This window comes from Poecilia reticulata, chromosome 17 (assembly GCF_904066995.2).
Source record: "Poecilia reticulata chromosome 17, P_reticulata-male-v2, whole genome shotgun sequence".
Classification (NCBI taxonomy): domain Eukaryota; kingdom Metazoa; phylum Chordata; class Actinopteri; order Cyprinodontiformes; family Poeciliidae; genus Poecilia; species Poecilia reticulata.
This window is the reverse complement of record NC_088846.1, coordinates 30,993,574-31,270,913: the sequence shown is the minus strand read 5'-3', so window position 1 is coordinate 31,270,913 and position 277,340 is coordinate 30,993,574. Positions and strand designations below refer to the sequence as shown.

At 43.1% G+C, this 277,340-nt stretch overlaps 29 protein-coding genes, 9 long non-coding RNA genes, 1 pseudogene and 1 gene segment (V, D, J or C); 21 read left to right on the top strand and 19 right to left on the bottom strand.

The window, feature by feature from the left end:
* The window catches only part of LOC103460597 (uncharacterized), a 9,451-nt gene extending 2,625 nt beyond the window's left edge, over positions 1–6,826 (top strand). The window contains exon 4 of the mRNA XM_081598633.1: positions 2,670–6,826. Within this exon, the coding sequence (XP_081454759.1) occupies positions 2,698–5,868 (3,171 nt within the window). The 5' untranslated portion in view covers positions 2,670–2,697 and the 3' untranslated portion in view covers positions 5,869–6,826. The remainder of the gene's footprint in view (positions 1–2,669) is intronic.
* Positions 6,827–8,105: 1,279 nt separating this feature from the next.
* crfb16 (cytokine receptor family member B16) lies at positions 8,106–16,763 on the bottom strand. The gene is made up of 7 exons (XM_008402833.3): positions 16,351–16,763; positions 14,780–14,906; positions 12,076–12,260; positions 11,476–11,600; positions 11,160–11,307; positions 10,232–10,386; positions 8,106–9,306 (listed from the first exon to the last, which is right to left on the bottom strand). The coding sequence occupies exons 1-7, from the start codon at positions 16,409–16,411 to the stop codon at positions 9,208–9,210; spliced, it is 900 nt and encodes a 299-aa protein (XP_008401055.2). The 5' UTR covers positions 16,412–16,763; the 3' UTR covers positions 8,106–9,207.
* A 3,181-nt stretch (positions 16,764–19,944) lies between these two features.
* cldn15la (claudin 15-like a) lies at positions 19,945–23,217 on the top strand. Its single transcript, XM_008402831.3, has 5 exons — positions 19,945–20,452; positions 21,587–21,751; positions 22,392–22,473; positions 22,580–22,693; positions 22,829–23,217. The coding sequence occupies exons 1-5, from the start codon at positions 20,236–20,238 to the stop codon at positions 22,899–22,901; spliced, it is 651 nt and encodes a 216-aa protein (XP_008401053.1). The 5' UTR covers positions 19,945–20,235; the 3' UTR covers positions 22,902–23,217.
* Positions 23,218–25,565: 2,348 nt separating this feature from the next.
* saga (S-antigen; retina and pineal gland (arrestin) a) lies at positions 25,566–35,644 on the top strand. Of its 2 annotated transcripts, XM_008402830.2 has the most exons (16): positions 25,566–25,692; positions 27,117–27,198; positions 27,854–27,914; positions 28,015–28,059; positions 28,938–29,137; positions 29,215–29,274; positions 30,131–30,198; positions 30,267–30,402; positions 30,514–30,598; positions 30,673–30,745; positions 34,150–34,287; positions 34,359–34,436; positions 34,721–34,735; positions 34,812–34,864; positions 34,956–34,965; positions 35,354–35,644. In XM_008402830.2, exons 2-16 carry the CDS (start codon positions 27,151–27,153, stop codon positions 35,478–35,480), a joined length of 1,197 nt encoding a protein of 398 aa, XP_008401052.1. In that variant the 5' UTR covers positions 25,566–25,692; positions 27,117–27,150; the 3' UTR covers positions 35,481–35,644. The 2 variants fall into 2 exon arrangements, with proteins under 2 accessions (XP_008401052.1, XP_081454965.1); XM_081598839.1 differs by lacking the exon at positions 34,956–34,965.
* Positions 35,645–37,391: 1,747 nt separating this feature from the next.
* LOC103460588 (uncharacterized) lies at positions 37,392–43,255 on the bottom strand. The gene is made up of 7 exons (XM_008402829.3): positions 43,141–43,255; positions 42,861–43,046; positions 41,184–41,308; positions 40,623–41,076; positions 39,595–39,675; positions 39,430–39,510; positions 37,392–39,340 (listed from the first exon to the last, which is right to left on the bottom strand). Exons 1-7 carry the CDS (start codon positions 43,253–43,255, stop codon positions 38,424–38,426), a joined length of 1,959 nt encoding a protein of 652 aa, XP_008401051.2. The 3' UTR covers positions 37,392–38,423.
* Positions 43,256–43,556: 301 nt separating this feature from the next.
* On the top strand, positions 43,557–50,747 carry proca (protein C (inactivator of coagulation factors Va and VIIIa), a). The gene is made up of 9 exons (XM_008402828.3): positions 43,557–43,663; positions 43,946–44,029; positions 45,152–45,309; positions 45,943–45,967; positions 46,343–46,453; positions 46,600–46,740; positions 47,300–47,418; positions 48,749–48,866; positions 49,733–50,747. The coding sequence occupies exons 2-9, from the start codon at positions 43,951–43,953 to the stop codon at positions 50,299–50,301; spliced, it is 1,320 nt and encodes a 439-aa protein (XP_008401050.1). The 5' UTR covers positions 43,557–43,663; positions 43,946–43,950; the 3' UTR covers positions 50,302–50,747.
* Positions 50,748–51,221: 474 nt separating this feature from the next.
* On the bottom strand, positions 51,222–56,395 carry dusp28 (dual specificity phosphatase 28). Of its 2 annotated transcripts, none has more exons than XM_008402827.3 (3): positions 55,904–56,367; positions 54,406–54,814; positions 51,222–52,934 (listed from the first exon to the last, which is right to left on the bottom strand). In XM_008402827.3, the coding sequence occupies exons 2-3, from the start codon at positions 54,751–54,753 to the stop codon at positions 52,833–52,835; spliced, it is 450 nt and encodes a 149-aa protein (XP_008401049.1). In that variant the 5' UTR covers positions 54,754–54,814; positions 55,904–56,367; the 3' UTR covers positions 51,222–52,832. The 2 variants fall into 2 exon arrangements, with proteins under 2 accessions (XP_008401049.1, XP_081454982.1); XM_081598856.1 differs by lacking the exon at positions 51,222–52,934 and adding an exon at positions 52,941–53,071 and having other exon boundaries at positions 55,904–56,395.
* Positions 56,396–56,483: 88 nt separating this feature from the next.
* On the bottom strand, positions 56,484–59,545 carry LOC103460585 (uncharacterized). The gene is made up of 2 exons (XM_017303411.2): positions 59,039–59,545; positions 56,484–58,230 (listed from the first exon to the last, which is right to left on the bottom strand). The coding sequence occupies exons 1-2, from the start codon at positions 59,208–59,210 to the stop codon at positions 57,236–57,238; spliced, it is 1,167 nt and encodes a 388-aa protein (XP_017158900.1). The 5' UTR covers positions 59,211–59,545; the 3' UTR covers positions 56,484–57,235.
* An 821-nt stretch (positions 59,546–60,366) lies between these two features.
* Positions 60,367–71,222, bottom strand: vcpip1 (valosin containing protein (p97)/p47 complex interacting protein 1). Its single transcript, XM_008402825.3, has 3 exons — positions 68,388–71,222; positions 65,857–65,943; positions 60,367–64,225 (listed from the first exon to the last, which is right to left on the bottom strand). The coding sequence occupies exons 1-3, from the start codon at positions 71,038–71,040 to the stop codon at positions 63,492–63,494; spliced, it is 3,474 nt and encodes a 1,157-aa protein (XP_008401047.1). The 5' UTR covers positions 71,041–71,222; the 3' UTR covers positions 60,367–63,491.
* Positions 71,223–72,932: 1,710 nt separating this feature from the next.
* On the top strand, positions 72,933–75,898 carry LOC145548149 (uncharacterized). 2 transcript variants are annotated; one of them, XR_014084441.1, is made up of 4 exons: positions 72,933–73,445; positions 73,537–74,070; positions 74,818–75,266; positions 75,358–75,898. It is a non-coding gene; the product is annotated as an uncharacterized LOC145548149 (long non-coding RNA). The 2 variants fall into 2 exon arrangements; XR_014084440.1 differs by having other exon boundaries at positions 73,537–75,266.
* A 2,123-nt stretch (positions 75,899–78,021) lies between these two features.
* LOC145548147 (uncharacterized) lies at positions 78,022–80,969 on the top strand. The gene is made up of 3 exons (XR_014084438.1): positions 78,022–78,699; positions 78,791–80,323; positions 80,415–80,969. It is a non-coding gene; the product is annotated as an uncharacterized LOC145548147 (long non-coding RNA).
* A 4,042-nt stretch (positions 80,970–85,011) lies between these two features.
* On the top strand, positions 85,012–95,710 carry LOC103460596 (uncharacterized). The gene is made up of 4 exons (XM_081598262.1): positions 85,012–85,020; positions 85,200–85,380; positions 87,746–88,084; positions 95,146–95,710. The coding sequence occupies exons 1-4, from the start codon at positions 85,012–85,014 to the stop codon at positions 95,301–95,303; spliced, it is 687 nt and encodes a 228-aa protein (XP_081454388.1). The 3' UTR covers positions 95,304–95,710.
* A 7,540-nt stretch (positions 95,711–103,250) lies between these two features.
* LOC103460595 (immunoglobulin lambda-1 light chain-like) lies at positions 103,251–108,167 on the top strand. 2 transcript variants are annotated; one of them, XM_081598852.1, is made up of 4 exons: positions 103,251–103,623; positions 106,113–106,412; positions 107,300–107,368; positions 107,462–108,167. In XM_081598852.1, the coding sequence occupies exons 1-4, from the start codon at positions 103,494–103,496 to the stop codon at positions 107,593–107,595; spliced, it is 633 nt and encodes a 210-aa protein (XP_081454978.1). In that variant the 5' UTR covers positions 103,251–103,493; the 3' UTR covers positions 107,596–108,167. The 2 variants fall into 2 exon arrangements, with proteins under 2 accessions (XP_081454978.1, XP_081454979.1); XM_081598853.1 differs by lacking the exon at positions 103,251–103,623 and adding an exon at positions 104,052–104,173.
* Positions 108,168–111,439: 3,272 nt separating this feature from the next.
* LOC145548142 (immunoglobulin lambda-like polypeptide 5) lies at positions 111,440–115,334 on the bottom strand. The gene is made up of 4 exons (XM_081598854.1): positions 115,050–115,334; positions 112,839–113,138; positions 111,883–111,951; positions 111,440–111,789 (listed from the first exon to the last, which is right to left on the bottom strand). Exons 1-4 carry the CDS (start codon positions 115,126–115,128, stop codon positions 111,656–111,658), a joined length of 582 nt encoding a protein of 193 aa, XP_081454980.1. The 5' UTR covers positions 115,129–115,334; the 3' UTR covers positions 111,440–111,655.
* Positions 115,335–119,931: 4,597 nt separating this feature from the next.
* LOC145548144 (uncharacterized) lies at positions 119,932–122,256 on the bottom strand. Its single transcript, XR_014084433.1, has 2 exons — positions 120,141–122,256; positions 119,932–120,087 (listed from the first exon to the last, which is right to left on the bottom strand). It is a non-coding gene; the product is annotated as an uncharacterized LOC145548144 (long non-coding RNA).
* A 2,142-nt stretch (positions 122,257–124,398) lies between these two features.
* Positions 124,399–129,761, bottom strand: LOC103460594 (uncharacterized). Its single transcript, XM_017303409.2, has 2 exons — positions 129,534–129,761; positions 124,399–127,072 (listed from the first exon to the last, which is right to left on the bottom strand). The coding sequence occupies exons 1-2, from the start codon at positions 129,661–129,663 to the stop codon at positions 125,316–125,318; spliced, it is 1,887 nt and encodes a 628-aa protein (XP_017158898.2). The 5' UTR covers positions 129,664–129,761; the 3' UTR covers positions 124,399–125,315.
* An 826-nt stretch (positions 129,762–130,587) lies between these two features.
* Positions 130,588–135,513, bottom strand: LOC103460578 (uncharacterized). 3 transcript variants are annotated; one of them, XR_014084430.1, is made up of 3 exons: positions 135,138–135,513; positions 132,077–134,131; positions 130,588–131,997 (listed from the first exon to the last, which is right to left on the bottom strand). XR_014084430.1 is itself a non-coding variant. In XM_081598829.1 (3 exons), exons 1-3 carry the CDS (start codon positions 135,511–135,513, stop codon positions 132,915–132,917), a joined length of 1,521 nt encoding a protein of 506 aa, XP_081454955.1. In that variant the 3' UTR covers positions 130,588–132,914. The 3 variants fall into 3 exon arrangements, 2 of the variants coding, with proteins under 2 accessions (XP_081454955.1, XP_081454954.1); XM_081598829.1 differs by having other exon boundaries at positions 130,588–133,957; positions 134,030–134,131; XM_081598828.1 differs by having other exon boundaries at positions 130,588–134,131.
* On the top strand, positions 135,472–135,740 carry LOC145548156 (uncharacterized). Its single transcript, XR_014084448.1, has 2 exons — positions 135,472–135,552; positions 135,628–135,740. It is a non-coding gene; the product is annotated as an uncharacterized LOC145548156 (long non-coding RNA).
* Positions 135,741–136,043: 303 nt separating this feature from the next.
* On the bottom strand, positions 136,044–138,502 carry LOC145548139 (uncharacterized). Its single transcript, XM_081598840.1, has 2 exons — positions 138,196–138,502; positions 136,044–137,246 (listed from the first exon to the last, which is right to left on the bottom strand). The coding sequence occupies exons 1-2, from the start codon at positions 138,353–138,355 to the stop codon at positions 136,432–136,434; spliced, it is 975 nt and encodes a 324-aa protein (XP_081454966.1). The 5' UTR covers positions 138,356–138,502; the 3' UTR covers positions 136,044–136,431.
* Positions 138,503–138,526: 24 nt separating this feature from the next.
* Positions 138,527–138,795, top strand: LOC145548157 (uncharacterized). The gene is made up of 2 exons (XR_014084449.1): positions 138,527–138,607; positions 138,683–138,795. It is a non-coding gene; the product is annotated as an uncharacterized LOC145548157 (long non-coding RNA).
* A 636-nt stretch (positions 138,796–139,431) lies between these two features.
* LOC145548141 (uncharacterized) lies at positions 139,432–142,392 on the bottom strand. The gene is made up of 2 exons (XM_081598845.1): positions 142,071–142,392; positions 139,432–140,911 (listed from the first exon to the last, which is right to left on the bottom strand). Exons 1-2 carry the CDS (start codon positions 142,228–142,230, stop codon positions 140,022–140,024), a joined length of 1,050 nt encoding a protein of 349 aa, XP_081454971.1. The 5' UTR covers positions 142,231–142,392; the 3' UTR covers positions 139,432–140,021.
* Positions 142,393–142,852: 460 nt separating this feature from the next.
* On the top strand, positions 142,853–146,843 carry LOC145548143 (immunoglobulin lambda constant 1-like). The segment is given in 3 exon segments: positions 142,853–143,262; positions 146,183–146,513; positions 146,614–146,843. Coding segments are annotated over 3 exon segments (441 nt in total).
* Positions 146,844–147,736: 893 nt separating this feature from the next.
* On the top strand, positions 147,737–148,041 carry LOC145548148 (uncharacterized). The gene is made up of 2 exons (XR_014084439.1): positions 147,737–147,818; positions 147,857–148,041. It is a non-coding gene; the product is annotated as an uncharacterized LOC145548148 (long non-coding RNA).
* Positions 148,042–148,438: 397 nt separating this feature from the next.
* On the bottom strand, positions 148,439–153,807 carry LOC145547542 (uncharacterized). Its single transcript, XM_081598836.1, has 2 exons — positions 153,365–153,807; positions 148,439–149,895 (listed from the first exon to the last, which is right to left on the bottom strand). The coding sequence occupies exons 1-2, from the start codon at positions 153,561–153,563 to the stop codon at positions 148,775–148,777; spliced, it is 1,320 nt and encodes a 439-aa protein (XP_081454962.1). The 5' UTR covers positions 153,564–153,807; the 3' UTR covers positions 148,439–148,774.
* On the top strand, positions 152,138–152,734 carry LOC145548155 (uncharacterized). The gene is made up of 2 exons (XR_014084447.1): positions 152,138–152,222; positions 152,578–152,734. It is a non-coding gene; the product is annotated as an uncharacterized LOC145548155 (long non-coding RNA).
* Positions 153,808–158,791: 4,984 nt separating the features above from the next.
* On the top strand, positions 158,792–160,779 carry LOC145548145 (uncharacterized). 2 transcript variants are annotated; one of them, XR_014084435.1, is made up of 3 exons: positions 158,792–159,031; positions 159,285–159,409; positions 160,199–160,779. It is a non-coding gene; the product is annotated as an uncharacterized LOC145548145 (long non-coding RNA). The 2 variants fall into 2 exon arrangements; XR_014084434.1 differs by having other exon boundaries at positions 159,285–160,779.
* A 1,861-nt stretch (positions 160,780–162,640) lies between these two features.
* On the top strand, positions 162,641–167,863 carry LOC103460579 (uncharacterized). Of its 7 annotated transcripts, none has more exons than XM_081598825.1 (4): positions 162,641–162,672; positions 163,156–163,297; positions 163,933–164,281; positions 165,386–167,863. In XM_081598825.1, exons 3-4 carry the CDS (start codon positions 164,179–164,181, stop codon positions 167,467–167,469), a joined length of 2,187 nt encoding a protein of 728 aa, XP_081454951.1. In that variant the 5' UTR covers positions 162,641–162,672; positions 163,156–163,297; positions 163,933–164,178; the 3' UTR covers positions 167,470–167,863. The 7 variants fall into 7 exon arrangements, with proteins under 7 accessions (XP_081454951.1, XP_081454949.1, XP_081454953.1 ...); XM_081598823.1 differs by having other exon boundaries at positions 163,153–163,297; XM_081598827.1 differs by lacking the exon at positions 162,641–162,672 and adding an exon at positions 162,706–162,912.
* Positions 167,864–170,755: 2,892 nt separating this feature from the next.
* On the bottom strand, positions 170,756–173,168 carry LOC108165976 (uncharacterized). The gene has a single exon (XM_081598846.1). The coding sequence runs from the start codon at positions 171,870–171,872 to the stop codon at positions 170,886–170,888; it is 987 nt and encodes a 328-aa protein (XP_081454972.1). The 5' UTR covers positions 171,873–173,168; the 3' UTR covers positions 170,756–170,885.
* Positions 173,169–174,360: 1,192 nt separating this feature from the next.
* Positions 174,361–178,139, top strand: LOC103460580 (uncharacterized). 2 transcript variants are annotated; one of them, XM_017303410.2, is made up of 2 exons: positions 174,361–174,841; positions 176,325–178,139. In XM_017303410.2, exon 2 carries the CDS (start codon positions 176,444–176,446, stop codon positions 177,890–177,892), a length of 1,449 nt encoding a protein of 482 aa, XP_017158899.2. In that variant the 5' UTR covers positions 174,361–174,841; positions 176,325–176,443; the 3' UTR covers positions 177,893–178,139. The 2 variants fall into 2 exon arrangements, with proteins under 2 accessions (XP_017158899.2, XP_008401041.2); XM_008402819.3 differs by lacking the exon at positions 174,361–174,841 and adding an exon at positions 175,818–176,244.
* A 1,712-nt stretch (positions 178,140–179,851) lies between these two features.
* Positions 179,852–183,542, bottom strand: LOC145548140 (uncharacterized). Its single transcript, XM_081598844.1, has 2 exons — positions 182,850–183,542; positions 179,852–181,812 (listed from the first exon to the last, which is right to left on the bottom strand). The coding sequence occupies exons 1-2, from the start codon at positions 183,046–183,048 to the stop codon at positions 180,953–180,955; spliced, it is 1,059 nt and encodes a 352-aa protein (XP_081454970.1). The 5' UTR covers positions 183,049–183,542; the 3' UTR covers positions 179,852–180,952.
* A 99-nt stretch (positions 183,543–183,641) lies between these two features.
* Positions 183,642–188,015, top strand: LOC103460582 (uncharacterized). Of its 2 annotated transcripts, none has more exons than XM_008402822.3 (2): positions 183,642–184,440; positions 185,894–188,015. In XM_008402822.3, the coding sequence occupies exons 1-2, from the start codon at positions 184,242–184,244 to the stop codon at positions 186,658–186,660; spliced, it is 966 nt and encodes a 321-aa protein (XP_008401044.2). In that variant the 5' UTR covers positions 183,642–184,241; the 3' UTR covers positions 186,661–188,015. The 2 variants fall into 2 exon arrangements, with proteins under 2 accessions (XP_008401044.2, XP_008401043.2); XM_008402821.3 differs by having other exon boundaries at positions 185,891–188,015.
* A 260-nt stretch (positions 188,016–188,275) lies between these two features.
* LOC103460583 (uncharacterized) lies at positions 188,276–192,937 on the bottom strand. Its single transcript, XM_008402823.3, has 2 exons — positions 192,693–192,937; positions 188,276–190,816 (listed from the first exon to the last, which is right to left on the bottom strand). The coding sequence occupies exons 1-2, from the start codon at positions 192,853–192,855 to the stop codon at positions 189,825–189,827; spliced, it is 1,155 nt and encodes a 384-aa protein (XP_008401045.1). The 5' UTR covers positions 192,856–192,937; the 3' UTR covers positions 188,276–189,824.
* Positions 192,938–197,038: 4,101 nt separating this feature from the next.
* LOC145547977 (M1-specific T cell receptor beta chain-like) lies at positions 197,039–205,512 on the top strand. The gene is made up of 5 exons (XM_081598261.1): positions 197,039–197,414; positions 197,506–197,682; positions 202,422–202,556; positions 204,515–204,814; positions 204,915–205,512. Exons 1-5 carry the CDS (start codon positions 197,054–197,056, stop codon positions 205,058–205,060), a joined length of 1,119 nt encoding a protein of 372 aa, XP_081454387.1. The 5' UTR covers positions 197,039–197,053; the 3' UTR covers positions 205,061–205,512.
* Positions 197,829–199,444, top strand: LOC145548146 (uncharacterized). 2 transcript variants are annotated; one of them, XR_014084437.1, is made up of 2 exons: positions 197,829–197,914; positions 199,230–199,444. It is a non-coding gene; the product is annotated as an uncharacterized LOC145548146 (long non-coding RNA). The 2 variants fall into 2 exon arrangements; XR_014084436.1 differs by having other exon boundaries at positions 197,834–198,108.
* Positions 205,513–209,178: 3,666 nt separating the features above from the next.
* Positions 209,179–216,364, bottom strand: LOC103460625 (uncharacterized). Its single transcript, XM_081598260.1, has 5 exons — positions 216,129–216,364; positions 215,936–216,037; positions 213,772–213,888; positions 209,777–210,085; positions 209,179–209,698 (listed from the first exon to the last, which is right to left on the bottom strand). The coding sequence occupies exons 1-5, from the start codon at positions 216,325–216,327 to the stop codon at positions 209,439–209,441; spliced, it is 987 nt and encodes a 328-aa protein (XP_081454386.1). The 5' UTR covers positions 216,328–216,364; the 3' UTR covers positions 209,179–209,438.
* An 11,518-nt stretch (positions 216,365–227,882) lies between these two features.
* LOC145547976 (uncharacterized) lies at positions 227,883–229,660 on the bottom strand (annotated as a pseudogene). The gene is made up of 3 exons (XR_014084247.1): positions 229,532–229,660; positions 228,302–229,067; positions 227,883–228,210 (listed from the first exon to the last, which is right to left on the bottom strand). The product of XR_014084247.1 is annotated as an uncharacterized LOC145547976 (transcript).
* An 8,663-nt stretch (positions 229,661–238,323) lies between these two features.
* Positions 238,324–240,085, bottom strand: LOC145548138 (uncharacterized). The gene is made up of 2 exons (XM_081598837.1): positions 239,125–240,085; positions 238,324–239,033 (listed from the first exon to the last, which is right to left on the bottom strand). Exons 1-2 carry the CDS (start codon positions 240,059–240,061, stop codon positions 238,699–238,701), a joined length of 1,272 nt encoding a protein of 423 aa, XP_081454963.1. The 5' UTR covers positions 240,062–240,085; the 3' UTR covers positions 238,324–238,698.
* A 5,770-nt stretch (positions 240,086–245,855) lies between these two features.
* Positions 245,856–246,996, bottom strand: LOC145547975 (uncharacterized). The gene is made up of 2 exons (XM_081598259.1): positions 246,447–246,996; positions 245,856–246,355 (listed from the first exon to the last, which is right to left on the bottom strand). Exons 1-2 carry the CDS (start codon positions 246,994–246,996, stop codon positions 246,024–246,026), a joined length of 882 nt encoding a protein of 293 aa, XP_081454385.1. The 3' UTR covers positions 245,856–246,023.
* Positions 246,997–250,667: 3,671 nt separating this feature from the next.
* Positions 250,668–254,844, top strand: LOC103460618 (uncharacterized). The gene is made up of 3 exons (XM_081598835.1): positions 250,668–250,953; positions 251,704–252,042; positions 253,080–254,844. The coding sequence occupies exons 1-3, from the start codon at positions 250,794–250,796 to the stop codon at positions 253,898–253,900; spliced, it is 1,320 nt and encodes a 439-aa protein (XP_081454961.1). The 5' UTR covers positions 250,668–250,793; the 3' UTR covers positions 253,901–254,844.
* Positions 254,845–267,916: 13,072 nt separating this feature from the next.
* On the top strand, positions 267,917–270,798 carry LOC103460619 (transcriptional regulator Myc-1-like). Its single transcript, XM_008402861.3, has 3 exons — positions 267,917–268,274; positions 268,952–269,603; positions 270,077–270,798. The coding sequence occupies exons 1-3, from the start codon at positions 268,083–268,085 to the stop codon at positions 270,604–270,606; spliced, it is 1,374 nt and encodes a 457-aa protein (XP_008401083.3). The 5' UTR covers positions 267,917–268,082; the 3' UTR covers positions 270,607–270,798.
* Positions 270,799–277,340: the final 6,542 nt, after the last annotated feature.

Here is a 277,340-nt window from a genome sequence, read left to right as displayed (position 1 = left end):
AATCTGCAGTTGGTAACCTTTATAATAGAAATGTCATATTATCATTACAATATAACATCTGTGAAAAAATTGAGCTCATGAGGATGATTGACAGCGCTAAGACCCTCCTCCTGGCTCTGATTTTCTGTTTCTGATGGGGGGACGGTCTATTTCTATTTCTTTTTTTTTCTTTTTTTACAGATTATCACTATTAGTGTGTCACTATTAGTGTCAATAATAGTGACACTATTAGTGTCTAGTGATCTAGTGTCACTATGACACTAGATTATTAGTGTCATAGTGAAGGTTTTAACAAATATGTAAAATAAACAATTTTATAAAAGTTATCCACTGCAGCTTTAAACCTAACCATAACAGTGAGTGGGGGAAAGTCAACATTAGTGGGTTATCATGCTAGTGATAACCCACATACTACTGACTACATTTTTAGCTAACCTTTAGCTAACCTTAGCATTGTAGCTAATTTTAGCATGTACACTATTGTTTTCATGCTGAATGGAGTGTTAGCTGATGTGCTTCTGATAGCCCACATGCTGATGGTGGTATTAAAGCTAAAATGAGGATTTAGGTAATGGTAGCTTATGTAGTACTGCTTGAATACTAGATGGAGGATGTTACTGGAGGTCAATGTCCTAGCAGTTTACAGGATTTAAAAGGAAATACAAACAAAATATCAAAACAAAAGAAAGAGCAAAAGAAGAAAAAGCTAATAATGTTGATCCAAAGTAAATACACTAGATACTCATATTCAGGACTGGTAGATCAGTATAAGTAAGTATCTTCTGGTCTAATTCCTTTTCTGGGTTAGAAGAACAGGAGTCTAAAAAGTAGTTGCTATGGTAGTTTTTCTGGATCCCAAGTTCTAATCCCTGTTCTCGGTTGCTAAATAAGTGTAAGTAAGTAAGTAAATATTCTCTGAACATTCGTAGTGTGCTCTAAATTTGTAAAAGTAATGAGTACTCCATGGTTTCTAAGTAATAAAAACTAAATGTTCCTGTTCTGGAAGAATTTTTTTTCTAGATACTAAGTTCATTCTAATTCCCTTTCTGGGTTCCTACATTAGGAGTCTCTCTGCATCTAAATAGTGAGTACAGTTTCTAAAAAGTAAGCTAAAGAGTGACTAATAAATTAGAGTCTCTGGATGCCAAGTTTGTTCTAATTCCTTTTCTGGGTTAAAAGTGAGTACTCCACAGTTTCTAAGTAATAAAATAGAAAAAGAAAAGGACACATTAGGGCAAATGGCAACATTCAGACAAAACAAAAGGAAAAACAAAGACATGAGTGAAGGCAGTGACGTCAAAGGGCCATGAAACCTTGTTGCTCAGCCTCCCGTCAAAGTCTGATAAAGGTGTTGTTTATCCAGGAATGTCCTTGGGGGCGCTCCTGTTATCCAGCTGCATGGATAACAGGAGGGGGTGAGGAGGGAAGAGTGTTATGTTTACATATCTTCAAGGAGATTGGAAATATGCAGCCCTTCCAAGGCCACACGGGGAAAGCCAATTCAGATACAGAATGTCTTAGGTCAGGAAGATTATAAATTTCAATCTTCCCTAAAGTCTCTCCGATACATCTCAGTTCCCAATTATCCAAATTAGTTTGGTCGTTCCACTGAGCCAAAACTAGCAACTTCTCCAAGATCGATTCCATCCCATTAGTCAGGTTTAGAGTCCTCAGCTGGGCTGCGAGTCTCAGCAAGACTCACATCCAACTTGGGTCTCTGTCCACACCAACAGTCTGAGTGTTCGTTAGTTCAGCCAAGTCTGTCACAAATTTGTAGATAATCCAGGAATCTACAAGCTCCAAACAGCAGAAATCCTGTTATCATGAATAAATCCAGGATGAATCCCGCTGCAGGACAAGAGGGCTCCCCTGTGCCCAGACTTCTCGTTGAGAAACTTTGATCAATTGAATTGAGAGATCGGCTGACCAGATCCATAATTTGTAGATTTGGAGGATGTGCAAAGAAAGGCTCCAAAAATATAGAAACAGAGAAAAAGACTGGATAAAAACTGAGCAAGCAGGGCAGACATGGGTAGGGAGGGAGCAGAGGGAAAAAGCGACCGCCTTCATCGAGAGCAAGAGCGGAAAATCGCCTTCATGCTAATCATCATGTTAGCAAATTTTGATATAAAGACTCCATGCAATGTTCTGGATGGAGAAAGTCAACATTAGTCAACATAATAGTGATAGCCCACATAACATCAGTAGCCTTTTAGCTTGAATTAGCATTTTAGTAAATTTTGATATAACAGCTTACCTTTACATACTGAATGGTTTAGGTCAGTGTTAGTCAACATGTTAGTACTTCAGGCTTTGATGTGCAAAGCCTAAAGTATGCAACAGATGTTGTTCCTTAATATTGATTAGATCAGGGGTGTCAAACTCCAGTCCTGAAGGGCCGCTGTCCTGCAGTTTTTAGATGTGCCACAGGTACAAAACACCTGAATCAAATGGCTTAATTACCTCCTCAGTTCTCCAGAGCCTTGCTAATGACCTAATTATTCTATTCAGGTGTGGTGCAGCAGAGGCACTTCTAAAAGTTGCAGGACACCGGCCCTCGAGGACTGGAGTTTGACACCCCTGGATTAGATGGTGCAATAAAATAACATGTTACTGCTTCATAGGATGAAATTTTATTTTTGATGCCATTTCTGTTTGTTTGACTACAGGCAGATTGTCAACAAAGAAGAATCTACAATGGATAACAAGATGTGGCTGTTACTGACCATAACTCTGTTCATCGTTGTGGTTGTATTTCTGATGCTCCACTGGCTGAACATCATAACTCTGACTGATGTATTCACATCTGACAGGAGCCTGTCCAAGTTGGTCATCGTGGCATTAGACGATCCTAAGATATCAGGGATGTTAACAGTGACGATCACTGTGTTCTTCATCTTCTCAAACTCCCTCACAACAACTCTCTTGGTTGTTGTGTCTGCAGTATTTAGTCTGCATTGGTTGAACATCGTTACCCTGCCAGGTTTCTTCCCATCAGCATTAGATGATCCTAAGATATCAGGAGCCGTAACTCTGTCAATAATAGTATCTCTTACTTTATCAACCTCATTGACCACAATTATCTTAGCTGCTGTGAATGTTGTTCTTTGGTTTAATTGGCTGAAAATTATCACTCTGACTGATGTATTCACATCTGAGAGGAACTTCTCAGAGTTAATCTTCACAGCATTAGATGATCCTAAGCTTTCTGGAGTGCTAGCACTGACAGTCACTGTGTTTTTCATCATGTCAAACTCCCTCACAACAACTCTCTTGGTTGTTGTGTCTGCAGTATTTAGTCTGCACTGGTTGAACATCATTACACTGCCAGGTTTCTTCCCATCAGCACTAGATGATCCTAAGATATCAGAAGCAGTAACAGTGTCAATCACAGTGTTTTACACTCTGTCAAACCCACTGACCACAACTGTCTTAGCTGCTGTGAATGTCGTTCTTTGGTTTAATTGGCTGGAAATTATCTCACTGAAGGATGTATTCACATCTGAGATCAACCTTTCTGAGTTCGTCTTCACAGTATTAGATGATCCCACGATGTCAGGAGTGTTAACACCAGCAATCACTGTGTTTTTCATGTCCAACTCCTGGGTAATAACGCTCTCACTTACCGTGTCTGTAATATTTAGTTTGCATCGTTTTAACATTATTACACTGACACATTTTTTCCCATCATGGCTAAAGAATCCTAAAATATCAGGAGTGTTCATGGTGACAATCGCAGTGCTTCTCACCATGTCAACCTCACTGATAACAACTCTCTCAGTTGTTGTAAACATCACACTTTGGTCCAATTGGCTGGAAATCATCACTCTGAGAGATGTTTTCACATCTGGGAGGAACCTTTTAAAGTTGGTCATCCTGGCATTTGACGATCCAAAGATATCAGGAGTGCTCACACTGACGGTCTCTGTCTTCTTCTTCATGTCAAACGTGCTGGTAATAACTATCTCAGTTATTGTGTCTTTAGTATTCAGTTTGCATCGGTTTAACATCATTACACTGACACGTATCTTCCCTTCAGGGTTAAAGAATCCTAAAATATTAGGAGTGTTAATAGTGACAGTCACTGTGTTTCTGACTTTCTCAACCTCACTGATAACAACTCTCTCAGTTGCTGTGAATGTCACACTTTGGTTCAACTCGCTGGACATCATCACAGTGACAGACTTAGTCACACTGGGTTCAGATGTATTCGTGTCGTTCACCAGTGGGTCGAGCTACTCAAAGACCTGCACTGAGTCAAGCCCAGGAGCTAAACGATTGGCTGATGTTGTCAAAGGGAAAAGCACTCTAATAACGTCACAAAACGGCTGTACCCCAGTTTACAGACTTCCTCTAGAAGAGAAACAGATCAACATTAATGGCTGCAAGAGTTTCACTTTTGGAGAGAAATCCATGAACTGTAACAGAAACATCATGGTTCTTGGAGCTGCAGGTGCTGAGAAGTCCACTGTCATCAATGTGATGATAAACTACGTTCTGGGCGTTAGATGGGAAGACTCGTTTCGGTTTAAGTTAGTGGAATGTCAGTCAGACTCACAGGTTCACAGTCAGACATCAGGAATCACAGTGTACAAACTCTACCACCAGGAGGGATTCAGGGTGAACTACTCCCTCACCATCATAGACACTCCAGGCTTTGGGGGAATCGGCGGCGTAGACAGAGACAAGGAGATCACAGAGCAGCTGCGTAACCTCTTTGCTAACCAGGAAGGCGTTGGTGAAATTGATGCTGTGTGTTTCGTGGTTCAGGCAGGTCTAACTGAACTGACATCAACACAAAGGTATGTGTTTGATTCAGCTCTCTCAATCTTTGGCAAAGATGTGGCAGAAAACATCAGGATCCTGGTGACGTTTGCAGACGAGCAGCAGCAACCAGTTGTAGAGGCCATCAAAGTGTCCGGTGTCCCATGTCCTAAAGGTGCAGACGGGCTGCCAGTTCACTTCAAATTCAATAACTCAGCGCTGTTTGCCAACAACAAATATTCCTTTGTAAGACGCATGATTTGGCCCTATAAAGAGAAAACCTTTGAGTATTGGAACATGGGGACAAACAACATGGCCGGTTTCTTTGCTAGTCTAGCTAACATCAAAACCATAAGACTGACAATGACCATTGAGGTCCAGAAAGAAAGAAAGCACCTGGAGAGTACAGTGGAGGAGCTGCAGAAGCAGGTTAAACTTAACTTGGCCAAGCTAGAGGATATCAGGGAGACGAATGACAAACTCAAAGAGCATGAAGCAGAGATCAGAAAGAATGAGAACTTTGTGTTTTACATCACTGGGAGAAAGAACAGGCAAATTGATATTTCTCACACTGGGCAGTATATCACCAACTGCATGCAGTGCTGTGTTACCTGTCACTACCCTTGTGGCATACCTAATGATGACGGTAAGAGAGGATGTTCTGCAATGGGGCAGGATGGATACTGCCGGGTGTGTCCAGGGAAATGTTTCTGGAACGTTCATTCTAACCAGAGCTTCAGATGGGAATATAGTCAAGTTGACGAAGCACAAACTGTGAAAATACTAAAAGAAAAATACGAGAAGGCCTGTGGACTAAAACTAACCTTAGAGGAACTGATGAAAACTCTGATGTCTGAGTATCGATCTATGCAGGATGATGTGGTGAAACTGATTGCAGAGGCTGCAAAGTGTCTGAACAGAATGAAAGAGATAGTCCTGAACCCAAATCCCCTCACCACTCCAGAATACATCGACTTGCTCATTAAAGGAGAGCAACAGGAGGCCAAGCCAGGCTGGAAGGAGAGAGTTCAGTCTCTGATGAAAATGAAGGAAAAGGCAGAGATCATAGATAGAAGAGAGAAGGAAGTTCTGGGTCATCAGTAATCTGACGCCTTCACAATAATAATCAGTCAGCTACCAACACTTTCTGGGCTGTTTTCCGTTTTACTTATTTTTGCTTCTTTGAATAGCTTTGATAATAATTGTATTGTATTTTGTGGATTTTCCTGGAAATCAAAACAAGTTGTTTTACTTTGTCATTTTAAAGATGTTCCCACCAGTATGGGGTTCAGGACCAAGGCTGCTAACAAATAGCTAAAATCTGTGAATATCTAAGACCCCACCCCAAAAACTCTTACCCTATTATAACCCTATTTTAGCAGTTCAAACACCAAATACGCCTTAATCTGCATTATTAGTCCCATTGAACAGTCTTGGCACTATCCACAGTCTTCCTGTTTGCCGTTCTTCTGGGTTCAGCCAATCAGTGCCAAGATAAATGAACGGTGCTCCTGGATTGGCTGCTTTGAAAATATCCGCCAATCGTGTATCAAGTGTTTCAAGGAGAATTGCAGCAAAAATATTTCAGCTTCCTAAAGTGCATGTCTTAACAGATATTTTGGAGTTATGTTCCACATAAAAACTGTAAATTGGTGAATCTGTGAACTTTGAGCAGACGGGCTCCTGCTGTGTGTCTTGGGCTGTTAGTGATTCTGTTTTTCTGCTTTTCACTTTGGGTCAGCTTCTGTCAAATACTTTATAGATTTTTTTTCCTATTTTGTTTAGTTGTAAGAAAAATTTGTCCTTTTTCACACAGAGACCTTCTTGTTGCTTTATTTTCTTTCTTTCTTTTTTCTTTTTTTTTGCGAGGTTCCACAATATGGATTTTTAGGGTTTGTGTGAAAGTCATGTCATGGCAGCAAACGGATGGAAAGTGGATAATTATCCATTGGATCCAATTATCCAGCAGATAACTGGATTGATTTTACTGTTTTGTAAAATCCTTGAAACTATGTGGTTGTGAACTGGCATTTTGTGAATAAACTGAATTTAATTGAGATAATCGAATCGACTTTTCCTTTAGCTGCTTACAGATGGTCTTATTTAAACACATAACCATGTTAGGATATGTTACTTCAAAAATGACATTGAATTTCTGTATAGACAGAGTTGTGTATTTTGAACTATTTGATTAAATGGAAGCTACTTTTCAGAAAATTATGTCATATTACTGCTGACAAAAGGTTGTTTTCAAACACGAGTTTCTCAATTTGTGTCAAATTACTGAGATAAATTAACTTTGTTCATATTTTAATTTTCTGAGATACAAGTAATTAAAATTGCAGAGGAAATTCTCATGTTTACTCATAATAAACTCCAATAACAAACCGTGCATTTCAGCTCAGCTTTTATTTACAACACTGTATTATGCTCTAGTTAGTTGCTCCTGTGTCCACTAGGGGGCAGCACACCTTCAGTCATTGATCTGCATTTACATGACGTAAATCCAGTAAAACACTAAATAAGTTTAGAAACTAAAATCTTATCGTTTCATGTATCCTTAGCGTTGAGAAGTGCTCAAAGTATTTCTAATGCAATGTTTTCAACTTCAATATTTATAAAGTTAAACTAACAGCTGCATGGTACGTTGAATTTACATCTTTGATTATCAGAACAATGTTTAGATGTTTCTAATAAAGTTTTGATTCCCATTAATTCTCAATTTTTAAATTATCCAACAACGTTTAAAAACATTTATTTTGTAAACTATTCCATGCATGTTTAACAGAAAAACTTGATGATCATCAATTATTTGATAAAATGAACATTTAATATTTTACTTTGACGTAAATAAATTTTAATGCCTCTTATTATCCACCAGGGGGCGGTGTTTCCTGCCCGGCACTTTTACTTCCTCCGGAAGTCTGTCTCTGTACAGTCAAGCCCGAAAGTATTCACACCCCCGGCAGATTTAGGTTTTAGTAAAGTAACTTTTCACACGTTTCCTCTACCTCGAATCAGAGATTAGGGTGATGGTAAAGAGTCCTTCTGTCCTCATGGAGTTAATCACAAAACAAATCAGGAAAATACAAAAAACAAACATCTTTCATTCATGCAGTTTATTTAAATTCTTCATTTATTAACTGACATATACAGTGTTCTTCAGTTAATATGGACACAGTTATACTTACAACATAAAAAAGCAGAAGGAAAAATTCTGCTATAGGAAAATCAAATCAAAACATTTAAATTCAGTCCAGAAAAACGCCAGAAATCAGCTTCAAGATAAACGTTATTTAACAAATTATTATTTTAGTTTTCACAGAGCAGCATTTCCAACATTAAACATGATTTTTATTTCTAGGAAGTTCTACGTTTCTTTAATCAGATCGGGATGAAAAACATACATTTGTGATATTTTCAGAATCATTACTGGTGAAAAATCTTTCACACCCTCAGAATAACAATGCAGAAAAAACAGATTTACTTTCCGACACGAATGTTTCAGACTGAACTGTTGATCAAAGGAACCAGCAAATATTTTTTAGTCTGGACAGGAAGTTGGGACAACAAAATATTTTATAAAAAATGACATCAACTGAAATAAAGATTAAAAAAACTCCATGAACCGTCATGGCAACGGCGTGTTAAATCACTTCCTGTGTCGAGGAAACCGTAGCTGTTGCCATGGTAACTGGCAGCAGCAGGGAACAAAACCCTGAAGATGATTTATGTATATTCTTTAAACCTTTTCATGACAAAACAAGAGCCAGTTTAATAATATAAAAGAATAATCTTTGAAATAAAGAGACGCAGTACTGCTGAATGTTGAATGAAACAAAAAGCAATGAGACAATAAAACAGTTTATATTCTCCTTCATAAAAACGTTTGTCTTTTTCAGACGATCTTTGAGTTTGAACCCAAACCTGGTAAAGTGTTCATATGATGGAAACCATGAGACCCTCAGAGATAATATATAATATAATATAATAAAACCACCTTTAAGTTGACACAAATCCTCAATAAACTGTCAAAATAAATCTGCTATGGAAAATAAAGAAATAAAAACCTGTAACTCACCAAATCCTCGTTTTTTTATCAGGTGGGTAAAGTTTAGGTTTTACTTTTACTTATAAATATAACAGGAACCTTTATATTTTTCTTTTTCTGGTATTTTTAGAGCCTTCATGGCTGTGATTAAATCTTCTGAGAAAGAACAGTTTATAGAAATATTCCTTTACTGTCTGTACAGCACAAACACGCTGTGACCTTTGACCTCCTCCCCCAGCCTCGTTTTAAACCTGAAGGCAGCAGAACCTCGAGGTCGGCCTCCTTCGGTCAGCCGGACCCGGTCGCCCCGGGTGACGGCCGTCTCCATGGCGATCACAGCACGGCCCTGACGGCTTGTTTAGACGTGCAGGTGGAGCGGCGCTGAGCCGGGGTCACGTTGCTCCGCCTCTCAGCAGGGGGGCGCTGACAGTGACGGCACAAAGCTCCTCCCTCTGCTGGGGAATCGCAATCCAGACGGTGACGTTTCCAATCTGCTCACAGATAAAACAACCTGGTTGATAAATACAGACGCTGAGCTCCTGCTTTCTGCAGTTTGCTTTATTTCCACACTAGTTTCACCAAGCAGTTAACACCGAACACTAGCAGCAGTAGCTCCGCCCATCAAGCCAAACCGATGGCAGCAAATCCACCGTTTCTGGATCAAGTCATCATTTTTCTCTAACATCATTACAGAGAAAACTAAAAAATGTCTGAGCAGAGGAAGAACATCAGTGGAAAATCTGAATTTAAATGGGAAATGGATTCATTCAGAGATAAACAGGATAAAATATATAAACTCGTTATATGGACGTCCATTTTCTGACCAAATGTTCTGTCTCAACATTAAAATAAATACATTTAAAAAGTTTGGAGATTGTCATGGATTTTCTTGCTGAAAGGGAGCAAAGAAGAAATTTAATGTTCAAAACTGAAAAACATCTGTTGTGTTTTTCTGTCAGGTATTTTTCACCAAAAAAGAAAAACTTTCTTTTCGGTCTTTTTTTTGGTCGAGTCTTTTAGTGATTTTGTTTTTGCTTAAATCCTGAAAGGCACAAAAAAGTTTTTTTTTCTTCAGATAAATGCCCCAGCACAAATTCTTTTTACATTTTTTTTATTTTGCAGTTTACAATTGTTTATTTTTTCTCCTCTTTAGAATAAAAAGTTCCTCAAGGAGAAAATTCCCCAAAACTTAACAATATGTCAATAGGTTTTTAAACTTAGAAATAAGAAAAAGAAAATTTTGTCAGACTTAGAAAATGAGTCTTAAAAAAATGTTAACCTTTTTTTCTCCTCCAGGTTTCCTCACATTTTGCTCCCAGAAATATTTCTGTGAAAACCTTCCACTGAGCCTGACTTTGTCTAGTGAACAAAAACCGTAAAAACCGAAATCTACAGTACGAAGTGTTGAAGACCCACCAGAAACGACGGCAGCGGCTCTTTCTGGAAATACTTCTGACAGGAGTCGGGGCGACAGTGGACGAGCGACCAGAACAAACCGATCAGGAGGCCCAACATGACGACGACCGTCACCGTCACCGCGGCGGCCTGCTTCCACGCCGGAGCGCCGGGACCTGCAGGAGAGCCAGGCTCTGATTAAAGCACCAACCAAGTGGGAACTCATCCGTTTTCTAATGAGATTCGAGTCTGAGGATGAATTCACATCAGCCCAGTTCAGCCCAGTTCAGCCCAGTTCAGCCCAGTTCAGATGCTAATCCAACTCTGGTCCAAACCTCAGTCTGGGTTCGGTTGAAGTGAATTTTAGTTTGGATTGAATGTGAACGCCAAGCGGACCTGAGACCGCTCAAAAAGTAGACTACAGCGCACGGCATTCTGGGTAAATACAACCAAAACAAAGGTGCTAGCCTAGCGCTAGCAGGAGAAATGTCCTGTGTTGTTTTACCAAAGACTAAAGAGAAATCCTCCAAACACTAAAATCTGACTCCTCCGTTTTAGTTTTTGTGAAGAAGGAAGTTGGTCTCGGCATCATTTCAGAGTTTTCCATGTTGTTTCATTCAGTGGTTCTTGGTGCAGCGCCCCCACAGGTGAGGAGGGGAACAGGTTGCTTACATGTTTGGCTGGTTTGACTCAAAGCAGAGAGAAAAAGAACCACAGCAGCTGGAAGGAAAGTTTTAGCTTTGGTCCAATAAAACCGACTCCACGGAACGACCAGGTGTGAAAACATCCTTACTGTAGAAACCATCAATAAATCTGTCACTACTGGAGATATTCTTTGGATATAAAGACTTTTAAAACCAAAACATCTCCATTCTTACAGCTGCTGATTAAACTGGTTTTATTTTTCTGGAGTCAAACTGAAGAAGTGAGTCTGAAAAGTTTTCCTCACCTGTGACGGAAACACAGTGGCTGTCGGTGAACCCGCTCTGCACGCCCAGATTCAGGACAACCTTCGCCTTGACGCAGTACACCGCTCCCTCCTGCAGGGCGGCGACCTGCAGCACCTCCTGGTCTGCTGGTATGGAGTAATCCTCAGTCTGGAGACCCAGAAACAGAAACGCATCAGGTCAGTTCATGCTGACTGAAAACAGCTACAGGCTGAACTTCCAAAGTCTAAGAAGATCAAACTGCAGCTTCCAGAGACCAGAAACGAACTGAGGAGGAGGAGAAATGAAAATATAAACGAGACGAAGAGGAAAACAAACCTGCTGCTCTTTGTCTTTCCTCCATATCGTCACCATGGTAACGGCGGTGAGAGGAAACTTCCTGACGGACACCAGCAGAACGTCGCCTGCTGCCGTCACCCTGAGCTCAGGAACTGGAGGCGTGACTGCAGAGAGACGCACACGATCACTTCCTGGACATACGACCTTTGACCTACAGAGAAAAGCTCAACCAGGACTTTGACTAGGCCACTGCCACTCCTTGTTTGTGTTGTGTTTCAGACACTCTGCTGCTGTCGATGGTCCAGTTTGGACCAAAACTTCATCTAAAGGTTCTGTGGCTGCAAAGCAAGCCCACATCATCACCCCTCCTCCGCTGTGCTTTCAGCTTCTAAAATAAGTCACAGGTTTTCAGTCTTTTTCCTGTTGTCCTGACATGACCTTTAACCTTTAACCTACTAACTGAAATCTGAGGTTTGATGAGTTTTTGGTCATTTCATTCTAATGTTTTCCACTCATGAAAAATAATTTTCTCAGTTTGTGAACTTTAGTTTCTCTGAGATCAACGGACCAGAGGAGCTTCAGCCTCATGGAGAGTCTGGATTGTTTGTTTGGGTTTAATGAATCGGTTGAGACTCTTACTGTTGTTCCTGTTGAACAGAAATTTGGCCCAGGCGGACATCTTGGAGCCACACTGCGCCCTGACCCGCAGGCTGTAGTCGGAGTCAGATCCCAGGTCAAAGGTCAGGTCGCAGCTGGTGAGGGGGATCCTCTGGCACTCGGGAGCGTTTATCCAGCTGCCGTTCTTGATCAGGAGCTCAAACTCCCTGGAAACAGAAACAGGTGGAAACTCTGTGACGTCCTGGTTGCAGTCTGAAGTTTTCCACCATCTGGGTTTGATTCTGAGAGAAGACGCTCAGTAGTCCTCTCTGATCTTTCTGCTTTGATTGTCAGGAATGTTTTTGTTGGTTTTGACCTCAGGTTCAGGAGCAGCGATGCTCTGCAGCCGTAGCTCTGCAGCCGTTGCTCTGCATTCCCCTGCAGGACGCCGCAGCTGTCAGTCAGACATGCTAATGGCTGCCAGGTGCTGATCACTCTGACTTTCTGTTTGCTGTGACTCACCTGCTCGTCTATCAGGTCGGGTCGGTTTGCTGGAATATGAAGTAACACTAAAACATAAACAGACTCAGGCTGCTGGGGCTCAGAAACATCATGTTGTCTCTGCAGCTTGTGTGAATTTATGTTTTACAGTGCTTTACACTATAAAAACATAAGATGTAATAATTATCAAACAAGAAACAAAGATCGCATTTTGTAAAATTCCATCATGAAAATCATTAATGCACATCAAATATATTGATAAATGATCCAGTTCTGATCAATCCAAAGCAAATCTAACAGGAAGGTTTTAGTCTTGATTCAAAGGAACTCTGTGTTTCGGCTATTTTGCAGTTTTCTAGAAGTTTGTTCCAGAATTGTGGTGCTTAGAAGCTGAATGCAGCTTCTCCATGTTTGGTTCTGGGGATGAACGGATGAATTTCTCTGTTTTGCTGCGATCAGTCCTCTAATCGTGGAAATGTTCTTCAGGTGACAGAAGGCCGACTTTGTAACTGACTTTATGTGTCTGAAGGTTTTGTAGGCCTTATTTGTAAAACCAGGCGGCTCACAGAATCACTGTTAGGGACATGAATTATTATTATTATTATTATTATTATTATTATTATTATTATTATTATTATTATTATTATTATGCTCATTGCACTAAATCACTGACTGGGCATCAGTCCCGAGTATCAGGTCATGATTCAAACCTGATAAAAATAAAAACAGAAAAGAGCAAAGATTCAATGTTAGTGATGAAGGTTGGAAGTTGGTGGAAGAAAAAAGCCAAACCATGAGATTCATGTTGGCCTCTGATGTTATTAAGAAGTTTATTTGTCAGGTTTGTTCCAGAAGCGTCTCGGTTCGACTTTGGTAAACTTTGTTTAGGCTCAGGTTGATGAGAACATGATTACTCTGGGATGGAGGTGAACGTCTGAATGGTTTCCTGGGAATGCTGCATGACTGGCTCTGAGTAAAACGAGCGACTATGAAAACAAATCAGGAGAAAATGAGTTTCTGGAGAAGACGTCAGAAACCAGTCCGACTTTATGCTCTTTGCCCTCCGGATGTTTCTCCTGACTGGTTTGGTGTCAAATAATGTTACTGTTAAACGTGTCACTGATTTTTTTATTTTAAAGTTTTATTATTCTCAGGATGCGTTCAGGTACAGATGAGATTAATAAATACTGAGTTTCAGCTAATAAAAGCCTGAAACAGTTTTATGCGTTTAAATATGAACCTATAAAACTGGTTCATAGGTTCTTTCGTTCTGATGAGAATGAAAGCTGCCGCCTGAGCCTTTGTGAACGGAGGAATGCTGCTGGGCTTCAGAAGAACCGTCAGAACAATTTAATGAAGCTTCTGATGTGCAGCAGCGTGACACACGGCTCCAGAATGTTTCAGATTAACTGGCCTGAAATCTGATCTGCTGTCAGACGATGGAGACGCTCAGAACAAAAATCAGTTTGAGAAAGAAACCGATCATGTGGAAGCAGGAACGACCCAGCATGATGAATGAGAAAACTGAAATCAGACACCTGCTGTGTTTCCATTCACTACAGTTAATGTGTTTCACAAACTGCATTATTTTTAAAATTATTATTATTTTTTTTTTGCATCACATGATGATCAACTGCCAGATGTTACTACTGGAGGAAATGATGAAGAAGACGACAGGAAGTGAGATGCATATTGTTAAATAACTTATCACATTGACAAACTTATTTGATTTAAAGTTTCTTATTAGCAACATTTTGTTTAGTTTTGTAAAGGAAACAGTTATGATGTGGAAACGTTTCACCTTCAGAACGTTTTCAGAGTTTATTCCCTCTGGTCTTAAATCCAGGAGGACGAGGCTCCAGCAGAGGGACGGGGCTGGAACTGGTTACATCTAGTAGTTTTACCAAAACATACTTTTTACTTTTACTTGAGTTATATTATAATGAAGCGTTGCTACTCTTACAAAAGTAACATGAAATGAGCCAATAATTTATTGCAAATTGATTCAGTTTCCAAAAACTAAACCTTTAGATCCTGTTGAATTTTCACCAAAACACTTTTCATCTGCATGTGAATCATTACTGGATGATGATTCACAATCAGCTGAATTAATATAAACATGATTCATCATTAATATAAACGAGTCATTAATATCAACATGATTCATCATTAATATCAACATGATTCATCAACAGCGTTTTGTGCAGACCTCTCAGCCTCCTGCGTTTCTCTCTGTTTTACTCACCCCTGGTACTGAACCGAGTAAAGCACGGTGGAGTTGCATGATGCTCTGGGCTGCGTCCAGCGCAGGACGTGTCTCATGTTGACCGAGTCCATGGAGACGGTCCCAGGAGCCGGCAGCGTCCAGACGCCTGCAGGGACATGAGGGACATCATCAGTCAAAGTCAGATTCAAAATTCAAAAATACTTTATTGATCCTAAAGGGAAATTTAATAAATCAAACATCTGGAAATGTGGAAACTTTAGTGGTTCTGAACCTTCAGATTTAAAATCCTAACGAAACTAAACATTTAATTTATTCTCATCTTTCTGCGATTTCAGTTTTTTATTTGAAAATCTTCATATTAAATGTTATAAAATCTGTTTTCTACATTTTCCTTTTTCCTCATCAGAGTAAATATTTAAATAAAAACACAGATCTGGGCCAAACCTGCAGGCTGAGCATTAATCAGTTAAAATATGTATTAATAATTATATGTGGGTGAGCTGTTGTTCTTTTTATTTAAAAATTTAAATATTTATCACTTATAATAAAACATTTATTTCTGCTGAACAGTTGAATGAAAAACTGTAAAATGTTTCTCAGTAAATCGAACCGATCAGCTGATATTTCTGGATAATTGTCTGGATTTAATGTTCACAGAATCCAGTTTGGTCTGAATTCAGTTTAAATGATTCTGATTTATTCCAGTAGAACCTGAACAACCCGACCAGAACCGGAGCGACCAGTAACTAGTTACTTTGTGAGAAAAAAAACTTTTACCAGCAGTTTTCTATGCTAGAGTTTGTTCAAGTGAGACCTCTTGTTTTATAGACCAGCTTTGTTATTCTAATGATCCCGAGGTAAAGTGAAATTAAATTTAACTCAATATTACATTAAGTTATAATTATTATTTTTTTATTTAGTCTTAAAATATCATAATTTGTCTGAAGACATTTTAAAGTTGAACTGATCTGTTAGTAGATTTATTTTTTAATTTTACTTCAGTAAAAACACGTCGACGTCGTTCTGCTCTCCCTCAGCTCCAGTTATGGTTTCATGTTTACAGCACAGCAAATATCTAAGTTACATAAAATCACAGTAACATCTAAATAATAGCTGAAAAAGACAGGTGACCCGTCCAGGTGACCAGGTGACCTGGTGACCAGGTGACCCGTCCAGGTGACCAGGTGACCAGGTGACCCGTCCAGGTTACCAGGTGACCAGGTGACCAGGTGACCCGTCCAGGTGACCAGGTGACCCGTCCAGGTGACCAGGTGACCCGTCCAGGTGACCAGGTGACCTGGTGACCCGTCTCTCGCCCTGAATGTTGCCTGGAGAGGCAGCAGCTCCTCCTGAGGGTGTTAGAAAATGGATGGATGGACCTAAACAATAGAAAGTCCTGATAATATCTAAGCTTCTGTGCAGATTATTGTTTGTTATCAAGGCTATGAAAAACTGCAGCAGCAATAATTCATGAGGTTCTTGACTTTGAACTTTAGTTTGTTCTGGACGAATCGTCTCTGCTGGCTGTTCTGCCTGCAGCGTTGCTGCTGGAGGAAAAGTTCAGACGTTTCTGCCTGGTTTCTGCTCACCGTTGGTGAACTCCAGCAGGACGACCATCACGAGCAGCTTCCTGCTCCTCCTCATCGCCATGGCAGCAAACTGCGGGACGGAGTCCCACAGAGCGGAGAAACCAGACAGTTTCTGATCCTGCGGGAGGAAACGTGTCTGGATGTCCTGCGGAGCGTCGCTCTAACCCATCGTCTGCTCGGGTCCAGCCTGGGAGAGGCAGAGGAGTCAGCACGGATCCACTGTGATCTGCTGGTGATCCGCTGTGATCTGCTGGTGATCCGCTGAGGAAATGCGACGCGCCCAGAAGCTGTGGAAAGATTTAAAGACGGAGACCTGGTCCGACCGGCTGGGAAAGCCTTCAGGGCTTCACCTGTCAGCTCCGGTTCACATGGAGACACATGGACTCATCAGAGGGAGGCGGAGAAGAAATGCAGCAGCTCTCACCTCACTGAAAGAAAATAAAAACATATTTCAGGTCTGGTTCTGTTCTGCTGCTCTGACTGCTGATCTTTCCTGCAGCTTTAACAGATAAAGTTGTTTTTTTTCCCCCTGTATTTTTGTTGTTCTCCTGCAGCAGTGACCTCTGACCCCTCCTGCAGCAGTGACCTCTGACCCCTCCTGCAGCAGTGACCTCTGACCCCTCCTGCAGCAGTGAGCTCCGGGCTCAGCATGTCTACGTGACGCTTTCCTCCCTGTTTTTGTTTCCCGACACGTCGAGCCGCTCGGTGACTCACCGGTTTCTGCTCTGATGAGATGAACCAGTAAAGTCAACATGATGGTTTTACTGGGAGGGAATTATTCCATCAACACGTCTGATCACAGAGAAGCTGCTGAGACCTGAATGGATTTATTATCAAGAGAACAAATGAGATGATGAGATATTCACTCATTAACGATCTCGGCAGGATGAACCAGGAAACTCGACGTAACTCAGGGAGATAAAAAGGAAACTGAACGTAAATTTGAAACAAACTGATAAAATAAAACATTCATGTTTTCAGTTCTGATTTAAAGGAACCAAACATTTCTCATGTCTTTATTTCTCTAATTTTCTCTTCAATTTTACAGAATTTGTCACATTTTTGACCCAAATTTCTGACTTTATAATGTCAGAGAATATTTTTCACGTTTTTATTTAAAATTTTCTTCTTCTCTGCATACGTCTCTAAAAGTCACATGCAAGTAAAACAAAACAAAGCGGTTTTGTTTTTTAAGATGAACATTAAACATGTTTAAAATCTGAACCGACTTGTTTTATGTATTAAGTTTTTCTGTCTTGTCTGAAATAAATCTTTCATTTTTACACCAAACTATGGAAGCTTTTAATCAGAGAAATTTGTTTTATTTAATTTGACATCAGAGAATATTCACGTTTTTTATCATAAATATGTTAAATTAATGTATAAATGTCTCCATCTGGTCGTTTATCTCCTGTGGTTCTGATCATCTGCAGTAACTTCTGGTTCTGAGAACAGAATAATCTGAATAAATCTGAATAATCTGAATAAATCTGGAGGCCAGACGGATCCAGATGGTTTACAGAAACAAACATGTTTTATTTAAATCTAGAGATGATCAGGCTGTTGCTTGTTTTGGTTTCATTTTTGTGTTTATTTTCTTGTTCATGCTCCAGTTCTTCCTCATTGTTTCATTCTTTATATTCTAGTTGATCCTTTTCTTAGGACGTTTCTATGGTTACTGTTTATATTCTCTTTCTCACATCATTTATTTTATTGTCTCTAAACATGATCAGTGTCATTCTGGACAGTCTGGTTTGGACTCATCAGGTAAAAGGTCACATAGTGATCCTCTGTCAGAATAGAACATCTCTGTCTTTCATCCAGTGCTGCAGGTTTTCTTTAACCTTTTGGTTTTTCTCAGGTTTGTTTCGCTGAACTTCTGTTTCTCTGAAACCGACTCGTTTCTGAAAGACGGGAACTTGACTTGGACTGAGCGGAAATCAGTTAAAGTTTTAACTGAACTTTATAATTAAAGTTCAGTTAAAGTTAAAAATCTTTGTTCATCTGTTAAATTGGAGGCTTTTTCAGTTTTTACTCTTTCCTGTATCAGCATCTCTTCATTCTTCAGTCCTGAAAAGATGAAGAAAACATGAAAAGCTTCAGATTATCCAGATGAATTCAGACTAAGGATTAATTTAAATTAATCCAGGTTTCCCTCCTGCAGCGCTCTGAGCCAATCAGTTCGCTTCACCAGCTAAAACACGATGACATCATTATTTCTGTTATTAAATATAAAATGGAAACAGGAAATAAAGCTCCTCTGCTTTCCAATGGAGCTGCGTGACACAAAGGTCAAGGGTCAGTTCGTCAGCCTGCTGAACATGTTGACCTGCTGACCTGCTCTGGTTTCCAGCAGCTCTGGTGCCAGGCCCGGTTAGGAGAGGCGAAACCGACCAGAACCACCTGAACCAGAGGTCAAGAAGAACCAGAACTGGAGGCAGATTCAATAAAACCTGTGAGGCTGTTGATGCAAATGGGTCAGAATCAGTTCGATTCTGGCCCGGTTTCAGTCGGACCGCTCAGCTTCTTCAGCAGTCGGATCAGAACGTGTCAGACTTTGGACTCTGACGGTGAGCAAACATTAACCGGCCATAAAACCAGTAAACCCATAAAGACTGCTGAGTTTCACCGAGACCAGAACCGCTGGAGAACAAAGAACCAGACCCAGAACCAAACCCAGTCCCAGAACCAAACCCAGACCCAGTACCAAACCCAGAACCAGAACCAAACCCGGCCCGCTCTGCTGCATTTATCCAACTGCAGACGATTTATTTAGTTAGTTTTGAGGTTTTATGATGACATCATCAGCGTCATGTTTACAGTTCTGTTCTGGATCAGGAGAAGCGGATCAACATCACCGTTTCCATGACAACACATCACTTCTTCTTTCCTCAGCTGAACCTCTAAAGGTCAATCATGATAAAAACAAAGTTCCACATTTTTACTTCTTCACTAAACACAGTTAGAGAGAAAACATCCTGAAGATAAATATCAATATTATTATATTATTATAATAATAATATAAGAAAGTTTCTCATTTTGAAAAATAAATGGATGGATGGATGATTTTTAGGTTTTAGTTTTTGTTTCTGGTTTGTCTTTAGAGGAAATGTGATTTACAGAAAAAGTCAGACTGTGACATCAATAATGACATCACTAATGACATCATTAATGGCGGTCACCAGGTGAAGAAGACGCCTTGCCGCCATCTTGCTCTGCTTGGTTGTTTCTGGTTTCACTTTTTATGATGATGATGATTAACTCATAGAAACATCGAACATGTTTCAGAAATATTTCTGATGCTTTCTGACGTTTTACTGGGAACCAGAGACCCTGAAATGTTTGTCCAGTCTGTCTGTGACAGGAAGTGTGTGTCTCCATAGCGCTGGCTGCCATGGCAACACAGCTGATTCCTCCTATTTGGCTGTTTTTAAATGTTTTAGGGTGAAAACCTGTTTGTTTGGTTCACCATGACCTCCAGCCTCTCTACCGAAGTATCAGAGGAGTGGCCGAAGACTCATCATCATCATCATTATCATCATCATTATCATCATCATCATCATTGTCATCATCATCATCATCATCATCATCATTACTGTGGCCATATAAGAGATGAAGGGGAACTGCCGGGAGTGGCCCGGTGGTTTATTGCCCCTGCAGAGACCAAAGTCCTGCTGATAAAGCCTCAGACTTCAGATTAGCAGAAGGAGAGGCACCAGTCACGCTCTGACTTCACCACCAAAGGTTTCACCTCTCAGGACCCGCTGCTCTGACTTTCTGCCTTCAGGCTTCCAACAGAGGCTCCTTCAGTCCGAGATCATCTTTAGAATTTGGATTTCTTCTTCTTTTCTTCATTTTGAGAGGTTTTCCAGAAACGGTGCGACCATGTCGACGGCATTGGAGGCAGTGGGGTACGTCATGTGCATAGTTGGCTTCCTGGTCAACGGCGCGGCGCTGGCTAACGACTACTGGAAGATCTCATCGGTGTCCGGCAGCGTCATCGTCTCGCAGAGGGAGTTTGAGAACCTGTGGCACGCCTGCACCGAGAACAGCGCCGGCATCGCCAACTGCCGCGACTTTGAGTCCATGCTGGCCCTCCCAGGTAAGATTAGCACCTGGAAGTAGCTAACCGTTTACTGTAGACACAAGTTTTAAAGTCTCTCAGTGAAAAACATTAAAAAAACACATAAAATTAGACATTTGTATCAGATTTCTACCATATTAGGTGGTTTTATGGCCAGTTATTTGTTTGCTGTAGGTTAATGAGCTGAAATGAGGTAATTAGCTTCATTGCTAAAGTAAATTTGTCCTCAAATTTAAAATCTGTTGAGTTTGTTGGTGAATTTTGATTGGTGGATTTTGATTCCTGAATAAATGGTGAGTTGACTGGGTTTCTTTAAAAGCTTAACAGGAATTAGGTCAGTTTGAACAAAGAGGCAACAGGTTGATGGTCCAAAGGTTGGGGATTCAGAGACTGAAGCTTCCCGCCCAAAACCGAAAGATTAGAGACTGGTTTGTCATTTTGTTTCAACTAAAATTCCAAATTATCTCAACAAAAGTTATACTTTTAAATAAAATATTAAAATATGCTTTTATTTGTTCTTTCCATCCTGGTCTTGGAGAATGACGGGATCGGTTTTATTTTGGACGCCATTTTGAACGTCTTTTCCTGCTGGTTGTAAAATGGAAGAAAAATAGAAGTGAAGAAAAAACAACCTGAATATTTAAGAAAATTTTTAAAGGACTTAGATTGTAAAACATATTAAATGTGCTAAACATTTAAACCGTCATTAATTCATAAAGTTATTCAGAGTTTTTATCAGAAGACATTAAATGACGATCTTGGCTCCTGTTTCCACATTTAGCTTAAAGCTCTTACAGTTTTGGGGAACTTACATAAATTCACCTGATTATGTAGTCTTTCAGAAACGCTTTGAAACGACATGAAGGCTGTTGGAAACCAAACGTCAACATTTCTCTCCTGAAACTCTTAGCCAGTCATAAAAAGGCGCGGTGGTTTTTATGATCAGCAGATAATTTATTACAGCTGCTGCAGTAATTTACTGCTGCAACTGTAAAGTTCCTCCTGCTTTACTTCAAAGAAAAACAGAGTTAAAGTCAAATTCACACAGAATTAAAGATATTTCTTTTATTTAGACAAAATGAATCTAAAGACTCACTCACTTTCACTTTTTATAGATTAAATTTGAGTGCGTGTGTGTGTGTGTTTCTGCAGTTTACGTCCAGGCGTGTCGTGCTCTGATGATCATCTCTCTGCTGCTCGGCCTCGGCTGCATGATCGTCTCTCTGCTCGGACTCAAATGTATCAAGATCGGATCGACCACCATGGAGTCCAAGGCGAAGATGGCCGCCGCCGGAGGAATCATGTGCATCCTGGGAGGTAAGCACAAACACACACACACACCACACACACACACACACACGCATGCACACACACACTGCAAAATGGGGTTGTGCCGGTGAGGACCTCAAATTCCCTGTGGTCCCCACAGGTAAACGGGTCCCCATGTGTATGTATGGAGTCAGGTCGAAGACCCCACGCAGGGGGAAAAACAAGAACACACATGCACACACACACGCACACCCTCACACACACGCGCACCCACACACACACACATGCACACACACGCACACACACATCCACACGCATGCACACACACACACGCTCATTCATCCCATTTTTGAAGTTCAGCTGCAGTAAAACGGATGAAGTTCTCCTTTCTTTAGCTGCATGAAGAATTTTTCCAAATTCAATTAAATTTGATTATATTTGACCATAATTTCAATGTTTGTACCAACTTTAGTTTGGCAAACATTAAGTGATTATTTAAATTGAAATCATGAGGGAGATTAAAGCTGCAATTGGACCTAAAGATGAACGAGAAAAACGTCTTTAGTTCATCAACGCAGCAAAAAGGCAAAACATGAAACATCCAAACTGAGAATATCAGCTTTAAAACGATGCGATGAATAAAAAATGATCCAGATATTTACTGTAAACCGACGTGTTTGTGCTGCAGGACTGTGCTGCATCATCGCCTGTTCCTGGTACGGATACCAGGTGGTTCAGGAGTTCTACAACCCGCTGTATGGAGGAGGAAAGTGAGTTTCCTCCAGGTCACACAGCAACTGGACCGGGTCTGAACTGGTTCTGAACTGGTTCTGAACTGGACCTGAGCTGGACTGACCTCTGCCTCTGCTCCTGCAGGTTCGAGCTCGGTACCGGCCTCTTCCTGGGTTGGGCCGGAGGCTCCCTCTGCGTCCTGGGTGGAAGTCTCCTCTGCAGCGCCTTCAAGAGAGTGTCACCTGCTGGAAAGAAAGGGTAAATGAAGGCCCTTCTGAGCCGTTTCATTTTCTCGGATCATATTTACGTCATGATGATGCAGCTAATTTAAATAATTTACAAACCGCTCTGAATGCTGCGCTCTGCTCTGACTCTGCCCGTTTTGTTTTGCAGAAGTTACCCGGCGAAGAAGGTTTACACGGCTACGGCCCGGACCGACACAGAATCCCCCAAAGCTTACGTCTAATCACACGTTTCTATCTGGACTGTTTCCTTTCGTTTCTAGAAGGTTCTGCTCAGTTTCAAGCTGTGACATAAAAACCAAAATAACTGGAAGTTTTTCTCCATCAACGTTTGTTTTTGGGTTCAGGATGAATCTTTGACGTCTGACAGTCTCCTTCTACGCTGATGATGTTGCCGTTTTCTGTCTTTTGTTTGAATTATTTTAAATCTTCAATGTTGGTTTTATTAAAAGTGAAGAAAATATCTGATTGTTGATGATTTTAACAAAACTGTTTCACATTTGTTTTTATCTGAATAAAGTTTGTTACCAAAACATTTAAGCTGCTTGATTTCTTCAGAGACTCTGGAGTTAAATTCATGATGATTTTTCTCCAAACATTCATTTTGTCACCAAAGAACTCAGTTTTTTTCTCATCTGACCATCAAACGTTCCCTAAAAGGAGCTGGTTTTAGACCAGTGGCCCGTTTCATCTCAGAAATGAAGCTTTTCTGAGACGATCAAGACTTAAAACCAAAAAGCTGCTCCTTCAAACCAGGAAATAAATCAGATATTTGAAAAAAAAATTACAAATAGATGTTAAAAAGCTAAAAACCATAAAATGTTAGCAGCTGTTTGCACCTGTGTGTGTGTGTGTGTGTGTGTGTGTGTGTGTGTGTGTGTGTGTGTGTGTGTGTGTGTGTGTGTGTGTGCGTGCGTGCTGTAATCTGCGATGTAATTTGGATGATTAATGCGCTGCAGGCTGTAATCCTGCTCCTCTACCTGCTGACATGCCGCTCGGTGGATTAGCGCCCCGCAGCATCACCCTCCAAAGCCGTGCAGCAGCTCTGCAGACCGGATCAGAACCGGCGCTCAGCCTCCAGAACACTTTCTGCACAAACTCCACATGTCAAAGGTCTGAGCAGCTCAGACTCTTACTGTCAGAAACAGAGCCGAGGTTTGTTGAGAAATTGTTAGATTTATTCAAATTTATTTAACTACAGCAGAAAACAGAATGATGATCGTTTATTGATTTATTGATTGATCTTTTCTCTGGTTTTTAAAATGGTTCCTTTAACAGTTTTTAATCTTTTATCGTTTGATAGCTTGGATTCTTTTTCAGGTTGTTTTTTCAGGTTATTCTGTGCTTTTTATTTCAGTCAAGTTTATATGTAGAACATTTCAGCAACAAGGCACTTCAAAGTGTTTACATCATAAAAACACAAAAACTAAAAAGTCATGAAAAGATCAGACAGTCGGATCTGAGAAACCAGAACAAACATTTTAATGAGCTCCATCATCAAAACGCATCAGCATGTTGTTCAGTGTTTTGTTCGTTATTAATCAAGCTCTAAGCAGCTGGTCTCAGTCTGGATTTAAAGGATCTCAGTGTTTCGGCTGTTTTGCAGTTTTCTGGACCTTTTTTTCCAGATTTGTGCAGCATAGAAGCTGAAAGCTGCTTCTCCAGGTTTTCTTCCTCCAGAATATTTAATTCTCATAATAAATACATAAATGTTGTTTTCTGGAGCCAAGAGTTTGTTAAAGTGCTGGAAGTTATTTTACTGTTTCATGTTTTCATTCATTTATTTTTATTTGTAGTTGATTTAACCAGGAAACACAAAACGAAACATTTAAAGCCGAAGTTGTGTGAATCCTGTCAGGAAGGTGATTATGGCAGATGGATAAAGGAGTTTGTTTATAAATAAAGGAGTTTGTTTATAAATAAAGGAGTTTATAAATAAAGGAGTTTATAAATAAAGGAGTTTATAAATAAAGGAGTTTATAAATAAAAGAGTTCATAAATAAAGGAGTTTGTTTATAAATAAAGATGTTTGTTTATAAATAAAGCAGTTTATAAATAAAAGAGTTTGTTTATAAATTAAGGAGTTTGTTTATAAATAAAGGAGTTTATAAATAAGAGTTTATAAATAAAGGAGTTTGTTTATAAATAAAGATGTTTATAAATAAAGGAGTTTATAAATAAAGGTGTTTGTTGATAAATAAAGGAGTTTGTTTATAAATAAAGGTGTTTGTTGATAAATAAAGGAGTTTGTTTATAAATAAAGGTGTTTGTTGATAAATAAAGGAGTTTATAAATAAAGGAGTTTATAAATAAAGGAGTTTATAAATAAAGGAGTTTATAAATAAAAGAGTTCATAAATAAAGGAGTTTGTTTATAAATAAAGATGTTTGTTTATAAATAAAGCAGTTTATAAATAAAAGAGTTTGTTTATAAATTAAGGAGTTTGTTTATAAATAAAGGAGTTTATAAATAAGAGTTTATAAATAAAGGAGTTTGTTTATAAATAAAGATGTTTATAAATAAAGGAGTTTATAAATAAAGGTGTTTGTTGATAAATAAAGGAGTTTGTTTATAAATAAAGGTGTTTGTTGATAAATAAAGGAGTTTGTTTATAAATAAAGGTGTTTGTTGATAAATAAAGGAGTTTATAAATAAAGGAGTTTATAAATAAAGGTGTTTGTTGATAAATAAAGGAGTTTATAAATAAAGGAGTTTATAAATAAAGGTGTTTGTTCTCCATCAGCTGCCGGATTGTTCCTCTCAGGATCAGTAAAGTGAAACGCGGCGCTGCAGGCAGAGCTTCGTTCTAATCCGGCCCGATGTGCTGACGGAGGTGGAACCACTCCAATCCTCTCAGGAAGTCTGGTCGTCTGCGGAGCAGCGAGGAGGAGGGCAAAGGTCACCGCAGGCGGCCTCTGATTGGCCCAGGCAGCCCTGACAGACAGCAGGTGTTTACATATAGAGCCAGCGGACCGGGTCGGTCTCCTCCTCTCATTCAGAACCTCAGCAGCACAGGTGAGTCACTCGGATCCGACCTGCAGGTTATCGTGTTTTATCTGTTTACTGTAGGAGGAGTGCGGACAGGAAACGGCCCGATTCAGGAGGAACCAGAACTCTCTCTGGAGCAGGAGACACTAAACTGACGTTTATTAGATTCTACATGAGTCAGAGCATCAGTGATGAAGAAAATACTTTAATTGTTACCATCATAAACCCAGAGATGGTAGAGGCTCCAGTTGGAACAGATTTGTTCTGGTTCTGTGAGCAGAAAGTTCTGGTCCAGATCAGTGGGAGGATTTTAACAGGATTAAGAGGCTCAGCAGCTGAAGTCTGTTGACATGTTTTCCTCTTCGTCTTAATTTCATTAACTCTGCTTAAACAAACAGTTTATTATTTTAGAGAGAAATTCAACTGAAAACAGAAGCAATGATGGAAATCTGTTCATCTGTTGATATTCAGTTACAAAACTGATTATCTGACTAATTCTATAACATATTGTTTTAAATTAAGTTTTATTTTTTTGAAAATGTGTTTTCAGGTTTTGTTTTACCAGCTGATGGAGCTGCAGTGCATCATTTAGGCCGCTAGAGGGAGATAAAACTAAAACTTTTAGTTATTTTATCTTTTATTCTCATATTTCTACTAGAAATCATACTTTAATCATATTTCTGTAAGGAATGTTACAGAAATATTACATCTGTGTTTGAGCTGAATTATGTTTTTAAAAAGTAAAACAGTTTTTAAAACCTTTAAATCAGAAGCTCCAGCACTTTTAAACAAGCTGATTTCTACTGATGTTTTAAATAAAAGTTTTCTTTATTCAACACCAGCAGCTGAATTTATGTGAGAAAAACTGAAACATTTGAATCAGCTGACAGATCTGTTTCTGCAGCAACGGAAGAAAATTAAACTATTAACAGTTAAAGAAAAGGAAGCAGATTTTCTCTTTCTGAGGTTTTCCAGATCGATACTAATACAAATTAAAGGTTGTAACTCAGAAACAGTCGTTATGCAGAGAGACGCTGAGGGCTGGAAGGATCTTCAGTAGCAGTCAGTCTCACAACGTCTCTGAAGAGGCCTCTGACTGAAGACTGTTGCTGTCTGTCAGTCTCATGCTAACATGCTAACAGCTCAGCATCCAGGCAGCAGAGAAAACGTCCTGGATGAAGCCGTCAGCTGTTAGCTCGCTCTGCTGATCCGCCTCCTTTGCTTTTGCTGCTCCCATTTAAATCTGTTATGTTAGAATGATGATCTCTGCAACGTCACAGAATGTCTCATTAATTTAAAATGTATTTAGGCTCAACCTTTACTTGTATGTTAATACTGATGCTAATGATGTAAATGAGACATTGAGCCTTTTGAAGGTCAAACCCGTTTCCAGTCTGAAGGTCAAACGCAGCAGCCCTGACATTTATTTCACCCGTTTCTCCTTGTTCCAGTTCCTCAGATCAGCTGTTCTCCATCTCCACCATCATGAGTCCAAAAAACGTCATTTTTAAGAAAACCTGCAAAGACAAGTCGGTGAGTGAAACCAACTCAAAACGGGATCCAGTCGATCCACTTCCTGTCAGAGCGACTCGTTTAGTTACAGACGGTTTTATCTCACCGAAGACAGAAATGAGCTGCTGAACGCTCCAGAAGTTAAAACGACTAACCCTGAACACATGTCCTGCTCCTTACAGACATGAAGGTTTGTATCTGTTCGCAGCTCCATCCTGCTGCATTCTGGGAAAACAGGAGTTTCTGTCAGGAAATGAGGCTCAGCAGGTTGTTTCTGCAGAAAGACGTCAGAAAGTCTCACTTCTGAACCAACATGCAGGAAAACCAGCAGCTGTTTGTGGGTTTCAGCTCATGAAGAGAATATTTAAAGAATTATTTTAATATTTGGAAGCACAGTAAAACCAGTTAAACTATGTTTTCTGTATTAACATTTATATTTATGACTTCAGATAAAAAATAACATACAGAACGTCCCTTTAAGCATTTTATCTGCTTAAAATATGAGTAACTTAAATTATTATCAGTTGCCGTGTTTGAATTGAATCGTCTGATAATAAAGTGAAATTTCTGAATAAATCTTTTTCTGCTGGTTTCTCTTTAGACATCAGATTTAAATATTTATTTTCCTTAATGTCTCAAACCGTCCCAGAGATAAACGGCTGCCGAATGTTTTCAGGTCGGCGTGTTCATGGGGAAGAGAGACTTCGTGGACCGGGTGGACTCCGTGGATCCAGTGGGTCAGTCTGACAGCCGGATCCGTCCAGAACCAGAAGAATCAGAAAACAGAACCAGAACCTCCCTCAGTCACTGACCTGCTTTCTCCTGTTCCACCAACAGATGGCGTCGTCCTGATCGACCCGGAGGCTCTGGCCGGGAGGAAAGGTCCGGGAATGTTTTTCTCTCCTGATTATCATTAAATTAGGCTGCACAGTGGCGCAGTGGGTAGAGCTGTTGCCTTGCAGCAAGAAGGTTCTGGGTTCGATTCCCGGTCTTTCTGCATGGAGTCTCCATGTTCTCCCTGTGCATGGTGGGTTTTCTCCAGGTACTCCGGTTTCCTCCCACAGTCCAGAAACATGACTGTCAGGTTAATTGGTCTCTCCAAATTGCCCCTAGGTGTGAGTGTGCCTGGTTTTTTGTCTCTCTGTTGCCCTGCGACAGACTGGCGACCTGTCCAGGTTACCTGTCCAGGTGACCCCGCCTCTCACCCAGAACGCCAGCTGGAGAGGCACCAGCAACCCTCCTGACCCCACTGAGGGACAAGGGTGTAAGGAAAATGGATGGATGATCATTAAATTAAAACATGATGAAAATATTTTAGCTTAGAGCCGAAATATTTCCTGGTTCAACAGGAAACTAGTTCAGGCCAAAACTATTCATACACCTGGGAAATTTAGGTTTAATAATGTTTTCATTTCAACATGTTTATGGGTATGAATACTTGTGGCTCTACTCGTATTATGTGATTTGATGTGAGAAGCAGGGCTGGCCCTCGGTTTTATGGGGCCCTGGGAGGAATTTGGCCCCTCCTGTTGTTTAAAGCATCGTAACCAGTAGCCTGGTGGATTCTGGGAAAAGGGGTGGAGCTTAAAATCAACCACAGATAATTGGTTGTGTATTTATGAATAAACTGAGCTCAAACAAAAGAAAAGATGTGTAACCATGGTAACACATCAGACACTGGAGATGTTTTTTGCACTTTTACAAAACAAACTCTTCATTTCTTCAGTTGAAAATCTGCTTGTGCCTCTTCTGCCCTCTAGTGTTCGTCACCCTGTCCTGCATCTTCCGCTACGGCCGCGACGACATGGACGTGATCGGCATCGCGTTCCGCCGGGAGCTGTACCTGTCCACCCGCCAGGTGTACCCGCCGCTGCAGGACCGGGAGAAGGGCGTCCACACCAAGACCCAGGCCAAGCTGCTGCGCAAGCTGGGCAACAACGCATACCCCTTCTTCTTCGAGGTGACCGGAGCAGCCAATCAGAGCCAGCCTTACTGCAGAGCCAGCTGAAAACCCTCTGTATTTGTTCTTCTTCCCAGTTTCCTGACAACCTGCCTTGCTCAGTGTCTCTCCAACCGGGACCCCAAGATGTTGGGAAGGTGAGCTGCGGTTAAATCCTCCCAGTTCTGGATGACTTCAGTTTTAGTTTCAGGCTCATTTCAGCTTCACATCAAACCTGCACCAGTTTGGTTCCAATCAGCTTTTTTATCCAGTTTTGGCAGATTTTTCCTCCCCGGTTAATTATCTGTTTATTGATTCATAGATATTAGTTTAAGACGAATCAGAAAACAAGAACTCCTCTGAACATGACTTCCTAACTCGGCTTTTATTAGAAAGTTTTCTGACTGAAACTAGATTTATTCCTGATGATGAAGAATTTACCGACATCTTGGTAGAACTCTGATGCTAACTCTGTCTGGGTTTGGTTGAAGGGAACTCTGGTTTGGTTTGAATGCATTTGTGAACGGACCACAGTGCAAAGAATTCTGGGTAAATGCAACCAAAACAAATGTGCTAGCCTAGCCTAGCGCTAGCAGGAGAAATGGCTCGTGGTTTTTAACCAAAGAGAAATCCTTTAGCCACTAAAATCTGACGCCTCCATCTTGTTTCTTGGTGAAGAAGGAAGTTGCTCTCAGTGTCTTCAGAGGTTTTTGTGTCGTTTCCTTCAGTGGTTCTTGGTGCAGCGCCCCCACAGGCCAGGAGGGGAACAGGTTGGTTTGACTCAGAGCAGAGAGGAAGGGAACCACAGCAGCTGGAAATGAACAGATGATAAAGTTTTGGTTCCAATAGAACCGGGTCAATCGGACCATCAGGTGTGAAGCAGAGTGTGGAGCCCAGTCTGTCTTCTCTCTGTAACTCCATCGGCCATTTTGGCCCAAATTTGCCCAGCTGTCCCTCTGGCCATCCTCCCAGGTGTCCCATCAGTAAAAACCCAAATCGTCTCCTTTTCTGCAGCAATGTGCCGTGGAGTTTGAGATTAAAGCGTTCAGCGCTGAGAGTCAGGATGCAAAAGTTCGCAAACGGTGAGTCTCATCTGTCCTGCGGCTGAAGCGGTGGGTGGGGAAATGCTGACCATCCGTTTGTCCGACAGGAGCACAGTGAAGCTGATGATCAGGAAGGTCCAGTACGCTCCAGACATGCAGGGGGCGCCACCTTCCGTTGAAACCACCAAGGACTTCCTCATGTCCGACAAACCGCTGCATGTTAAGGTCACTCTGGATAAGGAGGTGGAGCGTCTCATGTTGATCCACTGATTCCTTCATTTTACGGTCAAACCTGTAATCCCTCAGATTGACTCACCTCAGATGTTTGTTGTTTCATCTTAAATCCATGTTTAGCTTTATTACCACGGAGAGACGATCCACGCTCACGTCAACATCACAAACAACTCCAACAAAAACATCAAGAACGTCGTCCTGTCAGGTAAGCACACCTGACCGATGACATCATCATCATCACGTTTTAACACAAACTCACCTGAATGTTCCTCCTCTCAGTTGACCAGGTTGCCACGGTGGTGCTGTACTCCAACGACAGCTACGTCAAATGTGTGGACATCGAGGATTCTGGGTAATGATCGGCACACCGCAGAATCACAGCAGGTCAAACGACAAACAGGAAATGATGACGGTTCTGATCCTGATGTTTATGTGAAGTCTAACAAAATGGAGTCTGTCTCCTGATGAGGGTCAATCCACCAAAAGTTATAATCAACAAAACCATAGAAGAAGATTCTAGATCTATATCTGATCGTATTGATGCTCATTTCTGTTTGACTTTAAAGAGAAATTGTTTTAAATTTAGGTTAAATTTATTACTTTGGCTTCTGACATTGGAGAATTTTGTGATTATTGGCATCATTTTGTTTTAGATGAGGATCAATAAAAGGATAATATAATTTTTTGGAGATGATCTACAGAACTAGCTGAAAGTCTCCTAAAGCCAGACTTCTGTCCGTTTACTGCTGCAACATTCCTGCTGTGGAATCTCTGCTAACGGCAGGAAGAGTTTAGATGCTATAGACAGAAATGAAGCTCAACCAGTTCAGCTGAAAACTCTCCGCCTCTGAACCCGGGAAGTTTCCTTCAGTCCTTCAGCTGCTATCAACGATTCACCGCCGGAGGATTTCAGGTCCGGAGGAGAAACCAGCTTCAGCTTTTCTGTTTTTCTGTCTGAGCTTCAGTTTTCTCAGCTTCACGCAGACAGGATGGCGAACCGAGTTCAGGAAGATCTCCACTGCCCTGTGTGTTTGGAGATCTTCAGAGATCCGGTCATCCAGCCCTGCAGCCACAGCGTCTGCAGGACTGGTGGACGGAGAAGAAGGTCCAGCTGTGTCCTCTGTGTAAAAACGTCTCTGGAGAGAAGGACAACGTCCCGAAGAGGCGGCAGGATGTGTGCAGTCTGCAGGGCGAGAAGCTGAAGCTGTTCTGTTTGGACCACCGGGAGCCGGTGAGCGTCGTCTGCAGACTCAGAGGCACAGCGGCCACAGGTTCTGACCCGATGAAGCCGCTCAGCAGCGCAGGAAGGAGGTCCAGCCGTGTCCTCTGTGTAAAAACGTCTCTGGAGAGAAGGACAACGTCCCGAAGCGGCGGCAGGTTCTGACCCGATGATGAAGCCACTCAGCAGCACAGGAAGGAGGTCCAGAAAGACGTCCAGGCTCTGCAGGACAAGGTGAAGCTTTTCAGTCAAGTCAAAGTCCAGTTCAGTCAAACCGCTGAGCACATTAAGCTCCAGGCGCAGATCAGGCAGCAGTTCCTGAAGCTTCACCAGTTTCTGGAGGAGGAAGAGGAGCAGAGGATGACGGCGCTGAGGAAGGAGGAGAACCTGAAGAGTCGGGTGATGGAGGAGAAGATGGAGGCGCTGAGAAGAGAGATGTTGGATCTTCTGGACGCCATCAGAGCCGCAGAGGAGGAGCTGAGAGCCGCGGACGTCCCCCTGCTGCTGGGCTCCACAGCGCAGCGCTGCCCCCTGCTGGGCGACCCCCAGCTGACCCCAGAACCCCCAGCTCCACGTCTGGAGGAACATGAAGAACGCCATCTCCTTCACTCCAGTCGTTCTGGACCCGAACACGGCGAACCCGGAGCTGGTTCTGTCCGATGACCTGACCAGCGTGCGGTGCGGCTGGAACCGGCTGCTGCCTGAAAACCCGGAGCGGATCAGAGGGGTTCTGCTCCGGGATGCACAGCTGGGAGGTGGAGGTGGGGCGGCACGCCGCTGGGCGTTCTGGAGGACTCGGTCCGGAGGGACGGGGGTGAGGGAAAACACACCGCCATCTCCCAGACCGCCTCGGCTCTGCTCACCATCCAGAAGGTCCAGGTGGATCTGGACCTGGACCAGAACCAGCTGTCCTTCTTTAACACACATTGACACACACAGAGTTTTTCCTCACATCTGGACCGGAGCTTCTGCTCAGGATTTTACCGAGGAAGATCAGCGTGAGCAGCTCTTCCTCCGGATGAGGATCAGAACAGAATTATCATTTTATTCTGACTTTATATCAGCTGCTTCTGATTTTTACCTGATGTTTCAGTAAACAGCTTTGGTTTCACGCTCAGACAAACTCAGCCAGGCTTTTCTCTGGTCAGATCAATTATTCTGATCCTGAATGAATCAACTAAACTCAAAATGATCAGTTTTCACTAAAGTAGCTAAAGGCCTTCAGCCTGGTGTGATTTGGCCCTTTAACCCATTCAAACACAAAATCTGCTGCAAAATGACAAGAAATCAAAGGAAATATTCACAAAAACAGAAAATAAAATATATAAAAGCAGAATAAAAACTAAAATTCTGAAAGAGCAAAACTTCAACATAAACACTGGTTATATAAAATACTCTGAGCCAAAGGAATCATTTAACTTCGTTTAAAATGTAGAAATTGTTTACTTGGTATTAAAAATATTATTTACAATTAGTGACAATAAAAAGTGCAACAGCAAAGATGAGCAGCAGAAATATAATGTCTCCAGATTTTATCATTCATAAAATGTCCTCGACTTGATAAGAACTAAAGAAAAGACAAGTTATGAATAAATTAAAGATTAATGAAAGATAAACTTCTGATCGTGTCCTGTAGAAAAACACACAGAGAGAGAGAGAGAGAGAGAGTGTGTGTGTGTGTGTGTGTGTGTGTGTGTGTGTGTGTGTGTGTGTGTGTGTGTGTGTGTGTGTGTGTGTGGAGTAAATCATTAATTGTTAATTAACTGTTAAATAATGATGAACTCTTGATCTAGTTGGACTGATAGTGATTAGTTAATGGTTAATTAGTGAGTCTTTGACTTGACAGGTAATTAACTGTTATTAAACAGCTAATTACCTGTTAACTAATGAATTGTTTCTCTTTAATGTATAATTAAGCTGATTTAATGATTTGTTTACCATCATGCAGGACTTAAAAAGCTGATTTGATTTAATTAAAATCTTGAATGTTTGTAGAATAAGAGGGACATAAATGTCGACTCTGATGGTTTTAGATGTTTTTACTTCAGCTGATGAAATATTTGGGATTTTTAGCTGCTTCCTGTTTGTTGAAGCACAAAACTATTTTAGCTGCTTTTTGTCATCAGTGAATTTCAGGAATAAGTCATGGAAACTGTTGTGTTTGTTTGGAGTTTGACTCAGGAACAAAAACTTCAGATCTTTTCTTTATCGTTGGTTGAATTAACGAGATTTAATGTTTTGCAGCTCAAAAGAGCAAATTCTCCCATCTGGTGGTGGAGTCAGGAACTGCAACTGGTTTTTATTTTCTGTCCATCTTTGGTCCAACTGATCTGAATCATGGCTGAATGACCTTCTCAGGGTTAAAGGTCAAGTTGTCTAGAGCTGGTGACCTAATTATTGAATGTAACTGCTGAAGCGGGAAACCTGTTCTCCGTTTCACAGTTACTCATTCAGATATTTGTCCTAATAAAGTGTTTTTGTTGTTTTCTCTGTATTTGACCTGCTTGTTTTCACTCTGCGTCTCGTCTCCATGTCAGGGACTCGGTGTCTGCCGGAGCGACGCTGCAGAAGGTCTACAAGCTGCTGCCGCTGCTGGCCAACAACCGTGAGAGGAGAGGCATCGCTCTGGACGGGAAGCTGAAGCACGAGGACACCAACCTGGCCTCGTCCAGCACGTGAGCCGCGCTCCACGCCAAAGCTCTGCCCCGCAGAGCCGGCAGGATCTGAAACGTCTGTTTTGTTTCAGCGTGAAGGAAGGAGTCCTGAAGGAGGTTCTGGGAATCATGGTTTCATACAAAGTCATGGTGAAGCTCATCATCGGAGGGTTGGTCGGTTTTCCTCTGCTTTTCCTACAACAACGATCAAAATAACAACAACAACCTGTCGGATCATCAGAGATCTTTGTTCAGTTCAGTTTATTTCTCAACAATGTCAAAACAAAAGTAAGAAGCTGACAGCAGGAGAGGGAGAACCGTTAGGAAGTGGCAGCATCATGTCGGTGCTCCTCCAGGAAGTAACCTCAGCCAATCAGAAGCCAGACCTCAGAGGCTCTCAGTGTTTCGTTTCTGCTGTAATCTGATCTCATGTTTGTCTCCCACCTGCTGGCAGGATGATGGGATCCAGGTGAGTTCAGGCTGTGAAACATGCTGCATGTCGGACTCGGCCCGTTTATCCTGAATCTGGTGTGTGTGTGTTGCAGTGAGGTCGGCCTGGAGGTTCCCTTCACACTCATGCATCCCAAACCAGAAGCAGGTAGAACTTTCTCTGCACCTGATCTCACCTGTCCATCAGGTTCACGCTTTCACCTGTTTTCTCTCCACTTTGATTTTCTTGCTGCCGGCAGTGAAGGAGAGGTAACTATGAGAGCAAAGACATTCAGAGATCAGATTATTCACCAGGTTTTCCCTCTACTGGCCCATGTTTCAGTTTCCCTCAGTGTTTTGTTCTTTGTCTGATCAGGTTAAACAGGAAGAACCTGCCGCCATGTTGGGGGGCGGCACCTCGGCGCCCAACATGTTTACTGTTCGTTTTCTTTAATGTCAGAACAGATGCAGGTTGAGTTTATGGAATAGTTTCCAGCTTTAGATGAAGGAAAAAACAAACATAGGAGAACATTCCCAGATCAGTCATGTTGAGAGTTTGTGTTTTCCTCAGTGTTGTGGCCTGAATCGGTCTCAGCGACGCTCTGAGGGGGTTTAGTGCTCAGTGGTCTGATCTTGATCCCGCTGCTGCTGTTCCCAGTGAGATGGAGGATGAGCTGGTGTTCCAGGAGTTCAAGCGCTCCTACCTGAAGGGAATCATCGGCGATGATGACGACGAGGAAGGCAACGTGTCGGGCGGAGACGACATGGCGCCCAAGGAGAAGTAGAGACGGCGACGTGTTGGGATGTGACATCGATGTTTTAATCCCATGTTTTAGTGAAGTTCGTCTTCCTGCAGCTCAGAGATTTTAGTTACCGTAGAAACGAGCTGCAGCTTTTGTAGACTCTTACTGTTGTTCTGTGTTTGAACAATAAAAACTGTTGGACTCCATCTGATTTCATTACATGAATTCATAAACTCCTGGACTGAAAGGACCTGAATGGAAGATTATTGTGATTAAAACGTTTCCTAACATTATCCACTCTTTAGGTTTTGAAGACTTCCAGAAGCTACACTATGAAATAACATTCATTAACTTACAAGGTTTGATCAACACTGAAGTTTTACTGGACCTTTAATTAGCCGAAATGATTTTCTGGGAAAGTTTCAGGCAGCCTAGAGACGATCAGAGCTGCTGTGAGTTTTTACTCTGAAGTTCAGGGAAATGATGCCATGTTGAGTATTCCTGGAAAAGCTGCCTTTTTATTTGTGGACAAAATGTTGCCTGGGAAAATAAGCTACGTTTGACCAACGCTGCTTGATCCGCTCTTTGCACGAACGGCGCTGACGTCACGTCCGCATGAGTTAAAGCTAAAGTTAAAACTAAAGTTTGCAGCCTTCACTTCACTCCGATCAGCTTCTTCAGCCTAAAACTGCCGGGGGAGACGGGTGGTGAATAAAGGAGCCTCCCTGAGTTATTTCCATGGAGTCACTTCTGTATTCAGCCTGAAAGAGGAGTTTATGGGAACCAGAGAGGAAACCAGAGCCAGACAGCCTAGCAACTGATCCGCCTGAACACACTGCAGTAAACACCATCCTATCTGAGCTCTGAACAAGAAACATGTAAAACTAACAAAATAAAATAACACCTAGACCTTAAGAAACACGTCTAAAAGCAACAACACTGAACCTGAACAGTCAGCTGAACCAGATCTCTGACTCCAGAGCTGCTGCTGTTAACCTGTGAGGCTCGTTGTGTTTCCTCCCCGTTACTTGGTCTGTTTAACACTAACGACAAAAAACACATAATGTGCTTCAGAATAAGAATAAATTAAGGTAAAAACATTGTCCGCTAGAATGGATTAGAATGTTTAGATACTTAAATAGCACATTTTTATAAGGAAAATGTCAGACAATATTGGCTACTAGCATAAGCTAAAGTTAATGTTAGCCACAAAGTTTAAAGTAAATAAAACTCACCGTCGTATCTGTGAATGTATAACGAAGCGTACATCTTAAAACCTTTCTCCAGCCCGAACCCGGAAGCTGACGTGAAAAGAGGCCATTGGCTGATGAGTGAACACCAGCCAATCCAGGAGCTCCGTTTATTTTACTCGCTGCTGATTGGCTGAACCTCCAAAACCAGATGTAAAAGTAGCAAAAATTATAATTCATAAGAGTCCAGATGTCTGTCAGACGGCATGAATAGTTTTCCACTATGGCAGGTTTAGGTAAGCACAACCGGACCGGGTTGGACCGGGTTGAACAGGACCGGACCGGGTTGGACCGGGTTGGACCGGACCAGGTCAGACTAACTGACGACTCCTTAATCAGAGAACATGTCGAGTTTTTGAAACTTTAACAGGACATAAGGATGTTAGCTTCTCTGCTAGCACTAAAATGGTTTCCACTGTATGTATTAATGAATAATAAGGTACATCTGGTGTTTAAGGTCTGATGTATTTGTGGATATTAGCTGAACCCGTTTGCCTCGTCCGTTTCTGGACTCTTGGATGATAAAACACCTCTGGAACAAATCTCCAGCTGCTTTTTATGGAAGGATGTTTCATTTTTGAGACGGTTGATCTTAGAAAACGAATCGGACTCACAACCTGAACAACATTCCTAGGATCTCTGGAGCAAACAGTTTGGGACGAAGCTGTGAGCTTCGCTTGAATAAAGACACAGGACTGCAGCATTTTGTATTCGTCTCTTTTACTTCAGTTATCCAAACATTCCTCTGACTGTCATCACTCAGATGCATTCACCTGGAAACTGTCATGAATCACCGCAACAAGAGCCTCAAACTGCTGATCAGTGAGTTTGAGTCAAATGAAAAAATCTCCAGTTTTGCATCCAGTTTGGCTTTTGTCTCCGAACACGGAGCGCAAAACGAGACGGTCGCCTTTCCAAAACTGGAGGTTTATTCAAAGTGACATAAATCTATCCATAAAACAGTCATAACACAAATTTACAAGACACACCTTAGTTATTGTCTGAAAAACAATGTTGAAGCTTCTGCTCTGCTTTTATTCATGCATCATTTTAAAAGGCAAACTGAGAATATTCCTAAGAAAATAAGCACATTTTAATAATTAAAAGCAAATCAACTCTACAGTTGCAAAGTGCTTTGGAAATATTTCATGTTGGAGCAAAGCTGGACTTCTACAGCTGACTGAGAGGTCAGAGGTCAGACGCAGTGTTGAATCAGAAGTGAGTTTTTCTGGACGTTTCAAAGGAGGAGAATTTGTTTTAATCGTTTCTTCGTCTCCATGGAGATTCAGAAACTTCTTGGATTGTTTTTATCACTTATGAAAAGGACACAAACTGGTTTGCAGTCAGATTATTCAGACTTTCATTCAAACATGTTTACTCTTCATCCATCTGTGACTCAGTACAGCTCATATTTAATCATACCAAACTATAAACACGCCTGGTCAGCTGCTAAAACCAAAATATCAGCCGTACATGTTAAAATATTGGTTCTTTATTCAAAACATCAATATGACATCTTGCAATTTTTTGCTTAATTTGTTGATGAATCAGTGTGGATAGTATTAGAACTGTATCCAGGAGAGATGAAATGACCATAAAGTCGTGTTTTAAATGTGATTTATTGCAGACGATCCGGGTCGGTACCAGCCTCATTCTGCAAACGCTCCTCCTTTAAAATGTGCAGCACTGAATTTGATTGGCTGTCTGCATCTAACCACCTGTCGCTGGGCGGAGCCTACGGCGGCGAGGTGGTGGTATGGCCATCAGGGCCGTCCCAGGAGAAGCCACCAGTGGGCGGCAGAGGCTGGAAGAACCTGCCCAGCGGCGCGTCGCAGGAGTCGGGGTACAGCAGGTAACCGGAGAACGTGCTCTTGCTTTCGCTGTCGGTGAACATGCCGTTGGTTAGCGAGTCCTTCACCTGCAGCCACACCTGGTCTCTGCTGCTCAGGTGCAGGACGACCGTGTGGCTGGCGGTGGTCTGGCTGGACGCCTCCGTTACCCTGGCTACCGGGTAGAAGTTTCGGAACAGGCCGACCTTCAGCGGCTTCTGATTGGTCGCCAGGTGGAAGGAGAAAACGTAGGTGCCGTTGATGGGCGCCGTGTACATGCCCATGTTCGGGTCGAAGTGCATCTGCTCGTTGGTCAAAACGTCACGGAACGGAACCGGCCAGTTGGCAGCGGGGAACGACTGGTTGATGCTTGCAGAGAAAGCTGATTGGATGGCCGGGGAGCAGGGCCCAGGCGGACCCATGAAACCCATGTTACCCTGATCTCCCTTCACACCTAAGGGGCCCTGAATGCCTTGTGCACCAGAGTCACCTTTGTCTCCTTTGCCCCCCTTTTCCCCTGGCGCCCCCTTGGCGCCGTCCTCCCCATCGGTGCACATACAGATCCCCTGATCACCCTGATCTCCCTTCTGACCATTCACACCGGGCTGCCCAGCCACTCCTATGTCTCCCTTATCGCCCTTCCCACCCGTAGCTCCCACAATGCCCTGCACCCCGGGCAGGCCCCGGGCCCCGGCTGGCCCTGGGGACCCCGGCAGCCCCGGTGCACCTGGGGCACTCTCGCAGGAGGCGGGGCAGGTACCCATCTCTCCCTGGGGACCCTGAGCACCTGGAGGTCCGCTCAAGCCCTGGTCTCCTTTCTCCCCTGCAGAAACACAAATCAAGCATTGATCATGGGAAAAAACATTTAAAACATTTTTCTGAGTCGATCTTCAGTCTGTTCTGATCTCAGACCTTTGAATCCTCGATCGCCCTTCGTTCCGGTGAATCCAGCTGGACCGGTCTGACCTTTCTCTCCTGAATCTCCTTTCTGACCTGAAGTGGAAATGAAGGAAACTGCTGATGAAGAAGCTCCTGACTGCAGACTCTGCTGTTATATCAGGTTGGTGTGTGACTCACCCTTTATGCCCTGGGGGCCGGTGAATCCTCGGGTGCCTTTGAATCCCATCACCCCTCTCATTCCAGGACTTCCAGGTTCACCTGATCAAAGAAAAAACCAACTGAACTGATCAATATTCATAAAATACAACTTCTGTTGAAGGCTTTTAAGAAGGACTCAAAGTGCTGAAATGACTTCAATGTTAAAACTGTGAGACTTGAGCAACAATCCGGCTCTGAAGCTGAACTTTATCCCTCAAACTGTTTCCTTTCTGTTTCAGAGATAAAATGCAAAAACAGTTAAACACCAGAGATAAAAGAATGAAGAATTTAGTACCAGTTAGAGTTACAGTTTCCTGAGGAACCTTTGGAAGACATTTACTTTCAGGAAGATTTCATGTTTTACTTCAAACATTACGAAGTTTTGTTTCTCTTACTGTGGAAATCTGAGTGACCTGCAGTTACTTCACCGAATCACGAACTAAAACCCAAAATGCACCAGACAGGTGAGTCTGAGACTTTTTCTACTCAGTTTTGTTTCTGCTGAGCCTCTTGGATTTCAGCTGAATCTGCAGTAAATGATGGAAGATCTTTGTTTTACTGACTGTAAAAGGTTTAATGCTTTGTAAACATGAAGTGTGCATTTCTTCTGTCTGAATTTATTTGTAATGATAATTAATTTTTATTCATGTTTTATATCATCATGCTTTTATGTTTTGTCTGTATAATTAAACCATTTTCACAAACTAAATCAGATTAAACTGTCCCACTTCTGCATTTTTACCAAATAACTTTTTACTCTTTTTGTCAACTAGACTCTCCTCTGGTAGGAGAGCAAACTGGACGAATTTGGCATAACAGCAAAGCACTTCCAGTCCAATCACTAATATGTGTAAAATGTGCATCAACAGGCATTAGTGGACCAGAAGGTCAAGCGCTTTGTGGTTCATTCAAAACTGATCTCAGCTTCAAATTAAAGCCTTTACGAACTGATGGATATTATGATCTTTTGATATAAATCAAACATTTGAACGTTTGTGTCATCCCACCTGGAGGCCCCCGGTCCCCTCGGTCTCCTTTGGGCCCCACGGTTCCTTTGCAGTAGGAGCAGATGCAGAAGAAGGGGATCTGGTCGATGGACGGCGGCACCGGCTGGCTGAACAGAATGTCACAGATGGAAGTGTCTGGTTCTGGAATCAGAGGCGAGCTGGTGGCAAACATCCGCAGCCCGTTAGCATAGTTGGTCATGTTCCCGCTGGGGGGCAACATGTTCCCGCTGGGGGGCCACATACGCCCGCTGCCGGCGCCCGATGGCCACTGAGTGTCCGGAACCAAAGACTGGTTCTGGTCGTTTGCAGGCCAGCGTAAGGTGTTGGGGTCGTACGAGGAGCCTTCTTCTTCTTCTGGTTGTCCTTTTGGCATCAGGTTCCTGGTCATGTTAGGAACCAACATGGCAGAACAGGCGGAGATCAGGACGAAGAGTCCCAGAACGCCGGACAACATCTGGAGGAAGACGAGGTTAGTCACAGCTGAAACCTTCAGTGGAACCGCTGCTCTCATTCGCTCTCAGGCTAAATCCTGAATTTGGTTTCAGGGAGAGAAAAACTCACCTTCCTGTCTGAGTTGGACATCGTCTTCTCCTGCAGGCCGTTTAGGAAGATGAGCTGCACGAACGCGGCTTTGATGCATTTATAAGCGTCGCCCAGAACAAAACAGCTTTCAGGTTCCGTCTCACCTGTTGGGTCCAGAGACAAAAGGCTGAGGACGGGGCGGGCGTGTCCTCATTGTCCAGCTGAGGAGGAAGAACTTGGCTCTCTGCCTCCTTCCTCATGAAACGCCAAACATTCACAGGCGAAAGAAGAGCCTGGTTATCTCTCCATCACTCCTCCACCCTCTTTTTACAAAACCAGCCTCTGACCTCGCTCCATTACGCTGGGACCCGTCTCTGCAGGTCCAGAGTCCAGAACCAGAACATTTCCCGGTTCCTCATTTCAGCTTTTCCCATTGCTGCACCAAATAAATCGTTTAAATTTCCATGAGCATCACATCCTCAGAGGGAGGACGACTGGAACCGACCCAAACATTCGACCCAAACATTAGAATAAAAGTGACAAAGTCTTTGATTGAGGAATTGTTTGGACAGAACCTGAGAAACTAAATGAGTCCAGTTTGGGTTAAAATGAGTGAATTTTAGGATCTCAGTCTGCCAGTCAAACTCAGGACGAACAGAACCAGAACATCTGCAGGATTTCAGCCGAGGGGACGTCGGAGCGTCCAGAGAGTTCAGAGTTCACACAGACAGCAGCAGTTCTTACCCGCCGTGTTTCAAATGGAGAAAACGTTTACAGGACGTTTATCCATTCAGCTGCTTTCACAGCTTGAACCAAAAAATCACCAGGTCCATTTTAGATTGTATGTTTAATCATTTATCACACAGAAAACAATATTTATTTAAATTTCTTTGGTCAAATCTATGAAAAGCTTCCCAGGATTTTACCACAGAAACCAGGTAAACTTTCTGATCGGCTGTTTATTTAAATTAATCTGATTCTGACTCATGATGACTGTAGATATCAGAGCAACACTTTGTGAAAACATCAGAACGTAACGGATATGAAGAGGCTCAACAATACGGTAATCCAAACCCGGGAAGCGTCACAATGAGCAGCCCTACTTTCCTACTTCCATTTATCGGCCGTTTTCCCGAACAGGACAAAACGTCTCCTGGGCTCAACATGATACTGATTAAAGCGAAATAACTGAGATAAACACCAACATCGATTCAGAGGCTCAGTTTGGGTCACATTTATGGAGCTAAATCTGAGCCATAAAGTTATGAACAAAACATTTTATTTGAAACTGACAGAAAAAGATTTAAAACTAAAATCTGAATTTGAAACCAAAATATGTAACTGAAAAATAAATTTTAAACTGAAAAGAGTTTTGAACGTTTCAACAAAGGTTCAGTTTCAAACATGTATTTGAACAATTTTTACTCCAGAGTCGCAACTGAAGAAAAAACTGAAATCAGTTTTAAAACACGAAACATGGAACTGAAAAGTATTTCTGAGCTTCTCTCTGTTTTAAATCGTTTCTTTTCAGTTGTCTGCAGCTTCATGTTGTCATTAAATTCAACAAACATAAGTGTGAAAACTACTTTGAAGCTTTTTGTAATTCCTGTTAATCGTCTCATAATCCATGGAACCAGAGAAGCTTCCCCTGCTTTTATTCTGAAAGACCCAACGTAAGCCGAGCCGAGAGGAGACAAAAGAAGAAGAATGTCTGACCCTGATAAGCGTCCTGGTTTCCAGAGCCGCCCAGCGACGCCCTGGAGGCCGACCCGGTTCCTTCGGCCTGGTTCCTCCGGCCTGGTTCCTCTGGCCTGGTTCCTCTGGCCTGGTTCCCCCAGCCGAGTTCCTCTGGTCCGGTTCCTTTAGCCTGGTTCCTCCGGCCTGGTTCCTCCGACCCGGTTCCTAGAAAATAGACGTTTAGTTTTTGCTTCAGGCTCTTTAAGTTTCGTCCATCTACTCAACCATGAAGGTCCGAGGGCATAAAATGGCCCCGGACCTTCATGGGGCCCCGGACCTTCATGGGGCCCCAGACCTTCATGGTGGCCCCGGACCTTCAAGGGGCCTTGGACCTTCATGGGGCCCTGGACTTTCATGGGGCCCCGAATCTTCATGGTGGCACCGGACCTTCAAGGGGCCCCAGACCACACCTTGGACACCCTCCTGTGTGTCTCAGGCTGATCAAGCACGGGGCGACGGTGGGAGAAAGGAGTCAGACAGGAAGGACTTTCACTCTGTTCCTGATTCAGTAACTGAGTTCAAACAGAGGATCAGAGGTCAGAACCAGAATCCTCCTGGTTCTGATCCACTTGCTGCTGTTTAATCAGACGCAGCAGATTTCTCTGTCGGACACCGAGATGCCGATCGGCCTCAGAGGTGAGTGGGTGGAGGTCAAAGGTGAGGCTGTGTGTTGACAGGCTGAGCTGCAGACTGTGGACTCTCTGTCAACACGGCTGGTCACTCATTAACGCAGCGGCGGCCGACTGGACCAGCGTCTCAGCCTCAGCGCCGCTTCTTCATATGTAAGTATAAAAACTGGTTCTGCCTCTGGAAGCAGCCACTTCCTGCTTCCTGCTTCCTGCTTCCTGCTTCCTGCGTCTTGGCCTGACGATGAGCTGATGGAGCTCAGATTCTGCAGACGGACTGCAGGCCGAGTTGGTTCTGTCCAGAGATCTCTGAGCCTCCAGGCGACAGATCAATGTTCCAGTGGAGCTGCAACGTTTCGCCGTTTTAGAAAGCAGAACGATGGTCGGTCCGATCGGCTCAGGCGTCTTCACCTCACCGACTTCTGTTGGTGTCTGCAGGTCTGATGGAGACCATGACCCGGTCCGTGTTCTGCCTGCTGGTCTGCGTCGCTCTGTGGTCGGCTTCAGCCCTCAGCCTGTCAGGTGGGATTTCCTAAGATCCTTTAAATACGAGGAAAATCATCCAGAGGAAAACTCCTCCTGTCCATCTTCATGTTTCTGATGAAAATGTTCAGGGAACTAATAAACATGTGTGAGCTGATTGGTGCGGTGCGTTGAACAGGTTCTGGTTCTGATCCGTTCTGGTGGCTATAAGACCTCAAAGTGCAAGAAACACTTTACAGACAAACTGCAAAATAAATGTCCTTCATTTTGTCACAATGGGGGAAGAAAGAGAAAACAAGTATAATTTGATTTTAAAGTTTTTCTGCTTTTTATTATTACATTCAAAAGAAAACATTTTATCTCGATATAATTCATATTTTTGTGTAATTTTTGTCCAGTGTGACATATAAAGTTGTAACTTATTATCGTTATTGTTACAGGTTCATTTCCTGATACAAAACACTAATTATTTATATTATTTATTTCCAGAGATTTAAAGTCATGTTGCTCTTGTTGACGTCTGAAGTTTATAACTTCATAGAGAAGAAACACTTTAAATGAATAAAATCCAGATTATTTATGCAAACAGAATGAAGAGATGCAGAACTGAGTCAGATTGTGTTTTAAAAATCTAAATTTGTTCATCCTGACATGAACATAAAGACGTTCAGTCATAATAAACAGCAGCAGATCAGAAAACGTCATCCAGCTGTGAAGCACGGTGGAGGAGGAGTGATGGTCTGGGATTGTTTTCATTTAGTTTTCACACATCTGCATGTTTTATAGCTGTAATACATTATAACATTATATAACGTTATAACATTATAACAAGTTTCCCTTTGAAAGATGAAGATTCATCTTCCAACTGCGACCAAATGAAGCTCAACACCAGATTTAAGATCCGATCCGATCCGGTCCGGTCCGATCCGATCCGGTTTGATCCGATCCGATCCGATCCGGTTGATCCGATCCGATCTGTTTCTGTTCAACAGAAATCCAGTTAAAAGACCCGATCCTGTTAAAGTCTGACAAAACCCAAACAGTGAAATATGTAAATGGTGTGTTGTGTGTGTGTTTCTGTGTGTTGCATGTGTTTGTGTGTGTGTATTGCGTGTTGTGTGTGTGTTGTGTGTGTGTTTCTGTGTGTTTCTGTGTGTCCAGTGTTCTCCGACCCGCCCTCGGCCCACATGCTGCTCCGGTCCCGCCGGGCCAACAGCTTCCTGGAGGAGCTGAAGCCGCCCAACAAGGAGCGCGAATGTGTGGAGGAGAAATGTGACTTTGAGGAGGCCAGAGAGATTTTCCAAACCCGGGAGGCGACAGTAAGTCATGATGAACCAGAACGGAGGAAAACTGGCAGGATTCAGGTTTTATGGGAAGATTTACGGTTATTAAAACTTTAGATTCTCCTTCCTTCATAATTTCCACCCAGGAAACCAGAAGTTTATATCTGTTAAACACTTTAGTCTGATTCCTGAAAGTGTTTCGATGCTTTTCATCCCTTCATCCTTCATCCCAAACCGTTTCAGAGGATTTATTTTTCCTTAAAATGAACAAATGAACCAAAAAATAAGCAACACGAATCAAATGTGATTCTTTCTGCAGACATTTTAGATTCATTATGGAGAATGGTAACGGCAGAAACAAACACTTAAAGATGAGTTTTATATTTTGAGTTTTCATTTTATATTTTGAGAAAAAATCTAAATTCTGAATGGAAGAAAGAAAAATTAAGAGAGCAGGTGAAAAAAATAGTTTTTAGCTAAAATGTGAACTCGGGTCAGACGTTCAGCAGTGATTATTGATCATGTTTCAAATTCTGATCTCAAACAGCAATAATCACGTTGACATTAAACTACGCAGTTTAATGTAGTTTAATACTGTAGTTCATCTCAGCTGAAGGGCCAAACTCTGCAGTTTCAGATCTTATCTCTGATGTTCTGTTTGTTTTGCAGCTGGAGTTCTGGACCGTGTACACCGGTGAGTCACTGAAACACCGACAGCTTTAAGACAAAGATCCTAGCAGTTATAGTCAGCCATTATATAAAAACACTGAGGATAAAATAATAAATGCAACAGAATCCTGATGGATCATTTTTGTAGTTTTGTTTTTCTTCTAATGTCTCAGAAAACTTCCAGCATCCCTGATGGTTTTGGCCCGGAGACCAGCTGGTTTGACTGTTACTGTACATGAATTATTGAAAAACTATAACTGAGAAACATGAACTTGTATGAAGCAGGAAGCTGCAGCAAAACCTGGTTAATAAAAGTTAAAACTCAGAGTTTCTGCAGCGGCGGACCCTGACGCTGTCCGGCCCGGTCCGGCCCGGTCCGGTCTGGTCCGGTCTGTTTCAGATGGGAACCAGTGTCAGTCCCACCTGTGTGTCCATGGAGACTGCCTGGATCAGCACCAGGACTACAAGTGCGTCTGTTACCATGGATACGAGGGCAGATACTGCCAACACAGTGAGTCCGACCTTCTGTCTGCGGGTTCAGGACAGGAGGCCAGTATCAGTTCAGACCCGGTTCTAATGCGGATACAGCAAAAAGAGAAAAACACGACAAACCAAACATGTAATTAATGATGCCTGACTTTTTTAAACTCCCTCCAGATGTAACAGCCACAAACTGCTCTGTGGACAACGGCGACTGCGACCATGAATGTTCAGGGAGCGAGGGCGGCGCGGGGCGGAGCTGCAGCTGCCTGAACGGATACAAACTGGGCGACAACTCCAGGAAATGCAGCCCGAGAAGTGAGAGCGACTCCCGGCCTCACATCAGCTGACGGCTCTGATGACGCAGAATGTTTTTAAACTGATGTTTTCCATTTAAAAATGCTGCAGTACATGGTACCCACCAGTAGGTGGAGAAACAACTAAAGCTGTGCTAGGCTAAAGATGGATTCAACCTTCAACTTTACTGTTACAAATCTGACATCACGATGATGTCACACCCATGTTAACCTTTTTCCAGTTGCAAACTGGGAACCAGTGAAATCTGCCAGTGTGATGGTAAAACGTACCATGAAGGTGAGCAATTTAGGAGTTACAGACGACAGAAGTGCAAATTACAAGTTTATCTCTCCTGCAAGTTTGAGCTAAAAGGTCAAAAATACTTTTTTTTTTGGGTCAAGATTTTTGTTTCAGCGGCTCTGAAGTTCACAAACTTGAAAATCATAAAATTCCAACTTTGAAGTAGAACATGAATGCAGCATGCTCCCCTGGATGTAACTGAATAAAGCTATAAAGACAAAGCATCAACTGGCCTGGATTCCTGCTAACATGCTAACAGGTATTCTGTTTCGTGCTGCAGGTTCCTCGTCTTGTGGTCAGATTCTGATCAACAGGTCGGAGTACAGCGAGCCGGTGGACGGCCTGCTGCCCTGGACGGTCGGAGGGGAGGTGGGCAAGAAGGGGGAGAGTCCCTGGCAGGTAACCGAGCAACAGGGAAACACTCAGAGTTCAGCAGACATGTCATGTTTGACCAGAATATTAAAAAAAAGAGATTTTTATCTGCACATTTTGACTGGTTTTCACCATTCTACCTCAAACATAAACCATCAAATACTTGAACTTCAGAATAATAATTCATTCCCAACCCTGAAGTCAGTAATCGGCTGTTTTAGAGCCTCATATCTGGAAGGAACAAACTTCCAGCAGAGTCTACAGGAACTGCTCTGCTGGCGATCAAGATCAACACAACTTCGTCTGCAGAAATGATAGAAACCCCAACATGTCCAAACTGACAGCTTTGGCTTTCCAGCTGCAGATAAGAACTTGGAAAAATTCAAGTAGGATGGCTTTACTCCCACCCAACCACCCACCAACCAACCATCCACATCCAGCCAGCCAGCCAGCCAGCCACCAACCAACCAACCAACCAACCAACCAACCAACCAACCAACCAACCAACCAACCAACCAACCCACCCGCCAGCCAGCCAGCCAGCCAGCCAGCCAGCCAGCCAACCAACCAACCAACCAACCAACCAACCAACCAACCCACCAACCAACCAACCAACCAACCAACCAACCAACCAACCAACCAACCAACCAACCAACCCACCCACCCACCAACCCACCAACCAACCAACCAACCAACCAACCAACCCACCCACCCACCCACCAACCAACCAACCAACCAACCAACCAACCAACCAACCAACCAATCAACCAGCCAGCCAGCCAGCCAGCCAGGCTGCCTGCATGTCTGAGTTGGGTTGAGCAACGAATCCCTTCTGGACACCATTAGAAGGAAATGTTTGCTGGACATTTCACACTCAATGGAGACATTATGTCTCAGCTTAAAACCTTAAAACTGGAGTTTTAAGGTTCAGTGGATCAGATTCCTCTGCAGTTAAAGACGATGAAGATGGAGCTGAATGTGATGAAGAGTAAGAAAACATTCTGCTGTACAGATTGGCAAAACAAATGGAAAATATTTTCAAATAGGTAAAAAGAAAAAGTGACCAACTGGATAAGTTCTGGATATTTTGTTAAGGATGTTCAGTCAGATTGATTAAAGTTCATGCTGCCAACACTGAGATCTTATTATGGATTCACAATTCCTTTAAAAAAAATACCAAGATTCTGTGTTTGGTGTAACTTTGTTTAAAACCAGTTACCAAGAAATTAACTTCCAAATTGAAGTCAAACTTGGTTTAAAAAGAACTAATTAGAGTTATGTGAATACTCGAGTTAAATGTTTTAGCGGTGTGTTTTCAGGTTTTCTGTTAATATTTCATGTGTGTTTGTACGTCTAGGTGCTGGTGATGAATGCCAGAGGGCATTTTCACTGCGGAGGCGTCCTGATTGATGAAAACTGGGTCCTGACTGCAGCCCACTGCCTTGAAAACAACTTCAGGTTCACCGTACGGCTGGGTGAGCAGCTGCGTCTGCATCCATCCATCAACCACCGAACTGATCATAACACCAAAACAAACTTTTATTTCATCTTCTTTTTATCACAGAGCAGCATGTCTCACATTTCATTTCTTCTTTCATCCTCTCATCATCTTGGGAAAAACTTCAGTCGTGTAGCAGAAACTTAAAATGTTGAGCTGCTGTATTTGCTATGTTGGTATTTACACTGAGGTGTTGAAGATCTGGTTCTATAGATCTACAGAGAGAAAGTTAAAGAAATATTTTGGACATTAAGTCTTTGAAGTAATGGTGTCATCTTCAATGAGCTGTTAAACTGATTAGTGCATGAACTCTGAGGTCGGTGCTGTGGACTTCAGTGCTCTGCTGAGTCATGACTTTCCACCCTGTGGTTTATTATCATTATCTTTTATATTTAACTGACCATCTGGGCATGAAATATGAATGCTCTATGAATGATCCAAAGTGATCAGATGAGGATGAAGAGAACAAAACTAGCAGTAAGCAAAGACGTAACGGCAGAAGTTTCACCTTCAGTTTCAAGCATCTGACATCCTGATGTGAGTAAAGCCTCAGTATAGCAGCGTGTGACATTGAGTGATGTCTTTACTGTGTCATTGCTGGAGGATTTTAGTTTAAGTTGCGGCTGTTCTGTTCCAGGAGTGAACTTTGGCGTGTAAGTAAATTTTTCCAACCTCCGTCTGATTTATCTGATGATAAATTTCTTATTCGCCAGGTTTTGATGTGCAGCTCGGCATTCTGGGAGAGTTGTTTTCCTGAGGCAGTTTCTCTTTCACAAGACGTAATAGTGTGACAGCAGTGTGAAAAACGTAACACCTCATCGTGATCATGACCTTTTTACTCAGGTGACTACGAGCGAACGAGAAATGAAGGCTCAGAGGTTTCGATTAGAGTTGCCAAGACCTTCAAACATCCCAAGTACAACTCCAGGACGGTGGACAACGACATCGCCCTGATGCGTCTGCAGTCGCCCGCCCCGTTCTCCAGATACATCATCCCCGTCTGCTTACCTGGCCGCGCCTTGGCCGAGAAGGTGCTGCACCTGAACGGCACCACCACTGTGGTGACCGGCTGGGGTAAAGATGACAGCGGGAGGTACAGCTCAGCGCTCAACGTCATCAAAGTCCCGCTGGTTAATCACACCGCTTGCAGCCAACAGATGTTTCCCCATGAAATAACCGACAACGTTCTCTGTGCCGGAATCCTGGGTCAGAAAATCGATGCCTGTGAGGGGGACAGCGGGGGGCCGATGGTCACTCTGTACCGCGACACCTGGTTCCTGGTCGGCCTCGTGTCGTGGGGTGAGCGCTGTGGCATGGTGGATAAGTTTGGCATCTACACCAAGGTGTCCAACTACAACGAGTGGATCACTCAGGTACAGGAGGAATGGGACCGAGGACATCAGCCTCAGTAACGCCCAACCAACCAACCAACCAACCAACCAACCAACCAACCAACCAACCAACCAACCAACCAACCAACCAACCAACCAACCAACCCACCAACATACAAACCAACCAACCAACCAACCAACCACCAACATACAAACCAACCAACCAACCAACCCACCAACATACAAACCAACCAACCAACCAACCAACCAACCAACCAACCACCAACATACAAACCAACCAACCAACCAACCAACCCACCAACATACAAACCAACCAACCAACCAACCAACATACAAACCAACCAACCAACCAACCAACCAACCAACCAACCAACATACAAACCAACCAACCAACCAACCAACCAACCAACCAACCAACCAACCGTCTGCTCCGTCAAACCCACAGGAACGCCTCAGTGCCTCAGTGCTGATGGAAAACGTTTTGCTAAATAAACCTGCTAACTCTAGAGAGGCTTCAGTGTCTGTTTAATCACCACTGACCTTCGTACTTCAGGTCAATAACCAGATATTACATGTTCAAACTTCTTCCTAAACCCGGCTCTGAAGCATCTGAATGTGTTTTATGTTCATCTACAATAAAACATTTAACTCAGATTATTTAAATGATCCAGGGCTTCTGGCCGACAGGCTCATTACTCAGACAGTCTTCAGTCTCTGCCCACAGAATCACCAACCAGACCCACTGAAGACATTAACTTCTGTTTGGGAGAAATAATTCAACTTTGAAATGAATCGAATTGGATGAATAATAAACTTTAACAGCAGAGTTTTCTCACAATCTCCACTTATTTTGTGCCTTCCTGGCTGCCGTACATCAGTTTAGTGTCGAAACAAGATTAAATGTGATGATCATGAGATGATCTGATGACGATCTGAGGTGAAACTATGACAACCAACAAACTGCAACAGGACAACAGAGATCAGAAAGCAGAACTGTTTATTATATTTACTGCCATTTTCCTCCAGTTAAAACTGAGAGCACACTTTCTTAAAGGGACAGTGACACATTCAGGTGGTAAATTCACTTAAGGCATTTACTGTTCGCTAAAAAGCTCCAAGAACTGAACACAGTTTGAAGTAGATATGATGATGAACTTATTCAAGCTGAGTAAAGATTCACCTGAGATACGAACATCTACAGACGCTTCACCAAATATCACGAATCTAAAAAACCCACCGAGTTTATTCATCTACATCCACATTTAAACAACTTCTGACAAGTTTCAACAGTTAACATCTTTATGGTTTCACCTAGAGAAGCCAGTAAAACCTTAATATTTTACAAACATGGAGTCCTGACCTGAGTTTTATTCGTTTAATTAGAGACTGAACAGGAAAACGTTCATCTCTAAAACTTCCCTCTAGTTGCCTGGTTTTAAATTTGTGCTTTTGATTAAATGTTTGAAAAACAAAAACAAATAAAATATCTGAACCAGTTCATGATGTCAGTTTCCACAAAGATGCTTTTTTTGATTTAGACTTGAGGAATTGGATTTATTATTATTGCATTTTCCTTTGATAAAACAAAATCTGTTGTTTTCCATAAAAGGTTGAGAAATGATTGATGTGCTTTAACTGACCTTCTGTCTAAAACCAAACCTGCTTTTCACACAAAGTGATCCAGATCAAAAGGTTCCGACTCAGATGAGATGTTTATCTACTCATCACAGATCTATCAGGCCAAAATGATCGATGTCAGAAAATACATTTCAGGTGATTCTGATGACCAAAGTTATTAAAGTTGAGCTGGAGGAAAAGTGGAGCGTTTCTGTCCTGCAGAGTCCAAATATGGTAATAATAAAGTTTTATTTGTTTATTTCCTTTTCTAAACGATCATTAACGAAATGTTTTCATCACTTTCAGTTTCTTTTTGTATTTCTGTGATTTTCTTTCCTTTGGTCAGAAAAAACTAGAGATCAAATCTGAGAAAAACATAAAAATGGAGCCAGAAAACTCAACAGAACTCAGATTTGAAAAATATGTTTGTTCTAAAAATGCTCTAATAAATTAAAACACCCCCAAAAAAAACTAATATGTTTCAGGAACCTGGTTCTTATTTAAGAGGAGAAATGAAAGAAGTTTGTTATTTAAATCTCATAATTAAAATAATAAATCATTAACTTTCTGGACATTCACTTCCACATTCAGTCACTTTTCACAGGAATAATTATGCTTTTTCATAAAGTAAATAAATAAAATTCTTAACGGATTTCATGTTTTCTGCAAAGTTTTACTTGTTTTTCATGGGTTTATTTTTCAGATTTGATTAAAAACTAAAATCTAAAGTTGAAACCCTGCATCTTATGACGTAACATGTCAACATTTCACTTTATACAATATAAACTCTATTTATGTATTTCTGAGTCTTTAGGATTTTACTTCTCAAATCTAATCTCTTAGTTTTGTGGTTGCTTATCGTTTGATTTCAGTTTCTGTCCTGTTTTTATCAGTCTGATCTCCAAACAGTTTCAGTTTTCAGATTCAAACTCAAACTGCGACTCTGAGCAGAGAGGAAAACGTCCGCAGCTTCATCAGGAGGCTCCGCTCCTCTTCCTCAGCTCCTCCTCGTATCGCTGCAGCTGAGACATGAAGCCGGGGTTCGGATCCACGACGTGCCGAGCCGTCTTCACCCTCTGGGAGGAAACAACAACCATCAGAACCATCAGGCTGGTTCTGTCCGGGTCCAGACACCTGAGCTCTGAGAGACGGACGGTGCTGCCCTCTGCTGGTGGTTCAGGTGAATCACTGCTCTGAAATAAACACCTTTAAACTGCAGGAGCAGAAAGACGGCGGGTTTATGGAAACATTTATAAAACTTTTTACTATTTTAGGTGAAGAAAAACAACTAAAGCGGCACAGAAATGAAGAGATGTGACCAAAAACAGGCTTCAGGTTTCAGCTTCAATCAGATCAACCCGACAGTTCACAAAGAATAAAATAAAATAAAATAAAATAGAAACAGAAATAATCTCTATTGTCCCACAGAGGAAAAATTCATCTTTAACATCAGCATCAGATATAAAGTTTTACACTAAATTAAAATAACAAAGTGTGAAAAATATTTTAAAGACAAGATTTAAAAAATATTTTATAAGATTTTATACATGATGGATTATAATAATAATAATAATAATAATAATAATAATAATAATAATAATAATAATAATACTGTACGACATCATAAACAAAGAAACTGCATCATATTTAATTTCTTCATTATGACATAATTTAAGGTATTCAGGATTTTATTTTTTATTTCCTGTTATTGTTTCATAATTTAAACTTATATCTTTAAGCTGCATCACTTCAGTTATTTATTCTTTATAAATGTAATTATTGTCAAATGATTTTTTTATGCTCTGCCCCTTTAAAAAGTGACAGTGATCCATGACTGTTGGTGTTTTGATCTGATAATAAACTGATTTTTAATGTTCCTGCTCCGTTTCTGATGTCTGAGCTGGATGAGCTCCTTCCATCACCCTGATCGTTAGCTGCTTCAGAGATCTGATCAGATTCTGATCAGATTCTGATCCGATTCTGATCAGATTCTCATCAGATTCTGATCCGATTCATTCGGAGCCGGGATGTTTTCCCTCTCAGCCCGGTGACCTCAGCTCAGGTCACTCAGACGTCAGCAGGAATTTATTCCGCCTGTCGGGTCCAAAGTCACCTGGGACATTAAAACCTTCGGTTCTGCTGAGCAGACGGAACCGGCCGGCACCGTCTGATCCGGTTACAGCTGCTGGTTCTGACCCGGAGTTACAAATATGAACTCAGTGGGAATTTAATGTGTCTGTTAAACACACAGAAGGTCAAAGGTCACTGTTGAACATCTGCTTCGCTTCTGTTGGGACCAAACGTCACATCATTCAGTCGGTCGCTGTTAGAAAGAGAACCGGACTTTCAGAACTCTCCCGCTGAACGGGTTGAAGTAAAAACTGGCTTTGTTTGGACTGGAGCCGAACCGGACCAGGTTCTGCTGCTTCTCTGTGAAAACCTGAACTCATGCAGATGACTCTGTAATTTCTCTCTGATGATTCTGGTTCTGATGATTCGGCTTCTTTCTACATCTGCAAAGCCCCAAACCCAGAACCCCCGGATCACCTGTAAGGCCTCCGTCAACGTCAGGCCGCGGTGCTTCATCAGGTAGGCGGTGCAGATGGTGGCCGAGCGGCTGCGTCCGTTCTTGCAGTAGACCACGCTGCGTCCGCCGCGGTTGGCCTCCTTCTGGATGGCGTCGGCGCAGCGGTCAAAGTGGCGGTACAGATCCTCGTTGGGGTCGTCGTAGACGGGGATCTGCATCCTGGAGACGCCGCTGCTGGTGGGGAACGGCTGCTGCTTGGACACGTTGATGCAGAGCGTCACCGCCTCCTGCTGGATCAGGTCGTCGCTGCAGGCGGAGCGGGCGTTGCTGATGAACAGAGCCTTGGTGACTTTACACAGCTGCAGCATCCTGTCTGACCCTCCTGGGCCTCCGTACTTAACCTCGGCGTTTACCAAAGCCAACAGCTTCCTGGTCAGAAGGAGAAGCAGGAGAGTTAAAGACGGGCAGTTTAACAAAACTAAAATTATAAGGAGTTTATCCAAATCCTGCACAAAGATCTTCTCTCAACTCCTCAGATTCCTGCTGATGGAAAACGTTTGTCGCCTGACAGAGAAAAGACAGAAAAGAATCATAAACTCTTTAGTTCTGAACTCAACATTTTCACTGAAGTCCGATTTTTTTCTGCGTTCCTGCTACAGATTGTGTGTGAAGAGTTTCTGACCCCAAAGCGACCTGCAGAATAAGAACGTGGACATGACACAGCGGCGCTCCGTTTACAGGAAAATGGCCGCCAGCGCGGTCAGCCGATCATAAAACAAAACGCATCTGACCGGAGCTGCAGCTTCCGGAGAGAAACCTGACTGGACACAAACTTCTTTCACTTCAGAATGAATCATTTCAGTCGTTGTTTACATCCAGATTCACCGTCTGGATGTAAACAACGTCGGATAAAACGCGACATGACGTTCAGACTGTGAAACTATCAGACGTGATTTGGTTCCACATACAGAAGTGACACAAATCTGGTATTTTGTGGAGATAAACGATCAGAATTTGTCCGTTCAGTTTGATATGAAAGAATCTGATGAGTCGCATTTACCTGCTGAGTCAACAGTTCGGCTAAAAGCGCGATGGTGCCGCCACCTGGTGGCAGAAAATGGAAGCTACCAGCAGATGCTGCCCAGTTTCTGTAGAATCAGGTGGGAAAAAACTTTCAGTTTCCAGAGATTCGATGATGCTGATCACTGGATATGTAATATATGAAATATATCTGTAATAAACAGCTAATTTAGCTTCTGTAATAACCCAACAAGCCAAACATCCAGAGTTTATTACAGCAGTGAAGTTTCTCCAGCCCGGTCAGTTAAAGTGGAGATGCGTCATTTCTCTCATTTTTATGATATTAAATGTTTTTGCATTAAAATAAATTTTAAATCTGGACACGATTAATTATTTCAGATAATTTAGATATTTCACACACACACACACACACACACACACACACACACACACACACACACACACACACACACACACACACACACACGTCGGTCTGACCTGCAGCTGGATCCTCCTGAATGAATCTGCTTTTCCTCAGAGGAACCCGTTCTCCGTCCGTTCCTGCAGACCAACCGATCCGCTGTTCAGGCCTCCTCATGACCCCCAACTGTTCTGATCAACAACACACACACACACACACACACACACACACACACTGCTCCTGCTGCTATATTTATGCTGCCGACAGCTGCAGGGTCCTAATGCTGCTCAGATTAACGCCTGACAGGAAACAGAGTTTCTGTAGCTAATATTTAGAATCAGCATCATGAAAATCACTTCACCAAATGTTTGGCTCCGTTTCACCTCAACGATGTTCCACTCACATGTTTTTCCAGCAGATTTTCTGTTTTATGGCTTAAAAATGTGACTCAGATTCAAACTGAGGGAACAGAAGCACAGCCTGCATGAATCTGAACGTTATTAAATCTTACAGATTAAAATGAGAAACATGCATGAATCACTTTAATATTAACTAATATTACTAATATTCCATATCTGATATATGTAAATATAGTTTCTGTTCAGAAAAGAAAAACTGACTAGAGGGAAATAAAAGGAAAGTGAAGAAAAACTGAAATCTGTTTTTGAATGTTTTAATAAAAATCTGATTAATGAAATTATTCAGGTTTTTCTGTTTTCCACAGATTTATTTCTCTCAGGAACGTTACAGGCTGTTAAAAGGAAAAAAGGTTTTTAGTAAAACTGGAAAAATTTATGAAACTTAGTTTAGAAAAAAAGATTCTTTACTGTAAAAAACTAAATGGCAGATATTTAAATGTTATAGCTCCTCTTATCCAAGGTTCTTCAGAGTTGCAGAGGCTGATGTCTGTAGCAGGAAGGATCTCCTGTAGCAGTCTGTGTTACAGTGAATCACCAGGAGCCTCTGACTGAAGACACTGTTGTTGTTTAGTGGGTTCATGAATGAGACGCTCCAGGTTGTCTGTGATGTTCTGCACTTTAGACTCAACCTTCCTGACATTAAACCATCATTCGCCTCAAACTCGTAGCTAAAATGTTCTTCTGAGCTTTTCCCCCATTTGGCCAATAGAGGGAGCTAGTTTCCACCTGGCTGTGAGGCCTCGGTGTTCTGGTTCTGTTGCAGACTGCTGGAAGATCTCCGGTAGAACATGTTGTAAACTCACATAGCTTTGATTGACTTCTCGTTTCCCCAACGCCATCTCTCTCATCTCATCTCTCTCATCTCATCTCTCTCATCTCTCTCATCTCATCTCTCTCATCTCTCTCATCTCTCTCATCTCATCTCTCTCATCTCTTTCCGGGACACTCGTCCCCTCTGTGTTGGACAGAGTCGTCCTCACATGCAGGAGCTCAGCCAGATGTGTAATTGTTGCCGGTGTGCGTTCTGGCGTGTTTTTTCAGCGTTGCAGTGTATTGAAACTTCTCTCCACACGTGGTGCAGGAGTACGGCTTCTCTCCTGTGTGCGTCCTCATGTGGACGACCAGGCTGTTGCTCCGACTGAATCGTTTCCCGCAGGTTTTGCAGGAGTGCTTCTTCTCTCCTGTGTGCGTCCTCATGTGAGCCTTCAGGTTTCCGCTCTGGGTGAAACTTTTCCCACAGATCTGGCAGGAATACCTGCGGTCGCCTATGTGGATGGCGGTGTGCCACTTGAAGGCTGATGAGCTGGTGAATCTCTTCCCGCAGGTGTTGCACAGGTATGGCTTCTCCCCAGTGTGGGTTCTCATGTGGACCAACATGCTGTAGCTGGACCTGAAGCTTTTTCCACACGTCTCGCAGGAGTACGGCTTCTCGCCCGTGTGCATCCTCGCATGATATCTCAGTGCGGACGCGGCTTTGAAAGCTCTCCCGCATTCATTGCAGACGTACGGCTTCACTCCCGTGTGGCTCATGTGATGCATCTTCAGGTGATATTTTTTTCTAAAGACTTTTCCACAAATGTCACATTTTAAGGCGATGCGTCCTGCCTGAGAAACACGCTGATTGTCTGAAACCGGATAAACGTCCTGGTTGATGATCTCACTGCCATCGTCGTCAGGTCCTTCCTGACCCACCGGTTCTGTCTTTATGGATCCTAGATCTACATCCTCGCCTCCGTCCTGATGCAGACGCTGGAGACCATCAAAGGTTTCCTCTGCTACTCCGGTCTCCCCTTCCCCATACAAAAGGGCCACCAGCAGCGTGTTGGACTCTTCCTTCGGCTGCAGTTGATCCGTCTGCAGACTGCTGCAGGGTTCGTCCTGCTCCTCTTTGATCTGTGGAGGTTCTGGCTCCTCCTGCTGGTGGCAGAGCAGCGGCTCGGCAGGAAGCTCCTCCTGTTCCAGACGAACGTGTTTCTGTGGAAGATCTAACAGGGAAACGGCGTTGATGAAGTTCAGAAAAACATCAACACAAACCTGTTTCATCACTCACATTTTTATAAAAGGTGAATTTATTCGTGACAAACTCTTGGTAGAAAAACAAACTACTGACCTCTGCTGGTTAATAGAAAAACAAGCTTTAGGAAGTAGATTAAACTACTTCCTGTTTGGGGTTTAACCGACCTAGCTTTAGCATTACAGTGGATAACTGTTGGAGCTTTAACAAAAACATTTAGCTTTGAGACAGATAAAATATATAATTTTCTGTTGAGAGTTAACTGCTGCATCATAGGTGCACAAAGGAGCGCTACAGCAGATCCTTCCTCCCACATCCCTCCATAACTCTGCTTTTATTTGCACATTTTTATGTTTTTATGAAAACAGGAACATTTTGCATATTTCCCTCTCTATTTTTTTAACCTGTACAGTATTATTTGTGTTATGCTGATTATTTGTCCTTGCAGTAAAGTCTTTCATTCTTGTTTTTTCAAGACATTTTTTTAATTTTATGCGTTTCTCTACCTGACATTTCAGCATAGATGGGTAAATTTTTTAGACTAGAAAACAAAAACATGACCGTTTCAGTCATTTCATTTTGCAGGCCTGTTTAAAGTCTGAGGGTAAAGAAACAGCTCGTTAGTCCCAGAACGCCACCTGATCAGGCGGCATCCTGAGCGTGTGTGGCCCTTTAAATCTGGCAGTCATCTCTTCAGATCTGATAAATGAATGCAGCTGCTCTCACATTTAAGCTCACGTCCCTGTAGTTGCTTATTGCGCTCATATAAAACTCCATACCTGCTGGTTTCTGGGGTGTTTGTGTTTTCCAGCTCGTTTCCATCATTCTGCGCTGACGGTCGAGCTCTTCTTCATACTGAATGACGGTTTTCTCAAAAACTGCGAAGATTTCTTCAGCAGCAGCAGCTAGCCGCTGTCTGATGAACTCTCTCACATTCAGAGCTGAACACATTGTTGCTCCTGACCGGAGAAAACCAACAAACAACCCGCACAATGGAGCTAGCAGGCTACAAGCTACAAGCTAGCTTCTTAGTGTTTACTTCCGCCGGGAGGTCAGAAGGTCCGCACCATCTCAACGCCGGCGCACATGGTGGCGCACTGGCTGGGTGGAGTCTGTGTTGAAAGCTGCTTGTCTGCTGATTTCTCCAGATATTAGTCTTTCAGTTTAAGACACGAATGTCCAAAGTGCGGCGTGGGGGCCACTTATGACCGCTGGACTTATTTTTGTGCGACAATAATTCAGGAATCATACAAATATCACCCTGAGCAGGTGGTTATTGCAGATGGAAACTTTACGTTTAACCATTTTATTCATCCAATTGTATAGTTTAGTTATTATTACAGATATAAAATCTTGAAAGTAAAAACAAATAGTTGATTTAGCATTTTCTTTAGTTTCATCATAAACAGTCGAGTATCTTTACTCAAAAGCTGACTTGGTTCACTTAAATCTGTTTTTAAAGGGGCAGTTTCATGTAAAATCGATTTTTTTTTTTAGCTTTATATCATGTTACTTTCATCTTGAACATTTATATAATGTTGCATTGATTCTTTCTCCCATGTTTGAGAAATCAAATCTTCTGTTTATGTTTATATCTCAATTCTAATGTTAGGAAAACTTTCCACTTTTAATGCATATCCAGGCACAAAAAATAAAAATACAGTAAGTGGAGGCCAACCTATAGGGACATTATAGCTTCAATATAAAATCTCAGACTTTTTCATACCAAATCTGATTAAATAATCTCAATTTATATTAAAATAAATTACAAATAAAAGGAAAATATTTGTGAATTTCCTCGTTTCAATCATTCCTTTGGGAGCCGAGTTGAATTCAAAGTCCAACTAAAGACAAAAACACAGTGAAGTCTAAACGATGCATGAATATTATTATTCTCCTAATATCACTTTATTCTTATAACATATGCCTGTTGTATTGATTTTATTCTTGCATTATTTCAGCTTTATTTCTGTTAAATGACTTTGTTCTCCATCTTGTTTCTGAGGACCAGACGACCAGTTCCAGCCTGAATCCTGCAGCTGATCAACAGGCGACAGAGATGGAGGGAAAACATGAAGGCAGCAGAACGACTCGGCTCACAAACGGCTGGAGGAAGTGATTTTATTGGTGGAGCTGAGAAGTTTTCATGCAAACAGCGACGTGGAGCAGAGTGTCGTCAGCGTTTTATTAGCAACCAGACAGAAGATCCAAAAGAACCAACCGAGGGGGAAACGGAGCGCTTTCTGTACAGGTCCAAATATTCTACAATATGTACTATAATACAGCAGGAACACGGAGGAGCCGCGGGTCGGTGACAGCAGGAGGTTCTGATCCGAAGGGCCCTTCTGCTCCGGGTTCAGCAACTTCAAAGTGCCGAGTTTTACATTTCTTCACTTCAACCAGGAGCAGAAAACTAAAGATTTAAACAACAACACTTTAAAACTGATGATTTCTGAGGAAGGAACCAGAACAGAACCAGAACCAGAACCAGTTTCTAGTCAGCAGATGGACAGAAACCTGATCACTGGCAGCAAATCTCAACTTCCAAAAATGTTCATCTGCAAAAGACCAACTTTCTAAGTGTCAAATGATTGAGCTTTCGTCAAATTAAATAAAACTAAAACGAGTCCAGCCGCTTCTGGCTGTCGTCATGGCAACAACCTCCTCCAAAAGCACGAGCATCAGAGAGTAAAACACAAACTCAGCGTTACTGTGCGAGACGAGTTCAACAAAATAAGAAGCTTTAAAGTTTATATGAGCAAAAAAAAAAAAAAAAAAACATTAAAAACATTAAAATTAAAACTGATTGTTTCAAACTTCAGCTGCAGAAACTGAAACTTGAAGCTTTTCATGAGTTTTTATGAGAAACGTGAGGAGAGACCTGGAGCCCAACCAGAACCTGAGATGTGACATAATCCAGGAGTTCTTCCGGAACCGGTCATTCGGACCTTTGGTGTTCTGGTGCTGGAGCAGCGCTCAGGTCCAGCAGGGGGAGCCGTCCTGAAAACCTGAGCCAGGAAACGGTTTGTTCTGATCGGTTCCGTTTGACGCTACACAATCTGTCAACCGTCAGAAAAACTCACCAAAAAATAAATACAAGATTTTTTCATGTTTCTTGTAACCCAGCAAAACTTCTGAGCTTCCAAATGTTTTATTTATTTTGTGATTTGGTGAAATATTCAAATGTAAGGAGCGACTTTAACCCGGTTTTTCTTTGGCTGCTGTTTAAACAGACGTTCAGGTGAAAGTGGGTCCGGATGGAGGGAAGTTCTGCTCAGGTATTGGGTGACTGCAGCTTTAAGAGCCCAGGAAAATAATCAGGTTTGACAAGAAGCTTCAAAATAAAAGAAACAATTCAAAAAATAAAAAATAAAAATGCCCTCCACAAGAGAAATAAATCACATCTTTTTAGGAAATTTGTTCTTTGTTGTCGTCTTTGAATCGCCACTTTTTAAAAATCTAAACTTGATTTATGTGACATATTTACTTAAATATCTTGAGAAAAGAAGAATTGCACCGAGCCTCTCTCTCCACCAGGGGGAGCCATTCCGCTCACTGCTCATGTTTCCTTCAGGTTGGTTTTTTTCTGACTTCTGATTTTGGCAACAGGAGCTTCGGCTTCAAGCTGCTGCTAGAATCAACTTTACGGAGACAAAAATGTTCAAATTCGCTTTTATGGAGATTTTTTAAACGGATGAAAAACAAACAAACGTATTAATCTGTAAAAGTTGCTGCATAAACTGACCTCCAGTTGGTCAACCTGCTTCAATCCGAATCCTCAACTTGAACTTCTCTAAAAAAGCCGATCAGAAAACGTTTCCCTCTTTGGCATTTCACTGCTGGGACGTTTTTACATTCAACAGACGAGTGATGAATTAAAGGAATTACAAACAGCTGAAACCTCCAGACTGACGTTGAGGTTGATCTGAGTTTAACCTGCATGGAGGACGTCATGAACACACCGCCGACGCTCAACATAGGTCTGAACGTCTCCACAGGTGGGGGGGTTCTGGTGTCCCTGACAGGAAAGAGCCGGACACATGGAGCTGACCCGTTTCAAAGATCGAAGCCCAAACCTGTCAGCCTACAATAAATGTTCATGAGTTTCTGGAAACGATCAGAACTCTGTCAGGGTTTAGAAAAACTTACTTCAAAACTGAGATCAAAACTCAACAGAACGAACACTAAAGAGTTTAACTTTGCAAGTTTCCAGTGAGGAAAACCAGGAAGAGCGTCAGAATCTCACCCGGAAAAATCAGAGCTTCAGAATCCAATATGGCTTCTGTGCATAAAAAACAGCTAAAGTTGTACATAGAAACTATTATTATTAACACTTGATGTTTTATTAAGTGAGTGGCACACACTGCTGTAAATACCTACCTGTGAACTCATCCGTTAGTGTTTAGTTAAAGCAAACCCAACCGGTTCTCAGCTCTGATTGGCTGTGAACAGATTCCTACAGGAGAAGAAGAACGAATCTAAAATCACAGCTGGAATAAATTCATTCAGGAGAATCGCTTCCTTCAGTCGCTGTTTTCCTTTAATTCGTCACTCGGCTGCGTCTCCAAGTCGGGTCCAGCAGAGACCTGAAGCTCACGTTGGGCTGTGAACCTCTGCAGGAGCTCCTTCCGGCCTGCAGGTGGCGCCGTTTGGCGGCTTCAGGAGTCCAGCATTCCTCAGCCAGGCGGTGGGAGCAAAGCAGGTGATGGTGATGAAGGCAGCAGAGTTGAGCAATGGAAGCGATTACGTCTCCTCTGTGGGCCAATTATCACTTCCTGTGCAGACAGGAAGTGGCCCTGCTCTTTAATCTGACCGGGTTCTTTGGGGTCAGTTTGAAGCAGGAGGGATTCAGAAGGCTGGAGATACAATCCGGTCAGCTTCCAGGCGACTGGGAACGCTGGGAGCCGACGAAGAGTCACCAGCTGGAGGGAAAGTTCTCCTGAAGAAGGAAATAAATCCGTTTGCTCCGGATTTATTTCCTGCCTCTGAGGTGAGACAGTTAGCGGAGGAAAGACACGAACAGTGGCGGAGTGACGATGCGCCGCAGACGGACCGCCTCCGTGTCTCAGCTCAGCGACGGTTGCCGCGGCAGCAGCAGGGCGGTCAGCTCGCTCCTCAGTCATGCAGTAAAGACGACGCGACGTAATGAAGACCTAAGCTTTGGGGTCCGGCCTGCGGCGGGGCAGCAGGCGGCGGTCAGGGGGCGGAGGCAGCACGGTGGCGGCGGCGCCATCAGGAGTGGTCCATGGGTTCGCTGGCGCTGCCCTGCCCAGCGTCCTGGCTCTCCATCTCCTCTGGCTCCTCCGGTTTGCCCCCCGTGGCGGCCGCGGTGCCGGGTTTGGACCCAGCAGTTCGCTCCTGGCTGGCCCCGCCCACGGCGCCTGCAGCGCCCTGCTGCTCCTTCAGGTGGCGCTCCATGGAGGCCTGGATGGAGGACACCATCTCCTGCAGCTTGCGGCGCTGCTGCTCCATCAGGCCCGGGTCGGGCGCCCGGCCGTCCCTGCTGGCCACGAAGCCCGGCGCCATGCGGACCAGTTCTCTGGTGGCGTCCTCGGGAATGTCCGACAGGTCCGGCGCTCCTCTGGACACGCTGGCGCTCAGGTCCACGCCGCTGCTGTGCTGCCGCGTGATTGGCCGGTGCTCTGGAGGGGAGGAGCCTCCGGCGCTCCCCAGGGAGTGACCTTTGCCCTGGAAGGCGGTGACGCTCTGCAGCTGCTCCTTCTTGCGGACGACGCCGCCGCTGCCCAGCCGCAGGACGCCGTGGGACGGGCTGCCCTCTCTGCTGCCCCTAGAGGCCTCGGAGCGCAGCTGCAGCACCGCCTCCCTCACCAGCTCCTCCACGTCCGGCCCGACCGGGAAGTGACCCGCGGCGTCCACGCAGAGCTCCAGCCGCTCCTCCGCCGCGTTGTAGACGAAGGTTTTCCCCGTCAGGTGAGGCAGCGTGCAATGCTTCCCGTCCATGAGGCCTGGAGGACACAGACCAGAACCAGAACCAGTCAGACCAGAACCAGAACCAGAACCAGAACCAGTCAGTCCAGAACCAGTCAGACCAGAACCAGTCAGACCAGACCAGAACCAGTCAGACCAGAACCAGTCAGACCAGACCAGAACCAGTCAGAACCAGAACCAGTCAGACCAGAACCAGTCAGACCAGACCAGAACCAGTCAGACCAGACCAGAACCAGTCAGACCAGAACCAGTCAGACCAGAACCAAAACCAGAACCAGTCAGACCAGAACCAGAACCAGAACCAGTCAGACCAGAACCAGTCAGACCAGACCAGAACCAGTCAGACCAGACCAGAACCAGTCAGACCAGAACCAGAACCAGTCAGACCAGAACCAGTCAGACCAGACCAGAACCAGAACCAGTCAGACCAGACCAGAACCAGAACCAGAACCAGTCAGCACACAGACCACACTTTAACTTATTTAACTAATCATGCAGGTGATTCATTAGGACAATCAGATCACTGACATTTATAAAGTAGGTCAACTTATCTAGTTATCAATTAATCATTAACCTGAGTATAAAGACTCAAAAAAGACCATTTGCTGAAAGATCAATACAGTCAGAGCAGTAATTAAAGATAATATATATTTATGTTTGTCGTGTCCTCATTAATATTCACCCTATTAACAGATTAGTACATCTAAACTCTGTCTGCACAATATAAAGCTGATTTATTGTCATCTAGTCAACATCACCACTATAAAGACTTGATTATATTCACATATCAACATTAATGTAATAAAACCTTAAAATGGAGGTTTGGGGTTTTAATTCTCCTATTTTAAGCGTCTTGATTTACTGAAGATCAACTTTCTGATCTTCTCTCCAGACTCTGATGTTTCCCATGAACTCAGCTGTCAGGAACCTCAGAGAAAACGAGACGATCTGCTGTGAAACGTCTTCAGTCTCAGGTTAAATTTATCTCTGAGTCTGATTATTTCCACCGCAGCAGCTGCAGCATCAGCATCAGCTGCAGCAGCTCCAGCATCAGCAGCAGCTCCAGCAGCAGCAGCAGCTGCAGCAGCTCCAGCATCAGCTGCAGCAGCAGCAGCTGCAGCAGCAGCAGCTGCAGCAGCTCCAGCAGCAGCAGCAGCTGCAGCAGCTCCAGCAGCAGCTGCAGCTCCAGCAGCAGCAGCAGCAGCATCAGCTGCAGCTGCAGCAGCATCAGCTGCAGCAGCAGCAGCAGCCGCTCCAGGAGCAGCAGCAGCATCAGCTGCAGCTGCAGCAGCATCAGCTGCAGCAGCAGCAGCAGCCGCTCCAGGAGCAGCAGCAGCATCAGCTGCAGCAGCAGCAGCAGCCGCTCCAGGAGCAGCAGCAACAGCAGCTGCAGCAGCTCTCCTCCCTCTCAGCTCTTTGTTGAGTAAATGTGATGAAGCTTCAAGCTGGAAATTCTCTGGTTTTTAAACATCCTGTACTGAATGGAAACTTAGGAAAAATAACACAGAATCTCATATCTTCCCATTAACACAGCTGCACTAGACGCTGCATTCATTTAAAAAATAAAACCCAAATCCATCAGATGCGCTGAGGTTCTGAGCATGCTCAGTTCGTGCTCTGGCTGCGCTGCCAGAGACAACAAACTCACCCATGTCTTTCTTGACGATGTTGTAGAAGACGCCGCCCTGCTGGAACAAGTGTGGCAGCTTCTTGGCGTACGACCAAACGTCCTCGCCTGAACAGAACACGGTTAACAGGTTAGAGGCGCCCAGAAACACGCAGAGACCTTGAACACAACACGAGGTTCAAATACGTCCACACATCAGGAGATCGGACAGCAGAAAACGTCCGAGTCCTGGAAACTGGAAAACTGGATTCACTGCACGGATCCCATAATTCAAAAGAAGCTAAATGCTTAAAATGAAATCTAATTAATAACCAAGTTCTCCGTTGGGTCAGGATGATGTTACTATGGCGACGTGTTTATGAGACGTTTCAGGTCCAAAAAGCTCAGACTGAAGAACGAGTCCAATGTTACACAAAAAACAAAATCCCAGGTTTCTGGCCCCCTGATGACATCACAGAGGTTTATTCCACGCAGCCAATCAGAAACCCAGAAATGTTTCTGATCAATCAGGAGCTGATGGATCAGACCAGCGGTCCTCAACCCGCGGCTCCGGGCCACAAGAGACTCGCTGGTCCTTCCACAAAGACCGACCGAACACAGAAAAGGAACCAACTTACAGATGGAGGTTTCAGCAGGTTTTCACTTTATTTCATGGAATAACTGCAGAATGACACTAAAGTACCAGGAATAATAATAATAATAATCTATTTGTCTTATGATCCAATTAAAAATTAGGTTTTTTAAATAATTTTTGCAAATAACATCTCACAGAATAAATGTGTCCTCCTCTTTCTGCAGATGTTTTATGTTTTTATTTATTTCAAAGCTTCAACACAGAAGCATTGAAGAAAATGGTGTTTTAAAAAAATAAGACAGTAAATATCTGTCATTATTTATGTTGTTTTTAAAGTCATGTGACATGAATGTCTGAGGTTTAATGAGGAGAACTGAGGGCAGAAATGGCTTTTAAACAGCTGAAGATAAGATAGACCATCAAATTAGCATAAATATTGATTTTTACAACCATTTTACTGAGACAAAACATCTACATTTTACTTTACATTTAAATACAGAAGCTAATTTTGAAATAATTGCTTACTGAGCCATACAAACTTTCTGCCACCAACTGTTGATATATTTATTGTCAGCTGAAAATGGAGGAACTGAAACATGTTTTAAATGTTCAGCTTGTTGCTGATTATATTTAACTGACTTCAGCTGCTAATATTGATATTTCAGGACAAGAGAATCAGTGAAATGATGTTATTTCATGTACTGGCTGATTTATCTGAACGTTTCAACCAATCAGAGGAGCAGCTCTGCTTCCAGGATGTTTTTATCTCCCGACATGGATCTGAACTTCAGCAGGATGATGTCAGAGGTGAAGCAGATAAAGTATTGAACATTTTTGCAGATCGGTTGTTCCAGCAGTCGGCTGTCCGGCTGGACAGGAAGTGCAGCGTCAGGTCCAATAAAAAACCTTCCTGAAAATCAGCAGCAACTCTTCGTCATGTTCTGCGTTTATCTGAGAGCAGCGGTGACCTTTGACCCTTTTGGCAGCTGACACAGGGAGGGGACGGGATGCTGGAGTCAGCAGATTGACTGAACACACATGAGTGAATGCAGAGTTTCTGGTAGCCTGAGAGTTCATTCAGCCGCAGTCTGCTGGGAGCCAACCAATCAGCAGCCAGCATGCGTCTGTGCTGCACAGCTCGACCAATCAGCAAAGCTCTCAGTTTCTCTCGAAATGAAAACAAAACTAAGAAGAACGCTGCTGCTGCTACTCCTCTTAGTTATTACACAAACATAACTAAATATTAGGAGGGAGAAAACCGGCCTGAAGACCCAGAGTGGAAGACGACTGGGTTTTAACTAGGCCAGAAACTTTAAAATGTTCATTTAGATTCATTACAATGAATTTTTTAACACATTAAAGAAAAACAGAGTTAATCAATTTGTTTTGTTTACATACAGAAGCTGTGAGCTGGAGCCTTTGTGTTGTGTTTCTGCTACGTCCGCTAACATCAGCGCTGGACGGCGTCTCTGACCCCGACCAATAGAAATATGTTTGTTGTTGAGCTCATGTCTATTTATTCAATAATCTAGCAGTAAAAACTGTTTTGGATTGAAAATGTCGCTTATTTTGTTGATATACAGTTTGATTAATTAATTACAGACCTTAAAATTAACTTGATTAAAAGTTTTAGTAAAGTCCCACCATCAGGTTTAACTAGATGGTTTGTAAACATCTGATGTAGAAAAGTCCTGACATAACAATACATTTGAAAATCCAGTTACTGAGTTGATTTCAGAGATAAATGAATTTTCTTCATGTGACTGCTGACCTAAAGAAACTCGTTACAAATGTTTTCCATTTTTATCTTTTGTGTTTGTGGAGTTTTATTGCAGCAACAGGCATCAAGTTCCCTAAAAGAGAAATAATAAATAAAAACTCCTTCGATCTTATTCTGGAACATGAGCTCTGCCAGGCTGCTTACAGGATGTGATGTCATAAAGGATGAAGGTTTGACCTGCTGCCGCCATGTTCTTACCCATCAGGGTTGCTAGGAGACAGAGGGAGGACATCTCCAGGTCGATGCTCTCCTGGATCTCCCGGCTGCTCGTCCGGCCGCCCGTCACCGCGTCGTCGCTCTTTGTCGAGTGCAGGGCGGAGTGCGAGCTGGTCGCCCTGGTGATGGGGGCCCCGGGGCCCCTGTCCTCGGGACCCCTGAGGATCTCCACCGTCACCCTGTCGCCGTGCTGCAGGGCCACCGGCTCGTTCTCCTCGCCGTCCCGGGGCGGCAGCAGCTCTCTGGGGGGGAAGCCGTAGCGGATGCACTGCTGCGGCGGCGGCACGTCGAACTGCTTGGCGATGCTCCGCCGCAGCTCAGCGAAGGTGGTGAGGGCCGGAAGGGTGAGCATGGCCTGCCGCCCGTCGCTGGTCGTCACCCGGATCTTCTTCTCCTTGTTGGAGGAGGATGAGGGGGAGGAGGTCTTGGTGGGCGTGGCGGGAGCTGAGGAGGAGGAGGTTTCTGGGGAGCCGCCGGGGGACGAGGTCCGGCCCTGACCTTTGGGGTCGTGCTTCAGCTTGTCGGAGCGTCTCTTCTGGGAGACGAAGGCCTGCTCGCTGATGCTCTGCTGGAGGCTGCGCTCCGCCCGGCTCATCGTCAGCTCCTCCTTGTGGAGGGTCTTGGCTTTCTGACCCGTCAGGATGATCTTGGTGGGCAGCTGGGGGTCCGGCGGCGGCGGCACCTCCGTCCCGTCGCCGAGGCGATGGGCGTGGGCCCCGTCGATGGACACCGGGTTGTACTCATCCGGGTTCTTCTTGGCCGTGTGGTGCAGGATGGTGTTCACCACCTTCTGCACCAGGATCTCGCTGCCAAACTCTCCAGGGAAATGCTTAGTGACCAGCTTCATGGCCACGTCATACACGTTGCTGTTCAGCGTCGGGTCCGTCTCGTACTGGAACCAGTACACCGTCTCCCGGACCACCCTGCCCCCCCACTCCAGGGTGATGGGGAAGGCTTCGGGCAGGTTGTCGTACTCCTTCCCATCCCAGTAGTGCTTGAAGCCGCAGCCACACTTCCCCCCCTGCGACCGGCTGTTGGTTCTGTCCCCGTCCAGGTACACCACCGACCCGTTCCCACGGATGTGCCGCACCGACGTCCCGTGGCACCAGGTGCAGGTGTTCAGGGAGCTCAGTTTGTAGTCCGGGACCAGGAAGTCTCTGTGGGGGTCGTAGGAGCACACCACGTTGTTGAGGGGGAAGCTGTAGTTCTTGTCGGGCCGCAGCTGTCCATGCGTGGACTTGGCCAGGTTGTAGAGCTTCCCGCCCGGTACCAGCCACTCGGACGGGATGTGCAGCTCAGAGAGGGCGCCGCAGATCAGGCAGCGGTGCAGACGGCTCTCCATCACAGACTTCTTGGCCGCCTCTGTCACCTCCTCCGGTTGGACGCCGATCACGCCGGTCCGCCGGTAGACGTACTGGTGAACGTCGGCCACCAGTGACGGGTGGATGCTGTGCTTCTCCATGAACACCTCCTCCATGGCGTTCACCAGCCGCATCAGGTACTTATCCTGCAGGCTGCGGTCGCCTCCGATCACACAGCTCCCGTCCGACTCCAGCTTGATGTACTTCCTGATGAGCTCCTGCGGGACGCCCCAGGCCTTTGGCAGCAGGCGGGGCGGCAGCTTAGGGAGAACCGTGTTCTTGATGCCCACCAGAGGAACGTAGTGGTTCCTGCCAGAGCTGCTCCAGGCGATGCAGATGGGTTTGTTCGGCTTCCCGTCCTTCCCCTTGCACTGTTCCTCTGAGACAAGTCCAGGCAGGAAGGTGGCAGAGTAGTCGCCGGAGCTCCTCATCCCACTCATGGAGTCCAGCAGGACGATGGGCCGGTGGAGGACGTTGGCCAGCCCGAATATGTGGATGTTACGCAGTCCCAATGGGACGCCTTCGGGGGGGATGAACAGGGGGTCGCACTCATTGATGATGTCCTCCCACTCTGCAGCGTCAATGAAGTCCTGGAACAGGTTTTTGTAGCAGTCCAGGTTCTGCTTGAAGTTCTGCTTCAGGTTTTCTCTCAGCGCGTGCCAGAACAGTTCCCTGCCCACCAGGGCTCTGGACACCGCGTGGACCAGGCAGTGTCCATCTCCGTCCACGTGGACCGGGATGAGACACTCTCTGTTGGCGTTGGCCTTCTTGATCTCCTCCAGGGTGTCGTGGAGGTAGATCAGGCTCCCGGAGCGGTCTTTGCCGTACCCCATGGTGGTGACATGGTCCGGCTCTATGAGGAAGGCACGGTCCCCCAGCAGGGAGCAGTCAAAGATCTCCCCCTGGTTCATGTCTTTCAGCAGTTTGGCTTTACCGGTCTGTTTGTCCATGCCGTAGCGGGTCAGCACCGGGGACAGCAGCTTGCAGTGGTAGTTGGACAGCCCCATCACCTTCACCAGCTCGGTCCCCTTCTTCGGGGCCCCGGTGACGCCGAGCAGGGCGTTTCTGAGCAGGTTGTGGAGCACCACGTCCGGGTCGGTGACCTCCTCCACGTTCAGCAGGCCGCTCTGCTCGTGCCGCTGGCCGCACTCCGTGCACTCGATGCTGATGGAGCCGTGAGCGGGGAAGAAGAGCCGCGCCTGGCATTTCGGGTCCGGGCAGGTACCGCACAGAATGCGCTTGTCTTTCTTCTTGGAGCTCTGCAGCAGCGACATTTCGGGAAAAATGAGGTGAAAATGTCTCCAAGCTTCACAGAATCATGATAATAACCCCGCAGAGAGGCTGTCAGGTCTGCTCCGACCGCGCTAACGATTGTTTTCAACCAGAATAACACCAGAACAACACGGAAGCGGCTGGCTTTCCTTTAGCAACTGACCGTTGCTAAACGTCCCTACGTAATGACGCAGGGCTTCTGGGACTTGTAGTACATCTGAATAATAATGAGTTTAAACCATTCATTTGTTCCAAAATACCCACATATATATTTTATGATTAGAAAAAATACACAAAATAATGTAATTGACCATTAATTAACATGAACTTAGGTAACACTTTAATATGTCCATAAACAGTATCTGTAGCTCTACTACATTTCCCAGAATGCATAGCCGTATGTCGTCGTTTTGTTGTGTAAGGAAGTGAATTCAGGCAGTTCTCAGTTTATCAACAATAACACGATTAATAAAAACATATTTTACTAATGCGACGTATTTTCAATATTTACAGCAGCTTTTACATGCATCTTGGGACAGTGTTAAAAAGTTAATTTTGAAAACCAGAGACTCCTGATGATCCTAGTCGCTAGTCTGCTGAATTTCATTTAGAAATATGTTAATTTAAATTTTTATGCCTGGTTATTCACTTTAGACGGATAAAACACCAGAAAAAAATACATCGTAATTTATTGTACTGATATATAAACAATTCGGCTTAAACCGGATACATAAAATATAGCTTATGTGGAGCAAATATTTTTAAAAGCCTGAATGACAGGGCTTTTTACCCAATGTTTTTGTAACACCTTGTTTTGTTGTAAGGTTTTATTAGACCTGTGAATACATTCCAGTGCTGAGCCTCAACAATTCAGTTAAGGAGAAAGGAAGAGGATAAAAACTGAAAACATTAAGTTATACAATACTGAGGGTCTGGTAGGATCCAAAGCGTCTATAAAGTTCTCAGTAATCATCTCCTGAATATCAGAGAAATCAATAAAGTGCAAAGGAAACCAGATACAGCCTGCTGTCGCTGCTGTAATCCTGGAGGTGATTCAGCAGATATATGAATATCTTCTGCCCTCGGGATCTGAAAGTATTAAACTTGGTACAGTCATTAAGTTTTCTGATATCCTTTATTCATTTTCAGAAAACATAAGATTTTCTTATGTTATAATGTCAAGCATCAAGTAGACTTACTTGTATTCCACTCAACCAACATAAGTATGAGTTTTAGTTTCTACTCCTTTGAACTGACCACCAGATGGCAGTTTTACTCTTTGTACTAGTTTAACTGTTTCAGCTCCAGAGGGTTTGTCTGTAATGTTCCAATCTATCTTTTTTATTTCTGCAGTGCTATATTTCATCCTGTGCATTTATTACTGGGGAAAAAACAGGTTTGGAAAATCTGAACTGAAAAAACTTCTTTTTGAAAATTGTTTGTATTATTTCCAGCACAAAGAATTAAATTCAATTTGGTCCTGATGCAGATCAGACATGTGGAGGATTTTACTCAGCTGATATCACCACCAGAAGACTTCACCACTTCTGTTTATTTATATAACATTAATACACCATCAATTTAATCTCAATGCATTTTATAAGTATGTAAAAATGTAGAATCAATTCAACCCAGTAAAGGTTTTCTGTATTGACAGATTCAGATTTAATCTTCATTCTTATTTAATCTGAATGATAAAATAATTCAATTAAATTTAGCAGATAAAAGTATAAAAGGTTTTCTAAGATCCCCCAGATGATTGCAAAGAGTTAGGAAGCATTACGGAGCTAGCATGTGGTGACAGTAGAAAGAAACATCTCCATTTTCAGCTTCCACCTGGTGGAGAAACATTTACCAGAGCTTCTGAAGGTCAGAATGTGTTAATAGTAATAAAACAAAAGTCTGAATTTTGTGAGAAATTCTCTGCTTCAGAGTATTCAACACCTAAATCACGACACAACATGTTGGCAGAACAAAGAGCTTTTATTGTGGGAGACGCTTCGATGTTTCAGGAGAGCAGAACAGAGACGCTGCTTTCCTTTCAGGGTTGTGATGTTTCACATGTCGTCTCTGTTGCTGTTTCATGGTTTAATTGAAAGGATAAATAAAGCTATTAGATATGAAATTATGTATCTTAATGCAAACAAAAGGAGAAAATAATGAGTTGAAATGACTGCTGGAGTTGAAGCAGGAACTTATCAAGCGCCATGTGTTTCTGTCCGGAGCAGGGGCTGATGGGAGCTCTGGTTCCTCTGCTAGAAACCACGTGGCCCTGCTCTGATCTCTCAGCTCGTCCTTGTTTGGCCTCAGCTGCATCAGAGCCACTTCTCCCCAGGTTCACCAGAGGAAACTCCACTGCACACAATGCTTTTCCTCCCAGCTGCTGCTCTGTGCTGGCTGGGTTCAGGTGAGTGTTTCCACCAATCAGGAGCCAACAAAGCCCACCTGGAACAAACACTGTCACACTAACCTTCACCTGTCTGTCTGTGTCTCTACAGCGCTGGCTGCCATGGCAACACCGCTGGTTCAGCACCAGTTATCATTTCTTGCTGTGGCTGGAAGCACCGTCTCTTTAAAGTGCTCAGGAACAGACACCTGTGATAAAAAGCAGGTTTACTGGTACGGAACCACAGAGAGAGATCCGCTCACAGCGATTCTACGCTTCGATCTGACCGATCAAAAAGTTAATAACCTTCTTAATTTTAATGATCCTCTAAGAAAGGATTTCTTAGCTACACCTGAACCAAACGGCTGTAATCTGGTGATCCAGAAAGTAAAAACGGATCATAGTGGCTCATATTTCTGCGCCTGCTGGATGTCTGGTTCCCACAGTGAGAAACGATCCGACCTGCCTGAGCAAAAACCTGCAGAGGGGCAGACAGGAAGTAAACCAGGAAGTAAACCAGGAAGTTAACCAGGAAGTTAACCACAGCCAGGTTCAACCGGTGCATACCTGGAAAATTATTACCTCAGAAGATTCACTGATTATCAGCCTGAATGGAAACATTAAATAAATCTCATCCTGTTCCCAGGTGAGCTTAACGTGTTTTGAGGAACTCAGATGTTAGAAGATAAGGAGAACCAGCCTCTGTTCTCATATCCGCAGCCTAAACATCCATTTTACTTCTTCATATCATATATCAGCAACTTACACTGAAAATTCATTTAATACAGAGTAAATATGTGCAGCTGTCAGTCACAATCAGCTCACATTCAGGTCACATAATAAAAAGAGTTATAGAAGACAGTAACTAATTATCCATCAACTTATCAGATATCTGATTATAAAACACTAAGTTTGACCAACCAACTAAAGAATATAATAATTTCTAGTATTAATTTCATCAGTGCTTGTTATTTATGTGATCTTTATGTTTTTTATATCTCATGTTTATGTTAATTAGGCAGGAATGACAAATATGATAAAAAGTGAAGTTCACTTATGAAGCAGTGTGGTGATGCTGAGTGGTTTCACAAGACAATATCCTACCTGCCGTTAATAACTCGGTCATTTTGATGAGCTTTGTGATGAACTGAAGGTCATGTCAGGTTGTTTTCTGACCGCTACATGTGAAAAACCATCTGAAGCAAAGCAACAAACACATGCATGTCTGGTTAATACGCTATGCTAAGCTAAGTCTGAGTGTGACTGCATGTTGTCTATTCTGTTCAGTGAGTCATTCGATGAATCCATGAAACTACGGGGTCTAGGCTGGTCAATGTGAACTCCCACTTTTATTTTTTAACATTTCTCAGTTCTAGTGGCCTTTATCTGACAGTGATCGGTCAGGAGAGACGGCTCTGAGACGTGGAAGAGACGAGGCAAAGGTCAACAGGCGGGACTCAGACGGCCGCATGGAGGACTGAGGTCTCCATCCACAGGTCACTGGCTTCACCTGCACCATCGCAGCGACTCACTTCCTGAACCAAACCACTGTTTAAATGTTTCTGGACAAACCTGTCATGATGTCACTGTTTGATGGCAACACTGACAGAACGACGAGCTTTAAACCTGAACCACATGAAGCGCTGTGATGCGTCCGGAGCAGGGGCTGATGGGAGCTCTGGTTCCTCTGCTAGAAACCACGTGGCCCTGCTCTGATCTCTCAGCTCGTCCTTGTTTGGCCTCAGCTGCATCAGAGCCACTTCTCCCCAGGTTCACCAGAGGAAACTCCACTGCACACAATGCTTTTCCTCCCAGCTGCTGCTCTGTGCTGGCTGGGTTCAGGTGAGTGTTTCCACCAATCAGGAGCCAACAAAGCCCACCTGGAACAAACACTGTCACACTAACCTTCACCTGTCTGTCTGTGTCTCTACAGCGCTGGCTGCCATGGCAACACAGCTGGTTCAGGACCAGCTATCCCTTGTTGCTAACGCTGGTCCCAAAGTCTCTGTGCCTTTAAGGTGCTCAGGAACAAACGGCTGTGATGAAAACCAGGTTTACTGGTACCAAACCACAGACAGAGATCCACTCAGAGTGATTCTACGCATCGATCTGACCAGTGGACTTCCTAATGATCGGTACGGTCATCCTCAGAAAAATGATTTCACAGCTTCACGTCAAGGAAACGACTGTATTTTGAATATCAATGGAGTTAAAACGGATCATAGTGGCTCATATTTCTGCGCCTGCTGGATGTCTGGTTCCCACAGTGAGAAACGATCCGACCCGCCTGAGCAAAAACCTGCAGAGAGGCAGACAGGAAGTAAACCAGGAAGTTAACCAGGAAGTTAACCACAGCCAGGTTCAACCATTATATAACTGGCAGTTTATTAGCTGGTTTCCAGGTGTCATAACTGAAGCTGTGCGTTGACTCTAGATCTATAACTCTAGATCTATAACTCTAGATCTATAACTCTAGATCTACATCTATATAACTCTAGCTCTATAACTCTAGATCTATAACTCTAGATCTACATCTATATAACTCTAGCTCTATAACTCTAGATCTATAACTCTAGATCTATAACTCTAGATCTACATCTATATAACTCTAGATCTATAACTCTATATCTACAGCTCTTGATCTACAGCTCTAGATCTATAACTCTAGATCTACAGCTCTAGATCTATAACTCTAGATCTACAGCTCTAGATCTACATCTATATAACTCTAGCTCTATAACTCTAGATCTACAGCTCTGGATCTATAACTCTAGCTCTATAACTCTAGATCTACATCTATATAACTCTAGCTCTATAACTCTAGATCTACAGCTCTGGATCTATAACTCTAGCTCTATAACTCTAGATCTACAGCTCTAGATCTATAACTCTAGATCTATAACTCTAGATCTACAGCTCTAGATCTATAACTCTAGATCTACATCTATATAACTCTAGATCTATAACTCTAGATCTACAGCTCTAGATCTATAACTCTAGATCTACAGCTCTAGATATATAACTCTAGATCTACAGCTCTAGATCTATAACTCTAGATCTACAGCTCTAGATCTATAACTCTAGATCTACAGCTCTAGATCTATAACTCTAGATCTACAGCTCTAGATCGCTCCTCTCCAAAGATGACTTCAGTTTGTTTCTGTTCAGCTGAAGAACGTTTCGTCTCATCCACATTTGTCTGTTCTAAGTTTCTGTTCAGTGCTTGTTGGGTTCAAAGGTCACCTGGTGACATCATAATGTAGAGCTGTGTATCATCTGCGTCGTCACGGTAACTAATCTTTTTTCTTGTGGGAGCATATAGATATTAAATAAAATGGCCCTAGGATTGACCTCTGACCTCTTTGTTGAGAAGTCTCCCATTGAAACAAACAATCCCAGTTCTCCATGTCCGACTGGGACCAGTTGAGTCCGACTGATTCATATCATTTCAGTAAAATGTCCTGATCCACACTGAGGTCCAACAGAACCAGAACCAGCAGTCTGACCTCTGGATGTCACTGAACACTTTGACTAGGCCAGTCTCAGTACTGTGGTCACCATGGAAACCAGACTGAAAGACATCAACGGGGTTGGTTATCGTTAGGAAGTTATTTAACTGTTGACGTTTTTTCAGTAATGTTGCTGATGAATCTGAGGTCAGAGGTCAGAGGTCGGCCTGTAGTCCTGATTTGTCCAGATTGTATTTTATCAGAGGTTTGATGGTTTTAAAGCCTGAGGGAAAAACACCTGATGAGTTTATTATCCGGATCAGATCATTAATGGCAGGCAGGACTTAAAGAAAGACGTGGGTCGGATGTAAAGACAGCAGGAACTGGAGATTAATTGATTTATAATTTCTTCTAGTCTCTTTCTAGTTCAGAAGTTCAAACTGGGTCATTTTTCCTGCAGGTGTTGTGTTTGTCTGCAGCTCCGTGTCGGTTTAGTCTGAATGTCTCAGCACAGTAGCTGGTTAATTCATTGCAGGTCGTGTTTTATGTTTTCTATTCTCTCTTAAAAAGAGCTTAGAAAACATGATTCATCATCATCCAACCATGTTTCTGTCAGGAACGTGACATTAATGTTCTGTTGGGTGATGAAGTCATGGTGGTTTTGCTGGTGATCTCATGTTTAGCAGAGAAAGTTTAAGTGACTTGGTGGCAGATGGTTCATGTTTCGTCTTATTTGGACTTGAATTGAGCTGATCTGTATTTTAGGTAGATATCATGTGTCTGTTGAGCCTGATGTGTTAAACTACATGTCAAAATTCATAAATGAAAATAAAAAAGAGACAAAGGAACCCAGAATATTAATCAAACCTCAAAACAACACAATTATCCATCAACGATTCAGATGCATAAATATCTGATTATGAATGCACTGAGTTATACCTGCTAACTAGAGAAGGTGATTATTTCTAGTTTAATGTCTCCAATGTCCTGCACTGTGAAAATACACTGTAGAAAATCTTTAAAATTTAGGGGAAGAAATTGTACACGGTAAAAATGTCGGTGTTGATTTAACACCCAGAAGTGTCTATTTGTGTCCAAGTCAGCTGGTGTTAAAGTAACACTTTTGAAAGTGTTAAAAGATTGAAGATTTTTTTGTTAAATTAACATTGGTCTCTAATTCTGAAATGGGTTTAATAAAAGTTAAACTTTTCATTTCTGTGTATTGTTTTGAATATTTTCCACTGGACTTGATTGATATTGACACCTTGTGGGTCAATTATTTACTTTTTGACACCATATTATGTTTTGCGATCAACACTACACTGGTGTTACTTTTAATATATTTTAACACCAGCACCGTTGTAAATGTTAACGTGACTCTCTGTATCGTTAAATTTAACACCAGCTGACTTGGACACATACAGACACTTTTGGGTGTTAATTTAACACCAGCATTTTTACTGTGTAAAACAGAGACAGACTGCAGCATCCAAAGCGTCATGGCTGAATAGATGGAAGTATCGGGTCTTTGTGGACCAAAGATACTTTTCTGAAAGTGTTAAATGTTTATGTTTACTTCTCGTGATGTCAGTGTTTGATGGCGACACTGACAGAACGACGAGCTTTAAACCTGAACCACATGAAGCGCTGTGATGCGTCCAGAGCAGGGGCTGATGGGAGCTCTGGTTCCTCTGCTCTGATCTCTCAGCTCGTCCTTGTTTGGCCTCAGCTGCATCAGAGCCACTTCTCCCCAGGTTCACCAGAGGAAACTCCACTGCACACAATGCTTTTCCTCCCAGCTGCTGCTCTGTGCTGGCTGGGTTCAGGTGAGTGTTTCCACCAATCAGGAGCCAACAAAGCCCACCTGGAACAAACACTGTCACACTAACCTTCACCTGTCTGTCTGTGTCTCTGCAGCGCTGGCTGCCATGGCAACACACCTGTTTCAGAAGGATCTGACTCTGACCTGGAAGGCTGGTGAAAACGTTGCCATTGGTTGTTCTGGTTTTGAAATGTGTGACTTCAATTTTATTTACTGGTACCAGAAAAAAACTGAAGCAGAACGCCTGGTGCCGATTCTTCGATTTGATCGAAGTGGTGAAAAACGCACTTCCACCTTTGATCATCCTCTAAAAGACTCGTTTTCAGCGATGAGGAAAGACGGCGGCGTCGAGCTGTTGATCACCGGCACTGCAGCAGCACATTCAGCCACTTATTACTGCGTCTGCTATAAAACCGGATCCCACAGTGCAGAATGAGGCCTGACAGCCGAGCAAAAACCCTCTGAGCAGAGCAGATGTGTAACTGAGGCAGAGAGAGAAGAAAACCACAGGGAATCTAAAACACCTCAAATTAAACGATTCACTTATCAGATCTAAATATTAGACTCACAGTTTCTCTGAGTTTTACAAATAAATCTGATCTGTTTATTGAAATAGAAACCAGTTTGGCTAATTTCAGCAGCTCAGGATAACATGATCAGTGTTCAGGAACCAGATGTTTGGGATCAGAAAAGTGATGTGAAGAAGATTCATGGAGGAAGAGGATAAAGTGATGAAGTTCAGGTGCTGTGATGTGATGAACTGAATTGTCTCAGATCCAGAGTTCAGCTTCTCTCTGGGACTTTTCTACACACAGTTTGGTGAAACTCTGTCCAGCTCCTTTGCCGTCATCTTGCAGTTTAAACACATGCATGTCGGGTTAATACGTTGTTATGAGCTTTAAGTCTGACTGTATGTTGTTCAGCGTGTCTTTGTTTTGCCTTTAGCCTCTCAAATCACAAATAAATGCTTGATATATTGTAGAAAAGCCTAATTTATAATATTATGTTTAATGCTAATGAATATTAACGATTAACTCATTAATCATTAATATTCATGTCTTTATAAAGTGACTGTTCCTCCACCTTCTCTCCCCAGTAGATGGACTAAATCGATGAAACTACGGAGTCCACGCTGGTCAATGTGAACTCCCACTTTTATTTTTTAACATTTCTCAGTTCTAGTGGCCTTTTTCTGACAGTGATCGGTCAGGAGAGACGGCTCTGAGACGTGGAAGAGACGAGGCAAAGGTCAACAGGCTGGACTCAGACGGCCGCATGGAGGACTGAGGTCTCCATCCACAGGTCACTGGCTTCACCTGCACCATCGCAGCGACTCACTTCCTGAACCAAACCACTGTTTAAATGTTTCTGGACAAACCTGTCATGATGTCACTGTTTGATGGCGACACTGACAGAACGACGAGCTTTAAACCTGAACCACATGAAGCGCTGTGATGCGTCCGGAGCAGGGGCTGATGGGAGCTCTGGTTCCTCTGCTCTGATCTCTCAGCTCGTCCTTGTTTGGCCTCAGCTGCATCAGAGCCACTTCTCCCCAGGTTCACCAGAGGAAACTCCACTGCACACAATGCTTTTCCTCCCAGCTGCTGCTCTGTGCTGGCTGGGTTCAGGTGAGTGTTTCCACCAATCAGGAGCCAACAAAGCCCACCTGGAACAAACACTGTCACACTAACCTTCACCTGTCTGTCTGTGTCTCTACAGCGCTGGCTGCCATGGCAACACACCTGGTTCAGGACCAGCTATCCCTTGTTGCTAAAGCTGGAGGCTCCGTCTCTTTAATATGTTCAGCCTCGAACGGCTGTGATGAAAACCAGGTTTACTGGTACCGAACCACAGACAGAGATCCACTCAGAGTGATTCTACGCATCGATCTCACCGGTGGATTTTCTAGTGATCGGTACGGTCATCCTCAGAAAAATGATTTCACGGCTTTCAGTGTAGGAAACATCTGTAGTCTGAAGATCAAAACAGCTAAAACGGATCATAGTGGCTCATATTTCTGCGCCTGCTGGATGTCTGGTTCCCACAGTGAGAAACGATCCGACCCGCCTGAACAAAAACCTGCAGAGAGGCAGACAGGAAGTAAACCAGGAAGTTAACCACAGCCAGGTTCAACCGGTGCACCGACTCAGAAACAACATGAAAAGTCATAAACATCCATCCATCCATTTTCTTTACACCCTTGTCCCTCAAGGGGTCAGGAGGAGTGCTGGTGCCCAGGGGTGAAAGTAGTTTAAAATTTTAGGGGGTACTATGACAAACAAACAAAAAATTAACTGGTAGCTCTTGAATTGCTACAAAATTTCTCTCACCCCACTGGCTGCAATGTTGACGCCTTGAGATGCCATGAGACCTAAATCCTGAACATCATGGCATGGAGAGCATCCCAGTTTTCCATGTCCGGCATATAACCATTCATTTTAGCTTTTAAACTGGTTCTACTGGTCCTGTGTCCAGACAGAGGGATAATCAGTAGCCCAGCATCATGACCTGTTTGTTCTGAAGGTCCTGCAGCTTCTCTTCCTAACCCGGCGCCTCCTCACCCTGACTCTCATACTGACAGGAGGAACCACAGAGCTCTGTTAGGTCAAAGCTCATCTTCTGAAGTTGGGATATTTTTCCTCCAACAGGACAAGAGTGTAAGAAAATGGATGGATGGATGGATGGATGGATGGATGGATGGATGGATGGATGGATGGATGGATGGATGGATGGATGGATAGATAGATAGATAGATAGATAGATAGATAGATAGATAGATAGATAGATGGATAGATGGATAGATGGATGGATGGATGGATGGATGGATGGATGGATGGATGGATGGATGGATGGATGGATCACCTCAAACCAGATGTTGGACTGGATTTGATTTCACAGTCATTTGTGAATGTTTCTCATTTTCAACAGTGGAGCTATAAAGGTTGAAAAAGGTTATTATTTTGGAGAAAATCTCATCAACATCAATATTTCCACTAAATAAGAGGCAAAAAACAAATTAATAGAGGAAAAGCCTCTCAGACTCTGAGCCCCGACAGCACCAAACTATTTTTTATATCAGACAATTAATTTAATTTCACATAATTATCGCGGTAGAAGCCATTTGTTTGTTAAATACTTAAACATATTTTCCGTGTTTGATGTTTGTTGTGAATGACGTATACTCACAAAGAACGAGGTAATTAGTCCAAGTTTGTCGTTTGTAGGACGTTCAGAAACTACAGCGGCTGCGAAGGTCAAAGGTAAAACAACCTGAACAGGTGATCAACTATAAACCACTCGCACCTTTTTACTCTCTCTCTCTCTCTCTCTCTCTCTCTCTCTCTGTCGTTTAAGTATACCCGTTGCCGTGGCAACCGCTCGAGCTGAGCACAGGTTATGTTAAAAACATTCAGTCCGTTACAATATCAGGTTTTCATGCTCTATATTTTTATTGTGCATCATTAATAATCCTCATGATCTCAGCGGTGGCTGATTGGTTCATCTTAAACTCCTGATCTGCTCGTTATTTTAATAATGGAACCGAAACGCACAGAATTGCTCAACACCTTGTTGAAACAATAATCACTGAGATTATTATTGTTGTTGGGTCATTGATTTGAACACGTTTTGTTGATTTTTTTGTTGTTGTTTAATAAAGTTATGAACGTTTTAAGCCAATCAGAGGACGACGTGCTGCTCTCAGCCTCCTGCTGCGTTCAGTTTGTTACCTAAAGCCGAGATCCACTCAAAACCTTCCGCGATCCACGTATTATCGCACCGCTGCTCTGGCAAAGCACGAACAGTTCAGAAACAACATGAAATGAGAAAAAAGCTATTTATTAACTGATTAAGTCGTGTTTTAGATTGTTCTTGAACCCACTGATGATTTACAGCAGACAGCCTCTCCTCTCTTGCAGGTTCTGCTACCCCCGCTAAATCTTTTAGGGGTAGCAGCACCCTGCCGTACCCCTTTACTTTCACCCCTGCTGCTGCCTCTCCAGCTGACGTTCCGGGTGAGAGGCGGGGTCACCTGGACAGGTCGCCAGGGCAACACAGAGACACACAACCATCACAATTTGGAGAGGCCAATTAACCTGACAGTCATGTTCTTGGACTGTGGGAGGAAACCGGAGTAACCGGAGAAAACCCACCATGCACAGGGAGAACATGGAGACTCCATGCAGAAAGTCCGGGAATCGAACCCAGAACCTTCTTGCTGCAAGGCAGCAGCTCTATCAACTGCGCCACTGTGCAGCCCAAGTCATAATCATTCAAAGGTAAATAATTAACTAATTATACAACAAATTTAAAATATTTCTGCTCAAACAAATCAACACATGAAATGGTGCCAAATAAGAGGCTCTTGTTATTTGTGTCATTGTTTTGGATTTAATATCTTAAGTTTTGTTTATTAGGCAGGAATCAGACAAAAAAGCATCTAAATAGAAATAAATTTGACTTCACATCATGAAACTGGCGTCTGTCTCTTTAAGAAGCTGCGACTCCATCAGCAGTACTTCTCCATGACGCCATTAGCAACATCGTACTTTGATGAGCTCAGCAGACTCACAGCTCCAGCAGGTGTTTGCTACTTGCTGCTGCCGCTAGTCTGATGGAACTGACTTTAACATGCTAAGTAGTTTGACAAATCAATATCTTCGATCATTATTCATCAATCACTCCCTCACCTGGACCTCTAAAGATCCATCTGGAAACCAGTGAGAGATTTTTCTAAGACTTTGTGATGTTTTGACCCTGAAGCTGGTTTTGGTGAATCACCTTCTGAAACAAAACGTTAAATATTTACACACATTTTTCTAACAGTCTCATAACTTAAAACATTTTTTCACATGAAGTGAAATAATCTGTCAGTGGAACTGGGACTTTTTCAGAAATATTAAGGAAGTATTTACTTCAAACAGGTTCCTGTTTCTTGCTGAAAAGCTCAGTAAACGTCTTTTTAAATTTAGTCTCGGTTAAAGTGTATTAAGATGTTGGTGATAGAAACTAGAACAAAACTACTTGGAAAGATTTTGTGTTTTTCCACAGTAAGAAGTTAAAAGTAGAGGTGTGCCGATTGATCGGTCACCGATCATAATTGACTGATTTTCGTGAAAAAGTGCATGATCGGTGATCGGCGATCATTGGCTCTTGTTGCCGATACCGATCACCTGCATCTCATTTCTCAGCCTGCCTGTGCAGCTGGTCTCCTCTTTCCTTCACTCTGCGCAAACGCGCAGCAACAAATCCTAAGCGATGTGGAACTATAACTATAACGCACTGAGTGAATGGGGAAGTTTGCGTGTTGCGGCGGAAAATTGAAGCAGGTCAAAATGCATCAACACACCGAAGCTAATAGAACATAAAAACAATGTCATACTTGACGGAGTTTGGCTACATCAAGGTTCACTGCAGTAAAATAGACATATGGAGGATCAGATAGCAGGTAAAGCAGCACAGCTACAAACACTCACCCGGATTAGCATGACGGTCAGAAAGCTAAACAAATAACCCGCAAAATGATTTAAGTCTTGGAGCTGCGATGTAAGACGCTGGTTCTGCTCTCGCTGTTGAACCGCTGCTACGCTACAGGTAGTAATATTTCACAGACGGAGCGCCGCTTCTGCTCCACCTGGTAGTGACTCTCACACCGAACCTCTGCTTAAAGCTGCAGCATCTAACCTAAAAACATACATTTTACATACGTATTAAAACTTTCGCTGTCCTAACATGAGACAGATAATCTCCAAAAAATAATCGATCTCCTCCCTGCTCTGCATAATTACTCCGCTCAGTCAGAAACAGCCACTCAGAACTAGCAGTAACCAGCTAGCCGCCATGCTAACAGGAAGCTTTCATTCAGTAACTCTGGATTGTTTATTGTAATGGATCCTGTATTTGGCTTTGAATGTTAAGTTTTATACTTGAATCTTTTGGTAATGTTGAGAGGTTTTATTTTGGCTCTTTGCATAATTTAGCCTCTTCAGAGCCTCCATACGTTATCAGTCTGTTAAAGATATCAATAGCAAGTTTAGTTTTCTTCTTGGAAAAAGTTATTAAAACAAGTTTTTGTCTAAATTAAGGTGAATTCATGGTTCCTTTTTCCACATAATGTAACCGGTAGTGTTTATGATAAAAAAAAACAATAATTATGTGATCGGTATCCGTGATCGGTATCCGTGATCAGCCCTCATGGGTAATCGGTATCGGTATCGGTATCGGCAGGAAAAAACCTGATCGGCACATCTCTAGTTAAAACCAAAGTAATGATGCAAAACCAGAAAATTCATTTGATCTAAAACCATCGTAGAAGCGGATGCCACGGGTCAGGAGGCCAGAGAAACCACAACCATGTGGAGAGAAAGAGAAACTAGAAATGATGGGAATGTTTTAAAAAGTGACTTTTGATTGTAACTTTTAAACTTTGTTCTCTAAAGCAGCAACGTTTCTATCTGCTCCAGTTCATGGAAAAGCTTCATTTCTGCTTTTTTACCTGAGATGTAGAAGTTTGCAGGAAATCACCTTTGGCCACACCCAGCCCCCCCAAACACGCAACCCCTAAAGAAACCGGCTTCTTCCTCTCTGCAGGTTTTTGTATCAGAGGGTTTCGCTGTGGGAGGATCAGGAGCCTCCAATGAGTCCAAGTTCCTGGTCTTTGGGACTGGAACCAAACTTTATGTATCAGGTAAGAAAAACATTTTATTATTAATCTGATGTTTGTCTCAGATGCAGAAATCCTGCATTTGTGTTTTGAGCTCCGAATGTTTTCAGGTCTGAATAAAATGTTTTATGATCGTTGATATGAAAGTCAGCAAATCCAAAATCTGATCCTCCTTCCAAAGCAACAGAAACCTGATTAAAAAGACAAAGTTTGATCAAGTTTATTGTTTTCTGGTTTCTGTTCAGCCGCCGGTTTCCTGGAAAAAACGCAGAAACCAGGAAACCAGAATTCTGAGAACAACGGAAAGTTTTTCTGCTCCGTTCTTCAGTTAACAAGAGTAAAAAATGACATTTAATCAGAGGTGATGTGAAGAAGTTACCAAGGTGTTTATGTTTAAATGCTGGATTAAATCTCATTCATAGTTTAGATTCATGTCATATTTAATTCTCAGTAAATCTGAGGTGTTTCTGTTAAACGTCTAATAATCATAACTTCATCTGATTTAAACATTTTACATTGGGGGCCAAACAAAGTTTTAAGTTTTAATAAAATGTTTAAATCAAAATTCTCTATTATTATTATTATTATTATTATTATTATTATTATTATTATTATTATTATTATTATTATTATTATTTTCACCTACACACATTTTAATTAAACAAGTAAAATCGTGATTACTGGAGAAAATTAATCTGTAAATGATTGTAGATTTGAAACATAATTTTTTTTAGATTGTTCGTCTTGTTCTATATTTTTATCAACATAATAACAGATTATTCTCCCTGTTACATTATTTACAGAAGGTCAGACCCAAACCTGATCTTTAGTACAAATCTGTTTAAATTTTAAAAAATTAAAATCATGGCTGGTAGAATATTAATACTTTGTGTTTTTAAATGTTTCATTTTAAGTTTTAAATCGTATTTTTTTAAAGGCCTCAGTCAGTCAGTCCTGCTCCAAAACATTTAAATTTCTTAAAATGTGAATCTGCATCAAACCAAATGAATGATTCTGTGATCGAGACCCGACAGGAATCCTCCACAGACGGCCCCCGCGCCGCGTGTTGGGCACCCGATCCGCACGCTGACAACAAGGCTAAAACATTTTATTAGACTCAGAACCATGCATGATGTAAATATAGCTGGAATTTTACTTTTCAAAATATTTGGGACAGAAACAAAATGTTAAATTTGAGGTTAAAATTAAATGTAAATAAAAGCAGAGCAGAAACTGCAGCTGGTTTAAATCTGTTTAATTTACCGCAAGAAATTAAACCTTTCAAACTTTATTCTTATAAAAAATATAAAAATATATCTGTAAATTCTGCATCAACTTTAAAACTTACTGAGATAAAATTAAATTATGTTTTTCCAAATAGTTTGATATTTTATTATTGTGAATTTACTGCAGTTTCTGAATTGTAAATAAAAAAAAAACCTTTTAAAATCAAATTTAAGTTTCTATTATTTCCTTGCATAATAAAACAAAGTCCATGTGAGGGAACTTATAGATGCTTATTAAATATCTGTTCCTATTTATATCTTTATTGCAACACTTTATATTACAGCCCAGATTTATACACATTAATCATATTTTATTAATTATTCATGTTAGTAATTTGGTGATTTTACATCTTTATTTTCACTTAAATATTTTTACTAAAACAACATTATGGGCATGCTTAAATTAAAATTAACATTAAAATACAACAAAACTATAAAACAAACTTTTCATTCTGAAATTCAAAACATATATTTAAAAACTATTTATATTGATTTAAAATATATTTTATATTTCATTAATATTAAAGACATTAATTATTTTATTTGTAGTTTTCTCATCCAGTTCAGGTTAAGCAAAAATAATTTGTCACTTTAATTATTAAAATCTCACAATAAAACTTTTTTTATCACACTAATAACAATAATAATAATCATAATCATAATCATAATCATAATAATAATAATAATAATAATAATAATAACAATTATTATTATTATTATTATTATGATTATGATTATGATTATGATTATTATTATTATTATTATTATTATGTCATGTATTCACAAATGTAAAGGATCTTATATTGTTGCTGTTGGGTGTCATATGAAGCCTGTATTTATATAAATATACATTTTTAAGGACTTCAGTGACAGATAATTAAAAATCATAAGTTTGTTGCAGACAGTTTATTTATTTAGTTTGTTTTTTTAATCACATCTGATAAACTCTGGGCTGGAAAATCCTTCAAGAATTCAGTTATTTGACATTTATTTTAAATAATTTCTTGTTTTGTTTCTTTCCATCAATGCTTCAGTTAAATTCCTGCCTTAGTTATGATGATGTTTTTGTTTTGGTGTTTATTGAAATGTTTTTTTCTCAACAGACGCTTCAGACGTCAGAAAGCAGCAGGACCCTGAGGTGAGTCTGTACTCCGCGGTTTCCGGTCTGCAGCCGGACCGGAAGGAGCTGCAGCCGGACCGGAAGGAGCCGCTGCTATGCGTCGCTTCAGGAATGTTCCCGCCGGTGGTCCGGTTCACCTGGAAAAGGAAGAAGGAGGACGGGAAGGAGGAGGTTCTTCCTGCTGGAGCGGAGCAGCTGGAGGTCAGAGAGTCGGGTCGTTTCTCCTCCATCAGGATGGTGGATCCGGATCCTCAGCTCGCCTACCAGTACCGCTGCTCCGTCCAACATGAAGGGGGCGCTAAAGAGACTCCCTCAAAAACAGGTAAAGAGACTCAGAGATCCGGCTGTAAGTTACTGACAGAAGAGGCCAGAACATTTACTCAGGTTAAAGTAGAAATGACTCAAGTCCCGAGGAACTGATCAAATTATCAATCAATCCATACATTTTACTCCAGCAAGAGCAGAGATGCTTCATTAAGTTACTCAAGTAGAAGCGAAAAGTATATGTTACGTCCACCAGGCTCGTTTGATGGGGCAACATTAATGGAGACCACACAAGGATTTAATGTGTAAATGAAAGTAGAATTTATTAAGTTATATGAAAGAAATAACCCTGAAGAAAAAAGAAATGCCTGAAATAAGAAACCAAAATAGATTAGAGCAAAACCTATAAATAACCAGAAATGAGCGAATGCAAAACCTAACAAAACTCAACCAAAAGATACAAACCAAACCAAGTGGGGATCTGAGGAGAGGGAAGGGAAAAGCCTTCCCTCTGCTGTACGCCTAGCAGCTTTAAAGCTGCAGGACGCCAATCAGAGGAACACCCAACACCTGCAGGGCCTGACTGCAGAACCCTGCAAGGAAAAAGAGGGCAGGGCCCACTGATGCCGTAACACCTTCCCCCTTAAAACAGAGGTTCCCACTAGGACCTCTGTAGACATTTTTTCCTGCTAGTCTGGTCCATCAATGGCACGAGACAATGCATCAGCCAGCACATTTTCAGTGCCTCGAATGTGCCGAATTTCAAGGTTGTAAGGCTGTAGAAATAAGGCCCATCGCATCAACCGCTGATTGGGGCTCTGTAAAGAGTGCAAAAAGGTCAAAGGGTTATGATCTGAATATACCACAACAGGAAATGCACCCCCACCCACATACACATCAAAGTGCTGCAGGGCCCAAATAAGGGCCAAGGCCTCTTTCTCAATGGTCGAATAATTAAGTTGATGTTGATTGAACTTCCTAGAAAAGAAACACACTGGATGGTCAATTCCTCCTTCGTCAGTCTGCAACAAAATGGCTCCTGCACCCACTTGACTTGCGTCAACCTGTACCTGGAATGGCCGGTCTAATCTTGGAGCAGACAAGACTGGTGCAGTGCTCAAGAGAAACTTGACATTTTCAAATGCCTTCTGACAAACTGATGACCACCTAAACTGGACTTTAGCCTTCAATAGGTCTGTTAATGGAGCCACTACAGTAGAAAAGTTCTCACAAAAGTTTCTATAGTAACCCACCATCCCCAGAAATCTCATCAACTCCTTTTTTGAGGAAGGAGGTGGGAAACCATCAATGGCTTGGACTTTTGCCCTTACTGGTTTCACTTGTCCTTGCCCAACAACTTTTCCCAGATAAGTCACTGTAGCTCTTGCAAACTCACATTTAGCTAAGTTCACAGTTAGGCGAGCATCCTGAAGACACTGAAACAACTTCTGGATACGCAGCACGTGTTCAATCCAGGTGTCACTGAAGACCACTACATCATCCAAGTAGACAGCACAACCTTCCAAACCAGCCACTACTTTATTCATCAGCCGTTGGAAAGTGGCAGGTGCATTCCTAAGGCCAAAACTCATTACAGTGTAAGAGTATAATCCTGATGGTACAATAAAGGAAGACACCTCTTGGGCTCGAGCAGACAAGGGTACTTGATAATAACCTTTGAGCAAATCAAATTTACTCACATACTTTGCAGTTCCAACCTGATCGACACAATCTTCCATCCGAGGAAGCGGGTAAGAGTCAGGCTTTGTAATGCTGTTCAGTTTCCTATAATCAGTACAGAATCTATAAGTACCGTCAGGTTTTTTAACCAACAAACATGGCGAAGACCAACTAGAACAAGATGGTTTAGCCAGGCCATTGTCCAGCAAATACTGAATTTCTGACTCCAAAAACTTACTTTTCTCAGGAGGCACACGATAAAAATGTTGACGGATGGGTTGCGCATCTCCCACATCTATGTCATGCTCAATTAAATTGGTACATGTTGGAATGTCACTGAACAAGGCTTGAAAATCCATAATGGACTGCTTCAACTGCTCACTTCTTTCTGCAGACAAATGACTCAATAATGTCTGTATGTTAGACAACATCTCAGAGTTTTTAAGTCTGGGCTGGAACACTGTGTCATCTGGAGTCTGCACATCCTCATCCAAACCTGTGTTGCAGCTCGAGTCTGCCTTCACAGAAGCAGCAACTGCCTTCCCATCTTTTTCTTCCAAAGTAGAACCAAAGTAAGGCTTCAATAAGTTCACATGGCAAAGCTGAGTTGGTCGTTTACGGTCTGGGGTAGAAACCACATAGTCCTGTGGTGACACCCATCTCAACACAGAATACGGACCATAAAACTTTGCTTGGAAAGGTGAACTCTGAATGGGAAGTAAGGCAAGCACCTTATCTCCTGGATGAAACACTCTATTTTCAGCTTTCTGGTCAAACCATCGCTTCATTTTCCTCTGAGCCTTTTTAAGATTCTCAGAAGCTAGTTTGCCAGCCAAGAAAAGTCTGCGACGAAAACCATTGATGTAGTCAAACAGGTTTGATGGTGGCTCAGACCTCTCCAAGTTGGTTTTTAAAATAGCAAGAGGACCACGCACATGATGTCCAAACACTAGTTCATTTGGACTGAACCCTGTGCTCTCTTGTACAACTTCACGAGCTGCCAGAAGTAGCCAAGGCAGACCTTCTTCCCAGTCTCTACTCAACTCTGTGCAGTATGCCCTCAACAAAGCCTTCAGGGTTTGGTGAAAACGCTCTAGTGCCCCCTGGCTTTGAGCATGATAAGCACTGCTCTGTTGATGGACTACACCTAGTTGTTTCAAAATCTCACCAAACATGCGTGAGGTGAAATTGGTACCTCTGTCAGTCTGAATGGTCTTTGGGATTCCAAACACTGAAATAAAGTTAGACAAAGCTTTGACCACAGACTTTGTTGTAATGGTTTTCAGAGCATATGCTGCAGGATAACGAGTGCTTTTACACATAACTGTCAGTAAATACACTGATCCGGACTTTGAAGGACTCAGTGGGCCAACACAGTCAATGATCAAGTGTTCAAAAGGCTTATCAGCAGCAGGTATTGGAAAAAGTGGAGCTGGTTTCAACGTCTGATTAGGTTTTCCAGTTAGTTGACAAGTGTGACAGGTTTTCACAAACGCAGCAACATCTTTTTTCAGTCGCGGCCAATAAAAATGATGTAAAACTCTATTATAAGTTTTATTGACTCCGAAATGACCAGACAATTCTCCATGAGCAGTTTTCAAAACAAGGTTTCTGAACTTGACTGGAACAACAACTTGATAAATTGGACCAACAATATCCCTGTCACTGTAGGGTAACCATTTACGTACCAACAGATCTGCTTGTAGAAAATACCCACATGACGTTTTTGTGTCCTGTTCAGCTGTCTGGACTTGGTCAAACAGGACAGCTAAGGTTGTGTCCTCCTGTTGGGCTGCAATCAACTCACTGAGTGACAAAGGAACAGGAAGAGTTGGCAAACAAGCAGTCTTCTCAACAGAACTAGGCTTACCAGACTCAACCTCCTTATCAGCCAAAGCACGAGTGATGGCACGAGTTACTGCACAAGCTGGAAACGCCTCAGGGAAGTCTTGAGCACATTTGTCTGACACGGAAACAGATGGAGACGCTCGGACCACTAGAGGAGGTGCAACATCTCGCCACACACGTCCACCTGCCAGATTGTTTCCTAAAATGAGAGACACCCCTTCCACAGGCAAAGAAGGACGAACACCTATCGTCACTTCTCCTTGTACCAGTTCTGACTGCAAATAGATCCTATGGAGAGGCACAGAGAAAGTTTCCATCCCAATACCTCTAATTAAGACACTACGACCAGTATCAGAACATGAAGAAAATGGCAAAATAGAATCCAAGATGAAAGATTCAGATGCTCCGGTGTCACGCAGAATCTTTACAGCCACTTTATTAGAACTTCCATTCAGAGTAACAAACCCATGTGTGATGAAAGGAGAGTAATCTTGTCCGACATCCTTCACAAAGTTCTGGGGATCCGAATCGGTCAGCTCTGAAAAAGATTGAAAGTCAAGAGGTGCAGCTAAGACAGTTGGTCTTACACTTTCAACTTTAGGTAGCGGTGTAGACTCCACTGAATGCAACTGTGTAACACTGGCTAAAGCCACAGGTTTTCGATGATCCTGTTTGCCCCTATTTGATTTAGTTTTGATATTCAGAGGACACTCATTTTTCCAGTGTCCCTTCTGGCGACAATAGTTACAAACCAAGTCTGCTTTAGATCTCAGTGTATGATCCAATCCATTTTTACCAGGAAACCGGTCATAATGAAATTCCTTAAGGCTGTGGTCACCTTTCAAATGAGAATCCCTCAAAGCTTTATGGGTCAGAACATACTCGTCTGCTAAGACGGCAGCTTTAGCAGCAGTTTTTACTTCATGTTCATTGATATATATAGCCACCCGTTCTGGAATAATGTTCTTGAACTGTTCCAACACCATCAAGTCACAAAGTGATTCAAAATCATCCACACCTTCAGCTGATAACCAACGAGAAAACTGGGTGTTTAGTTCTCTGACCAGATCCGTGTTGACTGTTTTTCAGCTTTCCTGCAGCTCCTAAATTGTTGCCTGTAATGCTCAGGAACCAATTCATAAGCTTTCAACACAGCTTTTTAACAGATGTGTATACCTTTCTTTCAGCTGAAGTTAATGAAACATATGCTTCTTGGGCCTTACCCACAAGCACACTTTGCAGCAGCATGGAGCAATCTAGATCACTCCAGTCATTGTCCTCTGCCATGTCCTCAAACAAGAGAAAAACACATCAGGATCTCTTTCATTAAACTTAGGCAACAGCTTCAACATGTTAACCAAGTTATGTCCAGAAAACCCATCACCACCTTGAGACAGATTAACAGATCCACCACTTAACCTGCCCTCAGACCTCAACTTCAGGCGCTCAGCTTCCAAAGATAATTTCTTCACCTCCAACTCATGTGCCAACCTCTTCTCTTCTTGTTCCTGTGCTAGCTGCTTTTCCTGTAAAGCTAGTTTTTTCTCAAGCTCATATGCTAGCCGCTTTTCCTGTAACTCTAATTTTCTCTCCTCAAGCTCATGTGCTAGTCGTAATTTTCTAACTCCAACTGCATTTCCATCTCAGTTTTATTCGACTGAAACTTTAATTGAGAAGCTTGAGACACTGTTGAGCTCGACAATTCATTTGGAGCACCAGTTAAAGAAACTGAACCGAGGGAAGTTTCATCTGTCACATCAGCATCTGAAAGAGAGACAGGAAAGACATTCAGTTTTACAAGTTCGTCTTTTAAAAAACTTCTTAGCGGAGGTAACCTTAATCCTTTTACATCTTCAAGATCAACTTTAAAGTGTTCAGCTACTTGACGAATCTGCTCCTTTGTAAGCTTTTCCAAGAGTTCTAATGTTGGAGAAGACAAGAAAGAACTCACAACGTCCATCCTCAAACCAAACTAACCCAACAACCCCACTTTCAAAAAAAAAACAATACAGGTCAAAATATACCCCAATTGTTTAAACAACCACAAGGAAGTGCATGACTGGTACAAACAAATGGCAAACCTCCATTTTCCTACCACTAACTAAGTGCCAAAAACCCTGACTAACCTTAGCCTAGTCTTCAGGCCTTCCTCCAAGAGCCAAGTCACTTAAGCACCAAGATACCGCTGGCAGCAAATCCCTCCAGGCCAAGACCTCTCAGGCAGCAAACCACGGCGGTGCCCTCAGCCCAGAGTCCAACCCAAAAATAACAAACCAAAACAACAAACAGGGTAATCTAAAATGAAGTTGCCACAAACAAATACCAGACAGCACTTACCTTTTTTTCAAACACAACCCTCTCTCCCCTACCAACAAAATCCTCATGGACCTCCAGCAACAAACATGAAACATCAAAAATGTCCAAAATCTAGTAAGGTAAAATTCCTTAAACTAGCCAAATAACCTGCAGTACAGGAAAACCAAAGTCAGGGGCATGTAACTGCAACCTGAACTCACCAATGAGGCCAATCAGCATAATTAGCTCCCACAATGGCAACCATGAAGGGACGAGCCCCCACAATGTTACGTCCACCAGGCTCGTTTGATGGGGCAACATTAATGGAGACCACACAAGGATTTAATGTGTAAATGAAAGTAGAATTTATTAAGTTATATGAAAGAAATAACCCTGAAGAAAAAAGAAATGCCTGAAATAAGAAACCAAAATAGATTAGAGCAAAACCTATAAATAACCAGAAATGAGCGAATGCAAAACCTAACAAAACTCAACCAAAAGATACAAACCAAACCAAGTGGGGATCTGAGGAGAGGGAAGGGAAAAGCCCCCTCTGCTGTACGCCTAGCAGCTTTAAAGCTGCAGGACGCCAATCAGAGGAACACCCAACACCTGCAGGGCCTGACTGCAGAACCCTGCAAGGAAAAAGAGGGCAGGGCCCACTGATGCCGTAACATATACAACGTAGCGAAAATACTTTTTTAAAAGTTACTCAGGTAAATTTAACCGAGTGATTAAGCAGCTCTGGTTCCCTTCAGCAGCTGAAGTTCTGATGTTCCGATGTTCTGATATTCTGATGTTCTGATATTCTAATGTTCTAATATTCTAATATTCTGATATTCTGATGTTCCGATATTTTGATATTCTGATGTTCCGATGTTCTCATATTCTGATATTCTGATATTCCGATGTTCTGATGTTCCAATGTTCTAATATTCTGATATTCTGATATTCCGATGTTCTGATGTTTTGATATTCTGATATTCTAATGTTCCGATGTTCTAATATTCTGATATTCTGATGTTCCGATATTCTGATGTTTTGATATTCTGATATTCTGATGTTTTGATATTCTGATATTCTGATATTCTGATGTTCCAATGTTCTAATATTCTGATATTCTGATATTCTGATATTCTGATATTCTGATGTTTTGATATTCTGATATTCTGATATTCTGATGTTCTGATATTCTGATGTTTTGATATTCTGATATTCTGATGTTTTGATATTCTGATATTCTGATATTCTGATATTCTGATGTTCCGATATTCTGGTGTTCTGTGTTTCTCTCAGTGGCCCCTCGCCCCGCCGGCCCTCCGCCCCCCACTGAGTCTCTGGGCTTCAGCCAGCAGCTCCTCTTCCTCATCTACTCGCTGCTCATGGCCAAGAGTCTGCTCTACTTCTGCTGTCTGTCCCTGATCAGCGTCTGTGGAACCAGCAGAACCGACTGACTGGATCCCAGTTTGTCCTGGAAGCTTCAGACATGAATGTAAAACTCCAGGATTTTCTGTTCATAAACGTGAAAACGCTTCTACATGCTGCATTTCTATGCTGTTCATCCAACAGGAGATTAAAACGTCATTAATATTTTAGGAATGTGAAGATTCTCTTAATCTTTTGAGGCTTTTTATTACAATTTGCATATTTCTGCTTTGTTTACATTTAATGTTTTTATTGCAAAGAATTGATTTTATTCTTTACCGAGTTTATGAATGTTTTGTTTCTGCCAGCTGAACCTCATTTAACTCAAATTAAATCCGAATATATTTTATCTTTATCAGTTTGAATGTAAGGTGATTTTCTGTATTCCATATGTGAGGAAATAAGATTTAAATAATAAAGAATTTGATTCAACTCATTTTGTTTCTTTGTAATTTGTGATGTAGTTTAATCTGAAAATATTGGGCATGATCGAAATTAATAAATAACAAAACTAGAATAAAAAGTATTAAATATGATCATAAAATGTTTTAACATGCAAAGATCAACAAAACAGATGGATGGAAATTAATAATAATAATAATAATAATAATAATAATAATAATAATAATAATAATAATAATAATAATAATAATAATAATGACTTTGTCTGCTGCTATGATTTAATATTTGAGGTCAGTTTTTTTATTCTATATTTAAAATAAAAACAATCAAATTTGCTCTTGAATCTCAGCGTCTCTGAATAAAACATCATAAATTAATGAGCAGCTGAAGATTCATAAATCATCCTTTGATAAAGAAAATGTAGAAAATGCTTTGAATTTGGAGACAAGAATAAAGAACAATAAAGTAAAAAACATTACAGATTTTTACAGATGAATGCAGCTGAACAGGATGAGGTTAATCTGCAGGCAGTTTGGATCAGATTAGCGATAATCTCATGCTGGGTTTGATCGCCATCAGACCAGCAGCAGCTGTGTGGGTTTGTGCTCTGCAGCCTCCACACCGTTAGCTGTGGCTTCTCACTTTAATAACACCATGACAGTTACAAGCATCGACTGAAACAGTCGTTCAGGAAGCACCTGAGTTCTTCATCTGAGAGAGAAACAGCTCAGAGCTGAACTCACAGCTCAGCAATCGGCTCCGTCAGTCGAATCAGCCCCACAGGATTCAGAGCTAAAACTGTTCATTCAGCAGGTTTTTACTCAAGAAGAATAAAAATCATCCGTCCAGGAAATAAATAAAGTATCTGGTAAAAAAATATATTCAAATTATCAATCATTTAATAAAAAAAATTATCAGACAGACCAACATATAAATATGAAGTCAATAAAATTTTTTAAAAGGTTTTATTGGCTCTAGTTTCCTTTATGTGATAGTTAATTGGGTATTGAGAGAAAGGAAGACATGCAGCAAAGGTCACCAGGCCGGGAATCGAACCAGCGACGGCCGCATAAAGGACTAAGGATTCAACATGTGGGTTGTGCTGAACCGCTGCGCCACCACAGCACACCAGGTCAATTAAACATTTTAAGGATGAAAATTATTATAATGTATATAAGTAAAATCAGAAACTTTTCTGAATTAGTTTTTCTTTTTTCAATAAAAATCTAATAAAAGATGTTTTATAAATTCGGCTCTTTATCTGATTAATTTTTGGTTAAAACTTGTTTCTTTTTCATTCTGTGAGAATTTGGAAATTTGACTCCAGTTTGATCAGAAATACTTCATAATAAAATTAATGAAGTAAAATAAAAATAGACCTAACAGTAATTTCTGATCCTTCAGATCATCTCAATGTTTTCTAGCTTCTGTATTAAAATATGACAGAAATGAGAGTTTATTCATCTCAAACTTATTTAACTTCATATTTATCAGTTAGCAAATCATAAACTACAGTTTGATTTAATCCTGGTTTTACTGTAATAATTTATCTGAAACCTAAACTCAGCTCAGCTTCTGAACGTTAAAGAGGCTGAGCTGAGTTTATGTCAGAACTCAGTTATTCTGAGGACCAAAACTTTTATGGCTTCATTAAATTATTTTCATAAATCAGGGATTAATTTCACCTCATCTCAGTAAAATTCTCTCATATTACGACGTTTTGGTGTAAAACATGGTCAAAGTTTTTCTCTGCAGTTCTTCCAAACATCAGCAGGTCACTGAGTCCAATCAGACCAGAACATGGACTCAGCTTGGTTCTGTTGGCCCGACTGAAGGAAAGTCAGTAAAATAATCAGCCTTCATAATTTAATGTCTTAAATACTGAAAATGACAAAACAAGCAGAAACAGATATATCAGTATAGATGATCCAGATTAATTCATGTCTTTTCCTTCATAATGTCAGAATCTGGAAGCAGCAATAATGAAACTTTGACTAGACCACAGAGGTAATACTAGCAACCTGAACCTCCTGACTCTGAGTTAAAGTAAAGTAGCAGCGCCACCTGCAGGTTGTTCCCAGGATGTTTGATGGTCGGACTGGAAACTGTAAATAAAAATCAGAATCAGAAAAATTTCAGTGTCGCTAAAAACTAATTTAAACAAACATCGCCACCTGCTGGTTGTGAGGCAAAGTTTTCTCCATCAGATGCTGATCGATCCAACCAGCAGCTTCCTCCTCCTGTCCAATCAGCAGCTTCCTCCTCTCATGGTCCAATCAGCAGCTTCCTCCTCTCATGGTCCAATCAGCAGCTTCCTCCTCTCGTCCAACCAGCAGCTTCCTCCTCTCATGGTCCAATCAGCAGCTTCCTCCTCTCGTCCAATCAGCAGCTTCCTCCTCTCATGGTCCAACCAGCAGCTTCCTCCTCTCATGGTCCAACCAGCAGCTTCCTCCTCTCATGGTCCAATCAGCAGCTTCCTCCTCTCGTCCAATCAGCAGCTTCCTCCTCTCATGGTCCAACCAGCAGCTTCCTCCTCTCATGGTCCAACCAGCAGCTTCCTCCTCTCATGGTCCAATCAGCAGCTTCCTCCTCTCTGGGGGCTGCAGGGGCTGATGGGAGCTCTGGTTCCTCTGCTCTGATCTCTCAGCTCGTCCTTGTTTGGCCTCAGCTGCATCAGAGCCACTTCTCCCCAGGTTCACCAGAGGAAACTCCACTGCACACAATGCTTTTCCTCCCAGCTGCTGCTCTGTGCTGGCTGGGTTCAGGTGAGTGTTTCCACCAATCAGGAGCCAACAAAGCCCACCTGGAACAAACACTGTCACACTAACCTTCACCTGTCTGTCTGTGTCTCTACAGCGCTGGCTGCCATGGCAACACACCTGGTTCAGGACCATCTGACTCTGACCAGGAGATCCGGGCAGAGCGTCTCCATCAGCTGTGGAGGAACTAATCAGTGTGGTGGTTATGTTGTAACCTGGTACCAGAAGAAAGAAACTGAAACATTCAGAGTGATATTTGATATTAATAGGAGTAACGGTATCATTGACAAAAGTTATTCAAGTCATCCTCAACTAAATGATTTTTCAGCTGAAAAAACTCATAAAGGCTGGGAGCTGAAGATCAATAAAGTGAAACTGGATCATTCAGCCTCCTACTACTGCGGCTGTTATTCTGGTTCCCACAGTGAGAAATGATTCGTTCAGCCTGAACAAAAACCTCCAGATGATCAGATGTCAGTTTGTGACATAGAGAGCAGTAAACCACAGCCCAGGTTCACTGATTTCACCTCCATCTCACACAGAGACTCTCTGAGTTTTAGACTCTAATGTTTCATCATTTTACTGGATTTATTTAAAAATCTATTATTTTAATTCATATAGTCAGAGATCAGAATCTTCATCATTCTGACAAACACTATAATGGATCGGAGATTAATATTGAAAATCAGTCTATAGGTATTTTATTTTCCTAATCAAATCACTTCCAGATCTGATATTAACAGAGTTCAGCAGAAAATTTCACTTCATTTCATCTTAAAACTCAAATCTTGATCTGATCTCAGTTCAGCTTTGTGTCCATCAGATGTTCTGCTGAGATCCTGTTTTCTCTAGCGCCACCAGCAGGACAAACGTTGATTAACATGAGAATCAAATTCTGATAAATGTGAGTAATAATTGATTTAATTACTAGTAAACAGTTTTAAGATCTTTATTAATTTATTAATGGATGATTTTGGACACAAGACTTTTTATAATCAAACCTTAATTTGTTTGGTTTTTGATTCTGTAAAATCCATCCATCCATTTTCTTCCGCTTATCCGGGGTCGGGTCGCGGGGGCAGCAGCTTCAGAAGGGAGGCCCAGACTTCCCTCCCCAGCCACTTCTTCCAGCTCCTCCAGGAACCCCAAGGCGTTCCCAGGCCAGCCGAGAGACGTAATCCCTCCAGCGTGTCCTGGGTCTCCCCTCCTCCCGGTGGGACATGAACTCCTCACCAGGGAGGCGTCCAGGAGGCATCCTGACCAGATGCCCGAGCCTCAACTGGCTCCTCTCGACGTGGAGGAGCAGCGGCTCTACTCTGAGTCCCTCCCGGATGACCGAGCTTCTCTCTCTAAGGGAGAGCCCAGCCACCCTGCGGAGGAGGAAACCCATTTCGGCCGCTTGTATCCGTGATCTCGTTCTTTCGGTCATGACCCAAAGCTCATGACCACAGATGAGGGTGGGAACGTAGATCGACCGGTAAATCGAGAGCTTCGCTTTTTGGCTCAGCTCTCTCTTCACCACGACGGACCGGTACAGCGCCCGCTTCACAGTAGACGCTGCCCCAATCCGCCTGTCGATCGCCCGCTCCCTTCTTCCCTCATTCATGAACAAGATCCCCAGATACTTAAACTCCTCCACTTGAGGCAGGACGACCCCCCTGACCCGGAGAAGGCACTCTACCCTTTTCCGGCTCAAGACCATGGCCTCGGATTTGGAGGCACTGAGCCTCATCCCGGCCGCTTCACACTCTGCTGCGAACCGCTCCAGTGAGAGCTGCAGATCACGATCCGATGAAGCCAACAGGACCACATCATCCGCAAAAAGCAGAGATGTGATCCCAAGGCCACCAAAATGGATCCCCTCAACACCTCGGCTGGTCAGAGATTCTGTCCATGAAGGTAATGAACAGAATCGGTGACAAAGGGCAGCCTTGGCGGAGTCCAACTCTCACCGGAAACGAGCCCGACTTACTGCCGGCAATGCGGACCAGACTCTGACACCGGTCATACAGGGACCTGACAGCCCGTATCAAAGGGCCCGGTACCCCATACTCCCGGAGTACCCCCCACAGGGCCCCCCGAGGGACACGGTCGAACGCCTTCTCCAAGTCCACAAAACACATGAAGACTGGTTGGGCGAACTCCCAGAACCCTCCAGGACCTACTGAGGGTGTAGAGCTGTTACAATGTTCCACGACCAGGACGAAAACCACACTGCTCTTCCTGAATCCGAGGTTCGACTATCCGACAGACCCTCCTCTCCAGAACCCCTGAATAGACCTTACCAGGGAGGCTTAAGAGTGTGATCCCCCTGTAATTGGAGCACAACCTCCGGTCCCCCTTTTTAAACAGGGGGACCACCACCCCAGTCTGCCAATTCAGGGGAACTGCCCTCGATGTCCATGCGATATTGCAGAGTCACGTGAGCACAGAAGTCCAACAACAGAACACCGCTTGGGTTCAGATCGGGGGGGCCGTTCCTCCTAACCACGCCTCTCCAGGTCTCACTGTCATTGCCCACGTGAGCGTTGAAGTCCCCCAGTAGAACAAGGGAGTCCCCAGGAGGGGCACTCTCCAGTACTCCCTCTAAGGACTCCAAGAAGGGTGGGTAATCTGAACTGCTGTTTGGCCCGTAAGCACAGACAACAGTCAGAACCCGTCCCCCCACCCATAGGCGGAGGGAGGCTACCCTCTCGTTCACCGGGGTGAACCCCAACATACAGCCGCCAAGATGGGGGGCAACAAGTATGCCCACTCCAGCCCGGCGCCTCTCACCGTGGGCAACTCCAGAGTGGAAGTACGTCCAGCCCCTCTCAAGGAGACTGGTTCCAGAACCAGAGCCATGCGTCGAGGTGAGGCCGACTATTTCTAGCCGGAACCTCTCAGCCTCGCACACTAGCTCCGGCTCCTTCCCCACCAGAGAGGTGACGTTCCACGTCCCAAGAGCTTCTGCAGCCGAGGATCAGACCACCAGGGTCCCCTCCCTCGGCTGCCGCCCATAGCACAATGCACCCGACCCCTTTGGCCCCTCGGACAGGTGGTGAGCCCATCGGAAGGGGGACCCACGTCTCCTCTTTGGGCTGAGCCCGGCCGGGCTCCGTGGGTAAAAGCCCGGCCACCAGGCGCTCGCCATCGTGCCCCACCTCCAGGCCTGGCTCCAGAGTGGGGCCTCGGTGACCTGTGTCAGGGCGAGGGAAAACCAAGTCCAAAGTTTGCGTCCATTGATAGAGATTTTTTGGTATTATCATTTTGTTGTTACTTTAGTTCATATTCAGTCTAATGTTAGTCAGTTTAAAGTGTTCTCTTCTTTAGTGTGTATAAACTAACCTGGAGGTCACAGCTGCCTGTTCATCTTCATGTGAAACAGTTTGACCGAGATTTGAACCGGGCTCAGACCGTAGATCAGATATCACATCTGGAACTGGGTTGCTAGTTGTTTAGGTAAATTGTTTTACGACCTTTGCTGTTTTTCCTCTGCTGTCTATCTTGCCTATCCTCCCTCTTTGTTGCTTGATAATAAAAGACAAGCTGTACCCAAAGATCTTCAGACGCTCTGTGAACAGCTCGGAGGAGCAGTTGACAGAGTCTTCTCCTTTTGCAAAAGCTTGGCTATAAAATTCATATACGTTGTCTGTGGTTCCTTTATGTAGGTTCTAGAAAAATACCTATCATCCATCATAAGGGGTCTTCGGGCTGCGCTTTGTCTGGTTCCTCACCTAGGACCTGTCTGCCTTGGGTGACCCCACCAGGGGCATAAAGCCCCAGACAGCAGAGCTCCTAGGATCATTGGGACACTCAAACCCCTCCACCACGATAAGGTGGCAGCCCGAGGAGAGGCTGTAAAATCGGTAAAATACAGATCAATCATTTACTGTATGTATTATTGTTAGTAATAATAACTAGTTAGTGTTTCCAGTGCAGCTCCAGGAGCTGAACCTCTCCTCTCCTCTCCTCTCCTCTCCTCTCCTCTCCTCTCCTCTCCTCTCCTCTCCTCTCCTCTCCTCCCTCCTCCCTCTCCTCTCCTCTCCCTCTCCTCTCCTCTCCTCTCCTCTCCTCTCCTCTCCTCTCCTCTCCTCTCCTCTCCTCTCCTCTCCTCTCCTCTCCTCTCCTCTCCTCTCCTCTCCTCTCCTCTCCTCTCCTCTCCTCTCCTCTAGAACCACATTCATTAAATCTCCATGTTTGTCCCTCAAACCCAGCAGATGCTCATCATGCAGGGCCGGAACAAGGCTGGAAGGGGCCTCAGGTGGAAAATGATTTAGGGCCCCTCTTCCTATTAACAACATCACTTCAAACTGTAGCCATGGCAACAACAATCTGACTATGAAGATGTTCTTTGTACTTTACAAACTTTAAACCCTAAACTAAAATGTTACAAATTTTAACATCATTTTATTCTCAGTAACTAAATGTTAAATTTCTAGATCTGTGATCCTGTTAAAATCTGTTTATGGGGCCCTGAAGGTTTGGGGCCCCAAGCAGCTGCTTGGTTTGCTTCTGCATTGGGCCGGCTCAGTGAGTCTGGAGGTTTAATCAGCATTCAGAGAGTCAGACTCACAGCAGGTCAAAGGTCATGACCTCTGCTGCCCTGATCAGTGTGAAAGGTCATGACCTCTGCCAGCCTCCACCCTTATCAGTGTGAAAGGTCATGACCTCTGCTGCCCTGATCAGTGTGAAAGGTCATGACCTCTGCCAGACTCCAGCCCTGATCAGTGTGAGCTTCATGGCTCCATCAGCCTCCAGGAAACCACAGCCCCCCTCCCCCCCTACTTTCCCTCTCTCTCCCTCCCTCCCCCTCCTCCCCCCTCAACCCCCCCCCCCCCCTCCGTGCTGCATTCATGATCTCAGCAGCTGCAGCTCAGACTGAAGACTTTCAGCAAGACGACGTCCCAACAAACCAGGAGACCCAGTGGGAGAGATGAGAGCTTTAGACATGATGTCTGCAGAGCTTCCTGCAGACCCACTTTGGACCTTCACAGCACATTTCTGATGGTTCTGATCCATCAGAACCTCACAGCAACTTCAGCAGCCATGTTGATGTGAACATCAGAGAAACTCATCATGGAGCTGAAACCTGGTCCTGCTGCATCATCTGGACCGGTTCCCCTCAGCCGACCCGTTCAGCAGCAGGCCGGGTTCTGTGGAGGATACTGGTACCGCTTTGGTTCTGGAGCCAGACTGGATGGAACCGGTAAGAACCAACCAGCACTGACTGGGTTTACTGGAGAAGTTAGAATGAGTTTAGAGTCACTTTGTGCTGCTGCAGGTTTACATGTTGGATTTTATCATTAGTGGAGAATCAATGATAAAATATCAATGATTCATAGAAACAAGTTCAGGGAAACTTTACAACATAAATGTAGTATTTTAACCAATATTACAACATAAATGTAGTATTTTAACCATTATTACAACATACATGTAGTATTTTAACCATTATTACAACATACATGTAGTATTTTAACCATTATTACAACATAAATGCAGTATTTTAACCAATATTACAGAACAATATTTGTAAACTCACACTAACTCTAATATCTGTTAATATCTGCTGATAAAAGTATAATTCTTGTAAAATATTCTTTATATATTTATTAAATGATAAAACTCATGAAGCTGAAGGAGAAAAACTGAAGATAATAAAACCAGAAATCAGCCGATGGGTTTTTGTATCAGTCTGTCTCACTGTGGATGGGTTGACTGGATCTTTGGTTCTGGAACCAAACTGTATGTAACAGGTAAGAACCAACATTTACTGGTTTTATAAAACTAGATTAAAGTCACTTTCAGCTGCTTCAAGATTTACATGTTTTTATGATTATTAGAGAATTAATTAAAAATATCAGTAACTGATGGAAAAACTTGTTCAAAAATACCAGAACATTAGAAAATATATATTTTCTTTTTATTCATATTAGAGAATAATGTCTAAAACAGTGACAGTAATTTATACTATAGTTGATCAAAATCTAATTACTGTTAAATATTTTTATGCATTTCCTAACTGATAAAACTCAGAGTTACAAGAAGCTGACAGAGAAAAATTAACTTTAATAAAAGTAAAAACTAAACCAACTGAATAAAATAAAACCAGAAACCAGCCGACAGGTTTAGAATCAGCGTTTCTCTGATCTTTGGATCTGGAACCAAACTGAATGTAACGGAAAGAAGTTTTATTTCCTTCAGTCGTTTTATTCTACAAGTTAAAATGTTTTTAATCAGTTTCTGCTGCTGCAGATTTTATATTATTGGTAAATAAATGATCCTGCAGCTGCTGATAAAGAAGAAAAACTCAATAGTTCCTTTAAAATTAAATTAAAATAGTTAGAAAATATTTAGAATATTCCATATATTTTGTTTTTATCGTCTTTATAAAGTTTCTGGAGTCGATAGAAAAATGTTCATCTGATAAAGAATCAAAATCTTGGAAATATTAACAGAAACGTTTAGAAAACCTTTAAGAAATTATTTATGTAAAAACCCAAAAGTTTTATAAAGATATGAGAAAAATTTTATGTCAACAATGTTTAAATTTATAATTTTAAATATTGAAAACCAACTAAAATATGATCAACATTCAGTCGTTTACGTTTTATTTGCGTAGAAATTATTGTAGATGAGAAATAATATAGTTTTAAATTATTATTTTTTTCATCTCATCTCAATTTTCAAGTATTAATTATTTTTAAATATTTAGAGATCAACTGTAATTATGTTTAAATTGTAGAAGATATTTATTACATTTATTACAGTTGGATATAAATTTGACATATTGTCGCATCAATCTATGAAATTAGTTTTTAACAAAAACGTTTAATTTTAAAATATAATGATTTCAATTTAATCAAATAAATGAAAACAGTTTTATAATGTTAAACGTGTGTCAAAAACATCAACTAATTTAATATGAATTATTCAAAATAGAAATGATCCAATAATATGTATGAAATTGATCCAAATAGTTTAATTTCTGTGTATTTATGTGTAAATATAATTTAATGTTCAGCCTGAAAAAGTGAAATATTTCAGATGTTTTTGTGTTTTTGCTGGTTTGAACATAAAAAGTCTGAATCCTCCAGCAGTTTGATTCAGATGAAGAATAAATGATGAAGAACCTGAGAGTCTCTGAACGACGTGAAGGAAACCAAAGTTTCTGTAAATAGAACAAAGAGGAGAGCAGGAGCCTGACACGGGGCCCTGAGGGGCCCCACAGTGGAGACAGGAAGGAGAGGAAACAAAACCAGTTGGACTGAACAATCTAGAAAACAATCTGCTGGTTTCCATAGAAACGCCTCAACCAATGAGCTCAGTGAACTGATTGGTAACCAGGATCAGCTGGAATATAAGTGACTGAATTAAAATTATACTTTTGTAAAGTGAATTTGCTAAATATAAATAAATTAAATCACTAAAATAGTTAAAATCTCTTAAACCAGCTGATTAATTTCTGTGTAAAGTTTAAAATCTGGTTTAAAAACATGTAAATTTCCAGCTGCTTTGAATCAGAATAAATGAGACAAAGAATCAGAGGCTCTTTGAGTCGTTTCTGCTCATGAACTGATTCCAGTTGAGTCTCTGGATCGTCTGCAGCAGCTTGGAGTCTAAACTCTGAATCCTGAGGAAAAGTTTCTGTATCAAACCGATGAGAGCTGCTGCCTGTCTGCTGCCGACCTCCAGGTGATCCGGTGGTGCAGCCCGTGGTGAGCGTGTACCCAGCAGCATCCAGCGCCCAGCGGGACAGGAAGGGCTTCCTGCTGTGTCTGGCCTCAGGCATGTTTCCTCCTGAGGTCCAGGTCTCCTGGAAACGACTGGAGGACGGTGGAGAGACGGATCTGACCTCTGCAGAGCAGCTGGAGCTCAGAGAGCCCAACCGCACCGCCTCCATCTTACCGGTGGACCGGGATCAACACAGCACATCTAGATACCGCTGCTCTGTGCAGCATGAGGGGGGCCCAGTGGAGGCCCCAGCAACACAAGGTGATGAAGCTGGGCACTTATTTCTCCTGTCAGGGTCCAGAAAACAATTCACTTTGTAAAACCAGAATCGATAATCAATAACTGAACATCCACATGTGCAGCACAACGTTAAGCCACGTTTGATCCGTAACATCAGAAACGTCTCAGACCTGCGTGAAGCTACAGACAGAATCCGTCAGTAAGCGGCTGTTTCTCCTCTCAGCTCCACAGTTTAACCATCAGCTCTGCTCTCAATGCATCAATATAATAACTTGATTATTGATGCAGACGATCAATATTAGCCGATTCAGCAGGAAACTCCCTGAAGCTGCTGGGAGCGACGCCAGTCATCCAGAGAGATTTAGAGAATGTTTACATTATCTCCATACAAATGTTTTATGGGAAACATTAATATAAACACAGAATATAAGAAACTTCAGTTGTTTCATTATAAAATGTTTTTTATTCGCTGAAGCTGTTGCCGTGGAAACCAGTAAAGACAGGAAGTGGTTCCAGAGTTCTGGTGACCTCTGACCTCAGTCTGTGGTCACATGCTGACCATGCTGAGTTTCAGCAGAGACTCTTTAATCTGCCAATGTTCCAGGTTAAAACATCAACACTTGGCCTGGTGGGGGCGCTAGAGAGCCTGGAGACATTAGGAATGTGTCTGATCACAGAATCAGTGTTTAATAAAGATTAGCTGCATAATAACTCTTTATCATTTCACCACCATGATGAGAGAATCTGTTAAAGTGATGAAAACAATGAAATGTGGATAAAAAGTAAATGTCTCTGCTGCTCAGTGAGCCACTTCCTCAGCTTCCTGTCAGTCTGTCAGGCAGAGCAGAGCAGCAGAGGACGGACATTTCTCTGTTTCTCTCCAAACGTTTCCTCCTTTTCTGCTGCAGAGCTTCCAGCTGCAGCAGCCTCCTGTCCTCCACAGAGTCCAGACCAGGCAGATCAGCTGCAGCACGACTGTAAGACCAGCTGCTGACCATCCAGAGGAGCTTCAGCTCAGCAGCAGCTGGATGTGTGGATTGATGAGGTCTCTGTGTCTGTGTGTCTGTCAGGGTCCTTCCAGCCTGGCTGCAGGGTGAAGCTGCTCTGCCTGCTCTACTCAGTGCTGATAGTGAAGAGTCTGGTGTTCTGCTGTGGACTCTCTCTGCTGATGGTCCTCAGGACCAAGGGACCGGCCCCCAGCTGAGCCTCTGCTGCAGCTGCTGCTTCTCTCTGAGGCTGCAGGATTTTATTATCCATCACTGAAAATCATTTATGCAGCTTTAGCTTCGTTTTAATTGGTTCTGGAGCTTCTTTGGTTTTATAAAGCCAGATATTCTCAGCCAATCAGAACGATCTGCTCTGAAGGAAACTAAATCAGTTCAAGGAGATTTAACATCATCGACTTTAATAAAAGTTTAGATTTTAACAGATTTTCCTAGAAAAATGTCAGATTTGATCCAAAATGACATGAATTCATTCAATGTTGACTCTTTAATGCAGTTTTAATGTAAGTTTGCTTTAAAAATATAATTTTGTACCAAATGACTCTTTATCATAAATATTCATAAAGACTCATGTTTATAATTTCATGTCTTATTCTGACCCTTAAATAAAGTTTTACCAAACATTTTGATCAATTTGTAAAACTTTAAAAATGTTTTTGTCAAGTTTATTTTGCAAAGATGTAAAAACTCTGATTTTGTCCAAATGTTTTTCTACAGTTTTTGCTTAAATCTGCATTTTGTCTTTGCTGTGAATAAATCCTGAAAGAATAAATCAGTTTAGTATTTTCTACTAAATGTTGCTGTGAATCTCCAGCTGCTCCGACATCCAGAGGTTTGATGAGGGACTGAAGTGTGAATGAGGCTCCATGAGGCTCTGAGTTCATCAGGAGACATGAAGTGGTTCCATCAGCAGCAGGTCAGAGAGAATTAATGATGCTGGTCGTCTGACTGGACTGAGACGATTCACTTTACAATCTATCAGCTGTGATGTTGGTTTCAGTGGAAACAATGAAAATGTTTCCAGGAAGCAGAACCAAACCACAGCGATGGAGCAGATGGTGAGTTTGTAGAGCAGCAGATGTGAATCTGATCTCAGTGGTTATTAGAAGCCACCAAACTGCTGGCAGCCAATCAGATTCCTTTCCTGCAGCTGTGTGGGTTTGTGCTCTGCAGCCTCCACACCGTTAGCTGTGGCTTCTCACTTTAATAACACCATGACAGTTACAAGCATCGACTGAAACAGTCGTTCAGGAAGCACCTGAGTTCTTCATCTGAGAGAGAAACAGCTCAGAGCTGAACTCACAGCTCAGCAATCGGCTCCATCAGTCAAATCACATCAGGCTGTTCAACGGCTCAAATGCAGGATAACAATTAGAGTGAAGGTTGAAGCAGCAGCAGCTGAATCTGAACTCTGATCAGTTTCTCTGTTTGTCTCTCGATGCAGCAGGAAGATTTCAGCTCACAGGAACAAACAAAGCAGCAGCAAAACCACCGAGACAGAAACTCAAACCACCGAGACAAACATTCATGTTGTTCACTTCCTGTCAACCAGGCGGCCATCTTGGTTCTGATCCGGTATCGTCAGAGGAGTCTGGACGTCTCCATCACAGCTGGACCTCTAACTGGTTTGGTCTCTGAGGACCAGCTCTGCACTGGTTTCCGTCAGACCTCAGGGCCCTGTTACCATGGCAACCCCCAGACCCTCTGGTGACTCTTTCTGGGTCTCATCAGAACCATCTGGGTTCTCTGCATCCTGTCATTCAGAACCAGATTGACTCTGATCTCCTGGACCAGGCTGAGGTTCTGTTGGACCTGATTGTTGCTCCAACACATTAAACCTTCAACCAACTAACAGCTGGAAACTTGATGGTTCTGATCCACCAGAACATTCTGGTTCTGGTTCTGGTTCTGGTTCTGCTGCTTGTCATTAACTTTCTGTTGATCAATTAAATTATGACATTTATGTGACCTTCTATGTTTATAAGCATTTTTACGTATTTGAGGATAAAATACTTTAACTTGACATTTTCTGATGACGTCAGAGGATTTAAATAATATGTCAGTCTGCGTGGTGAGCAGCGCCCCCTGGTGTCACGATGTGGTCAAATCATTTCATTTCACATCTCAATCCTCTCTTCAGATGTTTCATCATCACTTTTATGTCTCAATTTTTCTTTACTTTCTCTCATGTCAAATAAAACTCTGTGCCACAAACTTTGTAAACAACATATCTAACCTTTTTGTTATAATTTTATTTGTTTATTGTATGTTTTTAATCTGTATTTTTTATCTGTATTGAGTGAAATTGATGTGATTTAAACTAACAAACTTCTCTCAGGTTCACCAGGATTTTTCTGGAAGGACAGTAAACATCTGAATAAAATAAAAACAATAAAAAGCCATTAACTGTCAGGGTGTGCCTAATAAAGTGGCCGGTGTGCTGAACTGAAAAAGCAGCTGATTGGTCCGTTTACCGCCCCCTGCTGGGCTGAACCGGAACCAGAACATCATCCGAACCAGAACCAGAACTTTCTAAACTCATTAATGGAGAAAATTTAACAAGAATATTTTATACCGTAAAAATGATTTTCATCTTTCATCAGTGTTACACTATAATGGCACCTGTGGAAACTTGAGTCAGCTTTTAGTTCCGCCTTTAATTCTCCCTGTTTATGTTATTTATAATTAATGTTTCTATATTTACCTGAAGGCTTTGAAGTTGTTACTAAAGTTAAACGTGATTCACGTTCATCTGCTCTGAACTTTGTCTCCACTGAATGTGAATCAGAAGCAGAACAACAGCGCCACCTTCAGGTTGTTGCTACAATAGAATCAGTGGTGAGTTTGTCTCAGTATTTATGGCTCTTTTTAAATTAAAATATAAAACTGCAGAGATGAGAAGATAAATATTTTATTGCAAATATAATAATAATAATAATAATAATAATAATAATAATAATAATAATAATAACAGTTTGTTATCATTAATGTTATTATACAGTAACTGATATTTATTCTGTGTTATATTTACAGTGTTTGGTGAAAAACATTTCTGTGTAAATATAAATTTTACTTCCTGTTTGTTTTCATATCTGATCATTTCAGACGTTTTCTCACATTAAAGTAACAATGTTCATTGACTGATGGAGCCGATTGCTGAGCTGTGAGTTCAGCTCTGAGCTGTTTCTCTCTCAGATGAAGAACTCAGGTGCTTCCTGAACGACTGTTTCAGTCGATGCTTGTAACTGTCATGGTGTTATTAAAGTGAGAAGCCACAGCTAACGGTGTGGAGGCTGCAGAGCACAAACCCACACAGCTGCAGGAAAGGAATCTGATTGGCTGCCAGCAGTTTGGTGGCTTCTAATAACCACTGAGATCAGATTCACATCTGCTGCTCTACAAACTCACCATCTGCTCCACGCTGTGGTTTGGTTCTGCTTCCTGGAAACATTTCATTGTTTCCACTGAAACCAACATCACAGCTGATAGATTGTAAAGTGAATCGTCTCAGTCCAGTCAGACGACCAGCATCATTAAATTCTCTCTGACCTGCTGCTGATGGAAACCACTTCATGTCTCCTGATGAACTCAGAGCCTCATGGAGCCTCATTCACACTTCAGTCCCTCATCAAACCTCGGATGTCGGAGCAGCTGGAGATTCACAGCAACGTTTAGTAGAAAAATACTAAACTGATTTATTCTTTCAGGATTTATTCACAGCAAAGACAAAATGCAGATTTAAGCAAAAACTGTAGAAAAACATTTGGACAAAATCAGAGTTTTTACATCTTTGCAAAATAAACTTGACAAAAAACATTTTAAAGTTTTACAAATTGATCTAAATGTTATTAAAACTTTATTTAAGGGTCAGAATAAGACATGAAATTATAACATGAGTCTTTATGAATATTATGATAAAGAGTCATTTGGTACAAAATTATATTTTTAAAGCAACTTACATTAAAACTGCATTAAAGAGTCAACATTGAATGAATTCATGTCATTTTGGATCAAATCTGACATTTTCTAGGAAAATCTGTTAAAATCTAAACTTTATTAAAGTCGATGATGTTAAATCTCCTTGAACTGATTTAGTTTCCTTCAGAGCAGATCGTTCTGATTGGCTGAGAATATCTGGCTTTATAAAACCAAAGAAGCTCCAGAACCAATTAAAACGAAGCTAAAGCTGCATAAATGATTTTCAGTGATGGATAATCAAATCCTGCAGCCTCAGAGAGAAGCAGCAGCTGCAGCAGAGGCTCAGCTGGGGGCCGGTCCCTTGGTCCTGAGGACCATCAGCAGAGAGAGTCCACAGCAGAACACCAGACTCTTCACTATCAGCACTGAGTAGAGCAGGCAGAGCAGCTTCACCCTGCAGCCAGGCTGGAAGGACCCTGACAGACACACAGACACAGAGACCTCATCAATCCACACATCCAGCTGCTGCTGAGCTGAAGCTCCTCTGGATGGTCAGCAGCTGGTCTTACAGTCGTGCTGCAGCTGATCTGCCTGGTCTGGACTCTGTGGAGGACAGGAGGCTGCTGCAGCTGGAAGCTCTGCAGCAGAAAAGGAGGAAACGTTTGGAGAGAAACAGAGAAATGTCCGTCCTCTGCTGCTCTGCTCTGCCTGACAGACTGACAGGAAGCTGAGGAAGTGGCTCACTGAGCAGCAGAGACATTTACTTTTTATCCACATTTCATTGTTTTCATCACTTTAACAGATTCTCTCATCATGGTGGTGAAATGATAAAGAGTTATTATGCAGCTAATCTTTATTAAACACTGATTCTGTGATCAGACACATTCCTAATGTCTCCAGGCTCTCTAGCGCCCCCACCAGGCCAAGTGTTGATGTTTTAACCTGGAACATTGGCAGATTAAAGAGTCTCTGCTGAAACTCAGCATGGTCAGCATGTGACCACAGACTGAGGTCAGAGGTCACCAGAACTCTGGAACCACTTCCTGTCTTTACTGGTTTCCACGGCAACAGCTTCAGCGAATAAAAAACATTTTATAATGAAACAACTGAAGTTTCTTATATTCTGTGTTTATATTAATGTTTCCCATAAAACATTTGTATGGAGATAATGTAAACATTCTCTAAATCTCTCTGGATGACTGGCGTCGCTCCCAGCAGCTTCAGGGAGTTTCCTGCTGAATCGGCTAATATTGATCGTCTGCATCAATAATCAAGTTATTATATTGATGCATTGAGAGCAGAGCTGATGGTTAAACTGTGGAGCTGAGAGGAGAAACAGCCGCTTACTGACGGATTCTGTCTGTAGCTTCATGCAGGTCTGAGACGTTTCTGATGTTACGGATCAAACGTGGCTTAACGTTGTGCTGCACATGTGGATGTTCAGTTATTGATTATCGATTCTGGTTTTACAAAGTGAATTGTTTTCTGGACCCTGACAGGAGAAATAAGTGCCCAGCTTCATCACCTTGTGTTGCTGGGGCCTCCACTGGGCCCCCCTCATGCTGCACAGAGCAGCGGTATCTAGATGTGCTGTGTTGATCCCGGTCCACCGGTAAGATGGAGGCGGTGCGGTTGGGCTCTCTGAGCTCCAGCTGCTCTGCAGAGGTCAGATCCGTCTCTCCACCGTCCTCCAGTCGTTTCCAGGAGACCTGGACCTCAGGAGGAAACATGCCTGAGGCCAGACACAGCAGGAAGCCCTTCCTGTCCCGCTGGGCGCTGGATGCTGCTGGGTACACGCTCACCACGGGCTGCACCACCGGGTCACCTGGAGGTCGGCAGCAGACAGGCAGCAGCTCTCATCGGTTTGATACAGAAACTTTTCCTCAGGATTCAGAGTTTAGACTCCAAGCTGCTGCAGACGATCCAGAGACTCGACTGGAATCAGTTCATGAGCAGAAACGACTCAAAGAGCCTCTGATTCTTTGTCTCATTTATTCTGATTCAAAGCAGCTGGAAATTTACATGTTTTTAAACCAGATTTTAAACTTTACACAGAAATTAATCTGCTGGTTTAAGAGATTTTAACTATTTTAGTGATTTAATGTATTTATATTTAGCAAATTCACTTTATAAAAGTATAATTTTAATTCAGTCACTTATATTCCAGCTGATCCTGGTTACCAATCAGTTCACTGAGCTCATTGGTTGAGGCGTTTCTATGGAAACCAGCAGATTGTTTTCTAGATTGTTCAGTCCAACTGGTTTTGTTTCCTCTCCTTCCTGTCTCCACTGTGGGGCCCCTCAGGGCCCCGTGTCAGGCTCCTGCTCTCCTCTTTGTTCTATTTACAGAAACTTTGGTTTCCTTCACGTCGTTCAGAGACTCTCAGGTTCTTCATCATTTATTCTTCATCTGAATCAAACTGCTGGAGGATTCAGACTTTTTATGTTCAAACCAGCAAAAACACAAAAACATCTGAAATATTTCACTTTTTCAGGCTGAACATTAAATTATATTTACACATAAATACACAGAAATTAAACTATTTGGATCAATTTCATACATATTATTGGATCATTTCTATTTTAAATAATTAATATTAAATTAAAAGATTATCTTGCCACATATTAACATTTAGTTATAAAACTGTTATTTGATTAAATTTAAATCATTACATTTTTAAAACTAAAAGTTTTTAGTTGAAAACTAATTTCACAGATTGATGCGACAATATGTCAAATTTATATCCAACTGTAATAAATATATTACACAATTTAACTAAATCATAATTTGATCTCTAAATATTTATAATGAATTAATACTTGAAAATTGAGATGAGATGAAAAAATAATAATTTAAAACTATATTATTTCTCATCTACAATAATTTCTACGCAATTAAAATGTAAACGACTGAATGTTGATCATATTTTAGTTGGTTTTCAATATTTAAAATTGAAACATTGGTGACATAAAATGTTTCTCATATCTTTATAAAACTTTTGGGTTTTTTACATAAATAATTTCTTAAAGGTTTTCTAAACGTTTCTGTTAATATTTCCAAGATTTTGATTCTTTACCAGATGAACATTTTTCTATCAACTCCAGAAACTTAATAAAGACGATAAAAACAAAATATATGGAATATTCTAAATATTTTCTAACTATTTTAATTTAATTTTAAAGGAACTATAGAGTTTTTCTTCTTTATCAGCAGCTGCAGGATCATTTATTTACCAATAATATAAAATCTGCAGCAGCAGAAACTGATTAAAAACATTTTAACTTGTAGAAGGAAATAAAACTTCTTTCCGTTACATTCAGTTTGGTTCCAGATCCAAAGATCAGAGAAACGCTGATTCTAAACCTGTCGGCTGGTTTCTGGTTTTATTTTATTCAGTTGGTTTAGTTTTTACTTTTATTAAAGTAAATTTTTCTCTGTCAGCTTCTTGTAACTCTGAGTTTTATCAGTTAGGAAATGCATAAACATATTTAACAGTAATTAGATTTTGATCAACTATAGTATAAATTACTGTCACTGTTTTAGACATTATTCTCTAATATGAATAAAAAGAAAATATATATTTTCTAATGTTCTGGTATTTTTGAACAAGTTTTTCCATCAGTTACTGATATTTTTATAATTAATTCTCTAATAATCATAAAAACATGTAAATCTTGAAGCAGCTGAAAGTGACTTTAATCTAGTTTTATAAAACCAGTAAATGTTGATTCTTACCTGTTACATACAGTTTGGTTCCAGAACCAAAGATCCATTCAACCCACACACAGTGAGACAGACTGATACAAAAACCCATCGGCTGATTTCTGGTTTTATTATCTTCAGTTTTTCTCTGTCAGCTTCATGTAACTCTGAGCTTTAGCATTTTGTAAATGTATTAAGAATATTTTACAGTAATTAGACTTTTATAAGCAATAATAGCAGATATTAGTTATAGACAATATCTGTAAAATAGCTTACATAGGCTGTTTATTATCAGTTAAAATACTACATGTATGTTGTAAAGTTTCCCTGAACATGTTTCTATGGATCATTAATATTTTCATCATTAATTCTCTACTAATGATAAAATCCAGCATGTAAACCTGAAGCAGCAAAAAGTGACATTAAACAGTAAAACCAGTAAATGTTGATTCTTACCTGTTACATACAGTTTGGTACCAGAACCAAAGATCCAGTAATACCACAGTGAGACAGACTGATACAAAAACCCATCGGCTGATTTCTGGTTTTATTACCTTCAGTTTTTCTCCTTCAGCTTCATGAAACTCTGAGTTTTATCATTTAATAAATATATAAAGAATATTTTACAAGAATTATACTTTTATCAGCAGATATTAACAGATATTAGAGTTACTGTGAGTTTACAGATATTATTCTGTAATAATGGTTAAAATACTACATTTATGTTGTAATAATGGTTAAAATACTACATTTATGTTGTAATAATGGTTAAAATACTACATTTATGTTGTAATATTGGTTAAAATACTACATTTATGTTGTAATAATGGTTAAAATACTACATTTATGTTGTAATAATGGTTAAAATACTACATTTATGTTGTAATAATGGTTAAAATACTACATTTATGTTGTAATAATGGTTAAAATACTACATTTATGTTGTAATAATGGTTAAAATACTACATTTATGTTGTAATATTGGTTAAAATACTACATTTATGTTGTAATAATGGTTAAAATACTACATTTATGTTGTAATAATGGTTAAAATACTACATTTATGTTGTAATAATGGTTAAAATACCACATTTATGTTGTAATAATGGTTAAAATACTACATTTATGTTGTGATAATGGTTAAAATACTACATTTATGTTGTAATAATGGTTAAAATACTACATTTATGTTGTAATAATGGTTAAAATACTACATTTATGTTGTAATAATGGTTAAATACTACATTTTTGTATATTGGTTAAATACTACATTTATGTTGTAAAGTTTCCCTGAACTTGTTTCTATGAATCATTGATATTTTATCATTGATTCTCCACTAATGATAAAATCCAACATGTAAACCTGCAGCAGCACAAAGTGACTCTAAACTCATTCTAACTTCTCCAGTAAACCCAGTCAGTGCTGGTTGGTTCTTACCGGTTCCATCCAGTCTGGCTCCAGAACCAAAGCGGTACCAGTATCCTCCTCAGAACCCGGCCTGCTGCTGAACGGGTCGGCTGAGGGGAACCGGTCCAGATGATGCAGCAGGACCAGGTTTCAGCTCCATGATGAGTTTCTCTGATGTTCACATCAACATGGCTGCTGAAGTTGCTGTGAGGTTCTGATGGATCAGAACCATCAGAAATGTGCTGTGAAGGTCCAAAGTGGGTCTGCAGGAAGCTCTGCAGACATCATGTCTAAAGCTCTCATCTCTCCCACTGGGTCTCCTGGTTTGTTGGGACGTCGTCTTGCTGAAAGTCTTCAGTCTGAGCTGCAGCTGCTGAGATCATGAATGCAGCACGGAGGGGGGGGGGGGGGGGGGGAGGGGGGGCTGTGGTTTCCTGGAGGCTGATGGAGCCATGAAGCTGATCAGGGTGGAGGCTGGCAGAGGTCATGACCTTAACCCTCTTGGACAAACAGCTACTATCACAAAACGTACTTTCACAGAAAACACAGCAGAAACATTTAATCAAATCTGCTCTTCTTCCTCACTCTTAAGTTATAGTGACGTAGATAAGTTGGTGGATGATTTTCAGTGCAAACTTTCAGATATCATTGATTACATTGCCCCCACTAAAGTGAAGGTTGTGACTGGTAGGAAGAAATCTCCATGGAGAAATGCACAAACAGTTCAATCTGCAAGACAACTCTGCTGTAGGGCCGAACGGAAATGGCGTAAAGGTCAACTGCACGTTTATTATGACATCTACAAGGAAAGACTACGTAACTATCACACAACACTAAAACATGCCAGAGAGGCTTTCTTTGCAGATGTCATAAACAAAAACATTAACAATGCTCGAGCTTTATTTGCTACTGTTGACAGGCTCACAAACCCTCCTATGACGTTACCACCTGAACTTCAATCTAATGCAACAAGTTTTCAAGTTTCTTTTTAGAGAAAATTCAAAAGATCAGAGGATTAATCTGCATATCCACTCTAAAGTCAGTACCAATGCTGGGCCCAAACAAAACAAATGCAGGAAAAATGACCCAATTTCAGCTACTTAGTTATAAAACCCTAGAAGAAATTATAAGTCAATTAAGCTCCAGTTCCTGCTGTCTGGATGTCCTACCCACACATTTCTTTAAGAAAGTCCTGCCTGTCATTAATGATCTGATCCAAATAGTAACTTATCGCTCTCTTCAGGTGTTTTTTCCCCCAGGCTCTGAAAACAGCAGTTATCAAACCACTGATAAAATAGAACAATCTGGACAAATCACTACTGCAGAATTACAGGCCGACCTCTGACCTCTGACCTCCCATTCATCAGCAAAATTATTGAAAAAGCTGTTTTTAAACAATTAAATAACTTCCTAACAATAACAAACTGCTTTGACTCCTTCCAGTCTGGTTTCCAGTCTCACCGCAGCACGGAGACGGCCTAGTCAAAGTGTTCAATGACATCCATATAAATACAGACTGTGGGAGAACCACAGTGCTGGTTCTGGTTCTGGTTCTGTTGGACCTCAGTGTTGATCAGGACATTTTACTGAATCGACTGGAGAGTTGGGTCGGACTCTCCGGTCCAGAACTCCACTGGTTTGAATCTTACATAAAGAACAGAGATTTCTTTGTTTCAATTGGAAACTTCTCATCAGAGAGGTCAAAGGTCACATGTGGGGTACCCCAAGGTTCAATCCTAGGACCCCTTCTTTTCAATATTTATATGCTCCCACTGGCTCAGGTTATAACAGGACATAGGATTAGCTACCATAACTATGATACACAGCTCTACATCACGATGTCACCAGGTGACCTTTGACCCCATCCAGTCACTGAATAGATGCTTAGAACAGATCAATGTGTGGATGAGCCAAAACTTTCTCCAGCTGAACAGAAACAAAACTGAAGTTATTATCTTTGGACCTAAAGAGGAGCGAACCAGAATCAATGCACAGCTTCAGTTATTACAACTAAAAACCAGCGATCAGCCCGAAACCTGGGAGTAGTGATGGACTCTGACCTGAACCTTCAGAGCCACATTAAGACAGTCACAAAGTCGGCCTTCTATCACCTGAAGAACATCTCCAGGATTAGAGGACTGATGTCTCAGATCTAGAGAAACTCATCCTGCGTTTATCTTTAGCCGCATTGATTCCTGCAGCAGCGTCTTTACAGGTCTGACTGATAAATCAATCAAACAGCTGCAGCCGATCCAGGAGCTGCTGCAGCCGATCCAGAAGCTGCTGCAGCCGATCCAGGAGCTGCTGCAGCCGATCCAGAAGCTGCTGCAGCCGATCCAGGAGCTGCTGCAGCCGATCCAGAAGCTGCTGCAGCCGATCCAGGAGCTGCTGCAGCCGATCCAGAAGCTGCTGCAGCCGATCCAGAAGCTGCTGCAGCCGATCCAGAAGCTGCTGCAGCCGATCCAGGAGCTGCTGCAGCTGATCCAGGAGCTGCTGCAGCCGATCCAGAAGCTGCTGCTGCTGATCCAGAAGCTGCTGCAGCCGATCCAGAAGCTGCTGCAGCCGATCCAGGAGCTGCTGCAGCCGATCCAGAAGCTGCAGCCGATCCAGAAGCTGCTGCTGCAGCTGATCCAGAAGCTGCAGCCGATCCAGAAGCTGCTGCTGCAGCTGATCCAGAAGCTGCTGCTGCAGCCGATCCAGAAGCTGCAGCCGATCCAGAAGCTGCTGCAGCTGATCCAGAAGCTGCTGCAGCCGATCCAGAAGCTGCTGCTGCAGCCGATCCAGAAGCTGCTGCAGCCGATCCAGAAGCGGCTGCAGCCGATCCAGAAGCTGCTGCAGCCGATCCACGAGCTGCTGCAGCCGATCCAGGAGCTGCTGCAGCCGATCCAGAAGCGGCTGCAGCCGATCCAGAAGCTGCTGCAGCCGATCCACGAGCTGCTGCAGCCGATCCAGGAGCTGCTGCAGCCGATCCAGGAGCTGCTGCAGCCGATCCAGGAGCTGCTGCAGCCGATCCAGGAGCTGCTGCAGCCGATCCAGAAGCTGCTGCTGCTGTTCTGACTAAAACCAGGAAGATGGAGACATAACACCAGGTTTAAAGTCCCTCCTCTGGCTCCCTGTAGCTCAGAGAATAGACTTTAAAATACTGATGTTAGTTTATAAATCACTGAACGGTTTAGCACCACAATACATTAAAGATCTGTTATTACTGTACCAACCGTCTGGACCCCTCAGATCTTCTGGTTCTGGTTCTGCTCTGCATCCAGAACCAGAACCAAACGAGGAGAAGCAGCATTCAGCTTCTATGCACCACAGATCTGGAACAAACTTCCAGAAAACTGTAAAACAGCTGAAACACTGAGAGCCTTTAAATCTCAACTTAAAACCAGCTGGTTAGAGTTGATTATGGCTAAATTAGGGTTAGAGTGGGTTTTGATGTCTTCCATGTTTTTATGTCTTTAATGTTTTTAATTTATTTTTATTTATTTTCGACGTTTTAATGATGTAAAGTTTTTTTTAATCTCTTTCTCAATGTTTATTTCTGTTTTTATTTTAATTATGTAAAGCACTTTGAAATGCCTTGCTGCTGAAATGTGCTATACAAATAAAATTTGATTGATTGATTGATGACCTTTCACACTGATCAGGGCTGGCAGAGGTCATGACCTTTCACTCTGATCAGACCTTTCACACTGATCAGGGCTGGCAGAGGTCATGACCTTTGACCTGCTGTGAGTCTGACTCTCTGAATGCTGATTATCCTCCAGACTCTCTGAGCCGGCCCAATGCAGAAGCAAACCAAGCAGCTGCTTGGGGCCCCAAACCTTCAGGGCCCCATAAACAGATTCTAACAGGATTATAGATCTAGAAATGTAACATTTAGTTACTGAGAATAAAATGATGTTTAGGGTTTAAAGTAGTTGGTTAGTTAACTTTGTAAAAGTGGGAAGAATAATTTCATAGTCAGCAGAAAAATCACTTCACCATAACAAACTGGTCCTGTAGTATCTCTTCAGAGGGGCCCCATCAGGGCAGCGGCCCCTCGGGGCCCCGTCAGGGCAGCGGCCCTCCGGGGCCCCGTCAGGGCAGCGGCCCCTCGGGGCCCCGTCAGGGCAGCGGCCCCTCGGGGCCCCATCAGGGCAGCGTCCCCTCGGGGCCCCATCAGGGCAGCGGCCCCTCGGGGCCCCATCAGGGCAGCGGCCCCTCGGGGCCCCGTCTAGAAAAGCCCCTGTTGGTCCAGGACTGATCAGGTGGCTCAGCTGGTCCAATCAGAACCTGCAGCTGAACCAGATCATCATCATCATCATCATCATCATCATCATCATCATCATCATCATCATCATCATCATCTCAGCAACACTGACCTTCCCTCCATCCAGCACTGGTTCAGGTCAAAGGTCAGGAAAAGGGCAGCTAGCATCTCTGCTGACCCCACACATCCTGGACACAAACTGGTTGGACTTTAACCTTCAGACTTGGTACCGGTCCATCCTGCCAAAGGTACCAAAACCTGGTCTTCCTGACCTTTAACCCCACAGAGAACCTGGGGGGTGAAGAGGAAGAAGAGAGACATCAGAACCATCAGAACCACCAGAACCAACAGAACCATCAGAACCATCAGAACCATCAGAACCAACAGAACCAACAGAACCATCAGAACCAACAGAACCATCAGAACCAACAGAACCATCAGAACCATCAGAACCAACAGAACCATCAGAACCAACAGAACCAACAGAACCATCAGAACCATCAGAACCAACAGAACCATCAGAACCATCAGAACCATCAGAACCAACAGAACCAGCAGAACCATCAGAACCATCAGAACCAACAGAACCAGCAGAACCATCAGAACCATCAGAACCATCAGAACCATCAGAACCAACAGAACCAACAGAACCAACAGAACCATCAGAACCAACAGAACCATCAGAACCAACAGAACCAACAGAACCATCAGAACCATCAGAACCATCAGAACCATCAGAACCAACAGAACCATCAGAACCATCAGAACCAACAGAACCAACAGAACCATCAGAACCAACAGAACCATCAGAACCATCAGAACCAACAGAACCAACAGAACCAACAGAACCATCAGAACCATCAGAAGGCTTCCAGAACCTCAGCAGAACCTCAGCAGAACCTCAGCAGAACCTCAGGCTGGTCTCCTCCAGGCTTCGCTGCATTGATTCATGAGTTCATGGAGATGAAAACAGTTTTCATTCACAATATCAATGATATTTATGTTTTATTGATTATGTTTATTACAGATCAATTAATGATGTAGGATCATTAATTTAACTCACCAGAACCATCAGAACCATCAGAACCATCAGAACCATCAGAACCATCAGAACCAACAGAACCATCAGAACCATCAGAACCAACAGAACCAACAGAACCATCAGAACCATCAGAACCACCAGAACCATCAGGTTCCTCTGAGAAACAGAAACGTCCAGAAGAAACTGATGGACCAAAAGCTGATCTGAGATCAGATCAAGATTTAACTTTTAAAGAGAAATAAACTAAAATTATCTGCTGACATCAGTTAAACTGATCTGCTGGAAATGATTCATCATTAACGTCAAACCCAGTAGAGTTGATGAGGATGATGATCATCACTGATACTGTTTCTGTTACAATATGAATGAAACCATTAAATGTGACATAAATATGACAAAACAATGAAACATTAGAGTCTAAAACTCAGAGAGTCTCTGTGTGAGATGGAGGTGAAATCAGTGAACCTGGGCTGTGGTTTACTGCTCTCTATGTCACAAACTGACATCTGATCATCTGGAGGTTTTTGTTCAGGCTGAACGAATCATTTCTCACTGTGGGAACCAGACTTCCAGCAGCTGCAGTAGTAGGAGGCTGAATGAATGTCTGTAACATTTTCAATCTTCAGCTCCCAGCCTTTATGAGTTTTTTCAGCTGAAAAATCGCTGAGTTGAGGATGACTTGAATAACTTTTGTCAATGATACCGTTACTCCTATTAATATCAAATATCACTCTGAATGTTTCAGTTTCTTTCTTCTGGTACCAGTAGATGTAATTACTGCCACACTGATTAGTTCCTCTACAGCTGATGGAGACGCTCTGCCCTTCTCTCCTGGTCAGAGTTAAATCCTGAACCAGGTGTGTTGCCATGGCAGCCAGCGCTGTAGAGACACAGACAGACAGGTGAAGGTTAGTGTGACAGTGTTTGTTCCAGGTGGGCTTTGTTGGCTCCTGATTGGTGGAAACACTCACCTGAACCCAGCCAGCACAGAGCAGCAGCTGGGAGGAAAAGCATTGTGTGCAGTGGAGTTTCCTCTGGTGAACCTGGGGAGAAGTGGCTCTGATGCAGCTGAGGCCAAACAAGGACGAGCTGAGAGATCAGAGCAGAGGAACCAGAGCTCCCATCAGCCCCTGCAGCCCCCAGAGAGGAGGAAGCTGCTGATTGGACCATGAGAGGAGGAAGCTGCTGGTTGGACCAGGAGAGGAGGAAGCTGCTGGTTGGACCATGAGAGGAGGAAGCTGCTGATTGGACGAGAGGAGGAAGCTGCTGATTGGACCATGAGAGGAGGAAGCTGCTGATTGGACCATGAGAGGAGGAAGCTGCTGATTGGACCATGAGAGGAGGAAGCTGCTGATTGGACGAGAGGAGGAAGCTGCTGATTGGACGAGAGGAGGAAGCTGCTGATTGGACGAGAGGAGGAAGCTGCTGCTGCTTTCAGTGGCTGAACTGGAATCAGGTGTAAATAATCACCCAGCAGGTGGCGCTGTTTGTTTAGATTAGACATTAGAGACACTGAAATGTTTGATTCAGATTTTCATCGAGTTTCCAGTCTGACCATCAAACATACTGGGAACAACCTGCAGGTGGCGCTGCTGCTTTGCTTTAACTCCTTCAGAGATCAGAGTGAAATGAGTTCAGGAGGTTCAGGTTACTATTATTACATCTGTGGTCCAGTCAAAGTCTCATTGATGCTGCTTCCTGATTCCAACCTGATGCTGAAATTATAGGATGCATGAAGGAAAAGACATGAACTATTTTGGATCATCCATACTGATATATCTGATCCGTTTTCTGCTTGTTTTGTGATTTTCAGCTCTTTAAGAACCTAAAGTTTAATCATAGATGTTGAAACTATGATAAACAGACTTTAACGTCTCACTGGACACACTAAACAGCTGATCAAGTTCTCCTCTTGCTCAAATGTAAACCAAACAACATGAGGATGGAGGGGATTTGTTAGATTTTGAATGTCATGGCTGTTGGTTAAAGCCTTACTAGTCTGAGAGTGAAGCTGCTCATCTGCTGGGATTTGAACCGAGAACTTTCAGGTTTACCAAGAATGTCCTGAAGAGTAAACGTCCAGAGTCCTGTTGTAGTGATGTGTGCCTAATAAAGTGGCCGGTTAGCAGTGATTAAGTGGCTGTTGCTGTCCATTATTAATTAAATAAACCAAGCAACCAACCAAAACTGTGCTTAAATGTTGTTATATATGTTATTACGCCGTCATATTATTATTCCTCATTTCGCAGCAGTTCGTCCATCTTTAATAAACTGTCAGATAATAAACTGCAGATATTGTTACTGAAATATTCAGCTGAGAAACAAAAACACAACCAGCTGCTGCTGGAGCCGTTTTATTCGACTCTGCTGGACGTCACACTGATAAAATACAAATGATGTCAATAACAGATCAAGGACTCGTTATGCTGAGGCCTCAAGGCGACGTTTTCTGCAAATCAATTTTTAATCTGGTAGAAAATAAAAACAAATAAAAAAAACTCAACACAAAGCTACAAATCTGCATCATTTACATAAAGCAGATTATGACAAAATCCCCAGGGACAAACAGGGTCATTGATCCGAGTGAGCAGAACCAGAACCAGAACCAGAGAAGATTTTACTGAACTCAAACGTTTTAGCCTTTACCTTTAACCCGAGGAAACGATGAGACAGAACAAGCGTAAAAAGAAAACTCAGTTTGTTTTTATTTACAGATAGAAGCAGCATTACAATGGTCTAGTCAAAGTAAAGACTCTTTCATTAAAAAAAAGTTCAAGTTATAGAAGAAGGATACAAATAAACAAGTTTTCTTGAGTTAATACAACATCTTAATTATTCCTTAACTGAAATTCTTCATCTTTTAATAGTCAGTGAGTAAAATATTTAATAGAAAATGAACCCAAATGTTTGGGGATTATTATATTTCATATTAAATAAAAGCCCTTTATGTGAGTTTTTAATACATATTTTAAAATATGGACTTAATTTAAACGGCTCTGTGTCGGTATTAATACATGATTGATGTTAGTTTAGAAGCACCGCGCTCCGGTTAGCATGGAGACAAAAATTAGATTTGTGTTTAATAAAGGAGTTACATAGTCAGCATTTTATGGTATAAAATATTACATTTAGTGTAATAAGTAATTTATTTAAGCTTCCCTTGATAAACCAAGCAGCTTGGAGTCATAAAGATGAAACTACATTTGACTGAAAAATGGAACAGAAATAAAAAACTGTTCTGTTCAGACAGATTTCAGAGAATCGTTAATGGAGTCAGAAATCCTGATGCTGCAGATGTTTCCTCCTTCGTACATAAACACATTTTTGGTTCGTTTGAATTAAACTTGTTTATCTTCCCGTCATGTTTTACACTTTGTTGTTATATTTGAAGACTATATTAATGTAGCAGAAAACAGAAATAATATCTAAAGCTAAACCAAACTTTAACTGTGATTCACATAACCTGTAATTTAACCAGGTTAAATTAATTTTAAGGAAGCAATTTGATGGAAACCCAGCAGAGAAGTTGGTTACACACATCTACCCTCCAGGTCTATGTGAACTAAAAGTCTTTAACCTGTAGATCTATGTTTTGAAGGCTCAGGGAGGAGCAGCTTTCCTCTGGGTGTGAACCTGCATGTGTTTGATCAGGCTGCCGCTCTGATTGAATCTTTTTCCACAAGCCGAACAGGGAAAGGGTTTTTCCCCGGTGTGGGTCCTGACGTGGATCTTCAGAACGCCGTACTGGGTGAAGTTCTTCCCACATGTCCTGCACTGGAAGGGCCTCTCCCCGGTGTGAGTCCTCATGTGAACCACCAGGCTGCTGTTCCTGGAGAAGCTCTGGCCGCAGGCGTCGCAGGAAAACGGTTTCTCACCCGTGTGAGTCCTGCTGTGCAGACGGAGCTGGCTGCTGTTGACGAAACCTTTTCCACACGTCACACACAGATACGGCCGCTCTCCTGTGTGTGTCCTGCTGTGGACGTTCAAACTGCCCAGCTGGGTGAAGCTCTTCCCACACGTGGTGCAGAAGTGCTTCTTCCCTGTGTGGATTCTCTTATGAACGTTTAAATACGAAGGGTCACGGAAACTTTTCCCACAGGTTTCACACTTATAGGGCCTCTCAGCTGTGTGCGTCTTCCTGTGAACCTTCAGACTGAAGCGCCTGCAGAATCCTTTCCCACAGATGTCACAGAAGAAGGGCCACTCGCCGGCGTGCGTCCTCCTGTGGACGTCCAGCTGGAAGTCGTTACTGAAGCCCCGCCCACACGTGTCACAGGAAAACGGCCAATCGCCCGTGTGAAACCTCATGTGTACGTTCAGGCTGCAGATCCGGGTGAAGACCTTCCCACAGGTGTTGCAGGTGAAGGAGTTTTCCCCGGTGTGAGTTCTGCGGTGGACGTGGAAGTGGCTGCTGTAGCGGAAGCTCTTCCCACAGGTCTCGCAGGTGAAGGGTCTCTCCCCGGTGTGGATCCTCATGTGGACCTTCAGCCCACTGGGCTGCGTGAAGCTCTTCCCACACGTGTTGCAGGCGTACGGCTTCACACCTGAGTGGACTCCCTGGTGTTCCACCAGGCTGTGTTCGTATCTGAACACTTTCCCACAAACGTCACATTTCACTGGTGGTTCCGGGTCGGAGTGGACCCGGCTGTCTGACACAGGACCGCTGCTTCCTGCCTCACTCCGGCCCTGAGCTTCAGAACTGGACTGCCTGTACAGATGATCCAGGCCTGGTTCTGATTCGGGTCTCTGATCCGACCAGGAGTCCAATAAGCCATCAGCTGAGTGGGTCACCAGCAGCTGCTGGATCTGCTGACTGCTGTGGATCAGGAAGGACAGCAGCTGAGGCTCCTCATGGTCGACTGCAAACTGGGACCGTTCTGAATGTCCAGCAGGTTCTGCTGCAGGTTCTGCTGCAGGTTCTGCTGCAGGTTCTGCTGCAGGTTCTGGTTCCTCCTGCTCCTTCTTGACACATGAAAGCTCTAGTTCACTCTGTTCCTCCTTAATGTGTGAAGGTTCTGGTTGTCCCGTTTCCTCTTTAATCCCTAAATGTTCTGGTTCCCCTCGATCCGATCCGAATCCTGCAGGTTCTGGTTCCTCCTTAACGTGTGAAAGCTGCAGTTCCTCCTGTTCCTCTTTGATCAGTAAATGTTCTGGTTCCCTCTGATCTGCCAGTTCTTGCTCATCTTGTTCCTCTGCAGCATCAGGAAGTTCTGGTTTCACCGGTTCCTCTTTAATATCTGGACGTATGAAAGACCAGCTCTGTTCCTGGTCCAGAACAGAGCTGGTCTGTTGGGTCCAAAGCGGCTCAGAGAGATTTTCCTCCTCTTCCGCCTTCCAAACATGCCGATTTAGAAAATCTGAAGGAAAAAGGAAAACATCAGACATTAACTAGTTCAGTGTTTCTCACCCTGTTTCAGCCCAGCGCCCCCCCAGCCTTTATCCAGGCCCCTCTCCGCCCCCCACCAAAGAATTTGTAGGCTACTTTGCACTGACAATTATTTTATTATTAATGTTATTATCATTATTGTAGATGTTTTGAATCGGCACACCGATTATGTTTTCCTGTACACATCAGCGCCTTACGCTCCTTCACCTCGCGCACATAACGGGGTAAATGTAGCGAGTTTTGCTTCGTGGGGGGGGGGGGGGGGGGGGGGGGGCATTTATGTTTTCGCATCCACCTGAATAATGTGTAGTTGCGCCCCTACCCATGGCACTTCAACAATATTATTTTACCTTTCATCTGGAAATAGTGTCTGTTTATTCTTGCCATACAGTCCTCTTTATTAATTATTGCTCAAAAGGTCTTGCCATACCAGTTTATTCCTCTGTATTTACTTTAGTTTCTTAGTTATTCTTGCATTTTGTTCTTCATTCATTTCCATTTAGTTTCCTTTGATTAGTTTATCCTCTCTTGTTTTATAGCTATGTCCACTTTAGTTTCTTTCCTGTTGCTACATTTATTTGATCGTTTATTGACCATCAGTAATCTTCACTCATCACCTGCTGCGCCGCCTAATTGTCATATTTCACATCATGTGTTGATTTTTCACTGTTCAGCGTCAGATTCTCTGTTTTTATGCCATAATTCACATTTAGTTCGTCGCTCCGTTTTGCCCGCTTCTTTCAGAGTTTTGCGCAATGTGCGCATCGTTTTTTTTTTAGCCCCTAAGGTTCAGGGCGGTCGGGAACATATCAATGGGGAAAAGGCAGACTGACATAAACCTTTTAAAACAACGGAAACAATTTCTGCATTCTGGTTATTGAAATTTAAAAGTGCTGTGTTATTCTATCAACCCGTTTCATACCGGACCACTTACAGCTCCGTGTTAACGCTATAAAATGAACACTCTCTATCGAGGTATCACCATGGAGGGATTTCTTTATTTAAATGGGTTCATTTTTCAGAGGGATACATAGTGAGGGTATCGTGATTTTAGTAATTACATGTTTGATTTTCTGTTGTCCTTCCATGGAAGCGGGCAGCTTTCAAACGGAAATAAAACATTTTTTAATATAAATTGCTGCTTTGACATGATCACAGAACAGCCAAAACATATGTAGCTACATAAATACCAGACAAAGTGATCACAGCAGCGTCATCAGCCGGTGTAACGCTGAACTGATGCGGAGCCATGAGCTACAAGCACTGAATAGAAGAAGATTTGCCACCGATACAATTTAGAGAGGCCAATTAACCTGACAGTCATGTTTTTGACTGTGGGAGGAAACCGGAGTACCCGGAGAAAACGCACGCATGCACAGGGAGAACATGGAGACTCCATGCAGAGAGACCGGGGCCGGGAATCGAACCCAGAACCTTCTTGCTGCAAGGCAACAGCTCTACCAACTGCGCCACTGTGCAGCCCAGATTCTAGATCCACCAGAACCAAAAGCAAAGCAGCTTTTGTTTCATCATGACTGCAATATTGTAATATTCTTAGTACAGCTGCTTTAGAACCAGGTTCTCCAAAATGATCAGTCCTCAGTGGCAGCTGCACACTGCTGATCAGGAGGAACATGTTTTAGATCCTTCATCACGTTGGTGTGAATATAAATCCTATAGAAAGGAACATAAAGGGTTTTTCTTTTCAGTGTGACTGAATATTATGGTGACTTGGATGAAACGACGTCTGCTCAAAATTTAATTATAACATAATTATTTATTATTCTATAATGAGAAGGAAAAAAAGTTCACAAAAATTAAGTTTTTCTCCAACTGACCCACATTTTTCAGTTGTCTCCAAGGAAAGACAAACAATCAATAATTAGTTAATGTTTCACATCACAATAAACATTTAAATAAACAGGATGAGGGAGTTAAAGCTTTTATTTGATTTAACTTGGCTCTTAACATTTCTGTCAGCTTTATCATCTGTTCTGGTAAAATGAAGATTCATTTTGATCTTTAACTGATGATTCTCAAACATCAAATACGCAAAATGTTCAGGTTCTATGTTGGTGATTTTACAGATATTATTTAATCCGTTGCCAATTCAATATCCGTTCAGTTCATTAAATCTTCATAAATGTGTTAATCACCTCGTGTGTTGCAGTGATTTGTAGTTCTTTCTGCTGGACACATTGTTTTGGTGAAATGGGTCCTGAACAGAAACACCTTGAATTAATCTGGTGACCAGTTAATCTGCAACACCGCCACTAAATCCACGTTAAACACGTAACGAGAGGAGAGCCTAAGCTCTAAAGTCCGTTCATAACGCATCAAATACACACATATACCTTTATAAAGAAAAGGAAATTACATTTTCTACAGTTTATCTACATTCTCAGCTATAACGGGCCTGTCTGGAAACATACCGACTCCCTGCGGCTCTGTTTCGGGTTTCCAGCAGAGATCCTCCGCTCCGCGATCATCCTCCATCTTTTCCTCCACCGAGAAGCTTTTCTTTAAACCCCTGAACTCTCCCAGCTGAGGGAACTCAGACATTATTACTGAAATATTCAGTAGAGGTACGAAAACACAACCGTCCTCCAGCTGCTGCTGCAGCCTGTTTGTTTTACTTCCGCTGGGTGAAACTGAGAGAAGGCAGCTGATTGGTCTGTTTACCGCCCCCTGCAGGACTGGAGGGGAACAGCAGAATGGCAGTAAAAATTAACTGGTTTAAATGAAAAAAGGTACTGCTAATGTCTTTCAAAATAGACATAATATCAAGTGCAGGGTTAAGGAGTTTCACATCTTTTCATGGAATAACCGAAGTGAATTTATAAGACAGAATGATGCTAAAACTCGCAGCAATATTTTCTCATTAGAAAAAAAAAAGTGCTTTAACATGATCTTCCATGAACGCCCCATAAAAAAATACTAAAGTTTATGTTTTCTATTTTCCATTTTTCCAAAGATATTTATTGTTTTAAATTAATTGTTTGGCTGGAATCGGGCCAAAAATTGGCTTTGGATGTAAAAGTATCAGATCTCTCATCTAAAATTTGGTAAAGTAAATTTATTTCAAATGTTTCAGTACTTAGGATTGTATAATCAGTCTTAATAAAAATGTCTTTAAGAACAAAGAACCTGTCAGTACCAGGATCTGACATGTATGACAATAAAGCTCTGGTGAAAATCCCAACAGAGCCTCAATGTCTTATTAATGAAGATAAACAAACAGTTGGTTACGAATGAAAATTTAATGGGAGAAAATGTGAATCTGCAGCTTTAGACCAGCCAATCAGATTCCTTTCCTGCAGCTGTGTGGGTTTGTGCTCTGCAGCCTCCACACCGTTAGCTGTGGCTTCTCACTTTAATAACACCATGACAGTTACAAGCATCGACTGAAACAGTCGTTCAGGAAGCACCTGAGTTCTTCATCTGAGAGAGAAACAGCTCAGAGTGATGCAAACCACGACAAATCCCTCCAGATCCTTAATATAACGTTTAATGTGACAGGTATATTTTATTTAATACAAATGAGAAACATGCAAATCAGGTCGAATACAAACAAAAATAAAACAAAGTGCAGCAGCTGCTGGTGTTCACACTTAAAGCTCCTTCAGGTTAAAATATGAGCCGTTTGGTTGGTTGATGTGTCTCAGCGTCTCCACGTCCAGCAGCTTTAACAAAGAAACGTCAAAACAGCCATTCAGTCTCCATGGCAACGTCTGGGAGGAGATCTGTGGACACTTCGTGATTCGATTACAACTCAGAAAATCTCAATGGGATTATTAAAAAATATATTTTAACATCAATCAGCTCATTTATGCTCCCAGTCAAGACCTTCAGGTTAACAGAAAACCAGGTTAATTACAGATAAATGTGCTTTTATGCAGACGGCTTTAGAAGAAGAAGAAGAAGAAGAAATGTCTGGACTCTGCAGCTCTGCTTGTTTCCACTAAAGTCCAGGATTTCATCTGGAACCGACAGCAAACGTCTCAAACAGATCCGGCTTAGGAACAGAAATATTTCTTCAATAAAATCAAACTGATTTATGGTCAATAACATCATTGAACCCAAACAATAAAACCTTTAAACCGAAGCTAAAATCCATTAGTTCAGAGCCTTTGAGGAATAAACTGGCTCATCAAACTGTCGTCTTTCTACCTTTAATCATTTTACCTGTGTGATATTGTGCTTCCTGCTGTTTTCGTCTAAATATGAAACTTAAATCACCAAGTTGTGAAAATTCAGTAACTGTGCTGGTTTTGGGATCTTAGTGTCGTGTTGGGTCGGTGCATCCAAAGGCTCCTCTCCTCTGGGTCAAAGTTGAAACTAGCTTCACTTCTCTTCCCTCTGCTGAATCAAGAACAAACATGTTTTAACCAAAAGGCACCAGGCAGTTGATCAAGTGAGACGTCTTGTTATTCTAATGTAAAGCATGTGAGTCGCTTTGGGGTCGTAAACCGTTCACACTGAAGTCTGATTGCAACACAGGGCTGAAACGATTCCTCCAGTGATTCCAGTCCCTCGATTATTAAAATTCCTCGAGGAAAATTGACCTGCCTCAAAGCTTCGTTATGTTTTATTATTTAATGCACCGTGTTTATTTGCGCTCTCTCTTTCGCCTGAGTTGTTGACGAAAGCTAAGTGTTGGCAGCATAACATCCCATTTTCAAGTTCGGCCTGGGAGGATTTTACTGATTCGTCGTAATGTCCTGGTTTTTGTCGTTTTTCCGGGAACCAATAAAAATCCTTAAAGTGACGGGAGCGATGCTTGGAGTTCGGCAGCTTTTCTCCTCCAGAGCTGCTGGTTCAGAGCGACGGCAGGATTATTTATACAGGTGAGCGGAGAGACTGAACACGGCGGACGGCTGTAGATGCAGAGCTTTACTGAAAATACCACAAAATAAACTTCATATCATTCTGGTCTCAACAAATGGGAGGCGAGGAGCATCGTGACCTTACTGACCTGGTGGATGTTTCTGTGTGACGAACAAAGGAGTCAAAACCCGTCGCTGACATGAACACAAACATAAATGTCTGGGAAGGTCAAAGTTCATCTGTTAAACTGACAGAAGATGAAAACATAAACCAAAAGTTGGAGAATAGACATGTTTTATAGTAGCCTGATCACAAACAGGCAGACTATCTGTGAGCCTCTTTATTATTACATCGAATAAAATTTCAGATTTTTGTATAAATTTTCTTCAGGTTTTACACTTAGAAAGTGAGCTATTAATATTACAGGTTAATTTTCTAAACTACAGAAAAGTAACTGTAGGGAAGCTCAAAAGTGAAAAATTGGACTGATGTTGATAAGTGATGGTAACACAGGTGTGTTAGATTTACCAATGTTTTATTTGATCTGATTAATCGTGAGAATAATCAACAGATTACTCAATTACTAAAATATTTGTTTACAGCAGCCCTAAACCACACAGAAAACGGAATTAAAAATGGAGTTGAGCGTTAAGACCAGCTGTGAGAACGTAGCCCCATGTCTCCACCAGAACCGGTCCGGGTTCCTCATGTCTCCACCAGAACCGCTCCGGGTTCCTCATGTCTCCACCAGAACCGGTCCGGGTTCCTCATGTCTCCACCAGAACCGCTCCGGGTTCCTCTCATGAAACATTTCCAGGTTCCAAAAATCAACATTCTGATAACTGAGTTTTGATGTTTCAGAATCCTTCATGTCTCCAGCTACACTCTCCTCATCCCCACTTGGTCCAGCTGTCTGAAACATCTGGACATGTGTCAGATGAATAAGTTGCTCAGTAAAGAGACCAGAGTAAATGTGACCATCCTGTTCAGTCGGTGTTGGTGTTAGTTCCTGCGGTGTGGCTCCTCATGTGGACGTTCAGAGTTCCTCTCTGGATGAAACTTTTCCCACAGGTCCCGCAGGTGAAGGGTCTCTCGCCGGTGTGCGTTCTAACGTGAGCTTTCAGGTCCCCCTTACTGATGAAACATTTCCCACAGCGTTCACACAGGTATGGCCTCTCGCCCGTGTGCGTCCTCATGTGGACCTTCAGCGCTGCGTTTTTGGTGAAGCTTTTCCCGCAGCTTTCGCAGAAATGCAGCCGGCCCTGCGTGTGGATCCTGCGGTGGGCTTTGAGCGACGTGTAGTTCCCAAAGCCCTTCCCACACGTCTCGCAGGGGAACGGTCTCTCGTCTGCGTGGGTTCCCCTGTGGAAGTTCAGGTTGGTCACCACTGTAAAACTTTTACCGCAGATTTCGCAGGCGTACGGCCTCTCGCCGGTGTGGATCCGCATGTGGACGTTCAGGCTGACCACCTGAGAGAAACTTTTCCCGCAGGTGTCGCAGGAGAAGGGCCGCTCGCCGGTGTGGGTCCTGATGTGGTTCTTCAGGTGGCCGCTCTGCGTGAAGCCTTTCCCGCAGATCGTACAAGCGTACGGCCGCACGCCGGAGTGGATCCTCTGATGGCGGTTGAAGTGATGCTTCTTCTTAAAGACTTTCCCACAAACGTCGCATTTGACCGATTTATCGGCGGCGGACAGCGTCGGGTCGGACGCGGGGAAGCTGCGTTCTTCATGGCTCTGGTTCCCAGCTGAAGGGAAGCTGACGGCGTACAGACGCTGGATGTTGGGTTCTCCCTCGCTGAGGTCGGCTTCCTGACTCAGAGGCTCGGTGAAGTCAAAGTGCTCCTGCTTCAGGATGAACTGCTCCACCTGCTGGCTGCTGCACGCCTCCTCTTCCTCTTCCTCCTCTTTAATCTGCAGCAGCTCTGGTTGTTCCTCTTTCACCTCCTCCTGGTTCGGCCCAGTCGGAGGTTCTGGTTCGTCCAGCTCCTCTTTAACCTCTGCACACTGCGGCTCGTCCTGTGGAGGTTCTGCTTCCTGCTGGTTCTGATTCAACCAGGAATATTCTGGTTCCTTCTGGCTGTCTGGATGATGGAGACGCCCACGTTCCTGCTGGTTCCTCTGGAAACATGGAGGTTCTGGTTCTTCACTGGCGCTCAGGTCAGTTTGAACCCCCTCCTCACCATGGAAACGATGATTTGGGCGCTCTGCAGGGAAGAGGAATGATGGAGATCATTAAAGTGACGACCATGATGGAGCTGCAGGTTCATCAGGAAGAAGCAGCCGTTTCTCCTCAGGACTTGATCATCTGTGTTGGTTTCTGAGATCTTAGCCGACTTCATGCTGTCAGACGGATCTATTTGGTTCTATTGAAGAGATTTCATGACTATCAGTCAGGCAGTGATCAGGTCTGGTTTTAAAAACAGTTTAATCAGTTTATCTATGATATCAAAGTCTGTTTGAAGATCTGAAACATTTACTAAATATGTGATGAACTTCAGTGGTTCTTTTCCTTCATTTAGCAGAACCTGTCTGAACCAATCAGTGTGCAGCTCTTCTGATTGGATCTGATCTATAATTAGCAGCTTTGGAGCTGAAACTTTTTATTTTTCCACCGTTTAGTACATTTTAGTAAAGTTTAGTTTATAATAAATCAACCAAAAACATGCAGTTCTCTGCACTTTCCATGACATTATATGACACATCATGCATCAACAGGGATGCTTCATTTCTTCATGAATCAGTTCAGATAAATAGATCATATTCCGCAGTCTGTAAATAAAACAACAAATCAGATCCAAAGAGGAAACACTCAGTTTCACACTGAGTGTTTAATTCTTCTCTTTTTCTGACTTGTTGTTTAAAACCATTTATTCGTTAAAAGCCCTTCCTGTAGCAGCATGTTGGGTTTTTAAATGGTTGCCATGGTGAATCGGTGACTCGGCGCTCTGTTGGTGATGCTTTCTCTGATAACCAGCTTCACTCCAGTTATGAGGTTCGGTTGATCTTAATATCAGATGTTCTGGACTGAAACTCGGAGTTTGTTCTCAGATTATTTATTTTAACGGATCAGAACCGACTGATGTTGTGGAGCTGAAAGAAACTCCTGACTGTTCTGCTCCTTGTTTACAACTATTTATTCTTCAAAATGGCCACAGTTTCATGGACGCGGATGAATTTGCTTTGTTAGTTTGTATTTTTGAGATTTCTTACCGGTCGTGTTGGCGTTTATCTGCGGTTTCCAGCGGATCTCCAGCAGTTTAATGTCCTCCTCGTAGCGGACGATGGTTTTTTCCACCTCGGTGAAGATTTCCTCCGCAGCAGCAGTTAGTCTCTCTCTGATAAAATCCCTCAGATGCTGAACTGAAGACATTGTTACTGTAATATCAGGCAGAGAAACGATAGCAGGCTGCTGCTGCTGCTGCTGGAGCCGTTTTGTTTTACTTCCGCTGGGGGTCAAACTGAGACGAAGCAGCTGGTTGGTCCATTTCCGCCCCCTGCTGGCCTGGAGGCGAACAGCAGCAAAACGATCACATTCTCTGAACCGGACCAGAAAATAATGAAGCAAACAGGCAAAAGTTATTTTCATTTCCTTCAGGGCTTATTTTTTAATAATACCTGTGGAAACGTGAGTCTGATAATACATTAAGATTTAGACCTGGCCTGTATTTACAGGTTGTAATGTTTCTGTCATTCCAACCAGAGCGGACTGGCCATCAGGACCATCCAGACATTTCCCAGTGTCCAGGCCCACTGCAGCGGGTCGGAACCAAGGTTGGGTTCAGGTCACGCTAAATAAAAACAATCTGTGCTGTTCATGCGACTCGCTCTGGAATCTGTCTCGTTAAAATTCCCACACAATGTGACAGGGAAAAGCCGGATCCATTTTCTGAGTCTGTGTCTCAGCACAGACTCACAGGACCAGGGAGGAGAATCACTGCTATAACACATGAAAAGGAGAATCCATTTTGAGAGAATCAATTCTCATCTACATTTCATTTCATTTGAAAAACTGCTCTTACGTGATGAGTCTCAAAAGTAAATGAAAAAATGATCCAACATCACAGCAACATGAACAACTGAGTGTTGACTGATGTTCAAATAAAGTGAAGCAGCATGTGATGACCCAAAGCAAAGCTTTATTTATACAGAACAATTCTTACACAGGTTAATCCAAAATGTTCATGAAATAAAAGGATCATTAAAACCACAGAAAACTTTACAACTTTGCTTAGCAACCAAGTTCAGGATGTCAAACATTTAGTAACCAATTAAATAGAAATAAACGTTGGAACAGATTTAACCTTCAGTCTGAAACGTCCATCTGTGTTCAGGAGAAACGGTTCATTCATCAGAGTCTCTGAAAGCAACACAAATGTTTTCATCCTGCAGGTAAAAGTTTCATCAGAACATCAACCACAGGAAACACGGCCATCTTGGTCCAGTTAAAGTCTGCTCTCATCCAGTCACCTGGGTTTTACTGAAGCTTTTCCCACGTGTTGCTCATTCACTGGACATCCCTCCGAGCTCTGTGGACCCTCTGGTGACCGGTCAGTTTACTCACACTGCTAAAGCTTGCTTCACATTTTACACATGAATATGGCCGCTCACATGTGTGGGGCTGCATGTGGAACCTAACGTAGCATCTTTCCCCAAAGCTTTTCCCACAGGTTTCACATGGAATAAACCCGCTGCGTGTGTGAGTTTTTCTGTGAACCTGTAAATTAGAATGTCTGGAAAAACATCTCCCACAGGTTTCACAGGAAAAGGGCTTGATGCCCGTGTGCCTTTTCATGTGCTCTTTCAAGTGAGACTTTTGTCTGAAGAATTTTCCACATATTTTACAGGAGAATGGCTTCTCGCCTGAGTGGACCCTGATATGCCGCAGCGTGTTGTACCTAGATTGAAAGAATTTCCCACAAACATGACATCTACAGGATTCATTTGGAGCCATTCTGGACCGACTCGCCAACACAGGACTGCAGCTTCCTGCTTCATCCTGGTTCTCCAGAGCACAAACACTGTTGGAGTCCAGAAGCTCAAAGTTTGGTTCTTCTTCACTGAAATCAGTTTGTTGCAGAGTCACAGTCTGAGTAAAACAAAGACTCTGTCCCTGCTGACTGCAGCAGACTTCCTGCCGTTCCTCTTTAACCCCAGGAGCTCCTGGTTCCTCCTTCAGCAGCTGAAGTCCCAGCTCCTCGTTGCTGTCGCTGTCGTGTGGAGGCTCTGATTGCTCCTGGTTCTCATTCCAGCTCACCATCTGATTACAGAGCTGCTCAGGGAAAACCTCCTCTTCCTCATCTTCATGTTGCTTTGGGACGTCTAGAGAAACAGAAAACATAAGAGATCAGATATTTAATAACTGAGTGGTTTAGTTGGGCATCTTGAGTGAAAAGAGAATATAATATGAATATATAATATGAATAACCTGAACAATGAACAAATACTCCCTATACTTGATACTCAGTACAACAAACTGTCCCAACCATCAAACGTGTCTGTTTTATTGGTTACTGTAGTTAAACACATGACTTAAAATGTAAGAAGTAAAAAAATCCATTTGGATTTAACTAAATAAACAAGTCTGAGTTTCCTGCTGGGTCATTACTGCACATATTATCATCTTCCTGCAGCTACAGCATATTTATCCCCATCAGATGCAAAGAGAAGCTCCAGTCATGTGAAAGGACATGAAAAAAAACAACGTCACACAACTAAAGGAGAAGCAGAAACTTTTCAAAGCAAGAAAAGCTGGAAAGAAACTGGAGAACCTTCATCTTTTAGTCAGAAATGTGGCTGGACAAAAAGTCATGAATGTGAAATCAACCCGAAGAATGGTTAGTAGAGAAAGTAAGAGCGTTTCCAACTGAATATGATCTTTTTGAGAAATAATTGACTATTTTTCTGGACAGGTAATGTATTAAAAAGGCTCAACATCCTCCCACATCAACACCAGAGTCCCCATAATAACCTATACAGCAACTTTATATCACATTATAATCCCATTCTGACTGGTCAACGTTTAGTAGTAAATGCACTAATTTCACCTCTAAAAATGAGTTCAGTCATATTTGACAGAATTTATTTGCTCCTGTTCTTCAGTCAGGAGAAAATTAATTGGTCTTAAATGAGCAATTAATTAGGAACCGACCAGCTGGTGTCCTCACCGAGCTTTTATAACGAAACCTTTCAAAAAACGAGCCGTTATTTCAACTGAAAGTTTCAATGATGAACAAATTTCCGTTTCTCCATCGCGGTTGTATTAACGTACCGATTCTGGTGAGTTTTATCTGCGGCTTCCAGCGGATCTCCAGCAGTTTAATGTCCTCCTCGTAGCGGACGATGGTTTTTTCCACCTCGGTGAAGATTTCCTCCGCAGCAGCAGTTAGTCTCTCTCTGATAAAATCCCTCAGATGCTGAACTGAAGACATTGTTACTGAAATATCAGGCAGAGAAACGATAGCAGGCTGCTGCTGCTGCTGGAGCCGTTTTGTTTTACTTCCGCTGGGGGTCAAACTGAGACGAAGCAGCTGGTTGGTCCATTTCCGCCCCCTGCTGGCCTGGAGGCGAACAGCAGCAAAACGATCACATTCTCTGAACCGGACCAGAAAATAATGAAGCAAACAGGCAAAAGTTATTTTCATTTCCTTCAGGGCTTATTTTTTAATAATACCTGTGGAAACGTGAGTCTGATAATACATTAAGATTTAGACCTGGCCTGTATTTACAGGTTGTAATGTTTCTGTCATTCCAACCAGAGCGGACTGGCCATCAGGACCATCCAGACATTTCCCAGTGTCCAGGCCCACTGCAGCGGGTCGGAACCAAGGTTGGGTTCAGGTCACGCTAAATAAAAACAATCTGTGCTGTTCATGCGCTGGAATCTGGAATCTGTCTCGTTAAAATTCCCACACAATGTGACAGGGAAAAGCCGGATCCATTTTCTGAGTCTGTGTGTCTCAGCTGTGCACAGAGACATACCAGGTTGCAAACAGGTGTTATGTCAAAGTACCGGTGGATATTTATATGCTCTGTTGTAGGAACATCAAACCTCCCACATTAATGACAAAACGCACCAAAATATGACTGACCGGCAGATTTTTAGCATCTGTGGACAGATTAACACCATGTCGTCTGTTTGACCACATTGTTATGCAAAAAGTATTGACACGGCTGGCAGGTTTGAATACGAAATCATTTTCAGTAAAGAAGGTTGTCAATTAGAAAAGAGACGCATCTTTTCAGGCTAAGAATCAATTTTGAGAGGCAAGTTCAATTCTCATGTCAAAAGTTGTACAACTGATTGATTATTACTGAAAAACTAATAATTATTAACACCATTCTGCTAATCAATGAGCAGTTTTTTCCATGTTTCTGCTGATAGTTTGACTCCAGAACCTGATTGGTGCTGATTTAGGTCCAACATCAGCAGGATGAACCGATTCTCTGGATCAGGACTCAACATGTGGAACCACTGAACTCTGGCAGGAATCATGTTAGAATAAACTGGAGCTATAAAAATGGTCTTTATTCATTTACCATACAGGGAAAAACAAAATGTTTTACAGGGAATTAAAAACTTTACAACTTTGCTTAGCAGCCAAGTTCAGGATGTCAAACATTTAGTAACCAATTAAATAGAAATAAACGTTGGAACAGATTTAACCTTCAGTCTGAAACGTCCATCTGTGTTCAGGAGAAACGGTTCATTCATCAGAGTCTCTGAAAGCAACACAAATGTTTTCATCCTGCAGGTAAAAGTTTCATCAGAACATCAACCACAGGAAACACGGCCATCTTGGTCCAGTTAAAGTCTGCTCTCATCCAACCCCTTCTATGTATGAAAAGGAGTCGCCATGGTAACATCCTTTCCTTGTATCCCATTTTGACGACTCCTGACTCACATGCATTTCTTAACATGTTCAGATTGTACTGCATGGACCTCTTGGTTATGTTGATGTAAGAATTATGTTAAAAAATTAAAAACTAAACTGCTGCAGCAGCTTTAAAACCTGCTGTTCCATCAGAACACCTGGATGACGGAAACATCTGGAGTGAAACGACGTCCAAGAAACCCTCAGATCTCACCAGAAACCCTCAGATCTCACCAGAAACCCTCAGAGTTTTGTGGACTTTCTGGTGACCCATCAGTTCATTCACACTGTTAAAACTTTCATCACATGTTTCGCAAGAATATGGCTGCTCACCTGTGTGGGTCTTCCTGTGGTATTTCAGATACCATTTTTCACGGAAGCTTTTCCCACAGATTTCACATAAAAAAGGCTTAACGCCTGTGTGGGTTTTTCTGTGAACTTTCAAACAAAAACTTCTGCTAAAACGTTTCCCACAGGTTTCACATGAATAAGGCTTGTCCCCTGTGTGAGTTTTCCTGTGAACCTTCAGGCTAGACTTCCTGGTAAAACATTTCCCACAGGTTTCACAGGAAAAGGGCTTGGCACCAGTGTGCATTTGGATGTGCTCTTTCAGATGACATGTTTGTACAAACACTTTTCCACATATTTTACAGCGCAGTGGCTTCTCCCCTGAGCGGACTCTGCGATGTCGCAGCGTGTTATACTGAGATTTGAAGACTCTCCCACAGGATTCATCTGGGACAGTTTCAGCCCAACTCGCCAACACAGGACTGCAGCTTCCTGCTTCATCCTGGTTCTCCAGAGCACAAACACTGTTGGAGTCCAGAAGCTCAAAGTTTGGTTCTTCTTCACTGAAATCAGTTTGTTGCAGAGTCACAGTCTGAGTAAAACAAAGACTCTGTCCCTGCTGACTGCAGCAGACTTCCTGCCGTTCCTCTTTAACCCCAGGAGCTCCTGGTTCCTCCTTCAGCAGCTGAAGTCCCAGCTCCTCGTTGCTGTCGCTGTCGTGTGGAGGCTCTGATTGCTCCTGGTTCTCATTCCAGCTCACCATCTGATTACAGAGCTGCTCAGGGAAAACCTCCTCTTCCTCATCTTCATGTTGCTTTGGGACGTCTAGAGAAACAGAAAACATAAGAGATCAGATATCTGGTTTGAATAGGACAACTTTTAAAATCCCCAGAGGCAAATTATCTGCATCAAAGATCCATTAAATCAAGTTTTAATACTTTAAAACTTCCACCAGTGAGCTGCTGATGAAGCTAATTGTTATTAGCAGCTATGAAGGAAGAAACAGTGGCAGGAAAAGTCGCCACCAACTCAGTGTGTTTAGTGAAACAGGACAGGTTTCAAAGCAGCTCGTCTTTGATGCTGCAGGAACCATTAAAGTTTAGATGGAGGAATAAAATCCAACCCAACAAACTCAGAAACTTTGTGTCTGACCTGATGAACTCCAGAGACCCGAGTTTGAAGTAAACCTGACATATTAAACCTCAGAACTCTGACTTTATCTCTGCTGGTTTATTAGAGCAACTGGACACATTTTAGGTTTTCTTTAAAATCTTCCAGCTCCATTTTCTTTATCAATAGGAGAAATAACATGGAAAAATAGATTAGAAATATCTATTCTATAAAAAACTTTCACATACTTCAAACGTGAGATTAAACATTACGTTTGTATTTTAATCAATAAAATGTTTTCTCATTTAAAAGAAAAAGAACAGATTTTTTTACTAACATTCTTTCTTTGCTGTAGTTGATAACAGATATCAGGTTTGAGCTTCAGGATGTTTTCTATCGCTTGGTGAAAAGAGAAAACCACGTTTCAACTCCAAAGCTTCAAAATAATATGGACGACATCAGTGGACACAGATCCTGTCCCAGTGGTCAGACCTGTCTGTCCTGTCTGTCCTGTAGTTAAACACAGGGACCAACAGGACTGACACAAAAACCACCTCCTGGATTTAACTCAGCAGACAGATCCGAACCTCCTACTGATCATCTGGAGGACTAACGGCGTCAACATTACTTTAACATACACAGTATCACCTTATGATCAGTATTTAGAAACTTCAGCCATTTATTATGTCACCTGTATAAAAAAAAAATCAGTTTTGTTTAATGTTTGACCGGTTGGCCGATTCCTAACTTCGACCAGCAGGTGTCGCCATCGAGCTCTGACTGCGAAACTTTTCTAAAAACGAACATTTATCTCCAAACATCTGAGCTGGAAGTTTCTCTGATTGACGGAGCTTCATCTGTTCTTTTAACGAACCGGTTCTGGTGAGTTTTATCTGCGGCTTCCAGTGGATCTCCAGCAGTTTAATGTCCTCCTCGTAGCGGACGATGGTTTTTTCCACCTCGGTGAAGATTTCCTCCGCAGCAGCAGTTAGTCTCTCTCTGATAAAATCCCTCAGATGCTGAACTGAAGACATTGTTACTGAAATATTCCGTCGAGGAACAAAAACACAACACAAAGCTGCTGCTGCTGGAGCCGTTTTTGTTTTACTTCCGCTGGGGGTCAAACTGAGACGAAGCAGCTGGTTGGTCCATTTCCGCCCCCTGCTGGCCTGGAGGCGAGCAGCAGATTGGTGGCCAAACCGATGCCGAACCAGAACAGAACTTCTCTAAACTGTTATTAATAGAGCAGATAATAACTAAGAATAAAGGTAAATACTGTTATTATTTGTCTTCCTTATTCGTGTTATATTCTAATAATCCCTGTGGAGATGTGAGTCAGATGATACTTTATTTACATGTCGTAATGTTTCTGTCAGTCCAACACAGATTTATATAAACGGTTTAAATTAAAAACAACCAAAGATAATTTTTCTCCTTCAATATCTGTGTTACTCTTTCTGCCAGGTGTTTGGTGTTCTGATCGGTGTTCCTTTACAGGGTGATTACTTTCTGGTACCAGAGGGAAGATATTTCGTTTTTCAAGTACAGGTGAGATTTAAAAAGTTCATTCATTCTCAGAAAGGTGATTTATCATGTGAGAAGAATCTGAACGGCTTCTCATTGTCAGTGTGAGCTTCATGGCTCCATCAGGCTCCAGGAAACCACAGCCCCCCCCCTCCCTCCGTGCTGCATTCATGATCTCAGCAGCTGCAGCTCAGACTGAAGACTTTCAGCAAGACGACGTCCCAACAAACCAGGAGACCCAGTGGGAGAGATGAGAGCTTTAGACATGATGTCTGCAGAGCTTCCTGCAGACCCACTTTGGACCTTCACAGCACATTTCTGATGGTTCTGATCCATCAGAACCTCACAGCAACTTCAGCAGGACGGTTCTGATCATGACTGTCTGCTTCTCATTCAGACACGTTTTAAATCTGCATCCAGTCATGAGGAAAACATGGAGATCTGGACCGGTTCTGCTCAGCTGACCCGGTCAGCAGCAGACAGCTTTCTGCTCATTCTACACTTTCCTGATCTGTGGTTCTGATCCAAACTCGATGGAACCGGTAAGGATGGAAACGTGTTTAAATCACTTTCTGCTGCTTCAGCATTTATGATGCTTTTGGTCGTTAGTCCAGAACCAGATCTTCTGGTTCTGGTTCTGGTTCTGCATCCCCAGAACCAGAACAAAACGAGGAGAAGCAGCATTCAGCTTCTATACACCACAGATCTGGAACAAACTTCCAGAAAACTGTAAAACAGCTGAAACACTGAGAGCCTTTAAATCTCAACTTAAACCCGTCTGGTTAGAGCTGCTGATGGCTAAATGAGGGTTAGAGTGCCGGGGTTTGATGTTTATAATGTTTTTATCTTTACTGTTAATGATGGATAAACCTGGATAATACCTGGATAAACCTGGAGAATACCTGGATAATACCTGGATAATACCTGGATAATACCGTGTTAAACGGACGGCGGAGTCCGGCGACGACAGGCGCTTAGATTCTGTAACAGAAGTGAGCTTGTGAAAGAGACTGAAGGTGTAAAAACGTTTAACTTCAGTCCTAAAAGGGGTTTTAATGTTTTTATCTTTTTATTCCAAAATCTCTTTCCCACTATTTATTTAATGTCACCTGTTGTTTTTATTTAAATTATGTAAAGCAATTTGAAATGCCTTGCTGCTGAAATGTGCTATACAAATAAAATTTGATTGATTGATTGATTGATTGTAGAAATGTCATCATGTAAACGTTACAGAGGAAACCAGAGATAAATAGAAACATTTAATCTTCACTGCAAAACAAAAACAATTATATTTAATTTTAAAAATGTATTTTGGTTCCTTATTATTCCATTCAGTGTAAAATATATTCTTCTTAAACTGCAACCAAAAATCTCAGACAAATTAATTCAAATCTTTCTATTTTTTATTTTTATGAACTCTATAAATGTGTGAAATCTGTTTGAAATGTTTTTGATTTAAAAGATAAAAAGTGTCGAAAAAGTTTTTATATTTACAAGATTTTAAAACACAGTTAATTAGAAAAATGTGAAAATAAAAAAAAACTATAAAAATGGAGATTAATTTAGATTTTATTTGAACATGTAAAAAGTTATTAGTTTGGGAAATAAAAAGAGAAACATAACTTTTCACTGACGGGGTGTTAATATAATATAATATAATATAATATAATATAATATAATATAATATAATATAATATAATATAATATAATATAATATAATATAATATAATATAATATAAAATATAATATAATATAATATAATATAATATAATATAATATAATATAATATAATATAATATAATATATATATAATATAATATAATATAATATAATATAATATAATATAATATAATATAATATAATATAATATAATATAATATAATATAATATAATATAATATAATATAATATAATATAAATGTGACTCATAAACTGAGACCTTATAGTTTTAATTAGAACAAAAATATTTACCAATAAATTAGAAATTTATTAAATGTTTGTTAGAACATGTGAAATTTTTTTCTGCTTCATTTCAAAGTAAAAAATAAAAATTCACATGTATCTGGTGACTTTTATTTAAAAGCATCCAGAACTTTATTTAATTAGTGTTTTAACTTGACTTGTTTTAAATAAAGAGACAAAATATTCAAGTAAAATGTTACATTTTACTTTGTTATTATTATTTTAACTGAAACCAAAAGCTGTTCGTTATCTGGATGCATTTAATTAAGAAAATGTGCAAAATGTTTTTTCCAATTTTATGTTTACTATAATTTACACTCCATTTTATTATTTTTACAAAATTTATGTACATAATCTTACATAAATTAGATTTTATTTTTACTTTAGTTTATTGTTAGAAACCATTAAAGTTTATTGTGTAACTTTAGTTTTTATTTCTCCTTTAATCCGACGCTTTGATCAGATAAGTTGATCGATCAAAGATCAATCTGATCAATCTGATCAATCAGCTTCACTCAGAAACTTAAACACAACTTCAGACGACGTGCAGGTTTATATTCCAGATTACTAATAAATGTTGGAGTTATTAAATATTTTGCATATTTTTCTGTTATTAATTAGTGAAATTAAAGCATTAAAGTCAAAATCTTAAGATAAAAAATGATGTTTAACAATTAATGTTAGTAAACAGTGAATAATAGAAATAATGATAATAAACTTTTGACAATAGAATAGAAATCACATTTTAAAAAGGTTTTTTTGGTGATCAAAGGAAATAAATATACTAACTTGTGTTAAATTATTTTAAACTTAGATTATTTATTATAAAATACCGCAAAGCACAAAAATATTTACCAGGAATAAATTAATGTATAAAAAATAATAGTTAAACAGAATAATAACAAAAACAGTTTGTCACAAAATGAATAAATGTTAAAAATGAATAAATGTTGTTAAAAATGAATAAATGTTAAAAATGAATAAATGTTGTTAAAAATGAATAAATGTTGTTAAAAATGAATAAATGTTGTTAAAAATGAATAAATGTTGTTAAAAATGAATAAATGTTGTTAAAAATGAATAAATGTTGTTAAAAATGAATAAATGTTGTTAAAAATGAATAAATGTTGTTAAAAATTAATGTTAAAAATGAATAAATGTTGTTAAAATGAATAAATGTTAAAAATGAATAAATGTTGTTAAAAATGAATAAATGTTAAAAATTAATAAATGTTGTTAAAAATGAATAAATGTTAAAAATGAATAAATGTTAAAAATGAATAAATGTTGTTAAAAATGAATAAATGTTAAAAATGAATAAATGTTAAAAATGAATAAATGTTGTTAAAAATGAATAAATGTTAACAATGAATAAATGTTACAAATGAATAAATGTTGTTAAAAATTTATAAATGTTGTTAAAAATGAATAAATGTTGTTAAAAATGAATAAATGTTGTTAAAAATGAATAAATGTTGTTATTTGCCGTGAGCTGCTGCAGCTGCTGCTGCCTGTCTGCTGCCGACCTGCAGGTGATCCGGTGGTGCAGCCCGTGGTGAGCGTGTACCCAGCAGCATCCAGCGCCCAGCGGGACAGGAAGGGCTTCCTGCTGTGTCTGGCCTCAGGCATGTTTCCTCCTGAGGTCCAGGTCTCCTGGAAACGACTGGAGGACGGTGGAGAGACGGATCTGACCTCTGCAGAGCAGCTGGAGCTCAGAGAGCCCAACCGCACCGCCTCCATCTTACCGGTGGACCGGGATCAACACAGCACATCTAGATACCGCTGCTCTGTGCAGCATGAGGGGGGCCCAGTGGAGGCCCCAGCAACACAAGGTGATGAAGCTGGGAGAGCAGGCAGGGGCTCAGCTGCAGCTGCAGCAGAGGACGGACATTTCTGTTCAACTCCAATCATTTCCCTCCTGCTCTGTTCCAGAGGTTTGTCCCTGGATCCTGATGATCCTGAACCGGGTGAAGCTGCTCTGCCTGCTCTACTCAGTGCTGATAGTTGGTTTTAAAGCTTCTTATGACGTTTAGAGAATATTTTTATTCCAGCTTCTGATGATATAATTTCACAGATTGATTTAAATCCTCTGGTTATTTTCTTTCTGCCTCTTTTGTCTTTATTTGATTGTAGCTGAACTTTGTGTAAAATCCTGAAGTTTCATTAAAGATGTTTGTGACTGAATGACTGATTTGTTCTTAAATTCTCCATCAAACCAGGAGTTTCATCTGCTGAGGCTGAAGAGCAACAAGCTGAGAGCCATCACCTGATGAATGAATGAATGAATGAATGAATGAATGAATGAATGAATGAATGAACGACCAAACGTTTTAAATTATAAATACATTTTCTATGGCAGTAATCCAGCTTAGACACATGTAGTTGTTATTTCCCAGAACAATCAACTTTAATTCGTCAAACTCAATAAAACAGATTTTTTTCAGAAAACATTAAATTTAGGCTTTTTAAGGTTTGATCTCAGCTGATCTGATGCTGATACGTTTTTTCCTTTCTTGGAGCTAAAACAGTAAAAACAGGATTAGTTTGGTTCTCAGTCTGAACTATGGATCTTTAACCAACCACTGAGAGAAACACCGATACCGGATCAGAACCAAGATGGCCGCCTGGTTGACAGGAAGTGAACAACATGAATGTTTGTCTCGGTGGTTTGAGTTTCTGTCTCGGTGGTTTTGCTGCTGCTTTGTTTGTTCCTGTGAGCTGAAATCTTCCTGCTGCATCGAGAGACAAACAGAGAAACTGATCAGAGTTCAGATTCAGCTGCTGCTGCTTCAACCTTCACTCTAATTGTTATCCTGCATTTGAGCCGTTGAACAGCCTGATGTGATTCGACTGATGGAGCCGATTGCTGAGCTGTGAGTTCAGCTCTGAGCTGTTTCTCTCTCAGATGAAGAACTCAGGTGCTTCCTGAACGACTGTTTCAGTCGATGCTTGTAACTGTCATGGTGTTATTAAAGTGAGAAGCCACAGCTAACGGTGTGGAGGCTGCAGAGCACAAACCCACACAGCTGCAGGAAAGGAATCTGATTGGCTGCCAGCAGTTTGGTGGCTTCTAATAACCACTGAGATCAGATTCACATCTGCTGCTCTACAAACTCACCATCTGCTCTCTGACCACAGTCTGTTTTATTTACAGATAAACCTTATAATACTTAAGGTTCATAATTTACACGTTTCATTAAAACTGGGCTGTATGTTGACATGCAGAATAATTAGATTCCAGTTTAAATTTACTAGTAAAAACAACATTTACTACTGAATTAAGTTGCTGCATCACAAACCTTTGCTGTAAATACTGAGAACCTGAAGCTGCTTCTGTTTTTACTGTTTCCTCTCAGTGGAGATGAAAATAATTCATCAGAAATGATGTCACTTTATGAAACAGTGGGATGATGCAGCCGGCTGGAATATTAACAATGAAGAACATGAATAAATAAATCAGTGTTACAGCAACGCTGGGCCAAATGTTTCCCTTTGTTAAACACAGATTAACTTTGTGTTCAGACATCAGATCTGCAAACAAAGAAACTGAACCCAGATCAGATTCACTCTCATCTCTTCTGCATCAAATACTTTAAACTCTCTTTAAAACTTGACACCAGTAAATATTTTCTGTTTCTCCATTTGTCTCTGAACCAGGTTAGTTTTAGTGACTCAGTTTTAATGTAGCTTAGGACAAAGAAACCTATTAAAACCTTTAATTTTCTGCAACCATGTACGTCCATGTCCACATCAGCCATTAGATTTTTCTTTATGTTTGATATTTATTAGTAAAGGTCAGTACAGCTTAATCTAGTCACAGAAAAAAATCAAGTAAGAAAAGTCACTCATTTTAATCTAACCTGTATGATTAATTTTAAAAGTAACTTCATGTCTTATTACTGCTAAACTAAAATCTCCAGCCTGGTTGCCATGGTTACCTCAGGTCATTCTGACAGCAGCCTCTGTGTCGCCGTCCATTAAATTAGGAACGATCCTATTTTAGCCAGTCAGTGTTGAAGGATGACAGGAAAATGGACAAGCACAACATCCGTATTTTCAAAATAATTTACTGTCTGTTGGAAACACTAACCTATCAATGCCCTGTGTGGGTTCTCCTGTGAACATTTAAATTTGAACTATGTATAAAACTTTTCCCACAAGTGTCACAAGCAAAAGGCCTTTCACCTGAATGAGTTTTCTTGTGACCCTTTAAACTACAAATTCGAGAGAAAACTTTCCCGCATGTTTCACAAGAAAAAGGTCTTTCACTTGTATTCATTTTGTTGTAAACAGAGAAATCTTCTCCATATGTTTGAAAAGGCCTCTTACCTGTATGAATTTTCTTATGGATGTTTAAATTATCAATACGAGAGAAAGATTTCCTGCAAAAGTCACAAGAAAAAGGCCTTTCACCTGTATGGATCTTCTTGTGAATATTTAAATGATCGATTCTTAAGAAACTTCTCCCACATGTCTCACAACAGAAAGGTCTCTCGCCGCTATGGATCTTCTTGTGAACTTTTAAATTACTCATTTGAGAGAAACTTTTCCCACATGTTTCACAACAGAAAGGCCTCTCACCAGTGTGGGTTCTGTAATGCTGTTTCAAGTTAAACCTCTTCTTGAAGGATTTCCCACAAACACCACACTCATCAGAAGACATGTTGTCAGTGTAGCACTGAGTCTGTGAGCCGGTGGAACTGCTTCCTCCCTGATCGTTGCTCTCAACTACAGGAGGAACATGGAGAGGAAGCTGCTCAGGTCTTGGTTCTCCTTCACAGCCAACAGGAGAATCTGTTTCCTCCATCAGACGTTCTGCTTCCTCTTTAATCCATGGAGTTTCTGGATCCTCCTGTCCTTCAATCAGTGCTTTTCTTGGGTTCTCCTCTTCCTCTTTAAGCCACTGAGTTTCTTTATCCAGTGAAGGTTCTGCTTCTTCCTCTTTCATCCAACCAGTTTCTGATTCCTCCCGTTCTTCAGTCGGTGGAGGTTCTGATTCTTCCTGTGGCCTTTCGTCCCATGAAGCCTCTGCTTTCTCGTTTCCTCCCATCAGGGTGTGTTCAGGTGGTTGTGGAGGATCTGGTTCCATCTGATCCTCTCCGGTCCATTGAGGTTCTGGTTCCTCCTCCTCGTGGCTGGACCGCCTCCCCTGGTTACAGACAAGTTGGATGGAAGAATCTTCCTGCTCAGTGAAGACGTTTAGATTTTGAAGGTCTGTGGGAACAAAGGAAGATCATTGATGACCATCTTGTGCACCAGTCGTCTGAATTCACGTGATCAGCTCAGCACTATAACAATGCAGCAAAATTATTACTAAAAAATGGGCTGATGTCACATAACTGAAAACCCCAATAACTGAGCGTCTCCACGGCAACAATCAGACACCATCTTGTTTCATATCTTGATGTTTGGGAGGAATGTCAGTCACATTACGGATTTAACTGGGACATTGTCCCATCAACACATCTGAGTGACCTGGAAATATTTCATCATCACGTTTCAGAAACATAAATCTGCAGAAAACCATTTGCAAGTTTCTGCACTGACAGTTTGCAAACATTCACTGAGATATGATTTATGTATGCAGGCCAATATCTGCTGTGGCTGTAGTAAATATGAATTAAAGCAGCTGAAAATCTTTCTACATGATGACCAGTCACTTTGACATTTCACTGCACCTTGGTAATGAAGTGGTGAATTCATGGTAATGAAGTGGTGAATTCATGGTAATGAAGTGGTGAATTCATGGTAATGAAGTGGTGAAATTCATGGTAATGAAGTGGTGAATTCATGGTAATGAAGTGGTGAATTCATGGTAATGAAGTGGTGAATTCATGGTAATGAAGTGGTGAAATTCATAAAAAAGTGAGCTGTTGTTTTAGCTCAGACTGCAAATGAACAGCTGATCAGAAAACAGCCCCGTTCTGCATGTCTGGTGCTTCATGTGACAGAAACTGATCAGACCTGAACTCATCACTAACTCTGATGGAAGCCATGTTGGAGAAGGAAAAGGCCTGAGATGTTTTAAAGGTCCAACTGAAAATCAATCAACTCTCTTCAGATCAGACACACGTCACTGGTTTAGATTTCACTCCAAGCCTCAACATTTATTTCAAACCTAATTAAATTATGTCTCAGCTTTACCACCTTCCACTAACAGTCTAGACAAAAATCACCCAAACAAAGACCCATGTCTCCCTCTTTAGTTCAGAATCCAGAAAACCATTTGGTTCCAACAGAACAGCTCATTTTAGATGAGTTTCTACTTCTGCTGTTTTTGCTAAAATATCCACAGTTTGTTTTGAAGTTTGGTAGTTTATCCAGTATTTCCTTTTTAAAATATTGTCCAGCCCCACAGAAAAAGCAGCAGCTGTTTCTCCTCGTGTTACTTTGTTTCAGGTTCCTTAGAAAGTATCAGGAGACAACAGGAAGTAAAAAGGTTCAGGCACCAGAGCAGAAATCATCTTATGTTGAGTAAAGAAACTGCTACTTTGTAAAAACCTCGGATCCAAAGTACGTTTTCAGTCTAACCATCTACAAACAGTAGATCCAGTTACCAATCAACAGCCACTGCTGCTGCTGACCTGAGAGAAAATACAACAAACTTCATGTTTATACGTCACAACCAACCAGTCAGAGCTCCACCATCACTGCTAACCTTGTTTTAGTCACCAGAGAAGGAAGATAGAAATAGATGAACCTAATTTAGTCCAGATCAGATTTAGATTTACAAACTAAATGTGAAGAGGAAAAAGAAACTGATGCAGATGTAAACTAGATTATATAATCTAGATTAGATCAGTTCAATGGATTTGACAGTGAAAAAAACTCCTCATATTTCTGTCATTTGGAGAAAAGTAGAGAAATGTAATTACAAGTCTACTGATAAAGATCCAGAAACTATGAAAGACATTTTTCTTAATTGGACTTTCAGAATATTCTACTAAGAATGTCGATGATTTCTTAGACGAGACCTGAAACCTTATCCCCAACATTCACAAGGTTCTTCAGAAAAAGGTCACTTATCAATTAATTGTTCGTCAATAAATACAATCAGGCAACTTTAGATTAACTCCTTAATCAATAGCCTGCATCCCCAATCAAACTTTCATCTTCTGTCTATCCTGGGATTTATACTAGAATGTCCTTCATTATTTTTAGATTGTTTCATTTTTATACACAGACATGTAAATTCAGAGGCACTAAACCTAAATGGTTCAGTTTTATTTATTTTTTGTTTGATACATTATTTATTTATTGTGTTTATTGTTAAATCGTTAATATTTTTAGTCAGGCGACTTAAATGATCTCCATCTGGTTTTCAGAGACTCAAACAGACATCAGTTATTTTGTCGTAGACATAATATAAGTGTAGACCCCGCATTGGCTGCTCCGGCGCAGGAAATACGGCGGCCATCTTGGAGAGGTCGTCCCTCCTACTTTGCTTAATCAAAACAGCAGAAGATGCCTCAGCACTGAGGGATATTGTTGTTCGGATCGACGGACTATTGATGTGAGGCTCCACAGACAACATTTCACAAGTAAGATTGACATATTATTGTGTATATATTGTGATTAGAATATTACTTTACTGTATTTATGTCCACCGGCTAATAGATACCAGCTAATATTAGCTACAGTGCTTGGTGTAATACAGGTTCAGCCGCTATGAAGACTAACTGAGATTCTGTAAATCTAAAAAAATTAATTATTCTCCAACATTGACTTAGATTATCTGACACAAGAGCCTATATTAGAAATGAAACAATGTAACACATATTATAAAACTTATATTATGTGTTATAACATTCACCAGCAAAGTGGTAAAGACTATTATTTATATGTAATTCTTTCACTAGTAAGATACATCCCAAATCTTCCGTTTTTGTTTTGAAGGTTTCCTAAAGACACGATGTGAGGAAGAAGAGGGAGAATCTATAAAGAGAGACGGATTCACTGCAGCACGGATGAATCTCACATCGGAGTTTGGACTCAATCTGCTGCTGAATCTCTGAAGCTAGAACTCATCGGCTGAAAAACAAAAAAATAAAAATTTATATTTGTGTCCGTCGGAATATACATGCATACATACATACATACATACACACACACACACACACATACATATTATTCAGTATTAATCATTATTTATTTGTGTCATTATTAATCATTATTTATTTATTTGTGTTTGTATAGTTATATAAATATGTATTGATATTACTAAATAATTAAATAAATTATGAACGGCTGTGTGCTTTTTAATATGCTCATTATACATCTTTATCAGAATATTCCATTCCTATTCTATTGTTATAGCCACTAAGCATATTTAAATATGCTGAACTATGTATTAAAAACATACTTAAATAATACAATTGTTTATAAATGTAGCTTTGATAGATGTTTGAATATGGTTTCCAGTAACAAAAAAGCGTGTTATGATCGATTAAATGCGCTGATACGTCATTTTGCTGCTTAACACATAATGCTGAGTGGAGTGGTGGACCGCTCCAAGATGGCCGCGCTAAATCTCGTCAGCGACAATAGGCGAGAGCGGCCATGAGGGTCTCTCCTTATATTGTCTATGTATTTTGTTATGTAGCATCAGAGCTAGCAACTGAAGCATTTCGTGTTTTAACTATCGCTGCTGACGGATCTCATCAGCTCCTTCATCCGGACCTACCAGAACTTTGTCTCTGCAGCTCCGAACCGATTCTGATGAGTTTGATCTCTGGTTTCCAGTTGATCCCCATCATCCTGCGCTGAGCATCGAGCTCCTCCTCGTAGCAGATGATGGTTTTTTCCACCTCTGAGAAGATTTCTGCTGCAGCAGCAGTTAGTCTCTCTCTGATAAAATCTCTCAGATGCTGAACGGAAGTCATGGTTGCTGAGATATTAGCTGAGAAACGATAAAACAACCGTATTCTGGCTTCTAACTTGTCTATAATGGCAGATCGCAAACCCGTCTTCTGACTGAATCCATACGAGCTGCTTCTTCTTCTTCTTCTTCTTCTTCTTCTTCTTTTAGGTTTTAACGGCAGCTTGCATCCATTTATGTTGCACTACTGCCCTCTATTGACTCCTACCAACTACCCCTCAAATTCTCTTAAAGATCCCAGAGTTTTTAAAAAAACGAAAGATCTTCTTTTTCCCCTCAATACTATTCAATTTGTCGATCACCTTCTCAAATACCAATTCCCTACTAACACCTAGTTCCGTTTTTAATAATCTTCTTTGGCTTTCATACTTTCTACATTTGATCAAAACATGTTCCATTGATTCTACATCACCACACCATCTACATAAACCAGTAAGGTGTTTCCCCATCTTGAAAAGAGTTCCATTTAGGAAACTATTCTTATTCTATTTATAATTACCTCCTCCCTCCTGTTTATTCCTCTTATCCTTTCTACATCAATTGTATTTTGTATCCTAAATAAATGTCTACCATTTATTTCATTTACCCACCTTGCTTCCCATATCTTTTTGCTTTCTTTCCAAATTATACTTTTACCTTCAGATTTAGATAACTTTATTTGCATATCAATATCATCTTTTTTAATCGCCTCCTTAGCCAGCCTGTCTGCTCTTTCATTCCCTATAACACCTACATGAGCAGGAGTCCAGAATAATATAACATTTTTATTTTGTTCACATAACCTATGATGAACCGCCATAATCTCATATAGAATATTTTGATGATTTTTTGTACGTCCCTTTCCGATACTCATCAACGCAGATAGAGAATCACTACAAACTATTATTTTATTCCTATTAGTTTCCTCCACCCATTCTAAAGCTACTAAAATAGCACACAGTTCCACTGCGAATACACTCAAATAATCAGATGTTCTTTTTGAAATATTAATCTTTAATTCAGGAATCACTACAGCTATACTGGTTGCTTCACTTTTAGGGTCTTTCGACCCATCAGTATATATTTGCAAGTAATCATTATATTTATTCTGCATTTGATTATAAAATTCTTGGCAAATATCTAGTGTATTCCTTTTCTTAATATGTGTTAGTGAACTGTCTACATTGATATATTTCCAAGTCCATGTAGGTCTCACAGGCCATAATACAGGTGGACTAAATTCCTTATAATATACATTACAAATTTTCGCTCTGTCATCCCCAACCCACCCAAAGCTATCAATTTGTTTCTTTCCTCTTTCCCAACACTTTTCTAATACTTTCTTAACCGGGTGATCTGCATTATGTCCTTTTAAACTTATCCAATAATTGACCATTAGCTGCTGTCTTCTAATGCATAATGGCATTTCTCCTGACTCTACTTGTAAAGCACATACTGGCATTGATTTAACTGCCCCTAAACAAATTCTCATTGCTCTGGCTTGAATCACATCTAGCTTTTTTAATCTAGTTTTGGCTGCTGAACCATACACCACACTCCCATAATCTATTCTTGATCTAATTAATGACACATATATACTTTTTAGGGAATCAAAACTTGCACCCCATGTCAATCCTGCTAAACACCTCACAATGTTTAGAGCCTTTCTACTTTTCTCCATAATATGTTCTATGTGATTTCCCCAAGTTAGTTTCTTATCAAAAACTACACCCAAAAACCGAAACCAATCAACCCTTTCTAACTCTTTCCCATACAAATACAACTTTTTATCAACCCCTATTTTCTTATTTGTGAAAAACATAACTTTTGTCTTTTCAATTGAAAATTGAAAGCCCCATTTTACCCCCCACTTACCCACTTTATCTATACCCTCCTGAAGTTTTTTAATAATATGTTCCACATTTCTTCCCCTTTTCCATAAAGCCCCATCATCAGCAAAAAGTGACTTACCAAAACTGATAGATAAATCTTTAAAAATGTCATTTATCATAACTGAAAATAATGTTGGACTTACCACACTTCCTTGAGGGGTTCCATTTTCTATTTTATATAATTTGGAAACATGATGTCCTATTTTAACTTGAATATTTCTATCCCGTAAAAAATCCCATATCCAATTAAACATATTACCTCCTATACCCATCTGATGTAATTTAATCATTAACCCTTCCCTCCATAGCATATTGTTTGCTTTTTCCACATCAAAAAACACAGCAACAACAATTTCCTTATTAATTTGAGCTTTTCTAATATCATCCTCTAAACATAAAATAGGATCTATTGATCCTCTCCCTCTATGAAAGCCACTCTGATGAGGAGCAATTAAATGTTTTGACTCCAAATATTGTGTCAATCTCTCATTCATCATCCTTTCCATCAGTTTACACAAATTAGATGTTAAAGCTATTGGTCTATAATTTCCAGGGTTACTATGATCTTTCCCAGGTTTCTTCAACGGAATAACAATAGCTTCTTTCCACTTACAAGGCAGTCTCCCTTCCTTCCAAATCTTATTGTATAAAATTAGTAATTTATTTAAAACTTCCTCACTTACATGTCTTAACATAATATAACACACTTCATCTTTACCTGGAGCACTATTCCTAGTTCTATCCAAAGCTCTTTTCAGCTCTCCAATAGAGAGAGGATAATTCATCAGATCATTATTACTCTTTCTTCTTAAGATTCCATCATTTTCCTTTCTAGTTCTCTCCCTTCCCTCTATTTCATTAACTGATAAATTTTTCCCACTATGAATCTCTACAAATGCTCTCACTAACATATCAGCCTTTTCCTTGTCAGTTACAGCAACTATATCATTTTTATTTAGTTTAGGATAACTCCATTCCCTTCCATCTCCTCCCATTTTTTTAATCATCCCCCAAACATTCCCTAGTTTTGTACTACTGCCAATTGTGTCACAGAAACCTCTCCAGAATTCTCTTTTTGTCCTTGTTATTGTTCTCCTGACTTTTGCTTGTGACTTTTTATATTCAATTAAATGTTGAAAATTATGAGACCTTTTAACCAATTTAAATGCTTTATTTCTTTCTCTAACTGCTTTTCTACACTCTTCATTCCACCATGGAACTAACTTTCTCCTATTTTTCCCTGATGTTTTTGGAATAGACTCCTCAGCAGCAGTTAAAATACTCTGACTAATCTCTTGGTTCATACTTTCAATACTCTGATCATTTTTAATATTTAAAATGTTCCTATCACATAAGTTATAAAATTCCTCCCAATTTGCTTTCTCAAATATCCACTTTCCTCCTATCATTTCAGGTCTATGCACCTGGCCCATCCTTATTTTGCTGATTATAATGTAGTGATCACTACCAAATGTCTTATTTTTAACTTGCCAATCACATAATGGAGCTAAACAGCTAGAAACAAATGTCAAATCTAATACAGATTCCTTACCTGAATTTATATCAATTCTTGTCTTCTTACAATTATTCAAGCAAACCAGATTATTACTATCTAAAAATTCTTCTAAAATGTTCCCATTATAATCTACTTTTCCACTACCCCATAATGAATGATGTGCATTAAAGTCTCCACACCAAATAACATTTCCTTTCATATCCATCTCTTCAAGTTTGCTTAACTCAAGCTTTTTACAAGGATTGTAAAAATTTAAAATCAACATTACCTTCTCTTCCACCCATATTTCAATTGCAACATACTCCAAGTCTCTTTTCCTTCCAATAATTTTATATGGAATACCTTCCTTAATCAGAGAAAGACATCCTCCCCCATTTCCTTCTTCTCTATCATATCTAACTGCAATATATCCATCTATTTTAAAATCCAAACAAGGCCTCAACCAAGTTTCCTGTATACAAATTATATCAGGTTTCTCTTTTAATTCATAAATAAACTGTTTAAAATCTTGCCCATTTGACAAAAGACTCCTCGCATTCCATTGTAATATTGAGACTATGCTTCTTGACTTGCTTGACTACACAGCTCTCCCCTTATGTCTTCCCACCGAATATTCTTTAAGTCTAAGCTATGGCATGCTGCCTTCACAATAATCTGAATCCTTTCCGTTTTTGATTTCACGTCCGATGTTGCATTTATAACTCCTGCAATAAAAGTCACCATTTTCTTTTTTTCCTCTTCTATTTTCTTTTCAATCATTTCCATAATTTTTGAGCTTATTTGCTTCTCACCTGTTAGAGATTTCCCATTTTGTTTCTCTTTCTCAACTACTTTACACGCTTCTGCATATGTTACTTTCTGCGTAACTTTTGTTTTCTGTATAGTTGTTTGTCGTTTCATTACTTCGCATCCCCAAAAAGCAACACTATGCTCTCCTCCACAACTACAGCACTTTGGTTTAACTCCAACTCCACATTTACCATACTCATGGTCTCCAGAACATCGGGCACATCTCCTTTTTCCTTTACACATTTTTGCAACATGGCCAAATTCCTGACAGTTGAAGCACCTCACTGGTTTGGGCACGTATTCTCTGACACTAAATCTTATCAAACCAAAGAAAACCTCCTTTGGCATTTCTTTTGTTTCAAACTCCAACAACACAGTTTCGGTTTCAACCTTCTCTGTACCCCTTGTCATTCTTCGTGCTCCCTTTATTTCCTTGTTTCTTTCTTTCAAATTCTCAACTAAGTCCTTCATGTTAACACTCAACGGCACTCCTGTGATAATTCCTTTGCTTTCATCATTTCTTTTTTCACCCACTTTAACAACTGCTCTGACTTTAACTTTACACACCCATCCAAGCTTTTTTGCCTTTTCAACTTGCCCTTCCGAATTACATCCAATAAAAAGGTTTCCGTCTCTCAGTATTTTAGCATATTTAATTTCCCCAACATGTGTTTTTAGTGCTTTTGTTAGTTTAATTGGATCCATCTTCTTAACTCCTTCTCCTTCATCAAATCTTATTATAATGTTCAGGTTTTGTCTTTTTGGTGGTTCTTTTCCTTCTTCAATTCCGTCATTATCAGTGTCTTCAGTGCTTTCCTCATTTCCTTTTTTCCTCTTTCTTTCGGCAGCTCGCTGCTTCTTTCCACCCTTTCCCACCAAGTCCCACTCTTTATCTTCATTCTGCCCACTCCTTCCTTCCTCTTCACTACACTCCATACTATTACAGTCACTTCTTTCTATATCCAACGTTGTCATGTCCCAATTTAAATCGTATTTATCACCAGACGACTCTTGTCTCTCCGTCTCTCCAACCAGGAAGTCGCGTCCTAGGTCGTCTCAGACGAGAAGGTCCTCGCTGCAGCATGCAGAAAGGGGCGGGGACGGACCACTGTCAGCCTCATACCTTATATGGAAATGGGACCATTGCACTCCGGAAGTGAAGGGGGCGCTATTTTCCTAATTTCTAGTATAAATACCTTAAAGAAGCGGGTTTGAGATGCCGATTGAAAGAAGTTTGAGAGGGTTCATGTGTTCGGCACACGATCCAAAATGGAAAAGGCGCAAAGTCAGCAAAAGGTATTTTTACCTTCTTTAAAATTTTTATCACATAGTAAATCAATACGCTTTTCTAGATGACGTTGAGCATATAATAAACAGCTGTAGACTATTGAAATGCGTAATTCATAGAAGGTAAGGTTAAATTTAGCATGTAGCATAGCTAATTATTTCCCTGCAGGGCACCATTAGATAAAAATAGAAAAGTAAATAAAATGTATAATTGATAAGTGTATTTTATGCTCAAACTTTGTTTTTTTATTTTATTTAACAGATCCACGTTTCTATTTGTAACATTCGTAACGGAGAGAAGATTATTCCGGATATTTCTGTCCTCTTTGCTCATACAAAGCCGATGAGTCGTTCACATAACAAGAACTGCTACGGTTCAACATAACGGTATGTAAAGCTACACTTACACTATCATTTATTTATTTACCTTCTTAACAGTTTTGTAGTTGGTTTTTTTTTTCATAAAAAAGACTAGAAAAAGGTTAATCCTTTTTGAAATATGTTTTTGCACGCCAACATTTCTGGAAAGTCTAACACTTTATAAACTAAAAGCTGCCATCATAGGTGGGTGTAGTTCCCTCTACTTCATATATTTATAGTAGTAAATAACTGCAAAAAACACTAGTAAGAGTAACAGTATTAGGTGATATATCTACTATTAAGTACGGTTTTACTGATCATAATGTGCAGTGTAATATTACCCATTTATTTCTGCAGACATGAATTAAAATGAAGGTATGTGCACTGATAGTTATTTTAAAAATGGAAATTAAAAATATTAATATAAGTCAACAAATAAAGGTTAGAAGAAACCTGTGTGTCGTGTTTTTTATGGGTTAAAATATGCTCTTCATTCTGTGAAGTAACTCGCATTAGGTTGCATATCAACAAAATCTACTCAAATAAGAGTATAACATATGACAAAATAGTTCGTGTATGTATATATCCATCCATTTTCTTACACCCTTGTGTAGTGGGGTCGGGAGTTGCTGGTGTCAATATCCAGCTGGCGTTCCGGGCGAGAGGCGGGGTCAGGGGTCACCCTGGACAGGTCGCCAGTCTGTTGCAGGGCAACACAGAGACACACAGGACAAATAACCATGCACACACACACTCACACCTAGGGACAATTTAGAGAGACCAATTAACCTGACAGTCATGTTTTTCCTTTTGCAGTTGTTACGTGTTCTTCCTGTAACCGGCAATATAAAGACTGTGTGGGCTTCACTGGAAATGGAAGACGAGGAGATTACCCTCGTTACTACTGTGATGGCAGACCTGGACACTGCCCTGGATGTCAGTACTGAATGCAAGGAGAATAATAGTTGTTTTCCACAGTCTTTCACACATTTCAGTTGTCACACATTGTTCTTTTTTGGTGACATCTTTGTAAATCTGTTCTGCTGACATTTGGATTTGTTCTGTCATCCTTTAGTTTTTCACAATGTGTTCTTTAAACATTATGTAAATTTTTTAGTGTTCCTTTTGTTGTAGTTCAGTTGATTTATATTATTTAGTTTTTTGGTAGAACTGTTGTTTCCAGGAAAAGTAACATTGTGGCTCTAATATATTAAAGAGAAAGTAGAACCAATAAAGTAGTTGTAAATATATTGTAACAGCATTGTTTAACAATTGGATAACCTTGTTTTAAAATTTTGAAATACAAGCAAAGATAATACCTTTCAGTATTTCATGTGTAACGTTTCATATACTTTAACAATGACTGGAAGAAATAAAAATTGTCTTTGCAAACCTCAGTCGTTTATGTTTTAGCAATCAGAATCAACAGTTTTTATTTAAATAAAGCAACCAAATACAGAAACATGTTCAGTTAGAAACATACCATAATACAAAGATTAAAGGTATGCTGAGCGACGGTGGAGACCGGGTGAAGGTGATGGAAACTCGGGTGAGGAGCAGTTGTTCACATCAAGCCGGACTTTATGAAGGGTAATTCAAGAAGATGAGGAGACCGGCGCCGATAGGCTGAGACGGAGGCGCATGATGAGCTGATTGGCTGAATTGAAGAGCGTTAGAATGTACACATAAGCCTGATTTATTTATCTGGTGACTTCAAAGAAGCTTTTCATACAGAAACAATGATTAATCCACAGTGGATCATTCTCTTGTCAAATAAACTTTCTAAAACCTACTTTCTCTGAGTGTTTCCAGTTTGAAGCTACATTTAAAGTTTTACAAAAGTCTCTCTGGGTTTTGCAACAATTGAATATTTGAGCGCAGTTTGTGAATCAAATACAACTGGTAGAGTTGATATAGAATTTCTAAATTGAATAGTGGGACACCAGTCCAGTGTCTTTTATCAGATTACTGGTTAAGCTGGAGTCCTTACAGGAAAGGTTTCCAATGAGACTTTATGGTAAACAATGACAATAGTTGAGCTCACCTGCAACCAAGCATAATAGTTTTTGGCACTAGTTATATTTTAGATTTAAATTTATTTATTATAAGAGTACGTTTCACTACATCACAATCTATTAATTGAACTACAGCGTTCTTGAAGTATTTGGTATCTGTTTTCTTAATCTAGGATGGACTGGTGATCTGCCCAGGGTCATGCGTGCGTGTATGATAATTAATGGATGGATAAATGTGTTCCTAAATATTTTTTAAGCCTTTTGTTTCAGCTAGATTGGGTGACAATAGATAAATACATATACATAATAATTCATTATTGTTGCTTGTTTTAAGTTGTTTATTACTAATGTGATTTTAACATTAAAAAAACAATAGTTTTAATTATTTTTTTAAAGGGACATACCACGTTACATTTTTATTTCTATTATTATTATTATTATTATTATTATTATCAATATTATTGTTATTATTATTATTATTATTATTATTATTATTATTATTATTAACGCGGCTGGTACAGGAAATAGCGCCACTAGCGGCGGCTGGTACAGGAAATAGCGCCACTAGCGCCCCCTTCACTTCCGGATTGCAATGGTCCCATTTCCATATAAGGTAAGAGGCTGACAGTGGTCCGTCCCCGCCCCTTTCTGCATGCTGCAGCGAGGTGTACTTGTCTCAGACCGGGCTGCCCCGTTGCCGCACGCTTCTGCTAACAACCGCCCCCATACGAGCTGCTACTTGATGCCTTTTTTCTTCTACTTCCGCCAGGGGGAGCGGGGATCACCTGAGGTCCATTTCCGCCCCCTGCTGGGCCGGAAGGGAACAGCAGATTGGCAGCAGAACAGATTACATGATCTGATCTGATCACAACTTTCCAATAATGGATTGGGTGAACTATTTTTTTTCTTTTTGCCTAGACAAGCTTTTAATAAATGTAATTATTTTTCACCTTTCCTACAGATTACACCAAAAGACAGATCCCACTTGTGAACTCTATGTTTTTATTAAATTAGGTATTTCAGTGAAGCTTCAGCAACATTTTTGACTGAATTTGAATTTAGAGCTTTAGAGTCGAAAACTGGTTAAAAGTTGGGAATTGTGAACTAACATATTGAAAGAGATCCATGTATTGTATAAACTGTATTTTTTGTTCTACATGTGGTCAAAGTGTTCAGGTCATGTTTAGCCCGTTATGTTTGACTGATGCGGTGATTTGAAATGTGATGTCAATGACTGGATTGTGAGTTAAATTGCTCCGGCTCGCTGTGTGACAGGTGAGTGTGTGACACTGTTGGCTCCTGATTGGCTGGAAACACTCACCTGAAAAGCCACTTTTAATCACAACCTGAAGGTGGCGCTGTGGCGCTGCAAAGCAGGTTATATGATAGAGAATGCTGCTGTAGAAATATAGCTACAAGGCCATCAGGTAAATGTAGAATTAGTCGAAAAAGAAGTGACACAGATTTACAGGAATTATTAAAGGAGGAACTAAAAGTTGACTCACGTCTCCACAGGTATTATAAGAGTGCAGCACATATTCAGGAAATATTCTTGGTTAATATTTGCTTCAATGACAGTTTGGAAAAGCTTTTATTCTCCTAAATGTGCTGTTCTCCTCCAGTCCAGCAAGGGGCGGTAAACCAGCTGCTTTGTTTCAGTGTGACAGCTGAAGTTAAACGAAACGGCTCCAGCAGCAGCTTGTGTTGTGGTGTTGAGTTTTAGCTACATATTCAGTAACAATGTCTTCATTTCAGCAGCTGAGAAATTTCATTAGAGAGCGACTAACTGCTGCTGTGGAAGAAATCTTCATACAGGTCGAAAAAACCATCGTCCGCTACGAGGAGGACATTAAACTGCTGGAAAAATGCTGGAAACCTCAAATAAAACTCACCAGAATCGGTAAGAAGCTACAGAGGCCGGCTAGTTCAGACTCATAAAATAAAATACAACATAAAAAAAATGAATAGATGAAAAATTGAGTCGTTTGGTTGGGATTTTTCTTCCTGTTACCATGGCAACTGTGACCAACCGCCCATTTGCTAGCTTTAGCAGCTACCACCATGTAGCTTAATTTGTATCCGGTTCGTCCGTTTTACCGGGTTATTCTGCTTCTGCTAACGACAGTAGACTAGAATTGGAAAATAAAACAATTTAAAAAAATTTATGGGGAAACAGAAAACGCCAAAAATAGCTATAAAGTTAAGCTTTTAAAAAAATGTTATTTATTTGCACATTTTTTACGGAGAAGAGATGGAAAAACTTGAGTGAACTTGATTTGCTTTGTTTTCTGACTCTACCTTAAATATATTTGCTCTCTTACAGTAAATTGAATTTGTACATCATTATATAGCTGACTGACGTCATTACTAATTCATAAAGTCCTTCAATTCCAAAGAGAATCTATGTCTCAATTGTTACTCATTTATTTATTTTTTAAGGCTGTAGTAAAACAGAAATGATCTTAGAGTGTAAACTCATTGACAATAACTAAATATTTATTCTATTTGCAATAACTCATAAAATGAACGGACCAGGATGTCTGGATCAGAACCAACACCGGTTCTGGAGACGGTCATCATGAGCTCTTGGGTCTCCTTGTTCCTACAGACGAGCCAAAGCAGCATGTCAGCAATAAGAAGGAGGTTCTGACCGACCCGGAGCTCCGGAACCAGCAGAGTCTAGACCAGAAGGAACCAGAACCTCAAGAAATTAGACAGAACCAGCAGGAACCAGAACCTCAGTGTGTAGGAGGGAAACAGCAGGAACATGATCATATTCAGATGAAAGAAAACCAGAAGGAACCAGAGTTTGGAAATACGGTGATCCAGTACCAAGAGGAGATCAGAAAGCTGGATATCTGCTGGATTCAGCTCACCAGAACCGGTATGAAACTCACCAGAACCGGTATAGAGCTCACCAGAACCGGTATGAAACTCACCAGAACCGGTATGAAACTCACCAGAACCGGTATAGAGCTCACCAGAACCGGTATAGAGCTCACCAGAACCGGTATGAAACTCACCAGAACCGGTATGAAACTCACCAGAACCGGTATAGAGCTCACCAGAACCGGTATGAAACTCACCACACTGCAAAAACACAACATCTTACCAAGTATTCTTCATCTAGTTTCTAGTGCAGATGTCTTGGTGCTCTTAAAATAAGACCAAACTAACTGACAAGTAATTTTTCAGCAATATTTTCCAGATTGTTCAATAATTCCTTAGTATTGATGAAAAAGTAATTGTTCCGTTGGCAGATTATTTATAGCATGAGAAAATGTCTTGTTTGTAAGTGAAACAAAATCTGCCAATGGAACAATACTTTTTCATCAATACTAATAAATGATTGACTTAAAACACATATATCTTGCTGAAAGATACAGGAGCCACAAAACTACTTCCATGTTAGTTTTGTCCTATTTTATGTTTATTACGATATTTTCACTACAAATTAGACCAAAGTTACTTGGTAAGGTTTTGTGTTTTTGCAGTGCAGAACTGGTGGAATCAGCAGAATGTAGATGCTGAGCAGCTTTCTGTCCACCTTCTGCAGCTCAGGATTTAGGCCCGTTTTCAGAACCTGTAGATAGTTTGGATGGATAAGAGACAAAATAACTGAGGAACATCCTGCTTCTAGATATTCAAGGCAAAGGTCCAGGTTATTTGTGTTGCACAGAAGATGCTTTACAGCATAAAAACACACAGCCACCAACTGAAATATTACATTTTGTCCAGTTCAATCATTTTACATTAAGTTGTTGATTAATGTTTTATTATTATTACTATAATTGTGTTATTCATTAGGGATCAGAGCAGATTCTAGAAAAGATCTTAAATCTCCAGTCGTTTTGCTTCATTCTAAAAATAAATCAAATATATTGGACTTAATTTAGACCGATGGTACCAGATCGGCTGGCCGACACGCTGTGAATCACAGCATCAGTTTCATGCTGGGAAGTTATTCTGTTCCTTTCTGTTCCTCCAGACTTCCCAAAGCAACATGTCTGGAAGGAAGAGGAAGCTCTCAGTGACCAGAGGGAGCCAGAACCGACAGATCCAGATTATCTGCAGTGTGACGACGACCAGAAGAATCCAGAAGGTGTTAAAGAGGACGAGGAGGATGTAGATCAGTCTGAGGATGAACCGGGGGAACCAGAACCTCCAGAGCGTGAAGATGGTGAAATAAATTCAGAGTTTCTGGATATTAAAAAGGATCCGGAAGAACCTGATCCTATGAAGATCAAAGAAGACCAAGAAAAACCAGAACCTCCACAGTTAGAAGAGAAACTAGAGAACCCAGAAGGTTTAAAGGTTAAAGCGGATCCAGAACCTCCACAGATTAAAGTCGAACAGGAGGAACCAGAACCAGAACCTCCACGGTCTGACAGTGAACATGAGAAACCTCAGCTGCTCCCCATCCTGATCCAGAGCAGCCAGCAGATCCAGCAGCTGTTGTCGACACGTGAAACCGACGCCTTTATGGACCTGTTGCCTTCTCATCAACCAGAACCAGACAAGGAACAGCTTCACCATCAGAACCCTCCAGAACTTCAGCACCATTTCTACTCAGGTGCAACGCTGGATGCTGAGCAGATCACAGAGGAATGTAATGGATCAGAACCGCCACCTGTCCAGCAGGAGAGGAAGAAGCTCTGCAGCTGCTGGGAGGCAGAACAGTTTATGGCAGCAGGGTCTCAGGAACACGGCTGGATCGGACCAGAACCAGAACCAGAGCAGTTTCAGTGTGAAAACCCTGCAGAGGAGCAGCAAAGTTTTATCGAGCTTAAAACCTTTAATTCATGCAATTCTGAGCAGATGCAAGAGGAACCAGAACCTCCACATTTGCAGCAGCAGGAATCAGTCAGGAGTTGGGAGGAGAAACTTCTAATGGCCTCAACTTGTCGACAACATGGCTGGTTTCAACCAGAACCAGGCGCTGGTCCGCTTCACTATCAGAACTCGCCAGACGATCGCCACAGATTCATGGAGCTTTATGGTTTCTACTCCGGTGTGACACCAGGTCAGGAACACTACGGATCAGAACCTGTTCAGCTGCAGCAAAAGAACCCAGACCGGGAGCAGCTGGTCGCTCCGACCCGACCTGCAGCCGAGGACCAGAACCAGGAAGGAACCAGCTCTGTGGGGTCAGAGCGTCGTTCTAACACAGACACTATGAAGCTCAGTAAATGCTACGTGTGCAGTGCCGTAGTGAAGTCTCAGAGTTTGAATCAGCATCTAAAGACACATCCGGGTGTGAAACCGTATGTTTGCCAGCGCTGTGGAGAACGCTTCGCCCAACACGCTCGCCTGAGGGACCACAAGATGACCCACCTGGTGGACCACCTGAAAGCTCGGCAGCTAGCTGGAATCAAAAGCAGACAGAAGAACTTCTTCTGTGAAATATGCAAACGAGGCTTTGCTGAACTTGCTTTTCTAAAAATTCACTACAAAGCTCACAGGTGGGAGCAGCCATTTTGTGAAACCTGCGGGAAACATTTCACTTCTGAATATTCACGCAAGTGTCACCTGAAAATACACCAGAGGAAACGTGCAAAGCCATTTTACTGTGGGTTATGCAAGAAAAAGTTTGCTTGTCATTCAACCAAGAAATCCCACATGAAGAGGCACAAGGAACAGGAGCCGATATTGTATAAAACATGGCGGGAAACGTCCAAAACCACGAAGCCAGTCAACCACCGAGAAACTCCCTCAGCTGATGAGACTTTGTTTTGTAGAATATGCAAAATACTTTTTCTTTATAGGACTTCTTATATTGCCCACATGAAGTCCCACAAAAGCCCGGCCAACAGTTGTCGCAAATGTGGGAAAAGTTTTAAAGATAAACAGAGGCTGGCAGCTCACAGGAAGTCCCACAAAAAGAAACCAGCCTTCATTTGTAGAAAATGTGGGGAAAGTTTTAAAGATAAATCTGAAGTAGGTTCCCACATGAGAAGCTGTGGGAAGCTCTATGGATGTGAGAAATGTGGAAATAGGTTTTCCTCATGGAGGGGAGTCAGGTGCCACCAGGAAGGTGGACGTTGTAGGGGAAGAGTTCAGTCTGTCAAGTAGTTTTTTTTTTTGTTGCTTTTCTTCAGTTCCAGTGACGTTGCAAAGATGAGACACAACTTTCTGTAAAATAGTTGGAAGGTTATTGTTTGCTTTTTGTTTCGTTTTCAGTGCAAACAAAACGTTGGATGTTTTGTTCACTGATTTACTTGCTGAGGCCTTGATGGTGTTGAGCTGTATCTAGAGGTCCGATTGGGTCGTTGATGCTCTGACCTCATGTTGCCTGGGGAAACGTTCATTTCTGGATTGGAGGCTGATTCTAGTCTGAATTTCCTAAAAATAAAAAGTTCCATGTTTAACGTTCAAATCATCAGCCGATCCTCACAGGATCGGAGTTTATAATCTGTTTTTTAGATCTCAGTCTGTTACTCAGTTTAAAATAAACTAGATGAAAGACCCAAGGTGTCCGTGTGTAAATCAATCTGTGATGGAAGGTTCTGATCCGGTTCTGTTGGATGTTGCTCTTCTGCCTTTTTACTGTCTGTGTTACATCTGTTGCTTCAGGCCAGCAGATCTTCACCTTCCAGTTCGTCTTTAGAAACTTCTGCTGTGACCGACGGACAGAACAAACTGCTGAAAGTCTGACAGAGTTGGAGGTCCGACCCGGTCGCAGAAGGTTCTGCTGCAGATGAAGGAAACGGCTTCATGATGCAGCCGTTTTCTCCCAACGATGTCTTCAGTTCAGCATGGCCATCGTCCGCTACGAGGAAGACATCAGACTGCTGGAAATCTACTGGAAACCTCAGATAAAATTCAACAGAACCGGCATGTAGCTAAATATTAAACTAAGTAAAGAGATAAATAAGATGGTTTATAATCTGAACTCTGTTTTATAGACAGACTTCAGTCTCTCAAACTGCGTTGAGACCGGTGTTTTGTATTAATGTGTTGTCATGTTAAGCGGTGACAATCTTCCGGTAACGTTTAATTTTTAAGTTATCTGTTGTGAACATTTAAACAAGCAAACAAAGGAATATACAGTCTTTACCACAAAAAATAGACTGAACCCCAGTCAACACCACACAACAGTCAGGGCATAAAAAATGAACTTCTCTAATTCAGAGTCAAAGCTATAATGGGTTTTATTATTACGGCGTCATCATTGAATACAGGGTGAAGGTTCAAACTCCAAACGAAGAATCATTTACTGACATCAACTTTCCAAGAAACATTGAGCTTCTTGTTTTACAAACATGAAGAGAGAAGCTGAAATGTGTATAAACAGAAGAAAAAGTAGCTGCAGCAAATAATTTAAAGCTCACCACCAGCAGGACTTCACCTGCAGAGTCTCAGACTCGTACTTCATGGAGATTCATCAGATCAGCCTGATCAACAGGACAGATGATCAGAGGAACAGTTTTTACCTCCATCATTATGCTCAGGACTGAAGTATGGGTAGAGTTTCTCCTTGAAGCAGCAGCCAGTAAAGGAGCAGATCAGAGCTGCAGCATCTACATCACAGAAGGAGACCAGACCCTGATCATAATCCACAAACAGATCATAAACAGATTTGACAAGTCACATTCCCCTGGATATTTAAGATCTAAGAGGTTTGTCTGAGCTCCTTTTCTCTCAGACAAACTCATCACTTTTTTCTGCATTTATTGTGCTGTAGAAATCACAGCCAAACTCTCCCCATGAATAAAACTGATCAGATCAGACACTGACCCCACAATAACAGAAACTATGATCAAATGGTTTCTGTCTATAACCAGGTTTCCCCTCAGCAGGGCGCGGTGTGCAGACACATCCTGGTTTAACCTGCAGCTGTTTTTCATTGCTCATCATCACAGCTTTTAATCTTCCTTTTTGAAGCTTGTGTGTTCATCAGAATTGGTATGCAGTTAATCATTCAGACTCTCTGACCCACTTGCGTACCTACTGTAGGGCTAATGCTAGCGGCACCGAGCCTGTGGGGCTGATGCTAGAGGCACCGAGCCTGTGGGGCTAATGCTAGCGGCACCGAGCCTGTGGGGCTAATGCTAGCGGCACCGAGCCTGTGGGGCTAATGCTAGCGGCACCGAGCCTGTGGGGCTAATGCTAGCGGCACCGAGCCTGTGGGGCTAATGCTAGCGGCACCGAGCCTGTGGGGCTAATGCTAGCGGCACCGAGCCTGTGGGGCTAATGCTAGCGGCACCGAGCCTGTGGGGCTAATGCTAGCGGCACCGAGCCTGTGGGGCTAATGCTAGCGGCACCGAGCCTGTGGGGCTAATGCTAGCTGCACCGAGCCTGTGGGGCTAATGCTAGCGGCACCGAGCCTGTGGGGCTAATGCTAGCGGCACGGAGCCTGTGGGGCTAATGCTAGCGGCACGGAGCCTGTGGGGCTGATGCTAGCGGCACCGAGCCTGTGGGGCTAATGCTAGCGGCACCGAGCCTGTGGGGCTAATGCTAGCGGCACCGAGCCTGTGGGGCTAATGCTAGCGGCACCGAGCCTGTGGGGCTAATGCTAGCGGCACCGAGCCTGTGGGGCTGATGCTAGCGGCACCGAGCCTGTGGGGCTAATGCTAGCGGCACCGAGCCTGTGGGGCTAATGCTAGAGGCACCGAGCCTGTGGGGCTAATGCTAGCGGCACCGAGCCTGTGGGGCTAATGCTAGCGGCACCGAGCCTGTGGGGCTAATGCTAGAGGCACCGAGCCTGTTGGGCTAATGCTAGAGGCACCGAGCCTGTTGGGCTAATGCTAGAGGCACCGAGCCTGTGGGGCTAATGCTAGAGGCACCGAGCCTGTGGGGCTAATGCTAGAGGCACCGAGCCTGTGGGGCTGATGCTAGCGGCACCGAGCCTGTGGGGCTGATGCTAGCGGCACCGAGCCTGTGGGGCTAATGCTAGAGGCACCGAGCCTGTGGGGCTAATGCTAGAGGCACCGAGCCTGTGGGGCTAATGCTAGCGGCACCGAGCCTGTGGGGCTGATGCTAGAGGCACCGAGCCTGTGGGGCTAATGCTAGCAGCATGACTGTGGACATGCTGTCTGCCATCAGAGAGCTGCTCGATACGGAGGACTGTGGATTTTGTTCATTCACAGCAGGGTACCAACATTTTTGTCCATGTGTGATGAGGCCTGTGCACAGGATGTTTAATATCCAGGTCACTTAACACACCAAACTGTTTTTCTTTTTCCAACTACTTTTGTTTAAAGATTTTATGACACCAATGTTCTTATCAGAGTTGTATTTTTTTAAGTTTTGATTCTGAAATAAAAAAGTATAATTGACCTGAAGTTTGGTAGATTTTTAGTCCTTTTAGTTTGTAGCTTCAGGATTCTCTCCAGTCAGAATGCAAACCATTAATAAATTGTTGATTAATGGCTTATTATATTAAAATATGTGCCACTTAACATCTGCTCAGACCTTCTTTCATTGTTGCACTTTGGCCGCTGGCCAGAATAAAAGAATATGTAACAATCGGTTTGAGAGTCAAAGGACTACTTCTCACTAATGTGTTTTTGTTTCATGTGAAAATTCAGTTTTCTACTTTCAATGAAGCTTTTTCCACATATTTGACATGAAAAAGGCCTATCCCCTGTGTGGGTTCTCCTGTGAACATTTACATTTGACCTATGTGAAAAACATTTTCCACATGTTTTACAAGAAAAGGGTCTATAACCAGGTCTATCACCTGCATGAATTTTCTTGTGAAGATTTAAATTGTCAACTCGAGAAAAGCTTTTCCCGCATGCGTCACAAGAAAAAGGCCTTTCACCAGTATGACTTTTCATGTGATGACTTAAATGATCCATTCTAGACAAACCTTTACCACATATGTCACAGACAAAAGGCCTCTCACCTGTATGACTTTTCTTGTGAGCTTTTAAATACGCCATTCGAACGAATGATTTTTCACATGCGTCACAAGAAAAAGGCCTCTCACTTGTAGGAAGTTTTTGGTGAACTTTTAAATAACCACTATGAGAGAAACTTTTTCCACATGTGTCACAAGAAAAGGGCCTCTCACCTGTATGAATTTTCTTGTGAAGATTTAAATTGTCATTTCGAGAAAAGCTTTTCCCGCATGCGTCACAAGAAAAAGGCCTTTCACCAGTATGACTTTTCATGTGATGACTTAAATGATCCATTCTAGACAAACCTTTACCACATATGTCACAGACAAAAGGCCTCTCACCTGTATGACTTTTCTTGTGAGCTTTTAAATACGCCATTCGAACGAATGATTTTTCACATGCGTCACAAGAAAAAGGCCTCTCACTTGTAGGAAGTTTTTGGTGAACTTTTAAATAACCACTATGAGAGAAACTTTTTCCACATGTGTCACAAGAAAAGGGCCTCTCACCTGTATGAATTTTCTTGTGAAGATTAAAATTGTCAACTCGAGAAAAGCTTTTCCCGCATGTGTCACAGACAAAAGGCCTCTTGCCTGTATGACTTTTATTGTGAGCTTTTAAATACGCCATGCAAACAAATGACTACAAATAGCAGGCAGTCACGTTGATATCTGGGGAACATTTACAGATTCAAAGTGACAAAAGGAAACTGGTGGTAAATTCACAAAGCCTGCAGATCCAGTAGAACTGACAGAACTAACACAAAACACTGGAGCTGCCTGTTGTGCATTTCATCGTTCCTGTAAGCCTGAACATGAAATGAGCAGAATCTGAATAATTTTCTGGAACACCCTGTGATTATAAAAATAAGCTTTAATAAGTAACTCCACTTAATAAAATTCCTCATAAATATTGATTTATTGCAGTTTTTCACAATATAAATCATGTGTTATTTAAATTACAACTTAAGTTGCTTTAAACATGTATTTTTGATGGGTTATTTTCCATGTCTTGGATGGCTGAGAACCTATAAATATGTTGGAATTGAATATTTGGGAGGCATCATAACTTAAACTTAAAGGTCAGCACCAGTTTTCTAGAAAAAAAGGAGGGGGGGGGGATTTGTTTTCGCATCCACCTGAATAATGTGTAGTTACGCCACTGTTTCCAAGGCATCAGGTGGCAGTTTATCATGATTCAGCCAAAGTAATGAAATAACAAACTGTTTATTGTCGATGTGTTTCTTCCTATTGAGCAGTGAAAGTAAATAAAAGGTGTTTCATGTCTTTTGCTTTAAGTATTTAGTTACTGGAGGGTTTTTCGTTAGTGCTGCAGAGCCACAGCTAACAGCTAGCAGCTAACAGCTAGCAGCTAGCTCTAACGGAGCCTGTACCGTTCAGCAGCGCAGCTGTTGCTCCTCCTTCACTTTGGACTGAACCATTGTTCTAACAATAGTGGGGGGATGAATGGCAGATTTACTTCGTTCTTTGTTTCTATTTAATATTGATATTGTTTAAATTCAAGGGGTTCTTTTATGATTTCTTTGGGGGGACAATTCTAGACTTTTCCGAGATTGGGGGGCGTGTGGGCGGCGGACCCCCTTCCGGGATTTACGCCAATGGCTAGAAGTGTTCAGCAACTCACATTACAGATACTTGAGTCAATTCCAATGTTCTTCTGATCAGTGCTGGTCAGAAACTTCATTTATGTTCACATTGCGGCTATTCGTGAGTTGGAATTAATTAATTCTGGTGAATGTGTGCAACAAATGCGGTGCAACATTAAATACATTAAATTAAAGTTTTGCAGACGGTTTCGTCACACAAGTAGCATTTGAACAGGCATCAACACGGCCACCTGCAATTTAGAAACATCTGCGGTGCGCAAAGGTTTCAACCAGTAAATTTAGCCACCAGTTAATCTGTAACAGCGGTTATAGGTCCACTGACGGATCTCATCAGCTCCTTCATCCGGACCTACCAGAACTTTGTCTCTGTTGAGTTTGATCTCTGGTTTCCAGTTGATCCCCATCATCCTGCGCTGAGCATCGAGCTCCTCCTCGTAGCAGATGATGGTTTTTTCCACCTCTGAGAAGATTTCTGCTGCAGCAGCAGTTAGTCTCTCTCTGATAAAATCTCTCAGGTGCTGAGCGGAAGTCATGGTTGCTGAGATATTAGCTGAGAAACGATAAAACAACCGTATTCTGGATGATTCCACACAACCTGATGCTAAATCCTTTAGTTTTCCTTTTGCTGGGGTCAAACTGAGACAGAGCAGCTGATTGGTTTATTCACAGCCCAGGATTAGACTGGAGCAAGAACTGACCTTTAACCTGTCATTAACCAATCATAATGCAGCAAATGTTCATTGAGCTCCTGCCCTTTTCCTCCTTGGTGCTTTTTATTGAGTGAGACTGCTGGGAAGTTGGGTTAATTTATATTTATAAATGTTTAATAAAACTTTAGATGCATTCAATGTTTTCCTTTATGTTATTTCAGTTTAGCCTTTCAGTTAACCAGCTTGTAGAGGTCAAACATAGAGAAGATCTGCTGTCCGTGGCAGCAGCACAACAGAAACAAACAATAAAAGATGCTCACAGAAAACACATGATGAAAACTAAGAATTTAAACTTCTGTATTGGAGCCACTCAACAGCGCCATCTTTAGGTTGTGATCAGAATTTTCTTTGTTCCTAAAGTTTGTGGGAACATGAATGTTTTTAGGGTTTCTGCATCATATGAGGCAGATTTTTCCCCATCAGATTCAAATGCAGTGTTTCCTCTGGGCCGCAGGGGCTGATGGGAGCTTCACTGAAATATGTTTCTCCATTTTTAGTCCTGAGATATGAAGCAGGAATATTTCCATGATGTGATTTTAGATGAATTTCTTAATTTTGAGGGCCACAAAGCCGGTTCAGCTGAGTTCATGTAAACTGAAGCAGGAAACAATCCACCAGTAGTTTAGCTGAATAAAAACTCAACCTGTGAGATTCAGATGTTTGTTAATGTGACATTAAAAATGGGCCAATTTCTTTCATCAGTAATGTTTAATAGTGAGTTACTGCATATCCTCTGCTGCGATCAGCTGATCTCATAAGCAAGCGCACCCTAATGCTATGCTGCATCAATACCAATACTCCACTTAAAGCAGCTTTAATTCAATATTCTTTTGGTCTTCTTGAATTCACATCTTTAACTTTACTGTTTTTAAACCAGACGTTAAGTTCAGCTGTTCCAGGAGGATCATAATGTTCGCAGCTCTGGAGCAGCTTTCAAATTAATTCAGTTTATATTTATGATTGAACTTAAACAGTTATTTGGGGTTTGGACATAATCATCAATTAAAAATGATAAAAAAATCATTGATTGATCAGATGGAAGGCTGCCGTTGTTATGCAGTTCCAGTCCAGTCCAGCAGGGGGCGGAAATGGACCGACCAGCTGCTTTGTCTCACTGTGACACCGAGCGGAAGGAAAACAGAAAGACGACGGAATATTTCAGTAACTACGTCTTCAGTTCAGCACCAGATGGCGGCTAACTGCTTCTGCTGTCGTTCACTGCGAGGAAAACCTGATCTGATGGAAACTCCAGATGAGAATCGGTATGAATCAGTTTGATCGGTTTACAGTTTGAGCTTCCAGCGTTACTCAGTGTTTTAAGTTCAGTCCGGTGTTGCGGTTTAATGGGTTTTCATGTTAACTGGTGACTAACTTCCGGTCGCCTAAGGACCCCGCTTAGCTGCCCTCGTCAAAGCCGTTCTAATAAAGAATTACAGACTGGCCCTCTGACAGTCTTTTTGTGTGCTAAAAACGTTTCTTCCAGGGTTTAATTAGTTATGTTCGTTTTTTAAACATCAGGCGCTGCTTTAAACACTTTATCATTTTTCTGTTTATGTATTCTCAGTTAACATGAATATTAAATATATATTATAAACCCCAGATGAAAACGGAACACATGAAACCAACAGAAGATGCAGCAATAGCAAAAATAAATGCTGCAGCTTTGACTAAACCTTCAGACAAGCGGTGCGTTCCCACTTCACTTGTAAAACTGATGCTACATCCTGTCAACTTGTTCAGGTTTGAACTTAAACACTAAATTAACTTGTTAGAAGACAGACACTATAAAAAATACATTTTATTGCCTAGATTGTCCTGACTTCCTCAGTTTTGAGCTTTCTTATTATGTTTCATCTATAACTGCATTATTACACTTAGTATTATTCAGATTATATCCATCCATCCATCCATTTTCTTACACCTTGTCCCTCAGTGGGGTCAGGAGGGTTGCTGGTTCCTCTCCAGCTAACGTTTCGGGCGAGAGGCGGGGTCACCCTGGACAGGTCGCCAGTCTGTCGTAGGGCAACACAGAGACACACAGGACACACAACCATGCACACACACACACACACCTAGGGGCAATTTGAAGAGGCCAATTAACCTGACAGTCATGTTTTTGGACTGTGGGAGGAAACTGGAGTACCTGGAGAAAACCCACCATGCACAGGGAGAACATGGAGACTCCATGCAGAAAGACCCCCAGCCGGGAATCGAACCCAGAACCTTCTTACTGCAAGGCAACAGCTCTACCAACTGCGCCACTGTGCAGCCCCTATTCAGATTATAGTGTTTCTTTATTCTGTGCTGTTTCAAACCCTTTTCTTTTTATGCATTCTGTTTTTATTTGACTTTATTTTGTTATAATCGCGTTAACGTGGAATACAAAATCTTATATCAAATGAATAACTATATTTTATTTAGTTTCTTCTCCACCTCCAAACTGTCAGTGCTGCATAGAGAGCAGCTGTCACATTACTTGTCCTTGTGATTGTTTGCACCGACTCTCGTCATTATCAACTTGCTGCCTCATCCAAAGGAGTTCAGTGTGAATGCTGTTTCCTGCCAAGTGCTTTCCTGTGTTCGAGTTCACATCTGGAGTCTCTAACAGGGAGGATGGACAAAGTTTCCTGATGGAATTGCTCCCAAATATCCAGTTTTAATGAAGGTGGAGTCAGATGGTTCCAATGAAGAATGAGATGGTCATCAATTTAATTATATTAATGATGTCCTCCTTTCTCCCTACAGGCCTTCAAAAGTCACATGTCTCCATTGAGACGGAAGCTTCTTCCGTCCCTCGTCTCTGTAGCCTGGGCAGGAGGCCTTAACCAGACGAAGAAGAACCTCAGTGGACTGAACAGAATCGGATGGAACCAGATCCAATACAATGGATTAAAGAGGAAGAGGAGGACACAACACTGATGGAAGAAGAAAAGGAGGAAATAAAGTCTTCATGGGCTAAAGAAAAACAGAAACAAACAGAACCTTCACTGATTGAAAAGCAGGAGAACCCAGACACCCATAGGATTAAAGAAGAAGAGGAGAAACAAGGATTACAGTGGATTAAAGAGGAAGACCAGGAAACCAAACGCTCAAGTTTGGAAGAGGAAAATGAAGAACCAACATCTTTACGGGTTGAAGAGGAACAGAAGAAACCAGAAACCCCACTTACTGGAGAACAGGAGGATCTAGAATCTAAATGGATTAAAGAAAAAGAAGAACCAGATTCAATACTGATAGTTGAAGTAAAGGAAGAAACAGATTCTTCTTCATGGATTAAACATGAACAGCAGAAACTGGAACATTTTCCAACTGGGCAGGACCAGAAGGACGGCGGCAGCAGTGAGGAGGGAGAGCAGCTTGTCCAGGAGCAGACCGTTGCTTTGATGGAGACTCCTCTTCAGGAAGTCTCCAGGAAAAGTGCTGGAGAACCAAGAACTGAGCAACGGTCATTTCATACACCTACACAGGAAGGAAGCAGCTCCACAGTGTTACAGAGTCAGTCTCATGCTGACACAAAGAATATGTCTTTAAAATGTGAAATTTGTGAAAGAGCATTTAAGAAGAGGTTTAACTTGAAAGAGCATTACAAAACCCACACTGGGGAGAGACCTTTTTGTTGTGAAACATGTGGGAAACGTTTTTCTCGATTCAGTATTTTAAAAGTTCACAAGCAAACTCATACAGGTGAGAGACCTTTTTCTTGTGAAACATGTGGGAAAACATTCTTGCGAATTTATAATTTAAATCTTCACAAGAAAGTTCACAGTGGTGAGAGGCCTTTTTCCTGTGACACATGTGGAAAATCTTTCTCTCGTATTGATAATTTAAATTTACATAAGAAAAGGCATGTAGATGAGAAGCTTTTAAAGAATCAGGCACCTGAGAGGCCTTTCTCTTGTGAAACATGTGACAAAAGTTTCTCTCGAATTGATCATTTAAAAGCTCACAAGAACATTCACACAGGTGAGAGACCTTTTTCTTGTGACACTTGTGGGAAAACTTTTTCTCATATTGGCAATTTAAGTATTCATAAGAAAGTCCATACCGGTGAGAGACCTTTTTCTTGTGAAACGTGTGGGAAAGGCTTTATAAATAGTTCGAACTTGAATGTTCACAGGAGAACTCACACGGGTGAAAGACCTTATTCATGTGAAGTATGTGGGAAAGCTTATTTTATCCGCAATCACTTAAATGTACACCAGAGAACCCACACAGGCGAGAGGCCTTTCTCATGTCAAATATGTGGCAAAGGTTTCATTGAAAATAGGAAACTGAATTATCACATGAAAAGAAAGCACAGAAGTAAGAAATAGTAATTTGACTCTCACTGGTTAACAATAAATATTTAGAATTTCTTAGTAGTTTATTTTTTAGTAGTATATTAGAAAAGGAAAAAAACTAATTAATCTTAAACATGAGTAGGAGTGAAGTTGACGTGTCAGGTTGTTTTGTGGGGAGACTCTGGCTCGTTGGGTGTTTCTGCAATCAGAAGGTTTTTGGTTTTTAAAGCTTCAAGTTGAAATTTTATAATAAATGTTGAATTTAAACACTTGAAGACAATTTGTTTTTCTTTAAAATTTGAAAGTACCTTTTTAGTTTTAATGCAGTAGAGATGATAAAAATGTAATTTTCCTGTGTGTTTGTTAGGAAAAGCTGTTTGAGGTCTTTGGAGTTTAAAATGATAAACTGCAGTGACAGACTATAGATTCTCCAGAGTGATGGAAAGTTTGGGATCCTTTTGTTCAGATAGTTTACAGATCAGAGGTCTGAACACAGTCAGCTGTGTCTCTGTAAGTACAGGTTTAAGCTGATTTATGTTGAATAAACGCCAACATGTCACTCTAATAACACAATGACGGTTACAAGCAGGCCTGGATCGGAGAACCGAGGACGCCCCGACATCTGGACCTCAAGGTCTGGTTTTCTCTCTTTATCATTTTTTAACTGAGCCAGTGTTCAGAACCAGCACCGGGTGGATCTCATGCGCCACTGCTGCTGTCCCTGGGCTGCAGCCGCCTGTTGGACTAGCAGCTTTTGTTGTTTTGTTTTTCAGACGTACCCTGACATTTCATTTCATGTGAACGGTCTCAGTCACTGGTGTTTAAAAGATGGGAAGCAGGAAGAGCCAGGATGGTCCAGAGGAGGCCAGAATTAAAAAGACAAAACTGGAAACATTAAAAGTGCAAAACTGAGCAACTTTTCCAAAACAACAACCATGTCAGTAACGTCAAATGTGTACGATGAATAAGGCAAGATATACTAATAGTACACATGAACATGTTTTTATAAAAATATTAAATTAATGTGATATTATGTGAAAATGCAGCATTTCTTGCCCGTCATCTCAGGAAGGGAAACATTGTGAAATCATCCTCCATACACTGATGCATTCCAAGCCTTTGTTTCCTGTAGTTTTTATGATTCACAGATAATGAAAACTCAAAATTCAGTGTCTCATAAAACCAGAACGCAGTGAATAAAGTGATTATTGGGATCTGTCATGTCCTGATCAGATCATCGGTTCCTCAGTGGGTCAGTTGGATTCTGCTGACTGGACAGAATCCATGAAATGATCAGATCATCAGCTTCTGTCATTTAATGCCAACAGAAACATTCTGAAAGACAATGCAGTGAAAAAAGCTGCTTATCTGTTTATTTTCACACTGAAACATTTAGATAGAAACATTAAAAAGTTGGTTTGAGGATCAGTTACACTTTAGGAATGTTGAATAAATATAACCGTTCAATACTGTTAAAGGCTTTTAGTGACAGTAACGGGTCTAGTTTCTCATTTAATATTCACAAGTCTAACATTATAAAAACCATAATAATACTTAGATTAGCTAAATGTAGGTTTGCATTAAGAGGCTAATTGATCCAAAGTTTTCATATCTATTGTTTGGTTTCTCTTCTCAAAGTTGCTGGAAGAATTTCACTATAAAAATCTTACTTAAATGCCCTGCGACAGACTGGTGACCTGTCCAGGTGACCTGTCCAGGCGACCTGTCCAGGCGACCTGTCCAGGTGACCTGTCCAGGTGACCCCGCCTCTCGTTAGCTGGAGAGGTCAGCAGCACCTCCTGACCCCACTGAGGGACGAGGGTGAAAGAAAATGGATGGATGGATGGAATCTTACTTAAACATTTCTAATAATATCAATTTCTATTTGAATGTTTTATAAACCTTTCTATAGCTGTTGAATTTTAATTTTGATGCCAATATTATGTATGATGGCTGGTTTCAAACTGACAACATGGAAATGAATCAAACGGCTTCAGGTGAACAGCAGAGGCTTTATTTAAAACCAGCAGCATGTCGCAGCTCAAATGAGAAGAAATCCAGACCATAGAGCTACTACAACTAGATCAGCACATAAACATGAACACACTGGTTCTTCCTCTTAGAGCTCTGACTTTCCTACATGAACATGTTTCAGGTGTTTCTACCTGAACATCTTCATTCACTTCCAGAGTAGAAATAAACTACAAACATCTTTAAATCTTCGTCCTGTAAAAACAAAACAAATGTAGTTCCTGTGTTTAAATTCAACATTATTAAACAAAATGTGAATCTTATTCAAAAACAAAGTGAAAACCTGTTAAACATTTTGGTTTTCACAGTAAAAGTATAAAATACGTTTATCAAATGTTGAATAAACTGAAAAGTTCTTAAGAAAAACAATGAAAAATCGAATGAACCACGTTGTCAACAACAACCATCAGCAGTTTTATGGACTTTAAAACTGGAAGTTTTAAAGTTTTCTCTACAACTCTGCTGTAGATAATTTAAGTTTCCAAACATCCATCTCTGCACATCAGGATATATTAAGGTTGAAGTTCAGCCTTTGATTAGGCCACTCCAGCCATATGATTCATTAGTTTGATTCTTCCTGTTGTAGATCTGGACTGAGCTTCAGCTGCTGGACAGATGGACCCACATGGACTTTGATGGTCTGAAGAGTAAAACGAGCCCACATCACCAGCCCTCCACCACCATGCCACCCATCTGATGATCCCATCTGATGGCGTGAAAACGTGTTTGTCCATCAGGTCAGAGCTGCTGGTGTCCAGAGGCTCCATGTGGTTCACAGTTTATAAAGAAAGTCTCAGCTTCATTTATCACCAGGTTCAAACAGTAACTTTATTTTCTAATACACTTTAAAAACAGAAAACTACCAAGAAAAGTTGAAATATTTCTCACAGTGAATCTGATTTGATGCTGTTTGTTCAGTTTATAATCATCTAATTCTCACCTCTGGGTTTTCTGGTCCAGATTTAATTAGAGACGTTTGAAAATGATTTGCTGCAGATATTTGGATTGAGTGAAAACAGGTTTAAAAGCTGAGGGACTTTTTCCACCTGAACATGTTTTATGCTAGAAGCTGTTCACAAAGCTCTCCCAGGAGAAAGGCCTCTCACCTGTGTGGCTTCTCCGGTGCATGTTTAATAGATAACGTCTAGTGAAACTTCTCCCACATGTTTCACAGGAGAAAGGCCTCTCACCTGTATGAACGTTCTTGTGGACGTTTAAATGACCAATTTGAAAGAAACTTTTCTTGCATATTGGACAAGTAAAAGGCCTTTCACCGGTGTGGGTTCTATAGTGAACATTTAACTGAGAACGTCTAGCAAAACCTTTACTGCATGTTTCACAGGTAAAAGGTTTTTCTCCAGTGTGGGTCATGTAATGCTGTTTTAAGTCATATTTATTCTTCAGTAATCTCCCACACACGCCACAGCTGACCGGTCCTTTCCTGGAGTCAGAGTGGGCCTGACCCTCTGACACGGTGGAGCAGCTGCTCCCTTCCTGATCTCTGCTCTCGGCTTCAGCAGACATGTGAAAGGAAGGATGCTCAGCTCTGGGTCCAGCACTCAGATCCCGTCTCTGAAGTGTGAAAGTCTCCATCACAGCAGCAAACTGCTTCTGGTCCAGCTGGTCTCCCTCCTCACTGCTGCAGACGAGCTTCTGGTTCTGCCTGGTCGGTAAAGGTTCTGGTTCCTGCTGTTCCAAATTAAACACCGGAGACTCTTCCTCCTCCTCCTCCTCCTCTTTAATCCACAGAGATCCTGGTTCCCAATGTTCTTCAGTCAGTGGAGGTTCTGGTTCCGCCTGCTCCTCCTCAGTCCACTCAGGTTCAGCTTCGTCCTCGTCATGACTGGACCTCGTCTCCTGGCCACAGGCCTGTTGGACGGCAGCAGCTTCCTCTTTAACCGACACATGTGGATTCTGGAGGTCTGTGGGACAAAGGAAGAGATGATTGATATAGATCGATTGATGATTCTCATCTATCAGGTCAATAAGTGACCAACACTCTTCGTCGGCCGAAATGGGTTTCCTCCTCCGCAGGGTGGCTGGGCTCTCCCTTAGAGAGAGAAGCTCGGTCATCCGGGAGGGACTCAGAGTAGAGCCGCTGCTCCTCCACGTCCAGAGGAGCCAGCTGAGGCTCGGGCATCTGGTCAGGATGCCTCCTGGACGCCTCCCTGGTGAGGAGATCATGTCCCACCGGGAGGAGGGGAGACCCAGGACACCTGGAGGGACGATGTCTCTCTATGGCCTGGAAACGCCTTGGGGTTCCTGGAGGAGATGGAAGAGGCTGGAGAGGGAAGTCTGGGCCTCCTGAGGCTGCTGACCCCACGACCCGGCATGCATGGATGGATGGATGGATGGATGGATGGAGGAAGATAGATAGATAGATAGATAGATAGATAGATAGATAGATAGATAGATAGATAGATAGATGGATGGATGGATGGATGGATGGATGGATGGATGGATGGATGGATGGATGGATGGATGGATGACTCTTCGTCACGTCGTCATGTTTTCAGCCCAATAGATTTGGAGCTCTAGCAGGAAAGTGTTTAAATGAAATGCCATATTCTAGGTCACTGATATCTACAGAGCAGTAGGTGATGTAACATTAACACCACCGTTGCTTAGTGATAATGATGGACCTGTGTGTCCGCAGCTCAGGTTTAAACCAGCAAACTACCGTTACAGGATGAACTCTGACCTCCAGCCGCTGTCCCCCATTAAAGAACACCGTCTGTTTTATTAACACACAGAAGTAAGAATATCGTTTCAGTTCAAAATTAAATAAGCCAACAAATACTGAATGTGTTGTCTTTGCTGATCCGGCGCCAGACTAAACTTTACATCGCTATAATTTGCTTCCTGTTTCTCCAACTCTTTGAATTGCATCATTAATCTTCTCCTCTCTTCCTTCTCCCTCTTTCTCTGTTTCCACATCAGCTCCTTCATCCGGACCTACCAGAACTTTGTCTCTGCAGCTCCGAACCGATTCTGATGAGTTTGATCTCTGGTTTCCAGTTGATCCCCATCATCCTGCGCTGAGCATCGAGCTCCTCCTCGTAGCAGATGATGGTTTTTTCCACCTCTGAGAAGATTTCTGCTGCAGCAGCAGTTAGTCTCTCTCTGATAAAATCTCTCAGGTGCTGAGCGGAAGTCATGGTTGCTGAGATATTAGCTGAGAAACGATAAAACAACCGTATTCTGGATGATTCCACACAACCTGATGCTGGAGCTCTTTGTTTCACTTCCGCTGGGGTCAAACTGAGACCGAGCAGCTGATTGGACCATTTCCGCCCCCTGCTGGACAGGACTGGAACTTCATTTTTTTTTTTTTTTTTACAAGCCTTTAGTCCAGTGGTTCTTAACCTGGTTCGGTCGAACCCCAGGGGTTCGGTGAGTCGGTCTCATGGGTTCGGTGGAGCCTCTGCTGTGGAGGTAAAGACATACTTGTGCAAAGTCATGTTGACGCCCCGCTTTGCCATCACTTGCTGCAGAGGATCACGTTACATTGCTTAGCCAATCAGAGGATCACGTTACATTGCTGAGCCAATCAGAGGATCACGTTACATTGCTTAGCCAATCAGAGGATCACGTTACATTGCTTAGCCAATCAGAGGATCACGTTACATTGCTGAGCCAATCAGAGGATCACGTTACATTGCTTAGCCAATCAGAGCTGCGGAGGAGCCCTGATTGAAGGAGCTCCACTCAGCATGGATTTGAACTTTTGTCTTAAATTACTTCAGCAAAACTCACAGATTTTACCACATTCTATAGTCTAAATCTGCTCCTTAGGCGCATCTTTTCGGGGTTGGTACTGCCTCTAGTGGTGTGGGGTGGTAACACAGCTAGTATAATTACATTACTGAATCAGAATACCGCAAAGTGTTTTGTGTGTCGGGGGGTTGGAACAAGAAGGGTCCAGTGAGTGCGCATATGCAACTGGGGAGTTCGGTACCTCAAAAAAGGTTAAGAACCTCTGCTTTAGTATATTTATATTATATTCACTGAAAAACTGAAATATTTCCTAAGGGTTTCACAAAAATACCGCTACCACTTGTGAACCATATTCTCTGTGTGTGTGTGTGTGTGTGTGTGTGTGTGTGTTTTGTCCACAAAAATAATATAAATAATTATTTGGTGCACAAAAAACGTAAAGATTGATGGTTCATGTTCGTTTCAGGTAACGTTATGCTGTTCCTCTCCAGTCCAGCAGGGGGCGCAAATTGGCCAATCAGCTGATTTGTGGTGACCCCCAGCAAAAGGAAAACTAAAGGATTTAGCATCAGGTTGTGTGGAATCAGCCAGAATACGGTTGTTTTATCGTTTCTCAGCTAATATCTCAGCAACCATGACTTCCGTTCAGCACCTGAGAGATTTTATCAGAGAGAGACTAACTGCTGCTGCAGCAGAAATCTTCTCAGAGGTGGAAAAAACCATCATCTGCTACGAGGAGGAGCTCGATGCTCAGCGCAGGATGATGGGGATCAACTGGAAACCAGAGATCAAACTCATCAGAATCGGTTCGGAGCTGCAGAGACAAAGTTCTGGTAGGTCCGGATGAAGGAGCTGATGAGATCCGTCAGCAGCGATAGTTAAAACACGAAATGCTTCAGTTCTGATGGAGCAGACGGTTATTTACAGAGGATTCATCACTCAATTCAGTTTATTTACAGTAAATACCTTCTAGTTTACACAATGCTGAGCAAAAATATCAGCTTCTAATTGCGAGAAATGATTTGAATTAAAATTTATTTCACAAGACAAAACTTCTACCATCTGGTTCTAGTTTCCTCTTTAACCCCAGAACCAAACATGGAGCAGCAGCTTTCAGTTCCTCTAATCTGGACCGAACCGGACAGCTGCCAAGTTCCTTTAAACTAAGGATAGTTCCCAACTTGTTTAGAGTAAATATATTAATCAACATTACAACAGCTTTTTAAATGAGCCAGATTTAGCCACAAGGTCTGATTGTTAAAAAAAAACCAAAAAACAATTGAGCCACAAACACACATTATTTACAGTAAATTACAAGAAATGGTTAATGATGATACAAATGAGTTATGAAAAGCCATGAAAACACTTAAATCATTTAATTCAAAAGCATTCAGTGGTTTTACAAGATGTTAAAAAGTTTCTTCATTGTTTTTAAAGAAGTCAAACATTAAGATCAAATCTTGTTTTTAACATAAATGTTGATGTGATCAGAATCTGTGTTCGTCTTTATTTCCTCCAACTGTCCCAAACGTTTCCATTGGAGCAAAGTTTGAGCGAAATATCCAACATGAGTCAGAGAGAAATCAGCTCCTTCTACTCCCACTTCACTGATTTATTGAAACGTTCTGCATGAACAGGCTTGGTTAGCTACAGCTAGTTAGCTTATTCTCCGTTTCCATCCCACCGTGTCCTGACAAACTCATAAAACTCTCTGGTTCCCAGCCTGGTGCTCATCTTTGAGTTTTTCTGTTGTGGGGAGGCGTCAGTGTTTCAGAGTTCAGAGGAGACGCAGCGCTGCAAAGCAGCCGAAACTCTACAGAAGCTACTGAAAGTTCTTCACTTTTCTCCGTTATTATCAGCTAATTCTGTAAAACCTCTCGTTTTATTCTGGATTCCAGTTAAATTCTGTTTCTGTCATCGTTTTACCCACATCTCCATCGTGGAGCTGCAGCCCCAGACAGGCTCCTGTACTGTAAACGGCAGCGTGGAGAAGCATTGTTTGATCACATGGATGAGGGGGATAGTCAGAAAGAGCAGGAGCTTCTTAAAGAGACAGAGGCCAGTTCAAGGCGTCAGAACGGCTGTGATGAAAAGTCAAATGGGTTTAAAGTTATTTTCTTATATCCAGTATTTTCATAACAGCAGGAAACTTTTGTTCATCCTAACCTGTTTGTCAGACGTGTTTTAATTATTAAAACATGGATTTTACTTTGTGCCTCCCTAGTTATTTTTAGAAACATGTTTTCAGGGCATATATAATCTGAACTGTGTTTTTATTGTTAGCAGACCTACAGCAACATGTCTGGAAGGATGAGAAGGATCCGATGCAGAACCTCCAAAACGGTCCTGATGAGACCTCCAGTCTGGACCTGGAGGAACCAGAAGCTTCACCGGTTAAAACTGAACGGGGTGAACTCTGCAGCAGACAGGATGGAGAGCAGCTGCAGCCTGTCAGCCCTCTGCAGACGCCCCGTCATCAGGGGTCAGAACCAAACGCTGAAGAATGTCAGAACTACTCGTCCTTAACATGTGATGTTTGTGGGAAAACCTTTAAATCCAAGTATAATTCTCAGGTGCATCACAGAATGCACTTGGGTTTGAAGCCATTTGTTTGTACAATATGTGGAAAAGGCTTCTCTCAAAAAACTCATTTAAAGGGCCACATAAGCGTCCACACAGGTGAGTGGCCGTTTTATTGCAAAATATGTGGCAGAGGTTGTGTTGACCGTCGGCGTCTGAATAATCACATGAGGACCCACTGCGGGGAGAAGTCATTCACCTGTGAAATATGTGGGATCGGCTTCACCCTGCTGAGCTCGTTGAACTCCCACCTGAGGAAACACAACAGAGAGACACTGTTTTCCTGTCCAACATGTGGTCAAATATTCACACGCAAAATTTCCCTCAGAGCTCATATGTGGGTGCACACAGGTGAGAAACCATTCTCATGTACAGAATGTGGAGTTAAATTCAGCACAGCCAATGGAATGTACAGACATAAAAAATCACATAAAGACGAGGAAACGAATCTGGTTAGTGTGGAGGAAAACTGAAGATGAGGGATTATTTTATTTAATGGGTTTTTTAGGAAGCTGTAATCCAGACTGATGGATTAAATACATCTAGTCATTTTCACCATTCAGACTGCAGGGGATGAAAGATAAACAATCAGCTTTATTATTTACAGTAAAACAGAACTAAAAATGAGATGGAATTTAAAAACATTATGATTTGAAACAGAAAAATACTTTAAAACAAATAACAGAAATGATTTGATCAGTAAACATCACAATTATCAGTAGTTTAGGCAGAGAGTCTGGAGGATCCAGGCTGATGGGAACAGGAGTTTCTACCAGTTCTTATTATTTCAGTGTTTGATGTTTGGACTTTCTAAAGTAATTTACCGTCTAATGTTTGCTGTACAGATGCTCTGTGTTGTTTTCTGTGAAGCTGTTCATGTTGCAGTGAGTCGGGCTGCAGCTGGACGTTGGCACTGATGGCCAAGATCAGATCAGATCAGATCAGATCAGATCTGATCCATCCATCCATCCATCCATCCATCCATCCATCCATCCATCCATCCATCCATCCATCCATCCATCCATCCATCCATCCATCCATCCATCCATCCATCCATCCATCCATCCATCCATCCATCCATCCATCCATCTTCTTTCACCCTTGTCCCTCAGTGGGGCCAGGAGGTGCTGTTGCATCTCCAGCTAACGTTCTGGGCGAGAGGCGGGGTCACCTGGACAGGTCACCTGGACAGGTCACCAGTCTGTCTCAGGGCAACACAGAGACACACAACCACACACACACTCACACCTAGGGACAATTTAGACAGACCAATTAACCTGACAGTCATGTTTTTGGACTGTGGGAGGAAACCGGAGTACCTGGAGAAAACCCACCATGCACAGGGAGAACATGGAGACTCCATGCAGAAAGACCGGGAATCAAACCCAGAACCTTCTTGCTGCAAGGCACCAGCTCTACCAACTGCACCACTGTGCAGCCCAGGCTAAGATCTGATGTAAAACATATTTTACTTTGTGGTTAATCCTATAATATTCATGCTTTTTGTTCAATAAACCAGAAATGTAATTAGAATCTGACTGCATTTATTTATACTAGTTGTTTAATACCTAAAGTCCTGGATGTCCAGGAACAACCAGGTTGATGCATCAGAGAGTCAATTCATTTATATCAGGGGTGTCAAACTCCAGTCCTCGAGGGCCGGTGTCCTGCAACTTTTAGAAGTGCCTCTGCTGCACCACACCTGAATAGAATAATTAGGTCATTAGCAAGGCTCTGGAGAACTGAGGAGGTCATTAAGCCATTTGATTCAGGTGTTTTGTACCTGTGGCACATCTAAAAACTGCAGGACAGCGGCCCTTCAGGACTGGAGTTTGACAACCCTGATTTATATGAATATCTTCCTTTGTCTCTGCATTCAGGACAAAACTTCAACCATCTGGTTCTAGTTTTATGTTTTATCCCCAGAACCAAACATGGAGGAGCAGCTTTCAGTTTTTCTGCTCTTTTAATCTGGAGCAAACTTGGAAAACTTATTCCAGAAAACTGGAAATCTGCTGAAACCCTGACTTCCTTTAAATCTACACTAGTGTTTAAAGTTGCTTTTGAAACAATCATGAAACATTAATCAATAATCTGATGTGTGAAATGTAATGTTGACTGTGTTTTTACGACTTTAATTTTGTTTTTATGATGTAAAACTTTAAAATACCTGGTTGCTGAAAGGTACAAATAAATGTGATTGATTGTTCCCAACTGGTTTATTTTTCCTTTATTTAATAACTTAAACATTCTTAATTTTATCTGAGATTCTAATATTTCATTGCTGGCCTTTATTTCTCCCAGCCTGAGTGACCGTCTTGTTACTTTGGGTCAGAATTGGATCAGAATAAACTTCTATTTTCCAGATTGTTCAATTAGATCTTTAGGTTGTTTCAAAGAATCTTCTCTCAGACTGAAGAAGCAATAAAACGAAGACGAACAGATTATTTAGTTTTCAAGTTAATCCCCAAACTTTCTCCGTCTTCATCAGCGTTTTGTATAACTGCAGTCCTACTTAAACAGGCTCTTCCAGATCTTTCTACATTTCTGTTTTCTACATATATTTATTTTCTATCAGTTAACAAAGCTTTTCAAATTGAACAGAACCTTCATTGCTCCACATAAAACAGTTTCCCTGTGATGTTTAGTGGCATTAAATGCTTAAACAGCCTCAGCACAGCTGCTTCAAGAGACTCCATCTGGACTCCATCCTGAAGTCTAACGAGTCTAAAAGTTAACCAAACTTCCTTTGGATTACATTTTCTTTTATTTCAGAATCAAAATATTCAAAATCCAAACTCCAACATGCATAAACACTGACATCAACAATCCCAGAAGAAACAATGAGCAGCTGTGTGAAGCTGACACCCCACCCACGTCAAAAAATCCAGCAAATAGTCTGAATGGTTAGTGCTCCGTTTGTGCAGGTTTGTGCCGTTAAAATGTTAGTTTGTGCAGTTTTGGTTTCTGAGATATTAAAAGTTATAATTTTGGCCGATGACGTCACCGTCACCCTATCATGTTCCAAATCAAACCTAAGTGTGGGCTACTTCTTGTAATTCTTCAGATTCTCAGCTGTTGTACAATGTGTACATTTTGTTTTGAACTTCAATAAAGACTTAGAACAAGAAAAAATGTGTCTCATTTCAAGAAATGTTTTAAGATAGCAATGTTTTTTCACGAACGTAGCTTCTCTCCACAATAATTGAATCCTGCTAATAAAGCAGGTGCTCAGTGAGCATCAACACCTGACTGATGTCAATATGATGTTTCATTATGTCGGGTAAGTTATGGCCTGAACGGTGCTGCAGAAAACAAACCGACTCTAGTTAATAATTACCAAAGTAATTAGTTCATAATAATATTTAAGGTATTGCGTCAGGTTTTCTTTAAAACCTTAAAGGTGTGTTCACACCTGATTAATTTGCTCGGCTTTAAACGGATCCATTTCACCTTTTAGTCCAAACGTTTGTGAAGGTGTAAAAACACTCAGGTGATCCCAGCTCTGAAATATTTCCTCTTCTAATTCTAAAACATTGTTTTTACAGTTCTGCAGGATAAATGGTTCTGCAGCGTCTGACTGTGAGCAGCAGGAACCAAAAGCTACTGATTGACTGTAGAAGGAATGTTGCTGGTTTCAGACGGTCCTGTGAGTCTCCATGTGCCTCAGCAGACCTGCTCTACGACAGAAACTCCTTCCACACGTTGGGCAGCAGTACGGTTTCTCTCCCGTGTGGATTCTCATGTGAATGCTCAGGTTGCTGCTCTGAGCGAACCGTTTTCCACATGTGGAGCAGCAGAAAGGCCTCTCCCCTGTGTGGGTTCTGATGTGCTTCAGCAGGCTGGAACTGAGAATAAACCTTTTTCCACACGTGTCACAAGAATAGGGTTTGTCGCCGTTGTGGCCTTTCATGTGGTACTGGAAGGAGCTCTCATGAGAAAACGTTTTTCCGCACACTGAGCAGCCGTAGGGCTTCTGGCTGGAGTGTGTGACCATGTGATCGGACAGATGTCTGTTTGAACTCAAAGCTTTGCCGCAGACTCTGCAGGTGAAAGGCCTCTCGCCTGTGTGGGATCTCATGTGGACCTTCAGATTGCTGCTTTTGGAGAAGCTCTTCCCGCATGTTTTACAGGAAAATGGCCGCTCGCCTGTGTGAGTCCTGAGATGCTGAACCAGATTGTTTTTGTAGTTGAAGACTTTTTCACAGAAGTCGCATTTCAGCGAAGAATCAGTGTTTCTGTGCGACAGACTCTGGGACACAGTGGAGACGGCTCCTTCTGAACTCTGGGTCTGAGATTCAGAACCATAATAACTGTAAAGCTGCTCAGCTGCTGGTTCTGCTTCGGTTTGCTGGTAACTCAGCAGGTCCACAGACGTCTCCTCCTTCAGTACCAGCTGCTGTCCCTCCTGGCTGTTGGACAGCTGGACGTTCAGCCGCTGTGGTTCTGAGAGTTCATCTTTAATCTGTGCTGGTTCTGGTTGTGTCAGTTCTCCTGTGATTCCTCCAGGTTCTGGTTCCTTCTGGTTTCGTTTAGTCGGTCCAAGTTCTTCCAGGCCCACTTCAGGCAGTGGAAGTTCTGGTTCCTCCAGTTTAATCTGCAGAGGTTCTGGTTCATCTTGGTCTGGATCTGAAGGAACAACAGATCAGTAATTAAAGCTGGTCTTCTGGATCCATGTTATTAATGTATATCTAAAATACTCTATTGGAGGAGAGTTAAGCTCATTTTCATATTGGGCAATATCAAGATAATGAATGTTGTACCTACTGACAAAAAGATTAAAAAAGATAGATAAAATAAAAAAAGATAAAATATTACTTAATATAGATTAGAAGTGAGCCAATCGATCGGTCACCGATCATAATCGGGCCGATTTCCGTGAAAAAGTGTATGATCGGTGATCAGCAATCATTGGCTCTTGTTGCCGATACCGATCACCTGCATCTCATTTCTCAGCCTGCCTGTGCAGCTGGTCTCCTCTTTCCTTCACTCTGCGCAAACGCGCAGCAACAAATCCTAAGCGATGTGGAACTATAACTATAACGCACTGAGTGAATGGGGAAGTTTGCGTGTTGCGGCGGAAAATTGAAGCAGGTCAAAATGCATCAACACAACGAAGCTAATACGACATAAAAACAATGCCATACTTGACGGAGTTTGGCTACATCGAGGCTCACTGCAGTAAAAAAGACATATGGAGGATCAGATAGCAGGTAAAGCAGCGCAGCTACAAACACTCACCCGGATTAGCATGACGGTCAGAAAGCTAAACAAATAACCTGCTAAATGATTTAAGTCTTGGAGCTGCGATGTAAGACGCTGGTTCTGCTCTCACTGTTGAACCGCTGCTACGCTACAGGTAGTAATATTTCACAGACGGAGCGCCGCTTCTGCTCCACCTGGTAGTGACTCTCACACCGAACCTCTGTTAAAGCTGCAGCATCTAACCTAAAAAAATACATTTTACATACGTATTAAAACTTTCGCTGTCCTAACATGAGACAGATAATCTCTAAAAAATAATCGATCTCCTCCCTGCTCTGCATAATTACTCCGCTCAGTCAGAAACAGCCAATCAGAGCTAGCAGTAATCAGCTAGCCGCCATGCTAACAGGAAGCTTTCATTCATTAACTCAGGATTGTTTATTGTAATGGATCCTGTATTTGTTGAGAAGCTTTATTTTGGCTCTTTGCATTATTTAGCCTCTTCAGAGCCTCCATATGTTATCAGTCTGTTAAAGATAGTATTATTGATAGCAGGACAATTTGCACAATGCCCGTTTTGTTTAGTTTTCTTCTTGGAAAAAGTTATTAAAAACAAGTTTTTGTCTAAGTTAAGGTGAATTCATGGTTCCTTTTTCCACATAATGTAACCGGCAGTGTTTATGATAAAAAATAATAATAATTATGTGATCGGTATCGGGTGATCGGTATCGGCAGGAAAAAACCTGATCGGCACATCTCTAATATTGATTGATAAAATTAGATTTAAGCAAACTGTTAAGTTGAAGTTTGTTCTTTTAGAGCAAAGATCTTTAAATCTAGACTTTAATCAAAACACCCGAGTCTAATAATCAGATGTCTGGAGAACTTTGGACCTTCAGCAGCTCGGTTCTGGTCCGGTCCTCTCTTCATCCACACTTCACCTCCAATTGAAATGAAAACGTTACTTTCATCTGAAAAGGAAACTTTGGACCCAACAGTCCAAACGGAAATAGAACCACGGCTTCAAGGGGAGTTTCCCTCGACAGAACCCAGGAAGCTCCGAATAATATTGTAATTTTAGAGCCATAAAATCATATCGCCTGAATCTATCGACCGATGTGGAACTAATATTGATCACATATTTAAGCAGAAACAGAGTTTAGAGCAAACTGAAAGCAAAACGTCTGACTTCCGGGTTAAAACTTAAATCATAACTGACCGAAGGATAAAAGCCTGAAGCCTGTAAAGTTGAGACTTCAGATTTTAATGTGATTTATGAGTCGCTGTTGTTGCTTCATACCAGTTCCGGTTGTCTTTATCTGAGGTTTATTCCAGCAGGTTTCCAGCAGTTTAATGTCCTCCTCGTAGCGGACGATGGTTTTTTCCACCTGAATGAAGATTTCCTCCGCAGCAGCAGTTAGTCTCTCTCTGATAAAATCCCTCAGATGCTGAACTGAAGACATTGTTGCTGAGATATTCAGCTGAGGAACAAAAACACAACCCGATCCGCTTGGAGCCGTTTTGTTTTACTTCCGCTGAGGGTCACAGTGAAGAAAACGCAATAATTATTCCATTTCCGCCCCCTGCTGGCCTGGAGAGGAACCGCAGCAGCAACAGAGCTGCTAAACTTTCTTTATTCACACGAACTTATTTTCATTTTGTAAACAGAAACATGGATCTGTTGAAATTCTTCCTTTTCAACAGCATCTTTTCAAACATCTTTTATACAACGTCTAGTCTTTTCAAACTAGACGTTGTATAAACGTCTAGTTTATACAATATCTTGCTGATACTATACAAAACTACTACAATTCCCACTTTCAGTTCTCTGAGCTGCAGTGATTCTCCTTTGGGTTTGGAAGCACATTATAAATGATGAAGCGCGTTTGGAGACTTGTGTTGATGATGCTGATGGCGACGTTTGAAGCCTTGAAAGCCGGCGGCACCACATGACTGATTTATGAACTGGATCTCCTTAGTCTGCGTGCGAATCAAAGTATAAGGAGCTCCAAAACGCGGCTGAGGCCTCATCACATCTTGTTGTTTAAGGATCTTGTTGCAGATGTGTTTGAGACATGATCGCCTTTTTGATATAGAAACAATTTTCACTTAATACATCATCATTAATAATAATGTCAAAAACAGCACAGTGGTCCCTGTGTTCTAATTTCTGATGTTTTAAAAAGTGACATGTTGTGTTCAACTGAACTTTAATGAAATATAAAGACCTCATCTATACTGAGGTTCTGCATGAAAACAAGGAGACCAACCAAGTGGAGGAATCTCAGCCAAGTTATTATAGGATGCAATGAAAACCATTATGATTGTATTTATAATTATAAATAATAAATGATTATAATTTATAATGATAAATTATTTATAATTTATTATATATAAAATCATAATGGTAACACTGGCCAACTGGAGACAAATATTGGAAATAATATTTTATCCTTGCTGATGCTTTTCTGGCTGCATTCTATAAAAAAGGTATTTTCTATTAATGTAAAAGAAAAAAGAAAAATATTTATTTTTCAGTAAAAAGCAAATAGAATTTTGACCCTCGTGACATAAACATGGTTAAAAAGTAACAAAACTCCAGGACTATTATCTGTTTTCAGTTTTCCTTTGATCATTAAAACACATTAAGACAATATTCAGCATTTATGTATTGGCATAATAAACACAATTTAATCATTTATTCAATTAAAAGCTGCAGACAAAAGTAATAAAAATCACTTTACCTGATTTACATGTATTGTCCAGTTGATGCCAACCAGCAGCTTCCTCCTCTCGTCCAATCAGCAGCTTCCTCCTCTCATGGTCCAATCAGCAGCTTCCTCCTCTCATGGTCCAATCAGCAGCTTCCTCCTCTCATGGTCCAATCAGCAGCTTCCTCCTCTCATGGTCCAATCAGCAGCTTCCTCCTCTCGTCCAATCAGCAGCTTCCTCCTCTCATGGTCCAATCAGCAGCTTCCTCCTCTCATGGTCCAACCAGCAGCTTCCTCCTCTCATGGTCCAACCAGCAGCTTCCTCCTCTCTGGGGGCTGCAGGGGCTGATGGGAGCTCTGGTTCCTCTGCTCTGATCTCTCAGCTCGTCCTTGTTTGGCCTCAGCTGCATCAGAGCCACTTCTCCCCAGGTTCACCAGAGGAAACTCCACTGCACACAATGCTTTTCCTCCCAGCTGCTGCTCTGTGCTGGCTGGGTTCAGGTGAGTGTTTCCACCAATCAGGAGCCAACAAAGCCCACCTGGAACAAACACTGTCACACTAACCTTCACCTGTCTGTCTGTGTCTCTACAGCGCTGGCTGCCATGGCAACACACCTGGTTCAGGACGACCTGACTCTGACCAGGAGATCCGGGCAGAGCGTCTCCTTCAGCTGTGGAGGAACTGGACCGTGTGGTACCTATATCTTCTGGTACCAGAAGAAAGAAACTGAAACATTCAGAGTAATCTTTGATATTAATAGGAGTAACGGTAACATTGATAGAAGTTATTCAAGTCATCCTCAACTCAGCGATTTTTCAGCTGAAAATATTCAGAATGGTTGTTTGTTGAAGATTGAAAATGTTAGAGACATTCATTCAGCCTCCTACTACTGCGGCTGCTGGAAGTCTGGTTCCCACAGTGAGAAATGATTCGTTCAGCCTGAACAAAAACCTCCAGATGATCAGATGTCAGTTTGTGACATAGAGAGCAGTAAACCACAGCCCAGGTTCACTGATTTCACCTCCATCTCACACAGAGACTCTCTGAGTTTTAGACTCTAATGTTTCATCATTTTGTTAGAATCCACTGAAGGTTTCTGGTATCTTTAGTGTTTATTTACTTCTTTCTAAAGAATTGGGTTATTGACAAAAACTAATCAAATTTTGCAAGTTAATCAGCTGAAATAACCAACATCGCCTCCTGGAAACTTTAAAATCCACTGACTCACCTAGATAACTTTATCATGCAGACATGAAGTCTGGAAAACTTGCAGAACTTCCCTAAAACGACACAAAGTTTCCTCCACCATGCTCTGTGACAAACAGGAAGTCGGCCATCTTGGATTGTACTAGCGATATTAACCTAATTTTGTAGATTACAGCCTCTGCATTCTATGAAACTTCTACAGTTTTTGATCAATTGGATTGAAAATTGGTGAGTTTTATCCTAAGAAATGGAGGATCGAAAGTTGTGAAAATCCTGACATTTTGTGCTTATTGGAGAAACTTGGCCTGGACTCAAACTTTGACTATGTGCCCAAAAAAAGTTGTTTTAACTCCTGCAGAGATAGTGAGAGAGATGAAACCTGTTGTTCAAATGATCCCTAACAACAATAACTGGTCAAATGCTGACATCATCGAATCTGCCTCATTATAACAGGAAGTTTAATGTTTTAATTTGAAAAGTCCATATTTGACTCTGTCATTATGTTCTGAACTTTCTGAATCCACATGCAAAACACTGAGGAGATCTGATGAAAAATTTATTTACAGAAAAAATGAATTGTTCAATGAAGACGTCCGCAGGAGTGTATGTTCTGGTCTCGAGGGGGGCGGGGCAGGGTTGGTCAGTGATCTGGAGGCAGATTGGACATGTGAGAACCAGCAGGCTAGAAAGTGGCTTTTTATAGAGAGATCTTACTGGTTGGACCAGTGTGGGTGAGAGGCGATGAATCCAGGGCTGGACCGTTATGTCCGGACTACGTGGCGGCTTGACAGCTGGTTCGCTCGTGTCACTCACCAGGAGGGCATAAGAGAACGGAGTAGGTTTGAATACAGCATCCTCAGATGGCGCTTGGGAAACTCGGACTTCAGGTCGGGCACAAAGCGGCTGAGATCTGGTCACCATGAAGGAGAGGCACAGAACAGGTAAGATAACTCAAGGAATATCTGGGCTAGACGTTACCACCAAGGTGAAAACACTGGCGACAAAGTGCTGAGAACCCACTCCTCTTATGCTCCAGATGATGATCCACAGGTGTGCTGAAACACACCTGTGGAGAAAACTACTCCAGCCGAGCTCCCAAATGCCACCTAGAGAGGGACTAGAAGGGCTGCCGGAGCAGCAGATCCTGACAGACTTCCTTTCCATTGTGAACATGAAACTGTAACCAGAGACAGAAAACAAGTTGGTTTAACTTGTTGTTCATTACTGAGAGTTTTCTACAGACAGAGAGGCTGAGCCGACTGATGTTGGTCATTTATTACCATATTTGAAATGTTCTGCTCAGTAATACTGGTCCAATAACCCATAATGTCACCAGATGGATCAAAATCAGAACACATGATTAATGAATCTTATTAAGGTTGTTGTTTCCTGTGGAGGATCAAAGAATCAGTTTCATAAATTCACCTCCTGCTGTTTTGGTTTGATATTTAAGACACTGAGAGCAGCAGCATCTTCCTCCTCTCGTCCAATCAGCATCTTCCTCCTCTCGTCCAATCAGCATCTTCCTCCTCTCGTCCAATCAGCATCTTCCTCTTCTGATGGTCCAATCAGCAGCTTCCTCCTCTCATGGTCCAACCAGCATCTTCCTCCTCTCATCCAATCAGCAGCTTTCTCCTCTCGTCCAATCAGCAGCTTCCTCCTCTCGTCCAACCAGCATCTTCCACTGATCGTCCAACCAGCAGCTTCCTCCTCTCATGATCCAACCAGCATCTTCCTCCTCTCATGGTCCAATCAGCATCTTCCTCCTCTCATGGTCCAACCAGCATCTTCCTCCTCTCATGGTCCAACCAGCATCTTCCTCCTCTCGTCCAACCAGCAGCTTCCTCCTCTCGTCCAACCAGCAGCTTCCTCCTCTCATGGTCCAATCAGCATCTTCCTCCTCTCATGGTCCAACCAGCAGCTTCCTCCTCTCTGGGGGCTGCAGGGGCTGATGGGAGCTCTGGTTCCTCTGCTCTGATCTCTCAGCTCGTCCTTGTTTGGCCTCAGCTGCATCAGAGCCACTTCTCCCCAGGTTCACCAGAGGAAACTCCACTGCACACAATGCTTTTCCTCCCAGCTGCTGCTCTGTGCTGGCTGGGTTCAGGTGAGTGTTTCCACCAATCAGGAGCCAACAAAGCCCACCTGGAACAAACACTGTCACACTAACCTTCACCTGTCTGTCTGTGTCTCTACAGCGCTGGCTGCCATGGCAACACACCTGGTTCAGGACGACCTGACTCTGACCAGGAGATCCGGGCAGAGCGTCTCCATCAGCTGTGGAGGGACTAAACAGTGTCATACTAGTTACTCTGTACACTGGTTCCAGAAGAAAGACACAGAACCATTCAAAGCTATTCTTACTATCAAGAGTGGTACCAAATCTAGCTATTTCAATCATCCTCAGAAAAATGATTTCTCAGCTGAGAGAAGTGAGACCAGCTGTTCACTGAAGATCAATAAAGTGAAAGTGGATCATTCAGCCTCCTACTACTGCGGCTGTTATTCTGGTTCCCACAGTGAGAAATGATTCGTTCAGCCTGAACAAAAACCTCCAGATGATCAGATGTCAGTTTGTGACATAGAGAGCAGTAAACCACAGCCCAGGTTCACTGATTTCACCTCCATCTCACACAGAGACTCTCTGAGTTTTAGACTCTAATGTTTCATTGTTTTGTCATATTTATGTCACATTTAATGGTTTCCATTCATATTGTAACAGAAACAGTATCAGTGATGATCATCATCCTCATCAACTCTACTGGGTTTGACGTTAATGATGAATCATCTCCAGCTGATCAGTTTAACTGATGTCAGCAGATAATTTTAGTTTATTTCTCTTTAAAAGTTAAATCTTGATCTGATCTCAGATCAGCTTTTGGTCCATCAGTTTCTTCTGGACGTTTCTGTTTCTCAGAGGAACCTGATGGTTCTGATGGTTCTGTTGGTTCTGTTGGTTCTGATGGTTCTGATGGTTCTGATGGTTCTGATGGTTCTGTTGGTTCTGATGGTTCTGATGGTTCTGATGGTTCTGTTGGTTCTGATGGTTCTGCTGGTTCTGTTTGGTTCTGTTGGTTCTGTTGGTTCTGCTGGTTCTGTTGGTTCTAATGGTTCTGCTGGTTCTGTTTGGTTCTGATGGTTCTGATGGTTCTGCTGGTTCTGATGGTTCTGATGGTTCTGATGGTTCTGATGGTTCTGCTGGTTCTGATGGTTCTGATGGTTCTGCTGGTTCTGTTCGTTCTGCTGGTTCTGCTGGTTCTGTTTGGTTCTGTTGGTTCTGCTGGTTCTGATGGTTCTGATGGTTCTGCTGGTTCTGTTGGTTCTAATGGTTCTGATGGTTCTGATGGTTCTGCTGGTTCTGTTGGTTCTGCTGGTTCTTCTGGTTCTGTTGGTTCTGATGGTTCTGATGGTTCTGTTGGTTCTGCTGGTTCTGATGGATCTGATGGTTCCGCTGGTTCTGATGGTTCTGCTGGTTCTGTTGGTTCTGCTGGTTCTGATGGTTCTGTTGGTTCTGCTGGTTCTGATGGTTCTGATGGTTCTGCTGGTTCTGATGGTTCTGCTGGTTCTGTTGGTTCTGCTGGTTCTGATGGTTCTGATGGTTCTGTTGGTTCTGATGGTTCTGCTGGTTCTGTTGGTTCTGCTGGTTCTGATGGTTCTGTTGGTTCTGTTGGTTCTGCTGGTTCTGATGGTTCTGCTGGTTCTGATGGTTCTTCTGGTTCTGATGGTTCTGTTGGTTCTGATGGTTCTGATGGTTCTGTTGGTTCTGTTGGTTCTGATGGTTCTGATGGTTCTGATGGTTCTGTTGGTTCTGTTGGTTCTGATGGTTCTGTTGGTTCTGATGGTTCTGTTGGTTCTGGTGGTTCTGATGGTTCTGTTGGTTCTGGTGGTTCTGATGTCTCTCTTCTTCCTCTTCACCCCCCAGGTTCTCTGTGGGGTTAAAGGTCAGGAAGACCAGGTTTTGGTACCTTTGGCAGGATGGACCGGTACCAAGTCCTGAAGGTTAAAGTCCAACCAGTTTGTGTCCAGGATGTGTGGGGTCAGCAGAGATGCTAGCTGCCCTTTTCCTGACCTTTGACCTGAACCAGTGCTGGATGGAGGGAAGGTCAGTGTTGCTGAGATGATGATGATGATGATGATGATGATGATGATGATGATGATGATGATGATGATGATCTGGTTCAGCTGCAGGTTCTGATTGGACCAGCTGAGCCACCTGATCAGTCCTGGACCAACAGGGGCTTTTCTAGACGGGGCCCCGAGGGGCCGCTGCCCTGATGGGGCCCCGAGGGGCCGCTGCCCTGATGGGGCCCCGAGGGGCCGCTGCCCTGATGGGGCCCTGAGGGGCCGCTGCCCTGATGGGGCCCCGAGGGGCCGCTGCCCTGATGGGGCCCCGAGGGGACGCTGCCCTGACGGGGCCCCGAGGGGCCGCTGCCCTGATGGGGCCCCTCTGAAGAGATACTACAGGACCAGTTTGTTATGGTGAAGTGATTTTTCTGCTGACTATGAAATTATTCTTCCCACTTTTACAAAGTTAACTAACCAACTACTTTAGATCCTAAACATCATTTTATTCTCAGTAACTAAATGTTACATTTCTAGATCTGTGATCCTGTTAGAATCTGTTTATGGGGCCCTGAAGGTTTGGGGCCCCAAGCAGCTGCTTGGTTTGCTTCTGCATTGGGCCGGCTCAGAGAGTCTGGAGGATAATCAGCATTCAGAGAGTCAGACTCACAGCAGGTCAAAGGTCATGACCTCTGCCAGCCCTGATCCGTGTGAAAGGTCATGACCTCTGCTGCCAGCCTCCACCCTGATCAGTGTGAAAGGTCATGACCTCTGCTGCCAGCCTCCACACTGATCAGTGTGAAAGGTCATGACCTCTGCCAGCCTCCACCCTGATCAGTGTGAAAGGTCATGACCTCTGCCAGCCTGATCAGTGTGAAAGGTCATGACCTCTGCTGCCCTGATCAGTGTGAAAGGTCATGACCTCTGCTGCCAGCCTCCACCCTGATCAGTGTGAAAGGTCATGACCTCTGCTGCCAGCCTCCACCCTGATCAGTGTGAAAGGTCATGACCTCTGCCAGCCTCCACCCTGATCAGTGTGAAAGGTCATGACCTCTGCCAGCCTCCAGCCTTGATCAGTGTGAAAGGTCATGACCTCTGCTGCCAGCCAGCCTCCACCCTGATCAGCTTCATGGCTCCATCAGCCTCCAGGAAACCACAGCCCCCCTACCCCCCTACTTTCCCTCTCCCTCCCCTCCTTCTCCCCCCCCCCTCTCCCCCATCATCCACCCCTCCTCCCCCCCCCCTCCCTCCGTGCTGCATTCATGATCTCAGCAGCTGCAGCTCAGACTGAAGACTTTCAGCAAGACGACGTCCCAACAAACCAGGAGACCCAGTGGGAGAGATGAGAGCTTTAGACATGATGTCTGCAGAGCTTCCTGCAGACCCACTTTGGACCTTCACAGCACATTTCTGATGGTTCTGATCCATCAGAACCTCACAGCAACTTCAGCAGCCATGTTGATGTGAACATCAGAGAAACTCATCATGGAGCTGAAACCTGGTCCTGCTGCATCATCTGGACCGGTTCCCCTCAGCCGACCCGTTCAGCAGCAGGCCGGTTTCTGAGGAGGATACTGGTACCGCTTTGGTTCTGGAGCCAGACTGGATGGAACCGGTAAGAACCAACCAGCACTGACTGGGTTTACTGGAGAAGTTAGAATGAGTTTAGAGTCACTTTGTGCTGCTGCAGGTTTACATGTTGGATTTTATCATTAGTGGAGAATCAATGATAAAATATCAATGATTCATAGAAACAAGTTCAGGGAAACTTTACAACATAAATGTAGTATTTTAACCATTATTACAACATAAATGTAGTATTTTAACCATTATTACAACATAAATGTAGTATTTTAACCATTATTACAACATAAATGTAGTATTTTAACCATTATTACAACATAAATGTAGTATTTTAACCATTATTACAACATAAATGTAGTATTTTAACCATTATTACAACATAAATGTAGTATTTTAACCAATATTACAACATAAATGTAGTATTTTAACCATTATTACAACATAAATGTAGTATTTTAACCATTATTACAACATAAATGTAGTATTTTAACCATTATTACAACATAAATGTAGTATTTTAACCATTATTACAACATAAATGTAGTATTTTAACCAATATTACAACATAAATGTAGTATTTTAACCATTATTACAACATAAATGTAGTATTTTAACCATTATTACAACATAAATGTAGTATTTTAACCATTATTACAGAATAAATGTAGTATTTTAACCATTATTACAACATAAATGTAGTATTTTAACCATTATTACAACATAAATGTAGTATTTTAACCATTATTACAACATAAATGTAGTATTTTAACCATTATTACAACATAAATGTAGTATTTTAACCATTATTACAACATAAATGTAGTATTTTAACCATTATTACAACATAAATGTAGTATTTTAACCATTATTACAACATAAATGTAGTATTTTAACCATTATTACAACATAAATGTAGTATTTTAACCAATATTACAACATAAATGTAGTATTTTAACCAGTATTACAGAATAAATGTAGGATTTTAACCAATATTACAACATACATGTAGTATTTTAACCATTATTACAACATACATGTAGTATTTTAACCATTATTACAGAATAAATGTAGTGTTTTAACCAGTATTACAACATAAATGTAGTATTTTAACCATTATTACAGAATAAATGTAGTATTTTAACCAATATCACAACATAAATGTAGTATTTTAACCAATATTACAACATAAATGTAGTATTTTAACCATTATTACAACATAAATGTTGTATTTTAACCAATATTACAACATAAATGTAGTATTTTAACCAATATTACAACATAAATGTAGTATTTTAACCAATATTACAACATAAATGTAGTATTTTAACCATTATTACAACATAAATGTAGTATTTTAACCATTATTACAGAATAATATCTGTTAACTCACAGTAACTCTGTAATATCTGCTGATAAAACTAATTACTGTAAAATATTGTTAATATATTTATTAAATGCTTAAACTCAGAGTTACATGAAGCTGACAGAGAAAAAACTGAAGGTAATAAAACCAGAAACCAGCTGATGGGTTTTTGTATCAGTCTGTCTCACTGTGCGTGGTATGAATGGATCTTTGGTTCTGGAACCAAACTGTATGTAACAGGTAAGAACCAACATTTACTGGTTTCATTAGTAGAAATTATTATTATGAAATGTGGATAATTTATGAAAACAAGTTTAAAATTCACAGACAGCTGAACTTAGTTTTCCAGCTATTGAAGGTGATTGTTGTTTTTTTTCTCACTGTAAATCTGTGATTTTACTCAGTTTAATCATTTTATAAAACTCAGAGCTACATGAAGCTGACAAAGAAAATCTTAACATAATAACAGAATAACTCGGCAGACAGGTCGTTGTTGTATCCGTGTTTCTGGACAATTCCTCTTTGGTTCTGGAACCAAACTGTAACAGGTAAGAATCAACATTTACTGGTTTTACTGTTAAAATGGGTTTAATGTGACTTTCTATTATTTATTCTTTTATATACTATGTTTTATTTCAATAATTCTCTGTGTGCTTAAAATGCATCAGATGAAAATATGTTTAATGTTCGTGAATCAGCCGAATAAAAACTCCTAAATCTGATCAGCAGAAATGTTTAAATGAGCCTCGTTTAATTTCAGAAAACAGAAACTTTGTCCTGACAGGAATAAATACATTTTAGTTTCATATTTTTAAACGGTTCTCACTCTGCTGAGCTCTGAGCCCGACCCGATCGCTGCAGAACCGCCTTTCCTCTGACGGGGTCAGTTATCGCAAAGAAAGAAAAATGTTCCACAAAAATAATAAAAAATTATCAATTAGACCCAACATGGTTGATAGATTCAATATTTCACTGTAAATGTAGAAAAACAATTATAAATGACTTCCAGGTTTCAATATTGTCACTTTTCTATAATAATAACATAAATCATTTTTACCAAGAGACGATTTAGGTGAAAATATATATGATCTCTTGTCAAGAACAGACCCAGGCTGTTAACTAATGAAGGGGGTAAAATAATGAAATATTTAAGAATTAATTCAGCAAATTACATCAGAAAAATCTTCTACAGTAGAAATATGAGCTTTATGTGGTTTAAGGTTTTAACAATCGATTCATTTGGAAAAAAGAAAGGAAATGTAAACTAACAACGTGGTTTTATTAAACGTATGAGAAAAATGTTTAATAAAAGTGAATGATAAGAGGAAGATATGATCTGACATTTTCTGATGATGAGCGAAGCTCAGAGCCAGAAAACGAAACGATAGAGAGAAAAAGCAGCTCAAGGTCTCTGTAGCTGTTGGATCTGAAGATCTGATTTAATTATGAAAATGATTTCATGAGGTGATCAGTTGGTGTTTAAAACAATCATAAATAAATAAAAATTCATCGTTACAAAATAAGTTCAGGCAGAAGAAACAAACATCTCCTGATCTAAAGGTTTTACAACATAAAGCTTTAAAAAGCTCCAGTAGTTAATGGTTAATAAATGAGAAAATTATTGAAACGTTTCATTTATTTCAATGCAAATTTAACATTAGAACGATGATGATGATGATGATGATGATGATGAAGAAGAAGAAATCTGACTTTCAACTGTCAGCTTTTATGTTTTTAGGTCAAACTTGTTTCCTTCAATCAGTGAAATAAACGTAGTAGAGGAGCCAGTCAGATTCATTCATTCATTCATTCATTCATTCATTCATTCATTCATTCATTCATTCATTCATTCATTTTTAAAACGCTTTAAAAACTAAAGTCAACCAGAATGCTGTACAGCTAAACCATAAAATACAAAGTGGCCAGTTAATAATACCATAAACTATGACAATATAAAATAAACTGATCTAATGCTCAGTGGAGTTAAAAGATTAATTTAAAAGGAATATTTTTAAATCTTTGCTTAGAGAAACTTCAAAATAAAAGCCTGCAGAGCCTCTGCCTGAGTCGGTGTTTGGTCCAGAGGCTGCAGGAACTTTGTTCTGTGCTGCAGCAGCTCAGTGATCAGATCCAGAATCAGACTGGATGCAGCGCAGAGCTGCTGCAGCTGCTGCTGACTGTCTGCTGCCAACCTCCAGGTGATCCGGTGGTGCAGCCCGTGGTGAGCGTGTACCCAGCAGCATCCAGCGCCCAGCGGGACAGGAAGGGCTTCCTGCTGTGTCTGGCCTCAGGCATGTTTCCTCCTGAGGTCCAGGTCTCCTGGAAACGACTGGAGGACGGTGGAGAGACGGATCTGACCTCTGCAGAGCAGCTGGAGCTCAGAGAGCCCAACCGCACCGCCTCCATCTTACCGGTGGACCGGGATCAACACAGCACATCTAGATACCGCTGCTCTGTGCAGCATGAGGGGGGCCCAGTGGAGGCCCCAGCAACACAAGGTGATGAAGCTGGGAGAGCAGGCAGGGGCTCAGCTGCAGCTGCAGCAGAGGACGGACATTTCTGTTCAACTCCAATCATTTCCCTCCTGCTCTGTTCCAGAGGTTTGTCCCTGGATCCTGATGTCCCTGAACCGGGTGAAGCTGCTCTGCCTGCTCTACTCGGTGCTGATAGTGAAGAGTCTGGTGTTCTGCTGTGGACTCTCTCTGCTGATGGTCCTCAGGACCAAGGGACCGGCCCCCAGCTGAGCCTCTGCTGCAGCTTCTCCTGCTTCATCTCTGCTGATTGTTTGGTGTATTTTTAAGTGATTTTTGGTCCTAATGGCTTTAATTGATGGAGATCTAACAGGAAAGTCGGTCATGAGGGGAGAAAATCTGCAGCAAAGGTCAACAGGCAGCATTGAGAACTGAGGCCTCCGTTCATCTGTTTTCCTCCCAGGCCGTCGCTGCAGCCACTGATTGATTTTAAGCTTCTCATCATTTAAGTCAGACATTAAAATAATACTTTTATTCCAGATTCTCAGCTTTATGTTTATGATCTCCATCCAGATGACGACTTGTTCCTCAGTCCGTGATGTCATAATTTCACAGATTGATTTAAATCCTCTGGTTATTTTCTTTCTGCCTCTTTTGTCTTTATTTGATTGTAGCTGAACTTTGTGTAAAATCCTGAAGTTTCATTAAAGATGTTTGTGACTGAATGACTGATTTGTTCTTAAATTCTCCATCAAACCAGGAGTTTCTGTCCCAACGTTTCATCTGCTGAGGCTGAAGAGCAACAAGCTGAGAGCCATCAGCTGATGAATGAATGAATGAATGAATGAATGAATGAATGAATGAATGAATGAATGAATGAATGAATGAATGAGTGAATGACCGTTTCCGGTCCCTGAGGCTGCAGCCTGGGCGGAGCTGCCCGTTGGTTAGAGGACCATAACGTGACGGCAGCAGATGAAGTTGGTGAATCTGTGACTCTGGATCCATGAAGGACTCAGAGGAAAAACCTTCTGCACAGGAAGAGCAACATAAAAACCCAGGAAGTGAGACGGAGCCGCAGACGTGCAGCCAGCTGGTTGATCACTGCTGAATCAGGACGATCCTGAAGTCAAATCTGCTCCTGGTTCCTGGTTCCTGCTGGTTTCTCTGCTCTGGTCCTCCTTCCTGAAGCCGAAGCCGTAAAACATGGTGAGAGGTCCAGAAGGACGGGTTCAGAGTTCTGACATTAATGCTGAGATGAAGAACAACTGAACCTGAAGGAAGCTGTGCAAACAGTTGGTTCTGAATGACAGGATGCAGAGAACCCAGATGGTTCTGATCCACCAGAACCAGAATGTTCTGGTGGATCAGAACCATCAAGTTTCCAGCTGTTAGTTGGTTGAAGGTTTAATGTGTTGGAGCAACAATCAGGTCCAACAGAACCTCAGCCTGGTCCAGGAGATCAGAGTCAATCTGGTTCTGAATGACAGGATGCAGAGAACCCAGATGGTTCTGATGAGACCCAGAAAGAGTCACCAGAGGGTCTGGGTGTTGCCATGGTAACAGGGCCCTGAGGTCTGACGGAAACCAGTGCAGAGCTGGTCCTCAGAGACCAAACCAGTTAGAGGTCCAGCTGTGATGGAGACGTCCAGACTCCTCTGACGATACCGGATCAGAACCAAGATGGCCGCCTGGTTGGCAGGAAGTGAACAACATGAATGTTTGTCTCGGTGGTTTGAGTTTCTGTCTCGGTGGTTTTGCTGCTGCTTTGTTTGTTCCTGTGAGCTGAAATCTTCCTGCTGCATCGAGAGACAAACAGAGAAACTGATCAGAGTTCAGATTCAGCTGCTGCTGCTTCAACCTTCACTCTAATTGTTATCCTGCATTTGAGCCGTTGAACAGCCTGATGTGATTCGACTGATGGAGCCGATTGCTGAGCTGTGAGTTCAGCTCTGAGCTGTTTCTCTCTCAGATGAAGAACTCAGGTGCTTCCTGAACGACTGTTTCAGTCGATGCTTGTAACTGTCATGGTGTTATTAAAGTGAGAAGCCACAGCTAACGGTGTGGAGGCTGCAGAGCACAAACCCACACAGCTGCAGGAAAGGAATCTGATTGGCTGCCAGCAGTTTGGTGGCTTCTAATAACCACTGAGATCAGATTCACATCTGCTGCTCTACAAACTCACCATCTGCTCCATCGCTGTGGTTTGGTTCTGCTTCCTGGAAACATTTTCATTGTTTCCACTGAAACCAACATCACAGCTGATAGATCATAATGTTAACTGGGTCACAAATCCAGTCAGAACATCATTAATATTCAGTCTCCTGTTAAATCACTGATCTCAGTTCAGTTTATTTATATTCACATCAAACATCTTAATTCAAACACATTCTGATTATTCCTGATGACCAAATAATCCATCAGTGAGTCGTTGCATGATGAGCAGAAATCATTTTGTCGTCTCGTTGACTTTACAGCTTCCTGAAGGTTCTGATCCTTCAGTCCGACTGAGTTTCATGGTTCCGACCTGCTTCACGCTCTTTGGTTCCTTCGAGCCGCTGAGAGAACAAAGTGATCAGTTGTTTCAAAAGCAGCTCTTAGAAAACCAGAACAGATAAAAGTTCATCATCTGAGGCCAAGAAAATCTGACCTGTAACTTTCAGAGGATTAAATGTTAATTATCTCTGAAGTCCGACTGAAACTCTGAACTGGTTTTACTGGTCAGAAGCTCATAAACTGGACGACCAGCTGGAGTAAGAAACAGACCAGATACACAGCAGCTCTGAAATGTTTTAACTTATCTGGGCTTCAGGTTTTATTACAGCTACATTAAATGTTTTCTAGAAATATAGAAATGAAGGAAAACTTGTGGTTTGGGATGGAAACAACATGCAGGTTGAAGGTTTAGGAGAAGTTCATATCTTTGATGCTCAGGATGTTTGAAAACTTTCCAAACTCTTCAGGTTCTTCAGTTACATTCATGCTGATTCAGTCACTGAACAGGAAAGAATCACGTTGGGAAGAATGGCAACATTTTTACTTTTTGCCTTAATTTGAGTTTTTCTGCGTGTTTATTCAGATTTCTGTGTTTCTGTGATTCTCTGTGTTGTCCTGTCTGCCCCCTGATTGTTCCCCTGAGTGTCTCGCTCCATGATTACCCTCTGTGTCTTTGCTGTCCTCGTCTGACCTCGCCCAGCAGTGCCTGACTTTGTCTTGCCGTTCCATGTTGCCTGTGTGTTTTATGTTGCTACCTGTGATGAGCTTCAGCCGTCCGCTCAGCTGTGCTGCCTGGTTTGGAACTTTTTGTGGACATTCTTCATTAAAATAATTTTTATTTACTTCAGCCTGGTCCTCTCCGTCAGCCTCACCACCTCTCAACCACACAACTTCATGACACTTTAATTGAACACATTTTATTTATGAAGAATATTTATAAAAATATAAAGAAACTTTCTCTGAGTTTTTCTTGTTTCTTTGGGTAAAATAAACTCAAAGGTTATTAAAAATCACCAGACAGGGCAGGTTTATGGGTGACTGTTGGTGCCAAAGATCTGTTTCCTGTTTGGAGGACGGCGCCTCGACAAGCAGCGGCTGAATGACAGCAAACTGTTCAACACGCCGTCACGTCACATCAGGCAGGGATCAGAGAAAATTACAGAGTCCGATCAGTCGATCGGTTGGTTTCATCATGCGTCAGTTTTCCTGTATTTGAACTTTCCTAGCAGCCGTTTGATGCCAGGTCGGATGTGAAGCTGCTCATTCTGGTCCTGGTGAACATTTGACCATCATCGTGTCTCTCATTCCACGTTTCTGACTGGACCTGCCGACTCCCAGCGGGTCTGTCAACGAAACGGGGAAATCTTTACAAACGGACAAGTTGGTGGAGTCCAGTGGTTTCCAGGATTACCGTGACCCTTCAGCCCGGCTGCACAGCGCCTGGTGAAGTCTGGTTGGCTCCCTGCTGGGTCAGGGGCCTCACCAATCCACTGGCTTTGCACCAGCACACAGCTGAGCCCATCGGCCACAAAGCAGGAAAAAAACATTGTCACTAACGGAGGCAGAGAAGCTAAACATCTGACAGCGAGACAGAGATCCACTCCTTCCTAGCTAACTAAGCTACTGCTGACTGAAACGTGTGAAACACAAAGTGGAGAAAACACAGAAGATGTGTTTTAGCATGATTATGTTAGCATAACTCATAAACACTGTGGGATGTTTGTTTTCACAGCAGCTCTGCTGTTTGGTGGAAACAACATCATCATCAGCGTAGAGTTTGATTTTCTCACTGATTCAGATAAACTGAAGAATCAGGACAAACAGATGAACCTGGTGGATCATCAATAACCTTTATTGATACTTTACATATTGTTAATATTAATAACATACATGTTGAAGTTGGAGAAAATGTTTTTATTCTTGTTTAAATTTCATTACATTCAGGTCAGTTAAAAGTTATAAAAAGTGAGAAACATGAGAAAGAAATGTTTGAGTTTATTCAAATACAGAATGAATAAATCTGTAGAATCTACAACACTGTAAAAAGTGAAAAGCAAAATAAATCATTATAATAAACTGCAGCAAAATAAATCAAAGTACATTCCACAGATTGTCCTGTGTCTTAAAGCTGAGATGTGATGTGAGCAGCAGAGGCTCAGCTGGGGGCCGGTCCCTTGGTCCTGAGGACCATCAGCAGAGAGAGTCCACAGCAGAACACCAGACTCTTCACTATCAGCACTGAGTAGAGCAGGCAGAGCAGCTTCACCCTGCAGCCAGGCTGGAAGGACCCTGGGAGCCTCACTGGGAGCCTCACTGGGAGCTGAGGACGGACAGACGCTGCTGCTGGCGGCGCAGGAGCTGCTGGCCGATCAGTTGCTGCTCCAGACCCGGTTGGAGCTGGAGGTTCTGCAGGTTCTGGAACAGAAACAATCCAACATTTCAGTCACATGTGAACCTGAAGCTGCGTTTCTCCTGAACTTCTGCTGTTCGTACCTAGGAGCCGTGTTTGGTTCGTCACCTTGCCGCCCTCATGCTGAACTTCACAGATGTATTCATAACTGTAGAGCGTCTCGTTTCTAACCAGCCTGATGACGGCAGAACTTCTCGACCCGCTGATCTCCTGCTGTTTCTCCTCAGCAGGCGCCGACTCCTCCTGGCTGCTGCCCTTCTGTCTTCTCCAGGAGATCTGGACCAGAGGAGGATACATGGCTGAGGCCAGACACATCAGAGCCGTGGTTCCCTCCACATGACTTTCTGTTTTCACCGGACACACAGACACCTTGGGCGGAACCACTGTTCTACCTGGACACGGCAGAAACAAGCAGAACAGAGGAAAATTTCAGGTCATCAGGAAACGATAAACTGAGTAAATAAGAGACAGTTTTAAACTGATTTCATTTGAAACCGTTCACTAAAAGACCCGACCCATCCAGGAGGTCCTAGAAGAATCCAGAACCAGACTTTACTGCCTCGTAAGGTCAGAGGTCATGATTCCAGAATAAGGAGAGGCTGACACCAACCAACACAAAGACCTGAAACATTCTGCAGACTGATGAGTCGGACTGGACCTTTCAGAACCTGAACGTCCCGTTACATCTGGTGTAAAACTGACAGCGGGTCAGAACCAGAACATCACATTACAGCCAAACACGGTGGTGGCAGAGTGATGCTGTGGAGAACCTGGTAGAACAACGACCCAAAGAACTCCAGCAGGTTCAGCTCTGAATGGAAATGAGATGTAGGTACGGCCTAGTCAAAGCCCGGACTCTAACATGACCTTCAGCAGCTCATTCCTGCTGGTAACCTGCCCGATTAAATCAATTAAATCATTTCAGCGAAGCTGAGGGTCAGAGCTCCTCCACTGGGATTTACAGAGTCTTTACTGGTTCTGATGGTCTGAATGTTTCTTCACAGGAAAAACGGTTTTAAAAACAGTTTCTTTTATTCTCTCAAGTCATTTTTATTTTAATAAATTAATTTGATTACCTAAAATACGATCAAAGTCTAAAAATAAATTAAAAGCAGGAAAATGAAGGAAAACAGTCATTTTTTTAGCACCGATGTTCTTTGATTACTAAACTACTTTGTCATTTCCAGCTGGGCAGCAAAGAGCTGGAGCCTCTGACAGTCGATCAGAAGATAAAGATACAAAATATCCACCTGTATATATGACACCTTTATACTGGTGTTATATAAAATGTAACAGCTTTATTTTCTGATGTGGAGAACCTGGTAGAACAACGACCCAAAGAACTCCAGCAGGTTCAGCTCTGAATGGAAATGAAGTGTAGTTACGGCCTAGTCAAAGCCCGGGCTCTACCATCACCATCAGCTGCTGTAAACTGTGTGTCTGAATTAAATCATTTCAGCGAAGCTGAGGGTCAGAGCTCCTCCACTGGGATTTACAGAGTCTTTACTGGTTCTGATGGTTGATCCAGAAAACGGTTTAAATTAAAGGCTTTTATTCTGAAAAACCAACATCATCATTTAAAGCAGTTTCTGTATTTTTGTCTCAATAAATTCATTTGATGATCAAAATAAAATGAAGTAAAGCTGTAATTTCTCTGAACCCAGATTATTATTTTACTCGTTAATCCAGAACAAAGTTCCCTCCAGAACCTGGACTCGGCTCCACAGAAACATCTTAATGCAGTTAATCCACCGTTACAGCTGGAGCCGATCAATACCTGATCAATATCTGATCAATACCTGATCAATACCTGATCAATATCTCGTCAATATCTGATCAATACCTGATCAATATACGGCTATAGAAAATTATTTTTTCTTAATTAACAAATTAATTAATTTATCTCTAGATTATTTTTCCATCCATTTTTGGCAAAGTATGAATTTAATTAACGTTTATCTAAAAGCCGTTTTTCTGGTCATAATTTATTATTTCATATTTTAATTTTAGTAAACGGATCTGATCAGTTTTTAAGAATAAATCATATTTTAGTGACGTTTTCAGAATCTGAAAAACTGAAGTTGGTTTCACAGGAAAGTTAAAGAAAATAAAGATTTTAGATTAAATACATTTAAATTATCAGTAAATTCTGAACATTTCACAGAATTTACTGATAATTTTCTCCAATATTTCTAGAAAATGTAAATATTTTATAAAATTGTTGAAAGAAATCTGAACATGTTTTCAGAAATTATTTCCATGATGAATTTTTACTAATGAAAATTTAAATTTAAACTCAGAACCATAAAGTGGCTTTGAACACATTTTAGCTTCTCTAATAAAACCATGAATGATTTTTCTTACCTCAGTTTGGACCCAGAACCAAAGATCCATCCGACAGACAGAAACATTTCTGGTCTCATTAAATTCAGTTTTTCTGTCAGTTTTTCGTTTCGCTGGTTTCAGCAGACGGTAAACGAATAAAGAATATTTGACCCACAGCAGCTGCTCCACTCTGAACTCTGAACTCTGAACTCTGACGGTAAAATCAGGTTTTTGATGTCAGGAAAATGTTCCTCAAACTTAAAACGAGGCTCAGAAACTAGAAGCTGATCATCTGATCAGATCAGATCTGAATTTTTAATCCATTTTCTGTCTTCATTACACTTTTCATTTAACAGATTAAACCTGATTGATCAAACACTAAAACAATAATCATCTCTAAATCTAAAACAGCAGAAAGTGTCTTTTAAACCCACGTTGACAGTGAAATGAATAAATGTTGGTTCTTACCCGTTACAAACAGTTTGGTTCCAGATCCAAACAGATATTCATCCCACAGTGAGACAGACTGATACTAAAACCCGTCGGCTGATTTCTGGTCTCAGTTTTACTCTGTCAGTTTAATTAACACTCAGTTCCAGCAGTTATTAAACGTATGATGCATATTTAACAGTAATTAGACATTTATAAGCTGTATTATCAGATATTACAGGTTGGAGTCACTGACAGTTTTCAGATGTTCACCAATATTTGCCAAATAAACTAAATTGACAGTAAATTTTTGAAATGTTTCATTTATTATTGATGTCTGTGATGAATTATTTACTAATGATAGAAACTAACATGTAAATCCTGATTCAGCAGAAAGTGACTTTAACCCATTTTAACAGTAAAACCAGTAAATGTTGGTTCTTACCCGTTACATACAGTTTGGTTCCAGAACCAAAGATCCATTCAACCCACAGTGAGACAGACTGATACTAAAACCCATCGGCTGATTTCTGGTCTCAGTTTTACTCTGTCAGTTTAATTAACACTCAGTTCCAGCAGTTATTAAATGTCTGATGCATATTTAACAGTAATTAGACATTTATAAGCTGTATTATCAGATATTACAGGTTGGAGTCACTGACAGTTTTCAGATGATATTCACTAATATTTGCCAAATATTTTCACAGCAACACCTTTACTAATGAAAACCAGTAAATGTTGGTTCTTACCCGTTACATACAGTTTGGTTCCAGAACCAAAGATCCATTCATCCCACAGTGAGACAGACTGATACAAAAACCCATCGGCTGATTTCTGGTCTCATTATCTCAGTTTCTCTCTGTCAGTTCAAGGGGGGGAGGGGGCGGGAGGAGGGGGGATGAGGGGGGGAGGGAGGGGAGGGGGGGCTGTGGTTTCCTGGAGGCTGATGGAGCCATGAAGCTCACACTGATCAGGGTGGAGGCAGCAGAGGTCATGACCTTTCTAGCTGATCAGGGTGGAGGCTGGCTGCAGAGGTCATGACCTTTCTAGCTGATCAGGGTGGAGGCTGCAGAGGTCATGACCTTTCTAGCTGATCAGGGTGGAGGCTGGCTGGCAGCAGAGGTCATGACCTTTCTAGCTGATCAGGGTGGAGGCAGCAGGACTCCGACAGGTTGGATGTGATTCATCATGAATTAAACTGTAAAGTTTCCAGATAAATTTGACTCTTGAATATTTTGATCAGTTCTGATTCTGACTTTGTCTGAACTTCTGTCTCTGAGACACTTTGTTTCTTCTCCTTCCTCCCATCTGCCCTGTGTTTGACCTTTGTCCTTTGCTCCTTTTGCAGCTTCTCTTTGCATGTCAGTCATCTGGTCTCTAGTCTCGGCGCAGACCCCTCTGGCCCTGATGGGGCCCACGCAGCCGGAAACATGATGGATCCCTGGGGGAAGCGGAGGATCCTGTGTCCATATAGTTGACGATGTGAACATAATTGGATTTCGGTAACATGATTTCTGCCCCACCAACCCCGGCTGATAAACGCTCCATCTCCATGGCGATGGCTGGTTGGCGATCTGGGATCCTGCTCATGAACTCACTTACAAAGCTCAGTCAGGTCAAAGTCCAGAATGTGGAATCACAAAGAGTCAGATCCATGATCTGTTTCCACACTGAGACTCGACATCCAGGCTGAAAAACAGGGACACCCTCTGAACCTGATCATCGTCGAAGGTGTAAATATTTCCAAGGTTTTGTAACTGATGTGACCCAATCTGACCATTTCCTGTAATCTTTGAAGGCATCATTTCTGCTGACTCTGAAATCTAAATAGACCAGAGGAAACTTAGCCACCCTGAACAGGAGCAGCTAGTTTACATACTTTAGACCAACATTACATTCTTTATTTGCTCTTTCCTTTAGTTTGTTATCTTGTTGCTGAAAATGTGCTATATAAATAAAATGACCTTTTACCTCTGAAACCTTCACTCAGGTTTACTTTTCAGTCTCCCTCTTATCCTCTAACCAAAGTCGATAAGTTGGTTGATCATTTCCATCCTGAACTTTCAGACATCGTTGCTCCCGTTGAAGTGGAGATCGTGTCTGGCAGGAGAAATGCTCCACGAATGAGAAGTGAGGGACGTCTTTGGATCATAAATTATGTAAAACTCAACTTCATCTTTTTATAAAAGCTGCAAAGAAAGACAGTGAATCATTAAACACTAAACTACAAACGGGAAACGCTCTTTCTGGAAGTCATGAACGGCTTGTAGCCTCTGGTTCTTAACTCTTCAACGCATCACCAGCAGCTTCAGCGTCGTCCAGGTCAGAGACGACACTCTGATGGAAAATGTATCCGATATTGATCTGATATTGACCGATTTAGTAGCTGCCATGTTTTCTGTGAGTAAAGTTGAAATGTTTGAACCCAGTGGTCAGGTTCCTGTCATCACTCAGGACACTAAAAACCACCATCACAGACAGCAGAGTAACTTTCTCTGTTTTCAGATTTTCTCTTCTCTGACGTTTGGTTGAAGACACCAAACAGGGTGGAGATTCGTGTGAATTTACTGAGCACTAATGAACAGAACCAACTTCACCTGGTTGGATTTAGTTCAGTTTTATAAACCTGCCTGTGATTTTAACGTCTAAACTCCAACTTATTTATGGAGGAAATTTTAAAATCTGCACATCGATCAGGAACCAAAGCCATTCCCAAACATTAATACATTTTTGAGTCACCAGTAATGTTAACCTTGATATTCATCTCCAGTTTATAAATCTTTATTTCTATCTATTTTATCATCCAGTCAGCACAGATTATGATGGGTAATAAGATCGGTTACCATAACTACACAGATGATATGCAGCTCTGCATTATGATGTCACCATGATTAATCTGTAAAGTCACTCTAAACGTCCTTCACTAAACTGGACAAAGACGTTCTCAATGGGTTCCTCTGTTTCTGACACGTCCAGATTACATGAGATCCACCTGATGACTGTCTGCTGTATGCATTTGATATTGTTTAATATAAGTTATTTATGATTCAGGAGGAATAATACCATTATTTAGTTATAAAATGACAGAAACTATAAATTTATTACGTCAGTAAATAATAATGGATGAAACCAGAAACTCAGAGAGTCTCTGTGTGAGATGGAGGTGAAATCAGTGAACCTGGGCTGTGGTTTACTGCTCTCTATGTCACAAACTGACATCTGATCATCTGGAGGTTTTTGTTCAGGCTGAACGAATCATTTCTCACTGTGGGAACCAGACTTCCTGCAGCCGCAGTAGTAGGAGGCTGAATGATCCAGTTTCACTTTATTGATCTTCAATGAACAGCCGTTCTCATTTCTCTCAGCTGAGAAATCATCTTTCTGAGGATGATTGTAGCCTTTGTATATGTTGGAATTACTTGTATCAAATTGAAGTATCGGTTTGAAAGTTTCTGTTTCTTTCTTCTGGTACCAGGATTTCCAATTACCACACTGATCAGTTCCTCCACAGCTGAAGGAGACGCTCTGCCCGGATCTCCTGGTCAGAGTCAGGTCGTCCTGAACCAGGTGTGTTGCCATGGCAGCCAGCGCTGTAGAGACACAGACAGACAGGTGAAGGTTAGTGTGACAGTGTTTGTTCCAGGTGGGCTTTGTTGGCTCCTGATTGGTGGAAACACTCACCTGAACCCAGCCAGCACAGAGCAGCAGCTGGGAGGAAAAGCATTGTGTGCAGTGGAGTTTCCTCTGGTGAACCTGGGGAGAAGTGGCTCTGATGCAGCTGAGGCCAAACAAGGACGAGCTGAGAGATCAGAGCAGAGGAACCAGAGCTCCCATCAGCCCCTGCAGCCCCCAGAGAGGAGGAAGCTGCTGATTGGACCATGAGAGGAGGAAGCTGCTGATTGGACGAGAGGAGGAAGCTGCTGGATGGACAAGAGGAGGAAGCTGCTGGTTGGACGAGAGGAGGAAGCTGCTGGTTGGACCATGAGAGGAGGAAGATGCTGATTGGACGAGAGGAGGAAGCTGCTGGTTGGACCATGAGAGGAGGAAGATGCTGATTGGACGAGAGGAGGAAGCTGCTGGTTGGACCATGAGAGGAGGAAAATGCTGATTGGACGATCAGAGGAAGATGCTGCTGCTGTTAGAGGAGAAGAATTCAGGAACACTGATGCTCTGATCCTCTCCTGGAAACAACAACCTTAATAAAATGCATTAATGTGTCCTGATTCTGATCCATCTGGTGAAATTATGGGTTATTGGACCAGTATAACTGATCAGGACATTTCCAATATGGTAATAAATGACCAACACCAGTCGGCTCAGCCTCTCTGTCTGTAGAAAACTCTCAGTAATGAACAAGTTAAACCAACTTGTTTTCTCTCTCTGGTTACAGTTTCATGTTCACAATGGAAAGGAAGTCAAATATGGACTTTTCAAAGTAAAACATTAAACTTCCTTTTATAATGAGGCAGATTTGATTATGTCAGCATTTGACCAGTTAGTGACAAATGCTAACTAGTTAAGTTATTGTTGTTAGGGATCATTTGAACAACAGGTTTCATCTCTCACTATCTCTGTAGGAGTTATAACAACTTTTACTTTTTGGCTGGTAGTCAAAGTTTGGGTCCAGGCCAAGTTTCTTCAATAAGCACAAAATGTCAGGATTTTGATAACTTTATATCTCCCATTTCTTAGGATAAAACTCACCCATTTTCAATCCAATTGATCAAAAACTCTAGAAGTTTGATAAAATGCAGAGGCTGTAATGGACAAAATTAGGTTAATATAGCTAGTGCAATCCAAGATGGCTGACTTCCTGTTTGTCATAGAGCAGTGGTTCTTTACCTGGGTTCTATCGAACCCCAGGGGTTCGATGAGTCGGTCTCAGGGGTTCGGTGGAGCCTCTGCCGCGGAGGTAAAGACTCACTTGTGTAAAATCGTGATGACGCCCCGCTTTGCCATCACTTGCTGCAAAGCATCACGTTACATTGCTGAGCCAATCAGAGGATCACGTTACATTGCTGAGCCAATCAGAGGATCAGGTTACATTGCTTAGCCAATCAGAGCTGCGGAGGAGCCCTGATTGAAGGAGCTTCACTCTCAGCCTGGATTTGAACTTGTGTCTTTAATTACTTCAGCAAAGCTCACAGTTTTTACCACATTCTGTAGCTTTCGGTGAACTTCTAAATCTGCTCCTTAGTCGCATCTTTTTGGGGTTGGTACTGCCTCTAGTGGCGTGGGGGTGGTAACGCAACTAATATAATTACATTACTAAATCAGAATACCACAAAGTCTTTATTACTTATTATTAATTTTTCATTCTCTTAAGAATGTAGAGCTAATTAAATGATCTAAAGACCTTAAAGTGGTTCCAGTTTCTCTCAATGGCCAACCTGTTGAAACTGTGGCACATTTTAAATACCCTGGATCGTTCCTGGACAGTCAGATCAACTGTGCTGAAAACACTGACTGTATTTTGAAGAACTGATCTCAGAGACTCTACCTTTAAGACGACTTGGTGATCATGGGGTGACCCAACTAGACTCTAGTTGGGTTGACCCTATGTCTTGAATTTGGGGGGAATCATATTTTATTTATCACTACAGAAGGGTTCAGTGAATGCGCACATGAAACTGGTGGGTTCGGTACCTCAAAAAAGGTTAAGAACCACTGATCTAGAGCATGGTGGAGGAAACTTTCTGTAGTTCCTGGGAAGTTCTGCAAGTTTTCCAGATTAATGTCAGCATGATAAAGTAAGTTGGTGAGTCAGTGGTTTTAAAGTTTCCAGGAGGCGCTGCTGGTTATTTCAGCTGTGACTTTTCTGAGGCCATTAAAATACTAAAATTTCATGGAAACCTGGTGCACTTGCAAAATTTTCTTAGTTTTTGTCAATAACTACACCTCCAATAATCCAATTCTCTTGAAAGAACTAAATAAACACTAAAGATACCAGAAACCTTCAGTGGATTCTAACAAAACAATGAAACATTAGAGTCTAAAACTCAGAGAGTCTCTGTGTGAGATGGAGGTGAAATCAGTGAACCTGGGCTGTGGTTTACTGCTCTCTATGTCACAAACTGACATCTGATCATCTGGAGGTTTTTGTTCAGGCTGAACGAATCATTTCTCACTGTGGGAACCAGAATAACAGCCGCAGTAGTAGGAGGCTGAATGATCCAGTTTCACTTTATTGATCTTCAATGAACAACTGTTCTCATTTCTCTCAGCTGAGAAATCATCTTGCTGAGGATGATTGAATTTAGATGGGCTTCCACCACTGGTGATATAGAGAATAGCTCTGAATGTCTCTTTTTCTTTCTTCTGGTACCAGGATACATAGGTAGCACACTGTCCAGTCTCACAGCTGAAGGAGACGCTCTCCCCTTTTCTCCTGGTCAGAGTCAGGTCGTCCTGAACCAGGTGTGTTGCCATGGCAGCCAGCGCTGTAGAGAAACAGACAGACAGGTGAAGGTTAGTGTGACAGTGTTTGTTCCAGGTGGGCTTTGTTGGCTCCTGATTGGTGGAAACACTCACCTGAACCCAGCCAGCACAGAGCAGCAGCTGGGAGGAAAAGCATTGTGTGCAGTGGAGTTTCCTCTGGTGAACCTGGGGAGAAGTGGCTCTGATGCAGCTGAGGCCAAACAAGGACGAGCTGAGAGATCAGAGCAGAGGAACCAGAGCTCCCATCAGCCCCTGCAGCCCCCAGAGAGGAGGAAGCTGCTGATTGGACCATGAGAGGAGGAAGCTGCTGGTTGGACGAGAGGAGGAAGCTGCTGATTGGACCATGAGAGGAGGAAGCTGCTGGTTGGACCATGAGAGGAGGAAGCTGCTGGTTGGACGAGAGGAGGAAGCTGCTGATTGGACCATGAGAGGAGGAAGCTGCTGGTTGGACGAGAGGAGGAAGATGCTGGTTGGACGAGAGGAGGAAGATGCTGATTGGACGAGAGGAGGAAGATGCTGAAAACTGAAGTTATCATTTCTGGACCCAAAGAGACATGATCAAGTTTTAGCACACAGCTTGAGTTATTATAGGTAGAGAGAAGGAAACACAGTGTGATTGCTGAAGGCTGAAGGCTTTGGGTGAAAACTGCAGAAGCACTGAAGTCAACTACAGAAATGGAAGAAAGTATCAAAGTCAATAGTACCAAATGAACGCAAAACATGTAGAAAAATGTTGGAGAAGTGAAAGGTTTCAGTCAATCCTAACATGATTGAGTATTATAAACTGGTGCAGAACTGATTACAAAGCTAAACTATGAGTCACATCAATTTATAAGCTAGAATGAGTTAAACAGCTAAAGCTAGCTGAAATACTAACAGCATCTAAGCTAGCACTAGCATGTTGAGCTAATGTAACATTCTCCATGCATTGTGAAAAAATAACATGTAAAACAGCAGAAAAAGCTTTAAAATACCAAACAGGATAAAAATGAAATAACCTGAACTAAAACAAGGAGCCACGATGTGTGGTCATTCTGCAATGCGCCACCAGAGGGAGCTGTAGGCAGCGCCGTTTGAAGCTGCTGTTTACTCACCGACCAGCTTCACGACTGAAGCATGAAACTCTCCCAACTCATGATTGTAATTCTCAATTCTGTCACAAGAGGGAGCTCACACAAGAGATGGGCGGGCTCTACATGAACTCACCTTTCTGTGTTTCGTTCATGTCAAAGTGACTGAGAGCCAGACACAGTGACTCAGCACCTCACCGACAAATATGTAGCAATAAGCAAGAAACATCTGAAGAAGAGGAGCTGCTAAGTGGTCATTCTGTTTTCTACCACCAGAGGGAGCTCTGAGGCGGCTGATCAATCAGCGACGGTCAGCAGAACCCAGAACCTCCATGATGGGAAACGCAGCTCTGGAGCGACAGCGAACATCTCAGGAAAAGGCTACGGACGTCATTCACACCGTTTTTATCAGAACCAATACAGGAACACTTCTGTCCTACTCAGTTTTCTCAAAATACAATATTAAATGCAAAAGATTTAGTCAAATTTGATGACAAAAGAACACTGAATACCATCTTTACTAGGTTCCAAACTGTTTCCTCTCAGGAAATATAAAAACTATCGATGTGATTCCTTCACCACGGACATCAGGAAGGACCAGCAAACAGTCAAGCCTCGTTTCATGCATGTTCCTTTTTCAGTCTGTGAGCTGAGATGTAAAAATATGCCTGATTTGCAACAGAGAAGATTTATGACAAAACTGGAACAGATCTGAAAGAAAAGAATAAATTTTGAGTGTCAGGAAATTCATGTGAAAGTTTGTGTCTCGATGTCGCATCGTTCAGGAGATATGATGTCATAAAGCTGCTTTGGTGGTTTTCTCTCTGTTCCTGAACCCAGTTTGATGCTTTGAGGTGATTTCCAGAAAACTGCAAGTCCCACATCAATGAGCCTTACACCTGGAAGTGTCTGTTCTTCTGATCATCTGGAGGTTTTTGTTCAGGCTGAAGGAATCATTTCTCACTGTGGGAACCAGACTTCCTACAGCTGCAGTAGTAGGAGGCTGAGTGAGTGAGTTTCACTGCATTGATCCTCAACAAACAGACTTTCTGAGTATTTTCAGCAGAGAAATCGTCTTGTTGGGGATGATTGAAAGGCTTTTCTGTTCTACCACCACTGGTGATATAGAGAATAGCTCTGAACGTTTCTGTTTCTTTCTTCTGGTACCAGACTACAACATTTCCACCACACTGATCAGTTCTTCCACAGCTGAAGGAGATGCTATGATCAACTCTTCCAGTTCGACTTAAATCGTCCTGAACCAGGTGTGTTGCCATGGCAGCCAGCGCTGTAGAGACACAGACAGACAGGTGAAGGTTAGTGTGACAGTGTTTGTTCCAGGTGGGCTTTGTTGGCTCCTGATTGGTGGAAACACTCACCTGAACCCAGCCAGCACAGAGCAGCAGCTGGGAGGAAAAGCATTGTGTGCAGTGGAGTTTCCTCTGGTGAACCTGGGGAGAAGTGGCTCTGATGCAGCTGAGGCCAAACAAGGACGAGCTGAGAGATCAGAGCAGAGGAACCAGAGCTCCCATCAGCCCCTGCAGCCCCCAGAGAGGAGGAAGCTGCTGATTGGACCATGAGAGGAGGAAGCTGCTGATTGGACCATGAGAGGAGGAAGCTGCTGATTGGACCATGAGAGGAGGAAGCTGCTGATTGGACCATGAGAGGAGGAAGCTGCTGGTTGGACCATGAGAGGAGGAAGCTGCTGATTGGACCATGAGAGGAGGAAGCTGCTGGTTGGACCATGAGAGGAGGAAGCTGCTGATTGGACGAGAGGAGGAAGCTGCTGGTTGGACCATGAGAGGAGGAAGCTGCTGATTGGACGAGAGGAGGAAGCTGCTGATTGGACCATGAGAGGAGGAAGCTGCTGATTGGACGAGAGGAGGAAGCTGCTGGTTGGTCCATGAGAGGAGGAAGCTGCTGGTTGGATCATGAGAGGAGGAAGCTGCTGGTTGGACCATGAGAGGAGGAAGATGCTGATTGGACCATGAGAGGAGGAAGATGCTGGTTGGATCATGAGAGGAGGAAGCTGCTGATTGGACCATGAGAGGAGGAAGCTGCTGGTTGGACCATGAGAGGAGGAAGCTGCTGATTGGACGAGAGGAGGAAGATGCTGGTTGGACGAGAGGAGGAAGCTGCTGATTGGACCATGAGAGGAGGAAGCTGCTGATTGGACCATGAGAGGAGGATGCTGCTGATTGTACGAGAGGAGGAAGATGCTGGTTGGACGAGAGGAGGAAGCTGCTGATTGGACCATGAGAGGAGGAAGCTGCTGATTGGACCATGAGAGGAGGAAGATGCTGATTGGACCATGAGAGGAGAAAGATGCTGGTTGGACGAGAGGAGGAAGCTGCCGGTTGGACCATGAGAGGAGGAAGCTGCTGGTTGGACGAGAGGAGGAAGCTGCTGGTTGGACGAGAGGAGGAAGCTGCTGGTTGGACGAGAGGAGGAAGATGCTGATTGGACGAGAGGAGGAAGATGCTGGTTGGACGAGAGGAGGAAGATGCTGATTGGACGAGAGGAGGAAGATGCTGGTTGGACGAGAGGAGGAAGATGCTGATTGGACGAGAGGAGGAAGATGCTGATTGGACGAGAGGAGGAAGCTGCTGATTGGACGAGAGGAGGAAGATGCTGGTTGGACGAGAGGAGGAAGATGCTGATTGGACGAGAGGAGGAAGATGCTGGTTGGACGAGAGGAGGAAGATGCTGATTGGACGAGAGGAGGAAGATGCTGATTGGACGAGAGGAGGAAGATGCTGGTTGGACGAGAGGAGGAAGATGCTGGTTGGACGAGAGGAGGAAGATGCTGGTTGTACGAGAGGAGGAAGATGCTGGTTGGACCATGAGAGGAGGAAGATGCTGGTTGTACGAGAGGAGGAAGATGCTGGTTGTACGAGAGGAGGAAGATGCTGGTTGGACGAGAGGAGGAAGATGCTGGTTGGACGAGAGGAGGAAGATGCTGGTTGGACGAGAGGAGGAAGATGCTGGTTGTACGAGAGGAGGAAGATGCTGGTTGTACGAGAGGAGGAAGATGCTGGTTGTACGAGAGGAGGAAGATGCTGGTTGGACCATGAGAGGAGGAAGCTGCTGATTGGACCATGAGAGGAGGAAGCTGCTGATTGGACGAGAGGAGGAAGCTGCTGGTTGGACGAGAGGAGGAAGCTGCTGATTGGACCATGAGAGGAGGAAGCTGCTGGTTGGACCATGAGAGGAGGAAGCTGCTGATTGGACGAGAGGAGGAAGCTGCTGATTGGACCATGAGAGGAGGAAGCTGCTGATTGGACCATGAGAGGAGGAAGCTGCTGGTTGGACGAGAGGAGGAAGCTGCTGGTTGGACGAGAGGAGGAAGCTGCTGGTTGGACGAGAGGAGGAAGATGCTGATTGGACGAGAGGAGGAAGATGCTGATTGGACGAGAGGAGGAAGATGCTGATTGGACGAGAGGAGGAAGCTGCTGATTGGACGAGAGGAGGAAGATGCTGGTTGGACGAGAGGAGGAAGCTGCTGATTGGACGAGAGGAGGAAGATGCTGGTTGGACGAGAGGAGGAAGCTGCTGGTTGGACGAGAGGAGGAAGATGCTGATTGGACGAGAGGAGGAAGATGCTGATTGGACGAGAGGAGGAAGATGCTGGTTGGACGAGAGGAGGAAGCTGCTGGTTGGACGAGAGGAGGAAGATGCTGATTGGACGAGAGGAGGAAGCTGCTGGTTGGACCATGAGAGGAGGAAGATGCTGGTTGGACGAGAGGAGGAAGATGCTGGTTGGACGAGAGGAGGAAGATGCTGATTGGACGAGAGGAGGAAGATGCTGTTTGGACCATGAGAGGAGGAAGATGCTGGTTGGACGAGAGGAGGAAGATGCTGATTGGACGAGAGGAGGAAGCTGCTGGTTGGACGAGAGGACTAAGCTGCTGGTTGGACGAGAGGAGGAAGCTGCTGATTGGATGAGAGGAGGAAGCTGCTGGTTGGACGAGAGGAGGAAGATGCTGCTGCTCTCAGAGGAGGTGAATTCAGGAACACTGATCCTCTCATGGAAACAACAACCTTAATAAAAATGTATAATTAATGTGTCCTAATTCTGATCCATCTGGTGACATTCTGAATTATTGGACCAGTATTACTGATCAGAACATTTCCAATATGGTAATAAACAGAGGCGCGGTATAGGGAGGAAAAGAGATGACAATTCTAGGGGCCCTGACCAACAGGGGGCCCTCCACAATTTTATTATAAATTTTTTGTTCATAGAATTAAAAAAATAAAAATCTTGACCCTATAAATTACAAAATTAATCATATTGTATTTTTAAAGATTGTTTTTAGCAGTAAAAATTTAATGTTCCCACTCTCAGACCAAAAAAAACACATCCATATTTGCCCTGACCCCCCCCTATCTGGGTTAAATGGTTCGTTCCTGACCTTAACAGTGACGCTGTTAGCAGCACAGCATCAAACAGCGCTGTGCTGCTAACAACACAGCGCTACTGTTTGCCTCTATTTCATTAGCATTTAATGAATTGAGAAAAAAAACAGAATATTCATATATATAACTTGTTCCCTGAGCCTTTTACCATTTAACAGATGAGTGAGTCAGCAGCAGCTCTAACCCACGTCCCTCCTGACTCGTCCACTCCTGAGTGAAATTAAAGCTGCAGTATGTAACTTTTATATAAATAGCCCTCTCCTTGGGCGTCCACCTTATCGCGGTGGAGGGGTTTGAGTGTCCCAATGATCCTAGGAGCTATGCTGTCTGGGGCTTTATGCCCCTGGTAGGGTCACCCAAGGCAGACAGGTCCTAGGTGAGGAACCAGACAAAGCGCAGCCTGAAGACCCCTTATGATGGACACAAACTTTGGATCTGGTGTTCACTCGCCCGGACGCGGGTCACCGGGGCCCCACTCTGGAGCCAGGCCTGGCGGTGGGGCACGATGGCGAGCGCCTGGTGGCCGGGCTTTTATCCACGGAGCCCAGCCGGGCTCAGCCCGAAGAGAAGACGGGGGTCCCCCTTCCGATGGGCTCACAACCTGTCCGAGGGGCGAAAGGGGTCGGGGGCATTGTGCTATGGGCGGCAGCCAAGGGAGGGGACCCTGGCGGGCTGATCCTCGGCTGCAGAAGCTGGCTCTTGGGACGTGGAACGTCACCTCTCTGGTGGGGAAGGAATCGGAGCTAGTGTGTGAGGCTGAGAGGTTCCGGCTAGAAATAGTCGGCCTCACCTCGACACATGGCTCTGGTTCTGGAACCAGTCTCCTTGAGAGGGGCTGGACGTACTTCCACTCTGGAGTTGCCCACGGTGAGATACGCTAGGCAGGAGTGGGCACACTTGTTGCCCTATTTGGCTGCCTGTACGTTCGTGTTTACCATGGTGAATGAGAGGGTAGCCTCCCTCCACCCATGGGTGGGGGGACGGGTTCTGACTGTTGTTTGTGCTTACGGGCTGAACAGCAGTTCAGATTACCCACCCTTCTTGGAGTCCTTAGAGGGGGTACTGGAGAGTGTCCCTCCTGGGGACTCCCTTGTTCTACTGGGGGACTTCAACGCTCACGTGGGCAATGACAGTGAGACCTGGAGAGGCGTGGGTGGGAGGAACGGCCCCCCGATCTGAACCCAAGCGGTGTTCTGTTGTTGGACTTCTGTGCTCATCACGGATTGTCCATCATGAACACCATGTTCAGGCATAAGGGCGTCCATATGTGCACTTGGCACCAGGACGCCCTAAGCCGCAGTTTGATGATTGACTTTGTCATCATCTCATCAGATTTGCGGCCGTATGTCGTGGACACTCGGGTGAAGAGAGGTGCGGAGCTGTCCACTGACCACTACCTGGTGACGAGTTGGCTCCGGTGGTGGGGGAGGAAGCCGGTCAGATCTGGCAGGCCCAAACGTATAGTGAGGGTCTGCTGGGAACGTCTGGCAGAGTCCCCTGTGAGACGGAGCTTTAACTCCCATCTCCGGCAGAACTTTGAACACGTCCCGGGGGAGGTGGGGGACATTGAGTCTGAGTGGACCATGTTCCGTCGTGCCTCCATTGCCGAGGTGGCTTATCCGAGCTGCGGCCGCAAGGTTGTTGGTACCTGTCGCGGCGGCAACCCTCGAACCCTTTGGTGGACACCTTTGGTGAGGGATGCTGTCAAGCTGAAGGAGTGCTATTGGGCCTTTTTGGCCTGTGGGACTCCAGTAGCAGCTGATGGGTACTGGCGGGCGAAGCAGCATGTGGCTCGGGTTGTCGCTCAGGCAAAAACTCGGGCGTTTGGAGAGGCCATGGAGAAAGACTTCCGTACGGCTTCGAGGTGATTCTGGTCCACCATCCGGCGTCTCAGGAGGGGGAAGCAGTGCAGCACCAACACTGTTTATAGTGGGGATGGTGTGCTGCTGACCTCAACTCGGGATGTTGTGGGCCGGTGGGCGGAATACTTCGAAGACCTCCTCAATCCCACCAACATGCCTTCTGTTGAGGAAGCTGAACCTGGGGACTCTGGGTTGGGCTCTCCAGTCTCTGGGGACGAGGTCGCCGAGGTGGTCAAAAAGCTCCTTGGTGGCAGGGCCCCGGGGGTGGATGAGATCCGCCCAGAGTTCCTTAAGGCTCTGGATGTTGCGGGGTTGTGTTGGCTAACGCGTCTCTGCAATATCGCATGGACATCGGGGGCAGTTCCCCTGGATTGGCAGACAGGGGTGGTGGTCCCTCTGTTTAAAAAGGGGGACCGGAGGGTGTGCTCCAATTACAAGGGGGTCACACTCTTAAGCCTCCCTGGTAAGGTCTATTCAGGGGTCCTGGAGAGGAAGGTCCGTCAGATAGTCGAACCTCGGATTCAGGAAGAGCAGTGTGGTTTTCGTCCAGGTCGTGGAACACTGGACCAGCTCTACACTCTCAGCAGGTCCTGGAGGGTTCTGGGAGTTCGCCCAACCAGTCTACATGTGTTTTGTGGACTTGGAGAAGGCGTTCGACCGTGTCCCTAGAGGGGCCCTGTGGGGGGTACTCCGGGAGTTTGGGGTACCGGGCCCTTTGATACGGGCTGTCAGGTCCCTGTATGACATGATGTTCAGGATTTAGGTCTCATGGCATCTCAAGGTGTCAACACTGCAGCCAGTGGGCTGAAGGAGGAAATAGAGCTTTATTTTGTAGCAATTCAAGAGCTACCAGCTTTTATCGCTTCACAAAAATCTTAATCAGCACAGAAACTCCAAAGCACCCAAAGCTTTAGTTTGGGGACCACCTAACCCAGGGGTCCCCAAACTACGGCCCGCAGGCTGGATCCGGCCCGCCTCCACATTTGCCCCCTGAACACATATATTTTATTTTTTTGTCATAGTACCCCCAAGAATTTAAAACTACTTTCATCCCTGCCCATGTCTGAGGAGAAAACTCACCAATTTTCAATCCAATCAATTAAAACTTCTAGAAGTTTCATAAAATGCAGAGGCTGTAATGGACAAAATTAGCTTAATATCGCTAGTACGATCCAAGATGGCCGACTTCCTGTTTGTCACAGAGCAGTGGTGGAGGAAACTTTCTGTTGTTTTTGGGAAGTTCAACAAGTTTTCCAGATTAATGTCAGCATGATAAAGTTATCTAGGTGAGTCAGTGGATTTTAAAGTTTCCAGGAGGTGATGTTGGTTATTTCAGCTGTGAATTTTCTGAAACCATTAAAATACTAAAATTTCATGGAAACCTGATGCACTTGCAAAATTTGATTAGTTTTTCTCAATAACTACACCTCCAATAACTCAATCATTTTTATAGAAGTAAATAAACACTAAAGATACCAGAAACCTTCAGTGGATTCTAACAAAATGATGAAACATTAAAGTCTAAAACTCAGAGAGTCTCTGTGTGAGATGGAGGTGAAATCAGTGAACCTGGGCTGTGGTTTACTGCTCTCTATGTCACAAACTGACATCTGATCATCTGGAGGTTTTTGTTCAGGCTGAACGAATCATTTCTCACTGTGGGAACCAGACTTCCAGCAGCCGCAGTAGTAGGAGGCTGAATGATCCAGTTTCACTTTATTGATCTTCAATGAACAGATGGCCTGATTTCTCTCAGCTGAGAAATCATCTTGTTGAGGATGATTGTAAGGTTTTTCTGTTCTACCATCACTGAAGATATAGAGAATAGCTCTGAATGTCTCTGTTTCTTTCTTCTGGTACCAGGATAACCACCACACTGATCAGTTCCTCCACAGCTGAAGGAGACGCTCTGCCCGGATCTCCTGGTCAGAGTCAGGTCGTCCTGAACCAGGTGTGTTGCCATGGCAGCCAGCGCTGTAGAGACACAGACAGACAGGTGAAGGTTAGTGTGACAGTGTTTGTTCCAGGTGGGCTTTGTTGGCTCCTGATTGGTGGAAACACTCACCTGAACCCAGCCAGCACAGAGCAGCAGCTGGGAGGAAAAGCATTGTGTGCAGTGGAGTTTCCTCTGGTGAACCTGGGGAGAAGTGGCTCTGATGCAGCTGAGGCCAAACAAGGACGAGCTGAGAGATCAGAGCAGAGGAACCAGAGCTCCCATCAGCCCCTGCAGCCCCCAGAGAGGAGGAAGCTGCTGGTTGGACCATGAGAGGAGGAAGCTGCTGATTGGACCATGAGAGGAGGAAGCTGCTGATTGGACCATGAGAGGAGGAAGCTGCTGGTTGGACGAGAGGAGGAAGCTGCTGATTGGACGAGAGGAGGAAGCTGCTGGTTGGACCATGAGAGGAGGAAGCTGCTGGTTGGACCATGAGAGGAGGAAGCTGCTGGTTGGACGAGAGGAGGAAGCTGCTGATTGGACGAGAGGAGGAAGCTGCTGGTTGGACGAGAGGAGGAAGCTGCTGGTTGGACGAGAGGAGGAAGCTGCTGGTTGGACCATGAGAGGAGGAAGCTGCTGATTGGACCATGAGAGGAGGAAGCTGCTGATTGGACGAGAGGAGGAAGCTGCTGATTGGACCATGAGAGGAGGAAGCTGCTGATTGGACCATGAGAGGAGGAAGCTGCTGATTGGACCATGAGAGGAGGAAGCTGCTGGTTGGACGAGAGGAGGAAGCTGCTGGTTGGACGAGAGGAGGAAGCTGCTGGTTGGACGAGAGGAGGAAGCTGCTGGTTGGACGAGAGGAGGAAGCTGCTGGTTGGACGAGAGGAGGAAGCTGCTGGTTGGACGAGAGGAGGAAGCTGCTGGTTGGACAATCCTAAGTGGTTATTGTGTCTGGTAAAAATAAATCTCTCCACTACTGAGAAGTGAAATAAATCTTCATCCAAAGTCTGAGGAATCATGGCGGGAAACTTGACTTGTTTATTGTTAAACCTACAAAGAGAAACGATGAAGATAACATCTAACTCTGAAGCATCTTTCTTCTCTGAAATCTTTAACATAGATGATTCACAGCTCTACATTATGATGTCATCAGGTGAATCTGAACCCATTGAAGCATTTAATTAGATGCAACAATCAGTTCATGGCTGGATAATGTTTTAAAACTGGACAGAAACCAAACTAATGAGTTGATAGCGGAAGTTCACGCTGGAAGACTCCGCCCCCTCCGTTCGCCCATCGGCGTCATGCTCATCTCCGCTGGTCCGATCATCCATCAAGCTCTGCATAAAGGATCCACACCCAGGCCGTCAGCCGGTTCCCAGCTGCGTTCATCCCACCACCTCCCCTTCTCACATCCTTCGTCTCTCCAGCATAGCCCCTTTCCTGACCTCCTCCACCACCAGTCGGGCCCCGGGGCAGAGCGTCCATCAGTTATCAGGATGTTCATCGAGTTCACATCAAATCTCAGCTCAGATCAGCTGTCAGGCCCGAGACCCAAAGAACTGTTACTCTTTCCTGTCATTAAATCCTTTAATTGTTCCTTTTTCTCCGTCTGAGTCGTTCCAGATTGAAAAGTTATTATCTTCAGACATAAAGAGTGAAATGAGAGGATTATGACTTTGGGCCTTTCATGTTCAGTGATTCTGTCTGAATGTCTGTTAAAATGTGTTAATGTTCATCTACATTTCATTCTGTTAACTGAAGAACTGATCATTTAAATGTCCCAGAGGCTGAATATCAAACATCAGTCCTGAAATAACATCAGGTTAAACTGATAACAGCTTGTTGTGTTTCTGGAGCTTTAAATGATTTTCTGACTGAGGATTTAAAAGCTGCAGAGACTCTGAGGTTGGCTTCCTGCCTCCAAGTCTGCATCTGGTTGGTCTTTGACTCTGTCACCCAAAACAGGAAGAAACAGGAAATTTAATCAGCTGCAAACATTTACAAACTTCCCAAAAGGCTAATCATGAGATGGACATCCCATTATTTTATAAAATGTTACGTGGCACATAAATTATAACATGTCTTATAATAGAGTTATAACACATCTGATACTTCATGGATAAAAACTGAGCAGATGCTGTGTGAGGATATTATATATCTCAGTTATTATTTATTATTTAATTATGCAGCATGGCTGCTTTAAAAGTCATAATTTCTGTTAATCTCTGAGTCCAGTGGGAATAAATCCAGATCTGTTCCTATTGGTTCCTGTTTCTGACACGTCCAGATTACATGAGATTCACCTGACGACTGTCTGCTGTATGAATTTGATATTCAAATAAATTATTTATGATTCAAGGAGAATCATAATCTTAACTTTAAAATGACAGAAACTATAAACTTATTACGTCTGTAAATAATAATGAATGAAACCAGAAACTCAGAGAGTCTCTGTGTGAGATGGAGGTGAAATCAGTGAACCTGGGCTGTGGTTTACTGCTCTCTATGTCACAAACTGACATCTGATCATCTGGAGGTTTTTGTTCAGGCTGAACGAATCATTTCTCACTGTGGGAACCAGAATCACAGCCGCAGTAGTAGGAGGCTGAATGATCCAGTTTCACTTTATTGATCTTCAATGAACAGCTGTTCTCATTTCTCTCAGCTGAGAAATCATCTTGCTGAGGATGACTGAAACGTTTGTCTGGACTTCCACCAATGGTGATATAGAGAATAGCTCTGAATGTTTCTGTTTCTTTCTTCTGGTACCAAGTTACACGATTAGAGCCACACTGTCCAGTCCCACAGCTGAAGGAGACGCTCTGCCCAGCTTTTTTGGTCAGAGTCAGGTCGTCCTGAACCAGGTGTGTTGCCATGGCAGCCAGCGCTGTAGAGACACAGACAGACAGGTGAAGGTTAGTGTGACAGTGTTTGTTCCAGGTGGGCTTTGTTGGCTCCTGATTGGTGGAAACACTCACCTGAACCCAGCCAGCACAGAGCAGCAGCTGGGAGGAAAAGCATTGTGTGCAGTGGAGTTTCCTCTGGTGAACCTGGGGAGAAGTGGCTCTGATGCAGCTGAGGCCAAACAAGGACGAGCTGAGAGATCAGAGCAGAGGAACCAGAGCTCCCATCAGCCCCTGCAGCCCCCAGAGAGGAGGAAGCTGCTGATTGGACCATGAGAGGAGGAAGCTGCTGGTTGGACATGAGAGGAAGATGCTGATTGGACGAGAGGAGGAAGCTGCTGATTGGACCATGAGAGGAGGAAGCTGCTGATTGGACCATGAGAGGAGGAAGATGCTGATTGGACCATGAGAGGAGGAAGCTGCTGGTTGGACCAGGGGAGGAGGATGCTGAAAACTGAAGTTATCATTTCTGTACCTAAAGAGACAAGATCAAGTGTTGGCACAGAGCTTGAGTTATTATAGGTAGAAAGTAGAAAACAGTGTGATTGCTGAAGGCTGAAGGCTTTGGGTGAAAACTGCAGAAGAACTGAAGTCAACTACAGAAATGGAAGAAAGTATCAAAGTCAAAAGTATCAAATGTACACAAAACATGTAGAAAAATGTTGGAGAGAAGTGAAAGGTTTCAGTCAATCCTAACATGATTGAGTTTTATAAACTGGTGCAGAACTGATTACAAAGCTAAACTATGAGTCACATCAGTGTAGAAGCTAGAATGAGTTAAACAGCTAAAGCTAGCTGAAATGCTAACAGCATCTAAGCTAGCACTAGCATGTTGAGCTAATGTAACATTCTCCATGCATTGTGAAAAATAACATGTCAAACAGCAGAAAAAGCTTTAAAATACCAAACAGGATAAAAATGAAATAACCTGAACTAAAACAAGGAGCCACGATGTGTGGTCATTCTGCAATGCGCCACCAGAGGGAGCTGTAGGCAGCGCTGTTTGAAGCTGCTGTTTAATCATGATTGTAATTCTCAATTCTGTCACAAGAGGGAGCTCACACAAGAGATGGGCGGGCTCTACATGAACTCACCTTTCTGTGTTTCGTTCATGTCAAAGTGACTGAGAGCCAGACACAGTGACTCAGCACCTCACCGACAAATATGTAGCAATAAGCAAGAAACATCTGAAGAAGAGGAGCTGCTAAGTGGTCATTCTGTTTTCTACCACCAGAGGGAGCTCTGAGGCGGCTGATCAATCAGCGACGGTCAGCAGAACCCAGAACCTCCATGATGGGAAACGCAGCTCTGGAGCGACAGCGAACATCTCAGGAAAAGGCTACGGACGTCATTCACACCGTTTTTATCAGAACCAATACAGGAACACTTCTGTCCTACTCAGTTTTCTCAAAATAAAATATTAAATGCAAAAGATTTAGTCAAATTTGATGACAAAAGAACACTGAATACCATCTTTACTAGGTTCCAAACTGTTTCCTCTCAGGAAATATAAAAACTATCGATGTGATTCCTTCACCACGGACATCAGGAAGGACCAGCAAACAGTCAAGCCTCGTTTCATGCATGTTCCTTTTTCTGTCTGTGAGCTGAGATGTAAAAATATGCCTGATTTGCAGCAGAGAAGATTTATGACAAAACTGGAACAAATCTGAAAGAAAAGAATAAATTTTGAGTGTCAGGAAATTCATGTGAAAGTTTGTGTCTCGATGTCGCATCGTTCAGGAGATATGATGTCATAAAGCTGCTTTGGTGGTTTTCTCTCTGTTCCTGAACCCAGTTTGATGCTTTGAGGTGATTTCCAGAAAACTGCAAGTCCCACATCAATGAGCCTTACACCTGGAAGTGTCTGTTCTTCTGATCATCTGGAGGTTTTTGTTCAGACTGAAGGAATCATTTCTCACTGTGGGAACCAGACTTCCTACAGCCGCAGTAGTAGGAGGCTGAGTGAGTGAGTTTCACTGCATTGATCCTCAACAAACAGACATTCTGAGTATTTTCAGCAGAGAAATCGTCTTGTTGGGGATGATTGAAAGGTTTATTTGTTCTACCACCACTGGTGATGTAGAGAATAGCTCTGAACGTTTCTGTTTCTTTCTTCTGGTACCAAGTTACACGATTAGAGCCACACTGTCCAGTCCCACAGCTGAAGGAGACGCTCTGCCCGGATCTCCTGGTCAGAGTCAGATCGTCCTGAACCAGGTGTGTTGCCATGGCAGCCAGCGCTGTAGAGACACAGACAGACAGGTGAAGGTTAGTGTGACAGTGTTTGTTCCAGGTGGGCTTTGTGGCTCCTGATTGGTGGAAACACTCACCTGAACCCAGCCAGCACAGAGCAGCAGCTGGGAGGAAAAGCATTGTGTGCAGTGGAGTTTCCTCTGGTGAACCTGGGGAGAAGTGGCTCTGATGCAGCTGAGGCCAAACAAGGACGAGCTGAGAGATCAGAGCAGAGGAACCAGAGCTCCCATCAGCCCCTGCAGCCCCCAGAGAGGAGGAAGCTGCTGATTGGACCATGAGAGGAGGAAGCTGCTGGTTGGACCATGAGAGGAGGAAGCTGCTGATTGGACGAGAGGAGGAAGCTGCTGGTTGGACAAGAGGAGGAAGCTGCTGGTTTGACCATGAGAGGAGGAAGCTGCTGGTTGGACCATGAGAGGAGGAAAATGCTGATTGGACGATCAGAGGAAGATGCTGCTGCTGTTAGAGGAGAAGAATTCAGAAACACTGATGCTCTGATCCTCTCCTGGAAACAACAACCTTAATAAAATGCATTAATGTGTCCTGATTCTGATCCATCTGGTGAAATTATGGGTTATTGGACCAGTATAACTGATCAGAACGTTTCCAATATGGTAATAAATGACCAACACCAGTCGGCTCAGCCTCTCTGTCTGTAGAAAACTCTCAGTAATGAACAAGTTAAACCAACTTGTTTTCTCTCTCTGGTTACAGTTTCATGTTCACAATGGAAAGGAAGTCAAATATGGACTTTTCAAAGTAAAACATTAAACTTCCTTTTATAATGAGGCAGATTTGATTATGTCAGCATTTGACCAGTTAGTGACAAATGCTAACTAGTTAAGTTATTGTTGTTAGGGATCATTTGAACAACAGGTTTCATCTCTCACTATCTCTGTAGGAGTTATAACAACTTTTATTTTTTGGCTGGTAGTCAAAGTTTGGATCCAGGCCAAGTTTCTTCAATAAGCACAAAATGTCAGGATTTTGATAACTTTATATCCCCCATTTCTTAGGATAAAACTCACCCATTTTCAAGCCAATTGATCAAAAACTCTAGAAGTTTGATAAAATGCAGAGGCTGTAATGGACAAAATTAGGTTAATATAGCTAGTGCAATCCAAGATGGCTGACTTCCTGTTTGTCATAGAGCAGTGGTTCTTAACCTGGGTTCTATCGAACCCATGATTGGACCATGAGAGGAGGAAGCTGCTGATTGGGCCATGAGAGGAGGAAGATGCTGGTTGGACCATGAGAGGAGGAAGCTGCTGGTTGGTGGTGAGAAGATAACGCAGGTAGACCCAGGATGATGAAAATGGTGAATATTTAATGTGTACACAAATCAGGAGGCTGGCAGAGCGGTCGGCTAGGGCTCAGCACCGGTAGCTAGTGATGGTCCACCTGAATCCAGGCTTCGAGGTACCGAGTAAAAAGGGGGCGTGTCCGATGAAGCCCCGCTTCGAGGCTTGTGTCGGCTAGATGAAAACCACGTGACTGACAATAAACGATGCCTCGCATTACATGGGTCACGTGACTGCTTCATTTTGCTTGTCGGTTTTCAAAATAAAACGCGATGAGCCGCGCTGCATCATGGGTTGTTGTCCTTTTGGTCTCCTATCAGAATATTTGCCGTCAGTATCCAAAATAAAATGAACATTGACCAACATATTTGATGTGTATTGATGATGATCATCAAAATGTAATGTCTGTCACTGCTTTTCTCAATAGTAGATTATGTTTTTTTTATATAATTATATTTTTGTGATTTTATGATGTAAATCTCTTTGAACTGCATTGTTGCTGAAATGTGCTACACAAATAAACTTGATTGATTGTCTGAAATGGAGACAGCAAGAGGAAAATCTCTGACATCTGGGACTTTGAGATGATCCTCACTATAAAATTATTCTTAGATAATAATTAACCCTCCACCTCCCAATTTTCACCAGCAAAGTTCCACTATTATTTGTAGTCTGATTAGCAAAGATATATCAGTCTTTCACAGCAGAAACAGATTTGATGGTGTTGCAGGACTAAAATTCAACATGTAGCCAAAAATAAGGGATCAGAGCCAATTAGAAATCCAAGAAGAAGTGAACGTCCCAACAGGCACTGAACTCCCAAGACACTAAAACATCAAATGTCCATCCATCCATCCATCTTCTTCCGCTTATCCGGGGTCGGGTCGCGGGGGCAGTTCCTGGACAGTCAGCTCAACTTTGCTGAAAACACTGACTATATGTTGAAGAACTGATCTCAGAGACTCTACCTTTTTAGAAGACTTGGTGATCATGGGGTGACCCAACTAGACTCTAGTTGTGGTGACTCTAGTTGGGTCACCCCTATGTCTTGAATTTGGGGGAAAAAAATCATATTTTATTTATCACTACAGAAGGGTTCAGTGAATGCGCACATGAAACTGGTGGGTTCGGTACCTCAAAAAAGGTTAAGAACCACTGATCTAGAGCATGGTAGAGGAAACTTTCTGTAGTTCCTGGGAAGTTCTGCAAGTTTTCCAAATTTCATGTCTGCATGATAAAGTAAGTTGGTGAGTCAGTGGATTTTACGGTTTCCAGGAGGTGATGTTGGTTATTTCAGCTGTGACTTTTCTGAAACCATTAAAATACTAAAATTTCATGGAAACCTGGAGCACTTGCAAAATTTGATTAGTTTTTGTCAATAATTACACCTCCAATAATCCAATTCTTTAGAAAGAACTAAATAAACACTAAAGATACCAGAAACCTTCAGTGGATTCTAACAAAATGATGAAACATTAGAGTCTAAAACTCAGAGAGTCTCTGTGTGAGATGGAGGTGAAATCAGTGAACCTGGGCTGTGGTTTACTGCTCTCTATGTCACAAACTGACATCTGATCATCTGGAGGTTTTTGTTCAGGCTGAACGAATCATTTCTCACTGTGGGAACCAGACTTCCAGCAGCCGCAGTAGTAGGAGGCTGAATGATCCAGTTTCACTTTATTGATCTTCAATGAACAGCTGTTCTCATTTCTCTCAGCTGAGAAATCATCTTGCTGAGGATGACTGAAACGTTTGTCTGGACTTCCACCAATGGTGATATAGAGAATAGCTCTGAATGTTTCTGTTTCTTTCTTCTGGTACCAGGTTACAACATAACCACCACACTGTCCAGTCTCACAGCTGAAGGAGACGCTCTGCCCGGATCTCCTGGTCAGAGTCAGATGGTCCTGAACCAGGTGTGTTGCCATGGCAGCCAGCGCTGTAGAGACACAGACAGACAGGTGAAGGTTAGTGTGACAGTGTTTGTTCCAGGTGGGCTTTGTTGGCTCCTGATTGGTGGAAACACTCACCTGAACCCAGCCAGCACAGAGCAGCAGCTGGGAGGAAAAGCATTGTGTGCAGTGGAGTTTCCTCTGGTGAACCTGGGGAGAAGTGGCTCTGATGCAGCTGAGGCCAAACAAGGACGAGCTGAGAGATCAGAGCAGAGGAACCAGAGCTCCCATCAGCCCCTGCAGCCCCCAGAGAGGAGGAAGCTGCTGATTGGACCATGAGAGGAGGAAGCTGCTGATTGGACCATGAGAGGAGGAAGCTGCTGGTTGGACCATGAGAGGAGGAAGCTGCTGATTGGACCATGAGAGGAGGAAGCTGCTGATTGGACCATGAGAGGAGGAAGCTGCTGGTTGGACGAGAGGAGGAAGCTGCTGATTGGACGAGAGGAGGAAGATGCTGATTGGACGAGAGGAGGAAGATGCTGATTGGACCATGAGAGGAGGAAGCTGCTGATTGGACCATGAGAGGAGGAAGCTGCTGGTTGGACGAGAGGAGGAAGCTGCTGGTTGGACGAGAGGAGGAAGATGCTGATTGGACGAGAGGAGGAAGATGCTGAAAACTGAAGTTATCATTTCTGGACCCAAAGAGACATGATCAAGTTTTAGCACACAGCTTGAGTTATTATAGGTAGAGAGAAGGAAACACAGTGTGATTGCTGAAGGCTTTGGGTGAAAACTGCAGAAGAACTGAAGTCAACTACAGAAATGGAAGAAAGTATCAAAGTCAAAAGTATCAAATGTACACAAAACATGTAGAAAAATGTTGGAGAGAAGTGAAAGGTTTCAGTCAATCCTAAAATGATTGAGTATTAGAAACTGGTGCAGAACTGATTACAAAGCTAAACTATGAGTCACATCAATTTATAAGCTAGAATGAGTTAAACAGCTAAAGCTAGCTGAAATACTAACAGCATCTAAGCTAGCACTAGCATGTTGAGCTAATGTAACATTCTCCATGCATTGTGAAAAAATAACATGTAAAACAGCAGAAAAAGCTTTAAAATACCAAACAGGATAAAAATGAAATAACCTGAACTAAAACAAGGAGCCACGATGTGTGGTCATTCTGCAATGCGCCACCAGAGGGAGCTGTAGGCAGCGCCGTTTGAAGCTGCTGTTTACTCACCGACCAGCTTCACGACTGAAGCATGAAACTCTCCCAACTCATGATTGTAATTCTCAATTCTGTCACAAGAGGGAGCTCACACAAGAGATGGGCGGGCTCTACATGAACTCACCTTTCTGTGTTTCGTTCATGTCAAAGTGACTGAGAGCCAGACACAGTGACTCAGCACCTCACCGACAAATATGTAGCAATAAGCAAGAAACATCTGAAGAAGAAGAGCTGCTAAGTGGTCATTCTGTTTTCTACCACCAGAGGGAGCTCTGAGGCGGCTGATCAATCAGCGACGGTCAGCAGAACCCAGAACCTCCATGATGGGAAACGCAGCTCTGGAGCGACAGCGAACATCTCAGGAAAAGGCTACGGACGTCATTCACACCGTTTTTATCAGAACCAATACAGGAACACTTCTGTCCTACTCAGTTTTCTCAAAATCAAATATTAAATGCAAAAGATTTAGTCAAAATTGATGACAAAAGAACACTGAATACCATCTTTACTAGGTTCCAAACCGTTTCCTCTCTCAGGAAATATAAGAACTATCGATGTGATTCCTTCACCACGGACATCAGGAAGGACCAGCGAACAGTCAAGCCTCGTTTCATGCATGTTCCTTTTTCTGTCTGTGAGCTGAGATGTAAAAATATGCCTGATTTGCAGCAGAGAAGATTTATGACAAAACTGGAACAGATCTGAAAGAAAAGAATAAATTTTGAGTGTCAGGAAATTCATGTGAAAGTTTGTGTCTCGATGTCGCATCGTTCAGGAGATATGATGTCATAAAGCTGCTTTGGTGGTTTTCTCTCTGTTCCTGAACCCAGTTTGATGCTTTGAGGTGATTTCCAGAAAACTGCAAGTCCCACATCAATGAGCCTTACACCTGGAAGTGTCTGTTCTTCTGATCATCTGGAGGTTTTTGTTCAGACTGAAGGAATCATTTCTCACTGTGGGAACCAGACTTCCTACAGCCGCAGTAGTAGGAGGCTGAGTGAGTGAGTTTCACTGCATTGATCCTCAACAAACAGACATTCTGAGTATTTTCAGCAGAGAAATCGTCTTGTTGGGGATGATTGAAAGGCTTTTCTGTTCTACCACCACTGGTGATGTAGAGAATAGCTCTGAACGTTTCTGTTTCTTTCTTCTGGTACCAGACTACAACATTTCCACCACACTGATCAGTTCTTCCACAGCTGAAGGAAATGCTATGGTCAACTCTTCCAGTTCGACTTAAATCGTCCTGAACCAGGTGTGTTGCCATGGCAGCCAGCGCTGTAGAGACACAGACAGACAGGTGAAGGTTAGTGTGACAGTGTTTGTTCCAGGTGGGCTTTGTTGGCTCCTGATTGGTGGAAACACTCACCTGAACCCAGCCAGCACAGAGCAGCAGCTGGGAGGAAAAGCATTGTGTGCAGTGGAGTTTCCTCTGGTGAACCTGGGGAGAAGTGGCTCTGATGCAGCTGAGGCCAAACAAGGACGAGCTGAGAGATCAGAGCAGAGGAACCAGAGCTCCCATCAGCCCCTGCAGCCCCCAGAGAGGAGGAAGATGCTGATTGGACCATGAGAGGAGGAAGCTGCTGATTGGACCATGAGAGGAGGAAGCTGCTGATTGGACCATGAGAGGAGGAAGCTGCTGATTGGACCATGAGAGGAGGAAGCTGCTGATTGGACCATGAGAGGAGGAAGCTGCTGATTGGACCATGAGAGGAGGAAGCTGCTGGTTGGACGAGAGGAGGAAGCTGCTGGTTGGACCATGAGAGGAGGAAGCTGCTGATTGGATCATGAGAGGAGGAAGCTGCTGATTGGACGAGAGGAGGAAGCTGCTGGTTGGACCATGAGAGGAGGAAGCTGCTGATTGGACCATGAGAGGAGGAAGCTGCTGATTGGACCATGAGAGGAGGAAGCTGCTGGTTGGACCATGAGAGGAGGAAGCTGCTGGTTGGACGAGAGGAGGAAGCTGCTGGTTGGACCATGAGAGGAGGAAGCTGCTGATTGGACGAGAGGAGGAAGCTGCTGATTGGACCATGAGAGGAGGAAGCTGCTGGTTGGATCATGAGAGGAGGAAGCTGCTGGTTGGACCATGAGAGGAGGAAGCTGCTGATTGGACCATGAGAGGAGGAAGCTGCTGGTTGGACGAGAGGAGGAAGCTGCTGGTTGGACCATGAGAGGAGGAAGCTGCTGATTGGAAGAGAGGAGGAAGCTGCTGGTTGGACCATGAGAGGAGGAAGCTGCTGATTGGACCATGAGAGGAGGAAACTGCTGATTGGACCATGAGAGGAGGAAGCTGCTGATTGGACCATGAGAGGAGGAAACTGCTGATTGGACCATGAGAGGAGGAAGCTGCTGATTGGACGAGAGGAGGAAGCTGCTGGTTGGACGAGAGGAGGAAGCTGCTGGTTGGACCATGAGAGGAGGAAGATGCTGGTTGGACGAGAGGAGGAAGATGCTGATTGGACGAGAGGAGGAAGATGCTGATTGGACGAGAGGAGGAAGATGCTGATTGGACGAGAGGAGGAAGCTGCTGGTTGGACGAGAGGAGGAAGCTGCTGGTTGGACCATGAGAGGAAGAAGGTGCTGGTTGGACCATGAGAGGAGGAAGATGCTGGTTGGACGAGAGGAGGAAGATGCTGATTGGACGAGAGGAGGAAGATGCTGGTTGGACGAGAGGAGGAAGATGCTGATTGGACGAGAGGAGGAAGATGCTGGTTGGACGAGAGGAGGAAGATGCTGATTGGACGAGAGGAGGAAGCTGCTGGTTGGACGAGAGGAGGAAGCTGCTGGTTGGACCATGAGAGGAGGAAGATGCTGGTTGGACGAGAGGAGGAAGATGCTGATTGGACGAGAGGAGGAAGATGCTGATTGGACGAGAGGAGGAAGATGCTGGTTGGACGAGAGGAGGAAGCTGCTGATTGGACGAGAGGAGGAAGCTGCTGGTTGGACGAGAGGAGGAAGCTGCTGGTTGGACGAGAGGAGGAAGCTGCTGGTTGGACCATGAGAGGAGGAAGATGCTGATTGGACGAGAGGAGGAAGATGCTGGTTGGACGAGAGGAGGAAGCTGCTGGTTGGACGAGAGGAGGAAGATGCTGATTGGACGAGAGGAGGAAGATGCTGATTGGACGAGAGGAGGAAGATGCTGATTGGACGAGAGGAGGAAGATGCTGATTGGACGAGAGGAGGAAGCTGCTGGTTGGACCATGAGAGGAGGAAGATGCTGGTTGTACGAGAGGAGGAAGATGCTGGTTGGACGAGAGGAGGAAGCTGCTGATTGGACGAGAGGAGGAAGCATCTGGTTGGACCAGGAGAGGAGGAAGATGCTGGTTGTACGAGAGGAGGAAGATGCTGATTGGACGAGAGGAGGAAGCTGCTGGTTGGACGAGAGGAGGAAGATGCTGATTGGACCATGAGAGGAGGAAGATGCTGGTTGGACGAGAGGAGGAAGCTGCTGATTGGACCATGAGAGGAGGAAGCTGCTGGTTGGACGAGAGGAGGAAGCTGCTGGTTGGACGAGAGGAGGAAGATGCTGGTTGGACGAGAGGAGGAAGATGCTGATTGGACGAGAGGAGGAAGCTGCTGGTTGGACGAGAGGAGGAAGATGCTGATTGGACGAGAGGAGGAAGATGCTGGTTGGACGAGAGGAGGAAGCTGCTGATTGGACCATGAGAGGAGGAAGATGCTGGTTGGACGAGAGGAGGAAGCTGCTGGTTGGACGAGAGGAGGAAGCTGCTGGTTGGACGAGAGGAGGAAGCTGCTGATTGGACGAGAGGAGGAAGCTGCTGGTTGGACGAGAGGAGGAAGCTGCTGGTTGGACGAGAGGAGGAAGATGCTGATTGGACGAGAGGAGGAAGATGCTGATTGGACGAGAGGAGGAAGATGCTGATTGGACGAGAGGAGGAAGATGCTGATTGGACGAGAGGAGGAAGCTGCTGATTGGACGAGAGGAGGAAGCTGCTGGTTGGACCATGAGAGGAGGAAGATGCTGGTTGTACGAGAGGAGGAAGATGCTGATTGGACGAGAGGAGGAAGCTGCTGATTGGACGAGAGGAGGAAGCTGCTGGTTGGACCATGAGAGGAGGAAGATGCTGATTGGACGAGAGGAGGAAGATGCTGATTGGACGAGAGGAGGAAGATGCTGATTGGACGAGAGGAGGAAGATGCTGATTGGACGAGAGGAGGAAGCTGCTGGTTGGACGAGAGGAGGAAGCTGCTGGTTGGACCATGAGAGGAAGAAGGTGCTGGTTGGACCATGAGAGGAGGAAGATGCTGGTTGGACGAGAGGAGGAAGATGCTGATTGGACGAGAGGAGGAAGATGCTGATTGGACGAGAGGAGGAAGATGCTGATTGGACGAGAGGAGGAAGATGCTGGTTGGACGAGAGGAGGAAGATGCTGATTGGACGAGAGGAGGAAGCTGCTGGTTGGACGAGAGGAGGAAGCTGCTGGTTGGACCATGAGAGGAGGAAGATGCTGGTTGGACGAGAGGAGGAAGATGCTGATTGGACGAGAGGAGGAAGATGCTGATTGGACGAGAGGAGGAAGATGCTGGTTGGACGAGAGGAGGAAGCTGCTGATTGGACGAGAGGAGGAAGCTGCTGGTTGGACGAGAGGAGGAAGCTGCTGGTTGGACGAGAGGAGGAAGCTGCTGGTTGGACCATGAGAGGAGGAAGATGCTGATTGGACGAGAGGAGGAAGATGCTGGTTGGACGAGAGGAGGAAGCTGCTGGTTGGACGAGAGGAGGAAGATGCTGATTGGACGAGAGGAGGAAGATGCTGATTGGACGAGAGGAGGAAGATGCTGATTGGACGAGAGGAGGAAGATGCTGATTGGACGAGAGGAGGAAGCTGCTGGTTGGACCATGAGAGGAGGAAGATGCTGGTTGTACGAGAGGAGGAAGATGCTGATTGGACGAGAGGAGGAAGCTGCTGATTGGACGAGAGGAGGAAGCTGCTGGTTGGACCATGAGAGGAGGAAGATGCTGGTTGTACGAGAGGAGGAAGATGCTGATTGGACGAGAGGAGGAAGCTGCTGGTTGGACGAGAGGAGGAAGCTGCTGATTGGACCATGAGAGGAGGAAGATGCTGGTTGGACGAGAGGAGGAAGCTGCTGATTGGACGAGAGGAGGAAGCTGCTGGTTGGACGAGAGGAGGAAGCTGCTGGTTGGACCATGAGAGGAGGAAGATGCTGGTTGGACGAGAGGAGGAAGATGCTGATTGGACGAGAGGAGGAAGATGCTGGTTGGACGAGAGGAGGAAGCTGCTGGTTGGACGAGAGGAGGAAGATGCTGATTGGACGAGAGGAGGAAGATGCTGATTGGACGAGAGGAGGAAGATGCTGATTGGACGAGAGGAGGAAGATGCTGATTGGACGAGAGGAGGAAGCTGCTGATTGGACGAGAGGAGGAAGCTGCTGGTTGGACCATGAGAGGAGGAAGATGCTGGTTGTACGAGAGGAGGAAGATGCTGATTGGACGAGAGGAGGAAGCTGCTGATTGGACGAGAGGAGGAAGCTGCTGGTTGGACCATGAGAGGAGGAAGATGCTGGTTGGACGAGAGGAGGAAGATGCTGATTGGACGAGAGGAGGAAGCTGCTGGTTGGACGAGAGGAGGAAGCTGCTGATTGGACCATGAGAGGAGGAAGCTGCTGGTTGGACGAGAGGAGGAAGCTGCTGGTTGGACGAGAGGAGGAAGCTGCTGGTTGGACCATGAGAGGAGGAAGATGCTGGTTGGACGAGAGGAGGAAGATGCTGATTGGACGAGAGGAGGAAGATGCTGATTGGACGAGAGGAGGAAGATGCTGGTTGGACGAGAGGAGGAAGCTGCTGATTGGACGAGAGGAGGAAGATGCTGGTTGGACGAGAGGAGGAAGCTGCTGGTTGGACGAGAGGAGGAAGATGCTGATTGGACGAGAGGAGGAAGATGCTGATTGGACGAGAGGAGGAAGATGCTGGTTGGACGAGAGGAGGAAGCTGCTGGTTGGACCATGAGAGGAGGAAGATGCTGGTTGTACGAGAGGAGGAAGATGCTGATTGGATGAGAGGAGGAAGATGCTGATTGGACGAGAGGAGGAAGATGCTGATTGGACGAGAGGAGGAAGATGCTGGTTGGACCATGAGAGGAGGAAGATGCTGGTTGGACGAGAGGAGGAAGATGCTGATTGGACGAGAGGAGGAAGATGCTGATTGGATGAGAGGAGGAAGATGCTGATTGGACGAGAGGAGGAAGATGCTGATTGGACGAGAGGAGGAAGATGCTGATTGGACGAGAGGAGGAAGATGCTGATTGGACGAGAGGAGGAAGATGCTGCTGCTCTCAGAGGAGGTGAATTCAGGAACACTGATGCTCTCCTGGAAACAACAACCTTAATAAAAATGTATAAATAATGTGTCCTGATTCTGATCCATCTGGTGACATTATGAATTATTGGATCAGTATTACTGATCAGAACATTTCCAATATGGTAATAAACAGAGGCGCGGTATAGGGGGAGAAAGAGATGACAATTCTAGGGGCCCTGACCAACAGGGGGCCCTCCACAATTTTATTATAAATTTTTTGTTCATAGAATTAAAAAATAAAAATCAAAATCTGGACCCTATCAATTACAAAATTAATCATATTGTATATTTAAAGATTGTTTTTAGCAGTAAAAATTTAATGTTCCCACTCTCAGACCAAAAAAAACACATCCATATTTGCCCTGACCCCCCCCTATCTGGGTTAAATGGTTCGTTACTGACCTTAACAGTGACGTTGTTAGCAGCACAGCGTCAATCAGCGCTGTGCTGCTAACAACACAGCGCTACTGTTTGCCTCTATTTTATTAGCATTAAATGAATTAAGGAAAAAAAATACCAGCATATTCATACATATAACTTGTTCCCTGAGCCTTTTACTATTTAACAGATGAGTGAGTCAGCAGCAGCTCTAACCCACATCCCTCCTGACTCGTCCTCTCCTGAGTAAAATTAAAGCTGCATTATGTAACTTTTATATAAATAGCCCTCTCCTTGGGCTGCCACCTTATCGCGGTGGAGGGTTTTGAGTGTCCCAATGATCCTAGGAGCTATGCTGTCTGGGGCTTTATGCCCCTGGTAGGGTCACCCAAGGCAGACAGGTCCTAGGTGAGGAACCAGACAAAGCGCAGCCCAAAGACCCCTTATGATGGACAAAAACTTTGGATCTGGCGTTCACTCACCCGGACGCGGGTCACTGGGGCCCCACTCTGGAGCCAGGCCTGGAGGTGGGGCACGATGGCGAGCGCCTGGTGGCCGGGCTTTTATCCACGGAGCCCAGCCGGGCTCAGCCCGAAGAGAAGACGGGGGTCCCCCTTCCGATGGGCTCACAACCTGTCCGAGGGGCCAAAGGGGTCGGGTGCAGTATGTTATGGGCAGCAGCCAAGGGAGGGGACCCTGGCGGTCTGATCCTCGGCTGCAGAAGCTCTTGGGACGTGGAACGTCACCTCTCTGGTGGGGAAGGAACCGTAGCTAGTGTGCGAGGCTGAGAGGTTCTGGCTAGAAATAGTCGGCCTCACCTCGACGCATGGCTCTGGTTCTGGAACCAGTCTCCACTCTGGTGGAGAGGCACCAGGCTGGAGTGGGCATACTTGTTGCCCCCCATCTGGGCGCCTGTACGTTGGGGTTCACCCCGGTGAACGAGAGGGTAGCCTCCCTCCGCCTACGGGTGGGGGGACGGGTTCTGACTGTTGTTTGTGCTTACGGGCTGAACATCAGTTCAGATTACCCACCCTTCTTGGAGTCCTTAGAGGGGGAACTGGAGAGTGCCCCTCCTGGGGACTCCCTTGTTCGACTTCCTGTTTGTCACAGAGCATGGTGGAGGAAACTTTCTGTTGTTTTTGGGAAGTTCAACAAGTTTTCCAGATTAATGTCTGCATGATAAAGTAAACTAGGTGAGTTAGTGGTTTTTAAAGTTTCCAGGAGGCGATGTTGGTTATTTCAGCTGTGATTTTTCTGAAACCATTAAAATACTAAAATTTCATGGAAACCTGATGCACTTGCAAAATTTGATTAGTTTTTCTCAATAACTACACCTCCAATAACTCAATCATTTTTATAGCAGCAAATAAACACTAAAGATACCAGAAACCTTCAGTGGATTCTAACAAAATGATGAAACATTAGAGTCTAAAACTCAGAGAGTCTCTGTGTGAGATGGAGGTGAAATCAGTGAACCTGGGCTGTGGTTTACTGCTCTCTATGTCACAAACTGACATCTGATCATCTGGAGGTTTTTGTTCAGGCTGAACGAATCATTTCTCACTGTGGGAACCAGACTTCCAGCAGCCGCAGTAGTAGGAGGCTGAATGATCCAGTTTCACTTTATTGATCTTCAGTGAACAGCTGTTCTCATTTCTCTCAGCTGAGAAATCATCTTGCTGAGGATGATTGAAAGGTTTTCCTGTGCTACCATCACTTTTGATATAGAGAATAGCTCTGAATGTTTCTGTTTCTTTCTTCTGGTACCAGTAGACGTAACCACCACACAGATCAGTTCCTCCACAGCTGATGGAGACGCTCTGCCCGGATCTCCTGGTCAGAGTCAGGTCGTCCTGAACCAGGTGTGTTGCCATGGCAGCCAGCGCTGTAGAGACACAGACAGACAGGTGAAGGTTAGTGTGACAGTGTTTGTTCCAGGTGGGCTTTGTTGGCTCCTGATTGGTGGAAACACTCACCTGAACCCAGCCAGCACAGAGCAGCAGCTGGGAGGAAAAGCATTGTGTGCAGTGGAGTTTCCTCTGGTGAACCTGGGGAGAAGTGGCTCTGATGCAGCTGAGGCCAAACAAGGACGAGCTGAGAGATCAGAGCAGAGGAACCAGAGCTCCCATCAGCCCCTGCAGCCCCCAGAGAGGAGGAAGCTGCTGATTGGACCATGAGAGGAGGAAGCTGCTGGTTGGACCATGAGAGGAGGAAGCTGCTGGTTGGACCATGAGAGGAGGAAGCTGCTGATTGGACCATGAGAGGAGGAAGCTGCTGGTTGGACCATGAGAGGAGGAAGCTGCTGATTGGACGAGAGGAGGAAGCTGCTGATTGGACGAGAGGAGGAAGCTGCTGGTTGGACGAGAGGAGGAAGCTGCTGATTGGACGAGAGGAGGAAGATGCTGATTGGACGAGAGGAGGAAGATGCTGATTGGACAATCCTAAGTGGTTATTGTGTCTGGTAAAAATAAATCTCTCCACTTCTGAGAAGGGAAATAAATCTTCATCCAAAGTCTGAGGAATCATGGCGGGAAACTTGACTTGTTTATTGTTAAACCTACAAAGAGAAACGATGAAGATAACATCTAACTCTGAAGCATCTTTCTTCTCTGAAATCTTTAACACAGATGATTTACAGCTCTACATTATGATGTCATCAGGTGAATCTGAACCCATTGAAGCATTTAATTAGATGCAACAATCAGTTCATGGCTGGATAATGTTGTAAAACTGGACAGAAACCAAACTAATGAGTTGATAGCGGAAGTTCACGCTGGAAGACTCCGCCCCCTCCGTTCGCCCATCGGCGTCATGCTCATCTCCGCTGGTCCGATCATCCATCAAGCTCTAAAGGATCCACACCCAGGCCGTCAGCCGGTTCCCAGCTGCGTTCATCCCACCACCTCCCCTTCTCACATCCTTCGTCTCTCCAGCATAGCCCCTTTCCTGACCTCCTCCACCAGTCGGGCCCCGGGGCAGAGCGTCCATCCGTTATCAGGATGTTCATCGAGTTCACATCAAATCTCAGCTCAGATCAGCTGTCAGGCCCGAGACCCAAAGAACTGTTACTCTTTCCTGTCATTAAATCCTTTAATTGTTCCTTTTTCTCCGTCTGAGTCGTTCCAGATTGAAAAGTTATTATCTTCAGACATAAAGAGTGAAATGAGAGGATTATGACTTTGGGCCTTTCATGTTCAGTGATTCTGTCTGAATGTCTGTTAAAATGTGTTAATGTTCATCTACATTTCATTCTGTTAACTGAAGAACTGATCATTTAAATGTCCCAGAGGCTGAATATCAAACATCAGTCCTGAAATAAAATCAGGTTAAACTGATAACAGCTTGTTGTGTTTCTGGAGCTTTAAATGATTTTCTGACTGAGGATTTAAAAGCTGCAGAGACTCTGAGGTTGACATCCTGCCTCCACGTCTGCATCTGGTTGGTCTTTGACTCTGTCACCCAAAACAGGAAGAAACAGGAAATTTAATCAGCTGCAAACATTTTCAAACTTCCCAAAAGGCTAATCATGAGATGGACATCCTATTATTTTATAAAATGTTACGTGGCACATAAATTATAACATGTCTTATAATAGAGTTATAACACATCCGATACTTCATGGATAAAAACTGAGCAGATGCTGTGTGAGGATATTATATATCTCAGTTATTATTTATTATTTAATTATGCAGCATGGCTGCTTTAAAAGTCATAATTTCTGTTAATCTCTGAGTCCAGTGGGAATAAATCCAGATCTGTTCCTATTGGTTCCTGTTTCTGACACGTCCAGATTACATGAGATTCACCTGACGACTGTCTGCTGTATGAATTTGATATTCAAATAAATTATTTATGATTCAGGGAGAATCATCAACTTAACTTTAAAATGACAGAAACCATAAATTTATTACGTCTGTAAATAATAATGAATGAAACCAGAAACTCAGAGAGTCTCTGTGTGAGATGGAGGTGAAATCAGTGAACCTGGGCTGTGGTTTACTGCTCTCTATGTCACAAACTGACATCTGATCATCTGGAGGTTTTTGTTCAGGCTGAACGAATCATTTCTCACTGTGGGAACCAGAATCACAGCCGCAGTAGTAGGAGGCTGAATGATCCAGTTTCACTTTATTGATCTTCAAGAAACAATCATCTTGATTTCTCTCAGCTGAGAAATCATTTTTCTGAGGATGATTGAAATAGCTAGATTTGGTACCACTCTTGATAGTAAGAATAGCTTTGAATGGTTCTGTGTCTTTCTTCTGGAACCAGTGTACAGAGTAACTAGTATGACACTGTTTAGTCCCTCCACAGCTGATGGAGACGCTCTGCCCGGATCTCCTGGTCAGAGTCAGGTCGTCCTGAACCAGGTGTGTTGCCATGGCAGCCAGCGCTGTAGAGACACAGACAGACAGGTGAAGGTTAGTGTGACAGTGTTTGTTCCAGGTGGGCTTTGTTGGCTCCTGATTGGTGGAAACACTCACCTGAACCCAGCCAGCACAGAGCAGCAGCTGGGAGGAAAAGCATTGTGTGCAGTGGAGTTTCCTCTGGTGAACCTGGGGAGAAGTGGCTCTGATGCAGCTGAGGCCAAACAAGGACGAGCTGAGAGATCAGAGCAGAGGAACCAGAGCTCCCATCAGCCCCTGCAGCCCCCAGAGAGGAGGAAGCTGCTGATTGGACCATGAGAGGAGGAAGCTGCTGATTGGACCATGAGAGGAGGAAGCTGCTGGTTGGACCATGAGAGGAGGAAGCTGCTGATTGGACCATGAGAGGAGGAAGCTGCTGATTGGACGAGAGGAGGAAGCTGCTGATTGGACCATGAGAGGAGGAAGCTGCTGGTTGGACGAGAGGAGGAAGATGCTGCTGCTTTCAGCTTCTGCCTCTCAATCTGAAGGTGGCGCTGTTGTTCTGCATCTGATTCACAATCAGTGGAGCTAAAAGTCAAAGCAGCTTAAAAGATAAATATAATGTTTAACTGTAGTAATAAAGCTTCAAAACCATCAAGTAGATGCTGAATGACAGTTACAGAAACATTAATTATAAAGAATAGTTTTAGTGATTATAAAGGAGTTGGAGGAAATCAGTCTCTTTTTTTTAACTCTCGTGGCCTTTATTTGACAGGACAGTGGTTAATGAGAGACGGGGAAGACATGCAGTAAAGGTCACCAGGCCGGGAATTGAATCTGTGACAGCTGCTTCTAGGATTTGCCTCCATATTGTGCTGAACCTCTGCGCCACCACAGCACACCATGGAAATCTGTCTTTTCCCTGATTATCTGTTTCAGAATCAGAATGATTTAAAAAAAGATCAATCCAAATACATGAAGTGGGATGTTGGGAAAATACAAAGCAGTTATTTTTTAAATCAAATAAAATGAAATTCTGGGACATTCTTGTAACATTCAGAACTTTACAATTCATGTTTAACGTAAGAAACCATCAACTTTCACACAATATACAAAAAATGTTCTGTGGCAGAGAGGCGGTTATAAATTAGGTGAAGACGGACATTTTAAAAACAATGTATGAGAGCAAAGAGTTTTTGTTTAAAGTGTGGAGTAGATTTATGGATGGACTGAATGATGAGTTCAGAAAAGTACAAATATAAACCAGCTTAAAAACTGATCAAAAAGGAGCTTATTGGGAAATATGTTCTATAAAATGAGCTTTTCAAAGCCCATAAATGCTACTGATGACATAAAATGTTTAAATAATTCTACATTTAAAGATGAGAATGTGAGGTTTAAATGTCATATAAGATGGAAATAAGTTAAGTTTATCTGGTGTTTGCAGATGTAATTATTTATAAGTTGATGAGTTTGAAAGGGGCAGGAAATCATAAGATCATCTACATTTCAACCAGATAATAAGAAATTGCATTTCAATTAGGCATGATAATATGTTTTAATTTTCTTTTTTTCTTCTTTCTTTCTTTTACTTTTGTCAGTTCGAAATAAAATATATATATTGTTATTTTACCGAAGCACAACAAAATTAATTTCAGTGCAGCCCATCCAGAAGACGGGGGCCATTGAAGCCTAACAAACTGTCACAACATGGCCACAGTTTTAATAAAAATGTAAGAAAACAGCTTTATTCTATAAAAGTTACATGCTGCAGCTTTAATCGGAGGTCAGAAAAGTAAAGTTTCCGCTTTATGTTTTCATGAGGTTTTTGCTGCAGTTCCTCTCCAGTCCAGCAGGTGGCGGTGAATCTGCTGCGTTGTCCCTCTGTGGCCGAAGTAAAGCGGCTCCAGCAGCATCTTGTGTGGATTCAGTTAGAAAACGGTTGTTTTCGTGTTTCAGCTGAATATCTCAGCAACCATGTCTTCATTTCAGCATCTGAGGGATTTTATCAGAGAGAGACTAACTGCTGCTGCGGAGGAAATCTTCATTCAGGTGGAAAAAACCATCGTCCGCTACGAGGAGGACATTAAACTGCTGGAAAGCTGCTGGAAACCGCAGATAAAACTCACCAGGATCGGTAGGAAGCCGCGTTAGGCTCCGAAAATTAATTCATTTTCCTTCCTTTTCCTTTGTTATGGTGACTGTCAGCCTTTTTACATTCAGTTCGTCATATTTGAACAATTAAAGATACGTAGTTTAGTGTTTGTTTTGTTTTTTACATGTTTGAAAACTGCTAAACTTAAACATTTCTAATCTGGACAAAGAAAACACAGTTTGATGTATCAGGTAGTTATCGGCCTGTTTTATTGGATCAACAGAGAAAGATTAACATCTTAATCATCATTTGTTATTCAGGATCTAATTAATTTTACAAATAATACATTTTTCTCCAAGCTAAATGAAATGTTGCTCATATCTTCAGAGAATCACCATGGTGATGCTGTGGGCCTTTCATTAACACTTTGCTGCCCAAAACGGGAAAATCCTGCTTTACTGCTGGTTTGGATTCTGTGAAACTCGGCCAGAACCTTTTTATTATTTTACTTTTAAAAAAATATTTCTCCTTTTGTTCTTCTGTCCCATTTTGGGCCCATTGACTCCCAACCCGCTTTAAGCTAGCACCAAAGTTACAGAGCGTTACCATGGCAACCAGTAGACTACAGATCCAACCGTAAGTCACTGGATCCTGAAGCTCCACAAATCCTGGATCCTCTGGATGCTCGGGAAGCATCCAGAGGATCGGACCAGGCTGTCTGGGTCAGAACCAACACCGGTCCTGGAGACGGTCGTCATGGTAATCAGCTCCTGTGTCTCTTTGTTGCTACAGATCAGCCAAAGCTGCATGTCAGCAACAAGAAGGTTCTGACCGACCCAGAGCTCCAGAACCAGCAGAGGAGCTCCAGTCTGGACCAGGAGGAACCAGTGATTAGACAGAACCAAGAGAAAACAAAAAAAGACCAGGAGGAACCAGAACCTCCAGAGATTAGACCGAACCAGGAGGAACCAGAACCTCCAGAGATTAGACCGAACCAGGAGGAACCAGAACCTCCAGAGATTAGACCGAACCAGGAGGAACCAGAGTTTGGAAGAGCGGTGATCGGGTTCCAGGATTGGACCAGACTGCTGGGTATCTGCTGGCGTCCTCATGTTCTTCTCATCAGAACCGGTATGGATCTGATGGATCTGATCAAATCTACTTATTGAAGTGAAACTCCATCTAAGGAGCTGCTGTCGCTGCCGGTTCGGTCCATTGATGTGACATGGAAGCAGGCTGGGTCCAAACTGATCCAGAACCGTTTTCAGTAAACCAGGAAGTAAAGTCTGGATTCAAACTAAATATTTTGGTAGAACTTTATGATCATCAGGCTTTATGTAGCCTCATTTAGCCATTAATTAATATGTAATTAATGTTGAAAACATTATTTAATGATTTATGCTTAATAAGCTATAAATTAACAGATTAATTAATTAATTAACTGACTAATTACTTCTAATACCAATGTACTCAATGCTTATTAATGCTTAATAACTCATGAATTAACTATTATATGTTCTGTATGCTCAAATAAATGTACTTTCACACACATTAGACACGTTTTAACATTTAGACAATATTTAATTTACTGTCTGCTGATCCTGCACTGCATCCGTAAACACGGCAGTTTGCTAATAGTTTGTTCATCTTTGTGTGAACTCTGCTGAATTAAAGACTATTTATGATTTTTTTAAAAAGATTTTATTAATGTAGACAAAACCCTGAATGGCCACAAGTTGCTTTTCACCTGTGGAGCGAGACCAGGTGAAGCCCGGAGACGTGGAATACAGAAATGTTTAAGAATTGACATTTTGAAAGGTCAACAAAACAAATATCTCAGTTATGTCTCAGTAATTTGACATAAAACTGGATCAAACAGTCGACTGTACAAAACACTCAGCAGAATATCTGCATAAAATGTTCAAACTGGATTATGAAAGGGTTAAACGGACTAAAAACGTTTAGAGAGCAGAGATTTTAGCCCAAACTAAACCTGAAGAACGAGACGCAGCAGACATTCAGAGTCCGGTTCAGTCCGAATCCAGTCCGGTTCAAACCCAACGAGTCAAAAGTGGTCACAGGTCCGACCAGTCAGCTCTCTGGAGCTGGAACCTGTTTTCAGGAAGCACAGCTGATGGGTTTGTCGTTGTCCCTGTTTGTCCTTCCAGACGACCCAAAGCAGCAGGTCTGCAGGACGGAGGAGCATCTGAACCAGGAGGAACCAGAACCAGAAGACGACAAACTCTCTGATGCAGAACATGTCCTGTCTGAAGAGGACAAGGAAAACCAAGAAGGTCCACTGATGAGCGAAGGTCTGGAGGGTCTGGAGCCAAACCACAGGGAACCAGAACCAGAACCGCCCCATCAGGAGAGCGGGCCTGAAGAACCGCGGCTGCAGGCGGTGGAGATCTGCAGCGGTCAGCAGCTGCCACCGGACTGCGACGCCTTCATGAAACCTCTGTCAGATGAAGAGTGTGAGCTGGAACCAGACATGGATCAGAACCTCCCTGGTTCTGACCAGGACCGTTTTAAATCGGATCCTCATCAGATCAAAGAGGATCTAGAACAACAACTTCAGGGAACAAAAAAACAAAAACGTCTTCCAGCAAAGTCCAACAAATCTCAAAGGAAAGTCAGAAAGAAAGAAAATGTGGTTTTTTGTGCTACATGTGGGAAAAGGTATTATTATGTAAAATCTCTAGTGACGCACATGAGAACCCACGTAAAGCTGTACTCATGTGAAACCTGCGGGAACAAGTTTAGTTCTGCAGAGGCCCTGAGCCGCCACATGGGGGAGCACAGCCTGGACCAGCTCCACTCCTGTGAAACATGCGGGGAACGGTTCTATCAGGAATCTGCTCTACTGACGCACATAAGAGACCACAGCGATGAGACACCCGACCCATGTGAAGTATGTGGGAAAAGGTGCTTGACTGGGAAAGCTCTGCTGGTCCACATGAGAAGCCACGGTGCTGAGAAGTCCTACTAATGTGAAGCCTGTGAGAAAAGGTTGATCTCATGCTCTGGTTTACAGACACGGCTGAGAAACTTCACTCATGTGACGTTTGTGGGTAAACTTTTCCCTCAAAGCAGCAGAATGAGGGACTCAATGATCCTCATATCAGAGCTAATTCAGCCATTCACTCATATTCCTGTTGGTCTGAACTGTGTTGTTAAACCAAAAGCAGCCAGAAAAGCTCCATAAAACTCCACAACTGAGAATAAATAAAACTCCACTAAGGTGCATGAGAAGCTCCATGTATGTGAAACGTGGCATAAACTGCAAACTAATGAAACTGCAGAAATACAACTCATGATATTTGTGATGATTGTTTGATGGTAAATGAATCATAAACATGGAGACGTTCCTGAATGTTTACTGGGTTCAACCGGAACCTCAGATTGTTCTGCTGGATCTGCTGTTACAGAATAGTTTCACTTTCTCTTTATTCGAACAGAGGTGACATCACAAAGGTCAAAGGTCTTTAGGGTTCTGTGTTCCTCAGGGTTTGTTTTTCAGTGTTGCTGACCTTGTTGTTCTGACCTGTGATGAACTTGACCCTCTGCTCCCCGTGGCTTGATTTTCTGCTTTCAGGTTATTTTTCATGTTTCCATCACATGAAGCTGTTTTGTCATTTTACTCCGCGGCTCTTTGTTTGCTGTGGTTTTGTTTCTGACCTGTTGGTCAAACAGTCCTGGAGAGTCGTTGACCGTTTCCATGGCAACGGTTTTTATTTCTTAAACCTTTTAACTGGATTTTATGAGTAATTGTCAATAATAATTTGATACTGTTTGGAAAATAAAATAATATTGATAATATAAAAAGGTCTCTGTAAACTCAGTTGTGATTTAAAAGGTTCTGATCTGTAAATGTTGTCAATCAGTTGTTTGGATGTGTTTTATGAAAAAGTTATTAAATATTATTGAAACTCATTTTTCTGTCCCGGAGTCGTCTGGTTTCTTTTTAACGTTTTATTGGCTCTAGTTTCCTTTATTTGATAGTTAATTGACAGGAAGGTGGGTATTGAGAGAAGGGAAGACATGCGGTGAAGGTCACCAGGCCGGGAATCGAACCAGCGACGGCCATGTTGAGGACTAGGGCCTCCATATGTGGGTTGTGCTGAACCGCTGCACCACCACATCACATCCTGTCATCTGCTTTAAGCAGCGATGAATATAAATATGTAGACATCCATAAATAAAGCTGGAGAACTTGAAACCTTTTGGGTTTGCGGTTCTGGTCCGGTTCTCCTGACTGACCCGGTGGAACAGAGTCCAGTTTGCAGCCTTCAGGTTTACCCACAGCTTCTCCACAGGACTCTGGTCCGGACCTGAACTCTGCTGTCCAGTGGTACTGGTACTGGTACCGGTACCGGTACCAGCTGTGAGCTGAGGGATGTTTTCCGTCCAGCCTGTCTTTAGATGTTACTCAGTACATGAAGTTCCTCCTGCAGCTAATCAGCCCCACAGCATGATGCTGCCACCACCACTCCTCGGTTTTACTCCATGTAATGATGGTCATTAAGTCCAAACAGTTCAGTTTCATCAGACATGAATCTGAAAATGAAGATCTTTGTTCATCTTCAAACTGCAGTTCTGGTTCTGTTTCTTTTGGACTGACGGGTTCTGCCTGGCTGAGCGGCCTTTCACTTCGGGTCGGACAGTTTGGCTGCTTCACCAGCTTCAGCCTCAAACTCCACCAGCTTCACCAGCTTCAGCCTCAAACTCCACCAGCTTCACCAGCTTCAGCCTCAAACTCCACCAGCTTCACCAGCTTCACCTGCTTCAGCCTCAAACTCCACCAGCTTCACCAGCTTCACCTGCTTCACCAGCTTCACCAGCTTCAGCCTCAAACTCCACCAGCTTCACCAGCTTCAGCCTCAAACTCCACCTGCTTCACCAGCTTCACCAGCTTCACCTGCTTCACCAGCTTCACCAGCTTCACCTGCTTCACCAGCTTCACCAGCTTCAGCCTCAAACTCCACCAGCTTCATCAGCTTCAGCCTCAAACTCCACCTGCTTCACCAGCTTCACCAGCTTCACCAGCTTCACCTGCTTCACCAGCTTCACCAGCTTCAGCCTCAAACTCCACCTGCTTCACCAGCTTCACCAGCTTCACCTGCTTCACCAGCTTCAGCCTCAAACTCCACCTGCTTCACCAGCTTCACCAGCTTCAGCCTCAAACTCTCACCAGCCTGCACCAGCTTCACCAGCTTCAGCCTCAAACTCCACCTGCTTCACCAGCTTCACCTGCTTCACCAGCTTCAGCCTCAAACTCCACCAGCTTCACCAGCTTCACCAGCTTCAGCCTCAAACTCCACCAGCTTCACCAGCTTCACCTGCTTCACCAGCTTCAGCCTCAAACTCCACCAGCTTCATCAGCTTCATCAGCTTCAGCCTCAAACTCCACCTGCTTCACCAGCTTCACCAGCTTCAGCCTCAAACTCCACCTGCTTCACCAGCTTCAGCCTCAAATTCTACCTGCTTCACCAGCTTCACCTGCTTCACCTGCTTCAGCCTCAAACTCCACCAGCTTCATCAGCTTCAGCCTCAACCTCCACCTGCTTCACCAGCTTCAGCCTCAACCTCCACCTGCTTCACCAGCTTCACCTGCTTCACCAGCTTCAGCCTCAAACTCCACCTGCTTCACCAGCTTCAGGCTCAAACTTCACCAGCTTCACCAGCTTCAGCCTCAAACTCCACCTGCTTCACCAGCTTCAGCCTCAAACTCCACCAGCTTCACCAGCTTCAGCCTCAAACTCCACCAGCTTCACCAGCGTCAGCCTCAAACTCCACCTGCTTCATCAGCTTCAGCCTCAAACTCCACCAGCTTCACCAGCTTCACCAGCTTCACCAGCTTCATCAGCTTCAGCCTCAAACTCCACCAGCTTCACCAGCTTCACCAGCTTCACCTGCTTCACCAGCTTCATCAGCTTCAGCCTCAAACTCCACCTGCTTCACCAGCTTCAGCCTCAAACTCCACCAGCTTCATCAGCTTCAGCCTCAAACTCCACCTGCTTCACCAGCTTCAGCCTCAAACTCCACCAGCTTCACCAGCTTCACCAGCTTCATCAGCTTCAGCCTCAAACTCCACCAGCTTCACCAGCTTCAGCCTCAAACTCCACCTGCTTCACCAGCTTCAGCCTCAAACTCCACCAGCTTCACCAGCTTCACCAGCTTCATCAGCTTCAGCCTCAAACTCCACCAGCTTCACCAGCTTCAGCCTCAAACTCCACCTGCTTCACCAGCTTCACCTGCTTCACCAGCTTCATCAGCTTCAGCCTCAAACTCCACCTGCTTCACCAGCTTCAGCCTCAAACTCCACCTGCTTCACCAGCTTCACCAGCTTCAGCCTCAAACTCCACCTGCTTCACCAGCTTCAGCCTCAAATTCTACCTGCTTCACCAGCTTCACCTGCTTCACCTGCTTCAGCCTCAAACTCCACCAGCTTCATCAGCTTCAGCCTCAAACTCCACCTGCTTCACCAGCTTCAGCCTCAAACTCCACCTGCTTCACCAGCTTCACCTGCTTCACCAGCTTCAGCCTCAAACTCCACCTGCTTCACCAGCTTCAGCCTCAAACTCCACCTGCTTCACCAGCTTCACCTGCTTCACCAACTTCAGCCTCAAACTCCACCTGCTTCACCAGCTTCAGCCTCAAACTCCACCTGCTTCACCAGCTTCACCTGCTTCACCTGCTTCAGCCTCAAACTCCACCAGCTTCACCAGCTTCAGCCTCAAACTCCACCAGCTTCACCAGCTTCACCAGCTTCACCAGCTTCATCAGCTTCAGCCTCAAACTCCACCAGCTTCACCAGCTTCACCAGCTTCACCTGCTTCACCAGCTTCATCAGCTTCAGCCTCAAACTCCACCTGCTTCACCAGCTTCAGCCTCAAACTCCACCAGCTTCACCAGCTTCAGCCTCAAACTCCACCTGCTTCACCAGCTTCAGCCTCAAACTCCACCAGCTTCACCAGCTTCAGCCTCAAACTCCACCAGCTTCACCAGCTTCAGCCTCAAACTCCACCTGCTTCACCAGCTTCAGCCTCAAACTCCACCAGCTTCACCAGCTTCACCAGCTTCATCAGCTTCAGCCTCAAACTCCACCAGCTTCACCAGCTTCAGCCTCAAACTCCACCTGCTTCACCAGCTTCACCTGCTTCACCAGCTTCATCAGCTTCAGCCTCAAACTCCACCTGCTTCATCAGCTTCAGCCTCAAACTCCACCAGCTTCACCAGCTTCACCTGCTTCACCAGCTTCAGCCTCAAACTCCACCAGCTTCATCAGCTTCAGCCTCAAACTCCACCTGCTTCACCAGCTTCACCAGCTTCAGCCTCAAACTCCACCTGCTTCACCAGCTTCAGCCTCAAACTCCACCTGCTTCACCAGCTTCACCTGCTTCACCTGCTTCAGCCTCAAACTCCACCAGCTTCACCAGCTTCAGCCTCAAACTCCACCTGCTTCACCAGCTTCAGCCTCAAACTCCACCTGCTTCACCAGCTTCAGCCTCAAACTCCACCTGCTTCACCAGCTTCACCTGCTTCACCAGCTTCAGCCTCAAACTCCACCAGCTTCACCAGCTTCACCAGCTTCAGCCTCAAACTCCACCAGCTTCACCAGCTTCACCTGCTTCACCAGCTTCAGCCTCAAACTCCACCAGCTTCATCAGCTTCAGCCTCAAACTCCACCTGCTTCACCAACTTCACCAGCTTCAGCCTCAAACTCCACCTGCTTCACCAGCTTCAGCCTCAAACTCTACCTGCTTCACCAGCTTCACCTGCTTCACCTGCTTCAGCCTCAAACTCCACCAGCTTCATCAGCTTCAGCCTCAAACTCCACCTGCTTCACCAGCTTCAGCCTCAAACTCCACCTGCTTCACCAGCTTCACCTGCTTCACCAGCTTCAGCCTCAAACTCCACCTGCTTCACCAGCTTCAGCCTCAAACTCCACCTGCTTCACCAGCTTCACCTGCTTCACCAGCTTCAGCCTCAAACTCCACCTGCTTCACCAGCTTCAGCCTCAAACTCCACCTGCTTCACCAGCTTCACCTGCTTCACCTGCTTCAGCCTCAAACTCCACCAGCTTCATCAGCTTCACCTGCTTCACCAGCTTCAGCCTCAAACTCCACCTGCTTCACCAGCTTCAGCCTCAAACTCCACCTGCTTCACCAGCTTCACCTGCTTCACCAGCTTCAGCCTCAAACTCCACCTGCTTCACCAGCTTCAGCCTCAAACTCCACCTGCTTCACCAGCTTCACCTGCTTCACCTGCTTCAGCCTCAAACTCCACCAGCTTCATCAGCTTCAGCCTCAAACTCCACCTGCTTCATCAGCTTCAGCCTCAAACTCCACCAGCTTCACCAGCTTCACCAGCTTCACCAGCTTCATCAGCTTCAGCCTCAAACTCCACCAGCTTCACCAGCTTCACCAGCTTCACCTGCTTCACCAGCTTCATCAGCTTCAGCCTCAAACTCCACCTGCTTCACCAGCTTCAGCCTCAAACTCCACCAGCTTCATCAGCTTCAGCCTCAAACTCCACCAGCTTCACCAGCTTCACCAGCTTCATCAGCTTCAGCCTCAAACTCCACCTGCTTCACCAGCTTCAGCCTCAAACTCCACCAGCTTCACCAGCTTCACCAGCTTCACCAGCTTCAGCCTCAAACTCCACCAGCTTCACCAGCTTCAGCCTCAAACTCCACCTGCTTCACCAGCTTCAGCCTCAAACTCCACCAGCTTCACCAGCTTCAGCCTCAAACTCCACCAGCTTCACCAGCTTCAGCCTCAAACTCCACCTGCTTCACCAGGTTCACCTGCTTCACCAGCTTCATCAGCTTCAGCCTCAAACTCCACCAGCTTCACCAGCTTCAGCCTCAAACTCCACCAGCTTCACCAGCTTCACCTGCTTCACCAGCTTCATCAGCTTCAGCCTCAAACTCCACCAGCTTCACCAGCTTCAGCCTCAAACTCCACCAGCTTCATCAGCTTCAGCCTCAAACTCCACCTGCTTCACCAGCTTCACCAGCTTCACCAGCTTCAGCCTCAAACTCCACCTGCTTCACCAGCTTCACCTGCTTCACCAGCTTCACCAGCTTCAGCCTCAAACTCCACCAGCTTCACCAGCTTCAGCCTCAAACTCCACCAGCTTCACCAGCTTCAGCCTCAAACTCCACCTGCTTCACCAGCTTCAGCCTCAAACTCCACCAGCTTCACCAGCTTCAGCCTCAAACTCCACCAGCTTCACCAGCTTCAGCCTCAAACTCCACCAGCTTCACCAGCTTCACCTGCTTCACCAGCTTCATCAGCTTCAGCCTCAAACTCCACCAGCTTCATCAGCTTCAGCCTCAAACTCCACCTGCTTCACCAGCTTCACCAGCTTCACCAGCTTCAGCCTCAAACTCCACCTGCTTCACCAGCTTCACCTGCTTCACCAGCTTCACCAGCTTCAGCCTCAAACTCCACCAGCTTCACCAGCTTCAGCCTCAAACTCCACCTGCTTCACCAGCTTCAGCCTCAAACTCCACCTGCTTCACCAGCTTCACCTGCTTCACCAGCTTCACCAGCTTCAGCCTCAAACTCCACCAGCTTCACCAGCTTCAGCCTCAAACTCCACCTGCTTCACCAGCTTCACCAGCTTCACCAGCTTCAGCCTCAAACTCCACCAGCTTCACCAGCTTCAGCCTCAAACTCCACCAGCTTCACCAGCTTCAGCCTCAAACTCCACCAGCTTCACCAGCTTCAGCCTCAAACTCCACCAGCTTCACCAGCTTCACCTGCTTCACCAGCTTCACCAGCTTCAGCCTCAAACTCCACCAGCTTCACCAGCTTCAGCCTCAAACTCCACCAGCTTCACCAGCTTCACCTGCTTCACCAGCTTCATCAGCTTCAGCCTCAAACTCCACCAGCTTCATCAGCTTCAGCCTCAAACTCCACCTGCTTCACCAGCTTCACCAGCTTCACCAGCTTCACCAGCTTCAGCCTCAAACTCCACCTGCTTCACCAGCTTCACCTGCTTCACCAGCTTCACCAGCTTCAGCCTCAAACTCCACCAGCTTCACCAGCTTCACCAGCTTCAGCCTCAAACTCCACCAGCTTCACCAGCTTCACCTGCTTCACCAGCTTCACCAGCTTCAGCCTCAAACTCCACCAGCTTCACCAGCTTCACCTGCTTCACCAGCTTCCCCAGCTTCAGCCTCAAACTCCACCAGCTTCACCAGCTTCACCTGCTTACCCAACTACACCAGCTTCAGCCTCAAACTCCACCAGCTTCACCAGCTTCACCTCAAGCTTCACCAGCTTCAGCCTCAAACTCCACCAGCTTCACCAGCTTCAGCCTCAAACTCCACCAGCTTCACCAGCTTCACCAGCTTCACCTGCTTCACCAGCTTCAGCCTCAAACTCCACCTGCTTCACCAGCTTCACCAGCTTCAGCCTCAAACTCCACCTGCTTCACCAGCTTCAGCCTCAAACTCTACCTGCTTCACCAGCTTCACCTGCTTCACCTGCTTCAGCCTCAAACTCCACCAGCTTCATCAGCTTCAGCCTCAAACTCCACCTGCTTCACCAGCTTCAGCCTCAAACTCCACCTGCTTCACCAGCTTCACCTGCTTCACCAGCTTCAGCCTCAAACTCCACCTGCTTCACCAGCTTCAGCCTCAAACTCCACCTGCTTCACCAGCTTCACCTGCTTCACCAACTTCAGCCTCAAACTCCACCTGCTTCACCAGCTTCAGCCTCAAACTCCACCTGCTTCACCAGCTTCACCTGCTTCACCTGCTTCAGCCTCAAACTCCACCAGCTTCACCAGCTTCAGCCTCAAACTCCACCAGCTTCACCAGCTTCAGCCTCAAACTCCACCTGCTTCACCAGCTTCACCAGCTTCAGCCTCAAACTCCACCTGCTTCACCAGCTTCAGCCTCAAACTCCACCTGCTTCACCAGCTTCACCTGCTTCACCTGCTTCAGCCTCAAACTCCACCAGCTTCACCAGCTTCAGCCTCAAACTCCACCTGCTTCACCAGCTTCAGCCTCAAACTCCACCTGCTTCACCAGCTTCAGCCTCAAACTCCACCTGCTTCACCAGCTTCACCTGCTTCACCTGCTTCAGCCTCAAACTCCACCAGCTTCACCAGCTTCAGCCTCAAACTCCACCTGCTTCACCAGCTTCAGCCTCAAACTCCACCAGCTTCACCAGCTTCACCAGCTTCACCAGCTTCATCAGCTTCAGCCTCAAACTCCACCAGCTTCACCAGCTTCACCAGCTTCACCTGCTTCACCAGCTTCATCAGCTTCAGCCTCAAACTCCACCTGCTTCACCAGCTTCAGCCTCAAACTCCACCAGCTTCATCAGCTTCAGCCTCAAACTCCACCAGCTTCACCAGCTTCACCAGCTTCACCAGCTTCATCAGCTTCAGCCTCAAACTCCACCTGCTTCACCAGCTTCAGCCTCAAACTCCACCAGCTTCACCAGCTTCACCAGCTTCATCAGCTTCAGCCTCAAACTCCACCAGCTTCACCAGCTTCAGCCTCAAACTCCACCTGCTTCACCAGCTTCAGCCTCAAACTCCACCAGCTTCACCAGCTTCAGCCTCAAACTCCACCAGCTTCACCAGCTTCAGCCTCAAACTCCACCTGCTTCACCAGCTTCACCTGCTCCACCAGCTTCACCAGCTTCAGCCTCAAACTCCACCAGCTTCACCAGCTTCAGCCTCAAACTCCACCAGCTTCACCAGCTTCACCTGCTTCACCAGCTTCATCAGCTTCAGCCTCAAACTCCACCAGCTTCACCAGCTTCAGCCTCAAACTCCACCAGCTTCATCAGCTTCAGCCTCAAACTCCACCTGCTTCACCAGCTTCACCAGCTTCACCAGCTTCAGCCTCAAACTCCACCTGCTTCACCAGCTTCAGCCTCCTTCACCAGCTTCACCAGCTTCAGCCTCAAACTCCACCAGCTTCACCAGCTTCAGCCTCAAACTCCACCAGCTTCACCAGCTTCAGCCTCAAACTCCACCTGCTTCACCAGCTTCAGCCTCAAACTCCACCAGCTTCACCAGCTTCACCTCCTTCACCAGCTTCACCAGCTTCAGCCTCAAACTCCACCAGCTTCACCAGCTTCACCTGCTTCACCAGCTTCATCAGCTTCAGCCTCAAACTCCACCAGCTTCATCAGCTTCAGCCTCAAACTCCACCTGCTTCACCAGCTTCACCAGCTTCACCAGCTTCAGCCTCAAACTCCACCTGCTTCACCAGCTTCACCTGCTTCACCAGCTTCACCAGCTTCAGCCTCAAACTCCACCAGCTTCACCAGCTTCAGCCTCAAACTCCACCTGCTTCACCAGCTTCAGCCTCAAACTCCACCTGCTTCACCAGCTTCACCTGCTTCACCAGCTTCATCAGCTTCAGCCTCAAACTCCACCAGCTTCATCAGCTTCAGCCTCAAACTCCACCTGCTTCACCAGCTTCACCAGCTTCACCAGCTTCAGCCTCAAACTCCACCAGCTTCACCAGCTTCAGCCTCAAACTCCACCAGCTTCACCAGCTTCACCAGCTTCAGCCTCAAACTCCACCAGCTTCACCAGCTTCAGCCTCAAACTCCACCAGCTTCACCAGCTTCACCTGCTTCACCAGCTTCACCAGCTTCAGCCTCAAACTCCACCAGCTTCACCAGCTTCAGCCTCAAACTCCACCAGCTTCACCAGCTTCACCTGCTTCACCAGCTTCATCAGCTTCAGCCTCAAACTCCACCAGCTTCATCAGCTTCAGCCTCAAACTCCACCTGCTTCACCAGCTTCACCAGCTTCACCAGCTTCACCAGCTTCAGCCTCAAACTCCACCTGCTTCACCAGCTTCACCTGCTTCACCAGCTTCACCAGCTTCAGCCTCAAACTCCACCAGCTTCACCAGCTTCACCAGCTTCAGCCTCAAACTCCACCAGCTTCACCAGCTTCACCTGCTTCACCAGCTTCACCAGCTTCAGCCTCAAACTCCACCAGCTTCACCAGCTTCACCTGCTTCACCAGCTTCACCAGCTTCAGCCTCAAACTCCACCAGCTTCACCAGCTTCACCTGCTTCACCAGCTTCACCAGCTTCAGCCTCAAACTCCACCAGCTTCACCAGCTTCAGCCTCAAACTCCACCAGCTTCACCAGCTTCACCTGCTTCACCAGCTTCACCAGCTTCAGCCTCAAACTCCACCAGCTTCACCAGCTTCAGCCTCAAACTCCACCAGCTTCACCAGCTTCACCTGCTTCACCAGCTTCACCAGCTTCAGCCTCAAACTCCACCAGCTTCACCAGCTTCAGCCTCAAACTCCACCAGCTTCACCAGCTTCACCTGCTTCACCAGCTTCATCAGCTTCAGCCTCAAACTCCACCAGCTTCATCAGCTTCAGCCTCAAACTCCACCTGCTTCACCAGCTTCACCAGCTTCACCAGCTTCACCAGCTTCACCAGCTTCAGCCTCAAACTCCACCTGCTTCACCAGCTTCACCTGCTTCACCAGCTTCACCAGCTTCAGCCTCAAACTCCACCAGCTTCACCAGCTTCACCAGCTTCAGCCTCAAACTCCACCAGCTTCACCAGCTTCACCTGCTTCACCAGCTTCACCAGCTTCAGCCTCAAACTCCACCTGCTTCACCAGCTTCAGCCTCAAACTCCACCAGCTTCACCAGCTTCACCAGCTTCACCAGCTTCAGCCTCAAACTCCACCTGCTTCACCAGCTTCACCTGCTTCACCAGCTTCACCAGCTTCAGCCTCAAACTCCACCAGCTTCACCAGCTTCAGCCTCAAACTCCACCTGCTTCACCAGCTTCAGCCTCAAACTCCACCTGCTTCACCAGCTTCACCTGCTTCACCAGCTTCACCAGCTTCAGCCTCAAACTCCACCAGCTTCACCAGCTTCAGCCTCAAACTCCACCTGCTTCACCAGCTTCATCAGCTTCAGCCTCAAACTCCACCTGCTTCACCAGCTTCACCAGCTTCACCAGCTTCAGCCTCAAACTCCACCTGCTTCACCAGCTTCACCTGCTTCACCAGCTTCACCAGCTTCAGCCTCAAACTCCACCAGCTTCACCAGCTTCACCAGCTTCAGCCTCAAACTCCACCAGCTTCACCAGCTTCACCTGCTTCACCAGCTTCACCAGCTTCAGCCTCAAACTCCACCTGCTTCACCAGCTTCAGCCTCAAACTCCACCAGCTTCACCAGCTTCACCAGCTTCACCAGCTTCACCAGCTTCAGCCTCAAACTCCACCTGCTTCACCAGCTTCACCAGCTTCAGCCTCAAACTCCACCAGCTTCACCAGCTTCAGCCTCAAACTCCACCTGCTTCACCAGCTTCACCAGCTTCAGCCTCAAACTCCACCAGCTTCACCAGCTTCATCAGCTTCAGCCTCAAACTCCACCAGCTCTTTGGCTTCCTGCACCTTTTGGAACAAAAGCCCAAAATCTTGGTTTCTCATTGTCTCAAAGCAGAAAGCAGCTTGTTTAAGGTTTGGCCTTTATTACATCCACAGCTGTGACTGCAGTTGACCTCAGTTTCCAAACCCATGACATCATCATCTGGGCTGTCCTCGTTATTTAAAGAGACAGTAACCATTCTGTCTGAAACGTTTTTCTCTCATCATTTTAGTGATTCAAACTGAGACATGAGGGTCGTTTTTCTTGGTGTATGTAAACTTATGGTTTGATGTGTGTATAAACAGGCTGATGTTCTGGTGGAGGTTCTGATGAGTCCATGTTTCATCAACAGGAACCGAGAAGCAGAAAAGGTTCTGATTGATCAGGTCATATTTTCTCTTCATGTTTTTATCGTCATATTTCAGAAAGTTTAGCTTCAGATCTGGGAAAATGTGTCAAAGTTAAAGCTGCTGGACGTCGGGTTTGGTACCAGCACAGAACCTTCAGCTCATCCAAACAGAACCAGAACCTCTGCAGGGTTTGCAAGGAAATATTAATGATTCATTATTTATAAATAAACATGTACTAGTCATAATATTTACATTATTAATATTTTTAGTTCAAAACAAATTAAATTTAATATTTTACACACAGAGGCTGCACAGTGGCTCAGTTGGTAGAGCTGTTGCCTTGCAACAAGAAGGTTCTGGGTTCGATTCCTGGTCTTTCTGCATGGAGTCTCCATGTTCTCCCTGTGCATGGTGGGTTTTCTCCAGGTACTCCGGTTTCCTCCCACAGTCCAGAAACATGACTGTCAGGTTAACTGGTGTCTCTAAATTGCTCCTAGGTGTGTGTGTGTGTGTGTGTGTGTGTGTGTGTGTGTGTGTGTGTGTGTGTGTGTGTGTGTGTGTGTGTGTGTGTGTGTGTGTGTGTGTGTGTGTGTGTGTGTGCGCGCGTGGTTGTGTGTCCTGTGTGTCTCTGTGTTGCCCTGAGACAGACTGGTGACCTGTCCAGGTGACCTGTCCAGGTGACCCCGCCTCTCGCCCAGAACGTCAGCTGGAGAGGCAGCAGCACCTCCTGACCCCACTGAGGGACAAGGGTGTAAAGAAAATGGATGGATGGATGGATGGATGAATTATACGCACAAAAAAACATTTTGTTTTGACCCAAATGTTTCCAATAAGTCAGAAAACATTGTGTCCAGATTTATCACTAAAATAAAGGATTAAAGCTGAATCAGAAATGACAGAAAACTGTGTGTATGATATTTTCCTCCATCCTGAATCATAAGATGATGATTATTATTATTATTATTATTATTATTATTATTATTATTATTATTATTATTATTATTATTATTATTATTATTATGATAAGATGACCCATGATTCTCACATCCAGAACAAAGTGACTCACTGAACGAGGCGAGTAATGAGGAGGAGTGGCCACCAGGGGGCGCAGTGCAGCAGAAACAATGAGAACAGAAACACTGTAGAATCATCATCATCATCATCATCATCATCATCATCATCATCATCATCATCATCATCATCATCATCATCATCTCTGCTGCTCTACCTGCGCTCCTCACTCACACAATGTATTATCTACATTTACTGATACATTTACAAAATATATATATATATATATATAAATGATTTTAGTGCAGCAGTTTAATTAAAATTTCATTTTTCTGGTTTATTGTGTTGAAACTGTTTTTCCGTTGCAACATTTTCGCAAATAAAGGGTTTAATTTTAATGTATTAAATAGTTTTACAGTAAGTGGAGAGAAAAACTACAGTGAGACGGAGGCAGTTTGTGATTTTCACCAGCAGAGGGCAGCAGAGCAGCAGCTCCAGGCTCAGCGGATTTACATAAAAACAGATTTTTTTCATGTTTTTAGGGCCAAAAGCTGCAGTTCTATAATTATATAACATAAAAACTCATTTTCTAAAAATGTATTAGTTATTAGCGCCTTCACAAAGTTTTCATAACTATTAAATAATAAATATTTAATGAATAAATATTTAGACAGAATCCAGAGTTGACGGTTTAGAATAAAATATTTTTATGTAATTTTATTGTTTCACTTTCCTTTAACACTCTATTGTATATTTTCTTCAATGTGTTAATGTTTTGTTCATGTTTAAAATCAAATATGATTCATTTTATAACTGGCTCTGAATCAAAGCAAATTACATTTTAACCATTTTTATTTTTTTATATTTGTTTTTGAGAACCTAAAATTATTGGTGAACTTTAAATATTATATGATTTTTAGTGATTTGTGACCATTTATTATTTAAAATACTTTTTAAATTTCTTATAATAAAAATATTTGTTTTTATGTTTTTTATTTTATGTTCATAAGCTCTTTGCGTCTTTTCGTTCGTCTATATTTTAAATGATTTTTCAGGTTATTCTCAGTAATAAATCATTTATTTCTCCTTGTTTACCTTCTTTGTTTTTATGACATCATCACAGGATCATCTCGGATTTCCCGGAACTTTCTCCTCTTGCATCATTTACAGTCAATCTGGACCACCCGAACCGTTACCCCGCACATCCGCAGAATAAACTAGTTCCCACTTTAAACCGGTCCTCCGACCCGGTCAGACCCCGAACCGGTACCGGAGCCCCGCTGCTCCATCGGAACCGCCGGTGCTGATGCTTCGCGGCGGGTCAGAGAGCAGAAAGAGCCGCTTTTTAGGCTGTTACGTAGAGGATGAGTGGCGGGAACGTCGTGACGTCAGCGGAAAGAAAAGACGTCGCGGGGTATAAATGCGTGAAGTTCGGCTGGATGCGGTGATTCAGACTGAGAGCAGAGCGGAGGAAAACATCAACAACAACAACAACAACAACAGCGATAATAACAACAATCATCCAGTTATTGATCGGATCCGTCGCTCAGCAAACTTTCCTCTCAAGATTTTAACTTTTTTCTTCAGAAACTTTGAATATTTCTGTTCAGAGGTGAGTTCATCAGCTGCTTATTAAATATTCATAAATCTCACATTTCATCCATAATGTTTCTGTTTGACTCTAAATGAACTGAAACATTTGGACCAGAACATCTCAGCCGTTTGATTAAAGTCACTTTTTACCTCCAGATTTATAACAGAGCAGAGTTTTAATGTCTTTATGTTAAACAATGATTTTAAATGAAACCAGTCAGCTGCCGAACTTCTTCTTCTTCTATGGTTTTATGTAAATATGATGATTCAGGCTGCATTGATATGTGTAACTAGCTGAGACAACAGAACCAATCAGAACCAGAGATTATCTCAGATTATCTATTAAATTATATTCACTTTATGACATTTTCTAGAGAAAAAAGAATAAAAATGTTTATTTTTTTCTTTTAAGTTCAAATAAATGCAAAATAAGCAGATATGATTGTTAACGTTTTGGATTTATTCTGATAATTTGGGTCTTAAAGCAGATTTTTAATAAAATAAAGCAGTTTTTTTACCTGCATCTGATTGGCTGCGGCTGCTTAGCTGATTATTCCTATTCTTTTGCAGTCAGTGAATGCATCACTTTAAGGTTCTGATGGTAGAAAGAGATCCTGGTTCTGATGGAGCCAGCAGTCTGGACCCGACAGGATCATTTTATTCCTTGGTGAAGTCTTAACTCCACTTCCTGTGCAGGCGGCCATGATGGCGGCCATGTTGGCCACGCCCCCAGCGCCCTACGACTTCGACTCCATGCAGCCGTGTTTCTTCCTGGGTGGAGACGATGAGGACGTCTTCCCCAGCCAGCTCCTGCCTGGTCCCGGCGAGGACATCTGGAAGAAGTTTGAGCTCCTGCCGACCCCCCCGATGTCCCCCAGCCGGACCCCGCCCCGTTCGGACCTGCCGCTGTCCGCCGCCGACCACCTGGCGGCGCTGTCGGACCTGCTGGACGAGGAGCTCCGCCCCTCCGCCGCGCTGCAGTCCTTCATCATCCAGGACTGCATGTGGAGCAGCAGCTTCGCCGCAGCCGCCAAGCTGGAGCGGGCCGTGACCGAGCGGCTGGAGTGCCTCCGGGCCCGGCAGAACCCGACCGGCACCAGCGGGCTGGCGGCTGGTTCTGATGCCCGGGAAGAGACCGGGTACCTGCAGGACCTGCAGGGTGCAGCAGCGGCGTGCATCGACCCCTCTGAGGTGCTCCCCTTCACGCCAACGGGCCAGAACCAGAACCAGAACCTGAACCTGAACCTGAACCTGAACCAGGACCTGAACCACGACAGTGGAGTGGCGATGGAGGTCGGGTCAGAGTTGAGTCTGGAGACGCCGCCGCTCAGCAGCAGCAGCGAATCAGGTGAGAATCAGGAGACGTTTGGTTCTGACACAGTGGCGACCCCAGAGGGGGCCCCAGAGGGGGCTGTGACCCCAGAGGGGATCCCGGGGGGCCGTGACCCCAGAGGGAGCCCCGGGGGGCCGTGACCCCAGAGGGGGCCGTGACCCCAGAGGGGGCCGTCACCCCAGAGGGGTCGTGACCCCAGAGGGGGCCGTGACCCCAGAGGGGATCCCGGGGGGCCGTGACCCCAGAGGGAGCCCCAGAGGGGGCCGTCACCCCAGAGGGGATCCCGGGGGGCCGTGACCCCAGAGGGGTCCGGGGGGCCGTGAGCCCAGAGGGGATCCCGGGGGGCCGTGAGCCCAGAGGTGACCCCAGAGGGGACCCCGGGGGGCCGTGACCCCAGAGGGGCACCGGGGGGCCTTGAATATTTTCTGGAGTTTTTCCTTCTGGTCTGATGAAGTTCTGCTTCATCCATGTTGGTTTTGTCTCCACAGAGGAGGAAGAGGAGGATGGTGAGGAAGAAGAGATCGACGTGGTGACGGTGGACAGACGGAGGACGTCCCATCGGTCCCCTCTGGTCCTCAAACGCTCCCTCATCAGCATCCAGCAGCACAACTACGCCGCCCCGCAGCCTGCTGGGAAACGGCCCAAGCCGACAGAGAGCCCGGCGATGTCGCCGTTGGCGACGGCGAAGCAGAGGAGCGGCGGCCGGCGCTGCTGGAGTCCGCGGTCGGACGACGAGGACGAGGACCGACGCAGGACTCACAACGTGCTGGAGCGGCAGCGGCGCAGCGAGCTGCGGCTCAGCCTGCTGGCGCTCAGGGAGCAGGTCCCGGCGCTGGCCGCCAACCCCAAGGCGGCCAAGGTGTCCGTCCTGCAGGGGGCGACGGCGTTCATCCGGGAGGCGCAGGCGGACGAGCGCAGGCTGCTGAAGAAGAAGGACGAGCTGACGAAGAGGAGCCGGGAGCTGCAGCGGCGCCTGGAGCGGCTTCGGACGCTACATTCACCGCTAAACGACGTTTAGAGGCGGAGCTTAGAGTCACAATGACTGCAGGACAGAACCGGGTTCTATCAGAACCACCGGGTCAGAACTTTATTTATTTACTCTAATTTAACCTAGCTGTGTTTAATTGACCTCCTTCTGTTGTGAAATGATTTTATTTTTATATTTTATTGAAATCAAACATGTCAAAATAAAAGCCCTGCTTTGTTTGGACCAGAGGTTCTGTTTTGCTTTGACCCGTTTCCTGTGAACCGGGTCGGATTCACCGGAGGAGAATTTCTGATGTCATTCCTGAGGGATGAACTCAGGAATGAATCCGATCCGCTGAGCCGCTTTCCTGGAATGTATTCCTCCATATGTTCCGGGTCGATCCGCGGTCCAATCAGACGGCTCCTCTGAGGTCCAGTTGGCCCGGTTCCTGTCATTGTGTCATCCAGGACCGTCTGACCTGGAAGCAGAGGCCCGGTCGGTTCTGGTTCTGTTCCCAGTGAAGTCAGAGGGAAAACTGTGTGAAAGTTCAGCTCCGGTCCGATTAGGGTCCGGATCCGGGAGTCACAGAACCAGGCCGGTTCTGGGTTCCTGGACCGAAACCCAGAGATAAACTCCAGGAATGAAAGTTTCCATCATTCTGGGAGAAATTAACCCTTTAACTGCTTCACTGACAGACCCGGGTCCTTTCCTTTCAAAATAAAAGCTTCAGCTTTATTTATCTCACCAGAACCCATCAGAACCAAAACGGTCCGGTTTGTATTGGGCTGAACTTGCTCCTAAATCTGGACTCTGGCAGAACCGCAGCCTCTTCCTTCCTCCTGCCAAAAGCAGTAAAACAGGAAGCGGCGGCAGGCGGGCGGGTTACACACACTGAGTCAGAACCTCGGGCCAGAACCTCGGTCCGGTCCGCTGAGTCACGGTCCGGGTCTCCAGCTGGTTCTGCTGGTCCGGATCCATCAGCCATGACTCACGACTTTCCTCTTCCTGTCGGCTCCTGAATGTCTTCCAGGTTTCTGCTGATCCAGAACCAGAACCAGAACCAGGTTCTTTATGGACTTTATTGAAATAAGTTCCAGTCTGTTGGTTAAAATCTGTTTTATTCAGTGAATTTACATCATAATTCATCAGATAAAATGATCCGTGTTCATGAAGCATCAGGTTCTGTTTGGCTGAACGTTTATTTATTAAATGATCAAATCATGTAAACACAAACATCTGTTTGTAAACACAAACATCTGTTTGTAAACACAAACATCCGTTTGTAAACACAAACATCCGTTTGTAAACATAAACATCTGTTTGTAAACACAAACATCCGTTTGTAAACACAAACATCCGTTTGTAAACACAAACATCTGTTTGTAAACACAAACATCTGTTTGTAAACACAAACATCTGTTTGTAAACACAAACATCTGTTTGTAAACATAAACATCTGTTTGTAAACACAAACATCCGTTTGTAAACACAAACATCCGTTTGTAAACACAAACATCCGTTTGTAAACATAAACATCTGTTTGTAAACATAAACATCTGTTTGTAAACACAAACATCTGTTTGTAAACACAAACATCTGTTTGTAAACATAAACATCTGTTTGTAAACATAAACATCTGTTTGTAAACACAAACATCCGTTTGTAAACACAAACATCCGTTTGTAAACACAAACATCCGTTTGTAAACATAAACATCTGTTTGTAAACACAAACATCTGTTTGTAAACACAAACATCTGTTTGTAAACACAAACATCTGTTTGTAAACATAGACATCTGTTTGTAAACACAAACATCCGTTTGTAAACACAAACATCCGTTTGTAAACACAAACATCCGTTTGTAAACATAAACATCTGTTTGTAAACATAAACATCTGTTTGTAAACACAAACATCTGTTTGTAAACACAAACATCTGTTTGTAAACATAAACATCTGTTTGTAAACATAAACATCTGTTTGTAAACATAAACATCTGTTTGTAAACACAAACATCTGTTTGTAAACACAAACATCCGTTTGTAAACACAAACATCCGTTTGTAAACATAAACATCTGTTTGTAAACATAAACATCTGTTTGTAAACATAAACATCTGTTTGTAAACATAAACATCTGTTTGTAAACAAACTGGTGAGTTTATGACTCAGAACATCTGAAGGTTTCAGACGTTTTCGGATCAGAACCAAACGGCTGTAAAACCTGATTTCATCACAACAACATGGGCTCCTGATGACCTTTGACCTGAACCTCAGCAGCATGTGAGTCCCAGACCTCCTGCTGGTTTTCCGCAGCGTTCCTGATGGATAATCATTGATCCGCCAGTCGGTCCAGTAGTTTCACACTGTGCTGTTACTTTAACTACACCAAACTCTGATCTGCTTCCGTCTGGTTGCTACGTCTCATATTTCAAACAGACTTTTCCCTGCAGGCGTCGCCGCAGCCAATCATCCGTCTTCATTTAGACGGACTTTATTAAGTTTTCTCTCTTGATTCGTTTCCTGACTCGTTTCTCCTCCAGATCTAAAAAAACTTCTTTCCATCCAGTCGACTGTTCAGGATCTTTCTGGGCTTCAAACTTTGTGTTTTTAAGGTTAAATATTTAAAATCAATAACATTTTCTGGACAGAAATAGTTTTAAGCATGTTTTCCCTCTAATGAGCTGAACCTGTTAGTGTCTGAGCCAAAGAGAGCGCTGCTGTCTGCTCATGTAGCGTCAGCCTGAAGACCAGCCACCACAAAATGATTGAACCTTTTCATGGAGATGTTTCAGGTGCTGCTGCTTCACATCCTGGTGTGTTTTCTGTGTATTAATATTACCTGTTATGAAATATATGATGATTTGACCTGAATTGTAGGTGAACGTTACTTTATATGCTGATGACATTCAGTTATATCTACATGTGTATTTTCTATAGATGTACATAGGCTCATATGTAAATAGATAGAGACATTATGCATCATCACATTTTGCATTAATTCTTCCACAGAATAAGCATAAAATGAATTAAAGGTCAGAGGTCATTCAGTCTGTTTTCAGCTTCTCTCGTCTCCTTGACAACAGTAATGTTTTATTCTCTGGTCTGTTAAGCATTCACTGCTGCTGCCAGCTGAACCTTTAACCAGGTCTGAAACGGACACACACACACACACACACACACACACACACACACACACACACACACACACACACACACACACACACACACACACACACACACACACCTCAGAGCACATTCTTCTAAATCATTGGTGTCCAAACTGGGCCCTGGAGGCTCCTGCATGTTTTAGTCTCCCTGGTTTTACACGCCTGCATCAAATGATGGTCATCAGAGGCCTGAGAGGAGCCTGACCTGCTGAGGAGGATGTTTCTACCACCAGGAGAGACTAAAACCTGCTGGACGCCTCCAGTAGTTAGAGACTAAAACCTGCTGGATGCCTCCAGTAGTTAGAGACTAAAACCTGCTGGATGCCTCCAGTAGTTAGAGACTAAAACCTGCTGGATGCCTCCAGTAGTTAGAGACTAAAACATGCTGGATGCCTCCAGTAGTTAGAGACTAAAACATGCTGGATGCCTCCAGTAGTTAGAGACTAAAACATGCTGGACGCCTCCAGTAGTTAGAGACTAAAACATGCTGGATGCCTCCAGTAGTTAGAGACTAAAACATGCTGGACGCCTCCAGTAGTTAGAGACTAAAACATGATGGATGCCTCCAGTAGTTAGAGACTAAAACCTGCTGGATGCCTCCAGTAGTTAGACTAAAACATGCTGGATGCCTCCAGTAGTTAGAGACTAAAACATGCTGGATGCCTCCAGTAGTTAGAGACTAAAACATGCTGGATGCCTCCAGTAGTTAGAGACTAAAACCTGCTGGATGCCTCCAGTAGTTAGAGACTAAAACATGATGGATGCCTCCAGTAGTTAGACTAAAACCTGCTGGACGCCTCCAGTAGTTAGACTAAAACCTGCTGGACGCCTCCAGTAGTTAGAGACTAAAACCTGCTGGACGCCTCCAGTAGTTAGAGACTAAAACATGATGGATGCCTCCAGTAGTTAGACTAAAACCTGCTGGATGCCTCCAGTAGTTAGACTAAAATCTGCTGGACGCCTCCAGTAGTTAGAGACTAAAACATGATGGATGCCTCCAGTAGTTAGACTAAAATCTGCTGGACGCCTCCAGTAGTTAGAGACTAAAACATGATGGATGCCTCCAGTAGTTAGACTAAAATCTGCTGGACGCCTCCAGTAGTTAGAGACTAAAACATGATGGATGCCTCCAGTAGTTAGACTAAAACCTGCTGGACGCCTCCAGTAGTTAGACTAAAACCTGCTGGACGCCTCCAGTAGTTAGACTAAAACCTGCTGGACGCCTCCAGTAGTTAGACTAAAACCTGCTGGACGCCTCCAGTAGTTAGACTAAAACCTGCTGGACGCCTCCAGTAGTTAGAGACTAAAACCTGCTGGACGCCTCCAGTAGTTAGAGACTAAAACCTGCTGGACGCCTCCAGTAGTTAGAGACTAAAACATGATGGATGCCTCCAGTAGTTAGACTAAAACCTGCTGGACGCCTCCAGTAGTTAGACTAAAACCTGCTGGACGCCTCCAGTAGTTAGACTAAAACCTGCTGGATGCCTCCAGTAGTTAGAGACTAAAACATGATGGATGCCTCCAGTAGTTAGACTAAAACCTGCTGGACGCCTCCAGTAGTTAGACTAAAACCTGCTGGACGCCTCCAGTAGTTAGACTAAAACATGCTGGATGCCTCCAGTAGTTAGAGACTAAAACATGATGGATGCCTCCAGTAGTTAGACTAAAACCTGCTGGATGCCTCCAGTAGTTAGAGACTAAAACATGCTGGATGCCTCCAGTAGTTAGACTAAAACCTGCTGGATGCCTCCAGTAGTTAGAGACTAAAACCTGCTGGATGCCTCCAGTAGTTAGAGACTAAAACATGCTGGATGCCTCCAGTAGTTAGAGACTAAAACATGATGGATGCCTCCAGTAGTTAGAGACTAAAACCTGCTGGATGCCTCCAGTAGTTAGACTAAAACCTGCTGGACGCCTCCAGTAGTTAGACTAAAACCTGCTGGATGCCTCCAGTAGTTAGAGACTAAAACCTGCTGGATGCCTCCAGTAGTTAGAGACTAAAACCTGCTGGATGCCTCCAGGACTCACTCTGGACTCCCCTGTTCTAAAGCGACAGTTTTTACCGTCACAGCCTGAAATGTCCCATAAATAATCTCTGATCTGCTGTGAGCGTCTGGTAGAATCTGACCAATCAGATCCTCAGCAGCCTGTCAGGTGACAACATTACCTGTTCAGACCAAACTCAACTTTTCCTCCCGCTTAATAAAACCTGTGATGACCTTTTGACCCTGGAGGTGGATCCTCGATGCAGAACCTGCTGCTGGCAGGTCACCGAACCAAACCGCCTGGTAAACCGGTGACCGGTTTACTAGGTCTCTGTTTAGATACCAGTAATAAACATGATGATGACGATGATGTTTTAAACCTAGTGGTGCTGAAGAGGAGGAACGTCTCTTCATCATCATCATCATCATCATCATCATCATCATCATCATCATCATCGACCTTCTTCCTGCAGCAGCTCCAGATGTTCAGCACATCCAGGTTTATTTGAAGCTTCTGACCTGAATGAACTCTGTTCCTGGAGAACTCGGTTCTCCTGACCCGACCCGGTTTACTCTGCTGCTCAGAACCAGGCCAGCATCTCCATCCTGGATCAAATCAGAACCACAGTAAACGCTGCAGGTGTTGTATTATCTGGTTCTACAAATAACCCAGCAGCTGGTACCGGATCTGGGTGTTTCAAGGTGTTTGTGGTTTGGAGCTGCAGGCCTGAACTCCCCGTGACGCCGCAGCTCCTCCGGGGCTCCATGATGCCCCCCGCCCCCACGCCTGCAGGGTTTTCCTGCCTGCGCGTCGGTTGGCCGCCTCCCCACGCGGCGTGGAAACCGAAAGCGTTTCAGTCAGCAGACCACCGTCGACCGCAGCTTGTTTCCTCTGCGCTGCTTCACACATGGAGCTTCGTTCTGATCGAACGGCGGTTTGTTTCTGCTAACAGAAGAAAAACTGAAACTTCCTGGTGAGCAGAAACTAAAGCAAGACGACCAAACATGTTGGTCAACAATTCACAAGTTCATGTTGATGAAACTATCTACTTCAGCATTAAAGTGGAAATATTTTGCTTTAAATTTTTCCATTTCACATTAAAATCCTTCAGTTGTGGCTGATATAAATCTGATCTGACATGTTTTTTTTTCGGAGTTCCTGGCTGTCATAGATCCACTTGATCCTCTTGATCCTCTTGGACCTCGGTTCTGAGAGCAACTCGCTTTGGTTCTGTCTCTTTAAATGCAAATAAGGCACATGAAGCCCCGCCCCCATCCACATCGCGCCGCTCCACCATTTCTGAAGTTTATTAGCAGATTATTGACACAGTACTGTCACTGAAAGCATTTGGATTTTTTGATATCAAACACAAAAACAACAAAAGCAAAGCCAAGCTATGTAAATGTATTAAATACCTGCCTCTGAAGCTAACAGTTAGCATACAACGCTAACATTAAATATACTATTCAATACCTGCCTCTGAAGCTAACAGCTAGCATACAACGCTAACATTAAATATACTATTCAATACCTGCCTCTGAAGCTAACAGCTAGCATACAACGCTAACATTAAATATGCTATTCAATACATGCTGTGCAGTTCTGTCCTCAAGGAGCTAACAGCTAGCAC

Bases quoted from the DNA above. Each gene is read 5' to 3' on its own strand.
- LOC108165976 (XM_081598846.1), bottom strand. From the start codon at position 171,872: ATGGCGTATTTAAAAGCTCACAATAAAAGTCATACAGGCAAGAGGCCT.
- dusp28 (XM_081598856.1), bottom strand. From the start codon at position 54,753: ATGCTGCAGCTGTGTAAAGTCACCAAGGCTCTGTTCATCAGCAACGCC. The intron at 53,072-54,405 runs GTGATCCGGGGG...CTGCTCCTGCAG, and splicing joins CGTTGACGGAGGCCTTACAG to TTTAAAGGTGTTTATTTCAG.
- LOC103460618 (XM_081598835.1), top strand. From the start codon at position 250,794: ATGTCTTCATTTCAGCATCTGAGGGATTTTATCAGAGAGAGACTAACT. The intron at 250,954-251,703 runs GTAGGAAGCCGC...TTGTTGCTACAG, and splicing joins GATAAAACTCACCAGGATCG to ATCAGCCAAAGCTGCATGTC. The intron at 252,043-253,079 runs GTATGGATCTGA...TTGTCCTTCCAG, and splicing joins TGTTCTTCTCATCAGAACCG to ACGACCCAAAGCAGCAGGTC.
- crfb16 (XM_008402833.3), bottom strand. From the start codon at position 16,411: ATGGCGATGAGGAGGAGCAGGAAGCTGCTCGTGATGGTCGTCCTGCTG. The intron at 14,907-16,350 runs GTGAGCAGAAAC...ATGTCCCTGCAG, and splicing joins CCTGCTGGAGTTCACCAACG to GCGTCTGGACGCTGCCGGCT. The intron at 11,601-12,075 runs GTAAGAGTCTCA...GTCTCTCTGCAG, and splicing joins TCTGTTCAACAGGAACAACA to TCACGCCTCCAGTTCCTGAG.
- LOC103460596 (XM_081598262.1), top strand. The intron at 85,381-87,745 runs GTAAGAAAAACA...TTTTCTCAACAG, and splicing joins AACCAAACTTTATGTATCAG to ACGCTTCAGACGTCAGAAAG. The intron at 88,085-95,145 runs GTAAAGAGACTC...TGTTTCTCTCAG, and splicing joins AGAGACTCCCTCAAAAACAG to TGGCCCCTCGCCCCGCCGGC.
- LOC103460580 (XM_017303410.2), top strand. From the start codon at position 176,444: ATGGAACCAGATCCAATACAATGGATTAAAGAGGAAGAGGAGGACACA.
- LOC145548139 (XM_081598840.1), bottom strand. From the start codon at position 138,355: ATGTCTTCAGTTCAGCATCTGAGGGATTTTATCAGAGAGAGACTAACT. The intron at 137,247-138,195 runs GTACGTTAATAC...CTGTTTCTCTAG, and splicing joins GATAAAACTCACCAGAATCG to ACGTCCCAAAGCAACATGAA.
- LOC145547977 (XM_081598261.1), top strand. From the start codon at position 197,054: ATGGTCCAATCAGCATCTTCCTCCTCTCATGGTCCAACCAGCATCTTC. The intron at 197,415-197,505 runs GTGAGTGTTTCC...GTGTCTCTACAG, and splicing joins TCTGTGCTGGCTGGGTTCAG to CGCTGGCTGCCATGGCAACA. The intron at 197,683-202,421 runs GTACCAAATCTA...GCTTAAACTCAG, and splicing joins TATTCTTACTATCAAGAGTG to AGTTACATGAAGCTGACAGA.
- LOC103460583 (XM_008402823.3), bottom strand. From the start codon at position 192,855: ATGTCTTCAGTTCAGCATCTGAGGGATTTTATCAGAGAGAGACTAACT. The intron at 190,817-192,692 runs GTATGAAGCAAC...TTGTTCCTTCAG, and splicing joins GATAAAGACAACCGGAACTG to ATCCAGACCAAGATGAACCA.
- LOC103460619 (XM_008402861.3), top strand. From the start codon at position 268,083: ATGCGTGAAGTTCGGCTGGATGCGGTGATTCAGACTGAGAGCAGAGCG. The intron at 268,275-268,951 runs GTGAGTTCATCA...CTTCCTGTGCAG, and splicing joins TTGAATATTTCTGTTCAGAG to GCGGCCATGATGGCGGCCAT. The intron at 269,604-270,076 runs GTGAGAATCAGG...TTGTCTCCACAG, and splicing joins CAGCAGCAGCAGCGAATCAG to AGGAGGAAGAGGAGGATGGT.
- LOC103460625 (XM_081598260.1), bottom strand. From the start codon at position 216,327: ATGGTCCAATCAGCAGCTTCCTCCTCTCTGGGGGCTGCAGGGGCTGAT. The intron at 210,086-213,771 runs GTCAAACACAGG...TGCCGTGTCCAG, and splicing joins AAAAGGAGCAAAGGACAAAG to GTAGAACAGTGGTTCCGCCC. The intron at 209,699-209,776 runs GTACGAACAGCA...TTTCTGTTCCAG, and splicing joins GAACCAAACACGGCTCCTAG to AACCTGCAGAACCTCCAGCT.
- proca (XM_008402828.3), top strand. From the start codon at position 43,951: ATGGAGACCATGACCCGGTCCGTGTTCTGCCTGCTGGTCTGCGTCGCT. The intron at 46,741-47,299 runs GTGAGAGCGACT...TTCGTGCTGCAG, and splicing joins CAGGAAATGCAGCCCGAGAA to GTTCCTCGTCTTGTGGTCAG. The intron at 48,867-49,732 runs GTGAGCAGCTGC...CTTTTTACTCAG, and splicing joins CAGGTTCACCGTACGGCTGG to GTGACTACGAGCGAACGAGA.
- LOC145547975 (XM_081598259.1), bottom strand. From the start codon at position 246,996: ATGATTCCTCAGACTTTGGATGAAGATTTATTTCCCTTCTCAGAAGTG. The intron at 246,356-246,446 runs GTGAGTGTTTCC...GTGTCTCTACAG, and splicing joins TCTGTGCTGGCTGGGTTCAG to CGCTGGCTGCCATGGCAACA.
- saga (XM_008402830.2), top strand. From the start codon at position 27,151: ATGAGTCCAAAAAACGTCATTTTTAAGAAAACCTGCAAAGACAAGTCG. The intron at 28,060-28,937 runs GTCCGGGAATGT...TCTGCCCTCTAG, and splicing joins GGCTCTGGCCGGGAGGAAAG to TGTTCGTCACCCTGTCCTGC. The intron at 30,403-30,513 runs GTGGAGCGTCTC...ATCCATGTTTAG, and splicing joins AGGTCACTCTGGATAAGGAG to CTTTATTACCACGGAGAGAC.
- LOC145547542 (XM_081598836.1), bottom strand. From the start codon at position 153,563: ATGACTTCCGTTCAGCATCTGAGAGATTTTATCAGAGAGAGACTAACT. The intron at 149,896-153,364 runs GTAGGTCCGGAT...TTGTTCCCACAG, and splicing joins GCTGCAGAGACAAAGTTCTG to ACCTTCAAAATCTAAACGTC.
- LOC103460594 (XM_017303409.2), bottom strand. From the start codon at position 129,663: ATGTCTGAGTTCCCTCAGCTGGGAGAGTTCAGGGGTTTAAAGAAAAGC. The intron at 127,073-129,533 runs GTATGTTTCCAG...TTTTTCCTTCAG, and splicing joins AACAGAGCCGCAGGGAGTCG to ATTTTCTAAATCGGCATGTT.
- LOC103460588 (XM_008402829.3), bottom strand. From the start codon at position 43,255: ATGAAGATTCGGGGCCCCATGAAAGTCCAGGGCCCCATGAAGGTCCAA. The intron at 43,047-43,140 runs GTCCGGGGCCAT...TCTATTTTCTAG, and splicing joins AGGTCCGGGGCCCCATGAAG to GAACCGGGTCGGAGGAACCA. The intron at 39,341-39,429 runs GTCTGAGATCAG...GTGTTTCTGCAG, and splicing joins GGGCGATCGAGGATTCAAAG to GGGAGAAAGGAGACCAGGGC.
- LOC145548141 (XM_081598845.1), bottom strand. From the start codon at position 142,230: ATGTCTTCAGTTCAGCATCTGAGGGATTTTATCAGAGAGAGACTAACT. The intron at 140,912-142,070 runs GTTCGTTAAAAG...CTGTTTCTCTAG, and splicing joins GATAAAACTCACCAGAACCG to ACGTCCCAAAGCAACATGAA.
- LOC145548138 (XM_081598837.1), bottom strand. From the start codon at position 240,061: ATGGTCCAATCAGCAGCTTCCTCCTCTCATGGTCCAATCAGCAGTTTC. The intron at 239,034-239,124 runs GTGAGTGTTTCC...GTGTCTCTACAG, and splicing joins TCTGTGCTGGCTGGGTTCAG to CGCTGGCTGCCATGGCAACA.
- LOC103460595 (XM_081598852.1), top strand. From the start codon at position 103,494: ATGGAGCTGAAACCTGGTCCTGCTGCATCATCTGGACCGGTTCCCCTC. The intron at 103,624-106,112 runs GTAAGAACCAAC...GCCGACCTCCAG, and splicing joins AGCCAGACTGGATGGAACCG to GTGATCCGGTGGTGCAGCCC. The intron at 106,413-107,299 runs GTGATGAAGCTG...TTTCTGCTGCAG, and splicing joins GGAGGCCCCAGCAACACAAG to AGCTTCCAGCTGCAGCAGCC.
- cldn15la (XM_008402831.3), top strand. From the start codon at position 20,236: ATGTCGACGGCATTGGAGGCAGTGGGGTACGTCATGTGCATAGTTGGC. The intron at 22,474-22,579 runs GTGAGTTTCCTC...CTGCTCCTGCAG, and splicing joins CCGCTGTATGGAGGAGGAAA to GTTCGAGCTCGGTACCGGCC. The intron at 22,694-22,828 runs GTAAATGAAGGC...TTTGTTTTGCAG, and splicing joins TCACCTGCTGGAAAGAAAGG to AAGTTACCCGGCGAAGAAGG.
- vcpip1 (XM_008402825.3), bottom strand. From the start codon at position 71,040: ATGTCGCTGCTGCAGAGCTCCAAGAAGAAAGACAAGCGCATTCTGTGC. The intron at 65,944-68,387 runs GTAAGAACATGG...TGTTCTGTTCAG, and splicing joins TCTCCTAGCAACCCTGATGG to GCGAGGACGTTTGGTCGTAC. The intron at 64,226-65,856 runs GTGAGTTTGTTG...TGTGTCCTCCAG, and splicing joins CATCGTCAAGAAAGACATGG to GCCTCATGGACGGGAAGCAT.
- LOC103460585 (XM_017303411.2), bottom strand. From the start codon at position 59,210: ATGTGTTCAGCTCTGAATGTGAGAGAGTTCATCAGACAGCGGCTAGCT. The intron at 58,231-59,038 runs GTATGGAGTTTT...TTTCCCTGTTAG, and splicing joins AACACCCCAGAAACCAGCAG to ATCTTCCACAGAAACACGTT.
- LOC145548142 (XM_081598854.1), bottom strand. From the start codon at position 115,128: ATGGGTTTTTGTATCAGTCTGTCTCACTGTGTGTGGGTTGAATGGATC. The intron at 113,139-115,049 runs GTAAGAATCAAC...GCCGACCTCCAG, and splicing joins AACCAAACTGTATGTAACAG to GTGACCCGGTGGTGCAGCCC. The intron at 111,790-111,882 runs GTAAGACCAGCT...TGTGTCTGTCAG, and splicing joins AGATCAGCTGCAGCACGACT to GGTCCTTCCAGCCTGGCTGC.
- LOC103460582 (XM_008402821.3), top strand. From the start codon at position 184,242: ATGACTTCCGTTCAGCACCTGAGAGATTTTATCAGAGAGAGACTAACT. The intron at 184,441-185,890 runs GTAGGTCCGGAT...TTTTATTGTTAG, and splicing joins GCTGCAGAGACAAAGTTCTG to CAGACCTACAGCAACATGTC.
- LOC145548140 (XM_081598844.1), bottom strand. From the start codon at position 183,048: ATGACTTCCGCTCAGCACCTGAGAGATTTTATCAGAGAGAGACTAACT. The intron at 181,813-182,849 runs GTAGGTCCGGAT...TTTGTCCCACAG, and splicing joins GCTGCAGAGACAAAGTTCTG to ACCTCCAGAATCCACATGTG.
- LOC103460579 (XM_008402817.3), top strand. From the start codon at position 163,138: ATGTCTTCATTTCAGCAGCTGAGAAATTTCATTAGAGAGCGACTAACT. The intron at 163,298-164,005 runs GTAAGAAGCTAC...TTGTTCCTACAG, and splicing joins AATAAAACTCACCAGAATCG to ACGAGCCAAAGCAGCATGTC. The intron at 164,282-165,385 runs GTATGAAACTCA...CTGTTCCTCCAG, and splicing joins GATTCAGCTCACCAGAACCG to ACTTCCCAAAGCAACATGTC.
- LOC103460578 (XM_081598828.1), bottom strand. From the start codon at position 135,513: ATGAAAATAACTTTTGCCTGTTTGCTTCATTATTTTCTGGTCCGGTTC. The intron at 134,132-135,137 runs GTAAGAAATCTC...TCTTCCCTGCAG, and splicing joins GATAAACGCCAACACGACCG to AGCGCCCAAATCATCGTTTC.